This window comes from Anser cygnoides, chromosome 3 (assembly GCF_040182565.1).
Source record: "Anser cygnoides isolate HZ-2024a breed goose chromosome 3, Taihu_goose_T2T_genome, whole genome shotgun sequence".
Classification (NCBI taxonomy): domain Eukaryota; kingdom Metazoa; phylum Chordata; class Aves; order Anseriformes; family Anatidae; genus Anser; species Anser cygnoides.
Window position 1 is genome coordinate 22860000 of NC_089875.1, and position 280250 is coordinate 23140249.

The window sequence follows — 280250 nt, forward strand, 5'->3', positions numbered from 1 at the left end:
TCACTCTAGAAGTTAGATATAGCTGTAAAATGTGGTTCAACACATTCAAAGTAAGTTGCTGGCTTTCTGCTCCCTGTGTTCCAGGAAGAGAGCATTCTTTGGCAGGCACTTCTTTCAGAGGTTTCAATTTATGGGAAAGAGGCTTGCCTCAAAGAGGTTATTTTTCTTATTTGACCAAAGTTTGGTGTTTTCCATCATTAGACATTTTCACCTCAAAATAAATAAATAAGTAAATAGAAATAAAAAGGTTGAATTTCAAGAGGTTTGTTTCCATCCACATAACAGGGAGTTCCTGGGCTTTTGTGTCAAAAGGCGCTCTTAGAGAAAAGCGTAATCTACATAGTAAATATCTCAAAAATGTCAGAAAATAAACATGCACAACACTTAACCAGATGTTTGTGATCTTTCAGGATGTCCTTGCTGATCTTACTGTTGTAGCAGCAAAGCCAGGGGTGCCCAGGTAAGCCAGGGCCATATGCTGGCTACGTTTTGCACATGGAAGCAAAGGGAACTCTGAATTATCCATGGCTGTACCGTCCTCACAACAGAATTCACAGCTGAACCCACATTTCCTGAGTAGCAATCCAGTGCTTTTAACCACAAAAGACAATAAAATATAATGGGCCAGATCTTCTGATTTAAGAGGCTAAATCTCAGTTTTGCCAGTCTTACATTGTCTAAAGATCTGCTCCAATACACACTCACTGTGAGATTTCTATAACATATAACGGTTCTTGGCCTTTCTGGTTTCCTATCTCAGATGTCTGATTTTTTCAAGAAGAGAGTTTTCCACTAAAAGAGGTATTGTGGATTTTCCAGAGTTAGTGTCCAATCATGCCATTCACATAGCAATGGAACGTAATTTGCCATCAGGACTTACATGAGGTAATGCCATCTGCATCACATCTCTTTTGCTGTGGAGAAATCACTAAAATGCAATTTGAGGTCAAGATTGCAAGGATTAAGATTACTGCTTCTTTTAAGTATACTATAAAGACAGAAACTTTAAGTGGGCTTGTAAAATGGAAGGATCCTTTTGTCAGGCCATATTTTCAGCACATTTCCTGTTATTGCCTAGAAGAGTATTTAAAAATGAAGTAAATACCCACCATACTACCCCTTGATGTATGTACCACATGTTTTCTTTCTATTTGCTTGTGTTCATTTATGAATCTCTATACCTGATCTTCTTATAAACATTTCTGACACTGTACTGGGTCTGGCTGGCATGGAGTTTCCCTGCAGCAGCCCATACAGTGATGTGCTCGAACAGCTGTGCTAGAACTGCACCGGTATCACACCAATGTTTTGTCTACTGCTGAGCAGTGCTGGCACAGCATCAGGACTCCCTCTGACCCACCCCGATCCAGCAGGCTGGGGGTGGGCAAGAGGTGGAGAGGGAACATCACCAGGGCAGCTGACCTAAACCGACCAAAGGGATATCCCATACCATGTGGTGTCACACTCAGCAATAAAAGGTGGCAAAAGGGCAGGAGAGGGAAGGGGCGGGCTCTCGTTATGAAAATGTCTGTCCTCCCAAACAACAGCTATGTATATTGAAGCCCTGCTTAGGGACATGGTCAAGCATCACTTGTCAGTGGGAAGTAAAGAGTAATTTCTTTCCTCTCTGTGCTCTACATGGCTTTTGCTTGTTTGGGTATTTTTTGTGTATGTTTTGTTTTTTTTTTTCCTCTTCCTTTTCCCTATAATTAAATTATCTTTATCTCAACCCATGAGTTTGGGTTTTTTTTTCTTTACAGCATACTTTCTTCTCTCCCTCGTCTTCTAAGGAGAGAGAGTGAAAGACTGGTTGTGGTGGAGTTCAGCTGCCCAGAAAGGTAAAAACATCACAGACACCAACATCATATTTTGAATCCCAAGGCAAGGTGACCCCCCATTAAATTTAGACATTTACATTGTGCATATCTCAGTTTGGTTATTTGTCCTCCTGAATTACACACTGTTTTTGTCTCATCTTTTGAACAAATTTTGATATAGGATGTAGGAAAACTCCAGGCTGTATTTGTTTTTCTCAGAAAAGAGAGCAGACAAGCCTCTAACAATTCAGATGGATACCTGATAGCGGGAAGGATTAAGCGGCCTCATCTACAGGAACTGCTCAGCACTTCCCAGAAATGGGTGTGCTGATATCTAAATCCAGATTTCCTCTCTGTGCCTGATCTCTGTGTTTGTGACAGTGTCACCACTTATCTGCAGCTTTATTTGACTCAGGGCAATAGTAGTATCTCTTAATTCTGCAGGATCTGAATTTGACCATGATGACAATAGAATTATTGGCATATACAAGATCATGATTTGCTATGGATTTGATGTATTTCTCTTTATTTCATTCACAGATTGTGCTTAAAGCCCATCCTCTCTGAATAAGAATGAGCAAAGGCTGCTGGAGGATTGAAGGGAAGTGGCTTGGCTTTTCTGCCTCTCTGGCCTGTATTTTCCCAGGTATTCTTCTCTTGGTCATCTCACTAGCTGCTTGTACCACGTTGTCTGAGGGTATCATTAATGTGTTGTTTTTTTCCACCCAATTCCTCTGTCACGACCCCCATTTTTTCATGATTGAGAACTGAAGCACTGAAACTCCAGTAACTTAAACCATGTTACAAGTAAGTCTGGCTCAGGGGTAGCAAACAGAACTGATGTCCACAGAGAAGGTGAAAGGGTCCATTGGGCCACTTATCTAGACTGCCCAAGATGAGGAACCTGGGCTGAACAGCCCATCATCTTGAAACAATGCAGTAACAGAACTGCTTCTGTATTAGTGGGGATGCATATCAACATACACGAAAAGACATTGTAATGTCTGTATTTGTAGGACTGTCCATTTTTCAAATGGGCTCTAGAACACTTTTCTTACTAATAGGACAGAGAAAGAACATTGAAAATAACATTTCAAAAAAAATGCGCTTTGGTGAATTCTTTTTACACCATCAGAGAAAGTCCACGGGTGGTGGACTAAGTGGCAAGTCTCTAGACTTTCACATCGCTAGCCCATAAACTCTCCATTTGGCAAAGGAGCAGAGACATCTGCTGAAATTGAGAAATTCTTATTTGCTGAGTTCAGAATAGAGAAGCCTGCAGCTAATCAATGACACCATTACCACCATCATCACCCATAGCTGCCAATGAAGCCCATATGAGTTCAGGGTCAGGGTTTCAAAGACCTCATGATAACAGAGATAAACACTGAGAAAAAAAAAAATAATTGAAAGACTTTAGGAATCACGTAGGAATCATGGGTCAAAGATTAAGTAGAGATCCTTCTAGTCATAAATAAAGAAATCAGTAAATTCTCCCTGATGTAAGTCTGAGTAATGAGAAGCAGAAAAATCTCCGTATTGCCCAAATTAAAAGTACATGAAGCTTATTAATTCCTTTTACTATCATCTATGTCAGTGAGCTGGATCAAAACAAAATTACTGTTTCTGAGTATGTTGTCTTTGGATCTTGTAGTCACACACACTGAAAGGGACAGCAATGCATAGCTGTATCAGAAATCTACAACAGTTTGAACAGGTGATAACTTCTAGCACATCCAGTCATTTGTGCACCAGCATAAATGATTATCCAAGGTGTAATGCAACAGTGGAACTGTTCTTACATGCATACACAGTGTCAGCAAGAAGCAGGTAAGACGCACCAGACAGATTTAGTCTCTGCTGTCATTACCATCTTTTTCAGAACTTGCAAGTAAAGAGATGCTTTAAACATTTGAGATAAAATCCAGCACAGAATAGTTCAGAACGCATTTTTCTTTGTATTTCAGAACATATTTATTTTTTAAAATCTTCTCTGATTGTCTCTGCTAAGACCTCTTTCCAGGAAACTAAGTCATTCCCTCATGTACTTTGAAACAAGACTACACAGTACTCTGCTGGTGCCCAAGAGTTAAAAATGAAATCAAACTGGGAAAAAGCTGAGCAGTGAATCTGCAGAACAAAAGTGGTATTTAAACTCCTTGCCCTTCCACAAGTCACTCTGTGAGTAACAAGGGCAATGGCACCCCATAACACTATTAAAACACTGGTTAGTTATTTCAGGCTGTCATGACATGCTAGAGTAAACTGGGAGTGAGGCCGGAATCAGACCCAAATTCTTGATGCAATCTCTAAATTGATCCATCTGTAGTTTAGTCATTACTTACTTGCTTTGCCTTGTAAAAGTCCTCTTTGCCACTAAACATGGCTTATAACTTCTAAGGATACAAATATTTATTGCCTCAATAGGCCAAACACATTACACATATTCCTCGGGCTGCTCCTACAAGGAGAAGTGAACTGCTTTCTTTGTGCTTTTGAAATGAGATTGGAAATGTCCTTTTAACTATTATTTTTATGATTGCAGTCATTTCTGATAAAGGGCTGAGAGGATGCCAAGGGGGCTTAGACATCCTTTATCATTCCTTTACCATATGCTCATCTGCAGCCTCAGGGCAGGGAAGAGCAAGGCAGCAAACCCATCGGAGCCAGTCAACAGGCAGAATGCAGGCACTGCCTAAGCACTGTGTCTACCTTCCTCAGAGCTTTAGAGCTCCTATAGGACTGTCAGAAATTCCTGACTCAGCAGCAAGTGTCCCTACATCCTGGAAACACCTTTAAGCTCCACAGTGGCCACTATCAACTCAGATTTCTCAGGGTACATTTCTGCTGCAGAATGTATGTGGTGCTGAGGAGCTCAACCAGATTCTGGCTGGTTTTAGCCTTACAGCAGGGCTAACCAGTGCTGAGTGCTGCACCGGCTCAGGGTGACTATGTTGTTTCCAAATACTCATTTGTTTCTGACCAGGCTGGCCCATGTGGGGACCTACCTACCAGGCAGCGCAGAGCTCCATGCTTCTCAGTTGACTGCACTGCTCTTTGCCCCTTGCATAAGCCCTGCCTCACATTTTGAGCACTTCATTTAAAAATAAATAAGGACTGACTAAATCGGTTTTGCTCTCTTGTAATGACACATGCATGTTTACGTGCCTGGCCAATTTTCACTGGATACACACAGAGGGAGTGAAATGTGTAAGTGCTTTTTCCTACTGTGCGTATGATGAGGTATTACAGAACTAGGATGCTCAGTTGAAAGCAAGGCTCTGGTTCAAAGGAAATGCAGGTGGTTTTGATTGTTTCTGTAGAGCAGAATGCCTGCTTAATAAGAACAAGCAAGTACATGCAGAATTCAGAGGATCAACAAACTGTTCTCATTAAAGGCTTTCTACCATAATGTGCTTACAGACACATGCACACAAAATTAAAGAAATGTCACAACATAAAAATGTGGACTATCAGCTATTGTATTTCAGTTCACTCAGGGATAATTGATCAAGCAGTGCATTCTTTAGTGATGTAACATAAGAAAACTACCTCCTAATTGGCAAGGGTAAGTAAATAATATGACTAGAAGAACAATACACAGTGTAGATGCAATTCAGAGTATATGTGTTCTGTTTACCAGGCCACCACGAAGGTCAATTACTTTGGTCAGCCATTTTTCCATAGTTTTAATATAGCTGTCTAAGCAGTAAAAAATTCTTATTTTTCCACATCTGCCACCTGCCTTGAGTACAGTAGACACGTCTTAATTGGCATCTATTCTTACTGGAAATAATGTACTAGCTACAAGGTGGTCCTGATTATAGGAGACTAGAAGGAATATATTGTTTGGAAGTTGTTCTATTTAACATCTTTGCCAATGACCTGGACTGGGTGATGAAGCACAACCTCATCAAGCCTGCAGATGATGCTAAAGTTTGGGGGGAACAGCCAATAAGCTTGAAAGCATGGCTGACATTCAGAAGGACTGAAACAGACTGGAGGAACTATCCAAAAGGAATTTTATGAAATTCAAGGACAAATACAGAGTCCCACACCTGGGAAGAAAGACCCCTTGCAGTCAGTCCTGACTGGGGACCAACCGGCTGGGAAGCAACTGTGCTAAAACAGGTCTGTGAGTCTCAGCACAGCACAAGCAGGGTGCCCTGGCAGCAAAAACAGTCAACAGCATCCTGGGCTTTATCAACAGGATCAGTTACTGAGGAAAGGGATTATCCTCCTCTACTCAGCCCTTCTTAGACGCCATCTAGAACATTGGGTCCACTGTTGGTGCACCCAGAATAAAGACTTTAATTAACTGTCTGTGAAGACACTCAAGATGCAGAACAGGTTGCCAGAGAGGTTGTACAGTCTTGACTTGAAGGTTTTCAGCTAGATGAAGCTCTGCTCTGACCTCATAGCTGACACTGGCCTCTTTTGAGTGGGTGGTTGGACGAAAGACCTCCTGATGGCCTTTCCAGACTGATTTGTTCTATGACTCTGCAATTCTGTGAATTACTCTCATGCAGTTTTTTTGTTTTTGTTTTTGTTTTTTTTTAATCAACTGATCTAAAAAGAATGATGCCAAACAAACTGAATGCTTAACTGATCTCTGGATGCACTAGAACACCTGAAGAAAACATAAGAAGATAAAATATAACAAAAAGAGGTATCAGTTCTTACCATCAATGCAACATTTTCTGCCTTTGTGTCTACTCTACTTGGGATGCAATGCAAACAAGAAGTGTTAGCCTAACCTGTTCTTTAACACATCTAAGAAAAGAGAACACAGTGTCCTTGAGAAATATATCCATAGTCTCAAATGTCCTCACCATTAAAACCAGTTCCTTAATCACTAACCTAAATACTTTTCCTGTAATTTTAATCAATCTCTTTCTGTCCTATCCACTGTAGACATGAGGCCAGATTGTTCCCTTTCTGTCTGCCTTTTCCTTATTTGAAGATTATTGCAAAGTTTTCCAAACCCATCTCTTCCAAGTTTTCCTCTTAATTCATAGTTCTAGGCCTCTAATATCCTTGCCTTTCTTTTCACCTTATCAGGTTTGCCTGTCCTGAAGTGTGGTGTTGAGATTTTACCAGTGTTGAGTAGGGAAAAAAGATTTCATATGTCTGGTAGTCTATACATCTGCTCATAGTTTCCAGTATGACACTTGATTATTCTAACGTAGTGTGTCTCTCTGAGAGTGGCCAAATAACAAGACATCTGTGGAAGTCCCACCTGTCCCCTTTGCTGCCTTCCTTTAACTGCCCAGTAAGGCATTTCAACTAAGAAAATCAGCAGATGATATTTTCTTTGTTTACTACTTTAGTTTTCCTCTGTATTTACAAGTAGACATGGCTACCTGTGCAGCCTAAACCAGAGCAAAAGATGGGCAGAAGTGTGAAGGTGAGAAAGACAGAAAGGGAATAGGATATTTTTTGTCTGTCTTCCATAAAAAGTTTGTGTCCTCTCTCAACATTTCTGGGGCGAAGAGCTTCCAGTGAGTGCTCGGTAAGTTTCACAACATTCCTATAGAGCATCTCTTCATCTTTAGCAGAGGAGTAAAGCAAAGTCCAGAAAGAAACTTGCTCAAGGAAATTAAGCAAGGTAGGAGGAAAGCTGGAAATAGGACTATGTTTAAAGCTTCCCATTCCAGCTACTTATTTTCTGCTTTATCTCCACAGCTCGCTTCTCATACCTGTGCTGCTTTGCAAATTTACAACATCTAACTCATCGAAGGTTTTAAATACTACTACTGCAATTAATGTCCTTACATATAAAATATGCCAATAATGTGGATTTTGTCCAAACTGGGCTGAAGAGATCAAAGAGCATATACAATAAGAGAGGTAAATATTTAAAACCTAGGCAATGCAATATCTCTTTGATTTCTGGCCCCCATAAGAGAATTCCCAAATGATGGGCAACACGTTGGCTTTCAAAACAGAGCAAGATATAACATTATTGAAAAATTAAAGGAGCAAGCAAAATACAGGAAAAAATGGAAAATATTCAGGCCTGATCGTTTGAAGAAGACTTCCCATCCTGTTAGCACTAGTATGAAGCAATATTTGTCTGGAGCTTACAGAATTCATGCATTAGCTTCTATAACCAGGAGCTGCAAAGACACATAGGAGGTCTGCTTACAAACTGGTCTTAAAGCCTCAGCCTCAAATCTAGTCAAAAGTCACTTATCTCTGTCAACTGTTTGTACATCCTTAAATAAAGTGATTAGAAAATCTATTACATGGGTTTGATTTGCCTTTTCCCTCTGTTTCAAAAACAAAAGGTTTTTGAAACACAAAACACAAGTTACCCCCTTTTTCCTACCCAGACCCAGCTGAGTCTCCTTAAGCCATAGCAGTGAAAGGACCTTTGGCCTAGGCTAGGCCAGCGGGCGTTAGGAAAGGTCTTGGGACTTCTCCCACCTGTGCCACGTATTTGTCAGGTGTTATTTGTAAGCAGGACCTTTGGGGAGAGGGTTTTGTTGCTGAACCACTACCTTCGTGTAGAAGAACCCTCCAGGGCCAGACCCACCAGCTTTAGGTGGGGTTCAACCGCCAGAGCTGGGCCCAAAGTCTTGGCCTTGCCCTAGCTGCAAATTCAAACACACAGTTGCTGACGTACTAATCCCACATTAATAGAAGTAAATCTAAGTTTAAAAAAAAAAAAAATCCTCTCTTAAAATTCTGCTTCTAGTAACCAAGCTAAATATGACATAAATATCCTGGACAAATGTGTAGCTCTGGAAATACTGAAATCCTGGCCCCGTGACATGGCTGCTGGGATTCCTGCCATTCGCTAAAAAGTTAAGCTGGGAAACACTTTGTCCAATTACTAAAAAACAATGAAGATATAAAGGAATTATAACCTAAAAACAGAGGTGTTGAAAGAAAGAAAACAGACCAACGTAATAAACAATATTGTTTTAATTAAGGCAGTGGAGAAAAACGTCCACAAGCTTGGATGCCCTTAGTGTGCGTGTGAGCACGCATGCTTCTCTTGGGAGCGGTTTCTGCCCGGGTCCAAAAACAGGTGTCGGAGACACTAGGGACACAAACATCAGCTCTGCTGCTCCAACACTGCTGCAGAGAGCAGTCCTGGCACCACTCCTGACATGTATTCATGGCCTAGACCCCATCTGCAAAAACCACATCTGGTTGTGTGTGGAGGGTGGACACTGAGATGGGCTTTCGTGCTCTGAACTTCTGAACTCTGTAGGGCATGGGCTTGGATACCCACACTTCGGTTGTTTGTGCAGAGACATTTATTGAGCTCCATCCTGAAAGAAACCACAAGACATTCTGAAGGGCAAAACTCAGCAGCTAAAAATATTCCTCCAGAATTGGATATGATGAGAAAAGCTTCAAGATTTAGACAGATGCATGTTTCCAAGACCAGTATTTCATTCTTCAGCTCTCAGAAAGTAGTATTTTAGTGCTTTGGTAATTGGTACAAAGACACATTCAACTCCCATTGCATAATATCCAAATGATCAAAGGAGAATTTCTGTTTTTCCTTTTCAGGTGATAACTAACAGCAATAACATGTTTAGTAGCTCACATTTCTCTAACAGGAGTCTCCAGCATGCTTGTGAGTGATGTTTGCTGGAAAGGTGAATAAACAGATACGTCAGCAAAATGATGCAGAGAGAGAAAACGAGGAAAAAGAAAAAAAAAAAAGGAAAAAAAAGTGGGTATCTTTTTATGTGTTTAACTTTGAAATTATGTGACTACAAAGACACATGATTCTTTTCCTTTGCCTTGTGGTTTCTGACCATCTCAGGAATACCTGCAGTACATTTAGATTTTCTTTCACACACATGGAGTCCAGAAATTTACTTTAAAACAAACTATAGGAATTTTAAGATTATCATATGATCACTCTAATGCTGCAACAGAGGATCTATGGCCACTCACTCTTTGCACCCTTACCTTTGCTGCAACAATATCCACATACTGTTTCACTGCAGTTTTTTTTGCCTTTTCCCATGTTCAGCTACTTTTTCAACATTCTCACCTCCTAGTCTGAACTGGAGGACCCACCATCTTCACACAAGTTTTCTGCTTTATTATTTCCCTCCAGTCCCCAGATATCACTTTGTATGACTTGTGTATCACTGCAGGAATATATTCCTACTACCCTTAGCCATGCACCACTTTGAAAGACCATTCTTTATCTAGAAGAGAGTGCACTATGCATCTGATTTTACATGTGGTAGAACTGGGCAGCTTGGAGAAAATCTGCCTGGGAGGCATGCATGCCTTCTTTTAACAAAACAGACTGCCCATGTTCACCATGAGCACATGCCCAAAGCAAGCGCTGTTAAAAAGTAAGGAGAATTTTAATAAAAGGAGGGAAATGAAGGCAGCCAGGAAAAACACAGCTTCTTAATTTTGCTGCAAATTATTCTCCAAACCTCCCTTCTCCCAAACCACCTAGATCAAACAATCAGTATGCAGCTTTGACTATGCTGGGTCAATAGGAGCAAACATCCAGCTGTGCCTGGCATGCAGGTGTTTGGGTTATGTTTTGCCAGCTACAGGTGGACTGATTGATGTGGTTGTTTTTTTTCTTGGGAAGGGGGACATGCAGGAAAGAAGGTGAGGGAACAGGCCTGGGCTGGGCATGTTGTGCATTGCAAAGCTTACCATCCACTGGAATTGCAAACTTCCCTTACAGAAACAGTGCTGTATCAAGAGCCCCTTTCTCATTTCCCTGCCCTACCCTTATTACTGGGCAATCTGACACTTTTCCACTACTTGGAGCTTACCTCTGAAGTGCAGTTCACTTTGGGAGGGATTAGGTGGACACATAAACATGTGCTTGCTACCAAAAATTCTTTGAAATACATCTTCAGCTCTGCAGCCCTTCTCAGACACTTAGGCATTCAGGAAGAGCAGGTCAGGTTGCCATGGGCAGGGGTTCCACACAGCACATGGCAGAGGAAGCAGCTATTGTCCTAGATTGCTTATTGCTGCCTGGATTTTTCCTGTGGTTTTAGTTTAAGTAACAACAGTTAATTCCTCCTGAGCTCCCTCCTGCCTTATCATTTCTCAGCAATATGTTAGAAACTGACCGTATCTGAGAATTTCCAGCTGTTGGCATCAGTGAGAGGGCTAAATCGCTTCACTGACTTTAAACCTGAAATGTTTGTATGTTTGATGAAAATTAATGAAATTCTCCTGGTGAAGCTGTTATTCTGAGTTAATTGAACAACTCTGCACCTCTCTGTTAACATTTCCTCTGAACGTTGCTGCAGTAATGAGTCCCTGCCCCAAGGATTCCCTTTCGACTTGTTCAGAAATTAAGTTTAGTTGATGAATTAGCAACTAACAATTAACAATTAGCAAAAGGGCTTAATTCAGACTTCTCTGAGGTATCCACCACACAGTAACATGAAGTGGAGCAATGTGTCTTTGGCATTAGACACTGGGAATGCATGAACATCTCTCCAAAAGTGGTTCTATTTTCAAAAGCAAGCTCTGTAGTAACTTCTAGCTCTTCAGATGATCAAAGGGGGTAATAAAATGATACACGTTGACATCAATCACCATTATCAGTGCCCAATTCAATATGTTCATATTCCCTGGAATATAGAATAAATTTTGCAGACACTTTCTGTCCTTGGCAGGTGTGGAGCAGTGTTCTCCAAGGGAATGCCACTATCTCCCAGAGTGCTGGAGCAACTTCCACAGTTCTCTGTCTTCTCTCTTCCCTTCCAGCTCACCGTCTTCCACTTTCAATTGGTGCACTCTCTCCTCTGCTCCCACAGAAGGCAGGGAGGATGTTGGCAGCCCTGCTTACTTGCAGCTCTCCAGCAGAAGGGGCAACCTCATGCAAGCCAACTCTGCTTAGCTCTTTAATGTACAAAAGCCAAAGTAGTAAAGCCATGGTATGGGCACAGCTCTCAAGACCAAATCTGCTGTTTGCGTGCTGCGCTGCCAGTACTTTTATGCCAATTAATGCTTTTCTGCAGTCAGGTGTTTTTCATTAGCAAGAAAAGAGAGATTCCAGGTGAGGATTTTATAAATGTGTTGACAAATGCCAACATTTTTTATTCAAGTTATGATTGAAATGATTGTAACCTCCTAGGGAAAATGCTAGGAATGTTCTTGATGTGGTTAGCAGGGGGAAAGAATGACTGAGGTTGCCAGAATGAACTCTTTGATTCTGCAGAAAACTGGACACCAGGCCAGAAGGTAGTTTGTTCACATACACATTGTGGATATGCAGCTTAGCACAGTGTGGTGTGTATACAAGTTTATAACTGAACAACAGAGGTGACATTCTGATCCAGGTTATGTTTTAAGCTAAATGCTTACATTCAACCACTTTCCATACCCTGAAGTCCAAATCCTAACCTTCTGATATAGATACTATTACATATTATCTGCAGGTTCTTCTTCTCATCAGTAACAGAGCACCAAGAAACAGGACTGACACTTGTCAAATGCTTCTACCACCTTTCCTTTAAGATATATGCATACTTAACATGCATGTCTTTATGTTGCACAAGGAGACAAAGAATTGTACCTTTCATTTAGAGCAGATATTCGTATGTTTTTCAATAGCCCCAAGCTCTTGTTTTACTTACAGATCCAGTCAAGACCTCTGTTTTGTGTTGTACTATATGGAGCCCTTGCATACACTACTGAGAGTGGGTGTGTAGTTTTAGCTAATAATTGAACCTGTTCCTTGAACTGGCTCACAGGGGAAGCTCTAACTGTGTGAAATGATTTTCTGCCCAAACAGAGGCATAGAGATGGTAACACTAATCTCATCCTGACTCTCTCATATAGCGAAGCAGTGCCATTGCTGTCTCAGATAGTGTAGTACCTCATCTGGAAGTTGTATTAACAACTCTAGTAAGTTTAAGAAACAGCAGACCAAGAATTTATATGTAGGTTGCCACCAAAATGGAGGATTCCTTCTCTAACCCAAAAAAGCTCCCTTATTTTGTCTTCTTTTACACTGATTTTTATGCACTTATAAAAGTGTTCTATCATGACCCTTCAAGTTTAGAGCATCATTATTTAGCAGACTAACCATTCTTCACACCGGGATTCTCTCAACAGTAATGCTTATGTTTTACAAGTGTAGGATTTCCAGACCAAGGCACTTAACAAAGAGCAAGAGCTGCTGCTGAATCCAGGGTGCACAGGTGGAGGACTTGCACAGCAGGAACCCAGTAGCCAGCAGCAGGGCTCAGTGCTGAGACCCCACTTTCACTTTACTTTTGGTCTGCACTGGCACCTTTCACACTACATGTCATTAGAAACCCTTGCATAAGACTCCAGCACTGTGGCAAAATACATTACCATAGCAATAGAAAGAGGTCATCTGTTTTACAAGTACTACAATCCAGCAATCCTATCACCCCAGTAACCTGCTTATGTGTACTTTCCCAGTCCTTCTATTAATAACCTAAGCTATGAAACTGCAGTTTACTTTCTGTAGGTGAACACCTAACCTAGTAACAAGAAAGGGAGCATGCTCTAAAAATAGAGGCAATGTGACACTTAGCACTCCAAGGCCTGTGTGATGAAGCTCTGGTGCTTGTCAGTGGATGTGAAATGTGTCTCCTTTGTTTTCAGCTTACACACATATTAGAGAATGGCCCCAGAATTTGGTCTGTAACTGACAGAGCCAGGCTGAAGTCAATGTGAATGTTTCTGAGTCCCCCCTCCCCACCTCCAACCCCCGCTCAAAAAAAAAAAAAAAAAAAAAACACTCTTAACTGCAAGCTGTCTAGAAACAATAGGGAGAAATTAATAAATTATTTGTCAGTAGAAGTACAAAAGAATAAAATCACTATGGAAAGAATTTTTACTTTCAAAAGCAGACAGATGCTCTGTTGTGGTTTTAAAGGAGAAGGGAGGAAATGTTGGTTTGGCCCATTTTGATCTCTAAAGGCTTGTAAATCAGTGATAATAAGCTTTCCTAGTCTAGCCTGGGAGAGGCTGTCCTGGAGTGATTCACATTTCAAAGAGCTCAGGATAAACAGAGCACGGCTCTCCAGTGTGTTCCTGTGGAGTAAGCAGGGCAGCACAAATTGGGGAAGACTGCTATTCAGGGTGGACCAAATCTTCCACCAACCTCAAAGCCAGCAGAATAACTACAGCGGAGCTCAACTGCTTTCATATTCCAGCCAAAATCACTCCCTAGTTAAACTCTGGTAACTAAATAAAGGATAAATAAACTAAATAAAGGCAAAGGATGATTGTTCTCTTGGTTTTGTTACTGGGTTGTATCACAGGATCTGTTTCCTCCAAGACCCCATAGGACTTTGTCTTTTAGACAAAGTCTGTTTATTTGGTTGGACTCTGCAGAAAGACATTGGTCCTGAGAAACAGAAGAGATTTATGGTAAATATAATTCACCAACAAAAGGTAAGCACACCAATCCCTTTTATTAAAGCCAATTCCACAGTACAAGGAAGGCATAAGACAGGGCTCAGAAGGGCAGCAATGGAGAAGGGACCATAGGGCAGAAATATTGACTCTAAGTAGACCTGAAAAACTTAAGTCCTGTGTATGGAGGAAAGTTTTCCAGTATAATTTAATGACTACATTTTAACCAGTAAATAAGAATACAGTATCATTTTTTTTCTCATGAAACCTCACTTGTTATACAACAAGAGTCTCAAGTGGGTCTCCAGTTGAGAGAAGAAAACAAAAATTACATCTGTATCGGTGCATCAGATATTTAACAAAAAACAGAGGTCTTCAATTGGATTAGCTGAGAACAGACAACAAAATCTCAAAGAGTTTTGCAGACTAGGCAGACACAGCAGAACTTGAAAGGCAGCCAGCTGGCATAAAAATTACTATGGAGTATCAGGTCTGGGTAAAACAAAATAAATGGTATAAACTCTCCGTCACAAAAGTACAAGAATTTTAGAATCCCTGGAGTAGCCACAGTTTTCCAGGGACAGAAGAGGTGTGTGTAAAGACTGCAGACCTGCACAGACCACAAAGCTAGTGCTGAATTAGTAGAGCTCATTATTTCTCTCTCCCTATGTGGCTTTGGCATGGACTTTGCCATGTAGAACTCAACACAGAACTGCATGGCACAAGCTCAACATACCTTATACTGTATATCTACTCACATTTATTTTTGTCATAAATATGTGCCACCTTACTCAAATCTTTTCAGTAGCTTATAGAAACAGACTGACAAAATAGAAAAATCTATTCAGAGAAAAAAGATATCATGGTAGCAAATGGGTAAAGTAGCCCAAGGAAGAGGTGGGTCATTAGCAATCAAAGGATGAGATTTTGCATTTTGTGTTTGGTCTGCAGACAGCAAAAACAGAGTACTTTGGAAAGACTGAAACTCCCTCCCTCTTATTTATGTTAAGGTAGTGTCTCGAGACTACAGTGAGCATTGAAGTTCTGTTGTGCTAGACGTTCCACAAACATAGCGAGAGATAATCCCCCAGCTGAAAATAATTTGAAATCTAACCAAAAATACAAAACAGAGAGAGCAGAAACAAAGAGACAGAGATGGAACGACTTGGCAACAGTTACACAACAAGTCAGTGGAAGAGCCGGAGACAGAATCATGTCTCCTGCCTTTCAAGTGAGTGCCCTCACTGCTAACTCATGCTCCAGCTCTAATCCAGGCAGTTTATATGCTACAAACCCATTGCTTATAACACTGCATATACTGCTGCTCCCACTCTGTCCCTGAAAGGCTCTGGAAAATAACTCTCCTTTCATGAAGGTATAAAAGAAACATCGAAAGACAAAAATAGATTGTGTGGAAGGATGTTGATTCACTTTTTGGAACAAAATTCATATTCAGAACATTAAATGCTTTAAGGTAGCAAACCATGCTGAATTATAACCATCTTGTTATTCACGAGATTAGATCTACACACACACCAAAAAAAAAAAAAGTTCTCAGAATTTAAATAAGATCTATAGAAGAAAACATATACAGGTCCATCCCAGTCCATCTTCCTCATCTTTATTTTTTACACACTACACACTAGAAGAACGAGATTATTTCTGAATTACAAGGCAGTAAATTCTGAAACAACTACTTTACAGACACATTCTGGAAACATCTTGTGGAATTTGCTTGTCAGGAAGGTCATGCAGTCAAACAAAAGTTGGTCTTTATGAAGGGTTGAATAACTTCGTGAATCATTACCACTAACATTTGCTGTTCTGTGAGGGTAAGTATAAAAAATCTTATGTTCTAGAGGCCAAGATGATTCTTTACATTATTCATTTTTAATAGAATGAAAGACTGTGAGTAAGGGATTAAGAAAAATTGTTACTATTGGGTATTTATGCATCTCTCCTAGTTCAGTTTGCTCTTGCACGTTTATGGTGTCCTTTTTTAGTTGTGGATTTATCCTTTTGGGGAGAGGTTTTATGTTAATGATGACAGCCCAGCATACGTACAGAATTTGTTTCAGATGCACACATTCTATATTTGAATTAAAAAATAATAATAATAATAATGTCTTTTTGCTCTACAGTTGGTTCAAATCTGTAGTTGCATGGGGCATGAACATTTCATATTTTGTAAATCCCAAAACTTGGCAGCTTCATATTTTGTGCTGTATTATTACTGACTATAACAACACTTCATCCCTTAAAACCATGCCAAAATTAAATCTCAGGTGTGAGGCTTGCCACTCTTACAATGTTCACTTAAAATGTCAACAGAAAATCAAAACAGAGGTCCTTATCATTTATTACACACACAAAGAGAAATCTGTATACTGCCAAAAAAACACTAGAAAACATTAAAACACTATTATTTCGGTAATTTGAAATTCAATATTCAGTATAATGATGATTCTTGGTTTCAAGTAACCTCTGGAGATGACAAAGAATACCATATTTCCAGCCAGCTCTCCTATGTGCTCTGCAGTACCTCTGGAGGCACATGCTTCTTCCTGTTGACAATCTAAAGGAAAACTATCCCCCTAACCTTCAATGTTCCCGAATTCCATATTCTTTGGCTGCCTAAAATGATTTAAAATAAATTATGCAGATACCCTTGGGTGTGTCTACTGCTGCTTATTTTACTCACAGAAGGAATATGACTAATTCTATTTTAAGGCCAATCAGTCCTGTTAGGTCATTCAGCCTGCATCCTGTATAAAACAAGGCACGTAATTTTTGTCACTCCTATACTGAGCTCAATGAATGTTACCTGGTTAAAGCTTGCTTTTAAGTTTTTTGGTCTGAATTCCCCAAGAACTCCAACAACTGTTGTATCCATGTAGATTTTTACCTAGATATTGCCACTTCCTTACAAATCATTAATAAAAATTTTGGAGTTGACAGAGCTCCTACAATCCCTGTAGAACTATAGCAAAAAGAGATTCATTCAGTAAAGTTGTCCCAGGAAATTTGAAGAGAGAGACAAGAAATGTCTCCATTTACTACCAAACATAAGAGATTAATCACCATGATAATTTTAAAAGATGGAACTTTATTTCTAAAAGTTGAATTTGTCTGGGGTGTTTAACGTCAAGATATTGGTTTCTGAAAAGCTTTTGTTTCATTGGTTAAAGAAATCTTAAAATTCCCACCCCATCAAAGTAGTTAGGACCCCTAAATAATTACAACAGCAGGTTCTTGTTATACCAGAGAAACAGAGTATTTTTAATCTCTCACTGTAAAGCATTTTGCCAGGCGTTCGCATACAGCTTGCATTTCTTCTCCCCAGTTTTCCCAACCTTTATGAAAATGAATGTAACCTTCCTAACACTGGCCCAGCAAGCTTTCATAGAGAGACAAGATCAGCCCTGCCTCTCCATTGCCTCCATTCAGCCATGCTAATGCCCACATTAAGTTTCTTCATGCCTCTGTGACCCCTCACATTTGTTGGAATCCTGCTATCTGAGATGTGGTCCTCTCCTCTGCAAGCATAGCCAGCAATCCCAAGTGCACCCAGCTGTTCTCAGGAGGAATTGTCTTCAAACAGGCTCAGAGCAACCAGCAGCTCGCATGAACCAGGCTGCCTACTCTGCCTCACCACCATTTACAACCCCATCGAGTCATTTTTGATAACAGCATCCTACTACAAATGCCTGCTTGCTGTCCAAAGAGCTAATTCTTCAACCACTCATCATGTGCTGCAACACGTTGTGTAACACTTTTTTTTTTTTTTAAACTCAAGTGAGTTTGTATTGTGTAAGATGAGAATGACCCAAGTTTCATTGAGTCATTTTCCTGCGGAGTTGGGGGGAGAAGTAGGCTTCAGATCTTTGGGGTACCTGTCTTGTAGGCTGGGTCATGGCAGGGATAATCAAGATGACTACATCTTTCCCATAACAACCTCTTTCCCTCAAGTTTTCAGAAATGTAACTACACTGGAGTGAACTCCAGCTGGGGTTGTGTTGTAGTGCAGATACCACACCACAAAGCTTATTCCAGTTTCAAGGACACAAACCCAATGAGTAATTTCAGACAAGCTACAGCAGCCTAAACAAGAACAAAGGGCTGGTATATATAAATAATAACTGCATCCTCTCAGACTGAAGACTCTAAGAGACGTTAAAGAAAACATACAGTTTCTGAGGTTTTTCACCTTAAATAGAAAGACTAAAACACTCACAGGCTGGAAAAATAGAGTCATCCTGCCGCAGGACAGAAGCAAAACAGAGTCTTTCAGCAGATCAGTATTCAGGCATCTCTCCTCTCTTTGCAGCAATTTGGTTGTGAAGCCACAGTCAAGCCCTCACTCAGGGCTGGTGTTTGGGTTAACCATTGCCAGATGATACTGGGTTCTGACTGCTAATCTTTGTCTCCTCAGCCTTGAGGCTGGTGGCCTCACCAGTAGTCTTCATCATTCCAGCTCTCTCCATCCCTGGACAGAGCGGACACCATCACTGTTACCTGAAGCAGGAGTTAGAAGTATAGTTTTAGCTTATCTGGAATAAAGCAGAAATTGCACTAAACATTTCCAAATCAATACTTTTTTTTTCCAGTTACTCAGTTTTATCATGTTTTTAGGTTGCAATGTTCTCCACCTGGCTTTTCCTTATGCTAAACAATTGTTTAAGCTGTTTGACCACAAACAGTTAAGCCATTTCTGAGCACATTGGCACAAAAGCGTGTTTGTAAAAATTTGCTGTTTTTTTTTTTTAATATATATATTGGCAATCTTTTTTGTTTTGTTTCTTTTGAACAGTTCAGCATCTCAGCAGGAAGTGGAAGAGAGTTAAAATTTGACCTTAGGTCAAAAATGTTTTTTGATGATCCAGTGAAAATCTGCTTTTCTGCTATCAACCCTATAAGATACAGAGCTTGGTTAGTATGCAATTAAATAGTTTGTCAACCAGACAGTGGATCATTCTGGTTTTCATTGTGTTAGCTTTTGAGGTTTAACACCATACCACTGTTCCTAGCTAGCTCTGCTCTGACTTTTCGTATGGTGAAATTAGTTATTTAGGAACTAGTTGGTACTAGAGTGCATGTTTCTATCATTGTCTAGGATAAATAAAACCAGGAAATAAAAACTTATAAACTGAGTGAACTGTTATGAGTATGTTAAAGTTATGGACTGATGCTTTCATTTATGAATGAAGTTGCTTTAAGTCATGATTTAATGAAAGTATAGCAAAGTGGGATTATCTTTGCTTTGAGAGATGGCATTTATATCAATTTTATCAACACATCCTCTTTCAGCTTTTTTATTTAACCTCATCCAATACTCATCTTAGCTCATAACCTTTGGTATAATATAGAAGGCCAGAACTATCTATATTCACTGAATTGGTTTCTAAAAGGGAAGGAAAGAACAGTGTTTTAACATGCTGCTTTTTCTTTGTGAGAGCAATCTAACACTTTGTGGTTTTATCACTCACCAGGTGCTTACACAGGTGAGGTGAGGCACTCCAACCCGGAGCCTTGCCATCTTAAGATCTGCTGGCAGGATGCAGATATAAGTTGTAGCTTGTGCCCAGCAGGAAGCAACTTGTAAACACAAGATAAAGCAATACATACAAAGGCACTGGCAGAAGCGTGGGTGTTAAAAAAGTTAGCAGTTCTCCTGTCTGAAGTGGTCAGGCCAGCAGATAATTCTTTGGAGTAGTTTCTTCCGCTTCAAAAAGTACTCAAGTGACCTTAAGCTGCTGAGCTGGCAGCAGATATGGCTCGAGTTCAGTGGATGCACATGTCTGCACTGCGTGATTCCACCATAGGGACCCGAGACCTTAGGAAAGCACTTTAATTGAATAAAGCCATCCAGGGCATGGACAGCGCGCAAGTTGAGTGGCTGGAACAGAATGAACTGAAAGAAGCACTGTGGCCTACAAGCTGTAAAACTGTGCTGACCGCATCCTCCAATCATTTTTTTGGCGCTGAATTACACAAAGTTGTCTTTTCTTGTTTTGTTGCACAGATATATGACAGATTATTCATTCATTTTTTTTAAAAAAAAAAGATCATACATAAAAATTATCTTCAGAATGTCCTAGATACACTGCTGGAAACAGCAGCTTAAAATCCTTTGCAGAAAGCATTCCTTTTTTTCTTTCCCTCTGCAAAAGAATATAACAAAAATATATTTCTTCAATTTGGAATGTATGTATACCTGTTTATCAATATAAATACAGATCCACATGCATACAGAAAATGTACGTATATTAAACTACTGCAAGGCAGACTTCCTAGAAGTTTTATTTTGGGTTTTACTATCCTCAGTGAAACAGCCTCAAGTTCCTGGAGTGTCTATAGATTGAGTATACAATGCATGTGAAATATCACTGATAATAACTGACATTGACAGTACCAGTTGCAGAATAATCAGTTGAAATTACTTACTCACTTCCAAAGGCTATCAGTCTCATTTCTTTGCATTTTAAACGGTATCATAACCTTAGTTTTCATTAAACATATTTCTTATACTATATTTTAGCCAGGAGCAAGTATGTCCAACCCCAACTTAATTCTACATGGATGATTAAAAAAAAAAAAAAAAGTTATCCTTAGCAGAAATCAACTATAATTTTTGTACTCCACAGACTACACCAACTCTACTTGAAAGGATTTGAAGAAGCTCGACCATGGGTCAAGTCAGAGATTCTTATGTCTTCTTCTGACTGCTCAAGGAGTGCAAACTGCATAATATTACAAAGTCTAAATCAGCAGGTATTGTGCAGTGAGGAAGTTTTTTGTTCATTTTTAATCAGACAAAAATAAAAATAAAAAAGAAATTATAAATCCTAAGCATCTTCACTACAGTTTTGTTGTTTTGTATGAGCTTACAAATTCTTCCCCTGGTGAAATTAAAGCTAAAGAAATGAAGTAGGACAAGCTAGAACTGTAGTCTAACACAGTTCATATGGTTACTAAACAAAATCATATAAGAAACATGAAAATGTTATCTTAGCTTATTTAGACAGTATTGTAGGTCGTGCATTATTCACACGTTTAACTTGAGAGTGAAAATAGATGCTGGAAATTTTGCCTCACACTAATCCTTTTGGCTTAGAAGAGACTCTGTGATGCTGTTCCAGCAACATGCAGGCTAAAAGGCTGTCCTGTTTGAATGGGTAAAAGCAGCACCAGATGGAGCTATCTAGTGTGAGGTTCTCTTAAGGCTTGAACTTCTTAAAACACTGAACAGCTTGATATAACCTTAAGAAGACCTTAAGAACACCTTAAGGAGCAAATATAAACTCATAACAGGCTAGATGCTGATTATTAAGTCTTGAACGAGTTACAAATCTTTTGCAGCAATACACAAGAGGCATCAGTAGCATTAACTTCAGATTCTGTTGTCCATGCACTTAAGCAGACAGTGGACACTCCTGAGCATTTTTAAAAGGCTGCTGCTCCTGCCCTCTGATGCAGACGGAGGACATGCATCAAACAGTTTGTTGGTATCTTGCAAGGCCCTAAGTCTACCTGAGTGTCACTCCAGAGATGCAGGCTATGCCTGCCCTGCTGGGTTACACTCCTTTACATCTTCTTTAGAAAAGAGAGAGGTTAATTATATAGATGGCAGTCTTCCATGTGAATCTTTATTAAACAAGTGGCCCAGCACAGTATTAGGAAGCATTATTGTATGGTTAGCATGGGCTCTTTACAGATATAAAGAAAATAGAGGTTCCTATTATCATTAAAAGTACCACATACCTTCCTGTAAAATGACAGGAGTTAAATTTCAGGGTATCCTGTGAATTCTAGCCTTGATAATATGAAATCTGCCTTTTCATAAGGCTTTGGCTGGAAATGTTATTTTTCTGCACAAATTGTGTTTTGTGGGAAACCGTTCTTCCTCTTTAACATAAGTGCCTTCAACTGAGGAGTTAGGGAGGTTGCCATTGCATAATTCCCTGCTTCATCATACTGCTTTAAAGCTTTATTTATATTTGTTACTATGCTGTATATCAAAATCATGATCATGAAAGCTCACCTGTGACATTTCAGCAAAGTCAGCAAGTATTGCTGCAAGAACCTTGAGTCTAAACACCTTATAAAAACACTTCCATAAGTAAAAAATTACCCATACTTGAAAGCCTGCTCAGTCAGTTTTTTATACCAAGATTGTCACTGAGATTCCTTAGAAGCTGTGGGTTTTAGAAGCATATTTTCATTTCTTTGTCTTATTTTTCTTTCCTTTTCTCTAAAAAGGGTTTTCTGCTCAATGAAACATAAATAGCAGATCTTTCTCATCAAAAGACAGAAAGATATGTTGGATAACACTGAATATATTCCCAAACCATGATTATTTTTAAAGAAATATTAAGGCTTGAAAATTTATTCCTTTACTCCAGTATTCCATTTTGTTTATCAAAGAAATATAGAAAAAAAAAAAGATAAAAAGGCATAGAATTGTTTTTGGTTTGCGATTGGATATGCTATATGAGCTATTTGACCTAAGAGAAACTGTATGTGACACTGAAACATGAAAATTTGATACTCTGGTGGAGCACCTCGTTGTAGGGAGTAAACTAGCCCCTGCTGGTAAATGCAAAAGTTATAAAAACCTCATTCCTCCATATTTCATTCTATCACACTGTTTTTTTTCTCAAACAATTCAGTGCTTCCAAGTGCTTCTAGAACTTACATAATTCCAATATACATGTTTCAAAGCAAATATGGTATATACATTAATTGCACACATTTTTTCAAAGGAATCATGTAGGTCAGCTGATGTTAGCATCATTAGAAAACACTGTATACCAATTAGTTCTTTAAATGCTGATACTCAATAAGAAATCTGAGTGGAACAAGTACCTTTAATTTGCAATTAAGGACAGCTTTATCCCTCCATAAAAGCATCAATTCCTCAGTTTTAGCTTGGTTCAGCTTAATTCAGGTTTTAACTCCTCATCTATCTATTAGATAGATTACAGGAAACATGACAAATCCTTCTATTAGAGGAAAACATGACATTCCTGTCCTAATACAAGTTATCTAACCTATTTTTTCAGATGTAGGGATTTTAAACAGGCCATGTAAGATTTCAGAAAGCCATCCTCAATTTGGAATCCTTAGAAGGAGCAAAGCCTGATGCTGACACTCACAGGTAACAGCTGCAGGTAATGATGATTCAGGGGAAGTTCTTCCATAGTTTTTATACAATCTTCTTCAGGATAGCTCAAGCTATTTTCAAACACATTAAGTAGATAGATTGGTGACTGAGGAAAAGCTATCTTTAAATGGTAATTGCAACTATTTTTTACCTTTTCTTTTCATAAAGCATTTCCCATTCTCCTTTTTGCTTGCTGAGTAATGCTGGTTAGTTCAGCAGAGTTTCTGGAACATTTTTGGTGACATTCAGCATACAGAGAACACTTTCTATTGGCCTTTCATCTTCCAGGAGAAATCTTGTCTTCATGAAGTTAAACACGGAACACCAGCTGACTTCAATGGGGTGTTTGAGGTTCTTCTCTTGCATCTATTACCATGATATGTGAAAATCTTTGGGAATCACAACTAATAATTATGTTTACTATGCATGGGCAGTAATGTCATCCCTTTTACTGAGATGGAAACTGAGACAGAGAGAGGCTACACATTCAATTCTAAACACTAAGGGCTTAAATTCTTAAAGAAGTCTTCAAGTTTTTTTGTTTTCATTTTCAGTGAATAGATGTTCCCTGTCTTTCAGACAGGGGAATACCTCTTCTCCTGTTAAAAATTTCCCTATATTTGTTGGATGGCAAAAGTGAATTCTGGGAATGTCACTGCTAAACATTTTTGAACTCATATTTGAACTTTTTAGTTAAAAATTATGCTCAAAACTGAAGTCAGCAGAAAAGGTAGAGGTTCCAGCACGAAATTCCATATCAACTTTCCTGAACAGTCTTCTTATTCCTTTCTATCATAGAATCATAGAATATCCCGAGTTGGAAGGGACCCACAAGGATCATCGAGTCCAACTCCTGGCACCACACAGGTCAACCCAAAAATTCAGACCATGTGACTAAGTGCACAGTCCAAATGCTTCTTAAACTCCTATGTTACAATCCAATCTGTTTAGACTGTCCCTTTCTATTACTTAGTCTCCCATGCAGTGTGGTAACAAATAGTGTTACAAAACATTTCTGTGTCTGGTGGCCATTAAGAGAGTGAAGGGCGTGGACACAATGAGCTTAAGACCGGAGTGTGAAGGGATTTACACTGGGGAGAAATCTATGCAATCAGAAAAGACTGTCTTAACTCCTTCCAAATGCATTGGTGATAGATTGTGTGCTTTTTTTATTCATGTACACAGTGATCTCAGCCTTATGCAGCCCTGCCTCTTGAATGCCCGTATTTCAACTGAATAGGTTTCAAGTAGCCAAGAGGGTTATGAAGCTTAGTAGCCTGATAAATGCTCTAGTTTCTGACAAGCATTTTCCGACCCTAGTCTTTGAAAGCATTTTGTATGTACCACTATAAAGGCTAGAGAAAGTCAGGAGAGTAACTTATTCTATCACTTCTGTATACTTCAGGTGCTCAGTTCTCCTTTCAAATACATCTGGTGAGAGTCTCATTTGCAACCTTTGTCCGCAGGCAAGTGCCAAAGGCCTCTAGCAAGGAAGAATTACTCTCTGAAAAGGCCTATGTGCAAATGACACTGCTGGTTTTTGGTAGCCCTTACTCATCTTTCCAGGGCCTTGCATGATAGGGTGTACTATGGAAGACTCTTTCTACAGAAAACACCTGTAGCAAGTATGTACACAGGGATTGTTTAACACCAACAATGGGTATGTTTACCAGACCATGATGCATTCATGACATATATTTGCAGATATTCTACAGCATGAATTATATATGAATCACTTAACTTAAGAGTCATCTGTAGTAGACATTAAAAGGGGGACCGCCTGAGATAGCTGCTGATATGTCAGCTCATGAAGCTGAAGAAGGTTGTGTTTGCAGGATTCTCACAAGTCTTTTCTCTCAGGATATGCTTCTACTTTCTAATTTTAAATTTGAATCTGTCTGCTGGAGAATGACTCAGAGAAAGGTTGGGTGACTTAGTATGGAGGAAATTAGAAGTTCAGTCATAGTCAACCCAGACTTCTGATCCTGAGCCTGAGTCACATTAGTTGTACATACTGTAACCCCCACAAATATACAAAGAATCAAATAATTTAAAAAAAAAAAAAAAGTATCTGGGCTTTCATGAAGGTCTGACTCTGGCTTAGTCTGGAACTGAAAAGGGAGACGAGGAAAAAAAGATACTTCATGCAGTTTTTCCAGTCCTATTTAATGAAAAAGTGCATACAGAATCTCAGCCTCACCATAACCATCAGCAACATTGTGCTTGGCTTCACTGGGCTACTCAGAAGTCCAAAGCATGTTAAGTATGTTTGGGAATCTCAGTTGACACAGTATGAATAAGGCTTCTTATTTCCTTCAAAAAGCATCATCACAGCTGGTCTCGCTTGTCATTCTCAGAAAAGAGGGCAAAAATGGAAGGGACTGAGAGACAAAGTAGTTTCTCTCTTTATGATTTTTCTAAATTAAAAAAAAAAAAAAAGTTATGGGCAAAACTTTTACTCCATACTACCATACTAATTTTTAAAGTGATTTAAAAATCAGTTGGAAAGATATTTTCCCCATTTTAGAAAGGGAGAAATGGAGGAATCTATGGAAATGATCTGCTTGCAAAAGGTCACAAATAGAGGAAGACAGAAGTAAGAACTCACAGGCTACCCAGCAATGCACTAGGAAATCCACTAGGAAATGGTGTTCTCCTATCATGCAGGGGATATCCAAAGCAAATTATGTCCTTTTGTAAGATGATTCTTGCTGATTCAGTTAAAAAAAAAAAAAAAAAACAGCCATGAGAATTCATCATATTACTCTTCCCTTACTTAAAAACTCATATCTTGTGCTAATTTGGCCCCACATGCCCCCACTAAAGACCTCTTGTCATTTTAAAGGTAAAACTGGGATGATACTTTTTTTATTTACTTTTCTTTGCTCGAATCTGAACATAAAGTTAATTTTCTGCAGTAATTTAAACCATGAAATACATAGGAGATCAGAGCCTTTACATTTATAGTTGCTGGAATAACTCCAGTATTCATGATTTCCTTATTTTAAACCTTTTTTTTTTCCTCACACCTGGGGAACACTGACTTTGTGCAAATTTCACCTCAAAAACAAGACAAAGAAAAGGAGAAAGAAAGTTGCCTGAATATCCCAGAGAGATTCTGAGTTAGATCAGAAACTGTGTCCTTCAGGATGTGTGGGGATCTTCCCAGCTAACCAGTGATCTAGTGTGAGGAGGTACCAGACTAACAGAGAATTACTGAACTCTTTTCTTGGAAATATTCCTCCTCTCCCCTCCCCAAACACACACACACTTTCACCATCTCATCTTCATGTAATCTTTTTCAAAAGATTAGAGAGGAAGTCAGGGACCTTTGGAGGCTCTCAGGACACATCCTCGATGAGAGGCAGGCTTCACTATCCAGACCCTTCTCAGCAGCTCTGCACTTTGTAACTCTCAGTAAGGGACATGAAAGACAGGTCTGAGGAAGAAAGGTCAGACCGCAGGATGCAAGGGGAGATGCCCCTGCTTCTTGAGAAGATAAAGTATCTATTGCTTCTCAGACTTTCTTATTTTAATAACTTCCCGTAGGAGCACAGTTGTACCCAGGACCATGTCTGCAGTGACAACAGCGAGGAAAGATGTACTCTGTTACCGTTAAGAATGCAACAATGAGTGCTGCTGTCATTAATCAGTTACTTCATGGCTGATCCCACTGAAACCAGTGAGCGAGTGCTCTCAGCCGACGTTGAGCCTTGGATGGCCTAAGGCAACAGTCCTGTTACACAGTCCCAAAATTATTGCCTTTACTTTAGCTGCAGCACTTGCAATAGTACTTCACAGCCTGAATCAGACAGCAGTATGACCCTCAGTTCTTCTCTGTAACAGAGAAGATGGCAAGTCCTTAACTTTATAATAGAGTTTAAAAAATAAAAGCGGGGAGCCTTTGAAATTTTAAATGGTGCCAAAGAAGATTGCTTTTAGGAAAGAGAAAGCCCACAGCAATATCCCAAGGCAGGTCTCTGACACTCCTAAAATCTGAATTTTTCCACATTCTAAGAGTCATTTTTCTATTTTCATATCAAACCCAGAAAAGTTAACAGCCTATTATTGTCCACTACACTTTTGCTGAGCTTAAATGGAAAAAGACCAGAAAGAAAGAAAAATCACGAGGCTACCCTCTCCATATATTTTAAATCTAATGACTGGTTTGCCTTACTCATTGTGACAGTGAGTCTCCTCTTTAAAAATTGTTCCCAGCAGTGCAGCCCTGAATTTTCTATTCTGTTTCTGCCCCTCATGGGGGAATTGTTATGATAAATTGGAGACCTAGTCTGAGATAATCTGTTCAATAGATATAGTCACTTACTCAACTATATGAGCTCTACTTCTTTGGATGAGTTTCTGGGAATAGGAGAACATGGGTTTGGAGGAAGTTTTGTTTCTAAGAAACTCAAAAAGATCTCTAGAGATCAGATACTCATGAGACTGCAACCACTCTACATAAGAAAAAAAGGAGCATCTTCTGCCCCCAGTGAAATGGGATGATGTCTCCCTCTCACCAAATAAACTGTCTATTTGAATGTTTGTTCAAAGAGAAACCACTTCTACAGCCTTCAAAAGCCACTTTAACAACTTTCTACATAAGTGACATGTAGTGCATTAGACTATTTTCTGGAAGTGAAAGTCTGGTGAATATTTTTGTGTCTGTTTGCTCAGGAAAGGTTTCATATGCAAGAGTTAAAGCAGTCATCCCAAAAATGCTGAATTCTTTCCTCCCGTTTATTAGCATTCCAGTCAGCAAAATTGCAGACTAGTCATACCTCACTAGTCAGACTACCTGAACAAAGAGCAAATAGTTCATGACAAACTTCCAAATCCAAATGAAGTGATTCACAATAACTAAAACTGAATAGCTGGCTATTCATAAATAACTTACACAGAGAACAAAGGTTAACCTTTGGAAAGTCATTTAGTACTCAGAGTTGGCCGAGATCTTTCTCACCCCTTAAAATAACAAGAGTGATAAAAAAATAAATAAATAAAAAATAGCAAGCTTTGAAAGACAAGCAACCTAATCTCAGAGAGATGAGCCTTTAGATCATGCTTGAAAGGCTATTGCTGGCTGGGAGCAGCAATTACTCTGTGCCATTCTATGAGAGGTGGGACCCCTGTGCCAAAAGCAAGAAACAAGGCCAGAACAAGCACCAACTTGCCACTAGCAGTAAAGAATGCAAGAATGTAAAACTGCTGCTTTAACTAGGCATTTCCGAATTCACAGGGCTCTCTGCCTGCCAGTTACTTCAGCTTTCTTATTCTACCTGGCTCCACACAGATCTTTATGGCATACTCAACACAGTATTTGGTGTTTGTTTTTTTTTTATTATTGCAGTAAACAAAGTGCTTGGCATCTCTGACCTATGATATTTTATTTCATCTATCCTTTTCCCCAGACAAAGTGTATGTGTGAATCGAATATTTGAGACTTTCTTGAGCATGATTCATGATTCATCATTCCAGCTGAGTAATATATAACTGTCTCTTCATCTCACACATCTTGTCTGATGTTTTGTTCCCAATGTGACTTTTCATATCACATCTTAACCTAGTCTGTGATTCTTAAGAATTATTGCTGAATAAGTGTTACAATTTTCTTCTTTTTATAGGGAGCAATTTTTCAGATTAGATCTGTTTAATGAAGACAAAACACTTTTGATATATACAATATGTATGTTTCCTGTGATACATAAAACTGCCCTTGTGTGTGCATACCTGATCATGGTTGACCTGTATTCACCCATCTGTGTGGGGGAAGACAATGTTAAAGAGCTAAACTGTAGGGGATGGGATGTCATTTCACTGATGGTTTTGTAAGGGCCACCTGTATTATTACTACAGCTACATTTGTGATCAGTGTAGCAAAAGAGTCTGTCAGTTATTAGCGTTCCCAGAGGTAGCAAAATAGACACATCCAAAACACTGTCATCTTTTGATTTCCTTTAATCATATGTTTTAAAAGCCTGTGTCTTTGGAGCTGTTTTTAGACGAAGATATCAAATGGATTTTAGTAACATTTTTCTTTCTGCTTCTGCCATAGAATATACCATTGAAAAGAACTTAATGGGTGTGATATACATAGACTCAGTAAGGCTTAGCTTTGCTCTTCTTTACCTCCATAATATATAAAATGTTGGCAATCCAACTCCTGCCCCGTTCAGTTTGGTTCAGCCAGGGGTTGTCATTGCCTTTACCTATCCAACCCCTGCAACATTTTTAAGCTAAAGTGAGACAGTTTAATGATCTCTCTGACGTTGATCACTCATGGACTGAAACATCAAACTTATAAAAGATCTCTTACATGTGACCTGCTTATTTCTGAACTAGCACAATTGATCTTTGATAAACTGAGCAATTTCAGTATTTTAATGCAAGTAATACCTCAGTTTGTGAGACAGACACATTACATAAAATAGAAAAACCTTTCCAAGCTCTGTCTGCCAGACCATTGAGAACCAAGTAGTGAAGAGCAGCATGGGCACTGTTTAGATAAGAGAGTCATATCTTGGTACCTATACAGGACACAGCAGAAGTTCACCCTGATTACCTCATAAAACTTTACACTAATTAGTACCCACTTAGCAATGTACAGACTTACCCAGTGCCCTGTGAGATCCCCACAGGGTAGGAAGGATCCTAAAGTGGAGGAGGGGCATTAAAAACTTCCCTTAATTGTTCTGCTTGTCTCTAATGAACATTACAGCCTAGCAGATTTTTGGCAACACATTGCTGAGGTATTATTTTAAACTTTGCTTCCTAAATCAAATAGCCTACTGTTTCAAAGCAATTTTTTTCCCTAGCCTAAGGATTAGCTCAAACATTAACAAAGCAGGCCATGGAGGGCTGTGACAGAAATGGCGTGTGGGCAGTGCTTTTGCTAATTTGACCTCTTTTCACAGAAATGAGAGGAAACTGTGATCTGAAGCTGACATTTCCTTAGAACATCGCCCAGCTTTCCTAACACTGGGACCACAATTCACTGATAACAGAGCTTTGAAGTAGCTGGAGCAGAGCCAGGAAACATTGGAAGTATTCTTCAGAGAATATCTGTTTCAGATTACCCCAATTTATAGTAAGCCACACATGCTAACTTTAGCATTTCTTCTGCCTTTAAAGCTTTTCGTCTTCTGACTGATTGATCTTGAGCCTTTTCCTTTGGCTCAGTACAGCAGCATTTCTTCTCCAAACATTTCATTCCTACTTTGCATCCAACTTCTTCCCCACCATGTGTCACTAGGTCCACTTATCTTTCTCATCCTCTGACCCACATTAACTTTTGCAAATATATGATTTTGCTGGAGCTGAAGCAGAAACTGTGCAAACACATTGCACTGGATAAGGTTAAGCTAGTGCATTTTGTGAGTTTTTTTTTTCTTGTTTGTTCACACCCGAAGCACTGTCTTCCAGTTCTACTCCTCTCCTCACTGCTATCAGAGACTGCATAGGGATGTGTATGCAAAAGATAACACAGACAAGAGTTCAGTTTTCTAGTCCCATTTGAACTGGAGTTGTACATGCTGCTTTCTTATAAAGCAATGCAAACCAATAGATGCTCTCACAAGTGAACCAACTGTTGGTGAGAATCTGATTTCCAAGACACAAGCACCACAGCATGTGGTGTTTCTTCATGCTAAATCTGATCCGAGCCCAGGTACTGAACATTCATGTTCAGCTGTAGGGCTTTACATGCACATCTTCCAATTTGGTTTCATACAAAAGGAATCCAGTCCGTGAGTACCACAACCTTGCACTGGTGCAAATCAAAGTTCAGTAAGAGATGATGGCTAGGAATGATTTCTGATCCAGTCTGTAACGCTAGTGCAGTCCTTTAGAAATTCTGGCTGAAGAAGGGTGCCAGAATAATCATCCTGCACAGTAAAAACAGAGTGCTTATTGCAAGTTGTGGCTGTACAAGCATCACTCTTGTCTAGCCAGCATTGTGGCTGGACAAGCATCCCACTTGTCCAGCCAGCACTGCATGTCCGTGGCTCTGACCAAGCACCTCCAACGCAAGTAATGATACATTGTCTGCTCTTCCATCGCTCCACAGGACTGCCAGCAAACATGACTGCCCAATGCATGTAATCATGGCTGACTGCTAGGGCATGAATATTGATATCTAAACAGAGCACATTAAATCTTTGCCAAGTCCATGGAACAATCAGTGCCAGCATGGCTTTGCATCTAACCTATGGAAATATTTGATGTGAAAAAGTCTACAACCTAAAAAAAACAAAAACAACCAAAAAGCTCTGAGACACTGTGTTGCCTATTCCCCAACTGGAACTTAACATTATCCATTGCTATACAGAGCAAGAAAATGGGGTGGCAAGCTGTTCTGCTATCACACACACATCTTGGAAATACTTAGGTTTGATATATCATATCAAAACAAAACAAAACAAAACAAAACAAAAAAAAAAGCAAGCCATGTAAAAAGGTCCCTTCTTTGTTAAATACAACAAAAGCACCTGTCTTCTTAGAGGAAGCCAATATTTTCTTTTATCTCTACTGCTAATAATCCAAGTCGCTTTGCAATCTAATCAAAGTAGAAATAACAAGATGGACTTCTGAACATACTGGGTTGCTATTTTCTGGTCCGTCATCTACTGACTGTGACATTCTTCTCTGTCTGGGGCATGGGAAGATTTTCTGAAACAGTGGGAAGACCAGCTCATGCAAGGGCAAGGAAGGGACCCTACACATAGGAGGTTGTTGCTGTTCCTCAGAAGCCATGAAATAAACAGTGGTAACAAAAAGCATGCATCCATTTGTGTGTCCTGCTCACCAGAAAGGACTGTGTACTGCAGTTAGGAAGTGCAGTAGCTTGGCCACAGCCAGATACTGGCAGCAGCCTGGAAGCTAAGGATAAGCTTTTCAGAATTGGAAAGTACACATAACAGTTTGAAGAATTTTAAAAAGGTCCAGAGAACTCCAACTAAATCTAAGTGCTGCCGTTAAGCAAAAAGCAGTCTCGTATTTGCCCAGAATTAGGACTAGCTCCCCACGTTTCTTACCCCTCAGCAGTTCTCATTCTTATATAAAATAGTGTTCCCAGTGGTTTCGGCAGGACTTCCTGTAAAAAAGTTACTGCTGAACATGAGTACAGATATTCACCCAGCGCACGAAGCCAGTAAAGTTTGGGAGAGAGTAACTTCCCTGCTGTTATCATGTGTTTCCGCTCCTTCTCTCCTTGTGAAATTAGACTATGATTTCACAAAAGTCTGTCTCCTGAAATTTCTGAGCTTTCTTTGCTCTCACAAGAACAGCCAAAAAAGTAATAATTTTGGAAAAAGACAAAAATGGAATGAATCCATTTTCCAGATTGAAGCAAGATTTTGAGACCAAATTTACCTACATTTATTTTCAGTGAAACAATATTTCTCTTGATGCATTTTATTTTGAATGGAACAAATACTTAATTACAAAAATGTGATGGATGAGAACTGATCTCACCAAGAAAACCGTAAGTCTTTCATTCCAGGTTGACATACATGATGTTTTTTCCTTCCATTTTTTGGTTCAAATGTAATTGTTCAGACAGCCATTTGGCAGATGACATCAACATTTTTAAGGGGAAAAAAAAAAAAGTTGTTTATCAAAAACAGTTGTAGAAGCAAGCAATCCTGTTGGGGCAGACGGAGAAACTGAAAATACCTTAAAAATAATGAAATTTGATAGGAACTGCACTCTCCATGGTGACCTAAGAAGTTCAGTAAAGACATTGTCCTTATTTCTAGTTTTGGTTGCCATCAAGATTATTTTCCCAATTTTAAAATATGCAGTACCTGAAAAGTTGTAACTGGTTGACAGAGACCTTTATTAGATGGCAGTCAAAAGGACTATTTGTCATGAAGAGTCACTTTCAGCTCTTTGAATTGCCTAAATGAGGGCAAACTAGTGCTAGAAAAGAATTGGAAGGCTCCAGGCAAGAGAGAGGTGTCTGCTTGATCCTGGAGGTCTTTATTTACTGTGTTGCATGGAACCCTGTACATTTTAGTGCATTACACTGGTGAAATGTTACTCTACGTATAAACCAGAATTAAACTACCTTCCAAATTGTAAAAGCACATTGTTAACGGTGGCAAATTTCCCACACACCACTGCAACAACTTTTTCAGGAAGCTGCCATGCAGCACATGAGTTAAAAAATGCCTAAGTACCATGATGTCAAGTCAGGGAGAGGAGGGGTTTTGTCAAGGTCACACAAGGGTTTCACAGGGAAGGTGAAAACAGTTTAGTTCTCCTCTGTCCCAGTAAAGAGCCTTGACAGCAGACTATGGTCTTTCACTGATGTCAGCCTCTGTAATAAATGATGTCTCCTTGGTGGGGAACTGCCCAATTTGACATCATTAGCAGATTTGGAATTGCTAAAAGGTTTAGGACTTCAGCATGTTTTGTTTTTAATTGAGCATGAAGCTGTCTTGGCAATAATACCAGAAAAAACCTTACACCCAAATAAAATCTGTTTGGGTTGGCTGGTCTTCATGAAGTGATTCAGAACAACAAAGAAGCACCTTCTATCTTCATGTCGGCACAGTTGTCAGGGCTAAATATTGTGGGCTGCACGTCTTTGAATGAGTGATTGCACAACATTTGCGAAAGCGCAAAACATTTGAAATGCATCTTGTGTGGGAAGAAAACAAATGGATAAACCCTTCTCCCTTTTGAATCTATTTGGCTCATTGTAAAAACAGATAAACTGCTGAGTAGAAGACAAATAAGTACGGTCATTCTTGCAGGAAAGTGTGCTTGTGTCACGCTCACCCTGGGTAAAACTAATATATCCTCATTTGGCTTTGGAAAGATTTCTTCTTGGTTCCTAAAATGAACAGTTGACAGTCCATGAAAGCAATCTTTAAAAATAAAAACACATTTCTAAGTTTGGAAAAATAACACATTAAACCCTGAACTTAAAATCATCTTTAATGGCACTATTTTTCCAGAGATCATTGTTCCTACTAGAGCACACAATTTACAATAACACATGCTTTTGAAGAGCAGAATCCAACAAATACTGAAAGACATTTCCCCCTTCTGACTCCTGGTTCCCCAGCTCATGAAGGCTTTCCACATGCTCCATATGCCACACGCTTCAATTTCCAGGATGTATATTATCCATAATTGATTTAATCCCTCAGCATTGGGAACTGTATCTGTATAATAAATGGATTGTGTCTGTTTCTTGTTCTCCTCACTCCCATGATACATGCATTTTACACAGACGACTAAGATGTTTCTTCTGTAGCATCAGCAGATTTATTCAGTAAGAGTCCAGTCCCACCACATGGGAATTTTACTGCTCACTTCAGCAAGAGCAGACTTCCCAGTTTGCAACTGTATATCTAATGAAGCATTTTCACAGATGTCTTAAACCAGTCCATGAAGTGCCATTGAAAGGGTTGCCTTGCCTTTTCCCTGTGTACATTCTTGCTGCCATCCCTATAAAAATTCCACTAACTGTATGGCCCTGTAGTCAGCCCAAATCAATAAGCTGACCTGGCAGAAAGGGAACTCTACCAAAAAAACAAAACAAAACAAAAAGTCATCATTTTTAGTCGGATCAGCTTGCTTTATGACTGTTAGTGCCAAAGCAAGGGATGGATGTGAGCACCTAGATAGAGGCAGCAGTGAAAGTAGAACAGTTGCTTCTGTAACAGCTTGAAGTCAACTCAGCCTTGGAGGGCCATCAAGAAACATCCTTCAGATGTACTGGACCACATCATTTGCTGATAAATCACCACAGTTAGATCACTGTAGAGGTCTGGACTTAAACCAGCTAACAATTTGACCCATTATTGCCAGTCTCCCCATGAATACAAATATACTAGGTAGTTCTCCAGTGAGAATGAAATATATCCTCACCACCAATCATTTCTGTTTTCAGAAAGGTCTAATTAAGAAGATGAATTCTTAATCACATCTGACTGCAAAACACATTGTACTTATCTGTTCATCAGCCCATAATCATGATTCAACAGTAATTCTGACTCTACCCCTGAAATGGCAATTCCGTCTATCATTATTACTGCTTTTATTTTTTTAAATAGCAAATAGAATCTACCTATGTGGAATGTAGGAGGACTGTTTTCCTTTCGATATTAAAAATTTATCTTGTAAAATAAGTAAACATTGGCTGAGCCTCAGAGTTGGTATATTGTTTAGGAATGCAGCCTTGCACAGAGCCAAAGGCTTTTCAGAGTCTTAAGAGAAACCTCAGGCACTGGAGTCATCCCCAGTAAGTATATGAAAATGATGTGTACGTGTGTCAAAATGCTCACTTCAACTGTGTGAATATGTCAAAATGATTTGAGCTGGTAGGAAGGCAAAGGCTGTATGAAACAATAAAAAACACTTTTTAAAAGGCTGTTTTCTCAGATGTATTAACTCAAAGGAAGGAAGGAAGGACGGAAGGATGGAAGGATGGAAGGAAGGAAAATCAAAGGAAAAAAAAAAGGAAAGCTAAAGTAGAAATTAAGATTGAAGTCCTGCTGCTATATTAGACAAGGTTAGCAGTTTCAAGTACAAAAAAATATAAATAAATAAATAATCTGGAATGCCATACACTCTGTTCATTCACAGCTAAAAGCCATAGCTGTCCATCCTTCTCCAGGACAGAGTTTAAGATAAACTTTACCTTGCCATGATGTGCCATGGCATCCACCTAAATGAGTTAGGCAGTCATAGATACCTCTCATGAGCACTCTTATGATGAAATATCCCAGGTCAGAGGAGCCTGTCTCAGAGATAACCCAACCGCTACAGCAACACACCACAACCAAAATGAGGCTGATGTTAGGCTTTGAGAATCTGAAGAATGCTATGCTTTCCGTCTTGATTTCTTTTTTCCATTTCCTGACAAAAAACAGCATTTTTACACACATAGAAATAAAAACACATTTCTCCCTCATATTTCTAATACAACTGAGCAATCGCGATGACTCAAAAGCTGAAATTCATGACCTAGCTGGAGACTGAGCTCCTTGAATTAGAGTAACATGAACAAGATATATTTGATGAAGATTTCTGGCTGGTAAGGGAAGGATAGAAAATGTTTATTGGCCTCTCATTTGTACAGTGAAATAACTTAATAAAGGAAAAGAATTTTTTATCTGTATAAGTGAAAGGTAAGATACAAGATAATGATGTGTCTGACCTCAAAACAAAACAAAAAAAAAAAAAGCAGATCAAAATCCATCTGCACAGATTCAGTAATGAAATGGCTCAGTAGTCATTGCAAAAAGATGCAAGGATTTGTGGTTAGGGAATTAGATGGGAAAATAAGATAGATATGAGCAATTCTGCCCTGAGTAGTGAACTGCCATAGCAGGTAAAATGAATGATGCAAGACGTTTAACAGAAGTTGCAGATGTTTAGCCACCTAAAAAAAAATAAAATAAAATAACTACATATTGTTGAAACTCAGTAGGGTTGCACCGATGACATTCAGACTTGTAAACTTATTTTAGTAAAACATTCAGGGAGCTTACTAGCACAACAGGAAAAATATTTTCTCCTCCTTTTTCTCAAATTAATGAGAAGTCACTTGGAATAGGACAGAATGGAGACCACCACCTTTCCACAGGTGATGAGAGTAATTCATTAGGTTCTTCTGTTCAGGCTTGCACGCTCCTGACTATCATTGCAAATTCCTTGAAATATGAAATGCAATTCACAATATATGCTACAAAGATATTGAAAGGAGTTCATTATGAGCAGAACTACGTGTCAAGTCACATGAAAACTAGCATTTTCACCTGCATAATATACAGTCATCAAGAGTTTCACACTTCCTGTTTCTCACTGAAATTAAGTAACAATAGACGAAGAAAAATAGTGATATCAGAAAATATAGGGCGCTTAATACGTATCATGACAAGAGCTGAACAAAAGATTTTGTCAAATCAAATCTACCAAAGGATTTTTAGAGCAAAAATTTCTGCACTGGGCACTAGCAAAGGACTTCAAGATTTGCACTGTTCAGTTCTCTGCAAGAAAAAGCACTGAAGTCCCAGAAACACTCAGACAATTCCAAGAAGAGCACCTGACAGTCACTATAGGATGGAATTACACAAAGTTGAGGTAAGTTTTTTTTGTAGTTTTTCTGATAATTCTTCTGTCTTTGTGACTTTGACCTAATAGTCAGTATCTGTAAATGTTAAAGGAAGTAAACCAAGTTTTGAACTTGTGCCTCCTCTATAAAAAGTCATAAACATCCCCCCATTTTAGCTCATACTCTTAACGTAGATAAAAAGAAATCTGAAATACCTTATGAAACACATGTACGGATGACATAAGCACCATTACAGTCACAAATGTAGCCAAATTCTAGAGTCTTCATTCAGTAGGGTAAGGATAATTACAACTACATGTGTGTGTATATATATATATATATATAAACAAATTCAGGTCCACTGAAACATCCTGCTTTGGTAAAGGTAAAATATTGCATTTGATTTTGCCTTTTTAATATTTTTAATCTCCTTATATATATATATATATATATATAAACACACACACACCCCTTAAAAAAAAAAACTTTCAGAGGGAATTTCTCATTGTTTTTTATTTACAATAAGCCCAATATATAAATGAAATTTACCTCAATAACCTCAAAATAAAAATGCATTAAGATAATGGGACATACTCTTCAACCTTATCAAAGCACAGCATTTATTTTTATTTCTTTATGAAGATTCATTTAAATTAATTATTAAAATCCTTAATTTTTCAGCACCCCTTGCCCAGTCAAATATCCATCACCCCATCTCAGAAAAGTAACATTAGCTTTACTTCAGAGTATTTTTATACATCAAAGGAGCAGAAAGTCCGTGTAGTGCTAAGAGCAACCTCCTGCCTGTCAGGACATCGTTAGCACTGGCTGGCACGGAGGTAGCTCGTAGCCCTTTTTCATCTAACAGCTATTCGATGCAGCACATTTGTTATTCTTCGCTGCTGCCAAGGAGACAATCTGTTTTTCATTTCCTCTGAAGAAGAGCACAATACTATGAGTAAAACATCAGATATAAGTAGACAAAATGGTTGAGTGCCTCACTGAACAGAGAAATGGATCTGTCCCAGATATGAAGAATAGTCACACACCTGAGAAAGAGGAAAAGGAAGAGAAAAGCACTACCCAACCCACTGGAGTGTGCAGAGGCTGTCACGAGTTATCCTTTCGTCTTGCAGGTGGGATACTTCCTAGGGCTTTTCCAAACTAATTATGTCCTCTCATAACATCTGGAAAAGAAAACATATGTATACAGATCCTGCATAATGAAGTAAAATGTAGCTTGAGATGGAAAACCTGATTCCCGCACATTTATAGATCTGTACACAACCCGGACACAATTCCCCAGCACTTTATGTCAATTATGTGTGCACTCGTATTTGAAAAATGTCCCTTAACTCACACAGTGAGTTTGTCAAAAGCCTTTTGCTGCTAACAGCAAATATCAATTGATTTGTTACAGTTCATTAGAAGGGAACATCTGGGAGCAAGGAAAGCTGAATGCTCATATTCCTCTGAGCCACTACTGTGAGCAGCTCCGCCTCACCCATGAGGTTGTTTAGGGCTGCAGGACCCTGCTGGAAATGCAAGGATCCTCTAAAAGAAAGCAAAAGGGTCAGCTATTGACTATCTAAAGCTTCTGCTTCATCTCAGGTGGGTGCATTTCCTGTACCACAACTCACTTCTCAGTCTTCTCCATCAAAACTTGGTAGCTTACTAAATACAGTATTGCTATGTCCAGTAACAGACCACAGGCTTAATACTATCTCTGCGAGGCCTCAGACCTTGTCTGAACTCGTCTTACCCTACCTAGAGCTTGCTTTCAGATTTATCATTCTGCAAAAACAATTTATTTTTTTAATAACCAGATGGCTGTTGCCTAATCACCACCTTATTTTGCTTAACTTTATTTAACTGTGTTGTACAGCCATCACTTTTATTGAGACTGTCACAGCAAACAGCCCTTTCGTAGAATGAAATACTTATGAGTGCAGCACAACAATATAGTGTGGGTGAATACAGGCAAGATATGGAAGCAGGAAGATGGAAAATGAGGACACAGGCTGCAGTGCAGAGCAGTCCAGGCATTGGATGGCCAGAAAGGGTCATAAGACAGCACTGGAGGCCCTGTGGAAGGCAACATCCCACCAAATGAAGAAATGTAGACCTGAGCAATGGGCTGAATGGGCTCTGGGGGGTGACAAAGCGAACAAACAACAAACATCCACCGGATGTAAGATGCTCCAAACAAAAATAAATTTGGGTACAGTGTGGAGCTGCAGACTAATGAAAGAAGCAAATGTTAAAACATGTTAGGGAAAAAAAATGTAAAAATAATCCTAAATGTATGCTAGGGTAAGAGGAAAAAGTCTTCAACACTGCCATCAATGTTCTCCCAGTGGAGGACCTGGGACATTCATGTCACACCATAACTCCTCTTCCTACCTTTCACACACAGATGATCTTCATACATGTGCTGGAGCCCCACAAATGCAAATGTGGTACGTCCATCCATATTAGTGATTGATTGGGGGCAGTAAATTCAGCACTGCCAGCAAGAGGAAGATCCTCAGAATTTCTTACCAGCACAAGGGCATGCCTGCATTGCATTTTGTGGGCTGAAGCCAGGTGGCTCTGCTTGTACACCAAGTCTGCCAGACATGACCATCTCCAAACGTGAAATCATACAGTCATGGGTAGCCCAGCGGTAAGCCCGAGCCCAAGCCCTGCTGACAGCCAGGTTTAGACTACCTCAGGTTCAACACTTCCCTAAGGTAGCCACAGTGCTCTGATTACAGCTGGCTGGCTCAGAGCACAGGCTTCTGTCCACCCACAAATCACCTCAGACATTAACTCACAACACTCATGAAAACTATTTGCATTCCCACTCTTTCCTTTTTGTTTATTCTTCGCTCCCTCCACCCCCCTCTCCCCCACCCTTTTTTTTTTTTTTTTTGTCATCTCTTCAGGTGTGGCTCCCCTCCAGGAGGCCACCTGAATGGTTTATTAGCAATTAACACTCCCTATTCCTTCAGTAGCAGCTAAGGCAACTGCAACACTATTAAAAAAAAAATGTTATGAAGGGATCGCAGAGTTCTTTGTGAAGAGAGAAGAGGGTGACCATGGTTGGTCATTTGGTCATTCCAAACACTGCAGATTACTGCAAGAAGCACACCGCCCCTCACAACATAGTCCTGAGCACAACATAGTCCTCAAGCTGATTTCCGTCTCATCACCAATGTTCCCATGAGGAACAATGCTCATCAGCTACAAGAGGCAAATGAATCTGTTGTTCTCTTCAAGAGCACATTCAAGGTGTTGCCTGGATGAACTCTACTCCATGAATGCTTTCAGATAACTGAAGATGGAGGCATGGCTCAGCAATGCCAAGTGGCTCAGTCTAACAACTGTCACAGCTGACAGTGTCAGGGGGAGGTTTACAGTGGTTCAGCAGTTTGGCTTTAACCTTAACATTTTGGGTGGAGACTGTAAAGAACTGGCAGCTGATGATAGAAATGGAATGAAATCAGAATATCTATCCTTTGTTTATTCATCATCTTAAAATATTAACTGTGGTCCAAGTAGCCCTCCACACACCCCACATCAGAGCACTGGAGCTTTTAAACGTGTACAAATTCAAGACTGGCAGCGTCTTGAGTCCATCTCTGAATTAACTAAAACCCTTCTCCTTAGACCATTAATGGATACTGACAAAATGAGACCAGAATCTCAGCTAGCCTCAGCTTTGTATTTCTGCCCAAATCCAAATTAACATTGGGTGTTACATTACTAAAATGATCCCTAATGAACCCAGGAAATGGCACCCTGGATGAAGTCATTCAAGGCCTGATTCCAGCCAGCAGGCCTCCACCCTAAATATAAATAAATATATATAAATAAATTTAGGGCCAACTGTCCTTATTAGGGCAGTCTATGTTACAGTACCTAAACAGATTTCAAGTATCCCTCTGACTTCAGTTTAACATCTCTCATCTCTCTAATTATTTTCTTTCAAAAAGAGCTGTACACACAGCATCCATATTAAAATCATAAATGTCCACAACACTCCTAGAGATCACATCTGCAGTTTTCTTTGTTCTCTTCAAGGAGATGGCTGCCAGCAAGGAAGATTACACGTTGCCTTAAATTTTCCCAGATTATGTCTGGATCAAACATTATGTTTCAGCCTCTTGTACGCATGAAGAGGGCAGCTGGAACATTTCAGATACAGATGTGAACCTTCCCAGAGTTAATTATTCACGTCACAGTTTGCATCTTCGATTTGAGTTACCCAACTTGTATTAAAGCCCTACATACTGTGCACTAACTTTGTTGTGTCAATACCTTTTGAGGACTGCTGGCTGCAACCAGTGCTTCGGGCATACATTCCTAGACACGGTTTGGTTTGTGTGGTTAAAGACTGTGAGCCTTTTACCAGTATAGCAGTTATTTAAACAATTAGCAGCACAGAGGAGACTAAGAACAGCTCTTCTAAATACCTTTCTTTACTCTCCATCTTCCCTCATACAACCTCTCCCTTTTTGATGTGAAATTCCTAACCTGAGAGTAAGCGAGGAGACAACTGCACTGTGCAGACTGCCGTGTGCACTGTTTCTACTGGAACTGTAAGACAGTTTACCAAAACATTTTTGAAAGATGACCATTTCTCAAACCTGAAGGAAAAGCTAGTTCAGCTCTCTCCCATGTCATCCACACACATGTTACAGAAAAGCTGTGAGGTGTTTATGATGATCTATTTCAGACTTCAAATGTTCTGGTCTCATGGTCTGACAACTGATTGATATGTGCTTTTGTGGACTTTTTCCTCTTGGATTCCCAGTAAGATAGCCCAGTATCCACTTTCTTGACCAAATGCCATGGGAAAGAGGGTGTGCAAAGACAGTTCAAAGGCTGATGTATGAATTAAAAAGAAAGAAGAAGGAGGCAGCTTTGAAAATCATTCAGCACGACTGTGCACACTAAATATATGAGTCTTTTTATCATGTAAGGACACTTCCCTCTCTGTGCTGGCCTCGTACCTTGAGATGAATTTTGCTTTGAATAAGTTTCCCTGGACATGTCTGATTGCTAGGAACTCTTTCAAACTTATTATCCAGTGGGATCAATTTCCAAACAAAATCCATCACACTCAGGGCATAGATTTCCAACTTTACAAGCCATTAGTTAAGCTGGAAGAACAAATTGCAAAAACTACTGTAGGTTTCCCTAAGCTCTTAAGTTATATGATCTTGTCAGTGTATCAGAGGCCAGCAAGACCATTACTGCTGGAATAGCTAATGAGAGGCTGAAAGGAAGGATGAGCCAGCCACTTAGGATGTGGAGTAGTCACTCAAACTCCCCGTGAAACTTCTAGGATTCCCTCTGATTTGATGAGGTGCTTTTCATCCACCACTTACTGCAAAGACACATTTTCTCAGTATAATATCGCAAAACATTTGGTAGCTTATAGAACTGCATTACCTGATTCGTATCCATAACACACTTCACCCATAACTCATAACCCATAAATCAATCCCTTTCTGAGCTTCCAGAAAGGTCAGTTGGGTGTGCATGTGTTTGAAGCTAAAACGCTACAAGAAAGAAAAGAAAAGTTGCTTAAATATCCAAACTAAAGATCCTAGTTTAGAAGGGGGGAACAGGTTGTTAGTCCTGTGTGTCCCAGAACAGGAATAACATAGCAAAAACTGATCTTGCAAAGTATTCAGTCCAACATCTGTATGAAAGGTATCACTACAGTTATCCAAGCTATCCAGAACTAATCTTTTCAGACTGGATAAGGGCTTCTGATGCATTTGTTTTTATACCCAGTCATTAAACACTTCTCATGAACAGCAATTTTTGTTAGAATTCCTCATTTTTGAGGATCTCCAAAACACCATGCAAATGATAGAATACTAGAAATTTAAACAGGGAGACAGACACCTTTAAAATCTATGTTTACATGTTTCTGTCACTGAAATGTGTGCATAGATTTCAATTTGATTTACCTTGTATTTCTTACATTTGTAAGAGATGGAAATAGCTCATTAGTTCTACAGCTTAAAACCTGTCACAACAAGGGAGAGCAAGGTAAACTCTGGGAAAGCAATGCCCTGCACAATAACTCAGGAATCTGTCAGTGCATATTTTGTCAAAAGTTGATAGGAGAAGGGCAGAGATGGAGAGAGATCTCTTACATTACATCTTGCTCTCTTACATTAACCAAATATTTCCCTAAACCTAGCAAGATGCTCATCATACCGTTGCTGATGAAACCCCTGTACCTGTGGTGCTCACACTGCTTACAAGTTCAAGCATCTAAGGAAGTGCAGAACAGAGATCCGAATCCAAAAACATGTAATGGATGTTTCCTATGATAGTCTAAATCTGACACCAGAGATCAAGTAACTACTGACCTCTGGTGCATCTACCGTCTGCAGGCCATGGGAAACAGAAAACCAATTTTGGCCATAAAGACTTTTGTGATAGTAAGAAGGAATCACAAAAAGTGAAACACACTGTGTGTCGTTATCACAGCCTATATTGGGCTCAGTTGTAGGATGGACAGGCTTTTATTAAAGATGAGTGAATTCTGGGAGCTGCTAAAAGAACTCATTCACCCAAAGCTCTGAGCTTGTTACTGCTTTCAAGCAAAAGCTGGAAGGTTTTCAGATGACAAGGAAGAACTTTGTAAGCTGGGACAAGAGAATCTTAAATCCTTTTTTTTTTTTTTTTTTGATCCTGCGAGCAAGGAAAATTCAGCAGTTTTAGATTATTTGAAGTTTATATTTGGACAGATCATCTGGCACTGACTGTGACCACCTATAGAAATGCTTAACTCTTACCTCACATGATTTTTTTCTACTGAAAAGCTTTTTGAGATTAGAGGTGAAAATACTTATATGAGTTTAGTTTGAGATTTCCAGAAAAATAATTTCACTAAACAAACAATAACCACTATAATAAAACCAAAATGCCAGTGATGGAGTGCTTTAAGTCTGGCATTTATTTATTAATATTTTATGATTCCACAGAAAGACAGACATCCCAAGTTTATTTCAGTATTTATCAACATCACTTTAAACCATGATACTGCTTCATTGGACTGGACTATGTATCCAGTTAATTGTGTTTCCTGTAGGACCAGGAAAGGGGTTCACAGACAGACTCAAGGACTTGATAAGAAGGGATAAAAACTGGTAAAAGGGTATCTCCAGAGGAAGAAAAACAGCACACTATGGTAAAATACCCAAGTATACCTGAAGAGGAGGGGTACATTTCTCCAACATCAAAGGTGACAGAGCAATGTCCAATTCAAATGTCTAAAAAGTGTAACAGCTGAAAATTAAAATAAGCTGTCAGTTTGCTAAAAAAAAAAAAAAAAAAAAGGATTTTTTAATTCAAAATAAAATGGACTAACAATTTGCAGATGTTTGGAAAGAAAATGTTAGGGTTACTTGTTTTCAAACCTCAAGCCCTCCCTACCTTTGGTATTCCACTTGCATTTTAATGGCTGTGGTGGCTTTCTGCCATTGCCTGCCCTCTCCATAGCACAAACCTCATGAGTCGGCAGGTCCCGCACTCACTTTTGACTTTGAAATCACAACACTTCTGTCATCCTCAGAGTTAAGCAGTGGAGGTAGGGAGAGAAACCCAGGAGCTCGTTATTTCTGGACAAAAGGAATTTATAAAGCTAGAAAATCAAATGTGTATTTACATACATATATATCATACAAAAAAAGTTATACTGGAAAATACTGTGTTGGTGGAATGGTGGAAATCTTTAGTAGTAAATTAAATCCTTAGAGAAAGGAATATAAGACAGCTTTTGGGATTTATGTTAGCAGTTTCTAAAAGCACGTGTATGAAGCCAACCTGTATTGCTAAGCCAGAAATGGACTATAAACAATGATTGGAGTCTTTAAAGTTCCTATATCAAGGCCAATCCTTCCTGCTCCTAGGGAAACAGCAATGCTAGTGACCAGGCAGGTCAACTCCATGGAAGGTGTTTGCCCTCACCCAACACAGGATCAACCTCAGCCCTCCACAATTTCCAATAGAATTAAACAAGCAGATACAGGACATTAATCAGTGCAAGAAGAGAGCTGTCCCTGCAGATGCATCCATCCACCCCCCTTTATAAGCCTGTCAGCCCTGAGCTCCAGCTCAGAGTCCCACCTATAGCACTGTGCCTCTGCTCTCAGACAAACCTTAGGCAAGGAACGACATGGCTACTACCTGTTATGCCTACTGGTATTTCTTTTAATACTGTCCAGTTTATACAGGTCCTGTTATCCACCTAGGGACTTTCTTTACTTTTTTCCTCCATGACTGGAATATATGGGATTTTTCCATGTGGAACTTTTTTTTTTTAACCTTAAGTTTTACAAATTTGGCTCCCTGACACACCCAGCTTCCTCAATGAAAGTGGAAAAATCAAACTTCATTATCTTTTCAACAGATTGTTTTCCTTTCTGAAGTTTTCTCTTGGCAAAAGTACTTATAGGAAAGGGGAAAGAAATGCTTTTTCCTGACAAATCTTACTCCCGACCAATGTCTTCTACTTCTGAAAGAGAGGAATGGGGGAGACTTCCCAAAAATTGATTATTGGCATGGAATAGATATTTTAAGTGTGAATGAGAATATAAAAGCTGAGATAACTAAGCTTTTTCACAAAATATTTTCCCCTCTCCAGCTCCAAAAAAGTGTGCATTATCGTCTTTACTCTAGTGTTGTTCTGATGAAAGTTTTTCTTCCCCTGTTTCTGACAACCTGGGAGAAGATCAAGAATGGTGGTGATGAACACCAAGGACATGGCTACAGCTGGTTGTATCAAAGCACTGGTAGAAGATTTGCTCAGACAGCTAAGGCTTGCCCCCATTGAACCTATCTATACGGGTCTTTCTTCAGAAATGAACTTTGGAGCCCAGATCATTCTGAAACACATTCAAAATCACCCTGGACACATTTACAATATACACTGCAAAACTGCACAGACTTTTCCAACTCAATCTCTTAACCATTTGTGCCACCTAGTGAAAAAAAAAAAAAAAAAAAAAAGTTTGAGAGAAGGAAGATGGATCTTAGCCTCTCTTAAGAAAATCTTGCAAACCAGCTCTCAAGAATGCTTTGGTAGCCCAGAGCTTTTGTCAAATGCTGATGGACTGCCAGCTTCAAATCTTAGAATCACATGCAAATGAATGTGACCTGTTAATCCAGAGCCACCAAATCCTTTTCTGTGTCACAGGGCGAATGAAATAGCTGGGCCCTACCCTCATCCCCTCAGAGTCCCATAAGCAGAAAGTGTGTGAATTATTCATTACACCATTGCAAAGTCATCCTGATTTTAGGGATATAGGACTTAACACCTAAATTCAGACACCCCAGTATCTGCTATTCTGCATGAATATATTTCAAATGAACATCTACTTGATTGTGAAAAACACAATGGTATTATCCTGGGGCACAGCTTCCTAAATAGCCTGTTGTTATTTTGGGACCATAACACATTATGAAGACATAGCATTATTCATAGCAATAGCTGTGGTGAGGCCCCAGCCAAAAAAAGGGGGGGGGGGGGGGGGGGGGGGAAGTTTGAACATAGCTCAGATTTACAGTCTAATCAAATAAGAAGAAAAAGAAATCCTCATTTTACAGGTTAGAGCAGTAAAGTCAAAGTCAGGCAGGGTATATTTTAGGCCAAACCCAGCCAGCAGTGACAGTGAACATGTCTGAGGCTCAGGGTATACATGGATATCTAGATGGTTTAAGGACCTGCATTGGTTTAGTTCTTCCATGGCTGTGATCTGTAAGGAGCCCCATGTCATAGAAGAAGGATTTTGGAATGCGATAGATTTCTCATGAATCTCTACCCCCCTTAGCCACTCCTTTCCAAATCTTTACCTACTGAAGGACCCGTTTTAGTACTGGCAGCTGTGTAACCCTCAGATATGACTCAGGCTGCCGTTGGGATGAGCACACCCTGCTGGCTTTGCAGGGCCAGGCTGTGCATCCCCCAGCCACCAACACCAGTCCTCAGAGATACTGTTCTGCTCTGGAGGGGGAAAAGGGCACTCACACCATGGGCTGCAGGTGACAGGGGGCTCAAAGAGCCACTCAGATCATTTTAATCTTACATCTAGGTTGCTCATCAGGCAAAGCACCTATAAAAGAGAGTCCAAGGGATACCTTTTCCTTGGCCTCATGTCCCTGGACTGCTTCCAGCACTGCTCAGAGCAGGAGCTGAGGAGGACCACAAGGGTTTGAAGTCCTCAAACCTTTCAAAAACATTAGTTGATACGGGTTCAATTTGTATGATTTAAGCTTCAGCTCTGAAGTTTTTTTTCTAGACTCCAGACCAAAATCCCTAACCAAGTGTTTGAGTATTTTGTCATTTATTATATATGAATCGACCCATAGCGATAATCAGATGCTGTGTAAGGCACTAATTTAGCTTACCAGTATTTCAAACATAGCTACTTGAGCACTAACTTTCCCTGCAGAGTAGCAACCTCAGTTCCAGGACAAACGACAGGTACTTGCACTATTAAATAGTGCCATCTAGTGCATACTGGGTGTCAGATTAAGCAACTACTTTCCCAAGGAAAAACATCCTGAAGGTAACTGGTAGACTCAACCTTAAGACAAAATTTCAGATTTCAATTGGCTGTAAAATTTAGGTTTCAACTAATGCAAATTAATTTCATCTGTCCAATATTCATGTCCTTTCATTAAATTCTTACACACAACAAATTCCCAACCACACTGATGTTAGGCATACCTTTTATTGCAGCCATATCATTTTCACAGCCTGTGTCCTGAATTCTAAGTGTAAAACAAAGACAACTCACTAGGGAGTCTCAAGTAAAATATGAAGATTGCTGACCAACAGTATCCAATAAGACGTTTACAGGAGCTAAACTTCTAAATTTACAAACCCTTGCTTTACTCATAAAAGCAACATTTGCCATAGAGAAAGCCTAAAGATATCACTTACAGCACAGAAGACAAAATGAAAGCTTTCAGGGTAGCACCAGGTGATCCTGAGCAGACCTGTGAGAAGGCTCACACCTCAGGAAAATCCAGAGGCATGCTCATCCAGATTCACCACACTTAACACTGGATAATAGTAGAGTTCCAAATCATACTACGATGTATTACAGTGCATGTCAATCACAGAAAAGGGATGTCTAGTGCCCCCATGGCCTCAGCACAGTCATCTCTTCTTAGTATCAAGAAATTTTCTGCACCTCCCTGCTCCTGGATGCTCTACCAGAGCTTTTGTAATGTTAGCTGCAAGTATAATTTAAAAGGCAAAGGATGCCACATAAGGAAGTACAACCTGCCCACAGAGGAGAAAACAGAGTTTATCCTTGCATCTCTGTTAAGAGCTGTATGCTTTTTTGGTCCCAAATACACATCAGTATCTTGAGCCACATTCACATGAGCTGTGATTTCAGCAGTTTCTGTGTGGTATATCATTCCTGTAGGAGGTGTTAGCATGCAAAAAGGTCTGTAACACTGTTAGCTGTAGCACTGATAATTCAATAAACAACTGTCTTCTGAATCTGCAGTGATCCAGCTTATCCGCATCAGCAGGAAAGGCACTGGTACCACAGGAGGGCCCGACGCTACACAAGGTAGACAGTCCTGACTGTTTGCTTTGATCAAAGGGTTTAGGGGCTGTTTCAGCTAGAGGAGAGATGTCAGCTCAGGTGTCTTGGATTAAGTCCAGGTACATAATGCAATCTTCCTGCCCACATTTCCTTTTGCTTTCAGTTGGATAAACTCTCTCTCATGCTACAGCCTAAATTATTATGTTTTGCTGCACTGCATGCTAAAAAGCTGCCATATTCCACCCCAAACTTGGCTGTATTTAAAGGATGGATTAACTGTTCTTTATGTATGCAACTTGGAACTGGAGTGCACAGTCCATTGTGTGTTTTAAGATCATTGTTATTTAAAATAGCCATTTACCACTGGTGTCTTCATCTTACACTCAATGCTTGAAAGGTGTATACAAAAAAAAAAAAAAAAAACACAGACCACTGCAGAGCAGATTAATATCCACAATGAGACAAAATCAGTGTTTAGTTAGCCTGATTGCTGCAATGTTTTTTCTGGAGGGGGCTGGGAGAGAAAATGGCCTCTTCAGAATTAAGGAAAAAAATAATCCACTTACATCATAGAAAGCTGGAATCACATCAAAGGCTATGAAAGCTCAGAAATTGGCAGCTTGAAATCCACTAAGAATTGAAATGAATTTATACCTTTTTTTAATAGAGCTGGAACAATGATTGAAACAAGTTAATCCCTGAGCAATTTCACAACCTTTTGTTACTTTTCAGAAATCCCTCTCTTGTCCTTACCTCTCAAATAATCTATTTAAATCTTTTGCCTATTTAGGACTAAATTCTGCTCTAAGCATTTGATCTTGCTGAGTTCAACAACACTGTAGAAGTGTTTAGGAGAGCTGTAGAACCTGACCTCTGGTCTTTACGCAGAAAGGGAAACCAAAAAGGGTCAGCACAGTCTGAGGACAGCACATAAGCTGGTTCTGTGAATAGCTATGATTTGCCATGTCCCTTAGGAGAAAGCCAGTCAGCCCTCATTTTTAGAGTGGGAGTACTAGCAACCTGCTTCCTGGCAGAGCTGAAAAGCTACAGCACATCCACATGACTTTTGGGATGAACTTGTAACAACAGGCTCATCTACCCTTCTGAATGGAGTGATTATAAATGAGTGACCTCTTCAGCTCCAAATTGCCAATGAAGCGTCATGCAGTTGCAGGGTGACTGATGAAATTTAGCATCTCAGACCAAGTGTGAAGTCCTGTTGGTGTTTGAATAACCACAGCCGTGAAACAGCCAGGCAAGTTCCTGCTGGCACCAGCACTTTCTACAGCAAACCCTACTGTTCCCTTAAACAGGATGAATTCACACACACAAGCACACATATGCCTTTATTGTTTTCCTGCAACACTCATCCTGTTTGATCTCTGCACATTCTAGGTATAAAGTTACTTCTGTTTCCTCTGATGATAGACACCTTTAGTATCCAGCAGTCCCTCATTGCCCTTCTGAAAGGGCTTGAGACCTCTGTACTGCCAGCGTAACACTACTGCACAAGATCCGATGCTTCTGCAGAGCTGCCAAGGGTTCTGGGAAGGCTGACATGCACTCAAGGGACATCATTTCTGTAGGAGTATAGCTCTGGAAACTAGGAAAGAAAGAATGGGGAATGTCACAGGCAGATCTTCTAGAGACAAGTGAGACAGGATTGCCCAAGGCTTATGGGCTGGACTATTCCCAAAAGCCAACATCTTCACTACAACACACAGCTTCAAGATAACACACTGAGGGAGGTCAGCATCTGCAGGAGTCAGTGACCCCCTAAAAACTTCATTTATTGCTGAGCACCTTGAGAGGTGGTGAAATCAATTAACACTCAAGAAACTTGCCAAGTTACATTTCTCTGTTACATTTCTCTGTTACATTTCTTCCTATCTGGAATAGATGCTTTTAAATATTTAATGGCACATGAGCTAGAACCCAGTTCTCCCATATGCTCATGTTGGGGCAGCATTGAACCTCAAGCTATTTGGTTATTCTTACCCAGGAAGCATTTAAGTTGAAAGATTAATTGGTAAAATTCTGATTTTCCCACAAATTCTGTAGGGTAGTGTAACATGTTAGCAAACAATGGTTTAGCCTCTTCCGGTTTCAGATTCAAGGTCTTAGTCTGGCTGACAGTCACATTCAGATGATTGCAACTGCCCAGTAGCAACGTCAAGAGAAGTTTCCTTACTGGAACGATAATTACAGTAGTTAATTATTTGCACAGTGTCATAGGTGTGCATAGCAATACATCGTTTAGACAAGTCTCTACCCCAAGGACCTTGCAATCTAATCTAGATGGACACAGTATAGATAATTAAAGAATGACCCATGGAAGTAGGAGCAGAAGAGAACAGAATTTGATCCCATCCACTATGACTGTGGGACATGTTTACCCCTTTGACCACTTACTGTTACGGCCAGATTTGCAAATGCACGGCACACACAGCTGTCGTCGCAGTTCACCTCGGTGGATGCAGCCACACATCTTTATTTCTCAGGCTCTGGTGCCCTCCTGTGGCCATTCGGTTTTACACATTTGGAAGTGTTACAGTCTGCACTTCCATTTACGAGTTATTTGATATTTATGTTTGTTGTATCTTGAAATCCCAGTTATCACTTCTCTGACAGCTGAGTTACACCCTATCTTTTGTGCAACTCAAATAATAAAATTTTCCCTCCTGAAAATATAAGTTGCTCCTGTTTCCTTCAGAGAAACAAGGAGATCATGAAGAAAAGAGCTAAAGTAGCTCAGGACATGTTGATACTATGTGGTCAATAACATTGACAGAGGGACAAACCAACACTTACACCAGAACCATCAACCTTTGGAGGTGCTATCTACATGGCATTGCAGGCTTGCATTAGCCATTTAAAATAAGCAACATTCCCAGACCATAGGAAGAGGGATAACTACTATATAATAGCTAATAGAATATATAACTAATAGCTAAGTGTGTCAAATATTTGTTACTTATATCAAAGTGTGAGGAAATTAGAAGTTGTTCTGACAAGAGCTTGAAAATACATTTCATTTGCTCTGAACAAACCAGCATAGAAAGCTTCTCATTTCCTGAACAACTCTTCTCATTTCTGTTCATCATTTAGATTTTGCTTAACTTCCTCCTTTCAAGACAGGAGAATTATTCTATAGCTATGCACACACATGCTTACTGTAGTCCTGATTTCTCCAAATCGGGAGAGAAGAATCCTCTACAAGCAATTTCTCTGATTTCCAGATAATCTTTCCATAGTCATAACATTCCTTTTATCAATCTTTTTTTAACCCCTTTTATTCTTTACTCTCATAGAATGCCATGACTAGTGTTCAAATTCTATTCCTAATTGTTCAAGACAAAACTGGACATTTCGAATTATAATTACTGTGCAACATTAAACTAGCCCATGCATTGCATCTCAACTGATACTAGCACAGTATCAAGATTACTCTACATCATCTGACTAAAACACACCCAAAGCCTCTTCCTGTCAGGATTGTTACGGGCTGTGGTAGACGGGAAACATTAAACAACACAGAATAACTCTGCTCAGCTGCAGCATGGACGAGCCTACATAACTGAAGGGCCAGAAGACAGGTAGTCATGTACACCTTCCTGTGCAAATGTCACAAAGGTTGAATCTTTAACTTGCTGCAAGTCACAAATGTACACAATAGTCCCATAAAAAGAAAACACCACACAGGAAGAATTCAGTTTCTTAAACTATACTTCATCCAATCATACTTCTGTGAAGCACATTAGCACTTCAGTCGACAATTTACTGTCTTCCCGTCCCCCCATTAAGAAACTTTTTCTTATGTGTCTTGGAGTCTGAATGCCTCATGCAGTGCAGTATACAGAATAACGTCATGCTGGTAGTTCACGTCTTCAGCCTTTACCTACCCTTTAGCATTTACTACCCTATTCATGTCTTTTTCCATCAGTAGTGAACTGGACATCTGTGTTGCCTTGCCACATAACAAAAGACCGGGGGATTGTACCTAACGAACCAGTATGATCATTTAAGTAGCAAATCATCCTTCTTCTTTACATATTTTAACATTTAAAGAGTGCAGTTTAACAGAAAACAGCAGAAGCCCCAACTTACTCACACACAAAACATACAACCTAACATATCCCAGCCCTTCTATGCTTACAGCCAGTTGAAATTCCTTGTAAACTGCATTATTTTGAAAACAGGTTGATTCTACTTTGGAATAGCAATTCAGCCTTCTGAAACTTTTCTGAAGAATGTCCAGTATTTCTTGTTTAGAGAAAAAGTGAATTGATCTAATAAATAAAGCAATTGGTTTTTATTCTTCTCTCTCACGCCAGTTCCTCAGAGGACTCCAGAAATGAGATCTGCTTGAGATGGGCCCCCATAACCAAAGCACTGCCAGAAGTCAAAGTCTCCGTATGTTCTCAAAGGAAATTCTGTTCTCTTCACTGGCAAGCAAAACCAGAAATACTGAGAGCCTCTACTCAAAGAAGGGTTCCAAGATAAACTGGCAGAAGTCTGAGACACCCTAAACTCTTCTCTCAAAGGTTCCTGATAAACCCACACTGGCAAACACTGTGAAGCCCTTTAACACCACTGAAGATGTTAAAGCATCACCCCAGCAGTCATCTACTATGCTTCAGCCAGTATAATCCGTATCACTACTTGACTACATAAACTGAGCAGTTTGCAAAAGAAAAAAGCCAGGTGAGGTCTTCAAAACTTTTTTACCATACCTAAAACTCATGACTCCATTTACTGACAAAAATCACAGGCACAGAAAGAGATACTTAGAGGCATAGCTTTCAAAGCACTTTCCTCTATCAAAAAAGATTTTCATTTCTCTCAGATGCTTCTAGCTAAGAAACTAAGCTAATTAGTCAACACCAAAGCAGATAAATAGCAGATGGTTCATTAAAATCCATCAGGAGAGAAATTGATTTTTAAATTGCCATGTTGAATCTTTGAGGAAATTGCATTCACCGCTGTCCTTCAAACCTCCACCACCAAAATACAGACATACTAGGAAGTCAGGTAAGATACTGGTGTAATCTTCCCAAACTAACCAAGAACCTACCATCTTATGCAACTGATATAGCACAAGAGTTTCCAGAAGCTGAAAAGAAAGACATACTAAAGCTGTTTCCAAAAAGCTTACTTGGTGACTTCAAGTCATCTCAAGCAAAGGTTACACAAGAAGAAAAAGATTCTATAACAAAAACTTTTACTTTAGTACAAGTCTACTCATATCACTTGTATCCAACTAAACATGTAAAACTCACAAGTTCTATTCTGTAAATACTATTCACTATTCCTAACATTCATTGTTTCATTTAGACTATCCCCAAACAAGAGAAAAGAATCCAGCACAGCACGTATGCACTTTCACACCCTAAGCATCAAAACACCCAACACCTTAGAGTTATGTGTGCTGCTGAAACATTTCCTAAATGATCTGGGAGTGCTCTCCACTTATCTCTGTCAAACTGTAAGTGCAGAATAACAGCTTCCACAGGCAATAGGCAGAGAGTTACTATGTCATTGTTGTGGACAGATTTGCAAACTTGAAAGGATAGATGTTCTCATACAAAGACTAAAAATAAAACCTGGCACTAGGAAGAAATTACCATCTTTTCTCATTCTTCAATTACACAATCACCTTCTGATTGCCATCTGCTAGCTATACAGAAGTTCATGAATGCCTTCCTCAACAAAAAGGCTCTTAATCTAACACCTTTAATCAATAGTGTGCTAAAACACTCACAGTCAGTGAAAGTCATGTTATGCCTAATCTCAAAAAAAAAAAAAAAAAAAAAAAAGGCCACTGGAAGAAGACTGTTAGTCTTAAAAACGCCATATAGTACCTTGGGATGGAGAATAGCTGAAGCTCATGCCAATAACCGCCAAGTTCCAAAACACCCTCATGTCCCAGTTCTTCTGTAACCTGCCCCAGCCCTCTTCACAGCTGCATCCTCCAGTAACTACTTCCAGCCTTCATATCCAAATTACTCACAGCTTCCACAAGTGCAATTTGATCTATGCTAATTTGCCAATTAGTTCTGTATTCTGCTTTCCAACATTCTCACCCCAGCAGACACGAAAAGCAGCCATCCAGTTCTACACCGGGATGACTGAACAGCTGAATGCTTAATGAATTAAATAGTTCAACTCACTGCTGATTAAATCCAAGCAAGGTTTCCAAAGTGAACTACATGCACTGTTTCCCACCAAATAAGCCCAAGTGCAAGGCAGTGAGCTTTAGTTTAGAATTAGTGGAAAAGAGATAAAACATTTGCATGTTAGGGGAAATAGTTTTCAACAGGCTCTAAAACTGTTTTGTTAAAAATCCTATTAGTCATGCTTTACTCAGCTAAAGTTTTAGTAGCCCAGATCAAGTCTGTTCCTTGGAGCTCTTTCAGCTATCTACACAGTTATTCTTCAGATTTTTCCTGTCTTGAGCCTAATATTTTTGAATGTGTTTCTTCCAATAGCCCAGTAATTCAAGTGCTGTGAACCTTTCAAACACTGGATTGTCACCTATGCTTACAAACACGTTGCAGCTTTTCATCCTCAACCTTGTAAATGAACACTCCTGTTCAATAAGAATATTTGCCAAAACTTTTTAAAAGAAAATGTGAAACTGAACCGATTTTTATACTTCAAGCCAAAATTTTACCAGCCTTTCAAAACCCCCATATCAGGTTCACTTTACAATAACCTTGGGATCATTTGATGTTTACATTTTTGACATGCTTTTAGAAGGCAGGGCACAGCTCTGTGATTGCCAATTCCAAGGTTGCACTGCACTCCTAGTCCACTGCAAGGGTAGAACCTATAATTTTAAAAAATAAACAAACTTTCAATAGTAGTAAAATCCTGTGGGTGATGCATTTTGGGGCGATTTACAGATGCTTTGTGTTACTGGAGACGACTGCTTGCCTTAGAGTATATTTGAGCCATGTAACAGCACTCCCCGAAGAACCATGTTCTGTCAGGTCTGATTGCTTAGGAGCTCTACATAATTACATAAATTGCTTTCACTTCTTGTACGTTACTCAAGCATTGATAGAAGAGATTGGGCATTATTTGCCAGCATACCCTCTTCTTTACTGCAAATGTGTCATTAGACTAATTAATATTAATATTGATTACTTAGCATTGCATAGCTCAGTAAGGCAATTACCATTACTACAGAAGTTGGCAAAAATAATTTGTATAAGTAATATTTTGCAAGTCTGAAAATAAGGAGGTGATACATTGTAAAATTTTTCCTTTACCTGGAAGAGTCCAAGACCAGTTATTAAGCTTTAATTTCCCTGAACTTGAGTCCCAAATGCAGAGCATGTTTCTGCAATTCATGCTCACTTTAATGGAAATAGAGCTACCCACAGATGCTTCAATTTTGCATTATCTGATCCAGATCCTTCTGGTGAAGATAGAAATTTTACTAAATTTACATATTAATATAAACACAAATAGCTAAACACAGACTAAATGATAAACTCTCCACACATAGCATGGGAGCCTCTACAAAGCTAACAACCTGCTCCACCTTCCAGCCATGTCCAATTGCCTGTATGGAAGCATCCCTGAAAGATGTCCCTGAACAACATCAGAAAGAAGCCAGTTGCCATCCTGCCTAACTTGCATCGCTTTGCTCTCCATGTTGTGGAGCATCCTTTTACAGGATTTCCACAAGCAGCTGACTTCAGCAGTCTCTGGAAACATGGTTCTCTTGAAGTACAGTCACAAAGCACTCTTTGTCTGCAGAGCAAGAGAGAAGAAATCCCTTTATTTTTATTTTTTAAATACCATCCTCACTACAAAGACAGTGGGGAACTCCACCAGCACCACTCAGTGGAACAGCTCTTGTGCCTCTTACAGGTGGGTTAAGTCAAAGCATGATGGAACATTTTGAACAGTTTTTTGTTGTTGTTGTTTTTCTAATGTAGTTTTCCACAGACACATTGATCTCTGGCAAGACTTGTGAATTCAAATATTTATTCTGTGAGGAGTACCTGGAATGATCTAATTCCATACATTTCAGTAGTTTCAAACTTTAGTCAAGTAAACCATGAACAAAACAAATGCCTTCATGTCAGCTGTGATTTAAATCCAAACTAAAATGTTACAAGATAATAACATAGCATATGATATCAAGGCAAATTACAGTCGTCAAAGCTTCAGACAGCTCTATTCTTAAATATTTAATACACAATGCCTTGCAGTGGAATTCTCTATTGTCTGACAATGGCAGAACCAGTTTCACTTTGAATTAAAATCATGTTTTCCTCCCTCCTCTTTGGAATTGAGTTAAAATTCCAGGGAACATAAAAGTCTATAGCAATACCAAGTCATCACAGCCCCAGGCCAGTGCCAAACCACTGCCTTTGTTTCCCATCCCTTTTTTCACCCCCTCCTCATGCCCCCAACACATGCTTATCTCTGTCTATAACTTATGTTTTGGGAATATAAATGAGAACATCTCTATGCTATCCCCCGGATGAGACCAAATTGGCAAAATATAGACCCTCCAAAGACAGAATACAAGGACATATCTGGATCATAAAAGTATTTGTAGGTTATGCACAGAAGCTGCAACATAGGTCTAAGAACAGATCTCCTATACTGACGCTACAGGAAGCAACGTGGACAAGCACAATTCACGAGTGGCACAGCTTATCAAGATGGTCCTTCTGCGTAGGAAGGCAAACTGTGAAATTACTACTGTCTGTCTGACCAGTGCATGAATGTCTCCTCTTAGGGCCCTGTCTTTTCTTATCACATGTAAAGAAGAGTCTGAAAATAGATACATTTGAAAACAACAATGTTTGAAACTCTTACCTTGAGAGGAGTTGTTTGTGATGCGGTCACAAGACATGGAAAATCATAGAATAGAATAGAATCATAGAATCATAGAATATCCCGAGTTGGAAGGGACCCATAGGGATCATCAAGTCCAACTCCTGGCACCACACAGGTCTGCCCAAAAGTTCAGACCATGTGACTAAGTGCACAGTCCAATCTCTTCTTAAATTCAGACAGGCTTGGTGCAGTGACTACTTCACTGGGGAGCCTGTTCCAGTGTGCAACCACCCTTTCGGTGAAGAACATCTTCCTGATGTCCAGCCTAAACTTCCCCTGCCTCAGCTTAACACCGTTCCCGTGGGTCCTGTCACTGGTGATAACAGAGAATAGGTCACCTGCCTCTCCACTCCCCCTCACGAGGAAGTTGTAGACTACGATGAGGTCCCCCCTCAGCCTCCTCTTCTCCAGGCTGAACAGGCCCAGTGCCCTCAGCCGTTCCTCACATGTCTTCCCCTCTAGGCCCTTCACCATCTTCGTCGCCCTCCTCTGGACATTCTCCAACAGTTTAATGTCCTTTTTGTACTGTGGTGCCCAGAACTGCACACAGTACTCAAGGTGAGGCCGCACCAGCGCAGATTAGAGCGGGACAATCACTTCCCTCGACCGACTAGAGATGCCGTGCTTGATGCACCCCAGGATATGGTTGGCCCTCCTGGCTGCCAGTGCACACTGCTGGCTCATATTCAACTTGCTGTCAACCACAACCCCCAGATCCCTCTCTGCGGGGCTGCTCTCCAGTGTCTCGTCACCCAGTCTGTACATATAGCCAGGGTTGCCCCATCCCAGGTGCAGGACCCGCCACTTGCTTTTGTTAAACTTCATGTGGCTGGTGATTGCCCAGCTCTCCAATCTGTCCAGATCTCTCTGCAAGGCCTTTCCACCCTCATTCGAGTCCACAACTCCTCCAAGTTTGGTGTCGTCGGCAAATTTGCTCAAAACACCTTTTAGTCCTACATACAAATCATTTATAAAAACATTGAAGAGGACTGGCCCTAAAATCGAGCCTTGAGGGACCCCACTAGTGACCATCCGCCAGCCAGATGTGGCCCCATTAACCACAACCCTTTGAGCCCTGCCCGTCAGCCAATTGCTCACCCACCGTATGATGTTTTTGTTTAGCTGTATGCTGGGCATTTTGTCCAGTAGGATCCTATGGGAAACCGTGTCAAAAGTTTTGCTGAAGTCCAAAAAGATCACATCAGCTGGTTTCCCTTAATCGACTAGATGGGTGATCTTATCATAAAAGGAAATCAAATTTATTAGGCAGGACCTATCCCTCATGAACCCATGTGGGCTGGGACCAATGACTGCATTGTCCCCCAGGTGCGCTTCAATAACTTCAAGGATCATCCTCTCCATAATTTTACCAGGCACTGACGTGAGACTGACAGGCCTGTAATTGCTAGGGTCTTCTTTCTTACCCTTCTTGAAAATTGGTACAACATTTGCCAGCTTCCAGTCCAATGGGACCTCTCCAGATTCCCAAGATCGTTGAAAAATAATTGAGAGAGGTCCTGCGATGATGTCAGCCAGCTCTTTAAGCACCCTGGGATGAATTCCATCCGGACCCATGGACTTGTATGGATCCAGGTGGAGCATCAAATCCCACACACGTTCAGGGTCTTTCAGGATTTTGTCATTCCCACCGTCATGGTCCTCCAGCTCAGGGTGCCCTGGGTCCCTAAGCCCATCTTCAGTGTTGAAGACAGAGGTGAAGAAGGCGTTAAACATCTCCACTTTGCCTATGCCATTGTTGGTGAGGAGACCCTCCCCATCTAGTAACAGACCTATGTTTTCTTTGGTTCTCCTTTTTCTGTTCACATATCTAAAAAAACCTTTTTTATTGTCGCCCACAGACATGGCCCGCTTCAACTCTAGTTGGGCTTTGGCCACACGAATTTTCTCCCTACAAACACGAACAGCATCCCTGTATTCCTTCCTCATCACCTGACCCTCCTTCCAGCAGCCGTACACTTTTTTTTTCGCCTAAGCTCCAGTAGAAGTTCCCTGGTCAGCCAGGCCAGCCTTCTGCCCCGCTTGCCTGACTTCCGATATTTTGGAATCACCTGATCTTGTGCTTTTAGGAGGCAGTGCTTAAAGATTGACCAGCACTGATGGACGCCAATGCCTTCAAAAGCAGTTTCCCAGAGGACCTTGCTGACTAGTTCCCTGAGCAGCCTGAAGTCTTCTTTCCCCATATCCATGGCTGAAGTTTTGGTGACAGTTTTCCTTCTGTCACCATAAATTCTAAACTCAACCACTTCATGGTCACTACGACCGAGACGGCCGCCAATTGCCATGTCTCCCACAAGACCCTCTCTGTTCTCCAGCAACAGATCTAGGAGCGCACCTTTCCTAGTTGGCTCTCTTAGCACATGCACCAAGAAGTTATCATCTAGGTGCTTTATGAACCTCCTGGACTTGCTCGTGTCAGCCATGTGGTGATCCCAGTTGACGTCTGGCAAGTTGAAATCCCCCATTAGGACAAGGGGAGCTGATCTTGAGGCATCTCTTAGTTTTGCAAAGAAAAATTCATCGGTGTTGTCATCCTGGCCAGGTGGTCTGTAATAGACTCCCACAATGACATCTCCTTTATTTGTTCGTCCCTTAATCCTTACCCAGAGGCTCTCAACTTTGCCATCCCCAACTTGAAGTTCCACACAGTCCAGCCCATGCTTCACATACATTGCCACCCCGCCTACCCTGCCTGTCCCTCTTGAAGAGCCTGTAACCGTCTATTGCAACACACCATCCACAGGACTCATCCCACCAGGTTTTGCTTATGCCAATGATGTCGTAGCTGCGGGACTGGGTCAAGACTTCTAGCTCATCCATTTTACTCCTCACACTGCATGCGTTTGTGTAGAAGCACTTCAAATGCGCCTCCCTACACGCAGCACCTTGTGTGGCTGACCGAAGAACAGCTCCAAGAGATCCTTCCTTGGCCATGCAACCAGATGTGCTGAAGCACAGGTTTAGATTTTGTCATGAACAGGGTAGGTTTTTCTGGTACACTGGGTAGAGCAGGCTCTACTTTTTCCTGACTGCCCACCAAGTGGGAGAATGTGGTGAGTGCCAGGCCCCCCGCCTTCACAGGAGGCACAGAGCAGCTGCGGGATGGCAGACCTGAAAAAGGAAGCACTGGAGTTAGGTACAGGAGAGAGCGGAAAGAGGTACAACACAAACTGATAAGAAGGCAGATTTCAGGACTATAACTCCTTCCACCAGCAAGCCGTGCAAGGGGCTGGTAGCAGGAGCTATGTTATGGTGATGTTATGATATCACCTGGAGGTTCACCCAAAAGTTGTCAGGTTTATATTTACACAAGGAAGCACTACTTGTAATATAGGATTACATTACCGATCCTGTAGGAAACTACACAGTGATACACTGCCAGATCAAAAGGAGAGGAGCTCACTGCTGAGGCTGCTACGTGCCTTCCTACAAAGACTTATCACAGTAACCGCAACAAGAGAATTTTAATTCTAAACAACATCTCCAGGACAGCTAAAAATATCTAACATCTCAGATGCTGTCTAAGCATTTCATACATTCCTACGCATATGCAAAATACATAAAAGTCTTCAGTATACACTATTTTGTTACAGGGGGCCAGCCATCTTGGTCTTTTATGCTTTGCTCTTGTAACAAGATGTGCTGACAATGACTAATGATGGTAATGAAAAGCACATGACGTCTCTGGCCCAGAAGCAGGTGCTGCCTATAACGCTTGCTAAAGCACAAAGCCTGACTTTGTTTCTTGGTTGTAAATTGTTTGCATTTGTTTAATAGAAATGACTGAAAAATTAAAAAGTCATTTCTATAAAATATTTAAGTCCTCTTTGAGGAAGAAATCATAGCACTTTGGGTGGTGCTTTTTCACCTGAAAATTCATGAAGTACTTAAGTAATATTTTCCTTTTCAAGTAATACTTAACACAATCTCATGATTTCAATTAAAAAATAAAAAATAAATAAATAAATAGTGCTTTATAGGGTTTTGCAAATGTCATTGAATGAGCATTTTGGTGCTGTTTATCATTTATCATAACCATCGATTTAAAATCTTTTTTTTTTAATAGTAAATTTTAAGAACATTTAATCTTTATTTTATTTTATTTTGTTCTTTTCCCCCAGCCTTGGGCATTTCTTTCATTCATCCCTTTATCAGGCTTTCTGCTTTGTAAAGGGGCAGCACCGGTTCATTTGGAAAGTTTCCACTAGAGGGCTCGCTTCCATAGGACTTCAACAGCACAGCAGGCAAATCGCTCTGTAAGCATCCATCCCTGCCAATCACATCATGCCACTACGAACAACCATACACCCTTGTGCTGGTGAGGTGTATCCACGATTCAGCAACAGCAATAGCTCAGCTGCCCAGTGCATATTTATTGCCTGATTTAAGAGAGTGATTGTTAGACTCAGTTTTTCAAGCTACTTCACATCTGCAATTAAATTTAACCTTAGAATAGAAGGTTGATGCAACCCATCAATGAAGCATAGTTAAATGGGAGGAAGAAGGGAGAAGAGGTGACATGCAAGTATGGACATCTAAAGCCCACTGAAATAACTGGAAGGTTTTTCTGACAAAATGGGAATTGGTCAAGATTGAGGGAGGAGTGAAAATTCACTACACAGTTCTTCATACTGTAAGTAGTTCTTCATATTGTAAAATTCCCAGTTTCACTCAAGAAATGTAAAACACAAAAATGTGCCCCACTGCCCTAGTGTCCATCCCACAAGTGGACACAGCTTCTGCTTTCTAGCTGTCTAATCAACCTTAAAGATTTTGCCCACCTCACAGCCACACTAATTTGCAACAAAGCACACCTGAACCTCACACGCTCCCACATTAGCTGCTGGTCACATTGACAGTGGACACCTGAGAAAATATAAAGCAGGACCAGGTGGCAGCAATGGGGCAGGCAGCTCTATACCCTTTGAGCATATATCCTTCACCTGCTCTGCACAGCTCTGTGATGAGAGCTGGGTCCCATGGTGCACCAACTGTAGTGGTACAACCAGGAATAAAATTATGGCAAGTCTCAAAACATGGCATGGATTTTAATTAGCCACCTACTAGCTGAAATTGTGGGTGGCTTCAGCTTTCATCTGGGAGAAATTAGGTTTCTAGTGTTTCTGGTGGGGGAGGAAAATGACAGAAAAAGCTGAAGAAAGCACATCCTGGAGGCTAAGGTATCCTCTTTCTCCCCTCTCCTGTAACTATTCAAGCTGTCTTGTGGTTTCAGGGAGGGAGGGAGAGGAGTAGATTACGCTCATTCAGCCTTCATTCACCCCAAGTGCCTGCACCAGCACATGTCAGTGTGCTGCCCATTCAGACATCACTGCCCAGTGCAGAAGATCCAGCTTGCAGGACCACTGAGTGCATCAGCAGTATAAATGTGCTGTATGCATCCTTGGCAGTGCCAAGAGCCAATGGTCCTTCTGTACACGTGTTACACATTCCATGTGTCTCTTCTCTGCCCACCATGAGATGTCACAAGTGGAGGAGGGAACTGAGAGCCCCTTGCTGCCAGCAGAGCCATTTACGCAGCTGGTGGCTTCAGCAAAGCACAAGCTTGCTGAGCACCAGTTTCCTCATTTGTCCATGGGGTAGCAGCCCTGCCTTTCATCTGCTCTCTTTCTAATGTGAGTTGATGGCCTTTTCCTCTAGGAAACACACAATATAACCTGGCATGCAACAGTCCAAAATGCTAACTAACAAAGCAGCATGAATTATCTCCCCCCCACCCCCCAAAAAAAAGGGGGGGGGGGGGGAAGTAACTTTAAAATAAAAATGAGATCAAAGAAAAAGATACAAAAAAGAAATCAAAGGCAGATACCTATCCAAAGGACAGGTTTCCATACAGTGAGAGGCTGGTGTCATTCAGGGCATCGGGCAATGACACCAACAGGGGCAGTATTGGCTGCGTGGATGTTGCCTGCACCCCTGAGGAGAGCTCTGTTCTAGGAACACCACAGGAGCCTGTGGATGCAGACAGCCCAGACTGGTGCCCTTGCTCAAGGCAAGCACTGAATGGGCCTTGTTTGCAAAAGCAACACAAGCGTCAAGGACATGCAAACATTTATAACTTCCAGAGATTAAGAGAGTTCAGGGTATACAATTCATCTTTACATACAAAGAGCAAATTCTTATGAGGTTGTTAGCTACCTCTTATGGGCTGCAGATGTGAACTCAAGCCATGAGGTGAACCCAACAGCTACTAAGAAAGGCTGATAGCAGAGGAACAAACTCATTGTCACCAGGCTTCTCTGATAACTTGCACAAATGGGCCCCAGGATTTGCGTCACCTGCATCTGAAATCTGCTGCGTAGGCAGGGGTTTTGTCATGGTGTCTTGCATGTAGATGGTTTTTCTCATGCAGTGTGGTAAGTATCTCATTCTTCCCATTTTGGTGCTTTTTTTTTTGAGCAAATGGAAACATTTATTTTTGAGAAATCTGTGACTTCAACTTTTAGTTGCAGATCCCTACACCACATTCCCTGGCTGCTGCAATCTCCACCCTTCCTTAGTATCTACCTAGCCAGGTAAAGAGTCCTTTCTGCAAGGAAAATCCTTTTCACTCGTAACTGGCCCTGTCATAACACTAAGGAAATTTCATGTAGGGAAGGGTCCTGCAGTGTGTAGAAAGTGATGCTGAACAATTGACTTGTACAGCCTCCGTGAGAGACTCAGCAAGGCAGACTCGTTCTGTGAACTCAAGACACTCATCGTTCGTGTCAAGTAAACCTCATTCCTTGCGGGCAGTATCTTACATCCAGTCAGCAATACTTCAGCCATCTCCAAAGAAAAACAGATGTGTCCATTTTACTTGAGAAAGTGCAATGAAAATTTTTTGCGTGTTACAGTTATGAGAGTTATTGGGTTCAAACTATGTTAATTGCTCTGGGTGATCCGCTCTTCAGTTGACGTATCTATCACTTTTATTTAAAATGCTTGAAACATCAAGAATGTGCAGAGATGCCAGCGTCACAAGTATCGTTACCTTTGCACCAACTGTTGGTAGCATGCAACGATGATAACAACTGAACTACTTTTTTCTAGTTTATTGAACACAGAAGAAACAAGGACATTCACATAGAAAACAAGACAACAACAAAAAAAAAAAGACTGCCACAGACATTGGGGAAGAAAGAGTTAAAAGATGAATTTCAGAAAAACATAAGAAAATATTTTTAAAGTACCTTTAGTCAAAGGGACTGGGTTTGGGGTGAGGGATTGGCCTGGTTTATTTTTTAATTCATAATCATGTTGAGCCTTTTGGAACAACCAAGTTCTACCTTGGCTCAGAGGTAGACAGTCCAAAAGAGATGAATGACTGTGCAAAAAAATGATTTCCAGAAAGATTTTGGAGGAAAGATTTCAAATGAAAGGAAATGCAATAGCCTTTAATTAATATTTCTTATGTCTCTTTCCTTAGACGGTACCCAGACTTTGAAATAATTTTTTTCTACACTGTCTTGCTTTCTCTTGCTTTCAAATATTCCTATACATGGAACATTTTACCACTTCTACTGTAGAAGAACTCTAAATTCCTCTGGAAGTTCCTTCTTAAAATCCACTTCTTCCCTGCACATTGGTCTCACCTCCATCATCACAACTAATGTCCCACCAGATATGTTTAATACTTAGCCTTCCCTAAGTTAGTCATTTAGCAATTACAATACCAAGGCAGGGATAGAATGAAAATCTCCTCTTTTCTAAGAAATTAGAATAATGAAAACAATGACTGGGGTGGAAAAAAAAAATCTAAGTCTATGAACAAGGATCATCATAGTCTGGTGTAATTGGATGTAAAATACCCTTCCTAGGACTTCTCTCCCAAATTCTAATGACAACATCCAGAAATGTATATAGAAAGTCCTTTTAACTTCATGCCTCATCAGAGTTTAGTGATAAATGGACAGATTTATGAAAAAAAATAAATGTTTCCAAAGGTAAAGAGAAAATGTACTCCCTAATGCTATCTCTTTGTGACGAAGATCTAATTTAACAAAGATCACCTTGGCTGAGCAATTTCTTAAGACTTTTAGACCAGAAATTTGTTGTGTTCATCTTAGATAATTACAGCATTGCTTTTCTTTCTGTAAGATTTTTTTAGCACCACTATTCTTCAGCATTGCCAGCTAGCAAACATAGTGGCTTATTAAATATTTTATTAAGTAATCTTTTATGCCTCTGCTTGCTATATGAATATGTGGTATTGTTCCAATTACTGCACAGAAACGTCCTGGATAATATTATTTCTGTAAGAGAAAATTTTCTAACAAAGATTTTAAATTGTATTTTGGGGGAAAGGGGAGTTAAGAAATAAAAGTACTGTGCAAAGATCTTCCTTTACATACTTCTTCATTGATGCATACTTCAGATGAGGGCTGAGCATTGGGGTCAACAGTTTATTCATTACAATTTCCTGGAATACCATTATAATTTCCTTGAACACTATGAGACCATACACCAGTTAGCTTACAGCAGCCAATCAGCACATATCCCCTGTTCTATTTCAGCCACTTTTATCCAACAACACCTTGAATCATTTGGATATATTACTTTGGGATTGTTTGCACTCAGTACACGTAAGTGTTGCTGGGAGGGGAAGGGAGGGATGGACAGACTAGCACTCGTTAACCTGTCTGTGCTTTAAACAAAGGTATTCTTTCCCTCAAATACTGAGCTGAACTACAGAATGACTGAGGAGTCCAGCAAGAGGTCTCTCCCACATCCAAAAAGGCATACACACAGCACCTGCTCCCTAGGGCAGTGATGTGGGACACCCTGCATGGACTTCAGTGAATATGGATCTTCAACAGACCGAGAGTTCAACTGGTCATAGAATCATAGAAAGGGTCAGGATGGAAGGGACCTTAAAGATCACCTAACTCCAACCCCACTGCCATAGGCAGAGGTGCCACCCACTAGATCAGGTTGGCCAAGGCCCCATCCAGCATGGCCTTGAACACCTCCAGGGGTGGCGCATTCACTCTTGGCAACCTGTTCCAGTGCCTCGCTACCCTTACAGTGAAGAATTTCCTCCTAATGTCTAGTCTAAATCTATCCTCTTTTAGTTTAAGACCATTCCCCCATGTCCTATCATTATCTACCTGAGCAAAGAGTCCTTCTCCATCCTTTTTATAAGACCCCTTTAAGGGGTTAGCAAAGACATGATATTGCTCTTGCAGAAGGAACTCACCTGTAGCTAAAGTATCACAGATGGCAATGTGACACCGGTAACAATTTGACCTGCAAAACCTTTAATAAGGAGGTGAAAACAAAGAGCAAGAAGGAAAGATTATGAGACCATGTCCCTCCTGGTACAAGAACAGCAGCTAGCATGGTTGTGAGTGCCTCACAGACCTGCTCAACACTGCAGCTCCTCTTGTGCACTGCTGGAGGAGCAGCCCTGGGAGACAATAGAGTGGTGTTACAGGTCTCACTGTGTGCAAGGTTATTGTACAAGTATACAGAACCATAGGTGTAACAGGGACTGGCAGCAAGGACAGAAAATGCTGGCTTTAAACAAGAGTAAGACGTTTTTGTTTGCAAAATATTGGTGAGCAATAAATATAGAAGACCCTGGGAGCCATTCTCAGGTGCTTTCCAGGGGACCACTATTCTCCTAGAAAGAGGTAAGCCCCAACATTTAGGAAGGCATGAATTGGTAGCAAAATGGAGCTTCACTGACAGGATGATTCACCTCACCTTTGACCACCAGTTTCAGTCTTTCTATGAATCATTATTATTAATTATTAGTGAATCAAGAACTAGCCACACGTTGATAACTAAGGTACATGAGTCAATGTGAAACTTAACTTTGACCGTGATCCAAAGCCTAGTTAGATCATCAGGATTTTACATCTACTGTGCTTCAGATTAGATTTCTACTGAGACTTCAGGATATTGTGGTACTGATTCTCTTCTGATTTATTCCAGCATGAACCATAATTAATTCGATTTGCAACATCAACATGAAGCCAGTGCAAGTAAGAGAAGATTTAGCTCAATACAATATTTATCAGGCTTGCATCTCTGGCCTATGTCAAGGCAAAGAGAGCGACGGTGAAGGCCTTGCTGTTACATCACAGCTCAGGAGACTGTATTGATCTTCGAGTCTAAAGGTGGAGAAGGGCTGACTCAGCCCTCACTTTCCACACCTCAATGACTTCCCGCCTAATTCCAATGTTTTACTGGCACCTCACCTTTCCCTGGAGGATTTGGTACATGGTTTGGGATAGGGTGGAATGGTATCAGTCACCTTCCATTCTCCAGAAATAAACCCAAAGTCTAAGCAGGCTGTTTTAAATACCTTAAAGTGAGTGCCAAACTGGACCCTGACTGGAGGGCAGCAGGGTATGTGGTGATACAGATTCCTTCCTTATTCAGCAGAAGCCTATTTAGCACCATTCCATAAAAACAAGGTTGCTGAGTGTTGCAGTATGCATTCCAGCACAGGTGGACAGAGCCGTTGAATTCCCACCCACAATGTCAGCACGTTCCCTGACCTTATTTGTAAATCTGAAACTACGTCTATACTGCTCACAGTGATCAAGAAAATGTGGCTCTAATTGTCAGGACTGCAAACCCAGCACTTAAAAGAAGATTGTGGCCAAGTCAGCTTAGAATAGGAAGGCAAGAGAGAAGGTGAAAGGAGGAAACTGGTAATAGGATGGGGAAACTGCAGGGGATAAAAAACATGCTGGTCAAACAGACTTAAAAAGAAAGATTAAAAAAAAAAAAAAAAAAAAAAAAAAACAAGCATGGAAACATTGTTGAAAAGAGTTTGTGTCCAATAGGCACAAGTGTTAGAAAAAGAAAGGCATTCAACAGTTAGAAACAGTTAGAGCCTGAAAAGATGAGAAAGAAGGAAATCTCAACTATATGAGGATGAAAGAGAATGTAGTATATCAACTGGGATAAACACATCAGATCCCATGTGTCCTGCGATTTTCTTCTAATTTGCATCAGGCCCAGACAGATGCATGGGTAACCACTAAGATAACAATGGGCTGGTGCGGACTTACCTCAAGTACTGTGTGCAGTTCTGGGCACCACAGTACAAAAAGGACATGAAACTGTTGGAGAGTGTCCAGAGGAGGGCTAAAAAGATGGAGAAGGGCCTAGAGGGGAAGACGTATGAGAAGCAGCTGAGGTGACTTGGCCTGTTCAGCCTGGAAAACAGGAGGCTGAGGGGAGGCCTCGTCGCGGCCTACAGCTTCCAACAGCTTTCAATGAGGGGGAATGGAGGGGCAGGCGCCAATCTGTTCTCTTTAGTGGCAAGCGACAGGACCTGAGGGAATGGTGTCAAGCTGCAACGGGAGGTTCAGGCTGGATATCAGGAAGAGGTTCTTCACCAAGAGGTTGGTCATGCACTGGAACAGGCTCCCCAGGGACGTGGTCATGGCACCAGGCCTGTTGGAGTTTAAGAAGCATTTGGACTGTGCTTTTAGTCATATGGTCTGAATTTTGGGGTAGACCTGTGTGGTGCCAGGAGTTGGACTCAATTATCCTTATGGGTCCCTTCCAACTTGGGATATTCTATGATTCTATGATTCTATGAACAATGATACCATAACCCATTCTGATTTTGTTTTTTGAGTAAAAACTAAGGTATCATTCAGTTTATATTAAATTAGCTTATTTCACTCTGGGTCACAAGTGTCTGACTGAAAATGCAGAGCAAGTATGGAGCAGGTCATTGGGGAGCACCTTTAAAGTACCACCCAATATTGCCAGGGAATTCCCACATAAAGTCTAGGTTTCTCTTACTAAGTAGCTTCTGATCAGGAAAGCAAGTCTGACAGGAGCTGTCAAATGCCAATACTCTGCTGTTTCTTGCTGCCTCCCCAAATTTGTCTTGGTGTGAAGACCCAGCTCTTCAGAGGGAAGCCTGTTCTTGTGATAGTCAAGTGGACCCACACCATGTGAGTCTTCCTGACTCTTTGCTGCCTCCTCACAACGATACTATCTGTACCAGTCCTTCCTATACTAAAAACAGGAGAAATAAAGCTTTTTGTAGTTTAGAAGCCCTGCAGACTTCACAAAACACCTTCCTAGTATTACTCTGACATATAAGGACTAAGCTGTCACCTGTTTCAACAAGTTCAGCTTCAACAAATGAAATCAAAGAAGAGAAGGAAGTCATCAGAGAATTGCCACACTTAATTTTAAGGTGGCTCCCCCCCCCCCCCCCCTCCACCTTTGGAGAAGCTTTCCAACTTTAGTGTAGTTGTTTGCCTTGTTGGTACTCTTTGCTATCATACTGGAACCCACTATTTGACTACAAAGCTCAAGGCCCATTCAAAGCTCCCAGCAGCAGCAGCACTGTGTTTGGGATTTCCAGCCCCACGTGTGCAGTCCAAAACCTGGAATCAGTTACAGAAAGTAACTCTGCAGCATAAACGATGAGGTACGTTTTCCAAATGGCAGGCTAAATAGACCAAGTATCTTATTAAGAACCCCACGTTGTCTAAAATAAATGTTTAAGTTGTTCTGTGTATAACATTCAAGCTTAGCAGATTTCTGGCTACATGGTGTAGTAAGCAGATAATAAATAAGGGAACTTGTTCATGCAGATTATAAAATCCTTCATAAGACAGAACCTATACTTGTAGACAAATCCCATTCAGCATTCAGTAAAGGCTGTTTTCTGGCTGCTTGTGTTTGTCTTTCACTTAAAACTTCATGCAATATTTCCTGAAATACATTAATTGAATTATATGGACAAAACAAAGTCTACAGAAGGGTATCATCCCTTGACTGCCACAGGCCTGGGACCAGGGACCAAACAAATGGTTTCCTGAAGCAACCAGTGAAGCACATAGCTCGATACAGGTGGCAGCTACCAAGACTGAAAGCCACGCTGAGCACTCCTGTCTCAGAGGTGAAGAGTAGACTCATGAACTTAGTCTCTTCACTAAACCTAAGCTATTTACATAATAACTGATGTCAGTGAGTTCAGTGATTAAAATATATCTACATGCATAAATTCTGATGTGCTAACTTGTAACTGGACTCAACATCACAAGGTCTGAAGTCAAGATGTAGCAATCAAGAAACAAAAGTTACGCATGCTTCTGAGACCCTTTTCACCGTAATGAGATAACTACTCAAACCAAACCCTGCTAAAAGCAAAATTCACATCAAAAACAAACAAAAAAAAAACTCCCAAATTAACAGGAAGCTTGAGAACTTTGTCTATGTTTTAAACTCTTCAGGCTCAAAAGTGCTATTCGTGTTATGTTTACTGTATGTCTGGCAAAACAAGGCTCTGAGCTTCACCAGTTCTCAGGTGCTTTCCTAATAAAGGAACATTTCATAATATTGCATGCAATAAATTGTAGGACATTTCTGTACAGGTTAATGTTTTTAAATTTTCACTCCTTAGTATACATTCAAACAACTTCAGAGAGTTTCTTAACAATGCTCAGCTGCACAAACAAAATTTGGCCTTTCTAATATAGTCTTATCAGTGAAAGCCCAGTGGTGGGGGAAAAAAAAAGAAAAAAAAAATGAGAGGATGGAGGTATTGGTTTAGTCAGGCAAAATAAGCAGCAGTGATGAGTGTCAGAGTGGAGGTTCATACAGTTCAGTCCTGCAGCTCTTGCAATAACCCTTGGTCTCAGAGAAGGCAGAATCACTGGTCTTTCAGATCAGCAGAATTTCTTTTTTAAGTAATCAGAGTGAAAGGCTAAGTGTCTGGAATCTTTACTCAAAATCTGTTTGACTTTTTTCTTTAAAATGTATAACAGAAGACAAATTAGTCACAATTGTTTAATCATTCTTACAAGAAAAGTTGCCTATCTCAAGGGAAGTGCCCTTGTAATCACTTCGGTAAATACAGTTGTATTATTCTGGTATAGGATAACAGGTTCAAAGTTGTAAACCCTGGAAATCTTTTACTATATGAAATGTTATTATAAGCATTAACTCATTGTGTCTGCTTGTTATCATGACAACAGCAGTTCCCTAGAGGTCAGGAGGTTTATGCAAAGGTGCATATCCTTCAGAGTGCTAAGTAAAGAGCACATGTAAATCTCTATTGTAACTGAACCCCAAACACCTGCTTTCCTTTCCCCCCACAGATACAATTCACTGATATTGAGACACACACAGATGCATCCTTCTTGATTTGTATTCACCCCAAGCTCCCTAAAATGCTTTTGATGTCTTGAGACAATCACGCATTGGAAGGACTTCAGGTGCTTGATCGAGTGCTGCTGGTGGGACGCAGCTGGCTGAGGTGGCAAAGGGGCAGAGGAACTGTCTGTGTGCATGTCAGCTTCCTTGCAGCCCCAGCTGAGGGCCAAATTCTTCCTGTACTCCTGAATTTTCGTGACTCCCATTTCTGAGGTTTCACAGGTATTTTCTTAATGAGCACCTTCTCCAAATGGCTTGCAACAAGTCACCACTGACTTTTCATTTCATGTTGTTACTATTATTATTATTAAAACACACTTCTCCTTGGCCGTGGTAACTTGGTTCAAGCTTTTAATGTCCAACCTCCAGCTCTAGATATAAAATTGAAACCCAGATGTGTCAAGAGCAAGTTCGTGCTTGAGCTGATTGCTTGTTTAAGCCCTAGACTTAGCTGTGCATCTCCCTTTTCAATTTTTCCAACTCAAAGCAGACAGAGCAAATGCTGGGTGGTAAGCAGCACAGGCACAGCTGCTGCAGTGCCAGCACAGGAGAGATGGGCAGATGGGCAAGGGATAAAGGAGATTAAGGAGGTGCTGGGTTACAAGGGGAAAGAAATCTGAGAAGAGCAAGAGGAAGGAAAATAATCACAAGGATCAACTGGGCTGGAGCTGGGAGCTCTCAGATAGAGTCAGGGTGGAGCAGGGACCAGCAGGCTTGAGGAAAGATGATAACAACATGTTGGCTTATGGGAGTTGTCAACAGACAAAAGAAAAGTGCAGTGGGAATGACTACCTACTGAATCAAGTAGCAAGAGGACTTCCCTTGGAGGACTGACAATTGCCAGCATTTGGCCAGCCACAATCTTGTTCTTTTTCCCCAGTCATGTCCAGCTAACATCTCAAGACAATTTTAAGTTCCTCTCCACCCAGATCAACCAAAGCAGTGAAAATCAGTGTGAACCTCATAAGCCAATTGGTCCCGTTTCAAAGTGATAAGCAGGAGTGATGTAACAGATAGAAGGCATCAGGGATATATCCAGCAAGCTCTGTCTGTATCCCGCTGGGACTCAAGTAAAAACTCTCCTTTGCTGAATGGTAATGGATACACTCACATGTATGGTGGTATATGTGTGTGTGTGTGTCTGGGTGTGCAAGCAGAAATATATGCATATATCACAGAATCACAGAATCGTCTAGGTTGGAAGAGACCTCCAAGATCACCTAGTCCAACCTCTGACCTAACACTAACAAGTCCTACACTAAACCAGATCACTAAGCTCAACATCTAAATGTCTTTTAAAGACCTCCAGGGATGGTGACTCAACCACCTCCCTGGGCAGCCCGTTCCAATGCCTAACAACCCTTTCGGTAAAGAAGCTTTTCCTAATATCCAACCTAAACCTCCCCTGGCGCAACTTTAGCCCATTCCCCCTCGTCCTGTCACCAGGCACGTGGGAGAATAGACCAACCCCCACCTCGCTACAGCCTCCTTTAAGGTACCTATAGAGAGCGATAAGGTCGCCCCTGAGACTCCTCTTCTCCAAGCTGAACAACCCCAGCTCCCTCAGCCGCTCCTCGTAAGACTTGTTCTCCAGACCCCTCACCAGTTTCATTGCCCTTCTCTGGACTCGCTCGAGCACCTCCATGTCCTTCTTGTAGCGAGGGGCCCAAAACTGAACACAGTACTCAAGGTGTGGCCTCACCAGAGCCGAGTACAGGGGCACAATCACTTCCCTAGACCTGCTGGCCACACTGCTTCTTATACAAGCCAGGATGCTGTTGGCCTTCTTGGCTACCTGAGCACACTGCTGGCTCATATTCAGCCGACTATCAACCAGTACTCCCAGGTCCTTCTCTGCCAGGCAGCTTTCCAACCACTCATCTCCCAGCCTGTAGCGGTGCTTGGGGTTGTTGCGCCCCAGGTGCAGGACCCGGCACCTGGCCTTGTTGAACTTCATACAGTTGACCTCAGCCCATCGGTCCAGCCTATCCAGATCCTCCTGCAGAGCCTTCCTACTCTCGAGCAGATCGACACATGCACCTAACTTGGTGTTGTCTGCAAACTTACTGAGGGTGCACTCAATCCCCTCATCCAGATCATTGATAAAGATATTAAAGAGGACTGGCCCCAGTACTGAACCCTGGGGGACTCCACTAGTAACCGGCCTCCAACTGGATTCGACTCCATTCACCACAACTCTTTGGGCCCGGCCATCCAGCCAGTTTTTAACCCAACGAAGCGTACGCCAGTCCAAGCCATGAGCAGCCAGTTTCTTGAGGAGAACGCTGTGGGAAACGGTGTCACAAGCCTTACTGAAATCAAGGTATACCACATCCACAGCCTTTCCCTCATCCACTAAGCGTGTCACTTTGTCATAGAAGGAGATCAGGTTCGTCAAGCAGGACCTACCTTTCTTAAACCCATGCTGACTGGGCCTGATCGCCTGGTTGCCCTGCAAGTGCCGCGTGATGACACTCAAGGTAATCTGCTCCATGAGCTTCCCTGGCACTAAGGTCGAACTGACAGGCCTATAGTTCCCCGGGTCTACCCTCGGCCCTTCTTGTAGATGGGCGTCAGGTTTGCTAGCCGCAAATATATATACACATACATATACATACATACATACATATATATATATATATGCAGATATACATATATATGCAAATATATATACATGTATATATGTGTATATATATATGTATATAGTATATATACATATGAGTGTCATAAAATAATGAGGTTTCTCCATCAGACCCTCCCTGCTGACTCCCTTTCAGACTGCTGCTGGCACTTGCTGTGGAAACAACCTCCGTCCTGCAAGAGACACACTCTGCTCCTCTCACAGCTCAGAGTCCCCAGGCCACCTTTGCTGCAACTGCTTTCTGCTGTGTGTGTGTGTCCCATGCCAAGAAGGCTACCCTCAGCCCTGCTGGCTTCACAGACAGCACAGGCAAGCTGCCGAGCTCCCGGGCCAAGTGAATGAGCCCTCTGAAAGAGCTCTGTGAGCCAGGCTCTTCTTTGTTCCCCTCAGCCTCCCGTGGCTGCTGTCTCACGCGATTGCTCTTTGGCCAGGACACAGAGTGCTCAAGAGATCCAGTATTTGTCTTTCAGAAGGAAACATAACATAAATGCTAGTTGGGGGTTGCAAATATAACATAATTCGGGGAAGCCTTTGACTTCTGCCAGAAATAGTATGTATTTCAGAAAGCTGAAAGAACAATGAGGACAGCAGTGTTTGGTCTGCCGGAAGACACCAGCCTTGCCCCCCAAAATCACCCGTTTGTTGGAGAAGCTGTACCCTGCTTTGCAACCAGGAGGTGGAGTTTCTGGGACAGTGAATGTAAGGAGCTGGTTGGTTAAGACTGGATTTGATATTTTGGACACCAGGAATGGCAGATGCAAACTGCAAACAAACAAAAATGCTCACATCTGGAGACAATAGGAATTAAGAGAAAAATTAAGGGAAATCATTAAAAAAAAAAAAAGCCTCAGCACTTTGACAGTCCCTCCCCTTCGTGTCAAAACTATCAGCAGTAAGACAATGTATGCACCACTGCCCACTTCTGGACGGACTCAGAAACAGTGCCTGAAAAGAGCTGATACTCAGGGAATGGGGTCTGTGGGGCTCTGACATGGAGAAGGCAGAGGGCTGGGGAGCAGCTTCTCAAGGCACCCTGCACAGGCTCACTGTTATTTCGGGGACCCTGCATTTCTTCTTGCACCATGACTTATTGACCCAGACGATTTAGGGCTGCCCAGTTTCACTGTTAGAAATGACATGATGCCAGAGATGTTCACTAGCAGAAGGGTGATCCCCAGCTAGTAATGTGTCCGAAATCATTTTGGTGCAAATGCTGCACCTCTGTTTGAAACACAAGAGCTACAGGGATGGATGGTGAGTAATTTGTCACGGGGCAGATCCTGTACGTTGCTGTCCTCTTATGCCAGACTATGTCGTAAGAAAACATTTTCTGTGAATACGGGCAAGTGAAGGAAACTGGTCTATACAGAAAGGATAACATCCCTGTTTCACATGTCATTTTTAAAGATAAATTGCTATTTAGAACAATTTCTGCAAGATTTCACAACATCATTTGTTTTGCTGATTTGCAGTAGCCTGGTGTGCTTTGTGTTTCAAAACTCAAGGGTTCTTCTCATCTGCACCAGATACTTTTTACAGGATTGATTTTTAATATTTATACTGAAAAAGAAAAAAAAAAAAGAGTTTGTTTTAAAAAGAGTTTGTTTTCTTTAATTTTGCCATCCTTTAACCACAAAATTTGCTGTACACTAGGCTGTGGTCCTCCTCTGCCATTTCAATAACTTATATAAGGTCTTCACGCTTTCATTTGGCCATACATCCTCCAAAGTCTCATGCCATCATTCTGTTCCCATCTCTTCGCAACAAGGTGGGCAGCACTGTGTGGCCAGCCAGCCAGGTACAGAGCTTTCTAAAAATGGGTGGACAGTAAAAATAAATATAAAAAAATGTTCTGGGACTGGAAGCAGGTAAAGCAAAGTGCAATGCCATATCGAACGTGCCACTTGCCTTGCACTTCTTGTTTTCAGAGCCATGCAAGCAGCTGCAGTGATAGCGTTATCTGCTGAGTGCATTGCTGATCCCGGCAGCCTTTCCCCTCCCAGCCCGCCCTGCACTGATACAGCACAGCATAGGCGTGGAGAGAGGAAGCCCTTCAGCCCCACTGCCTACCAGAACTGTCCACGTCCTAAGAAACCACCACCTATTTCATCTCCTTTGGGTTCTGCAGCTACTGCTACCTTGCAATACACACCAGAGGCTCAGCATGCGAGGGCCACATCAATATTAGTAAATTAAACAGTGTCTGGGGGTGTTTCCAGGCACTGAACCATGACCATCTGCATTAGTAAGCTGTTCAAACATTTCATGGTCTGTGCCAACTAGCACTCTCCCAAACAGTTCCCGGGCACAGTCCAGAGTCAAGGACCTTTTTGCAATTGGCCATTATCAAGCAGCCACCCCCTTTGAAGTGGACAATATGCAAGCTATGCCAGTATATTTAATGTACTATTATAGAAGTAGTCAATAATGCTTCACTATTATAGAAGCAGTTGATAATATTTTACTGTTATAGAAGCAGTTGATAATGCTTCACAGTTATTTAAATATGCTACGTCTATAGACCAAGATATATGCTTCCTTCATCAGACATTTGCTTTCTCACTAAAGAAGAAAAAAATCCCATTAGAGCAAGGGACCACACTCCCATGGCACTGATGTTTCACCACACTTTAACAGAGACAAGTACAGCCACATACTTGCAGGCCTGTTCTAGCAACTTCCAGACTTCACTGGAGAGTTCATAGTGAGCATTACAACCATGCACCTCCACCTAGAATTTTATAGCAAAATAACTCTCTGGTGGTAAAATGCAGTTAGGACTCAACAATAAATTCCGTCTTTGCATCAAAGGGCAAAGCTTGTGTCCCTGAAGAGACAGAGGCTGATCCTTCTCCTTGGACACCTCATTCACTTCTCAACATTTCACTGCACACCTCCTATCCTCAGGTTGATTGAACCTTCACCTTGCCCTAACTAGAAGAAACAGCAACTTCATTCCTATGTTCTAAATTTGAAAGAGATCTTAAGTGACCCTTCATCTTCCCCTTGTGACCACTATTATTTCGCCACTTCCTACCACAGCCTTGGACCAGATCAGGACTCCATCAGATCATAAAGAATTTGCACCCAGCTGTGGGGAACCCATAGCAGTCTCCTAAAATATTCTTAGACAGGTATGTGTCTAAAACCACATGCGAAAGTCCAACAAACTGTAATTGTAAATATACATTACAACCCGAATACATAAGTAATCACTTTGTGTACAAGAAACCATACAGATTGTGGATATTTTTAGGAATATTTTCTTATAAATTTTTAAAAATGTAACCTGTTAGGTCCATCCTGAAATCTTCTTCATTCTTCTGTGGGTTTCTGGAGGATAGGAAAATATCAAAAAGCAGCAGCCCTCCAACACAGAAAATATCTTCTGCTCCAGGAGGACAAAGATAGAGAATAAGGGGCCCCTGTGTAGAGGAGAAGACCTTGAGTTCCAAGTGCCTTATGCAGACCGTGCAGCATGGAATCTGTCCATTAAATGCCAGGGTTAAACCTGCACCTTCCACAGCTATAGCCCTTGTTCTTCGTGCCTGAAAATGGTGGGTTTTTTTCAGCCTTTACTAATGTAAGTGTAATCTTATCTCTTTGAAGAGAAATCCTAGGATACTTGGGCAGCATTGATGCAATGGTTTTCATCAGCCACCAACAAGAGTTAGGTTAACAACAGAAAACAAATGTTGACGGTTTAATTGATTTTTCCTTGAATGTATAGATTTTAATTTTACAGATTTGTGTTAGTGTCCTCCAAACCACAAGTGCTCTACCAGCTACAGGCTGAGGGACATTAACTAAGCTTATACAAATTGCCAAGCACTACCACTCCCTTCAAACCTACCATTACTTAAAAAAACTGTGTAGCTACATGGACAACTGAAGAATCAGACACTGTCAGGTAGGCCCCAGGCAGCAGATGACAGCACTGATGCTAAGGAGAGAGGAACTCCCTATTGCTACCACACAAACAACGGGTTTATTTAAAAATGCAATTTATTTACAACACATTCAAACTTTATTTTGAAAAAAAAAAGTAAAACTGTACATAAAATTCAGTTTTCCGCTAACAGTTAATAAAACCACAGTGAGATTTACAATTCATTGATTCAGCAATCATGGAAATTCCATTTTGGCACATTACTTAAATCACATTGTGAACAGAAAAGCTGGAGGAAGTTTTAAGCAACATAACTCCATAAATGTAACAACTTCATAGAGTGACATCCTCACATCATGGTGTCACTGTTTAAATAAAGTATTTAACACAAAGTGCTTCCACTGTACAGCAGAGTAAATACTAAAACCTATAGAAATCTTCATAGCATTTGGATTACTTTTCCAGAAACATCCCTTTTACCTGCTTTCTAATAAGTGATCCAAGCTTTCCCTTAAGGTGTTAAGTAATGACTACTGACACCCCCCCCCCCCCCCCCCCCCGGTTTCATTATACCTTCTGAGGTTTAGAAACCAACTTTCTTTAAAAAGATGGTTCAGGGGGAGTGTAGTGGAATTTATATATTTATATATTTAATTTATATATTTAAAGTCCCAATCTACTTAGACAACACTTATGCTGAAGAAAGGACATTAAATAATCCCATCCACAGACCTTGGCCTCAGAATAAAAGGGAGCATTCAGGAAGGTAAGCATTATAATAGAGGGAAGGGGGGAAAGTGTGGGAAGAACTGAACAAGGTAAAACAATTGGTTTGCAATGGTAAAGTGCATCACACAGCAAGAACAGACAGCAGGGGGACTTGAATAAAAATGGAGTGAAAAAAAAAAAAAAGCCAGTACATAAAAGAGGTGTTTGTAAATTGTGTTATAGGTACACATCCACAACCAGAAGGATAGCAAAACTGATCTGCTTTTATTGAAAAAAACAAATAAGAAGAACATTAGGAGGAAGGAAAAAATGGCTGCACTACAAATCAAAATAAGTATCTCAAAGGACACAAGGAAATCAACTGAAAACTTGGCAAAACAAAGACAATACTGCTTTTAAAAGGCCTTATATATATAACTAAAAAAAAATATAACTTTTTTTACACAGAAAAGCAAAGGCAAGATCTGCGCTTTGTTACTGAAAAAAGAATTAACAATTGAATTTACACATTTGGTTAAAGAACATATGACAAGGTGACAAAAGTTTGAATTCACTTTAAACAAGGCCCACAACTGATGAAGGCCAGTAAATTCCTTTTGCATACAATGTCATGTATGCATACATGTTAATTTATTCCAGATTTAACTCTTGTTCCAGAACTATCTGCCAAGGCTAGCACGTTTTGTTGCCATACAGTTAAGTCACATATATGGCAGGTTGTGGATCTGGGGGACACAAACTGGCCAGCTGTTTGAAAAATTACCTGTGTTTTAAGCACATTTCCTTTGCTAAAGGACTTTGGGGGGGGGATCACTGCAAGAGAATCTGACTGCAGGAACGGTGAACTCAGAAGGGAGTACTTGAAGGGGACAGGGTAGCACAATCAACTTGCAACAGTCAGAAACTTTACATTATTGAACTGGAGGGGAAAAAAAGCAGTTAAAGAGGCCAGAAAGGAGAATTTATGACAATGCAATGTGCTCCAAGACTGAATTTAGAACAAGTGCCATAGATAAGTGCAAATACTGAAGTGTACTGTATTTCAAAATGAGGTAAACGTACTTCAAGAGAATTGGAAGAGGTACTAACAACTTAAGGGAAATTAGCCAACACAAGATAGACACTTATTGGAATGATGTCTTCTATGAAAGTAGAAAGGGACCACCCAGCAGAGCTAGTTGTCACACATTTAAAACAGAAGAAAAATATTCTGTTGCAGGGCTCAAAGACAGGCAAGGATACTCAGTCAAAAACCCTATCTGGGTACCCTGAAAGCCCCTACACAGAAAATGCGAGGTTCGTCTCATCAGTAACATAGCTCTGCTGGTTTTGCTTGCTAATAAAGCGTCTTTTAACTTTGCCTGTTTTCTAGGCCTGAAGATTTCTATATTCCCTGGTATTTTCCTATTTATTCACAGACAACAATTACAGCACATTCAACCAGACAAGAAAGTTCAAGAATGTTACTTCATTGTGTTTTCAGGTTACACCACTTTTAAAAACTTAAAAAAATAGATAACCACTGTTTTTACAAACACTGGAAGGATAGAGAAAAAGATGATAGTCCATTTTATCAAATACCCCAATATTACACATACTCTTTTTCTCTAATTCCAGGGTAAAACAATACTGACACTCCATCTTTCAACCATTTAGTAAAATGTGTATATAAAAAGATTACCTGATTTAAGACACAAATGCATAATTATGAAAGGGTGTTTGTTTTAGAGGATGTCTTGGAGGTAAGTTCCTGCACAGACTTTGTTGTTATTTTGGGAGAATTCTACTCCAGTTCTCAGAAAACAAGCGAACCTATAAATATATTTGTTATTTAGATTTACACTCCTCCATTTAAACATCACAAAAGATGAAAATAAGTACAAAAAGAACAGAAGCATGAGCTGTCTTACTTCATGCCACACACTTTAAAAGGACAGAGCAGTTCTTGAAATGTTTCCTGATTTACATTAATTTGTGCAACAAACGCAAAGCAAAATCCTGCTGCTGCTAACAGGACCAAACACACTGGAGGATTAAGCTTTTAATGTTATTAACAAATAGTTTAATTTATATAATACAAACCCACATTGAAAGGCTATAAAATACATTAATTCACCCAAGAATTGGTTCAAAAGGGGTAGGTACAAACCTAGAGGTGTGCAATTTAGACTGCAATCACTGGTCCAGTAAATATCATTTTCCAAGCAGCAAAATACCCTGCTGTGTGTTTTAATATTCATTGACTTTAACGTAACCATCCTTATTAAGGAGCTGGCTGCTTTAGAGCCAGTCACGGTCCTACCAGGTCTTGGTATTTTCCCAGCCCAGCAGGAAATCAATTTGCCCTTTCCACTAAGCTGTCCCTGAGCTAAAGACACCACTATTTTTTAAAGGTGTCTCTGTGAACTGCTAAGTAGCCTGTCCAGGCCACATGGAGCACTGAAAAGCTGCTTTTGAAAAAAAAAAATGTATTTGAAAGCTTCTGGATCAGATCCACAGTGAGGCTAAGCACTGCCCTCAGTGTGTACTAGGTAGTGGGTTCCCTCTTCCAAAAACCCAGAGAGCAGACCCGACCAAAATCCAACACTGCTGACAGGGCAAGTCATCTTGTTTTCCTTAAAGCACCCTTGCATGTCTTCAGAAAGAAGCAGCAGCAAACAGGAGAATGGAAATGCTTCACTAAATACTTCAAAATGCACCTTTGGGTTTGGGGAGGAGAAGCAGGGCAGAGGGGAGGGCATAGACTTTTACAATAAATCAACAAGAAATAATTGAGATTAAAATAGGAAAATCTCCCAGTATTTCTATATATATATATTATTATACAAAAGCTCCCTCTAAGTTATAACACTGTTTTAAAAAACTTCAAATGGAATTTCTCAATTAATATTAAATTGTCTCTTAATAATGGAATGGCAGAATTTTAACTATTCATAATAGACACATTAGCTTATTTATTCAGCATGAATAAGGACAGATGCTCAGTGTTAAAGATACTGCAATCATTCCACACAACAGTGAATAAGACTGTGGCTATTATAACTTCTGTTGCTTGGGAGGTTGGGGGATAGAGGCAAGGGGTAAGAACTGAGTTGTTTAATCACAACAATGAACAAGATAAAAGTTAATTGGCTGACTACTTGCATTTTTGCTTGCCGAAGTCAGTAGAGACAATGCTAGTAATTCCTTAGTTTCATGACACAGAGCATATTCTTTAGCATCCTTCATCTGTGATTAGGCTGGCTCCAGCAGTTCTAGCAGAGAAGCAAGACCAGGTTCTGCTCTGTCCCCAAATACAGGCGTCACAAAAACAATGCAAGCCAACCCTTCCCAAGTGCTTCCCCTCCACTCAGACACCATTATTTTCATTCACAAACTTCTGAAGCACGATGGTTACTGCTAAAAATGAACTGTCTATGCATAGTGGGTTTTGAGGATCAGTAAAACATCTCTACTTAAGTCCTTTATAAATATACAGTACTTCAGCCCAGTACAATCATTAACTCGCTACAGGGCTCTCAGGAAACAGCTCACTTTGACAGAAAGGCAAGAGTTTCATTCCCAGTGGCACTGGTCATACACTGCAAGCATCAGGGTGGACAGCAATACACCTCATCCACTCTAACAACAGGAATTCACACATGGTTTGGTAAGGAACTGTGTTAGGCTGTATCGGAAAACTCTTAGATGAATGCACACTTTTCATGGAAATATTAACCCTTATTTCAGATACAAGCTTTTTTAGGTGTATTTTGGTTTACAGCTAAAGCACAGAAATCTTTTTGCCACGTTAACTTCAGCTACAACCACTGATGACCCGCTTTCCTGCCTGGACACCTTTGTTCTATGAAAAAATTTTACAGAGTAGACCAAATTGTTTAAAATCGCGTACTGCTCAACTGCGACTTGTCAGACACTTCACAATTTTTCTCGTCTTTAACACTATTCTCTGTCAGTGCACACTCAATAGGGATTTCAATATCGCTTTTACATGAACCATTGTCTTTATGCAGTGCAGAAAGGCAGCTATCGTTTTTCTCGGTATAGCCATTACTTTTAGCCAGCGGTGCCTCCTGCTGACTGCAGCAGAGCTGAGAGTCACAAGCTTTTGAGATGCAGGGCGAGCTGCACAGGAGGTGGGAGGTCTTGTGGTCAATGTACTCAGGCTGGATGGTCACAGAATGGATCCCTGCTTCATGGAAAACCTTTCTTATTTTATAAGCAGCATCTTGGTAATCAGTAGGGGTTTGGCACTTGACATGAAGAGTAGCAATATTCTTGCCACCTGCAAGCTCCCATACATGCACCTCATGAAGGCTGCTAACCCCTGGTACACGAGCTAGTCTGTCAGCTGGAAAACATAAGAGAAAGATGTTAGATGGTTTGGTGTGCTGGCTAGGCCTCACTGAGAACCTAATCCAAAAAGAGCGGTCTCCAGTCTTTCAAGGAGCTGTACTTAATAAGACACATCTGCTACCTGCTGACTTTGGTTCTTCTGCAAGGTGACCATGCAAGCAGTCCCCTCCACTCCTTCTGAGCCCACACCATCTCTGCCCACTGGCCATTCACCCACAGCTTATAGAAGCAATGTTGGAGTACCACTTCCTTGGCCAAGGTCCACGTATTCTGGTTTGTTTAACCCTGAGTGCGGTAGAACTCCAGAAAGACATATGTGCTATGCCACAATTAACCAGTGCAAACAGTGCTAGGGAGCTACAAAATTAGCCAGTCTTAATAGAATTTTCTAAGCTGTTTTGGAAGCCCTTCAGAAGAAGCCACTGCAGGGTTGGGAAATATTATAATTCAATGCCATTTCTTTCACAAACACCCCACACAAAGCATTAACAGCTCAAGACCTGGGTATTTTTGATGTTTTTGGAGTACCACATTCTCAAAATGCATGCTTTAACTAATCCAGAGAGATTTGAGTCATGTTGCTAGGACACAGGCACGTGACCATTTCCTCACAGTTCTTGAGAATTTAGGGCTATTATGAGTAAATAATCCAAACATGTCATTCCAGAAATAACATATGCATTGAAATCTATCATTAAAATTAATAGCATTTCAACAACAAATTTGACTTACTCAGTAGTTGCATATTAACACCTTTGGGAACCATCTGCAACAAAATAATTGAGGTCTCTTTGATGAGTGGGAATGCAGAAGACAAGATGATGACCACCATAATTATTGTCAGGCTCGGATCGATGTAGCACTGCCAGTTACAAGGAGCATTAGGCCCCAGAGGAAGTACATGGAAGATTGTAGCAGCAACTACCACAACCACAGACCCAAGTGCATCTCCCATAACGTGCAAAAGAACACCTGAAACAAATGAAAAATTCCATTAGTTTTTTGGGGTTGTTTTTTTTGAGCAGCAATAACGCTGTATTTTTCAAGTCTGTTCTACCTGACATGAAAAATGCAATATTCCAAGCACTCAAATCATTACCAGATTTTTCAATAACAGCTTTCAGAACAAAACGTCAAGGGAAATACTGACTCCAAACCACAGCTGCTTAAGTGGGATGCATTATTAAACACATAGGGTACGCTAGCAACTGCAGTCCAACTCCAATGCCATGGCAACACAAAGTGTCTTTACCTAAATGCCTGCAGATTATTAAGAGATCCTGGCACATGAAATCTCAACTCACAATTAAAAATTGATGACTAAATCTATCAGTTCTACCCTGGAAGCTAAGTCAGCCACAGACCACCCCCGGTGACTAATAATTATTTCTCCTCAATCAGTTTCTACTACTCTGTTGAAATCCCAAAAAATTACCAGAGTGAAACCTAAGGATTGACTATTCTTACAGTTCCAACTGCTCCCAAACTCCATTTTTTTGGATCAAGCTTGATTACTAATATTAAACTTTGTCCCACCAACACTACTAGCGCTCAGACTCACAAAAGACCAGAATCCAGTTCAACGGTTAGGTGCATGGATGCCACAGGTGGTTTTGTTTGGTTCATTTTTTTAAAATGTGCATGTACTGCTCTAAATTCAGAGGAATGCTGTGTACCACTTCTTATGTCTATAGATAAATTTTTGCACTCAAGGTAAAGACAGAAAACAGGCTCTTTTAATAACTCTTCACTGCTCTTTCAAGTGCAATGAACAAAGCACTGTTCTTGCTACAGTTACAATAGTGTAAAAACTTCATTTTTTTCTTTGTTTTTCTCACTGCATAATCTTGCCTCTTCCTGTCACTGCTAGAAAATACTCCAGTTTTTTCTGTCTTTACTGTTCAGACTCAGGTTTCATTCCAACCTGTGCCTAATCTGTAGTACCTCTACGTATATGAGGTTAATTCCTTTGACAATACTTGTTATTCAGAGGATGTGACAGAATAAAACGGGCCAAATCCTTTTAATGTCCCTATTACAAGCAATTTCCAAAGCCCCACTCCAATGTAATCCCTTCCTCCAGGCTAGAGAAGCTGCGAATGGCTTCCTCTGAAACTCATTAACAACACAGCTAAGAGTTTTGACTCCTGTGACAATGGATTCTGGGTTTCTTCAGACCTAGAACCATGCCCGTGCTGCTGCTTCATGCCAGCTCTGTGCAGGAACGCAGATCCTTAGCACAAGGGATGGAGGCAATAACCATCGGGGTTCCTTGGAACCACTTGGATAAGATAAGAAAGCATAAACTCGCACTGAATCCAGCTCTTTCTGCTCGAGTCAGGAGTGTGCTGCCCCATTTGGCAAACTCCCACACAGTTTCACTTGCCGTAACAGTGTTGCAGTGTTTCCTCTTTCATTTATAAATAATCTGGATTCAGCATGTGCCATCAGCTATTGCACTAACAAGAGGGATAGGCAGGATGCAATTTCTAAGGTAACTAACTAAAGAATGGAGCTTAAGAAGAGTGTTCCAGGAAGACTTCTTTTGAATTAAAAAAAAAAAAAAAAACAGTATACATGTAAGAATTTTGAAAAACTGTGAATTGAGAATATCAAATTAGAAAAATGCTTATTTAACTGACAGGCAAAGTGGTTAATACATATGTCTCAGTTATGCATCACATGAGGGAAAAGAAACGATCCCATTTCCCTGTAGACCCCCAAACGCTACGGGTATAAAAACAGAACTGGAAGGCAATTTTTATTTAATAGTCATTAAGGTAAGACTATAGACAACACACAGCTTCCAACAGCTTGTGTGGGAAAGTCTGAACTACTCTGCATATGTTCAAGAAGTAAAAGGAATAATTTTAGACTACAATAATTAATCCAATTAGACAGAATATCTGGATTCCTGTTCTTACCATTTCTACAGCCAAGGAAGCAGTTCCTCTACCAACCCTGTTTGTCCAGCCAAGGGAGGCTCAGATTCTATAGTGTACCTAACTTTTTACCAAGTGACTGTGAAGTGCGTATAGCTATATAATAGCAAACTCAGATTTGCATAATAGCAAATACAGATTTTGCATTTTAGAGACATCTGTAACTCTGGCTAACCAAAATGGATTTTGCAAAGACAAAATTAAAGTAGCACCTAAAGGAAAATTATCTTTTTACAACTTAAGAAAGCCAGGCATCTTAAAATAACTGATAAAAAACTCCTCATCCTTCAGACATCTTTGACACTTGCCAGCATCAGTATGCCTAAACACCGTTGTTCAGGCAAATACAGCCTTCCCTAAAACACACTCACTGGTTTCTTATCCTTCTCTCCTCCATCCCTGAAGATGGCGGTTTGCTATGCCAATACTCCTAGCACTTTAATGCCATAAAATCCAGCAACACTGATGCCTAGATATTCAGGCAATTGTTGTCACTCTAGCACGTGGTTTAGTTTGCAAGGTGTCCTCCCCTACACACACATTTGCATAACTCTGCAAGCATTTTTTTAATCTGTTTTGGATAAACAGATAAACAAACCAAAAAAATAGGTGCCTGACTGCCATGACAACCTCATCAGATGAATTCATGTGATGCCAGCTTGTATGACTTTGGAGGAAGACCACACCTTCTCAGATGCTGCTATGTGACCACAAGAAGCCTGAGGCTATCACTTTATTTTTGTCTTTGTAACAGTCCTTTCCTAGAAGGGAAAATCATTGTCAAATACACCACCTTGTGTTCTGTTAGGAATAGGTACATAAATCCATATGCATATAAATACCTATATGCAGGGACTTGGTTAATTTATTCCTAGATGTAGTCATAATGTTTCTCTCTGCAGATAACAGAGATCTGCCAAAGCAGAACATAAAAGGGGCTTGACTCTGTACTAGACTCTCTCAGGAAGAGGTTCACAGTTCAAGGACTTGGAAAAACACATGCAGAGATACCGGTTTCAACACCTTTCTCCTCGTGCTGACTACAAAACTTGTGACTACCAGTGCTGGGATTTAAAGAAGCTCTGTTTTCTGCCTAAAAGCATTTCAAACTTGAGAACCACCCAACTAGTCATGCAATGACAAAGAAAAGTCTCATAGATACCTGCTTGACCTTCCTCTATGGCCTCTAGTGGCTTGAGCTAAGTGCAAGGAGCTTTGCTCCTTTCCACAAAGCCCAGCTGCAGTCTTCTACAGAACCAAAATGAGCCAAACCAGCACCACATAGATTTGCCATTACCCATGCTATCTCACATGACCAAAACCTTTTTGCTAACTGTGTCCAGACACGCAGAGGGGTCCTCAGCTCCATCTCACACTGACATTTGGGGGGGAAAAAAAATTTAAATGGAAGGTAGAACGTGTTTAAAGTTAATGCAACATTAGCCTCATGCTGCCATGGCATACATACCTCTGATGTTCAAGGCTTCGGACTTTTTCTCTACTTTCCTCTCAGACCCCTCTTCAGGGCTTTTTTGGTCGTTTGGGGATTCACCTGCATTCAAAGAAGAAACGCTGTGTTGTGTATAAGTTCTACAAACAGAAAAAACATCAACCTTCTCAAGACCAGCTCCTTTCCAAGAGACGACGAGAAGCCAAGCCCGAGGTCACCCCGCACCCCCACGGCCGGCCGCGCACAGACGGGGGGGGGGGGGGGGGGGGCCCGGCGGGGAGGGGCGGCACCGGGGGCGGGCAGGGGGGGCCGGGGCAGGGTTGGGAGCGAAGCGGGGGGCACGGGGAGCGGGGCCGGAGAGGCTGCAGCCGAAAGGCACCTGCTCGGTCGGCGGCGTCCCGCGGCTCGGGCGCCCCCCCCGTCGGGGCGGCGGCGGCGGCAGCGGGCGGCGGGGCCGGGGTGGGGCGGCGGCGGCAGCAGGCGGCCCAGTCCTGGAAGACCAGCAGCCCCACCAGGTTGACGGCCAGGCCCAGGGCGCCGACGATGAGCACCAGCTCGGCGTCGTCGATGCGCTCGGGCCGGGCCAGGCGCAGCAGGGCCTCCACGGAGATGGTGAAGCAGAGGGCGGTGAGGAAGACGGCGTTGCTGAGGGCGCCCACCGCCTCGGCGCGGCTGTAGCCGTAGGTGGCGCGGGGCCCGCGGCGGCTGCGGCGGGCGATGCGGCCGGTGGAGAGCCCGACGCAGAGCGAGATGAGGTCGGACAGCATGTTGAAGGAGTCGGACACCAGCGCGATGGAGTTGCCCAGGTAGCCCGACACCAGCTCGGCCACGAAGAAGCCGGCGGTGAGCACCAGCATGAAGATGAGGCGGCACGTCTTGCCCGAGTACCGCCCCATGGCCCGCACCGACACCGCCGCCGGCACCCGCAGCGACCCCGGCCCGGCCCGGCCCGGCCCGGCCCGGCCCTTAACGCCGCCGGCACCGCCCCGCCCCGCGCACCGCCCCCGACCGCCCCCCAACCGCCCCGCCCCGCCGGTACCGGGGGGCTGCGGGGAGCCCCGGCGGTGGCGGACACGGGGGGCGAGGGGACGCTGGGGGGGGTGGGAGACCGGGGGCGGCCCCGCACGGGCGGCGAGGAGAGGTCGGGGCTCGGGGGGAGCCCCCCCCGGTTCGCCCGGAGCCCCCCCGGGCCGCCCCGACGGCGGGAGGTGGGTGCGGAGGGGCCGGCCCCGCGCCGCGGTACCGACGGCCTGGGCGAGGAGGGCGAGAGGGGGGAGACGGACGGACAGACGGACGGACAGACGGACGGACAGACAGACGGACGGAGCCCCCTGCTGGGCCGGGCGGCGGCCGGGGGCGGCGTGCGCCATCCCGCGGAGAAAAGGTGGCTTCGTGCGGGTGCGCCCGGCACGGGGGTGGCTCCGCTGTTCGTGGGGGCTTTGTCGCGACAGTCCTCGGGACAGTGGCAGCCCTGCCTGCAAGGGGAAGAGGACAGCGCCCGGCCGCCGACACAGCGTTTTGAGGCGAGGGGAGCGGCTGGTGATTACAGGGGGTGCCAGGAAATTAAGCCATTCGCAACTGCTTGGTCCTCAGAAACGACAGCCGATGTCACTAGACCTCCAGCGATCCCAAACTGGACTTGGGGTCATCATACCATTTTTTTTTTCCTCTATCACTTCAGAAGCAGATAAAGAAAGAAAATCAGAACCAGGCCTAAGCAGAATAAACTTAAATAAAAGATGTGAGGCCTAAAGAAAATAAGGTCCTTGAAGTTACACCCTGTGAGATGCTGAGTGTTTCTGTTACCCAAGACACTCAGCAGTGCTGGAGTTGTGCTTCCGCAACTACAATCCGTGCTGAAGTGCCACGTCAGGCATTTCACCACGCTTGACAAACCATATATTGCAATCAGGTTATGGACCAGCACGGCTGGGCAACACTATCATGTCCCTCCTACCGAGCTGCTCTTCTCTACAACCAGAAATTAATTAAATGCCACGAGAATCTTAAGTCCAAAGCAATTGCATCGGTACTGCTGTTAACTAAGTTCAATGCTTTGCTTGAATACATCTTTTAAACGAGGCCTCTTAGTTCCAACTAAATTCTGTGTACACAACCAAACCTTTTTTTTTTTTTTTTTTTTAATTATAACCCAAAACACGTCTTAACTTGTGGAGTGGACATAAGCAGCCATCCAGGGGATAACCTCTCATGTATTTGCAAGGATTAACAAGCACACCTCCCAGTTACTGGATATTGTTTTCTACGTCCTTCCCACATTCAATGCCCAAGTGATGAAAGTACCCTGCAATACTCAAAATTAACAGATGCATAAAAATAAATGAATTGAAAAGAAGACTTTCAAGAAAAGTGTATCATAAAGACGAACACAGCAGTGGGAGCAGATAGCATAATTGCATCAACACACATTGCAGCTACAACATTAGACCTAGCAACATATGATGAGAGACTTTAAATGGTAGTGCCAAATAAAAAGCAGCGTGACAGAGCTAGGAAAAAAGAGAAGAAAACTATGCAAAAATTACAAGAAGTTTAAGCAAAAACTTAAAGACAGGCTATATCTTCTTTAGTATAATTAATGACAGCAAACGCTGCCTCTGGCACTTCACTTTACAGTCAGAAAAATCACTAAAGCCCAGTTTATTGCAACTGCATAGAACTGGAATGAATTATCAGTGGTTCTTATTTTAGGACTATGTATAATACAGTAGCTGAAACATCATTAATCCTCCTGTGCAAAATATACATTAATTCTCTTTGAAAAGTATAACATGTCATAGCCCGGAACTCACTTCAAAAACATACAAATATCGCAGTTGCTTTGAAGAAACCGTACTAAAAATATTATTTTCACCAAATAAGGTTGTGACTAAGTCCCCTCAGATGGAGCACAATTAAAGATGACTCACTGAACAAGTCAGGAGCAGTACATGCTAAGAGCCTCAGCTCCGAGCCTGTGTCTGCTGATCCACTGATTCTTCCTCCTCCTTCTGGATCAGGGTCTTTACTCCTTCCCCACTCCTGCCCAACATTTGATTTACTTTCTGTCCTCTGAGCACTTAGCAAACATTTCATTGGAGCATTTAGTGAACATTTCTTTTGACGTGATCATTTTCTCCTGCTTCTTGTTTCCTGGCTTCTGACCAGTTTATCCATGCAAAGAACTTTCCCTTCATCCTGTGGCCGCTAGAAAGCCTCTGGTCGGAAGCCTCTCAGAAACCCAAGCTTTCAGTCACCCCACAATGCACCCCACAAAGCCTCCCCAAGTCTGTTCGTCAATGCACTGCAATCACTTCCAACAAACTCCCAAAACTGTCATCTGAACAAAGTTACATCAACCATTCTTGTTTAGTAAGACAAGCCACTTTCAATAACAAGAATAATTAATTTGGCTCATTCTCCAGAATAAAGAGCGTGTGTCTTATCCCTGTTGCTCCTTTGCACTTCGATCCCCTTCCACATAGACCTAAAGAAAGTCTTGATCCTGCATGTAGGAGCCACCAATCCTTTTACTGGGGATTTCCCTTGTGGTTCTGCTTGCACTGATCCACTTGCAGTATTGGGGAGTTGGACCTTGAATCCTTTTAGAAAGGAGACATGGTCCCAATTGTTCTGCAGAGTGCTTAGCACCCCTGTGTGTTTTATGCTGGCTGTAGGCATCCAACAGTATAATGCTATAGTACCACTCACCCCTCCACAAATGAGATTGCCTGAGCAAGCTATGTGCTATTAAACAGAACAACCAGCCCAAATATCCCAATTCCCTCTATTTCTGAATACATTGAGTTGAACAAGTCCTTAATAGCAGGTTCAGAAAAGGTTGTCCAATGCTTCTTGAATTATTTGTCAACTTTATTTTCAGCTACAATATTGCTAGAAAACCTGTTGCTGCAGTTTCCCCACCCTAGTCAGAAGCAGGAATTGGTAAAATTCTTCTGAACAAGACAACTTTCCTTCTGAACAGCAAAGTCCCAAAGCACTTCTGCAAGCTTCAGGATTTCTGTGTGCCAAGTGTTTAAGGCTCTCTACGCACCAGTTGTTAGCACTTTTAGGTAAAACAGCCGCGAGGGGTCAGCCCCTGTATCTAACAGCCTACCCCGACTTTGGCCATGTGGGATGCTTAGGTAGCAGTAGGAGTAGGGTAAGTATATACAGAATCATAGAATATCCCGAGTTGGAAGGGACCCACAAGGATCATCGAGTCCAACTCCTATTGATATCATATCCTATATGATACTTCCCCAAAATACACTTCCATCCTTCAAGTGTTTTCAGCTCAAGTGAGTTTCTGAGCTAGATACCTCTGCATCTAGTAGCCTTCAATGAATTTCTCTTTCATGTACTTGCCCAGCCTTTCACTCATCAGTGTAAACTTAACATGTCTTCTACCCATGGTGAATTCACCTCTTTCTCCCTGGATCCTTAGTCCTTGAATTAGAGAACAGAATGAACAGGCAAGGACTACTGACCTTCCCCATGCCACTCATGCTTTTGCAGGCTGTGATCGCCTCCTCCTTAAACTACCTATTTTCAAGATGACAGGTTAAAATCTACTTAGCTGTTCCCTGCAGAGAAGCCATTACCAGCCTTTGAAAATAGGATATCTCTGTATTATTATGAAATATTAGACAACAGTAGCAGCAGTAACAATAGTAATATTCTTCCACGGCTGAATGAAGAATGAAAATAACATTACTCACAGCCTCGTGTTGCTATAGGATTCAGATAGTAAAATAATAATAATAATCACCAAAACAAAGACCTAATTATGGACACTATATTTAAGAGAGATCAGTTAACACTGCCTATCAAAGTCCTGACTGAGATTACTTTTTAACCTATCATAAAAGCAAAACGATTTATGAAAGCTATTTCGGGAATGATCTGGAAGAACCTAAAGGATGAAAGAAACAAACGCCCACACACCACCAGACATGAGGAAGAAGAGTCGTGCCTCTGTAAGGCTGCAGGAAGAAACTATTACACTTGCAGTGAGAAGCCAAGGCCGACACTAGGCACATTGCATTTAAAGACCATCCCTATCTGTAAGAGCCTGAAATCCAACAGGTGGGTGAGACGGGACCTTTGTGCTTGTGTTTCTCTTCTTGTACAGAGCCCAAACCATGGCCATTCCAGCAACACCTGGCGGCAGCCTTGGGAGGTTCTTGTCTGCACCTCGCACAGCAAATTGCTCTGAGGGGCTCTGTAAGACGATAATCTTTTGTGAAACCTATTTCTGTAGATTAGGAATACTGGGTCAAATCCATAAATGGAAGCAATGTGGCTGGCTTCCGTCACAGATAAATTTGACTGCAAGATGAGTCACAAAATAAACACCAGCGAACCTTACTGCACAATACAGTTGATAGAAGAGCACTCTGTCTGTAGGTCTCTTCTTCCTGGTTGTATGTTCACTGTATTTTTATCTCCCTCTGGTTCTAGTCAGATCAGAAAGGGGTTTATTGGCACACACCAAAGGGCTGAAGGACTGGGAAATCATTAGGTCTGCTTCACTCAGGCAGCAGAAACCTAAAAGTTGTCCCTCCAGTAAGACTCGGCAGTCTGGGTAAGAGCTTTGCCAGCCTCTGCTGCTGCGTGCAGAGGTGGTGGCTCCTGCTTGCTGCAAGGGCAGCTGTGACTCTTCACAGCAGCTCTGGGGTTGTCCCAGGCAGAGATCGCCTTCCACCTCCTTCAGGACATACCCAGTCGGTACATGCTCTACCACCTGGCCAGTGCTTCCTTGAATATTCTGACTATTTGACAATCCACTTCTAAAACTGTGTAGTTCTGCTAAATTTCCCATATCTATGTATTCCCACGTAACCTTTCCAACCCTGATTTAATTTTGGTAACCAGGCAGTTATGTAACATGTTGCAAAGACCATGAGGAGAAGACAGCCAGTCACTGATTTCATCATTGTAAGTTATATTGAGTCTGCAAGAACTTCATTTTCTGTCCCAGCAGCATTTCTAGTCTGAAACTGATTAAAAAAGAAAGAAAAAAGAAAAAGAAAACAACAACAGAACCGTGCCCATGCAGAATAGCTGTCCAAACAAAACAATAGCAATGAACATATATAGTGTGCCCTTAAAATTGCTGTTGTATTGAGGCTGTTTATGACTTTGAACTTAGATCTCTTTCAGTCCTTTCATTTCCTTACAACTCACCACAGATACTGTGATGCAACCCAGCCAATCTGTCTGTGTCATTACTATGAAGCTGGTTCAAGGTTGAAACTGAATGTAGATACCCAAAGTTCAGTAGTACCAGTACTGTTGGAATCTGGGTTCACAAGTTTTGAACTTACTCTTATATGATTGTTTAAACCATGCAGGGGTACTTTGCTTTCTTTCCTTACAGACTTAAAAATGCTCGTTCTGCGCTTTCCATTTTGGCCAAAAGTTAGCCCCAAAATATTTGGGTTTGCTTGTTTGGATGCAAAATTTTCTGCTTGAAAATAACTGGAGAAAGTAAAACATCTCCCCATTAGATCAGCTTTTGAGGCTTATTTGAAGAGAATAAAGCATTCAAAAAAAAATAATAGTAACTGAAGAAAATTCAGAGCAGCATGCTGCTGTGTAGACTTTCACAGTCTCTTCCCACTTGTCTTGTCTGTCTTGAAGACTCTGCATCAGAGCTTCAGCTAACGTTAACACAGATCTGGTCACCTTTGGGGGTAGCTGCTCAGAAAAGCTTTGGTAGATTTTGGTGAGGTTTATTTGGCACACTATTTAACTAAAGAAGACATCATGCAGCAAAGATATGTGTCCAGTCTTATGTATCTGATAAATGCTAAAAATTACTTTGAAAGTTTCCCTTGCTTTTTCGTTCCACTTGAGAGGACTAACTCCAGTGATGCTATAGAAATCAAAGCCAGAAAATCTAGATATTTGGTTAGAGTGGGCTTTGGTTACCTGCATGCCAATGCCCTAACACCTCTGGGACTTATGGAAATAAACACACATAAAGGGACATATGTCCCCTTATTTACATATATTACTCTGGCAAGCATCTAGGAGTTGAATACCATGGTGCACTACCTAGGTAGCATAAATCTGTGAGGATGCATTGTGTGACCGCAGCAACTGTTCGGAGGTAAACTCAGGTTCTGCATGTGTGACCAGCATCTGGCTGTGAATGTAGTCAGGGCACGAATTGGCATGAAGTGTTTACTAAAGACTGGTGCTCTCAGGGAAGAGTAGCATCAGCCTGATGAAGATATATTTGAAACAGAGGTAAAATAGACGTAGTAATGCTGACCTTCAGGAACAGCTTTCAGGCTTACGTCAGAAAAGCATGGTAAGCCCAAGGTTTCTCATTATAGGTGTTAAACCCAGGGCTCTTCGCCATTCCTCGAAAAAGTCCCCAAGCCATCGGGCTGGTGCAATCTGGCACCAGTTCCTCAACACTTCTCAGAGAGAAACTTGTTCAGATCAGAGAATGCATTCTTCTCTTCTTAAATAGAGGTGAATAAAGTGATTGGTTTTAAGCATTTACATGGTGACTTCTGCATTTCAGAGACAGAGCAATCCCACGTATTGAGCACTGGTTTCTTCTGTCCATTTTTCCTTGCAGGAAGACAGGTCAGTCAAGTCACATTTTCTTTACACCACTAAAAATGGGGATAAAGGAACAGTTCCTTTAGGGAGTTGTTTTGAGATCTGCAGCTCAAGCTGCTTTGTAAAGCAGATTTTGTGGGAAGACGATGGAAAAAGAAATTAAGTGCTAACAGAGCACCCATTTCTTCTATACTTGTGGTCACACAGCAGCATAGCTCCAAGTCTCCATTTAAAATAGAGTTTTGAGCATTTTAAAAATATTTCCAATCCCTAGAGCACTTTTATCTCCTGCAGTATATATATATTGCTGGGTCTGCTCAGTCAGAGAGTGCAGAGCTAAATACAATTGTGTTCCAATATCTGCATGGTTCTGCTCACCAGGTCTCCTCTGGAATGGCCCCTGGCATTAAGACACAGGTCAAGCAGCCGCTTATCCACTTCTTTTGGCCTATAAATGTTCTCACATACCCTGGGATCAGTATGTTTACAACAATATCCACGTAAAATCGAGTTCAGAACATTATAGCAACAAAGCCCTCTCAAATCACCCAGCCAGTTAAAGCTGCTCCCTTTCTTCATCTCAATTCATTCACACATATATCCCCAACCCAATCCTACCTACAAAAGCTTGGGAAAAGAGAGATGCCTCCAAGCAAGGCTCAGAATAAACACTCTTACTCTGCATAAGGTCCAGGAGGAGAAAGAAGGCATGTTTTCCATTTATGTGACTGCTAGCTTACATGCTACCTCTTATCTGAGAGGCAGGCTGCTGGTGCAGACTGAGATAGGAGAATGAAGACCCAGTGGTCTTATCACGTAAAAAGCTCGTGCAAATGCATGCTACATTGCAGCTACCAACATAAAAGCAAGCCATTTAGCTTTATTTAATGAGTTGTGAACTGTGCGAGGACCATGAGCCCTTGTATTAGAAGATTAGCTTGGTTTCTCACAGCACCAGATGCTGCATGCTTTGCTCAGTACCAAACAGGTTGGGCTGGGCAGTGTCTTCTTCAGTCCCTACTGCCCCCCTCCCTCCCCCCTCAGTACAGATCACATGACAACGGGACAAATGTTTCCTCCACATTCAATCTTTATTATTTTTCTCAAGACAAACAACAGAGGAGTACTGTAACCAGACTAACGTGGTGCTTTTCAAACTGTGGTCCCCCAACAGTTGAAAATCATATAGAAATGAGCAGAAGAGATGATTACACTGAGCTACACAAACAGAAGTAAACTGATTTCTGTGTGCAGTAAAACAGGCTTCTGCACTTTTATGACTGACTATAAGGTGTATGGTCAGTTGTCTGGTATTTATTGTAAGAGCCTGATTTTATTTTCAGCTGCTTATTACACTGTCATAATCTTCATTTCCGTGCAAGATACCAGACCTCAAAATTGTCAGAAAACTCTGGCTAAAGCTGCTCTGTCACTTCCAACAGAAACAGTAAAAAGAGGGTTTTGTGAATGATAATTCTGGTAGAAGTTTCTTAGGGGAGTTTTAATATTTCTATGTTTTAGCAATTATTTCCTGGATTTTCAGTCAAAGCAATAACCGGGCTGTGCTGCTTTCCATGCTGCCGTGGACAGCCCAGCCGGCCCAAGCACCTCTACCTGGCAGTTCCAGTAGAGTATAAAAACATTTTATACCTGTAATATGTAATGTAGCACGGGGAACTAGACTGCCCGAATCAAGTGCAAAGATAGACCTAGACGTCCATCTCACCATCCAGGATGGATTCAGAGATCATCATTTAAGCAGGCAGGGAGAGATGGGTGCTTACAGCTGGCAGACACAACTAGTGAGAATCTGAATGTGCTCCAGAGACAAAGGACAATGCATTGGATGAATACTTAGGACCTGGACAGAGAGCCAGAGGATAGCAAGAACCAGAGAAAAGGGAGGAGTGGAGGAGTGAGGGGTGAGAGGCACACCAAGCCCAGCCGGAGGGCCGAGGAGGTTGGCTGGGCCCGCCTGGTTGAGCAAGCAGGGAAGGCTGGCTATGGCAGCTCAGAAAGGTGTGCTTATGCTTGCTTGAGAAGAGTACGTTTTTAAGACGAGAACCTGAGGAGCAGATGTTGCAGTGAGCTGAACGAGGAGAGGCAGAGCAAGGGAAAAGGATGGATAGCCAGGTGGGCACCTGTGAGCAGCGCTGTTGGTGCCCACTGACGCTCAGACCCCAGCAGCCATGTTTGTTGTAGTCAAGGCTCTCCCAGCCCCTGATGACTGAACCGCTCTATTTTTTGCTTTGAGTTTTTCAAAGTGAAGCAAAATCACATAAAAGGGAGAAGAGTGCTGTTTAAGTCCATTCCCTGCATGGGGAACGGAGATCTGAAGCCAGCTCTCCCGCTTCCCAGAAAAGCCTAGCAAGCAGAGAGCTTCTCCGCAAACCTTTAGCCTTCACCGATCACTGGACGTCGAGAGATTGCACAGGTGTCATCGAGGGTATCGCCTGTGCACCGCTGGATTGCACCAGGGTGATTCAGAGACCATGACCATCCCCTTCCATTTTTCCTAGTGCTGTTGACGCACCAGAAAATTTGCCATGATTTCCGCCTCCTAAGCGAGAGGAAAGAGTATCTTTTCCTCATACGCAGAATGAGAAGAGAAAGAGAAGGAATCCCTCTTTTTTCACATTTTTAATACATATAAGAAGTATATGTATAATGTAAAAGTGTTATTTATATGCTTTCAGAATACAATTTTTTGAATAACATTTCTTTTCAAAGAAACATTAAAAAAAATCCTACTCAAGTTGAATTAGAAGAAATAAATGTGAAATTTTACTTAAAGTGAGGATTATAAAATCAAGTCCAGAAAAAGGAGCATTCTCTCTGCAGTATTAAATGGCATTGTTTTGCCATCACCACAGGCGGAGAAGACCTACCTTACCAGAAACGAGGACAAAACCCCAGACAAATCTACACATTGTGTTTATGGCACAGCACAACATTCATCCATGGCTTATACAACTGAAGGCAAAACGGAGCTGCCAGGCACTTCTCAGAGCAAAACATACGTCCATGGCTGTGCTGTCCCAGTGAGCCATTAGAAGCAGCATCCTCGAAGTTGAGGGAGAACAGCATTTACCCACACAACTGCATTAATTTTGGTTAATTTCCTAGTTGCCTGACACTCTCCATTTTTGGCTTTAAGTGCTGGTGTGTTTCTCCTCCCTGACTGCACCCAGAGGCACAATTTTCTGCTAGGATGAAACAGGTTTTCTTCCACAAAGCCACCACAAACAGAGATCATGACTTTGCGAGGAATTGGTGACAGTCCCAAAGGTAAAAGACCATTAACCCCCATCCTCCCCCCCCTGCTAATTACATCCTGCCACTGCTTTTGTCTAAGAGCAGCTCAAATTTTAAAGAATTGGGCATCTGAAATAATGGACAGACAAAAGCTGTGCATGTGGCTTTGGTGTAAAACACCAGTAAAATTAAACCTTTAGTATTGTTTGGAGGTAGCTGTAATAAACAGAAATATTGTCCACTAAGTCCTATAGGAAACATATTAAACACTTAAATGTAAACTAACAAACTTTATTTTCCAGCATGGGAGAACAAGAACCTCCAAAGCCCTGTCCAGCCTTAAAGCTGAACCTCACATAGAGCAGTGTATAAAAGCCGCTGCTTTGTTAGACAGGTCTCTCAGCTATTCCACCAGGATGTCCAGTTAATGTTTTGCAAATATCTGGTTCCTATCCCAACTCAAATATTTCTCTTTTTAAGAAATATGTTTGTATGTGTGTGTGTACATACATATACATATATATACACATACAGAGAGAGAGAGAGTGTACACACACATCTATCTTACGTGAAATAAAGTGAGGCATTTTCTGCAGGAATAAAATAAAGGGTCCTCATCTCTTTGGATTTGGAATTCCTATGCTGAGATTTGAAATTTGAAAAACCTGTGCTGAGGAAAACAAACTGAAAGGCTACACCTCCGTGAGCTCAACAGAACCTCCTGCAAATTCTTTACAGAAGACAATGGGCTGTTTGCAGTCTGACATTTTTGCAGGCATGTGGACGAAGTATTTATGTAGCAGAGTACCCCCGGTTCTCCTCTGCCTCCCTCTAAAGCTCATGCTAATGAACAGCAGCAAAGAATTCACAAGTTTTTCATCGTTCAAATATTCTCAGAACAGCCATCTTCAACTGCTCAGCCCCAATTCAAAGAAGGCTGAGACTCCCCTTTCGTCTTGACCTATTCTTTCTTCTTGTACAAACTGTGAATTCTTTGCAAAAGATAATCAGGTCCTGGAAGAAAGTTACAGCAGAATTACTCAATTTTTGAGAGTTATTGCCTGTGGACAATTGGTGTTTCAGGAACACGTTTTTCCTAGTAAGAATCTCCTTACGGTCATAGCACATCTGTACTACACCTTGTCCCACGTTTTGCCAGCCAGAGGATTAGGGAAAAAATTTCTTTTGCAAGTCACTGTTCACTTTAGAAAGCCACTCTATACACAACTCACACATTATTTACTGAGAAGCACATTTAGTAATAGCTGCCTTACAGAATAAGTGGGAAGCACATACCAGTTCAGGCATTGCATCCATTACCCTTACTAATAAAAGAATAGAAAAAAACTATGACATTTTACTTGCTCATCTCAGAAAAACAGTCAATAGTCTCTAGAAAAGTCATTAATTGGAAACAGCATGCTGAGATGCATAGTGACTGTATTAGATTATTTACCTGTTTCAGGGTCTCCTTGGGGTGCACGACAGTAACAGCAGTCCATGAAGATAACATAGTTGAACACATTGAAGAACAGACCTGCGATCCCGACAATGAGGACAAGCAGAGCTTTCTCTGTCTTCTGAGGATTGATGTACCTCTTGATCGCCTCGATGAAGATGCTGAACATCAGAGCGACAGCAAAAACAGAGTTGCCGAAGGCTCCCAGCACATCTGCCCGGGAGAAGCCGAAAGTGTTTGCCTTGTGCCATCTGACGCGGCTGAACCTCACCCCGAGCAAGCCGATGATCATGGAGATGAGGTGGGAGAGAACTGCAAAGGCATCTGAAGCTAAGGAAAGAGAATTGCCAACGTATGCTACCGAGATCTCGACAGCAAAAAGGACCAGGGTCACAAAGCACATGAAGATGAGCCTGCTGCTCCTGCCCGAGTAGCGACCCATTCCTGCTGCTCCCTGTCCCTGCAGGTCTGTGGGACCGAGCTGCGCGGGGGACAACTGCCCTCTGCGCTCCTGCCCTCCGCCTGTCAGTGCTCCTCACACGTGGGAGCCGCTTTAATAGGCAGCGGTAAAGCAATAAATCAGTCTAAAGGGCAGCTTAGCACGATTCATCATGTGAAGGCAGCTTGAAGGCTCCACTCCCGTGAGTGCTCCACCCTCAGGAGACATTTTGGCCCTGCAAAAACAAAAATAAAACAACATAATACCAGGAGCACTGACACCAGCTGCTGTAGAAATGGATCCCTGGGATCCCTGGCACTGGCTGCTGTAAAGATGGACCAGAACGGATCCCAATGTCTCAGAAAGAAAATAACGCACAGAGAGGAGATCATATGGCCCAGAATTTTAAGCAATTAGAGAGGGCTTTTTTTTTTTTTTTAATGTAAAACATGTCCTCTGATACCTGTTGCAGCCATTTCTGTTGTCAGTAACTTCAGGACTGAAAAGATCCTACGTACCTTTAGAAAAAGACATTTGAAAACCAAGCTGCGTTGACGTTTTTAAGAACACAGTGAACACACACTGCTAGAGAGTGCAGTTGAAAATGTCCAAAAAGCACATTTTGAAGACAAGGGAATTGTTCCTCCATTTTAGCAATCTACAGGTCTCAGCTGCTTGTAGTGTTGGTACATTTTGACATTACCCATGGAAATGGCGCCAGGTTAGAAGCCATTTTCTAAATATGTTGCCAATAGACATGAAGGTTGAACAATAAACCCAAAGTGCATTGCTTATTTCCTATTTAGAAATCCCTGCCCATCTCAAAATCCCATTGTAATCCTCTTACACTTGCAAAGAAAAGAGATAGATGTGGGGAAAACATGACCAGAAGTTAAAGGGAAAATAAGAGATACAGAAATCCTAGGTTATACTTGGTGCCATGTCTGGAACAGACTGAAAAGAACCTGAAGCCGAGACTCTTCTTTTCAATCACTGCAGTGACTGTTGAACTCGAGTGTATGCCCTGCTGTTTTTGCACACACTCAAATCCCAGTGTTTAAGGAAATCTGTCCACTAACTGCATACTAGGCAGTATAGATAAGAACAGGTGCCTTCCTTGAAAAGTTTATGATCCAGTTTTTGTTTGGAAAGTTCATCTGTGTGGATACATACACACAGTTAGATACAAGATAAAACGGAAGGAAATGGCATGCAGCACCACCATAGAGAGATAAGATAATAATACTGATAACCTGAACTGACCAACTGTCCTTGCTGGCCTTAGACTTACCAAGTTGAATTAACTTAAGGTCAAAAACTCAAACACTCATCCCCAATTTTCATTTATTTTTTGCTCACTGGGATTCAACAGCCAAAATATTTATGTTTAAAGTTCAGTATGCCAGAAGCATTGCCTGCCAACAGATGTAATTTTTAACATGTGGTCACTTGTCTACCTAAACAGTGCAGCTTCAACTCCTGAGGTTGGTTTTGTTCCCCCTGTTTTCAGAACACCAGTAACAACTTTACAGGGAACTGGTATAGGCAATAACAACATTGAAATTGGTACATGCTTTTCTTCCTCTCCCACCTGTACTACTATTTTATTCCAGCTATTTTTATGGTGCTTTCTTCTTTTTTGCATGAAAGTGATGTTCAACAAAATTATTTTATCTGAACTACATAGCGTGAAAAATGAGATTTTTTCAACAATTATTCTCCTTTCAATGAGAATAGGCCAAGTTCAAACTTCAGAGCTCTCAAAATCCTACCTTATACAAGGTTTCAATTACCAAAACATGAGCTCAAGCATTACCTTTTCAGCAGAGCTAAAGTGCTCAAGTGTGCTCTATTTTGTCAATAGAGTGGCACTATCACTGTATCCCACCATACTAAGTTTAACCCAAATTTATCAACGCCAAGAACAAAGAAAACTATCTGCAATTCTATTATAACAGTTAATCAACCACATTATGTTATTCTGATTCATTTACTTAGTTTCTAGTACATAATTTACCAAGAGATAAAGTTTTTTATACTGGTATAATTAAGAGTATGGATAGTTCTACTTGCAGACAGCTCAATTTGTGCTTTTAGTGGAAGGATATCTGAGACAGAGGCATCTCTGCCAGACAGGCATTAGCCTCTCCTCTGTGGAAGATCACCACAGGAGGTTCAATCACCTTCAGGTACTTCAAGTCCTACTATGACAGGAAGAAACATGCTGGGGGGCAGGAGGGGAAGCTCTATCTTCAAACCCGTTACGGATTGAGAGTACCTCAGTTCTAAGAACAGCATTGTCAACATGTTTACTCATGAATTTAATCAAGTCAACTGGTTGAAGGCTGGCTGTTTGTTCAAACTGATAAAGGTTGCAGTATTTGAGACTGTATTTAGTTTTGCCTTTTCTTTGTTCTGTGCTGTTAGCAGCTTAAACACCTAATTTTTAAAATACCAGTTGTGTTTTGATGGGAGCTGAAACTGCTTATCAGTTCTTAACAACATGTTTTGCCCTGTCAGACTCTTGGCGCTCTCTGGTCACTTATGCCTGAGGACACCGAAGCTGCAGGTTACTGCTTTTCCTCCTCCCTGAGCGCCCAGTGTGTATGACAGTGTAAGCAATAGGCAATAGCTCTTAAAACTAGATTGATTTACCCATTTTTAGAGTCTGGGATAACAACACTCCGATCCTACTATTAAAACTTGTCCTCAAAATGTATTTCCAGTCCATGTTAGAAGCAGGATACCAGGACAGAAAGACCTTAGGGCCACTCTTCTGTTACATCAGCTGTGAAAGAAAGACGAACGCATAGACTGATGTATTGTTCCCCAAATCCTTTGCTAAATACCACTCCTGAGACTTTGTCTATATAGTGAGAAGAAAAAAAAGATAGATGATGATTTTAAGATGCAACCAAAGCAAATCCTTTAGTACTAATCATTGTCAGAGAATTTCCAAGTGTTCAAGCATTCTGAGCAAGGCGGTCTGAAGTATTTAATCATTTTTGCAATTTTCTCTCAAAACCTGGGGTACGACCACAAGTGATAATAAGCTGGACAAGCCACTGGTTCAATTTCATATTCAGTATTTTGACAATATTTTGAAGGCTGGCCACATGAATCTATGCAAAAGCAAACATTTTACATGCTTTTGAAAAGCTGAGAAGTATGGAGACCTGCACTGTAAGTCTCATATGCTTAAGACTTTTGGACTATTGATACAAAAAATTGGATTTTGGAAACAGGAAGAACAGGGAGACGTAGTATTGATCTAGGAAGTGTCTGGGAAGGATCTTACTGGTCTAATTTTTTAATTGCCAAGTTTTCACTCAACTCTTCAGGACAAGGGGTTTAGGTAACCTTCCATCATGCAGCAAAAACAAGAATGAGGAACAAGCTAAGTATGCACCACTCAAAAGTTACTCTTTTGTGCTATGTATTGCCAGGACTTTCTTCTTCAAGCCAATCTTATGCTAGAAATGAAAGTTTTTTTTTTTTCTCTTCAAATCATTTCATACCTCTGCAACACCCAACCTTCTCTGCTGAAGCTACACATAGTAAGTGAAGGAAAAGAAAAGGGACTTTAAGGAACATGGCATAGATATAACGAGTCTAAAATCTTTAGCACTGAAAATACTTCCCTTCAGATTGCCTATGCATTACTGATTGCAGTATCACTATGAGACAGCTATAAATGCCAGTTTATAAGATAACAAAAACAGAGCTTTGCAAAATATCTGCAATGTCATTCACCTACATCTAGCTAACAATGTGGCATTTATTTTAAGATAGTCTTTTAAATGTGTTTCAGGATGGGGGTGGATATATTCTTTGAAACACCTGGCTCGAGGGAGTTTCCAAAAATGGTAGAATTTACCTTGCCTAAAAGTTAACAGCAAGTCTGTATTGAAAATTGAAAAATTTACAAGCTTTGAAGGCAAAATTAAAAACAGTCATTTTATGTGTAAATTTTATGTAGGAACACTAAACTGGAGTGTTTATGATGTTCTCTCCAATCTTTCAGACATTTTCTCAGAGAGTACAAGAAAATATGCACCAAAAAGGAAAAAAAAAAAAAGACAAAGACATGAGCAAGGTATATTCCATCCTTCCCATTCAGCAACACAGAAAAAACAACCAAAGCATATTACAGCTCACGATACATGTTTATTATTAGAGGTGTTTACAGAAAAGTCTGCGAATTACTGCTAGTCTAAGACTGACAATTGGGGGTGTTTATGGTTTATGGCTTTGTTTTTTGAATCATCTAAAAAGTCACAAAACTGATTAAGTTTGGGGGCTATTTCAGTCTTATTAAAAAAAGTTCAATTCACAGATAAAGGAGAAGGTGCTTTCATTAGCAGTTTAATAACTACGACCAAATAGGGTGTAAAACTTGGCAGGGTTTTTGCCGCAGACACATTTTGCCCCGCTCTGTAGTTCACGGAGAGGCTGAAAAGGTATGCAGAGACTTTTTGCTCCCATGGAGGGGGCACCAGGCTCAAGATCTTGATCCCTGAAATAAAAGCATATTCGTAAGTAAAAACCTTTATTTAAAAACGAAGATACAATAAAGTGTATTATGCATAAAATCTCAAAAACACACTAATTAGTCTGAAAGTTTCAAATCTAAGGGTGTAAGTATACTGTATTACACAGGACAGCAGGAGCCAAGGGCGAAGACTGTACATGTGTTACACCCACATGCATCTTCCATGCCTGCTTTACATTCAGAACATTTTTATTTTGATCTTGGCAGATCCTCTCCAATTTGGTTAAATTTTACCTGGCAGTGGTCTTCTTGATCCAATCCTCACACTCAATTTCCCCACAGAAAGGGATTTGTACAATCTGAAATGAAAGGGAGAAGGGGTAGAAAAAATGAGCTATGCATCTAAAAAAAACTTCTCCTCGTCTCTGGAAGACTCCTAAACTTTAAGATATCATATGTACTACTCGAAGTTGAAACACTTCTGACTGCTACAATTAAATTTTAATATCCATTTCTCATCAGAGTAATACATAAACATAGCCATCCCTCCACAGTATGGCATGGAAAAACCTACGCAAACCCAACACAGCACTTAAATCAAGTCAGGGTGCTGCTTTTATTTTTCCCCAATGTCTTCTTATCTGTGGAAAGCATAAATACTATTTTCTATCGGAAATACTCTGTTTTTCAGGAAAAGTTTATATTTTCCAAACTGCAGAAAAAAATCTTTGCTTACATGGTGCAAGATAATGCCTTCTTCATTTTAATTCCAGTACTATGAATTTTCATATTTTCTGAACTAGACAGACATACAAATTTAAAGATAAAACAACTGACAAGAGCACATATTTTCTTGTAGAAAAAAAAGTGATCTATATTTTCCTGCTGTTTTGAATGTTAGATAGCTGAAAAAAATGAGAAAGTAAAGCTGAGACGATCTCATACAGTCCACTCAGTACTACTGTCAGTGAGTGTAGCAAGTCTCTTTTCCCGAGTTTTGTACTCTATTGTTTTTTTCATTTTTAATGCATTTTCAGTGAAATTTGAGTCAAGTACTAAAAATTAAGACTACTGGTAAAAAAAAAAGAGCACCCCTGCACACCCATTTGAGCACTCATGTAGTGCTAATAGCTGAGGAAATATAGCTACTAAATTCTGCTTGCAGAATCATTTTAATTCTATCAATACTGTGAATAACGTTTACTGATCTGTGGTTTCCTTTCACCAAATTTACATCCTTAGTGCAGAATTCTCAATTTGCCTTGAACTGGAGCACACCTTTATTAAGCTTCACTTTATAGCTTCACTTTCTTGAAGTGAAGAAAGGAACCATTACGACTCTAATTTTGCTCACATTAATCTTTTGCTAGTTAAAGTTTAAATACACATGCAGTTATTCTTACAGCTCGAGCTACACTTTGCATGCAGCTTAAAAGAACACAGAAGCGGCCCATATTTTTAAAGAGTTAATAGCCTACATTTCAATTATAGTCAGCAGAAAACAGTAACAGGAATTAAGCAGGAGTACTTCTGCTTACAAATTTTCTTCTTAAACCACAGCCAGTGCTAACAGTATAATTTGAAAAAATTACAGAATACACGTGGCATAAAATATCCTCCATACAACATATAATGGTAGACAAAGTCATAAAATGACAAACTTCAGTTTTCTCAACTTAGAAATGTAAAAATATTTGTTCATATTTCCAAGTTTATATATTAAACTATATTCAAGTTCTAATATAATATAAATAGTAAAATTCTCTTGGAAATCTCTAGAACCTAGCTGTACATGAAACTGAGTATTGGATATTGAAGACCAGGCATTTTACACATTGGCAGACAGTATCATTTGAGAATTCTGCAGTAGTAGGAGAAAAAAGGGTATACCTACAGCATTCATGAAAATTAAAAGGTAACAATTTATGAACATGTACAAATATGCAATTAACTCCACATTGTATTCTTCCTCTTGGAATGAACTTGATTCTCCATTTCCGCTGATTTTTACATAAAAGCTTATTTTTTCCTCGACTGTTTCTTTGCCTTGAAGACTAGTATAGTTTAAAGGGGTGCTTATTTTGGAAGCATATCTTGAAGTCACATGTAGTATTATTCAGAGAACAGCAGTACTATTTGAACACCTATATGGAGTAGAATTATTTGTTAAGCAAAGACTAAAGATTTTTACGTTAAAATCTACCACCAGAATCATGAGATGCTTTAGAGAGAGCTGCTCTAAGGAAACAATACTTTGCAGTCAGCAGGAAGAACCCCAAACCATTTCAAAGAGAGAGTATTTTATGCTTTTATTTAGTTTTGTAAAGGAAGATAAGACAATACTGCTACTTCAGCACCTCTGTACAAGAACATCTAAAATATCCACATCCTCAACCTCATAAGCATGCTAAATCAGTCTCACCTCTGATGTTCACAATCATTCCTTCAAAACTAGCTATAAATCGGATTCAAGTGCAATAGAAGCGAGAAATGAGTGTGATCAAAAGCCAAGGCTAACTTGTAAAACTATTTTTGAAATCAACAAGAGTAACTGAGTTCTTGACACTCTAGCACTTTCCATCAGAAATTCTGAGGTTTTCAGAGTAGACCTAATTGGTATACAAAAAAAAACCCACTGATCTCTCTATAAAATGCACAGTCTTAATGATTGATACTGAGGATTCTACTACTTCAATACATTCGTCTAAATATATGAAGAATTTCACAGGCTGAGAGCCAGTGACAGAATTTCAGGGTTAATGGGAGTGGATCTCTGAAAAAGAATAAGAGGCTCAAATCTCTGGTGAAGATTTAATCACTCACCTAAGTTTTAAATGCTTTGCCAGAACTTAAGTTTTTCACAGGTCTCTAGTATGTCTATAAAGATAGATCAGATGAACTCAATCATCCACCATTATGGGTTATTCTTACTATCAACCCAAGGAGGGTTCTGATTCCCAGCAATTCTCAGTGAACTCAATGGCTTCTACTCAGGTCATAAAGGCAAATCTTCTCTGACGTAAGTAGCATGTACTTTAGACTCTAACTTGGACGCTATCACAAGATTTGACAAGTGTTTTTCACTGTTTTTATTAGCACAATGACAGTAGCTTATCTTAATCTGAATAAAATATTTACATTAATCTCTTTGAAAAGCACCTTCTAATAAAAATACAACACTTTAAATGTAAATTATCAAACTGCAGCAACATAATTCACTTCAAGGCACTGTCACCTCTTACATAGCACTAGAATTTTATATCATATTTAATACATACAGTATTTCAGCAAAAGAAGAAATAAATAAATTAGCTTGGAAAAGCTGACTTTTCTTTGTGCAGCTCTACAGGTGATGCTTCATCTGCTTGTTAGGGGAGAGTTCCGTAACAACTACAACAGTACGTATGTATGGATGGATGTATACACAGTCTTTGAAACTTTTAGCCTCTGATTATCTGTAAGGGACAGGAAGTGTGTGAAGGCACTTAGAAGGATTTTGGAATGAAGTAAATTCCCTTACCTTTCCTGAATCAAGCTCTTTTTGAAAATCTTCCATATTATTGGCTACCACCATATGACTTTTTAGGTCCTCAGAAGCTCTAAAAAAAAAAAAGAGGGAAAAAAATCAGTCAGGGTAGGCTTATACACATAACCTTACTGGCCAACTGAACCAAGTTTTCAGAGTTAGCCAAAACAAAAATTACAAGAGAAGCTATATATTAATTTGAATCTTCCTAATCAGATTATGTTTTTCCACCATTCTGTCCTCAAAGAGATAACATTTTGATTAATTGCTAATGGGCGGTGCAGATAGCTGCATATTTTACTGTGTTAATTCACAATTGTGCACATCATTTCACCATTGACCAACTGTAGACAGAAACAGATAAATACTACAGGCAACTGTGTTTTGTTTTGTTTTTTAAATTACGTTCTAAATCTGAACAACAGAATGCTTTTTAACTAGGTAAACATATTCTACCTGTAAACAAACTGATCACCATGGAAGGAAGTACATTCCAGCAGTCAAACTCATCTGCCATGGTGCTTGATCAGCCAGTTAGATCTTTCTAAGTGTGCTTGGGAACAAGAATTTGCAGTAACAGACATGCAGGGGATTTGGGATATGCAATAACTAAGGGTGACAGAACACTGGAACAGGCTGCCCAGAGGGGTTGTGCAGTCTCCTTCTCTGGAGACATTCAAAATCCGCTTGGATGCGTTCCTGTGTAAGCTAATTTAGGTGTTCCTGCTCTGGCAGAGAGATTGGACTAGATGATCTTTCAAGGTCCCTTCCAATCTCTAACATCCCGTGATTTTGTGTGAAACAACAGTTTGAAAAGCATTTGATTTCTTATGAGAAAACAATTGTATGAAAGTCAAGAGGACATAGGGTCTTACCATACACTTCTGAAAATCGATCTTCAACTACTGAAGCTTCTTTGACAACTTTGTATCTTTCAAATTTCCCTACCAAAGCATCTTTTGGAAATGAATCCCATACAATACCATCCAATTAACTATTTATGATATATACTTTTTTTTTTTTTTAATTAATACTTTACAAGAATTCACAAAAGTGTTTTTAAAGTCAGTTCACAACCTTTAACGTTGCGTTTCACAAGCACTTAAGGAAAGTTCTGTCAATATATGTGAACAAGTTCTGGAGGCAGAATATAAAATATCACAAACAGAAAGATAGGCCAAACCTGTCTTTCTGAACAGTCTAACCAATAAATTGAGAAGTTCTTCTGACAGGTAAAGTATACCTGTGATTAGCATAGTCATTTGTTATACCACTCATTTTACCTGTTATATAGGTTAGCGTGGATCTCCTCCAAAATCTGCTTCAGTTTATCTTCTGCCTCATGTTCTGAAAGAGTCAGCTTCTGTCCTGTGTCTCTTCTGACAGCTACAAACTGTTGGCTTTTCATGTCTCGTGGTCCCACTTCAACCCTGACTGGAACACCCTTAATGAAAAAAAAAGTGAGAAGTTATAATGAGTGATTCTCAGATGAGTTAATATTCTCCTTCCTTTTGTTTTCTGAAGCACAGTCCTAACATACATTATTTTAAAAACTTGAGTTTCTTTGAAAGAAATCAGCACATATTCCAGCGCTTTTATTAATTTCTATCTTTCCCATCCACACTCTCTTCACTTGTGCATCATACCTTGCTCCAGTCTTGTTTCACTTTCAAATGTATGAATAAGAAATAGCAGAAGTTTTGTTAAACATAGACTTAACATCAGTGTTAATGGTGTGAAATATTTCACTACAAACAGATAGCTTTACATAAAGCTTTTATGCTTCATAAACTTCAGTGGTAAGAACCATGTAATTTCTCATCTCCCTTAAACAGGCAGACAAAAAGTTCCCATTTTACTAGTTAGTTAAGAGTCTACTGAGTTCAATTTATTTTCCTCTACATCCAGATGTCATGTGTGTCATAAGCTGCACATATTTTTTCAGTGGAAAGGGAAAGAGGGCATGGGAGAGTGAGTACATGAGCATGTGTTGTGTTTTATTTGGTGCGGACTTTTTGGTGCTGCCCAGAGATAGGACAAGGAGCAGTAGGCAAAAACTGAAATACAGGAGGTTCCACCTGAATATGAGGAAAAACTTCTTTACTGTGAGGGTAGCAGAGCACTAGAACAGGTTGCCCAGAGAGGTTGTGGAGTATCTTGCTCTGGAAATATTGAAAACCCACCTGGACACGAACCTGTGCAACATGCACTAGGTGACCCTGCTTGAGCAGGGGGGGTGGACTAGATGATCGATCGCCAGAGGGCCCTTCCAACCTCAATCAGTCTGTGATTCCCCACACCCCATATTCTTCATGCCATGAATTAATACATTAAAATCCATCTCAGGGATGCAATATCTACTCCTCCTGCAAAGCTACATAAAAAGCTGTTCAAAGTTATTCCTAACAACTTAAAAATTTTAATTTATGGTATATTACAAAAAAAAAGGTTACCATTATTAAAACTCAGCAAAATATATTTCGCATTTCCATCCCATTTTCTAACTGTAACAATTTTCCAGTGAAAGAAAGATTCCTAACGGCCACACAGGAAAACTACCTAAGAAAGAGCAATTGAACTACAGCCAGACACTATAAAACAACTAGCAATAACTTGTCTGTCTTTGGAGGTAGCGTGAGAAATCTGCTAAGCTGAGAAACAGATAAGGTAAAATACTTTCCAGTTCATTCTTGTACTTATTACTCTAGTATCCTTGTATGTTTTACCCTATTAACTTCCTTATCAGTACTCAGTAAAATGAGTTCACTTTGTCTGCAATTACTTTGAAGATGCAGTTTATGTATTCTACTTGTTCTTAACGTGTCAGAATTTAAGACAAGAAGATAAAATACGTTTTTTGAGGGGGAAACATACAGGTTGAAATTCAGAAGGAGTGAGGGGCACCAGATAACTTGGAATTAGTGAAATAGCACATAAGCCATTTGTGAAGTCATAGCTGCAGGAGCCCTGAACAATGCTGGACTACTACCAGGGCAATAAAGTTTTTCTCTTTGTAAGCTGAATACCCAAAGTGCTTGTCTACCACCAAAGCTCTATGAAAACTGGCATTCATGCTGAGAATACTAATTTATTTTTTTTAATTAGGTCTCTTATTTCTCAACATGATTCTAAATGAAGGTTTTACGTATGTATTTTGATGACATCTAGCTACAATTCAAATATAAGGAGACGTATAAATAGCTTATGCTGAATACTTTAGTAGATTTTATAAAAAGCATCAAGTTTGCCCCCTGCTGCACCTCCTTGGTAAACCTTTTTTTTTTTTTTAAAAAAAAAAAAAAAAGCCTCATAACATGGGTTCTTGGTATTAGAGCTTCATTTTTTAAAATGTTAAGAGGTTAGACAAAGAAAGAGAACTTGGAAACAACGGGAAATTTTGACTACTCAGGGAGCTTCTGTCATCATCTTACAATGAAGATAAACATATTAATTTCAAATTCCAAACAAAAATATGATCCTGTAACATCACTCACTACATTGTTCAATTTCTACTTATAGTTTCGCTCCGTTCTGCTATTTTTGTTTTACAAAAGCCTCTTATAGTTGATGAAACAGAGCTGTTTCTTTCAACTACTATACAAAGAGCAACATAATAGTGTTTTTTTAAATCAACAAAATTGCTCCCTTCTTTGTCAGCGCTATACAGGTTTATCTCCTCTGTTCCACTGTGTGCAAAGAACACACTGTTGTGACCCTGGAGACACTTTGTATTTATACAAATTTTTAAACATGCAGTTGATTTGTAGTAATAACGCCATTTTCTAAGTACATAAGGTGAAGACTTGAAAGTTCAAAAATTGCTAATGACATGTTTATCCTAGCAAATAGCAAGTCTCAGAAAACACTTTTCCTTCATATATTAATAAAGAGAAATCCCAATAGAGGTGATCACTGATTATAAGGCAGTAATTGTCCATTTAGAGAAAACATCCACCTTCAGAATAAAAGACACACATACATGCCCCACATTTCAGCTTTGAAACACCTTCTAGAAAAAAAAAAAGTACCTTAAGTTCCCAATGATTAAACTTCCAACCAGGTGAATAGTTGTCTCTTAGATCAGCACGTACACGGATATTAACACTAAGCAGCCTTTTACGATATTCATTACATTTCTTCAATAAAGCCTCTTTGTCGTCTTCAGAAAGGGAATTTGTGATACCACAGGGAATAATTACAACCTGCAATATAATATGACAGTTATTTCACATTATAGTAAACTTAGCTCATAGTTATTATATAAGCTTAAAAAATTATTGTGGCCCACTAATTTATTTCACTATCTTAGAAGTAAAAAATATTTCCCTTTTCCTCGAAATTATATAGATAAAATTATTTTATATGGATGGACTATTAAAGGGAGCTTGTCCACCACAAACACCCTAATGATTTGTATCAAATTTATACAGCGCATTCTGTAATTAGACAGCTCCTATCCTGTGTTAAACTCTTTGGTGCCTGATAGGAAAAGCTCAGGAATTCAAAGACTGGTAAGGAAAAGAAAGGGTATTTTAAGTCATATTATGGACAATTTTTACACACCTGAACGCAAGCTACTCGAGGTGGGAGCACCAATCCCATGTTATCTCCATGAATCATTGTCATTACACCAATAGTTCGAGTTGTAATGCCCCAGGAATTCTGATATGCAAACTGTTTTTCTCCTGGTTTCTTGGGATCCTCAAATACAATTTCAAACATCTTTGAGAAGTTTTGTCCTAGGTGATGTGACGTTGCTCCCTGAAATAGTGACACACAGAAAATTCTGCTCAATTGAAAGTTAAGTCTCACTAGTATTAGTTTAAGGCTTCCATCTTACTGTATTTACTGGAAAAAAAAATCTTCTAATAGATAAATACCTGGATAGCTCTTCCACTTGCAGATATAAATGCTTCTACAGTTGTCGTATAATCACCCCCAGCAAACTTCTCCTTTTCTGTCTTCTTTCCTTTCACAACAGGTATTGCTAGAAGATCTTCATACACTTGAGCATACAGATCAAGTATCTGCATCACCTATGATGAACATGCTATTTTAAGAATTATTCAGTATTATGTATTTCATAAAACATGAAATTATTTATAACCAAAGTATTAGCATCTAAAACCTTAAAAACAAACAACATTTTCCCCAAAACTGTGATAAAAAAAGATTTCTTCAACTGCTTTGCATTTTGCTTCATTTTCTATGAATGAAATAGCAACAAATACAAACCATGACAGATAAGAAGAGTCATGGCAAAAATGTCAGTCCAATGGTTATATTGACTTCTATTTTCCAACTAAAGTTTGAATGTCTGCTATATAAATAAGGATATACCATGATATTTAATGAAGCATCTGTTTCTGGGCAAAGTACTGAAGTTGTATTTCTTACAACTAGCAAGTTAACTTGTTATTTAGACTTTCAAGGAAAATTAGAATCCTCTATGAAGGTCACACTCTTCCAACTTGTCATATTGTTTGAAATGACTGAAGCCTTACACACAGGTTACTTCTTAGAGAAAGCAGCTGCTAGCACACTTGACATTTTTCATGAGTGCTCCCAAAAAGAGCTATACCAATTTCCACCAGGTCCTAACTAAAAAGATTTGTTTGTGTTGCCATGGAGTAAGAGAAGATAACTTTCTGAAAGCAAAAGCGCCAGTGCATGTGCTTTTTTACCTCCTCTGCTGCTTCTTCGTATGTTGCAAATGCCGTGTGGCCCTCTTGCCAAAGGAACTCACGAGTGCGAAGGAAAGGTTGGGGATGCTTGAATTCCCAACGCTACAAACAAGACATAAGAGGAAACAAAATTGTATGCCATGATTAGCACTAAAGTGTCAAATTATTTATTTAAAATAGTGTTTATAAATACGTTGCCACTTAAAAGTTCAAAAAATCTGAATAAAGCTAAAAAAAGTCAACTATTTACAGATTTGTACTTAATATCAATATACCTTAGTAACGTAGATTTTATCAAGTGAGAAAAACAGATCACAAACCATGTTTATACTTCTGCCATGAAATATGTGCCGTGATTAGTATCATCATGCCACGTCCACCTAAAATAATTGCCATACACTGCACTTATGATAGAACAGTTCAGTCAGAAATTATGTACTGACATACCACAACATTGCACCACTGATTAAGCTTGATTGGAAGATCCCTGTGTGACTGCACCCACTTTGCATATGCAGGATACATGACTGTGAAAAGAAAGCAGTTTTGGTTCTCTGCACAATACAGCCACTTCATGCCAAAAATTTTTCTTTGATACATGTAAGCTTAACATTCTCTGCTGTGAGAATTACACTTTTATTTATAGTTCTCTTTAAAACATATTTTTTGTCTTAACACATTTTCACTGAAAAAAACTTTAATTTTATCCTGTCTCTCTAGAAAACAGCTTGCTTGATGTTGTTTTTATGCAGGATGTGGATCAAAGTACAATAAATCCAAACCTTAGTATATAAAATATTTAATTAAAAAAAATTCAAAGTCAATTAATTTTCAGGATATTAATGAAAAAGTTCCTGGAATGTAAATTTCCGAGAGAAGTCCGCTGAAGGGAACTAATAGTGCTAGTGACATTTGCTGCAGACAGCAGTAAATTTTAGGAAATATTGTAAGGAGTTATAGTAAAACATTCTAAAAGATGGGTTTCCACTTTTCAAAAGGGACTTTATTTATCAGCTTCACTACATCAGTAACTGTTTTCTTACAGCCAAACTGAATGACAAGAAGTCTACCTGTTTCACTTGTGGGACGTACAGCAATTGGTTCAGCCAGATCTGTTTTCCCAGATCTTGTGACCCACGCAACCTAAAGGAAAAAAAATAATTAAAAATCAAATAAAACAACTTTGAAGAAAATTTCCTTTCATAGTCAGCTGCAGATTAAGTGGTTGGGTTTTCTTTGTACTAAGATTAAAATAATGTTTTGAAGTGTACCTCAGGGGCAAAATCAGCAATATGAGTCTTCTCTTTCTCTAGTGCAGCCTGGGATACAAACATGGGAAAGTAACAGTTCTCCACGCCAAGTTTCTTGATCTCTGCATCAAAGAAGTTCTTGATAGATTCCCAAATGGCATAAGCCCAAGGACGAAGAACGTAGCAGCCACTCACATCATAGTATTCTATCATCTCTGATTTTGTGATCACCTTTCAAAAAGAGTTAGATACTGATGTTTCAATTTCATACAGAAAAAAACACTCGATAATTCAAGCCTATAGCATGCAACTCAAGTCTCCTATTTAAAAATATTTCAGCTCAAAATTTAGCAAAGATATGTGTTGAGACTGCTTTTGTTACCTGTAAGAGAAAGTTAAGCAGGAACATTAAGTTCTATAATAGATCCAAATAACGTAAACACTTAGCTAAAATTGAATTTCATGAATCCACAGTAAGAGACAGTAGCTAATTTCCATGAACCAACAAACTGCTTTCGCAAGAACTTTCTCTAGCTCACATCAGAAGACTTTTATTCCTTTGAGCTTATGCAAAAATCGTAGTAGTAGCAAGAGATAATTTATAACACTGATATCTTTTTACAATCTTTCTTACGTAACCTAGTCATCTCTTTTCTGCCCTTGTGTGACAACAAACTCCTTCAGTATCAACAGATCATAACTTCTGTTATACATCATCTTGAGATGAAATAAATCTTCCAAGCCTGTGAAATTCCTATCACTTCACTGACGTTTTGTACACTTAATGAAGGAGGAATTCACGCACACGAATTATGAAAACACAAACACACTCATACTTTTTACAGCCTACTTTAATTTATTCAGCTCTTCAGTCTAGGCACTTTTATTTGAGACTATGATAACAACATAAGAGCAAGTACTTCAATACGTATTTGAAAAAATAGAAATACAAGATAATATATTAAATCAATATCCACTTTGGCTTTATAAGAGAATGAAATAATTCTTTAATTAAAACTGGTGTGCGCTTACCTGAGAGAACCAGTCCGCAAGATTTTCTTCTTTCTTAGCTTCTAGACCCAGCCTATGGTATTAGAAAGAACCAGATTTGTGCCATTGAGCATTTAGCAGTGAAATTTAACTTAATCTTTCTTCCCCCCCCCCCCTCCCCCCCCCCCCCCAACTTTGGTTGGGGTGGGAGGACAGGGCGTGAGGGTAGACTTTAAGGGGGGAGGGAAGGAGGGAACAGAATATTTTAGTTTTATTACATAATGCCAACTTTTCTTCTTTTTTTTTTTTTTTCTTCTTTTTCCTCCTGACAGTTCTATATGAATTTGCTGGTATGAATTGCTAGTAGTTCTCACTGAGATAACGAGTATTTTTAAGAACAGCTCAGCTTCTTTTCCAGTGTTTGAACCCTTCTAATTCTCACTCAAGGTTGTATCAAGGAACCTCATAATGATTCACCAAAAAAACCAAGCACCACCAATAGGAACATAAGACTAACCAGACATATACACAATCTGTGTGTATTTTTAAAAATTTCTTACCCAGCCTATGCTACAGTTTCAATAAACAGATGCAACTTGAGTTATCAAATTAAACATATCAGTCACTCTAAGACAGAAAACTGAAATCTTTAAAAAAAATCTTTAAAAATAAATCTTTAAAAAATAAAATAAAAAATAAAGATAACTAGTAAATCTCCAAGATCCTAAAGAAGGCTAAAGTCCCTCAATTTTAACCAGATTCAAATGACAACAGACAAAAGTAAAGCTTCCATATATCTGTAAGCAGAGATGTTTTTTTAAGGGTGAAAAATACATTTCTCCAGAATAATTTTTATACAAAATAACCACATCTCCAACATGTAATCTATATATCTGAAATGGGAAACAAATAGAGTTGCATGATATTTGCTGTGAAAAGATCTCTACACTTTCAGCATGGGGGCAGGAGAAGGGATGCACCGCAATCATCACTGGAGAGTTCCATATGCAATAGGAGTGCCAAGCTCTGGGTTGGGCTTACATACTTCTCATGGTACTCACAGCATATATTTTGGAAACCTTGGTAAAATAAAACAAGCACAAGACTTTTTTCCCCCCTATGGTTTATATTGAGCAGCGCATGGCAGCGCATTTGCAGAAGCAAATAATGAAACACAACAAATTCCCAATGACAGCTGAGCCACAATAAAAGACTATGTGCATTGCCTTATGCTTTCTACAGGCTAAGCAGGAATTCTCCTCACTAGGATGATGAGGTACAACAGGCACTAAAAACTTCAGTCACTTGCTTTTGCTTGATCCCAAGTATAAAAATTAATAATTATTTCGTAATTGTTCATGCTTTCAAGAAACCTGTAAATATCTAAAATCTGAATAGAGGTAAACAGTTATGGTTCTTAGCAAATAGATTAAAGATCATATCTTTACCTGGTTTGTTTCTTAGGGCCTTGACCTTCTCCTGATCCACTTGAGGAGAGATCACTACCACTCTGTCCTTGCAAAGGCTCTTTTTTCGGTCCATCATTTTGCTTCTGTTGCTTACTCTGTTTTTCTGACTTGTTCTCTTTCTCTTTCTTCTTCTTGTCTTTGTCATCAGCAGCACCAGCAGAAACTGGTTTATAGTCAACTCCTGCAACAGACTTGTACTGGGCCTTCAGCTGAAGAAGTTCCTTAACAGCTGCATCTATCTTTTCCTTGAAGGACGAAAAAAGAAATTCATACAGAAACCACAGAAGTAAATGCTTTATCAAAAAAGCAAAACAGATCTATGCATTACAGACATCCACAGTGTTGGGGGAAAACCTCTGCAAAAGTTGATACTTAAATGTTTTAACATTTTAAGGACCATATCTGACAGGAACAATTTAAAAAGCACATTTCAGATCTCTGAATTCAAATGTTGCCTATTCTGAATGCACATTTCTAATTCCTATAATCACACTGATTTAGAATAGATTTTCACATTTAAATAAGCATATAAAAATGTAGTATTACAGCATTTTATTTTATACCTTTTCTGCTTTTTCTGCTTTCAATTTCCTAACTTCATCTCCTTGAAGAGCTACTTTGTTAAACAGTGCTTTAGCTTCAGGTGTGTCAGGACCACTCTGTGCTGTATTTGATGCTTGGGGCAAAGCACCTTGAGCTGCTGGCGGATGTCCGGGCTTGTAGTCCTGTCCAGTCTTCTCCTTATAGTCAGCTTTTAGAGAAAGAAGGAGTTTTACTGCTTCATCTATTTCATCCTATAGGGAGGATAAATAGCAAGATGTACTAGTGAGAATTAAAGACTGAACTGACAAGAAGCATTGATTTTTAAGCTAAGAAAATAAAATTTCCATCTAGCAATCAACAGAGGGCTTCATAGTTAAGGAAAGACTCAAGTACTAGCACCGTGTTGCCCCTAAGCATCAGAAGTGTGTTTAAGCATTATCACATTGTATGAGAATGTTCCCCCTACCCCACCAGGCCAGCTACAACCAATAATTGCAGCAGAATTTACACTGAAAAACACAATAAACTGTTTTAGAAAAGGACTTGAAAACAATCCACAAGACAAAACAATTCTACAGCATAGAAATATAGAGGGGGAAACAGCAGCAGCCCCTGAAAACGCATAGGTTTGTCTCCTGCTCCTTTCCACAGCTCTCACTGAATGTGCTAAGTTTTGGTAAGTCTTGCTATTGTTGTAGCATGCTAGATACTTTTATCTTCATCTGTTACAAACACAGCAAGAAGTAAAATATATTAAAAATTCTGCAGGATTGACATTTGCCATGCTTGTCTATTCATCTAGATGTCAGAGGTAAGTTTGACTTTTTACATCAATAGAATTTAGAATTTATGTCTTGATGTTGAGAAAGTATTCAGTATCAGAGTGAACTTGTGTGATATTACCAGACCATGCAAGTTTGATAGCTAAGCTCTGACCAGGATATAAGGGAGTTTATTACACCGTTTGATCATTACTTGGTGAAATATTTCCCCCCAGCGGCAAAACGTGGTAAGAATTGCAACTGATTACTCTCTATTTACTGTTATACCTTGGAAGCTTTCTCTGCTTTCAGTCTGCGTACCACTTCACCTTGTTCAGCTACATTATCATAAAGTGCTTGGCCATCCACTAAGCTACAGGGTCCCAAGTTACTGCAGCATACAGAAGATGGAAGTGTAGCAGAAGACACACAAGGAGGAGCTGTAGGTGGATTTCCAGGCTTGTACTCTTGACCTGTCTTTTGTTTATATTCTGCTTTTAAATTTAGAAGAACTTTCACAGCCTCATCTACTTGTTCCTGAAGCAAGAAAGGAAAAAAAGCAGTTGCAGATAAAGAGAGAAACAACATAGATACAACACAATAGCTAAAATAACATAACCTTTACTAGAGTGGGCACTAACGTAGCTGTTGTAATACAACTTCCAGAGGTAACATGTTAGTAGCAGTTGTCATTACCGAGTTCTGCAGTAAAACTTTTTAGCCAGAATACCTATGAGCTGTTACTTACGGGATTTAAACAGGCAGTATATATGTAAGGGCTGATTTCAGTGCCATGAAAGCTCCCCATTTAAGCAGCTTAGTTCCATGCAGCTATAGCAGTACATAGCTCTGTGCACAGGAGAATGGGAGCAAATTCTCAGACTCTGAACAAAGAATGGGTTCCCTTGACACATCAAATTACCACCAAATTCATAATTGCTGTTCTAGCCTTCAACTTACAGACCTTTTTTCAAGTTGCTGCCTATATTCTCCTTCACTTAGCTTGTACTATGAAAAAAACAAAAACCAAAAAAGTGTTTATTTTTTTCAGGCTCTCCATGCACTACCACAGAACTTGTGAAGTCAGCTATATCAGCTGAAGAGAATTCAGGAAAGCATTTTATGGAATTTTAAAGTATTTGCTTAGATTTTGTTCCCCAAGTTCCACAAAACCTGTCATTACGTTTTAATCTAAACTGAAAATATTGTTCCACTCAGAAGTATTCACTGCTATTACACCTTTGAAGCTTTCTCTGATTTAAGTTTGCGGACCACTTCGCCTTGTTCAGCTACTTTGCTGTACAGAGATTTGCTGTCTACTGGACATGGAAGAGTAGGAACAGGAGAAGACTGAGCAGGGACAAAGACCACAGGTGGGCTTCCGGGTTTGTACTCCTGGCCTGTCTGTTGTTTATATTCTGCCTTAAGGGATAAAAGGACTTCCACGGCAGCACCTATCTGATCCTGAAAGAAAGAAAAGGGCAGAAAGAGGGAGAAAAAGACGTAGAGACATGAGACTGAAGTGTACATGAAACTCTTTTATGAAAAGACCTGCAGATTATGTACACCTATTCCATTTTCTTAAGTATTTAGTAGAGTTGTTTCACCTATTATTCTCCTAATATAACAAAGTATCTGCAGTTAAGGAATATACAATTCTATCTATCTTGTATAAAATTATAACAATAAAGTTTAGATCTTCCCATTGATTTAGATTTTATGGTGCCACCAAGACACTATTATGAACAGTATTTAACCACCAGGCACAAAGTGTATTACTTCCCGTCTTTTTTTTGGCTCTGCATTAGAAAGAATGAACACACCTACTAGTAGCTACGTTTCTTATGCTCAGATCCAGCCAGAAAGATGTCTTGAAGATATCGCTTCTATTTGGATCTTTACTTTTCTCTTCTTTTTTAAAAGAATCTCTAAACAGCAACAAATCAATCCTATGAAGTCACATAATTTGACTATATTTAATAAAATAAATAAATAAAAACTGCAGGACATTTTTACCCCAAGGACCAGATTCAGATAATTAATCAACTCATGCATTGGGATAAATGCTTCAGAACTAAGAAATGTTTGTTAATATCAATAAAAATGCAAGTAAATTCCTAGCATTTTGTCATATTTCTAACTAAAAGATGAATATTGGAAAACGCAAGTCTTGATAGAACACAGCTCAGTCTGAATGATCAGTCTGAAAACATTGAATCAACCTATTCACCTCCACAGGCAGAGGACAATGGGCTATGCAAACACCAAAAAAACAAATAAAATAATCATCCACCTTAGGTGCTTTCTCAGCTTTCAGTTTTCGGACAGCTTCTCCTTGCTCTGCTACTTTATCATACAGAGCTTTGCTGTCCAGGGTACCAGAGGTCTCAAGCTTTGAAGACACACACTGTTCATTTACAGACACTGGAGGACTTCCAGGCTTGTACTCCTGGCCTGTCTTCTCTTTGTATTCCGCTTTCAAGGCCAGCAACTGTTTCACAGCTTTATCAATATCTTCCTTTGCTGCCTTCTTAGCTTTCAAGTCACGAACTATATCACCCTGTGCAGACACCCTGTTGTAAATAACCAGATGGTCTTCAGATGCAGTACAAGTTGGAGTAGAGGTACCACCACCAAGTGGAGCAGACTTTCCTTTTGCAACTGAACTAGCCTTTAAAAAAGAAAAAAAAAAAAAAGCCAAATATTCAGCACGATGACCTTGTACAGTAATACATTTTACAGCACTTTTTAAAAACACAAATTTACCTCTTTCTTCGCACTTTCAGCCTTGGTCTTCTCTTTTGACCCAGATGTTGGCATTTCCTTAGTATGTCCATCAGGAATGTAAATCAAAATGCATGGGGCTTCTTTACAGCTATAAGGACTATAAGAAGATTTATTAAAAAAAAAAAAAAACAAGAAATACAAGATAACACATAAAACATTTATTGCAACAAATGTTCTGCTCTTCAAGTTGCTCTTTCACAACTCCATATTTACCTTTGTATACAGTTGTAGTTATTCAAATTTACATAACTGGAGATCTGTATTGATCCCTGTTATGAACAGCAAGCTCTCTTTATATAATAATGCTATGCTGAACTACAGTGTAATTTTAGATGTTTGATAATTTTGTAAAGAACTGTTACAATGAATATTTGTGCACACTAATGAGGCAAATGACTGTTTTAATCTGTAACATTGTTCCCTAATTTGTATACTTAGAATCAGAACAAGGAAACCTGATCTCTACTAAATCCAAGCTAGCTGAGATGCACCAAAAAGTGCCACACACTTGCTTTAGACAGTTGAAGACACAGGAACATAGATAAAAGCCATGATAGTCCACAAAAATAACCCACAGAAAAGTGGTGGTAAAGAGGAAGATATTTGCAGCATTGGCAAAGTATTGGCAACATTACTCTTGACATGACGTGTGAACGTCTTAGAACACAGCAAATTAAAGCAAATTCTGTGAAGTCTGCTTGGGCTGTTCTTAAGTAGCTTACCTCACTGGCTCATAGGGTTGATCACAAATAAAGAATCCTCTTCTCTGAAGTTGTATTATGTCCCCTTTTTTTAAATCCCTAAGGCAAGGATCACCTAACATCAGTTCTTCTTGCTGTAAGAGTAAATAAAAATCAGATAAATCAGTCCAAACCTAACAGGGCACAAGAAACAGTAAGAAAAATGGTAGAGCTGTTGAAGGATAGTGGTAATTTTTCTAAGTGTTGATGTGTCAGTTAATTCCAAAGGCAGCAGAACAAGTACTCACAAGAAGATACCATATGATAAGAATGCAACATGACCAAAAAAAAATTAAACTATTGGTCCCAGATGTGTAAGAGCCAGGTAATGCATGAGTATACAAAATTACAATTCAACTCACATTATTACATTTCAGTTCATGTTATTATGAGAAGTTGAATGGAAAACATATGAACAAGATACACACCCTTTCCTTGTTTGACAAATTAAGTTTGTCAAAGTTTTAAAAACAGTCAAAAAACAGTAACAAGAAATAGCAATGGCAAAAAAAATAAAGCTTTGTAAAATATAAAGGGGAAAAATACTTTACCTTGCTATTTTGGTTGATATATTGCTTGAAATCCTCATCTTTACCTAGAACTGGCTTAGTGATTAGATGTTCATAATTAACACAGACAGTTGGGATGAGTGGTGCACGTGGAGTATCTGCTAACCAAGTGATCTTAGTGGTTTTTTTGAAGTCCTTATTCTCTAAGTTTAATTTGGTATCGATGGACAGAATTTTTCCACTTGAATTTCTACAGGAAAACAGAAAGGATGAGAGCAAAACCTAAATGATTTGTTCTCATTTGATACTACAGTACATCAACAGATCCACAGAAAAAAAAATTGTTCAGAGTTCAATTCTGAAGCATGGAAGATGTAGGAAATGGAAAAGTGTAGTCACTGCTGTTGAAGTTCTCCTTTACTTTTGATTTTTTAAATATCACGAGATACTTCAGAACATGGCAAAAATCTCTACCTATTTGTTTTACATTCTCTGTCTCAACTCACTCCATTCTGCCAGTGTCTCAACACAACTATTTCCAAAATATTATGATGACATTAACAGTCTCCTTCCCTCACCCCAAAAGTTCTGCAACTTACATTTTGATTGGTTTAATTGTTTAGAATGCAAAAGCGTGTATTTCTTACAGAATAAAAATTGTCAAAATTCCAAGTTGTGTGGTTTTTTTTTTGTTTGTTTGTTTGTGTTTTGTCTGACAACGCTGTTTCACAGTGGAACACCACCAACACATAGACAACACTCCATAAGGGAGACATGCAGCAGGATGTCACCAACTGGTGATTTCAGACCTGGATCTATAGTAAAATGTGCTCTGTGCCAAACATCCAGCTTTGTGATATATTTCAAAGTAGATATCTCGATATATATGTGGACAAGCACTGAAACTGTTAAAAGATACCTATACTGCAAACATCAACAAAAAGTTGAAAAACAGAAGTTAATTTCATCTCCCAGTATTCTTACCTGTTTAATTTAGTGATGATAATATTGCCCCAATTTATGAATGTAACCACCTCTCCCTCTGTCAGGGTCTCTGCATCTGCACCCTCGATCAGCACTCTGGAGCCATACCACACAGGTTTCAACCCAACATCGGCGTTCTGTGAAAAATGATGTTTATTTCAAAGGAGAGGCTATTACACAAACTGGCTAAATTTAATGCAGTGCTAAAACACTGCTTTCTTTATGACAGAATACAGACGAAGATAAAAGACTTAAAATAACAGTAACAGAAAGCAACAGTATTCCTCTACAACTATCTCTCAGGTTTCTAGTTCAAAAGCGCTGCATATGTTCCTCTGACAGTACATTCAAAAATTATATCCCCAACAATAAGTCCAACACAACTGACAGCGGTTAGTTGTGTTAGATGACCCTATTTCCTTCAAGTCCACACTTCTTCAAGATCTTACATGTAAAGACTAACTTTTAATCAAATGTTCATCTTGTTATGCAAATTCACTTCAAAACAAGTTTCTTAACTCTCAGCTTCACTTTTTTACAATTAATATGGAATTAAATATGCAGCTTCTCTCAGCTGGATAGATTTTTAAATATAGTAATATTATGGTATTGCTTACAACAATAAAAATATTCAGCTTTATAGCATCCAAATGATGGAGTTTTGCTTTTTTGTTTTTGATTTTATTTTATTTGTCTTTAAATGCAGACAGATGGGAGCTCAGAATTGTTCAACTTATCAGGAGTTTGAAGTTTGTTTCCTCTGGTCAGTAGAAATTTGTTTCTTCTGGTTATTTCATTACATACTGGACGCATCATTTTTAATAGCAATATTTTAGCATGCAGGCTTGTATCTGACCAAACTTCTTTTTGACTCTAAGAGTCACAATTCTCACTTGCATCTACTGAAAACCTGTTTCCCTGTGAATCCACCACAGGGAAAAGGGCAAACTAGAGGCTGACCTTTAAGTTACAAGAAATTGCTACAGGTGTATTCAGAGCAACAAAGTGAAGAAGCAAAAAAAAAAAAAAAAAAAAAGATAAAAACTTGAAAAATATTTACTTCCTTCTCAGTTAAGTTTGATATCTAAGGGATGCTTTCAGAAAAGCTGAAGTATAACTTGAGATGTCATGCTCAAAGTAAAGCATCTTTCCTAACTGTAGTGGAAAGAAAAAAAAATGCACCAGCAACACAGGCCCCTTCTCAACAGATATTACTTTGTGAATTGATTTAGTTACTAAGAGTTTCCAATCAGTAAGAACTGAACTCTTGCTGGTAACTATTTGCTATCTGAATTTAAAAGCCACATCCAAAAAATCCAGATAATGGTAGAATTACAGTTTAATATTTCACTTTTCTACGTAAGTCTAATTTTATATAATATTTAAAAGAAATCTTCCCCTTCATCCTCCCCATATTGCATTCCTCACTCTTATGGATAAGCAGTACCTACTGTATGGTAACCATAAGGCTTGAATTAAACTTTATATTTAAACTTCTCTGTCAAAGTTTGTATTAAACAATAATAAAAATAGTCTTAGCCTCACTCCATGTTTGTAATATCTCACCTCTTCTGAAAACTCCCTTTTGTCATGACTTTATCTATATGCTTTTGTAAATATATACACTGCAGTTTCCTACATCATTCTCTTAAATGAACAAACATGTTCAGTAATTGCCGACTTTCTGACAATTTTATGAAAAAAAGCACACCTTGGTTTTATCTCCCGCCGTCCAAACAAGTTAAAATAAGGGACTCTCCTTGCTGACTGCTCTAAGCCAATGTACTTCCAACCTTACTGATCTGCAATACAAGAATATTAAGAGCAAAGCGAGAACCTTTGGATGTTTAGCCACTTCTTTCACCTCCTCTTGAGCTTCAGGAACATTTACTGGGACCACTGCGTCTTTCAGTAAAGCAGTGTACCGAGGAGCTACTGGGTCTATAACCTACAGAAAACAAATGAGGGGGATCATGAATATATGACATTGACAGAGAAATAAGATATTGTATGAAACAACAATAAAAAGGAATATTAATTGGTATTCTTTATGTTACTGCATTTTTTTAATGTTTGCCTTAATGTTACTTGGATCCAAATGTATAAAAGATAAAAAGCGAGAAAACAGTGGTAATAAAGAGAGTTTCCCTTCTTTACTGAAGTACTTTGAGTAAAAACTGTGCATTGGATACTGCCGTCAGAAGTAACCAAGTTTATGAACTGATACCACATCGGGAAGATAGTAAGAAGTACTTTGATAGTTTTACTATTCAAAAATGGTATTAAATCTGGAACACTTTCTAGGTAGCTGAATTTAAAGCAATCATTTATTGGTGCAGTTCTCTCTTTTGTCCAGCAGCACAAGACCCGATCCCATACTAATTTTCCAGGCAAGTACTCCAGGAATCAGGGACAGACCTGGCTATAGAGGAAGCACCAATTAAGTCTAAAATTTTAACACAGCAGCATTAGATACTATAATAAGGCAACATCATAATATTGGCTTCATCAGGATATCTACAACTTGAGTCTGGCAAGGAAAAGATACCACCAAAACTTCTCCCTGCATTTTTATTGTTTATTCTCAAACTCAGCCAAAGCAGTTTTCCACGGTGTTTTTCATACCTGAAATACTGGTTTGGCTAACTGTTCTGAGGAACTTAAAAATATAATTCAAGTGAAATAGTTCTCTAGGACCAAAAAAGAGATCTACCAGTTTAACTGGAAGCTAACACAAAGGAAAACATCTGCTTTTATTAACATAAAGTGACTACCCCCCAGTTTATTCCTGCTCAAGTAAAAAAACTATGCAGAAAACGTATGAAAGAATAATTAGGTGCTAAATACTTGACATAAGCAAGTAAGGTGATAGATATATTTTAAGTCACACGTTCATAAGTTGATAATTACTGAAGCCAGACTCCTAGATGTTAGAGACATTTTAAAAAAGGACGTTCGTATGCATTTCAAAACATGTGTTACGTGATTTAATATAAAAATTTTGATAACTAAACAACTGAATTTTACCATGTTTTTACTAGGCTCTTTATTTTACTCATAACCCACAATCCTGCCTCAGACTGCAAATGTTAAAAATTTTGTAAATATACTACTGATTAACGTGTAAGAGTTCTCACACTAATCAAGTCTTTGAGCTTAGAACTACCTGTGTGCAAACAATTGCTTTTGTTCATAATGCAGTTTGCAAGTTATCTGCACAGACAGATGTGAACAAAATTGACTAATAAATGCGGTGCTGTCTAAGGAGTTGGAGATCTAAGGAAGTCAGTTTAAAAGGCAATTCAAAAAATGAGCCCTGACAGTCCATCCCCCCCCCAAATTCAATTCTTAGTCATGGGTATGCAGCAACAGAAAGAACCAATTCATAAACCTTTGTGTACGTAGCAGACCAAATGCAAAATACATGAATGAATACAAGACACATGCCAGACAAGCAAAAGCTACTTAAATGAACAGATCTGGGTACTATCTAAGCAAAAACGAGCAGGAATCCCAATGCAAAATAACAGGTGTTTCCACAATCACACAAAATATGCAATCAGCATTCTAATAATTCGCCTTATTATAGTGTCCAAGCATCCGCTGCCAAAAAGCAACTAACCATGTCAAGATGCAGTATTCCTTATTTGACATTCAGTTAGGAACATTAGCAGTGCTGGCTTTATCTACACAGACAGTATACCCAGCATCTTAGACTTTTGCCACTGAAAGGAAAAGTGGCTGACATGAATCAAATTGAGTAATACATACATTTATGTTAACGGACAGGCCAAACCAGAAACAGGCAGCATTTTAAAGCTAGGAATAATGCATTTTCAGTGGGTTTGTAGAGCTCCTGTTATATACGCAAATGTGACTGTGCTATGAAGCTGCAAAAATGATAGCTTATGCTATGTATGCTTACAGCACTGTAAGCTATATGCTAAGGTAAAAAGCATTGAGTAATACCTTCTTACAGATAGCTCGCAGCTTGAAAGCAGAAAAATGAAATGCAGTTTTCATATCAGCTTTACATATATCATTATCTTTTCCCATACTACTAATTAAGGCAAGTAAGTATTGGTTTAGGAGAATCGACAGGATTAGTGCTAATTCAGGTTAGAAAGGGGAGGTGGGGGGGACATTCCATTTTCCTGAAAGTGTGCCAAATGATGCAACATATTGCAACTGCTACTTGTGTTGATAAGCACTCCAATGAATGCTAGATTTTCTACATATTCCAGACAGAGGATATCACAAGTAGTTTCAAATTCAAGTAAACACCTACCTTTTTGTTAAAGGACCAAATTTTATCCCACTCCATATTCACAACAGATCGAGAGGAGCCCTGGAAAACAAAAAACACCCATGAATATACAGTCTAGCTATTAGATCCATTTAAAACAAAGTCCTTTAAAGACTAAGAACCCTCTACTATTTGCATTCATCAAAACAGTTTAGATAGGCACCTCGAGCTTGCAAAACAAGTAATTTTTTAAACACGAAACCTGTTACAGCATTTTGCAAGGACCTGCTCGTATGTTCTAAAGCAGCACACCTGAAAGCAGCAAGCCTTCAGAAGAAGAAATCTAACAGTCACACAAGTATTTTAACTGAAACTTCATGAAAACTTATTCTTACCAAGTGAAACTCAAATGATCAGAAAAGAAGGAAATACCCACCTGAGCAGCAATAAACTGTTTTAGACCTTCAACTGTCATGCCTCTTCTCAGGACACCACGCACAGTGGGAAATCTTGGGTCATCCCTAGTAGAAAAAATTTTATTAATATCACATGTTAAATTCTACCTATTAGTTAGATTACTCAAAAACTTTAGTAATACTGCTGCATGTGAAAGGCACAGCTTCAATGCACTGTGCTTGTGTGAATGAAGAGTTAGATGAGAAGACCTAACTGAAAAGACTAAGCTCTTATCCATAGAAAACATCTGGTGTAGATTCTCTTCTACTTCACCCCAGGGAGGTAAACCACCTCTTAACGAAGTAGCTCTTTTCATATGTCTGTTCAATCTTAAGTCTCTCTAAAACTGACAAGGTACATGTTATGTCCCTATCACATTACATCCTTTTCAACGGCACCTTAACAATGGAACCTGAAACAACAGGGCTTGATATCTACTTGCTGAGGAGAAACCAGAAAGAAGAGTGACAATGGCAACGTTATCTCTCAGTGACAGAAGTGATAGAATTCTATGATTTTCTTGTTATGCATGAAATGAAAAGGCCTAATCTGAAACTATCTGAAATGCAAAATATGTGTCGTGGGAATACGGATTAAACTTTGCCAAGGCCCTAACACAGAGGCTTACTGAGGGAGAGGTGATCATACAATAGCTACATCAGCAGGAAAAAAAGAAAAAAAATGGCTCTAGTAGAGTAGTTGCATGCGTAAGCTTGGAATCTAGGCTTCCAGCAGTCAGAAAAGAAAAACAATCCAAAAAAAGGCTTATATGATACCTCTAGCCAAACCACTCAGAGGCAGATTAGGCACTTGCATAAAATGATACCCCAAAGGCTCAGCAGAGAAGTGCCTAAAACCAGGCCATGAAAGACACTACAACAGGTTGTCTGACTTGGAATTATCCATGAATTTCTTCAGAATCCTTTACTATACGGAAAGGACTTCAGATGGTGTGTTCCCACAGCTAGGTCACTGTGGGAAAGAACCAAGGAGGAGTCTCTCTACACTTTGACCTAACTGCAGAAGTGTAAACCCACTGCTCATCCTTTCTAGGAAAATACATAAGCTACCAGGCCACCAAGAATCCTCTATCTTCTGCAGAAATCCAGTTAACAATCAAAAAAGAATGTAAGATAAAGAAGTGGGGAACAGAAGGGAGGAAAATTTCTGGCATAGCTCAGGAATGTATCTGATGACTCGGTGTGGAAAATGTGTAAGTAGCAAGAGCTAGAGCCCCAGAATAAGCTCTATTTTAACTATTTCAGTTAAAATAAATTATATTTATTTTAGGATATGAACGTGCATATACGCAGTTACCATAGCATAGTAAACAGTCACATTGTGCATTCAGAAGCCATTGTAATTAATCTGTTCTCAAATTCTGTTTAAATATTTACTCATGCTGCTTTGATACTTAAGCACTGTCCAAAACAGAAAATGCACGCATCAGTCACAAGAATCTTCAACAACAATGCTGAACTACAAATGAGTAACATACCATCCATCCACGAGCCCTTCGTTGACAAACCATGTAAGCTTTCTCTTGGATAACACAGTGTTGTTGAGGTTTAGCCTGCTGTACTCCCATATATATGGCTTCCTTATGCCCAGTGCCTCGATGATCCAGTAGAATTGTTCATCTCTGTCATGGTATTCAGTTGTTCTAAGTGCATGTGTGACACCTTCAATAGAGTCAACAATGGGGCAGGCAAAGTCATACGTGGGATAAACCCTTGAAAATAAAGACCTTCAATTGGCAAGGCAGAAGAACAAAACACTTTCCTCATATTTAAATGTTTAAAATAAGCATCGTTTATATTTAGATATTAGAAATATTTAGTGTTTGATCCTAAATATCTTCAGATCAAGCCTTCTTTAAAAGAGAATGTACAAAATAAATAACCCACAAAGAAAAACAGAGCAATAACATTTTTAAAACAAAGAAAGCCATCAGGAAATTAATTGATCATAGCATTTATATTCAAGACTGAAAAAATGCTACACTACTACTGTTTTCAAACAAAGAAGTTTCAGAAAGTCAAGAGAGTCATTACATATTCTGACTGAAAAATGCCAGCAGGTTCAAATTGTTAAAAGAAGTTTACTAAGGAGTGGTAAATACCCTGAAAAAAGCAAAAATCACACGCCACACAAGAAGAAATTGAGCATACTTGTAGGTACTACCAGTACGTGGGTGAGGCTGGTTTTTACAACGATAAAGAGTTGGATCCCTCATACATCCATTGTTACTATTCATATCTATTTTTGCTCGTAGACAACAAGTTTGTCCATATTCTGTTCCCTTTTTCATTTCTTCCCACATTTGTAGATTCTTATTAACACCTAAAACCAATAAATCATTTTCTAAGTTATTATGAAGTTGATACAGAAACACACGTTATTACTGCAGAAACAAAAGGCAAAGCCACCACCTCCCTTAGACACATTTTACATTTTGAATTTTTTTAAAGTGGTAATGAATGGTGATGAATTCACACATACTCAGATTTACTACACCTGTCTAAAGGTATAGCTACTCCAGCCCTGCAGCACTAAACATCTGGGGGTACTGTTGGATGAAAAGCTCAACATGGGTCAGCAATGTGCACTTGCAGCCCAGAAAGCCAACCATATCCTGGCCTGCATCAAAAGAAGTGTGACCAGTAGGTCGCAGGAAGTGATCTTCCCCCTCTACTCTGCTCTTGTGAGACCTGACCCGGAGTACTGTGTTCAGCTTCAGGGCACCCAGCAGAAGAAGGACATGGACCTGCTAGAGCAGGTCCAGAGGAGGGCCACAAAAATGATCGGGGGCTGGAGCACCAGTCCTATGAAGGCAGACTGAGAGAGCTGGCATTGTTCAGCTTAGAGAAGAAAAGGGAGACCTTGTAAGTGGCTTTTCAACAACTAAAGGGGGCCTACAAGAAAGATGGGGAGAGACTCTTTATCAGGGAGTATAGTGACAGGACAAGGGGCAATGGTTTTAAACTATAAAAAAGGTAGGTTTTGATTGGATAGAAGGAGGAAATTCTTTACTTTGAGAGTGGTGAGACACTGCAATGGGTCAGATGAGGATTTGGGCAACCTGATCTAGTGGGTGGCATCCCTGCCCATAGCACAGGGTTGGAACTAGATGATCTTCAAGGTCCCTTCCAACCCAACCCTTTCTATGATTTCCAAGTTTCTACAAGAACCTCACAGTTAGGCAATTAGTTACCTCATTCAACTTTTAATAAAAAATCAAGTTTTGATGCCAAATTAAAAAAGATACAAAAGCAAAAAGGAAGCTTAAAACTGCTTACAGTTATTTCTGTGTTTAGATTCCATTCTTTGCTCACGCTCTGCTTTCATTTGTTCTGCAGGAGTATCATCTACGTATGCCTTCCCTTCTTGAATAAGCTGCTCAGCATATTTCATTATTGTTTCAAAGTGATCTGAGGTATATGTAAATTGATCTGGTTTGATATGCAGCATTGCAACATCTTCAAGAATTACCTGCAAAGCGTGAAATTGTATACTGTAATATTCTAGAAAGTTAATTTTCTTAAACCTTTATCCTCTTCATGCCAGATGAGGTGTTTTAACACTCCATAGTGCAGGAAGGCTAATGCATAAAATTAATATGACATAGATGAAAGGACCAAGAGGCAGGCACTTACTGATTCAGAGCCTATGACTATATGAGATCAGACAGATAACTTCAAGAAAGAGGTAGGACAAGAAAAGGAGATGAAAATTCAATCTGTAAGAAGTAATTTGTTTAAGTGATATATCTAACAAAGACACGAGTATTACAAGAGTTGCATATCTACATACTGTGAAATACAAATTGGAGAAAGGGAAGAAATAAGCTACCAATAAAAGGTATAATAATAAATAAAAGGTTTTAAAGGTAAAGATGATGTAAATTTCTTGCAAGCATGAGACTTAAATGTAATACCTTTGCCCTAAAAATATAGTGCAAAAAAAATTGTGCAACAACAGATCTGTACATCATTTACCTTTGAATTTGCTTAATACAGTGAATGGATTTCCCTGTTCTCTTATCATACCTTTTCAAAGTCTTCCTTCTCTTTTTCTGGATTTGTGTCATCAAACCTCATAATAAGTTTTCCTTTGAAGTTAACTTGGTAGTGCTGATTTAACAGGGCAGCTTTGGCATGACCAATATGCAGATATCTAAAAATAAAGAAAAATAAATAAACACACCAGCACTATTTTGGTTAGACTTTTTGTTTTTGTAAGGGAAGACGAATGAATGGAAAACAATACATAAGTTAAACAAAAAGAATATTTTTTAAAACATGGTACATTTATGAAAATAGATTATGCTTTTTCTACCATAAATTTACTAGTTAACTGTTTAAAATATCTAAATCAGTAAATTTCAGGGTCACCATGGATATAAAAATAGGACTTGAATTATCTTGTTTTACAGACTAACTTAAACTGACTGTACTGATGATATTTAGTAGCCACAAGATAATCTGAACCTATTGCATTCAGAAGACTGGAATTTTCTAAAATATAATGAAACCACCATTCTTATGTGTAAGCTACTGTTAATTTAAATCAAATATAAACACAACTAAAAATAAAAGTCACTCCCAAAAATTTAAAATATACAAGCCCCTAAAGAACAACTTTAACTAAAACACCAGAATTAAAACACTAAATGCTACTAAAGTAATGTGAGAACGTAGAGTTAAACACATATATAACTCATGATAGAGTGACAGTTTATACTGGACTAAAAGAGTAAGATCCACAAGCACAGAAGTCACGTGATACTGAACAGACAGTTTACTGAAGAAGTGTAATAGGAATTTCACAGCTTATCAGTCACTTCTAAAAAGAAGCAGAAAATTAAAAGCTTGACAAAAATTTTGTTTATGAAATTGGTTGTGCATTTTTTAATTCTCTTTCCCATGTATCTATTGATAAGAGCAAAGTTCTATGTACGGGACACATTTGGGAAATAGTATCTCTGCTGAATAAAACATTTCTATACTCCTACGTCATTTCTGACTACCCCTGCATTAACCAGATTGGCAATTAAGATGATATAATAGATGAGATCAACAGATCAAAGAGGCTGGCTGTGAGGCTCATCACATCTCCATTGTTTGGTCTTTATGGGCTTGTTCATATCTTGGACTACATATAATTTGGATGCCCAGGCCAAAGTCCTCTGTTATACATTTAGTCTAAAAGCTTCCTAAAGGGATGCTATCCTATACACCTTTCCCCTCTCCAAGTATTTATGCCTCTTACCCGCTTGCTTCAGGAGGAAACCTTACAATGACCTTTCCCATCTCTGCACCAGGAAGTTCAACAAACTTCCCAACATCAGCTTTCTTTTCTGTTGCCTTAAAAAATAATGGAAACATAATTACAGATCACATGAGATGAACAAACAGATATAAAACCGTAGATATGTGCCTGTGCTCCAACATCTCCTTTCAAAACAGACAACAAAAAACTGTCATACTGGACACCAAATTAATCTCTTCAAAACTTTCACATTACTCTTAGTACATCAAAACCAGATTAATTCTGGAGTTCCAAGTTATTCTGTCTTCAGATTTGATCCAGGACTGAAGAGTTCTCCAAGCTGTTTAATTTACTAGATAGAAGAAAACAGTTGCTAGCTAAGTTTATCTCAGTGTTTTTAACCTGATTGTGATTACCAAGTTCTATCAATTAAAGACTTTGCAGCTCTATCAGGATCGTTGAAATCATTGTTAGATAAAGAAAACAATATAGCTAGAGAGCAGTGCTGACTCAGCAGTGACATTTTTACGTTATTCCATTTAAGCTTTGAACTACACCACTCAAGCCCTTCTAAATACAAAATTGTCAATTTTTTGGTTGTTTGTTTGTTTTAAACAGGAGTTTACAAAATAATTTACATTGTAACTAATTTCTTTTAATTCTCTAAGTTAAAAAAAAAAAAAAGTTCCTTACAGTATATTCATGCAAATAAAGCTACTCGCCTGGAAAGATCTGAGTAAAGCTTACCATTTTGATCTTTGGTGTACCAGAAACCCACTTGGCTCCTACAGACTGAAAAGTTTGTTGTACCTCAAGAAAGCCATACCATCGCTTTACATGGATGGGAGCTTCATTTTTCTGTAATTGTTCTTGCCAGATGTTATTGTCTGTGAGGAAACAAAATTTTCAAGCTATTGAATTATAAAAATGGAATGATTACCAACAGTGGTTTTAAGACCAGTAAAAGATTATGATTTTTTTTAAATCCACTTATTCCTTCTTCTGAAAAGACATTTAGCCATGAGGACATAAGTCATTTTAAACCATATTAAATAGGCAACTCCCTCCAAACCTAAAACATACTGCATTCATTTTGGATTCAGCAGAACAGAAGGTGAGGCAGACTGCGCAACATGCACTTTTCTTTGTATCACTCACTCCAAAATTATTAACTTTTATTTTTCAAAAACGGAAATACAGGATACCCTTCTAATGTGTCTACATTTGATGTTTTCTAAGGTTTTTGAAAAGTGAAGCATGTATCAATATTACCATTTATTACTGAAGGCTCAATTTCCACACTAATATTCAGGGAGCAACTTCACTAAAAGGACTCACTAGAAGAAATGCATCCATTTCAGTTTTCTTTCAAGAACTGTAACTTTGAAAAACTACTGAAAGATGCTAGCCTTTACCCTTGAACATGCATTTCACTTTCAAGAGGAATTTTGTCATACTGAATGACGGATTGACACCTATCAATTTTAGGCATACATCTGAGGGAATATAAAAAAACTAATCCATAAAAACAGTTCATCAAAGCTTATTTTATCTTCTGAAGAGTATTTCAAAGTGTAACATATACACCTTTTCGTAACTCAGATTAAACACCAAAGAAATGCAGTCTGCTAAGGTAACATAACTGCAAAGTCTGTCTATACAATTTTACTTCGTAGTCCAAAATTCAAATATTAAACCCAAAATTTTGGGCCATGGAAAAGTGGTAAGCTTTGGAAGCTGGTAATAATGGCATTATTATAGTTAACACAAAATAAGTTTTTGTGTTAAAAATAGTATTGCCATTCATAAATACATCATATAAATTTCCACATATACAAATTCAAAAAACTTACAAGGCTTCCTTACCCATACTATTCCCATCTCTAGTGATGCATAGACCAAAGCAGTATGCACAATAGTTTAGAGTCTAGCATAAGGCTAAGAGTTGCTAATAGTAACCACAAAATAAACAAACAAACAAACAAACGAACATACATACATACATTTGGGAACTCCTGCTATACTATGACAGGAAACCAATGGAAATGAGAACATATACCAATACCTTTTAGGACAGCCCAGACACACAAGTCTGCAAGACTCAGTGAGTTTCCAACCAAGTAGGTTCTCAGAGATAGACAGTGGTTGAGCTCTTGGACTGCTGAAAGAAACTGGCTAGCAGTAGATAACTTTGTAGCACTGAACTCCAGCCAGTGGTCAACCTAGTTTTAAGGGACGTAAGATACTCAAAATTAGTAAAGGAATGAGAAAGAAGTTTGTCAAAAATCTGAAAGTACATTTAATAACCGAACAGAAAATATTAACTGGAATATTAGTCTTACATATATTGGACATTAAATCACAGTAGATACATAAAGAACATTTAAAATAAAATATACTGAAACATTCACCCAGAGCTGTACTAAATGATTAAATTCAATTTCTTCTTTCAGGATGTATTCAAACTGCTGAAACTATACTGACTTAATTGAAGCTATTCCCATTGGAAAAAGAAATAGTAGTTCTTAGGCATTTATTTTATCACATACAGTATACAATAATGGCAATCCTCCAACTATTTAGGTACCACATTTGTGCACTAGTTGATCATTCCGGTATCACTGCTGGGTAAGAATGCCATTTTCCCCTCAGTCCCTATCTTCTCTGCGTCAGTTCCTTTCAGGCTTGAAGAAACCAAATCCCTACCCCATCTCATTTCCCTTCCCCCTCTCCCACAAAAGTCTTTTTTTTTTTTCCCTATAAAAGGAAATACATCTTCCTGCATAAATTCAAAAAAATTAAGAATCAGGTCCTTGGTTGATTCGTTGCTCTGTCCGCAAATTGAATCCTTTGGTTCTGTGAGAGACATCTCTCTTACAATCCTCTGTCCCTGTTTCATATTCAAGTGTTCTATAAACAGTGTAAGGAATCTTTCCAATATCTGAGCCTACGTGGCAGGCACAGATGTAATTACATTGCCACAGAATTCAGTTCAGTTGTTTGCAGTTTTGTTCCAAAATATTTTGACCGCAAATGCAGCTGTCGATGTACTTCTCCAAGTACAGCATTATTTTTGAAAGATGCAGAAGTGAAAAGTATTTTATCAGAATTACCAATCTTAAAAGTGTGTTTGCAGAGGTTGTGGGGTTTAATTTAAAAATAGGTTTGGGGCAGAAAATTTAAGTAGCTACAAGACACCCTATAACTTTTTTAATGCCTTACAAGCAATATACTAAGGACAACACTTGCCTTGAGACCAGCTATACAGGATGAAGATTGATTTGTACTAGCTTCAAGTAGTTGTAGAAAAGAGAGTTGAATCAAATCCTTCTGTTCCCTCCCCAGCTTTCAGAGGAAATAAATTTCAATTCATCTACTAGTTTCAGTCATCAACTTAAAATTCAGCTAGACTCAGGAAGAATTCCATCTCATTTCATTTCATATCCACAATTTATAACAACTTTTTGCAATTCCTGTAAGCAAGGATGACCAGAAAGTCCCTCTTTGGGAGAAAAACAGTTCAACGCCTTCATGGCACCATTGGGGAAGCATTATGGAATACAGGACTTTATACAAGGGAACATCCCATCACTGCGGTAAGATTCCTAAGCCAGAAGGCATCCAACTTGGATCTCAAGCACTGAATGAAATCAGGGTCAGAGTTTTATCTGCCATATATGGCAAAAACCAACTTAGTACAAAATCACAAGTACTTTACACAGTGGAATACTTTGTTAAGTTATAACATTACTTTGTTAAACACTTAATTATTTTCTAATTCGTAGCTGCTGTAGGTAGCATACACATATACAATGTTCCTTGGTGTTACACTTAAGTATTACATGGTATTAAGCAATGGCAACAGAGCTGAAAAAAACTGCAGACATCATCTTAAAACTTCAAGTATCCTGTGTTAGGGAAGTGTCAGGTTAAGAGTAGCTGTTGCAGGGGTAGCAAAGGGCAACCCGTTGAAAGCTCAGGTTTATAACTCTTCTTTATAAGCAGCCACAAGATTTAAAAAAAAAAAAAAAAAAAACACATAACCCCCCAAAAACCCTCAGCATCCCACATAATTAGAAACTCAGCCTAATAATAAAATGTAGAACAATAGATGCAAGATCCTCAAAAAAAAAAAAAAAAAAAGACTGATCACAGGCAAAAATGGGGGGAAAGGCATGATTCTTTCTCACCTCAGTGTGTTCCAAAAGGTTCGAACCATACAGGCCAGCAGAACTAGCAACTCTAGCCAGGTAACGAGCTATTGAATTCACATCAGTAAATGATACATTTCTAAAAAAAGAGAGGCAAAATAAAGGTATAATATTAAATTCAATCTCAACTGTACACACGTAATCGAAACAAGTGTAAGGCAAAGAACAACAAAATTTCTGGTGACCTGGAAACTGTTGTTTCACCCAGAAAAAATATCTAGCGAAAGAACTTATCAATCCTCACTTTTCCATTACCAAATGGAACAACAATCTCTTAATAACAAAGCAATTTTGTTTGAATAGAGAGAAATGAAGAAAATAAAGCTCTTCACATCTGACAGAACGTGTAACTTAAGCTATATATTTTCCAGAATATAAGGAGCTAAATTGACTTTTTTTTTCTCCCCATTCTCTTTTCTTTCCTTTTCAGACATGATGGATGACTTTGAAGAAGATTCCTAGAGAATCTGCAGTGGAATAGAGCGGTCTCCACCCCGGTTCTGAGGGCTAGAGTCAGAGGAGGGAAAAAAATAAAATTGTTCATTTACTTTGCTCAATTCACACTATGTAGAGACCATCCCCTGTTGAACAGACTTGGCTGTACATAATTCTGTTTTTTACCCAGCCATCTCATCTAATTTGCACTTGCTTTCCCCATTCTGCTATTGAAAATTCTCGAGATCTGGAGGCCAAAGGCTCTCTGAAGAGCATACTTCTTCCTATTTTTAATCTCCTTTCTCCACCCTACATATAGCATTATAAAAATCTGCATACTGTCAGAAACCTAACTTCAAAATAATCTAACATAAAAGTGAATATTTTCATTAACATTTACTGAAGAGCTTTGGAAGAAAGAAGCACCACAACCATCAGTTCTCCAGGTAACACTGACCTCCAGAGTCTCACATGGTTTATTAAATCATTATTTCAGTTAATTTCTAAAATGCATTACAGAATGGTTCTGTGCAGAGGTCAGAAATACCAGCCTAATAGTAACATTACTCTGAAGCATGCACATGCTCATGACACAAAACAGAAAAGCTGGGCTGCAGTTTGTTACCTGATAGATGCGGGTATACCAAAATACTCCATAAAGCCATCAATGCTTAGCAAAACGGTTTGTTTGACAGCTATTGCCACATGCAGTTTTGAAACTAAGGCTTCAAAAACCACCTTTGAAATACTACTAAGCACCTCAAGTTAGTGATAAACTTTACAGCCAGCTAGCTGACAGCTAAGTTTCAGCTAGTTAGCTGAGAAGTTAATCACCAGATTTTAAATGTACTTTAAATTATTACCTAGGCAAAAAAAAAAAAAAAAAAAGCAATTAAAATATTGTCTTGTCCAGGTCAAGCCTTTTCAACTAATGGTTCCCCCCCCCCAAAAAAAAAATCAAAGTCTGAAATATCCCAAGTGAATTTAAAGTCATGCCAAAATAAGATAGCTTCAGCAGAATTGATGCCATGAAATCCATTTACCAGAAGCATTAGTTGAGGTATGCATTCAGCTGATGCTTCTGAAGTTACAGATACACTTTTAACTGACTTTAAATAGAGAATCAATTTTTTTCAAAATGATGGTACAACCGAGCAAGAGAAAATTAATGCAATTCTGAGGTTTGGAAGAACTTCTTAAACATAATTCAATGCCAGGGACCAGATGATACTATTGCACAAAAAATTCCATCTGATGGAACGGTGAATTTAGACCTTTTTTGCCTGGGACCAAAGAGCTGAAGGAGTGCTTTTGCTTTACATTTCTCACCATTTCCATAGGAGCTAAAATGAGTGGTTTTGCAATGCAGTGGGAGGAAGGCAAATTAGTATAAAATTATTTAATAGAATAGAAGAACAGATTATTTCATAGCTCATTATATAAATTTATAATATTCCAAGATCACCCCGATGTATTAAAGAAGTGTATATGAGGATGTATATCTTCTCATATATACATACGTATATATACTGTCTAAACTGAGAAAGGAGTTTGAATCCAAAATCTAAGACTACTCAAGAGGAAAACACTCATGCAACTAAAAAGTATCCAATTATATTCTTATTATATTCTATAACCCACATAACGTGCACTAAATATTAGTGATGCTGTACCAGTTAACTCCCTGCCACATTGCTCTAGCTGTCATTCAACAGTGCAAATTCAATACCATTGCTAGACTGATCAAGAGACAATGTGTAAGAACAGAAATTATAATAAGGAAAGAACTCTCATTTGAGCTCAAGTCTAACATTTTAACAGTATCTTCTGCTGAAACAGCTCACAAAACATGAGTTTGTGAGCAGGTCTGTGAATAACAGATTATCTTCCCCTATTCTTCTAAACAACTACCAGGTACTCAAAAACTACAGTTAAAATAAATAATACTGAAGTCACCACAGTATTGTTATGTTTTAAGAATTTAATGTCCATGGGACAAAATTTATCCCTTACTGTAGATACCAAATATCAGAGATTTCCATGGATATGTCAATGGTTTTTAGGATACTGGGATACCTTCTCTTGTTATATCCAGACACCTTACATGATATAGAATCCGAGATTACAATGCAGCTTCCCAAAACGAACAAAGTTAGCCTGCATTTCTGATGTGCATATGATTCTGTACAGATCACCCCCTCACATCCCAAACTTGAAAATATTTATTGCAATGAGAGCTAACTTTTAAAAGGACAGACAATAGCTTTCTACAAAAAATTATAAAAGTATTTCGACAGGATGCAGATGGATACAATGGATAGCATGGCACAGCTAGTTAGCACTTTTCTGAGATAACACCATTTGCTTACATGCAGGAGTGAGACCAAAACAATGCCATATAAACTTTTAAAATTCATTCTATCACCTGTGTACACATCAAAGGAATTATTTATACCAGTCTTTTGAAGTATAAAATGGCCTTTCTTTTCATAACTCATGGTACATCAAAAAGGCAAATATTTAAACAACAAAGTGATAGGTACTACATAAATGACTGAAAGAGACAAGAGCGTGTGCAAATAAGAATACATACATTCTTTCCATAGAGGAAATTTAGGATATATTATAAATGTTTTGTCTATGCTACAAAAAGGAAATAGTAATGCAGTCATCAATAAAACTATTCTTCTCTTTCTCCTACCTGAAAAGGTTACCACCAGTGTTAAAACCACGTGATTTTAAAAATTGCTGACCCAAAGCTAGAAGGAGAGATGCAAAGTCACTTACTCAGATACACGAAGGATGGTTTCTTTGCCTTCTTCCACTGAAATTTTGATATCATTCTTCACATGTTCCACCGTCAGCAGAGCTCCTTTAAAAAGGAAGAGAAAAACACGCTCACCTTTCTTTCAGGAAAAATATCTTTTACAGCAGCAACAAAACAGTAACATTCCTTATCAAATAGGACAAAGCACCAGAACTGGCTCCTTCAAGTAAGATTGCTCAGGGGAAAAAAAAAAAAAAAAATCAGTGTTCAATCTCACATGCAGGAGACTTCTTATTCTTGGCAATCCCTATGGCTTCAAATTGATAATACCCAGCATACAACGATCTGCAGTGAGCTCAGCAATTATCAGCAGCGATACATTTTGCTTCCTAAGGGTACTGTAAAAATGAGTCCTGTCCTCCAGAATATGAAGAGAGCATAATCAAATTATTTTACTTTAACAGTACAGAAACTTACACCACCACAGCCCTGACAAATGCATCAAAAGAGATCAATTATCGAATATACCAGTACTTTCTGAACATGAATGAGACTATTTTTAACCTGATTTAATGTTTATGAAATGATTAGCCATCCAAAACCAAAAAAATTCTGTTCATGACAAATACAGGAAGCTTATATAGGGTTTTCAGAGTACTTCTTCGGTGACAGTAAAGGATGGCCTCTAGAAATAAAAGAATTACTGACGTTTTTAGGCCATATCATCAACTTGAAGACAGCTCTGTCCATATTCGAAGTGGTTTGATGCAAACCTGCTCTGATCTTGATGCTCTATAGCACAACACAATAGCTCAAACAAAGCACCAAGATAACTTGGCCGTCTTATTTCTGGACTGGCTCTGGTCCAGACCCAGCCTGCTAAGCATAAGTAGAGGAGCTTGTGTTCTTTTGCTCTGCTCAGAAGCACGTCCTGACAGTAAGCTTTCCATAGGCACGTATTACTAAAAGGAAACTAGCCAAAGGGCTACGCTCTAGGTCTGGAAAGGCACCTAACCTGTTACAGTCTGCATAGCGCACCACCCGCTTCGTCTTCCCTGACAAGAACAGACAGACCACCCAAGGCAGATGATGTGGCAAGCTATTAATACACCACCCCAAACACAAGTCCCCAGAGCTAGGAATCCCCTAGCTCTCACCTCAGCTGCAAACCCTTCTGGCATTAAGCTGACGTTAACAGTAATCCATACGTGAAAGTCAGGATGACGACACTTATGCAACGTGCTTGCAAGACACGTTAAGTATTTTAATAACATGCAGGGCAGTGCTTTGAAAACGACAAGCGCCATGCACGCCCGGCTGTGTAATTAATACTAGCGACACTAATAGCTACTACACTTTTCCCAGCGCGCAGCCATGACGAATAATACCAAGTAGGATGAGTGTGCTCGTCTTCCTAACACAAACGCTTGCCAAAGTGTTTCATCGGTAAAATGCAATATTTCTGACATAATTATATAATCTTCACAAGTAGATCTCTAGTGACACTTACCAGCCATCAAGAAGAAATCCCCCAATTCCCCTAAATTAACGTTAACGTAGCTCGTGTTGTGTCACATCTCTATCAAGCCTGCAGAAGCAGGAATCTGGAGCAATGTTACCCAAAGTGTACGTGCTACCATACCTTAAGTCTGCAGTCGTGCAACTTGCATTCAAATCTGAAATGAATTGGGGAATAGCAGCAAAGAAGCAACCGATAAACTAAGGCGACGAACGGGCAGAAAACGTACTCTGAATGTAGCAAGATGGAGAAACGGCACGGAACAAGCATAAAAGGTATCAGTTTCCCGACAGCAGGGAAGGCAGCGAGGACGGTTCTTACGTTTTAAAGGCAAAAAAAAGAAAAGGACAGACCTGAGGAAGCGACATTTGCAGCGCCACTCTGCCAAGGGAGCCCGGTCTGGGGGCAGAGCGGGGCAGCAGCCTAGCACGAGTTACGCTGCGGGGCCGAGGCAGGCCCTGCGGAGAGCAGCGGGGCTGAGGCCGCCCCGACCCTCCCCCGGCTCTCCAGGGGGCTGCCCGCGGCCCTGGAGCCGCCCGGGGCCGCGGAGGGGAGGACGGCCGCTGCCCCCCCGGCCCGCCCCGCTGCCGAGGGCCGCATGATGCAAGGCGGCGGCCACGCGGCAGGAGGGGAGCGGGCGGGGAACGGGGTCCCGAGCGCCCCCGGGGGATGGAGAAGGGGCAAGGGGGGTCCGGGGGGACGGAGGAAGGGGATCGGAGGAAGGACGGGGGGTTCCCGGGTGCCGGGGCCCCGGCCGCGCTTACCGAGCGGGGCGCTGCCCGCCGCCACGGTGAGGCTGAGCGCCGCCATCCTCCGCGGCACCGGGGCGGGGCGGCGGCGGCGCCAGCTCGGCGGCGCGGGGACACGCGTCACGTCCTGGGGGCTGCCCCGGGATCGGCCGCCGGCGGCTGAGCAGGTGCCCGGTGGGCAGTGAGGGAGCCCTCACAGAGTCGTTAGGGTTGGAAAGACCTCCCAGATCGTGTGGTCCAACCGTCCCCCTGCCACCAGCATCACCCACTAAACCACGTCCCTAAGCACCACGTCCAACCTTCCTTGAACACCCCCAGGGACGGTGACTCCACCACCTCCCTGGGCAACCCGTCCCAATGCCTGACTGCTCTTTCTGAGAAGAAATGTCTCCTCATTTCCAACCCGAACCTCCACATAACAAAGGCACCACCTGATGGTTCGCCTCTTTTCTCATCCTGTTGTGCATTCCCTTCCTCACAAGCACCCCGACCTCGCAGTGGGTCTGACCGGCCTTGCAATGGATTACAGAAACACCGCGCTAGCAGCTTCTGGCAGGGACAGACCCAAGTTCACATTGGTGCAAGGACAATGCACAGTCATGGTGCTTTTCTTTTTTTTTTCCTGCTCTATTTTACAGCCGATACGCCAGCACCTACTTTGCTCTCAGAGAAATGGTGAAATGCTTAATCAGTGGGCCAGAGCTGTCCTGGGCGGCGGGGCAGCGGTATAGCCAGCGCATGACGGCACCCACTCCGCCAGCCGGTGTTCCTGGCCCCTGCTGTGGAGTTTCATCTCCTGTTTTCTTTGTGTCTGCCCCCATTAGTAGGCATTTTAGTTTTCATAAGCATGGGAAATGGCTCCATGCAGAAGTATGTTTATGTCTTGGGTAGGAGCTGGTGTATGCCATGTATGCTTTCCTTCCAGTCAAGCGACAGCAAACGAGCAGGGAGATCAGTTACAGCCGAATTAGAAAGGGGCTTATGCAGAGGAAATCCCCAAACATACATCAGATGTCAGATGAAAATAAGGATATAGAGACACAGATGAGTATTACTAAGCTCTGTACTTGTATTTTGGTGACAATTTCAAGGAAAGACACACGAAAGCAGGCTTTAAGTCATTCTACATTTTAAAGTGTTTTGCAAATTCAGATGCCAATTTTGATGTGAATCCTAAAGCATGCATATCCAGGGATCCTGGAGAGAATTATGTATAACTGAGTGAAAATTAGTCTCTACTTGCTAGGTAGCAAACCTTAATCGCGTTCAATACATGGCATGACTCAAGTTATGAGAAGCCAAAATATGATGAAGGCCCTAATTAAAGCAGGCTGAATCTACCTTGTGTGCTCTTGGTAGTCATACATTTGTGGAAGGAGAAGAAAGGTAAGCTCTAGATGAAAGGAGTAGAAGCATGTGTTATTCTTCCATACGCAGCTTTAATCCAGTGTAATGATAGCATTATGGACTGGCCGATGATGATAGGGTGAGGTAAGTGATATTCTTGCTAATTTATCTGTAAATGTTATAGGGATAAGCTGTCCTCACTAAGGACAGAGCTTCCCCCGTTCCTTTTCCATGTTTGCACATAGGGAGACTGTGAACCCTTCAGCAAGAGCTGCCTTGTTCATATCTTCTGGTGTTAAGATGATCCTGCTTGCTGGAAATACAGTTAGCTTTAAGCCAGCTAGTTTTAAGAACAATCAGGACAAGCCTGGAGTTACTTCACTGAAGTCATATTGGCATTGCCAATGAGAGGAAAAGATCAAATCCAAGGACTCTATTTGTAGTTAGAAAAGTCAGACTTGTTAGCTATGTTGTTTGATGAAAGTAGAAATAAAGTTGTATAACATGAACACTATCAAAAACTGCATTTGGAAATTTTCATCTGTATGGAAAACATAGCATTTGTATCTTCAAGTTCTGTGATAGCTTAAAGACTGAGCGGACCCAGAGTGTGGTTATTAGGACTTAATCTTGTGGGCAAGGAGGACATAGAAGGGGTGCAGTGCAATGTGCAGGCTACTTTGCTATTCGTAGTGTCAGCAGAGGTTAAAGAAAACAAATCATGCTGGAAGAACTTTGCTATTCAGGGTTTAAGTAAGCAGTCAAATTCAGACACCCACCCTAGCACCACAAGCCTGAGAACTCAGCAGATGCCGCTTTTCTGTGCACAGAGAACAGAGAAAAGAACAACTGTGTGTAGTCTGTTGAAACTGGCAGCCACTCAAGGCATGCCTCAGTATGCATCACATTTTTAGGGAAAGGGGGGCCCTAAGACTCCTTAATTTGAAGGTGAAGGACTTGCATCATAAAGTCTGGAGAAAACAGAATACAGAACTGCCCCACTTAGTCAAGATACTCCAGAGTCCTCATTCTTCTTAAAGAGACTTCATCTGTATTGGCTAAGGTCACCGATTTTAGCTGATGATACCTAACTTCCTTCTTCCTGTTCTCTTCTGCATTCAAGTAGGCTGGACACTTCAATCCTGCTTCTCTAGCCCTCACACCTATGGGGGAAGGCTGACTGGAACAGTCTTTCAGTTTTTAAAGGTCATTTTAGGTAGTCTTGGCCCCTGCTCTCCTCTCTTTTAACCTGTGCTCCATTGGAGGGGAACATCGTAGTGTCAAGTTCACTTGCTCTTAGAAAGGCACCTGGAACTTTTGCTCTCAATTTGGACATGAAAAAATTCAACTTCAGGCATTTCTTTTGTCCCCATATATGAGAAAGTAACCTAGGACCCCCAATTAAGATGCCCCTAACTCTCCAAGATTGAGGTGGCATAGACCCTTGCCAGCGGAATTTCATATCATCAGAGGGAAGCTGGGAATTCCTTCCCCGCACAACATTAACTCCAGCACACACTTTCTAGTTGCAAGTGTGCTAACAAGAAATGTAATAGAAGCAACAGTTACAAATTACCTAATGCTCTCAAACATACCAGTGTATTTATACCTCATACTTGTAATCGTGTGTCTATTCTGTATACAACTTAACTTGGTTGGTACATACCTTGAACTGATTGAAAGATACAGTCTTTCATAAAGTGAGAGTGGGCATGAAACGCACAAGAGAATCTTAAAATATTCAGTAAGCAAAATAACACGTACAATCATAAAACAGCCAGATGAAAAGGTTACTATTGAGTGGTTGAGTTCAATGAATGCAAAAATACCTTTTAAACAGCTTAACTGTTTTGAAACAATGAAGCATATAGAACCCCTCTAGAACTAACTTAAAACTACCCTAGTTTGGCTAGATAGAAAGGACCACAGCATCATTGTAAAGGATTACATGAATTACTGCTACATAACTATGACACAAGTCCTGCAGGAAATAAATTACCTCAGGAGTTGTCTGTATTGAAAACAGATCCTGGTCAACAACTTTAAGGGAAGCCAAACAAAAAAGAAACCAGCTTCATTCCATCCTGAAATACACACGCCCCTGCCTATAAAGAACACATTTCACTTCTAAGAATCAAAACAATCAACTTTATAATAAATGGGTTAATCCATCCAGACAAATTCTTACTCCATTTGCATTTAACACAGTAAACTCTTGTTGAGTACATACAACAAAAAACGTTCAACAAAATTTGGTAAATGACTTCACATGATTTTGTGCCCTGAATTTGAAGGTGATTTTTGGATTGCACTGTCACAATTAGCAGTAGTTAACCAGAGTCATATCACATGAAGAATGAACACTCTACTTCCAAAGAGCAGGGAAAACAACTATTGAAGAAATGTCATTATTGTGTTATCTGCTAAACACAGCAAAACAATCTGATCCAACATTTTACGTAGACAGTCTGCAGGTAATTTTGAAATTATTGAACTGTTTAATGTAAGAATTAGGTTCGGATTTTGTAAAACAATTTCAAGCTCAGTTATCTTCTTCTTTCTTTTCCTCCAATCTTACTGTCTTGGCTTTCCAGGCTCATTGAAGATGCTTTACTGCTTTAAGGCACAAGAGATTGTTTAACGGTGTTAGGAATACGACTGGCATAATAGTCATAATTTCTCAAGGTGGCAAGGACCCCAGCTGAATTCATATGTTTCACTTCCTTGTTATACTGAAATGAGTTTCCATGGATATCAGTTATCTTGCCTGAAAACAAAACAAAACAAAAACATTTCATTCCAGCAAACAGCAGTTGGAGAGGGATAATCTAATTTGTTTTTTTAGTTATATCACTATACTAAAACAAATCAAGAAGAAAACAAAAGCCAGTCATTCTTTGAGGTACAAATCCCTGTCTTTAGATGTGAAATATGATCTTTTTGCCCAGTTTGAGCACAACAGTTTTTTATTCACTGAAACCAAATAACTAATGGGTTGTGTTTTCTTTCAGCAATACTTCAATTCCTCACGTTTCAGGAAAAAGAAAACAGCAGCTCTCTCCTATGGATAAAGTAAAATGCTTCATGAGTATTTAATACACTGGCAGTTGCCAAGAAGGAAAGTAAAATTCTCAGTTCAGGTAAAAGCCAGGGTATGTCTATACCACAAATTACAACATAAAATAGAAATACCCCAGCTGGTTTTAAATGAGTTTGGAGAAATCACTTAGCAAGAGCAACACAGATTTTAACGCAAGCTAATTTAACCACAAGATACCTGCATAACAAGGAGGCTAAATACAGCACTGTGCTGCCCCAGATTGGTTGTTTTTTTTGTGCCTGAGCTAACCTGTTTAAAGCTATCCCAGTTATCAACACTACACTGTAGACTACAGAGGAGATAAATAAATCATGTTGTTGTGAAGCCCATAATTTTGCTAGACAGAATTCAGGAGATTAAAAAAAAATATTAGCATATACTGGTTATCAATGCAAACAACAGAAAAAGTATAATCTTATATTCAAATTCTTGTTAGTCAGACTTTTCATAACTTCTCCCTTCCTCCCTATAAAGGTGAAATGACTTTTGTTGACTGGAGACCACTAACTTTACTGAATTACATGAATGACTCAATTTTGGAGTTTGTATATCCAAGGAACAACTGCACGATTTAGTCTATTTTTGCTGTTATAAAGAATGCAATATCCACATGTTATACAACAACATGTTACTAATAATGAACTTTTGTGTCTAGTTAGTAGGACAACGTGATTTTACTTTATAGTAGTAGCCAAAAGAAAAAAAATGTTTTGAAAATACAAAAAACAGTATGCTCAAAATTTTGGATTTTTTTTTTTTCATTATTTGACTATATTAGTCCAGGGCAAAACAGATCATATAATGCTTTCCTGAGTGTAATTTGCTGCCCCTTTGCAGTTACTGTTGATTTCAAAGGGCTCAGCCCCTAGAGAACCATGACCACACACACATACATACATACATAATGTAATTTTTCTTTCCAAAGACATGTTTTGAAATTCCTTTCTTTCTATGAAAAGTATAAATGACTTTAAACTGATGTAGTTTCACTTATCTCAGAGAGGATTTTGAATACTATTAACTTACCTCCGACAGCATGTAAAATAGCCTCAGGTGCACATGTATCCCACTTCTTGCATCCAGGACTGGCATATACATAAGCAGATGCCTTGCCTTCTATAAGCTGAATGATCTAATACGAAAACAGAGTGCTAATCATTGCAAAGAATCTAGGCATTTAGAAACAGTGAAAAAATAACACCAGGAAACTGGGATTAGATCAGTTTATTCCATAAGTTTACTCTTAGAAAATAAGTACCAGTTATTTCCTTTCACGTATTATGGAATATATATATATATATATTAAGATTTAGAAAGATATACTGTATTACCATCCCAAATGATCTATTTTGATTGTTATATAAACAGTCTAAAGGGTGAAAAATCTGCTTTTAGTTCCAGAAACAAGATTCCTCATCTTGTGCAAGTATTACAAAAGTAAAGTGGAAACTCTCTCTGAGTTATCTTAGAGACATTTGGGCCTATGCACGTGTTTGAAAAAAGACATTCAAGGGTCTTTTTGACAGCCATGACAAAAGTAAGCTTTCAAAACTATGGTACAAGAGTATTCCCTGTTTGTGAAGAAGGTTTGCAAAGGACACCATGTACTGTTCCTACATTTATCCTTAGACATGTGTTTCTCACAGGGCTTTTTCTCCAACTATCTAATGTGAACAGCTGGAAAAGTCTAGTTAGGATTAGTTATGATTACATTGAATTCCCATTAGTCATTCTGGTCTTTTCTTATCTTTTTATTTTCTCTTCTAGAAACAGAATACTAGGGAAAGACAGACTTCAGCTACGCCCAGCATAGCCACTGTTACAAATATATCTGTATGAAATTTTGACTCCTTACCCCCATGGCAGACTGAGTGCTAGGAAGACAAGCCATGCTAGGGAAGGAGGAGGAAGTCTCCTGTACATTCATGCAGGTAAACAACAGTTTTCTTTCAAAATACTTCTTCTTCTTCCAAAGGTACCACCTCCCAATCAAACCAAAAGATTTGGAGTTTTCATACCTTATTTCCTGCTCCTCCAACTCTGATGACGCTGTCTGGGTTCATAGCACTGATGCAGTCATTTACCAGGGCACTGCTGTGAGAACGGGTGGTAACAATGATGTGTTTGCCGGCAGGTGCTTCTGTGAGCTGAAATCCAAAGGCACCTAGGCCCAGAACTCCCCAAATCGTCCTGCCCAATGCAGCATTAGCTCCTGCCTATGGAAAAGGTACACAGGTCCAGATGATGGTTAACCACAACAGTCAGTATTTAAAGGACAAATAGAAAAGCGTAGCTAGAGACATCTTTCCATCTTAGGGAGTATAATATTAATACTGTGATATTCATTTAAATGGTGGCACTTAAAAGGAAACACTCTAGAGCCCAGAGCGAAAAATCAGGACACCTCAGTCTCTTTCCCTCTATGGCAATGATGTCATACAACCTTCAGAAGTTCATTTACCGTTCCTCATCTGTAAAATTACGGTGAGACATTATATTCTGCCTCCCTCGACTGAGAAACTAATACGTGCATATTTCTCGACTTAATTCTAGTTTCAAGTGTGCTAACTAGAAACGTAATAGAAGTGACAGTTACAAATCACCTAATGCTCTCAAATATATCAATGCATTTAATACCTCATAGTTGTAATATGGCTGGTTAATAACTCCTGCTATTGCTTTGCCTCCGTAAGCAATTCCAATGAGAACTGTTACATGGTCAAGGAGACCTGTAGATAAATAATATGAATATAGTTATAATTGAAAAAGAGAAAGTATTAAAAAAAAAAAAGTAAACCTTCAATAAAAGTCCATGAATTGATATGCAAAGTGGTATCTTAAAAATACAAACACTAATCAGGATTTTCCGGTGTAAAATGTTGTTTGATTTAGTCAGTTTGCCTCAAGGTCTGCAAAAAAACTCTCCAGAAAGAATTTCTCTATTGTGAGCTATGTTATAATTAATACATAATGAGAAAAGTTTCAAGGTACAACTACACAGCAGCATATAGAATCATAGAATCACAGAATGGCCTGGGTTGGAAGGGACCTTAAAGATCATCTAGTTCCAACCCACCCTGCCATGACCTCCCACCAGACCAGGTTGCCCAAAGCCCCATCCAGCCTGGCCTTGAACACTACCAGGGATGGGGCATCCACAGCTTCTCCGGTCTACCTCTTCCTGTGCCTCACCACCCTCTGAATAAAGTATTTCTTCCTTATACCTAATCTAAATCTGCCCTCTTTTAGTTTAAAGCCATTCCCCTTTGTCTTATCACTCCACTCCCTGACAAAGAGTCCCTCTTTTAGGTACTGGAAATTTGCTATAAGGATATGATGACACTCTTCTAAAACTGGGAGTCTAAATTCTTTAATGGTTTTCAAAACCAGCAACTGGATGACAGTTTTACATCTTTCTTCCTGAAAATGGGGAAAAAAAACTCACTAAAAGATTTTACGTTAACCAACTAAAAGATGCAGCAGGAATCTAGGTCATTTGAATAGTTTGAAGAGGAGGATGTAAATATAATTGAGCATATTCCTGTGTGTCCAGGAGATTCAATCCTCCAGTTCAAAGTATGTAAGAAATTGTAAGCTTATTTAACTAAAGAATTTTTAAGACAACCTGCCAGCACGTAAAGGCAGCCTTTTGCTCCTTGAAATAATAAAAACTGGTGGGAACTTGGTAGCCCATCAGGAATATTCAATACTGGTTGGAACTGAATGTAACGATTAAAAAAATCCATAGTACTTACAGAGTACAGAAACAAAATCAGCCTTATGAAACAATATTGTATGCAGCTTCTATCATAAATGTACATGCTACTTTATTGCATTGCTGTGAGTTTTTGAATCTGCAGAACTGAGAAACCAACCTTCAGTGTACTCTTTGGTTCCATCCAAAGGATCAACCCATATTACAAGCTGTTAAAAAAATAAAAATTAAGGAACAGCATAAACAAATACAAATCATGTAATAAACACACAAAGTATGTATTTTACTTTTAGTGCGTTTTATTTCCTTACAAAGGACAGTAAATAAATACATTCAAATTTTTAGCATTATGATATAGGACCGAAGCCTACATTATTAGTATTTTACAAAAAAAAAAAAAAGTCTTGAAAACTGATTGGAACTTGTCAGCAAATATCTTAACAGAGGTATCAATGTTTAAATTGAACATGGAAATGAGATTACTTTCTCATGTCCAAAGTCAATTTGGTTCAAATAAATCTGAATCACAAGTTGTAAGAAGCAGATTTCCATTTCCCTTTGTTGTACAAAGGGATATCCAGCATTTCCAGCTCCAGAGGTGTGATTCTCAAGACTATATTTCAGGTTTCAGACCAAATAGAAAAATTGGCAACATTAAAATAATCTTTCTTCTTAATACATTCTTACTTAAAATCAGTAACCAGTAAATAGAATAGTGTAAAATATGAAAGCCAACGTATAACATTACCTCTTCCTCTTTAATTCCTGTGTACTGAGCAGGACAAGTTTTCTTCAGTATTTCTTCACAGTGTCCATCTTCAATTAATTCCTCATCCACCTCATCAGGGGGTAGTTCCTAAAAAAAGGTTTCTCAAAATCATTAGAAAAAGGTGCTGGACTCGCCTCAATTTGCCTTAGAACTATGGATTGGCTTGCAACTTACTTGACAAAGCTAATGCAATGGAAAGATAAAATGGGATGGATATCTTTTTTTTTTTTTTTTCCAAAGAGATATTTCCTTAAACTTGCCAAAGTAAATTCCACTGCAAGTTACCACATTCTGAATTGTTAGTATGAAATAAATCAGGTACTTACTTCTTCTCCTATGATCGTCACCTTGGGAAACTTCCGTGCCAGTGAAGCACAAATGCTCTTTTGTACCAGTCGGTCAGCCTTGGTCTGCAAGTCATTGGCTCCACTCTGTCAAAGGATGGATAGAAACTCAGGTACTTCAAAACAGAAGTAGTCTAACGACTCATATTGCACCCTGAATATCTACCTTGTAAAGAAAAAGAAGTTAAATTTGACAAATCATTAACCTAATAAACAGTCCTGAGAGAGGCAGGCTAAAGACTGGAAGAAGCAGAGTTTTTCTCCCTGTATACCTCAGAGCTAAGACACACTGGTACGATATTGGAACCATACATGCCATAAATGCTGCATTCTTATTCATGGATGCAATCATACTGAACGTGTATTTGTGCAAATATTACACTACATAAGGAATAAATTAATACAAGTATAAACCCAGACACAAGAAGAACGAAAGGCAGAAATTAAGGTGTTAATAGGTAAAAATAAGTATTTTAAGGCACACTGGAATGATGGAGCAAATTAGGAAGGAGAAGAGAGACAGAGGTGTTAGTAAAAGGTGATTTAAAGGTCCAATTAATCTAACTTGTAGTTCTTCAAAACAGTCATCAATAGTAAAAGAATAGCTGGGCAAAATATCTTCCTAGTCAAAAAAAATGTAGAAGGGCTACAAAGAGACGCAATACAAATGGAGATCTTTGAGTCGACTGGGAGAAAGAAAACTCTGAACATCAAGAGAGGGATTGGAGGAGCTAGCTAAAAATTCAGCTGTCCTTGGACCACTTTTTCCTCATTGTGATAAATGGATGGGAGGTCACTGTTGTGAGGGAAAAGGCGGAACATTGTCTTCCTAGCTTTTCTAAGGCTTTCAGTAAAGCCAGATGGAATTGGTCTTGAGGCCTGCTACCTGCAGAAAGAGAATGAATGATGAGAATTTTATGTTCTTTTGCATCTCTCTTCTCTCCCGACCGTAACACATAGGCACATACAGGTTCTCTCTCTCACTTAACTCTCTTCCTTCCCCAGACACCTTTGATAAAAAGCTAGCAGGAATTCTTTGAGATTGCTAGCTCCTCAGACAAGAACCTTTCCTGTTGGTCATTGTTTTCAACCTAATTTTGTGTGTTTGTAGTATTCATAAAAATAAGGTAGGTACAATCAGTGGTCTTATTTAGAAGCTCTATCACCTGTTACTTCTGCCAGTTTTTGTTACACTGTTCTTACAATTATTTACTTGATCAGAGTTCAAAATTGCTTGTTTGTTGGTTTTATTGTATTAGAAAATGATTAAGCAATGCATCTCTGATTTACTGGGAAATAATACTAAACGCCCCGCATTAAAAACAAACAAACAAAAAACCTAAGCTGATGAAACCAATCAGTTATTTTTAGGTAAAATTACCTTAACATATGTGGACTCTCAATAAATTAAAAAAAAGGAAAAAAAAAAAAAAGTAAGCTTAATGAAATCTGTATATGCATTTAAAGTTAACCAGTTAATCTAACTATAGAGAATGGTTCCTTTGAATCTCTGAACAGAAGTATTTTAAGGCTTACTAATGCAACTGCACTACAAGAATTTCCAAGAACCTAAAAGCAGGTTATGTGAGAAAGCATACTCTATTTGTGTTTCTGAGAACACTGCTATGCATCTAAGTTGTTTTGAAAATAGATCATTACCCTCCAGGTTTTCTAAATTCTCTCTCCCCATACACCTGATTTTAAATGCTCAGAAAAAAATGGAAAAAAAGAAAAAAAAATGCAAATGTTTTCTCACTGGTGAATATAACTGATCAAATGGTAAAAAAAAAAATAAAAAGAAACCTTTCTTTTTGCATCTACTGTCTGAACTGACAATAGAAGTCATAAAGGGTCGGGCTTCTCTCTACAACTGGCTGGAAGTGCTTACTTCCAGAAAAACATAAATATCAGCAACAGCTTCAACGTAAAGACCAAAAATAACCATGAAAAGACCAGGGCAGGTTCCTGGAATGCGCTGATGATAACTTCCTTCTCCAAGCGGAGCCAAAAAGGAGAGGTGCTATGCTGGACCTTGTCCTCACTAATAAGGAGGGGCTGGTGGGGAATGTGAAGCTCAAGGGCAGACTTGTCTGCAGCAACCATGAAATGGTGGAGTTCAAGATCTTTAGGGCAGTGAGGAGGGTGCACAGCAAGCTCGTAACCTGGACTCCAGGAGAGCAGTCCTTGGCCTCTTCAAGGATCTGCTTGGTAGAGTACTGTGGGACAAAGCCCTGGAGGGAAGAGGGGACCAAAAATGCTGGTTAACATTCACGGATCACCTCTTTCAAGCTCAGGAGCAATGCATCCCAACAAAGAGGAAGTCAGGCAAAAATGCCAGGAGGCCTGCACGGAAGAACAAGGAGATCTAGGCCAAACTGAAATACAAAAAGGAAGCCTACAGAGCGTGGAAGCAAGGACAAGTAGCCTGGGAGGAGTACAGAGAAATTGTCCAAGCAACCAGGAATTGGGTTAGGAAAGCTAAAGCACTGACAGAACTAAATCTGGTCAGGGACATCAAAGGCAACAAGAGCTCCTGTCGGAATGTCAGTGGTGAAAGAAAAACTGGGAAAAATGTGTGCCCTCTCCAGAAGGAAATGGGAGACCTGGTTACCCAGCATATGAAGAAGGCTGAGGTACTGAATGACGTTTTTGCCTCAGTCTTCACAGGAAAGTGCTCAAGCCACACCACCCAAGTCACAGAAGGAAAAGGTAAGGACTGGGAGAATGAGGAACTGCCCAGTATAGACAAGGATCAGGTTTGAGATCAACTAACAAACCTGAAGGCGCGCAAGTCCTTGGGACCTGATGAGATGCAGGTCCTGAGGGAACTGGTGGATGTAGTTACTAAGCCGCTGTCCATCCCATCTGAGTAGTCGTGGCAGTCTGATGAAGTTCCCACTGACATAACCCCCATTTTTACAAAGGGAAAATAGGAAGACCCTGGGTCATCTTTGTTGGGTACATGGACAGTGGGATCGAGCGCACCCTCAGCAAGCTTGCTGATGACACCAAGCTGAGTGGTACAGTCGGCATGCTTGAGGGAAGCATCCAGAGAGACCCTGACAGGCTGAAGAGATGCGCCTGTGTGAACCTCATGAAGATCGACAAGGCCAAGTGAAAGGTCCTGCATCTGGGCTGGGGCAATCCCAAACATAAATACAAGCTAAAACTAAAGGAGGATAGGTTTAGATTAGGTATAAGGAAGAAAATCTTTACTCAGAGGGTGGTGAGGCACTGAACAGGTTGCCCAGAGGAGCTATCGATGCCCCGTTCCTGGTAGTGTTCAAGGTCAGGTTGGGTGGGGCTTTGGGCAACCAACCTGATCTGCTGGCAGGCATCCCTGCCCATGGCAGAGGGGTTGGAACTAGATGATCTTTAAGGTCCCTTCCAACCCAAACCATTCTATGAGTCCATAAAATAATATAAATACTTAATGCAGACCACAACATTGTAACAAACTCATAAAGCTAGAATTAACCTTAAAAATTAATTCCACAACTTCCAGTACTGCAGTCAGAACCCAGATCCTGGTTCATCAGTGCAGCATACTAACTTACAGCAAATTAAGAACTTCATGCAGATTATTGTAATTTCATGTCTATTTTCTATTTACAATTAATTTTGAAGCTCCAAACTAACTTTGAAAAGCATGATTTACAATGCAAATCTAAGTTTTTTTTTTTTTTTTAAGAAAAAAATTGGTTTGTCCTAACCCAGAATTCACAAGGACCAGTAATGTATGCTGTACTACAGATGTTAAAACACACGTATGGAAATTAATGGGAAAGATGCTTTAGTATGAACTCTGATTTGAAATTTGGATTTGCTATCCAAAGCTTGCGTTTTGTGGGGGAAGTCAGGAAAAAATAATGTGTTCCTTTTAAGCATCATAACATCCTTTGGAAATACCAGTCAAAATACACTTCTACTCCAATGCTCTTTTAATCCTTTAACAGGGATTTTTGTACCAAAGAGGTGAGGTCGAGCAACTTGAATTGATTGTATTGCCCTTGCCCAGTTCTGATCTTCAGAAATACTAGTTTGACCTGTATCTTGATAAAAGAAGTGGAACTGGAACAAAGTAAAAGAAATACCTTCTCCACTATCCCCAGGTCTCCTGCAGCCATTACATTTCTAACAATTGTTGCAGCTTTTTCCGCAGCGGAATATGCAGAGGCAACCACACGCATAAGCAGAGTTGGAGCCGCCATACTGAACGCTGAAAAGAAACAAAAACAAATTTGCATATTTCTTTTAAGATAAGGGAAGACAAGAAGGAAAATATTTTATATAACATTCCAAACAGATACAGTTTATTTTAGCTGAGTAGGAAGGGGGAAGTGAATTACAGTGAGCAGTAATAGTGAGCTGTGACTTTTAAGTACAATTAACATGAAGGTGAGGATATGAAGCTATTTTAGACACAATTTTCTAATATCCACGTCCTGACACTGAACTTAAGTTTTCCTCACTAAATTAAAAAATTGGCATTAAACAGACAAACAAACAACAACACTACAGCATCAGAAACTCGTTATCATAAAAGCCGAGGAAAAGTGCAGTCTACACACAGTACTCATGTACTAAGTTCATTTTTTCAGTTCTGAGCCTGCAGAGTTGGTCTGTGCCCAGAATCAAATATAAGACTTCCAGGCAGGATGACAAGAGCAACTTGACTTTTCATTTGGTTTTAAACAAATGGGATTTTGTAGATGGCCTGATTGTGGACACAAAATAGGTTAATAATGTGCTGATACTGCAGATGCTGCACTTGCATGTCAAAGGCTGTTCATCTAAATTTTAGATGTATTCCCTTCTGCATTTCTTTAACTTCTCTTGATTTCTCGAGGAAATCTATTACACCTCCATTCCTGCCCTCAAAAACTGTATGTTCTTCTGTATATCATTCTTCCCTATTGCACCGTCTTTGTTCTCCAGAACATTTCAATGCAATTCACTATGCCTTCAATTCCGAATTAAAGAATAACTATCCCTGTAGCTAAAGGCCAGTAATCACCCTTTCCTCCCAGGTTTTTGGTACCTGGAATTATTACCAGGAATAAAAAGTATTGACAATCATTCTGTAACCTTTAAAATGTAGAGATAATTGCTTCGTATGTTTTCCTTACAATTTTTCTACTTGTGTAGACTGCACGTTTTTTTGGAAGAGCTCGCATATATGATTTACTTCCAAGGAAAACACATGAGCACAGAGCTAGAAAAAATACAGGGGAAGTGATTAACCACTGAACAGAATACGATAAGTATTAGGCTCCTCTTACAGTCACAGACTATTTGCAGCACTTTCAGCAAGCATTGCTTAAGTGGCAATAAGTCGTTATACAACACCGCTCCTTTCTTGCTTGAGATATCTACTAAGTATAATATAATGAGCTGATAAGTCCAGCTACTGTATATGATATTGATGTGACCCCAAGTTCACCTCTATTGAAAGCAAAGGCAAATGGCAAACGTTAAAGGTATCAAAATCCCAAATGTAGCTAGTTTAAGAGCCTTTTCAGCATTTTAGAAACACTGAAAAGGTATCTCTGAAAGTCAGATGATCTCTGAAGCTAAAAGAGTAGGCCAACTGTATAGGTATATTCACAAAGCAGAGTTGCTAATGTTAATTATTATTATTTACTGCTCATGGATGGGAGCAAAGTGCTCTGGAGTCATGCAGAATAGCCAAGGTCCATACCCAAAGCATACACTGTCTATCTTGGACAGGCAGTAATGGTTACAGAGGAAATTTTGGAAATGCTATCTGTGGCAAAAAGCTGCTCTCAAACAACTGAAAAATTGTAGAGCAAGTATGTGTCACAACGTGTGGAAAGAAATACACTATTTTAACATACCCCCACATGAAATAAGGCAGAAAGAAGTAAAATCAAATGTCATTCTGAAAACATCCGGATCATGAGCACTTTTCAGAGCAGAAAAATTAGGACAATTAGATGGGGAAGCTTGGGCTAAAGAACTGAGCTTAGGAGAAGATAATTCAGGTTTTAACCTCAGCTCCCCATCCTTTGTGTGGCCTTTCATCGCACATTCACTTCTGCTTCATAAAGCAAGGTTAACACTTAGTATTTTACTGCTTTGCGCATCAAATGTTTGCATAAAGATTCAAAAGCCTCAGAAAACAAGAAAAGCTGCCTTATGTGCTAGAAGCTTGACCCAGTGTGTTTCTTGGACACATTTTTCTCGGATTTTCTTACGGGAGACAAATCTTTTTTTTTTCTGTGGAGAAGCTCTACGATATCTTTAGGCAAACTTTAAAATATGCCTATGGAAACCAAGATTTACTGAAGAGAAACCGAAACGGCAGGCTCCGCACCCCTCTCCCCGGCTGGAGTAAGTAACGAGGCGCAGGGAACGCCGTTAGAGCAGAAGGCGCCCCGTATTTCTACAGGGCTGCCCTCCCGTGCGGCACAGCGCCCCGTGTGCCGGGCCTTGCCGCGTTCCTTGCGATGAGCGCAGTTTCTGGTGCATATTACGACAAATTCAATGATCCCACCGCCCCCCCGCGACCCCCGGCCCTCACTCACCCGCTCCGGCCCCGTCCCGCTGCCTCCCGGCCGCGCTCCCCTCTCCTCACCGGTCCCGGGCCCGCCCCTTCCCACCGCCGGCCCGGCCCCGCTCCGCGGCGCGCCCTTGCCGGCCCGGCCCCTGCCTGTCGCGACACACGACAGCGGCCTCGCGCCAGGGTGACGCGACCCGAGGGGCCGTCCCCTCGCATCCCCCACCCCCTCGCTCCCCCGCGGCGCGGCGGGGAAAAACGCGTTGCGGCACGGCGTGTCCCTCGGCGCGGCCCGTCGGCGCCCGCCGCTCGCCGTAGCGCAAGGCGGAAGCGCGGCGGAGCGCGGAGCCGCGGGGATGCTGCGGGCCTGGCGGGCCCCGCTGGCGGCGAGGGCCGGGGCCCGGCTCCGGGCCGGGGCCGCCTCGGAGGCCGGCGGCCGGCAGCCCCCGGCCGAGGGCGGGTACCGGGACAGCGTGCTGCTGCCCCGCAGCCGCTTCGCCGCCCAGCTGCCCGGCCGGCTGCAGCCCGACACCGAGCTGGAGACGCAGCAGGTGGGGCGGGGGGCGCGGCGCCCTGCCGGGGCGGCTTTGCGGTGCGGAGAGCCGTGACGCGCGGCGCCGGCGTTTGTTTCTCTTCTTCTCTCCGCAGAAGAGCGGCTTCTCCGGGCTGTACTCGTGGCAGAGGCAACGGAAAGCGAAGCAGGAGTTCTGCCTCCATGACGGACCCCCGTATGCCAACGGAGACCCCCACGTTGGCCACGCCTTAAATAAAGTAAATGCTCAGCCCTGCCTCCTGTAGCGGGCCGTGCGCTCTCCTTTGCCGTTTGTGTTAATAACACTTCCAGGCATTGGGGCCGGTTTTGGCATACAGGGCTTGTAACTTTCATTTCACAGATAAAAGAGAGTAATGTGGTGACACACAAACTATACGATACCAGGTTGATATAGATACCATACCCTGACGTAACTGATGTATGCCAAGGTATCACACCTATATGCTAAGCGTTCATTTATCATGCTGAATAGTAAATGAGTAAGCATTTTTAGAGAAAGTGTAGCCTTGAACTCGTTCCCAAACCATTTTAGATGCACAGTTTGGGTTTAATGAACTTATCACACATACACATGTGGGTGAGTGTATACTTGTATACATGTATGTGTAAAAATGTTACTGTAATGCATGGTTGACCTGTGCTTTATTCTTTTTTTTTTTTTTTTGGGTAGTTTACAGTTTCTTTATATTGCATTTAGTATTTTAGTCTTTAGGCTAGACATCAGGAAGAGGTTCTTCACCGAGAGGGTGGTTGCACACTGGAACAGGCTCCCCAGGGAAGTAGTCACTGCACCAAGCCTGTCTGAATTTAAGAAGAGATTGGACTGTGCACTTAGCCACATGGTCTAAACTTTTGGGCAGACCTGTGCGGTGCCAAGAGTTGGACTCGATGATCCTTGTTGGTCCCTTCCAACTCGGGATATTCTATGATTCTATGATTTTGTTTTATCTGGGTATCTTCAGTAGAACCACAATGATTGAATGTTGGTGGCTTTTAAAATATGCATTTCAGGTTCAAAATAGTACTGCTAAATATGCACGGGTATGTTTAGATTCGATCTTGAGAATGGTAGTGTTGCATATACTACAGAGTGGAAAAGAATAAAATGTGACCCACAGCTTCTTAAGGTGTTAGTGCAAAAGGCTGGACTTCTGAAAACCCTAGGTCTTGCGAGGTGATCATTTATATCAAGAAGAAATAATGTGTACTAGGCAAACTAAGTCTAGCTAAATGCTGCTCAAAAATGAGGGCAAGTAGGATTTGCTCACTTAAAGTCCTGCAAGTTTATAAACTTCATCTTTCAATTATGCTGAATGTGAATTCCTTTGCTGGGAGGTCCTTTGAGGTTCTTCCAAAATGTAAAATGATGGGCAAAAAAAATCAGAAATATGTTAACTGTAAATTAATTACGTTGCCTTTTGTATTTAATTCCAGCATCTTAAGTAATAATGTCGCTCTTCCACATGGGGGAGCTAAAGTGCTAACTGACCCTTCTCTCTCTTCAGATTTTGAAGGACATCACTAATCGTTTCTACATGATGAGAGGTTATAAAGTACATTATGTTCCAGGATGGGATTGTCATGGATTGCCAATTGAGTTGAAGGCATTGTCAGAAGTCAAAGGAGCTGAAAATCTTTCACCAATGGAAATTAGGCAAAAAGGTAAACTACTGTTTGCAATATCCTTATTGGAAAAAGTTGGCTTAGATATTTCTACATCCTACTCACCATATTTTGAATTTTATTCTTTATATATAGCTTTTATACTTTATTGTGTGCTTTTTTCTATGAGGTATTGGTGGCATTTTTGAGGATCGCTGTATGTATTTGCCAAGCAGACTCAGTACTGGCTTCGTCAGGACAGTTTAGCTCAATATCATACTTCAGAATGTATCTATTGACTCTGCTTTTAATAATACTACAGAACTATAAGGGTGATCATTTCAGAGAAAGTTGGTCTGCATTATATGGAAACTTTCAAAAAAATTCAAGTGCATTATGTATTGGAAGACATCAACAATCTGCTGCAAAACTATTTGCAATGAGCAATTGAAACTGCTTTAGCATGAAATTGCAGCAATGTAATGGGCTAACAATTTCATGTGCATATTGCATTGAAAAGTTTAGATCAGCATCAACAGAGGTGGTTTTTTTCATTCTTATTTTCTGTTATTTCATAGTGCATCTTGAGAAATTGTCTTCATGGTTAAATACATTTAGTTTTTTCCTCTCCCTTATAAAGGCAGCTTATCTTCTAGAGACGTATGTGCTGTACGTCCTCATATTAGTCAAAAAATGCCTCCTCTAGGTCTTTTTACCCTTTATGGTACTTTATGTAACTAATTCTCTGAAATACATTATTTTTTGAGCCTTAATAATTATTTAATACATATCAGTAATTAGTGCATAGTTTCAATATGCTCAGCTCAGGCTCTTCTCAAAAATGCCAATAGCATATTTTAAATGATATCGTATTGACCTTACTAGACTAAACCGTATACTTAATGGAACTAATTCTTTCAGCCAGAAAATTTGCAGAAAGAGCAATTGAGAAACAGAAATCTGCCTTCATTCGTTGGGGTATAATGGCAGACTGGGAGAACTGCTACCGTACATTTGATCCAAAGTATGAAGCGAACCAGCTGAGAGTCTTCCACAAGATGTATGATAAGGTATGCTGAATTTCTGCTGAAGTATGTTTTGAATTGTGTTACGAGTTTTGATTCTCTTAACTTTCTTTTTTCCCTCCCTTTCCTCTTTAGGGTTTCATTTATCAGGACTATAAACCTGTGTTTTGGTCTCCTTCAGCAAAGTAAGAATCAACTTACTATTTTGTCTTTTAACTTTTAACAAGGATATCAACAGCTTTTCATGTTCAAGTGTGTTAATGTATGTTTGATACCTACCCAGAACAGCCTTGGCTGAAGCAGAGCTGGAATACAATGAGCAGCATGTCAGTCGTTCTGCTTATATAAAATTTCCCCTGTTGAAGACGCCGCCTAAGCTGACCTCTGTGATAGGTATGATTCTTGGATAGATTTTAAGTCTTAGTGCTTTTATTTTTACGATAATTGTAAGTAAAGCACTTTTTATTTACATCTGTAGATGGATCATCCCCTGCTAGTGTGCTAGTCTGGACCACACAACCGTGGACTGTGCCGGCGAATCAAGCAGTTTGTTACATGCCAGATTCAGCGTACGTCTTTAACTTACTTCACTGATCTGCGTCGTTCCTTATCGATACTTGACAGTAAAATAAAATTAAAACATTTTGGACAAACATTAAGTTTTATTTAATGCATCTTACTTCTTTTTTTAAGTGATGCAATTATAAGCTTTGTTCTGTATCTCTATTAATATACTAATTTCTTCTTTCATTATTAGTTATTTCTTCTTTCTCATGTTGTTCTGTCTTGAAGTTATTTTGACATTGAGTGAATTGAATATGTAGATCTTAAAACCCATTATGCTGTGTTTTTAGAGATAAAGTGTTTAAACAATTTTAAGCTTTTTTGGTGTTCGTAATTATTTAGCATCATCATAAATATATATTTGCGTTGTAGATATTCAGTTGTGAAATGTGCAACTACTGGTGAATACTTCATTCTAGCTGCAGATAGAGTTGAATCTACAGCTGCTATTTTGGATACACAGTTTGAGGTTATTTCAACGTGCAAAGGTAGGTTTTAATATTGTTAATCTTAAGTTGCTTAGAAATCTTGTAGGTAACTGAAAACTGATTCCGTTTTGATGTTTTATTATGTTTGTTTATATTCTGAGAACATGCTTCTGTGAAACAATATGAAGTGTAGTCTGTCAGATTCAGTACTGGTGTGTTGAAATCTACGATGGAGAATTTCAGATACGAAGTACTTTTTAAAATCTGGATTCACACTTGGAAAATTTAAACATGGAATGGAAGTGTGTTTAGGCTCAAAATCTTCATTGCACTGACTGCAGTATGTCTGCCTTTCAGCCCTTGTCCATGAGAATAAGCAGCTAGTTACAAGTATGCTTACTGACTGCCTGATGGCTAAATTCTATGAAAACTATTGAAAAAAATACCTAGCGCAACATAACTGGTAGTGCTGTTAGCCATTGTTGCCGTTTAAGATTCTTAAGTTTCTTTTTGTTAAGAGGTGTCTTAAGCATTCTTCATAACTATGAAGACTACGCATCTGTCATCTGTACTAAGGAACTAAAGCCATTAAGTTTGTATCCTAACATACTGCACAGTAATACTTCTTAACAGGCAGACTTCTGATTCAGTGTTTTGAGTTGGGATTTAATATGTCATTTGTGAATTTTATTCATTTGCGTATGTCTGTGATGCAAAGCTGGAAATATGTGTATCTAGAGGAGGTGAGAAATCTGTTTCTATGACTTTTCATGTTATTCTGGTGTTTTGCCATGTCATTTTTGAGAACATTGTCTCAGGTAGAAGAAAAGCTTTTACTTCAAAGAGAAGAAAAGTTTGCAGAATTAAAAATGCAGATTACTTGAAAGCATTTGGATGGGGACCCACAAATAAGATAAAATAGTATTAAATGTGAAAGTATCAGCAAGCATATGCTGCTGATCAGTTGTTCCATTTCTGCTCTCTGATGAGACAAGCTGAATGCATGAATCATTTCTCTCTTCTCTCCTTTTTTCTATTTTTTTTATCCACACCAGGTGCAGATTTGGCAGATGGTTCCTGTGCTCATCCTACAATTCCTGGCAGAGTATCTCCCCTGTTACCTGCAAATCATGTGACAATGGCAAAAGGAACAGGATTAGTTCATACAGCCCCAGCTCATGGTATGGAAGACTACAGTGTAGCTTCTCACCATCAGCTACCCACGGTACTTTTTTCAGCTTTTGCTCTTGATTTCCTGTAACTGTTGATCACGTGCCCATAAAGCTATTGTCAAACTTCGTTTATAAAGCTTGAAGATGTTTAAAAGCATTCAGATAAGTGTATCACTAACAGCCTAAAGGAATGCAGGACTAAGCTTAAAGTGTATATCACAATAAAAGGATAAAGTTTTTCAGCCATCTGCTAATTAAAGATTCCAGGAAAATGGTAGAAGTTGATTTTTTTTGGTTTCTATGTGTTTGGTTTCTTTTGTGTGTGTTTGTTTTTATTTTAATGATATCACAGGCAACAATTCTGTCAGTACAAGCTGTACCTTGCAGACTAGTAAATTACCAGTTATGTAGGTATTACTATAATAATTACTAATAATTACTGTTATTTTTCAGTAAAGCTTGGGGTATTCTTGAATAAGAAAAAAATTACAATTAAGGGACTTAATTTCTTTTAATACATAGTATCCTTGTGTGCAAGTGATTTTTAAACATGCATGCTGTTTGGTTATGCATGATCAGTTTATGTTTGGTGGAAATGAAAATACAGGATGTTCTTCTCTTTTGCGTTTTCGAAGAGGTGGTTCTTGAGATGTTCTAAAACCTGTTTATTCTCTTATTTCTTGTTTTGTTTTTGTTGTTTAACTGTTAATTTGAAAAATCATTGAAATACTAACCAGGGATTTGCTGGAAAACAGTTGCGGATTTTTTGCAAACATCATGGTGCTTGTTTCTTCTCAGGTCAAAATCACTTGTCTGTCTGGTAAACTACTAAATTGCAGTTTGTTAGATTTGAAGTATACTTAAATATAACATAGTTTGCTTTTCATCAGAAAAGTAGCTACTTAGGATAGCACTTAACTTGCTTTTGAATACCAAAAATAGTAATTAATTGTCATGTAGTATTTTATTGATACGATTAGCATTTTTATTTTTAGGAGTGCCTTGTGGATGAAAGCGGATATTTTACTGAAGCTGCAGGTCCTGAACTTCAAAAGAAGAATGTACTCGAAGAAGGAAATGAAGCTGGTGAGTATTTGATGTTTATCCATTTGTTACTTTATTATCAGTTACATTCCTGCAGGTTCTTGAGGGTTCATATGAACATACATTCATATGTTTTGAATATGGATGAGACACAGGCACTTCATATTATGTGTCAATTGTGGAAAGAAATGAATCAACGGTAACAGGACCACTATGGTCAAATCTGACTTGTACCTTGACTCATTTTTTCTCTCAGTCATTAAGATGCTTCAAGCAGCTGGGAGTTTGTTGAAAGAGGAGAAATACGTGCACAGCTACCCGTATGACTGGAGAACTAAAAAACCAATGATTATTCGTGCCAGCAAGCAGTGGTTTGTAAACACAGCAAGTGTAAAAGCTACAGCACAGGTATGTTTTACATTTTTTTTGTGGAACATTTAAAGGCAGCTGATGTCACTTGGAATCAGGAAAAGTCTTGCTGTAGGTCACTCCAAAATGTGTTCTTCTAGAGTGTTTACAGACACTACCTAGTTTACAAGTGGCAGTTATTTGTAGAAATGATTAATGCTGTCATTTTATTTTTTGTCAGTATTGATACATTTCAGGATAAATAAAATGACTGAGATGTTTGTTCGTTGCATTTACAGGGGATGCATAAGATTCTTAAAGAACTACTGAATTTCTTTTCCCCCCAAAGAGTGTTTTTTTTAAACTCTCTTCTGATCTAATACCTTTTAAGCATAGTTTTTTTTTTTACTAGTAAAGTTACCTTTGTTATTATAGTAGCCTTGCATGGCCATACGTCTTCATTTGCTCCTCTGTTCGTTTGGTCATGGTCTTATTTCTAATTACTTAAAAGCACTTTCTTTTTTTTAAGTGAAATTATGTATATCAGCACAGAAAATTCTGACCAGCGCATTGGGCTGTCTTCAGGAACAGTGACTTTATTCTAATTAGGGCATTAGTCATTCATTCCATGTCTGTCATTGTCTAGAAAGAAAAAAAAAATGACAGTTACTCAATGTGATTGGGTGTGAGTGTCAAGATCTAATTTCAAAGACACAATGAGCTATTAAGCATCAGATAGAGATACTGAAGCCACTTCTAACTCACGTTAGGGTGTGTCTGTTAGAGAAACAGAGCTGGCAAAAAAATACTGGTTGCTCTCTGGGAACATGTACATAGAGTGTTCTAAGTATGTTACTGAAGAGCAATGTGTGGTGGAGTAAATTAAATATGACAGTTGCCTGAGAACGTATTATTCAATACTGGGAGTAGGACTGTAGGCATGTACCTTTTTTATTGATAGCACAAGCACCGTGTGTCTGAATGCTGAATCTTGTTCAACAACTCACCGTCTTACTTTATAGGAAGTGCTGAAAAAAGTGAAAATTGTTCCTACGTCTGCAGTGAACAGGATGCTAGAAATGCTGGATAGAAGGACGTTTTGGTGTATATCCCGGCAAAGATGTTGGGGTGTTCCAATTCCTGTTTTTTATCAGAAGAACACGGGAGAAAGCCTGATAAACAGGTATTTATCTAACTTTATGTATTGAAAAATGAAAGAAAGAGCACTGTGGTACTGCAGTTATAAAATATTACGAAACTTCTAAATATATAAGTATAAATATATGTTATTACTTGCAATTGTTTATACACACACCTAATTCAGCTAAAATAATCAAAAAATCATTACTGAATATGACTTTGTAAGTGATAGGAATCAACTTACTTAGGTACTTAAGTTATCTGAAGAGTCCTCTTGATAGTAATTGCCACTTTCATCTCCCATCTTCGAGCTAAGTGACATGGTATTAGTCACTGGCTTTTACATTTAAGCAAGGAATAAAATGCAAGTTATAGCTAGATTATAGATATAGATTATAGATGTAGATTATAACTGTAATCTTAGCACTATGAATTGAATAACATAGATATTTTGTCAAAATAACTTTTCAGCTCGTCAGCTATTGAAATTCAGTAACTCACACTGAGAAATCTGAAGAGGAATAACCAAGTCAGTTGCAAAATAAATAACTATACTTTGTTTCAAAGTAAAATGAGAGTGTTTTTGAAGAGACAGCCTCAATAAATGTGAGTGACCTTTGGCTGTGTGAGTTGGTAGGTAGGTCTAATGCTTCAGATGCTAGCATTATTCTGCCATCTTCTGGTTAAGTTAATAGTAGCCAGTTACTGAAAACACTGCATTTTGGGAATGCCAGGCAGTGTAATGTAGAAAAAATCCAGCTATGGAAACAAGAAACCTCAACCAAATACAATCCTTTTTGTCTCTTAAGGCATAATAGGGTGCTGCTTGTACCCATTTTGGGAGCAGAGGAGTATTCAACTGTGAATATTCATTAAGAGGTCATTGGAGTTCTACATTCTTTTTTTTTATTCCATAATTGTCTTGTGCCTTAATATATGCTAGTGTAACTCCACTGTATACATCTTAACCCCAGATTTTTTTTGTGGAAATTCATTACAGATAGTAAGATAACAGAACTTAAATTGTGTTCCAGAACATTTTTATTATTATTGTGTTGAATAAATATACTGCAAAGAGCCAAACTTGTTTTTCAGAGGCTGGATAGAGAATGTAAGTATAGTGAATAGTAAGGCTTGGGGTGTAGGAAGCAGAGAATGGACTTTAAGCAGTTAGTCCTAAGCTTCACCTGGCGTGATAGGGTGTGTTAGGTGCACAGATATGTACTTTGCCTCTCTCACAGCAGGCAATAACTGTGAGAAATGACTACTATAACTGTAGTCGTTTATGGTACTTGAGTAACGCTGAGGCACATCAGGAAATAAACGAATGGAGGCTCTGTGGGGTGTAAAATCATTTTACCTGCAAAAGTTGTTACTATATTTTAAAAGAAAGTATATGTTCACATCAAACGTTACGACTTCTGAGGAATATTTATTGTAGTCTATCTGCAGAGTAGGCTTGATGTGTTCCTTGTAATTGCTTAAAATTGCTAAATATGCGCTTTTGCAACATACTAAGAGTATAGTGAAATACACTTTAGCAGTTCTCAGTCAAACATGAAGGGCACCATGAAGCAATAACTCCCGCAGATGTTAGAGGTGTCCCCCAGTGGCTTTTAAAAAAGATATTTTCTGTAAGTGTTCGAGCTATGTGTGAGTATTGTTGGAGTTGTATATGTGCCTGTCAGAGCGTTTTGATGTGACAGACTTTGTGTGTAGGTACTGGGCTAGAGGTTGCATTTGTTGGTGACTGAACAGAGGGATGGTATGGCATGTTTGATGGGCATTGATCAAGGGGAAAAACAAAGAGACTTATCCAATATACTTGAAAAGTTTAGATTTATTTCATTCAACTGACAGCTTCTGGTGCTCATGTATAATCAGTACTCTGTAATTCTAAAATATTTTACAGTCAAGGTGAAATTTTCAAAGAAAAAGCGTAGAATACTTGTTAAATATGTAAAGTTAGCCACAGCAGATTTCTGCGGCCAGAGTAGGAAAAGCGCGCAGAATATTGGCCTACAGAAATGACAGGCAAATTTTGAAAGCAGTCTGTCAATTCATAGGTCATTTTCCTGGGCACCAGTTCTTACTGAAATACACAAATAAGCCTAAATATTTTGTTGCATTTCCATTATCATTTCTGAGAATAAGCTGCTAACATATTTCCAACACTTTAGAAGTTTCATATGTAAATTGTACAAACAAATATAATTAAAACAACAATAAATAACTTACAATTCAAAACACAAGCTGTTTTCTTATCTTGAATGCTGGATAAATATGCTTCCAGTAGCATCTGCTCCGCAGTCTTTGAGTGGCTATCAAAAGTAACAGCATCTCCACTGGAAGTCAGTGTAGTCCACATGGAGTTGCTGTTACATGTGAGAGCACCAGTGGTCTGCCTTGAGTCATCCTATCTATGTATCACCTGTAAAAAAAAAAAAAAAAAAAAAAAGACTTAAAAAAAATCCCTAAAATAAATTGCTGGATTTCCTTCTGTAAGTCAGACCATATTCATTTCTGCAGGAAACTTCTCTTTTAAAATGCAACTGCTGGTCTCTAACAGACAGGATTTTTGGTAACTGAAAAATATTCTTTCTAATGTGAAAGCTAAGAGCTAGATTTTAATATTACAAATAAGATTATATGCAACAGGTTTGATCTCCATACGAGTCTTCCCATTTGCTGCTGTGGCCCCATATAGCCCTTAAAGAGATTTGAGTGTATGATACTGTTGTCTGAAGTTATAAATTTAATTTTCTGCTGAAGGTTAGATTCATTACATATAGAGTGTACCTCATCACATTGCAAACAGGAATTAAAAAACAGTATAAAATAAAATAAAAAAAGCTATAAAAGCGGGAAAAGAATATTTTTTCATGATTGCAATTTGTGGTAAGAATTATGAAATATAAAGGCACAAGTCTGCAATTTTTCTGCACAAGGGGAGAAAAGGACTTTAAATAGAATAAATGTACAAATGAACGTGATGTTTGATAGCTTTCTTGAGGAAAATGTTCTGATTCTAGAAAATTGTGTAACTTATGAAAAAGGAGAGAAAGAGATCCGGAAGTAAAACTAGAGATCTGTATTTCCAGTAGTAGCTCAGACCAGGCAATAAATGAGAGATACATACTTTATTTTTATCTCGTGCATTAACTTATTTTAAAATTCGCTGTTCAGATATTTATAACAATAATACCAATTTTGCAGATAAGTATTACAAAGGTTATTCAAATGCCTGAGAACTCGTCCCCTTCTCTGTGACTCTAATTAGCAAGTAACTTAAATTTCTGATATATGAAAAAAAAATGGTTTTGATATATATCTACCTTGCAGTCTAATTTGCTTTTTAAAATATTAAAACATTTCAGTCACTCATAAGCAATAGCGACTTACCGTAACATAAATACTTACAGCTGAAGTATCAAGATTCGTATAAAAAAAGGAAGGTAACTTGTCTTCTTTACTGTCGTTGGAAAAGAGGTCGAGAGAACATCAGGAACTGTATTCTTCTCCTCCTGGCTATATCTTAATGCTGTCTAATTTCTGTTAACACATTAAATAAGTGTTCAGCATAATCAATATCAGACTTCAGAGTGATTGGCTGGTGTCGTGGTAGCGTGAATTGCCGTAGGGGTTTCGGTGTTAAAAACATAGCAAGTGACACGTAATGCAAGTTCTTCCAGATACGGTGTATGAATACAGGGCAAAGTTTTACAATGGTGTTTATTGCTAACTCTGTGAATTATCATGCTCACGTTGAAGCCCACAGATTATAAAGTGATGAGTAGTTATTTGAGGAAGGTGGTTTTCACTTGCACCTTGAATAAAAGTACTCTGCAAAAATCTTTCTCTTACAATATAGATATCTTCTATATAGTTATTTCCTTCTCTTGTGGTCATGGCTAATTGTATGGATCCTGGGAAAAATGAAAGTAATAGGGTGGGGCTTTTGTTTGTCTTGGATTTTTGAAAATGTAGGAGGAAAAGGTTTCATGAAATTATATCCTCGAAGTCTTAACTATCTTCTCTTTAAAATGTTTGATTGGATGATGGTTCATGTTTACTCATTTTCTGTAGGAAAACTGAACATAATGGAGAGAATGCACTGCCAAAGTATTTATTACTTGATTTGATAAAGTGATATAATTTTGGGAATATTGATCAATAATAAGTTGACCTAACAGTCATGGGCTCCTTATTTCTTGTAAGTGATTCATAACACAAATTGGACCTCTTAGTTGTCTGGGAACTTTAATCTATAGCAGAATCATACCTGCTAGTCACATCTGTGTCATGAAAATGTCTTGGAATAATTTCATAAATTAATACTATAAACTTTTGCATGACATAATGATACACTTGGTGAAAGGTAGTTCATATTATGTTTTGTAGAAATGGTGTATGTACAATGGTGGATAGTTGTAGTGTGGTGTTGGCTGCTACGCTTACGGTAAATGAAGACAGTTTTTTATAATGGTTTCCCAAGGGAGACTGACAGCGAGGTTTTACTTCCTTCTTGTTGTTCCCCCTGCGTCTGATGAGAAGAGCAGTTCATGCTTACTACGGGCAATATGGTTTGCACTACCATAGTGCTTCTGTCCCTGTGTTGCCCCCCCCACAATTAATTTCCTCAAATATTTGTGATAGACCATAATCTCCTCCACTGAAGAGAGATGTCTAGGGAAGCGGAATTAGAAAAAAAATGGTTATTTTCACTCTATATGAGAGTTAGGTAGTCAGTACTTAATTTAAATATAATCTTTTCCTCTCATTGCTGCAGGACAGTGAGCATTTCCTATGAGATCTGAAAGGATCTGATGCATGTTAAAAGTCCATGTATGTCTCTGTACCTATACATTTTATATATATTATATATTCTTTCAAATAAAGAACAGTCTTGATTAGAGATATTTTTTTAACAAATGCTGTCATACAGCTTATCTTGATCAAAGTGAAATGTTCACAGTGAAATGATCAAAGTGAAATGTTCACCCAGTAGAATATTGGATAGAATATACTAGCAATAATAGAATATACTAGCAATTGCAACTCCAAAACAGCCTTGCCAGCAGCAAACATTATTGCGTATTTCACAGTTCCCCTCCAAAAGACTTACAAAATTTTAATTCAGACACTACCAATGTAGATCACCAGCCTATATATGTTCTGAAGAACAGGCACTGTATAGAAATGTACTGAATTTTGTGACAGATCTTCTCATGCTAATGAATAACCGTCAGTCTTCCTTAAGACTCTGTTGTTAGTTAGTTTGCTTGCTTTGAAGCTGAAGGAGTCAGAGAGCTACCAAACTGAATGTAGATTTAGAGCAGCTTTGGCACATCTAGGCTTTTGCTCTCCAAAATGAACCAAAGGGGGGTTTCAGGGGTTATTTTCTTTGGAATCCCTCATTTGTCAGTACCCCCTGTTTTAAAAAAAAAAAAAAAAAAAAAAAAAAACACCTTCTGTGGAACTCTGGGTTAAATTAATAGTTGCAAGTCAGAAAACTGAATTGTAGAATATCCAGAGTCAGAAGGAATCCACAAGGCTCACTGAGTCCAACTCCTGGCTCTACACAGGACCACCCAAAAATCAGTTCGTATGTCTGAGTGGTGGTGCTTTGGACTGTAACTCCTTAAAGCTCAGAATATCTAACAAACTGATTTCTGCTGTCATAAAGCTGCCTTTTTTTTTTTTTTTTTTTCCTGAGAGCTCTCTGAATTTGGAGATTTAGCCAGAAGAAAGCAAGGGATAGTTATTGGCTAGCCTCGGGGAAATTTACTAGGGCTGGATTTGTTGTTTGCATTTATCTTTGAGAAGTAACACTTCACAACTGGAAGTATAGGCAAATAGGCCTCTGTGCAAATATTTCTGAAAGGAAAAGATACCAGTCAGAAATGGAGCTCCTAAATGTTGTTTTACCAAGATAAATGTTAGCAGATACATTACGAAGCCATAAATGGTGTCCCATAATCATTGAACTGGAAAGTGAATGAGATCCATTCAAGTCTGAAAGGGCAAGAATGGCACTGGTATGCCAGCTGGCTGTCATTTTGTGAGTGTTGCTGGTTAGTGTGCCTTCTCTCTATAAAATGTTCTGGGATGTTCTACTTGGATTTACTTTGAAAAGACTATGATAGATTAATACAAAACTGTTGCTCTGACATAGCCATTTTATGTTCACAATCAACAGTAAAATCATGTTTTCTTCTCACTGTCGTGCCTCATCTGGTGTTATTACATAATAACTTGTTTTACATCTTCTTGCAGAACATAGGTTTTCACGTTTAAACTGTGTGTAAGAGTCCACTAAATGCTGTAGTGATGTAGCTCAGCTTCTTATTAAAAAAAAATATGTATATTCAAGTCATATTCAAGCTGCTGGCATCTTTTCCAAGTGCCCAGTTACTGAGTATTTACAGAAAAAGCTGTTCAGATGCATCTGGGTTTCTCTATGTCCAGGCTTTTACATAACCCTGCAGCTGGTTTCTTGGAAGACCGAAGTTGGAAATCTTTTCTAATACAGGCAGAAAGTCTCTGGAGACTTGCCTGGATCAGAAGCTGGAAAACTCAGAGGTTTAAATAGCTTAATCTCTTTCTCAGTATATCTCACTGCGTTGGATCTGGGATACTTGTAGAAAGATATGGTTAAATCATCAATTCATAAATCCTTTTTTCTCTGCTAAACAGTGAAACAATCACAGATGTCATCAAAATAGTGGAGCAGCAAGGAACAGATGCATGGTGGACCCTTCCTATTGAACAACTATTATCAAAAGAGGCTGTAGCAAAGGTAATTTTTTTTACTTAAATACGGAAAGTGCTTGAGAGATGGTTCAGTGATGAGAATATAAAACCTTTGTATATTCTCATGATCCTTTTCAGTCCTCTGCCTTTATGAGAATGTATCCTGTGAAAGGAATATTCAGAAAATGATACCTAAATGTGACAAGAATCCGATTTGTGCCATTAATTCTGGGCTGAGATCTCCAACCTCCTCCTGTTAGGTCAGGAGGAAAATAACATCCTACTTAACTAAATTATGAGTGCAAGTATATATTGAGTCTTTGTAATTAAAATAAATCTAAATTTGTATTTAGTTCTTCCTATCTTTATATTGTTCCTTTTACATTTGTGTTCGTAAGCTAACAAACTGCAGTGTTACTCTGCCATCTCTTTTCTTTTTTTGTAATTTTTTCTTGTTCTGTTTGGGTTTTTCATCAGTAATTATCTGCGAACAATTGTGAAAAATTATCTGAATTATTTTTTCCTCACAAAGTTGGTAGCAGAACCTATACAAAACTGGTCTAGAAATGAAATATATTTTATTTCTAGCTTTGAAAAACACTGATGATATGGAGTATTCTATTTGCATTTTTTAATAATTGTTTTTCCAATAGGCTGGTGGTGGTCACGATGTTTTGGATTATGTCAAGGGACAGGATGTCCTAGACATCTGGTTCGATAGTGGAACTTCCTGGGCTCATGTTTTGGAAGGTACAGTATTAGTATGTTGATCTTTCTTTTATAATACTTGGAGAACAAAATATAATTATTTTACATGATGCTGTTGGTATCAGCAAAACTGAGTCAGATTATGCCAGCAACAAACTGGTTGTGACTTCTTGTAAAGCTGCTTTTGCTCGTAAAGATTATGGTTTAATATTAGCAAGCTCATATACAGTATAGTTGAAGTTGAGATTTTTATAATACGCTATTCTGACCTTGCCATGTGGCATACAATGAAACTCCTCATGAGAACATATTTGTTCTATAGAAATTTCATGGCACAAATAGCCAAGTTATTTCACTGCTAGTTGGTAACTTTTAAATTATTTTTTCAGTAATAAATTTCAGTTTGTGCTAGAGGATTCTGTTTGAAGCAGAACAAAATTGAGATCAACAGCTGAATCTAAGAAGGTTTAATCATTTTAACATGGATATACAAGAGTACTTCTTCATTTCCGATTACTTTCAGTAACTAAATCAATATCTTGTTGCTTAAAATATTTTATTTGCTGTATGTTATTTATAGTTCCAACAACCAGTAGTTGCTACTCAGCAGGTCTGCTACAAGTGAAAAACATTATTATAGAAAAATTGGTAGCGATTTTGCATTCAGCTCAGGTAATATATACGATATAGCACGTATCGATCTATCTGTCTATCTAGAACACTCTGTTTGCCTGGAGAATAGTCCAAAGTCAGGAGTCCTTTCTAAAGGAGGAGTCTGGTCCCATGCATAAAGTCTGTTGGACTTTAAACCCTCAGTACACAATTGTGTGATAACAATCTTGTTGAATTATAAAACACGTTAGTACCAGGGGTTTTATTTCTTAGCAACATGATCAGGCAACAGTACCATCAGCAAACATTTATTTTCTGGAAGACCTTTACATACATTAAGGTTCATGATCTTTTTTTTTTTTTTTTTAAAAAAAAGTTTCTGGTTTGGTTTTTGAAAGAAGTTAGGAAGTAGTGGTATTTTATGTGCACAGTTGCATCCTTGCATTCCTTGATGGCTTAACACCTCAGGATGCAAAAAGTATCTGTAATCCTATATAAAAGAAGGACATTGTGTTTAATAAGCAATAGCAGAATCAAGACCCTTGATTAATTTGTATAATGCTCCCATATGGATTCTATAATGTCTAATAAATGTCTTTCACGATACCAGATATCTTCCTTCACTATACCATTAAAAGTGCCTCTTCTCTATCTACTCATGTATTTTCATGAAACTGGCTGGGACTTGATGTGTATGAGGCTTCTTATTTTGCTGTCTGACATGACTGCAGTAGCCCAGCTATGGGAAGGACTAACGAGCAGTATGATTTCGTAAGCCTCTTTATCTTCAGAAATGCCACAAAAAGTTGAGTTACCTTTTGTTCTGTGTAGTTGAGGCTCCCAGACACTGCCAGAAGTGGAAGTACAGAGCCAGAGATTCATATAAAATAATAGATTAAATTTAACCTTTATGATGAATGCAATTTGCGAGAGAATTTGTTGAATTAATAGTTTTTTATTCTCAATATACTCCAGATTTTAAAAGTTTTTTCAGAACTTCTTCCTATGTAAGTAAAAATAATTGGCAAGGCTTGCAAACTGACCAACTGGCGGGATTCCTTTCCGAAATACTTCCTGGGGGGAGGAGATGAAATCGATGGAGAAATCCAAAATTCTGTAGTGATTGTCACAACAGGAAGAAGAACTTCCTCTGGTTTAAACTCATGAAAGCACGCTGGCATTTGGGAGCTGGCATGCTACCTGTGAAGTGCTGCCTATTAATTTTGTAGTAAGAGATCAGCGATAACAGCAGTTACTGCGTGCCTGGTGAGGACAGCGTCATGCATGGCAGTGGTTCTTTTAAAGGGTTGCAGCACATGAGTTGATTTCAGGACAACCTGAAGATATAATAGATGACTAAAACTGTGTGACTAATGTGTTGTTGTGCTGTACTGTGAACTCAAGTTATTGAAAATTAGAAATCCACAATTTTTCTGCCAGTAACCAATAAACAACGTTACGATTTTCCTGCCAGTTCCAGTCTCACAAGAACAAGTAGTTTGCTGTCAGCTCCGTGACTTGGGGAACTTGGGTCTGAGCTTGCACAGGACTCGAACTACCTGTCTGAGCAAAACACTAATGAAATGAGATGTAGCAGTTTTAAAATTCATCCCTTTAGCTGTTGGTCACACAGATTGCTTTCAAAAAATAGGGCAGGCTGGAAAGGGAGAGGGGAAGAGAGAGCGGAGAGACTCTGCAATATAAAGTTTTTGAATGGATTAAAGGAATTGCTCGGTGACAGCAGCCTCAACGGCCTAAATCATAGGCCGCATGGGTACGGTAGTATTTCTCAGACTTGCCATGCAGCATTTCCTATCACAGATAGTGCATAATTCCAATGGAAATGACCTCAAGTTGCTCTTTTTGCACTAAATTATAGTTATCTTTCTTCTTGCAGAGTAGTGTTATCGAGGGCACCACTTCCAGCTAACTGACAAATTGACCAAAGTTGAGATTACTGTGCCATTCTGCACTGGCACCGTGACAGTGAGGTGTGACCTGCACTCTGAGATCAAAGATTTAGTTACTGTAGTCACGAGCCTAAAAATGGACAACTATAACTAGAGCGTGTGTAAATTACGTAATAAACAGCTTACACCACTGAGAACACAACTGTAAAATTCTTTAAGAAAAGATCTCTGCTGCTTAAAGTTTTCTGGGGATACTTTTTTCTTCATTAATGCTCTGTTTGCATAACACTATTTTCACTGAACAGTTTATTGTTGTGCGATCTACTCCCATTTATTTTTGCTACACATGCTTCAGATATTGTTTGAAAGAAACCATTTCCACATTCTGTCATGCAACGTTAAAATTTTAGTGTGAATGCTTCGTTTATGAATAAATTCCTTTTCACGGTACCGCTGCTGTGAGATAAGTGTTACTGGTGCTAATACACTGCGTACAAAAAGGTTTGGTAAAGGCAAAATTTGGTTCTAAAGCACTTACTAATTTGAAATGCCCTGTTCTGTGGTATCAGAGACTTTTTGTTTGTTTGTCCAGCTTTTTGATAGTGCTTATTTCAGTAGCTGTCTTTGGAGTATCTCTCAGAGAATTCTTTCCTGTCTTTAAATTATCTTACAGATCTTATAATTTTCCTCATGGGCAGAGTACCAAGTGTATTACAAACTTGAGATTACTATTTTTTCAATGGTAATTTTCGTATAAAAAAATGCCCACTGAACTGTATTGGTGTGTAATCTTCTGTCGGCAAAAGTTGTGCAGCTTTTTACCCCTAGTTTTGAGTTGCAGTGATGGTGGTTCTCAGCATAACTTTTTCCCTATCTTATTGACTAATATTTAACCAAATGAATGTGACTATTTTACAACTTACCTATCTATGTGTTTAAACTTTTGTGCTGACTGAGAGACTTGAATTTATCTTAGCTGATTCATTCCTGGCATTAAAATACAATACGTTTAATCTAAAAGTCAAAGTCTGTAAGATCAAAGATACAGAATCTTGAAATCCAAACCAGAAGGATCATAAATTGTAATTCTCTTTAATGACCTATGTACTACAATTCAGTGTAAGATAAACAACGGAAGTCTCTTCTGGCTTGTTGAACATATTTCTCCATTTAGAAAGAAATGTGCGCTGCTCTAAGTAATTTATATATAACCATTGTAACTTTAACAAAACTGAGGAAGAGGAGCTACCAGTATGCTTGAAAGGCAGTCTTTGTATATGCAAATGCTATGTTTGTGTTTTACAGAGATCAAATGTTCAGGCCCCCATTAAACATGCAAGTTACATTAGCCAGCTTGACAGACATTCTCGTTCCTGTCAAAAAAGACCAATACAATTTGCTGTTTGTAATCAGTTGTTTGTTTAAATTCTTCTCTTCTGTACATCTTAACTTGTCATTGCTCTGAAAATGTCACTTCTCTAAGAACAGTGTGTAGGAAACTAGCTATTTCTTATTTACAGCAACTTTTTGATTACAACAAATGTGTTGCTGCTGTTTTGTTACAGATTTTACACTATAATTTTCTTCCTAGCCACAAGTATTCTTTTTTTAAAATCTTGTTCTCACAGGTAATTTTGCAGTCTGTTAATACAAAGACCGATCCTTACTTCTTCTGCTTCTAAAACCCAAATTCTTTGTAGATTTTCTTGAAGAAATAAACAAACGCGTTAAAAACCATTACATCCACCCACGCATTTTTCCTGTACTAGCTGTAACTGCATGGCCTTGACCTTTGTAATGTTGAACTTCCTTTTATTGCAGGATGGATCTAAATATCGAAACTTCCATTAAGTTAAACAAATAAATCAAGTGTGTCAGCAGCAGAAAGAAGCATTGTCTTAGGGGTCCTAGGCAGAGGACAAAAGGAACTATAAGATAAAAACTGATAAAAGATTAAAAAGAAATAATTTTTATCTGAATATCTGGAAAATTACACCAACATCTTTTAGAATCCTGCATTATTCCACTACAGTGTTACACACTTGTAGGCTCTGTGACTTGGACGTTCTGCTGTGCTCTGCGTTATTCTGTTCTCACTCTGCTGGTGACCTGGCCAGGACTGGGATTGTTTAAGACTAGGAGGGACTAGTTGAGTCAACAAATCTTGCACCCTTTCATACAGTGACTGAATTCCACCAGGAAAGCCGTAAAAGCTTTGCTGCCCTCTTTCAGCCCTGTGGGAAAGCTGGTTTTGCTCTTCTGCTTTAAATGTGCAATGCTTTAAATGTGCAACTAATACTTAACTAATACTTGCTCCTTTTCCTTTTTTTTTCCAATGACAACAGTATTCATTAGCTAGAGTTGTCCCTCTTTGTGTGCAGTTATAGAGAGTAATATTTCCACTCGGCCTTCACATGGATAAGTTAAACAAGCCAGGCTCCTCCAGACTGCCCTCTCACACAACACAACAGGCTTTCTGTTTCCTATGTTGTCTGAACACTTTCCTGAAATTTTTTAACCTTCCTGGAACACCAGTGACCAGAAATGTAAATTCTGCCACAGGTGAGCTGCGGTCACAGAGAAAGCTTCCTGGTCTCCTCTGAAAATACCTGACACAGGCTAGTGAGTCACGTTACATCTGTGACTTGTATCCTGAGTAATTCCCAACTGATGAAGTTTCAGTTTGTAGCATAGATTTTTATTAATTCTGAAGTATGTGATCTTTTCTTAGATCCTTCAGTTTGATTAGGAGTATTTGGAAAGTAATTTGAGTGAAGCATTCTGAGTGTGATAGCTTCTGCTTTCATAACTTTTTATTCTGTTCACAGGAAAGCAAGCTTACTTGTTAAATTCTGGAGTTCAGCCAGTGTTGAATTTTAACAAACTTTGTAATACTAATGAATCACTGGTATCATGTTCGAGTAACCATACACCATTTATAACAGTAAATCTAATTTAAATCTACTGGATTTAAAGAGCAGAATAAGTTTTAGTAATCACTTGCAAATAATTTCTTTTAAGTATTTAATTGTTCAGAGTTACAGGCGATTGATATCTGAAACAAACACTCTCACAAATCTCTTATTTTTAAAGGTACAGAACAAAGAGCAGATACATACCTTGAAGGAAAAGACCAACTGGGAGGTTGGTTTCAGTCCTCGCTATTAACTAGTGTGGCAACAAGGAAAAAAGCACCGTTTAAGTAAGTGTATGGATTGCAAACATGTCACTAGTTCATTTATTAAATATTTGGCTTGTGATAGTGTGGACAGTAGTGTAGAAAGAAGAAAAATGAAACCGTTACCATGTATCTGACTTTTTTAATGTTCATTATGAAGTTTCTTGTGGGTTAGATTGTAATGGATTTATTGTTTAAAAAATTTGTGTCTTAATAGATGTTTTCTTAGTCATTCAGATTATATCCTATTACTTAATCAAATACAGGTCTTACAGGTCTGTTCTTTAGCTGTCTCTCGCTTAATAATCGAAGGGATTATTATGGGAGATACAGTATGAAAATCACTTATGACCATTGGCAGGTGTGATAGGACTAGAGGGAATGGCCTCAAGTTGCGCCAGGGGAGGTTCAGGTTGGAAATGAGGAGACATTTCTTCTCAGAAAGAGCAGTCAGGCATTGGGACGGGTTGCCCGGGGAGGTGGTGGAGTCACCGTCCCTGGGGGTGTTCAAGGAAAGGTTGGATGTGGTGCTTAGGGACATGGTTTAGTGGGTGATGCTGGTGATAGGGGGATGGTTGGACCAGATGATCTTGGAGGTCTTTTCCAACCTGAATGACTCTATGAATGTTAGGCTATAAGGCATTCAGAATTACCATGTGCATGTCTTATAACTGTGACATACTGCCTGTCCCCTTGAAGACAAAAAACATAGAGGAGGATAGTATGAGTCAATTTGCAGGGAGGCAGTGCAATTTTAAGAAATACATTGGCTTAAATAGTAAACAATACTTTAGTTTTTAATACATGTGAAACACGTGCCCTGGATATCTGTTAACAATGTATTGGTCACATGGTAAAATGAAATGGGGAAAAGGAAGATATAAGTGCTACTTAGATGGTATATTCCTGGTTGGTTGAACTCTACAGATGAAGCCTCAGGTTTACCAAAGTAGAAGATTTCTTTGTGTTTTCACTTACACATATCCTCATTGGAAATGTATTTTTAACATAGATTTTTTGGTGAGATTTTTTTCTTCTCTAAAATCTTTCCTTCAGGACTCTGGTAGTTCATGGATTTACTCTTGGTGAGAAAGGTGAAAAGATGTCCAAATCCATTGGCAATGTGGTTGACCCTGATGTGGTAGTCAACGGAGGTGAAGTAAGTCAAACTCTTGTGTTTCTTAGAATTACTTGTTAGAATTTTTTCACCGCCAGATTCTGCAGCTGTCTCGTGGCATGTATTTCTCTATACAGCTGTCTTGCAGCAGAACTCTAGAAAGCTTTCCCAAAGAGTTTGGCTACATTGCAATTCTGTTTGGCTGGAGTGAAAACTTTGGGTTGTTTTATGTCGGCTGTAAGTGCTTAAAAATTGTTCTATGCTAAGGAAAAATAATTATTTAAAAGATGTAGATAGTTCCTTTTTTATTTGAGAACTTTGTTGCTGAAGTGATGGGGAGGTGGGATTTAAAAAAATGTAAGCATTGCTTTCAAATCAATTGGCACTTGCAAGCTGGGCTTAGCAATGCAGCAGTCAGAACAGGGGCTGCATCCCAGCAGCCTGCCTGCTCTCAGCCTGGGCTGGTTATGGATTCAGGGAACTTGATTTCATTCAGGGGTCAGGGAATTTATTCATGTGAATTTATTCCTTCCCCAAACCTGCTGTTGCTCCTTCTGAGGCTTCAAAAGTTTATTTATCTGATTCAGTAAAACAGCTAATAGTTTCTATTCTTTCAAGAAGAGAAGCCATTTCCAGAGTTGAAAACAGTATGAAGCAAAAAATATATAATCTTCAGATATTAACGTTGATGTTTTAATGTCAAGTATTCAGAGGATTCAAGGCAATATATAAGATGAATTTATCTTAACTTACCTGAGTTCCAGCATTGCTCATACACAAACTGCTGTGAGCACATGCAATAGTCCTGGGTTAAGAGTAAGCCTTGCTAAAAGAGGAGTGAAGGCCTCCAAACACATTGGCCTTCTGGGCACTGTTGCAGATACATTCACAGCACTGACAACGTGGAATTGCAGTGTTCGCCATGCTGCATGACCCTCTCACAAACACACCAGTTTTTCTAGTGTGCCTTTCTATCTCTGCTTAGGATCACACCAAGGATCCCCCCTATGGTGCTGATGTTCTCCGCTGGTGGGTAGCGGAATCCAATGTTTTTACCGAGGTGCTTATTGGGCCGGTGGTGCTTAATGCTGCAAGAGATGATATTAACAAGGTAAGAACCTGTGGTGGTTTTACTCGGGTGGGCGGCCGAGCTCCACCACAACCGCTCTCTCACTCCCCTTCCTCAAAGAGGAACGGGAAGAAAATACAATGAAAAGGGCTCAAGGGTTGAGATAAGGATGAGGAGATTGCACAGTAATTATCGTGATGGGCAAAACAGATCAGCATAGGGAGATAGTAAGATTTATTACCTATTACTAACAAGCTAGAGAAGTGAGAAAGGAAAGAAACCAAAAGCACCTTCCCGCCCATCCACCCTCTTCCACCTCCTCCCCCCGAGTGGTGCAGGGGAATGGGGGAATGGGGGTTATGGTCAGTCTATAGCGCTGCTTCTCCGCCGCTCCTTCTCGGTCACCCTTGTCCCCTGTGCTGTGGGGTCCCTCCCACGGGATGCAGTCCTTGGTGAACTGATCTGATGTGGGCTGCCCACAGGCAGCAGCTCTTCAAGAACTGCTCCAGACAGGGGCCCGTACCATGGGGTCCATCCCTCAGGAGCAAACTGCTCCAACCTGGATCCCCCACGGGCAGCAGCTCCTGCCAGGTCACCTGCTCCTGCGTGGTCTCCTCTCCACGGGCTACAGGTCTGGCCCGGAATCTGCTCCGGCAGGGGTCTTCCACAGGCCGCAGCCTCCGTCGGTGCAGGTCCACCTGCTCCACCGTGGTCTCCTCCACGGGCTGCAGCGTGGAACCCTGCTCCACCGTGGTACTCCATGGGCTGCGGGGGGACAGCCTGCTTCACCATGGTCCTCACCACAGGCCGCAGGGGACTTCTGCTCCGGCACCTGGAGCACCTCTCCCCCTCCTTCTTCACTGACCTTGGTGCCTGCAAGGCTGTTCCTCACTCCTCTCACTCTCCCAGCTGCTGTGTGGCGCAGCGTTTTTTCCCCTGTCTTAAATATGCTCTCACAGAGGTGCAAACAACATCGCTTATTGGCTCAGCTCTGGTCAGCAGAGGGGCCCTTACCTAACTTGGGGCAGCTTCTAGATCCTTCTCACAGAAGCCACCCCTACGGCCCCCTGCTACCAAAACCTTGCCATGTAAACCCACTACGGAACCAAACATGCTAATATTCTTCATCCTGAGAACGAGTCCTCTTCATATTTCGTGTCAGATGAGTAGAATGCATTGCAAAGGTTTACAATGTTTAGACTAAAAATGACTTTTCCAAACTCATTTAAGTAGGTGCTACTGCTCTTTACATCTGTGGATCAAACAGTGAAGTGTGCTAATGAAAAGACTGCTTTTTGCAGCATGCCTAGGTAACATCTAGTCTTCACAATTTCTGTAGGTCCTTTTGGCATATGTTCTTCATGGTATTTTGTAATTATTCAACCAATCAATTTGAAAAACAACCAAATTTAGTTAATTCATGATAGGATATCATCATTTTGTGTTTTATTTAATGTGCAAACCATCAATATTTAGTTTGTCTTGTCTGCTCCTAGCTTCGGAATACACTACGTTTCATGCTGGGAAATATGGCTGACTTCAATCCAGAAACTGATGCCATCCCGCCTTCAGAGATGTACATAGTAGATCAATACATGCTACATTTATTGCAAGACTACGGCAGCAAGGTATGGGTAAATTTTATTTAGATGAATACGTGTATGTGCAGTGCTTTTGACTGGGTATAGACTCTAAGGAACATGCTTTAAGTGTATGAGTAAAGAGTATGCATCCAGTAAGCAAACTGTGATCACTAAGGTTTCTTTAATGCAATGTGTACTTCTTTTAGCACACATCAATTTCGGAGAGGAAGGCTTTGTTTTTAACATTCTCAACTTGTTTTTGACATCAACTTGTTTTTCCCATGTACCCCCACCCAAGACCTGAAATTAGAAATCTTTAGAAATAGTTAGGAGCTAAACAAACAAAACCAAAAACTTAATCTTAAAACTTAATCTTTAAAACTTAAAACTTACCTGCTGTATTCCAGAATATAGTAATTTATGTCATTTGGAACCATTCTGCTGAATGGGAAAGTATGGACATAATGTTTGGGGTTGCCCTGCCTCAAATTTGAATAGAAATGATTTATTTTTTCTAACTAATTAATTGAATTAACACTTTTCCCCTCCTACAACCTTAAAAAAAAAAATAAATCTCCCAGACTTCCCTTCACTCATCACAGCTTCACCAAGTTCATCAGGGCTAGTCATTGTATGCTTTGTGATAAAAATCAGCACCCTGTTCTCTCTTTTTTCTCCCTCTCCCAGGTTACAGAAGCATACAAAGAATATGACTATAGCAAAGTTGTTCGATTATTGCAAGCATTCTGTTCCAGAAACTTGTCTAACTTTTATTTCAGCATAATCAAAGACAGGTAAGTTCATTACTGCTGCCTGAAAGTCATGGAAAAGGGGGGAAAAACACCAAATTAATCATTTTGAGATGGAGGTAGTAACACTTCAAGCAAATGTTGAGTGAATCCAGCTACCTCTGGGAACATTTAACAGTTCTGTGTTGTCCTGTAGCACACTAACGTCCACAAGTGAAAGCTTAGCTGCTGTTGGCTTGTCATCTCTGTGTTTCTACATTCTGTCCACTAGGGGTACTGAGTCATTTTGAAAGGTAATCAAGCATTGTACACGTTTAAAACTACCTTTTAAGGATAGATTCTTGAAATTGTATTTCTACCTAGAAATGTGTATATCTATGTTATTCGTGAGTTTACAGGAAAGGGTTTTTTTTAGCATTTACCTAGGCAATTTGATGTCTTTTTACTGATCTTAAAAACTGTTGAAAAATCCTAAGGATGTGACCTTAAGCACAGATTTAGTGTGATAGCCTTATAAGTTTTGAAAGGGCTTTATCATAGGGCAAGGATGTTGGGGGTTATACTGATCAGATCACACTGATCTGTGATTACCAGAATGCACCTAAAGGAGCAGGAAAGCCTTAGTACTAAATTTTATAGATAAACTAGAACAAAGGGCTAACAGACCTACAAGCTCACCTCCCATTGAAACAGAAAAGATTATTTTCTATACAAGTGAAGTAAATTAACATGCCATGTACAAAGTCTTCTTTCCTATGACAAGAGTATTTGCATGTGCAGTCACGTTTTGTACCTGTATCACTGTTTGTCTAGAAAATTGGAAATTAGGAAAAGCTTCCCTTAGGCAAGCTAGGGCAGACTACTATACTTTAAGGGTGCAAAATACTACATTCCATTTAAAGAACGGTTCTTGAGTAACAACAATAACATGGAAATACTAAGATACTTAGCAGGTTTTATCTCTGTCTTGCAGGCTCTACTGTGAAGAAGAAAAAGATCCTAAACGTCGTTCGTGTCAAACTGTGCTAGCGGAGGCTTTAGACATAGTAGTTCGATCCTTTGCACCAATTCTTCCTCACTTGGCTGAGGAGGTTTTCCAACACATCCCTTACAAGAAAGGTAAAGAATTATAGTTTCTAAGGACTTCTTCTAACATACTATTTAATTGCATAGGTGAAAAGAATGCAAATACAGAGATAAGCCATTCTTTTTCATTCTTTTCATAAACACTGGAATAGAAAAACACTAAATTAAAAATTCCTTTGTTTGCTTTGCTCTCAAGACTCAGAGGGTGTGTTTCGCACTGGCTGGATTAATGCAAGCTCAGGGTGGAAGAAACCTGGGATTGAGGAAGCAATAGAAGGTGCATGTGCAATGAGAGACTCTTTCCTTGGGTCCATCTCTGGCAAGAATGCTTTGGAATATGAAGTCGTCATTGTAATTGAGCCGGGATTGCTATTTGAATTAATGGAGGTAAATTTGCAACTTAGAATTAGTTGTCTGTGCAAAAAATGTTAATTTCTGTAAACTTTCTTCTTCAGTCTGTGGCTTTGTACTCACCATAAAAAATTGCAGAATCACAGCATAGTCGAGGTTGGGACTGCTGGAGATTGTATAGCCCAGCCCCTCTGCTCGAGCAGGGTCACCTAGAGCAGGTTGCCCAAGGACCCTGTCCATCTGGGTTTTGAATGCTTCCAAGGACAGAGACTCACATCTTCTTTACACCCTCCTGTCAGATAGTTACATACATCAAGATCTCCTTGAGGCATCTCTTCCAGGCTGAGTCCCAGCTCTCTCAGCCTCTCTTCACATGTGAGATACTCCCTCCAGTCCCTTCATCATCTTTGTGGCACTTTGTTGGACTCGCTCCGTAAGGTCACGTCTCTCTTTTATGGGGTAGGTCAGAACTGGACCCAGCACTGCAGATGTCTTGCCGGGGCTGAGCAGAGAGGAAGTCTCAGACCACTTCCCTTGACCTGCTGGCAGTACTGGCTGTTGTTGGTCTGTGTTGCGAGAGCACGTTGCTGGCTCAGGGTCAGCTTGTCCATGGGGATGCTTTCTCTGCCAAGCTGACTGTTGCTGTGTGCTGGTGCTTGGGGTTATTCCTCCCCCAGGGCCACACGTGGCATTTCCCTTCACTGAACTTCAGGACGTTTCTGCTAGCTCATTTCTCTATCCTGATGTATTCCCTCTGTTAGTGCAGCCATCTGGTGTGTCTGACACTCCTCTGAGCTTTCTGTCATCTGCGTGCTGAGGGCGTGCTCTGCCCCAGCACCTAGTTATTATTGAACATGTTGCACTGTGCTGTACACCACACTGACCTGGGCAACGCGGCTCGAAAAATACCTGTTCTAGTGCTGCTGGCAGTGATCTTCCAAAGTAATCTGCTTTCTTGTTGTGAGGGTCGAAGTAACCTGAACACATTTGAACAGGGAACATTGAATGCTGCCATTCACGTGTGTAAGGGGCTGGGGGGGAGGTCTGCTTCCTGGCCAGAGCAAGTAAATTAGACTATTGGTTCAAATCTTCCATGCTGATGAGGAGCCGCCTTCGTTATTCTTAGCATTTATTTTAAAGAATGGAGCATCTTAGAGCTTGCAGCGGCAGACCTCAATTTTGATGCTGGTTTTAAACAATACGTTCTATATGCATATATTTATACAGATGCACATGGGTGTATAAAACTTGTGCTCTCTTCCTGACAAGGCTGTGACAACTATTGCAATCACATACATCATAATAATTGTGGTTTATTTTGCTTTAACCTTTGGTAGCAGGAGGATGCTGGGGAGCAAACACAGGTTGCAAGTCTGAAAATTAACTCTCTTCCACAGGCATTGCAGGCTGAAGAATCTTCTAGTGTTTCACAGCTCAATGAAATAATGATGGCTTCCCAAACAACCCTGCTGAGTGAGCTACCTAAAGAAATACCTACAGATGCAAACATTATCAAAGGGACCTTTCTGATTAACTTGGAAGGTAAGAGAACTATTCCGGGTACGCTTCTCTGCACTATCTGGCTCTTTTCTGTACTACAACCTATTTGATTGTTTATTTCATGTGTAGAACCGAATACTCTTAACTACACCTGCACTTAATGACCTCAGTAATCGTGCTTTCTTTTACAGGTGGTGATATTCATGAAGAATCTTCATATAAAGTTATAGCCCTACCTACTGCCAAAGCAAAGTGCCCTCGCTGCAGGAGGTACACTTCTGATTCCTCAAGCACTCCTTGCCCACGCTGCCTGAACGTCCTTGCTGGAAAAGGAAGCACATGAGGATGAAATGCCTTTGCGCGAGCTGCTCCAACATAATAAGTATTGAAGTGTGTAAAAGCGGTGGTTATCTGAAAGGTCTACGTACTGAAGACTACAGAACCCCATATGCTTAAGCCCCAGCCGGAGCAGAATTATCATGTGCTTTGGGTGGAACTGTATGTGTATATAACTAATTGTGTATATCAATTTTCAGCTTAATAAAAAAGATGGTTTAAAGTAACTGATTTATTTGTTCTGATTTACTAATCTGTATTCTCTAAGTTCACTTTCATTTAAGTGAAACTCCACCGTAAGACCTACTGTGTCCGTCTATACTGGCAGCAAGGAATGCTGTGGAACCTCAAAGAAACAGTCCTCCATCCTGGAGCATTTAATTTAGAAAACTAGAAAGAAGAAAAGGTGTTCACCGCTACCTACTAGAAAGAAGGAACAAACACAATGAAACCTCAAATTTTATTTAATCAATTTACACAAATCCACAGCAAATTAGACACAAAATAGCACTATATACAGAATATTACTTACAATACATTACAGATTTGACTGGTGTTGGGTGTCAGCTCTGACCAATTTAGTTACAGTAAAATCCTTTACACAGCTGTACCAGGATACAGGAATGTAATGCAACTAAGACACATTTTTGTTTTTCCTCGGGTTTCATGATGACCGAGTCTCTCACAGGTTTGTTTCTGCAGAAGTTTGAAGTGCTGTCAGGAAAGGTGGTACAGTCACTGCCCAATCTTGCATTCTTCCCTTTTTCCCCTACAGCCGTTTTAATTTTACTTCCATGACTGAGCTAATCTGAAAGGCAGACTGGTACCAGCCCCTTAGTCTTACTGGAACTCGTAACTATTCTTTAGTCACTGACTTCCTGTATGAGTGTGGTGTCATAACACTCGGCATCAAAACGCCTCAGGAAGCCTCATCATCTACATTAAAGTGCAGTGATAAAAGGTGATGCTGAACAGATGGAGGAGTCTATATAGAACAAAGCCACCTACAGGACCATTTTTTGGGGGGAATCTAACCCTAAGGTGACAGCAGCACACACTCCAGGAAGATAAGACCACCTTCCGTCTCTAACAAGGCAGAATATGTTCTTACATATAATGCAAGAAGAGCAGGTTACAAGATGGAGACAGTAATTTCAACTGACTTCAAGACAAAAAACAGCTTACACCACTATTACACCAATCTTTCCTGGCTTTCCTTTAGGTAGAAAATAAACTACTAAATGATGCAAGATAAATTTTTAATACCACTCCAACAGTGAAGATACTCACTATGCGATTCCCTGCAGGTATTATACATAAGGTTTGCTTCTTTTTTGTTTGGTTGTTTTTATTTTTTTAAGGCTAAGGTATTCAGTACTGTAGAGCTTCAGTGAAGTTGGGTCAACTATTTAAGCAATTTTTGACTACAAGTCAACATGTGCAGAGATCTATAGCATACTACATCTTCTATAAGGATAAGATGGGAACAATCTTACAGTAAGACATTCCTTGACCTACTTAGATTCAACAGAGCTTAATAATAAAGGAGAGGGTTGTAAATCCAGTTTTAGCTGAAGCCCGACATCCTGGAGACAATGCTGGGAAACTGAAACTGGACTAAAAGATGGGTCCATCTTTGTGTCTGGAGAAGTGAGTTCTCTCTTCCGAGCTGATTCTGACATGGGATCTTCTCCCTTTGCGTAAGGCCCCAGCACGTTTCATTCTACGTCTAGTGCAGTTGTTATTGTCATGTATAACACAGTTACTAGGAATGAGCCCCACACCCGTTCTATCTTCTGAAAAAGCAGTATTGGCTTTACATGATAACTTATGAGACTGAAGTTTTTCCTCAGGTTTAATTCTACAGCTTGTTTCGATAAATCATACATGGAAAATTGTAACTGTAGCAGTTACTGCTAGCATGAAATACAGAATTTCACAAGATGTGATTTTGTAAATAGACTAAAACTGCTGTCGAATATACCCAATTTAGACTACAGCAAAAAGCGTTCAAGTCAAATAAATAAAGCATTTCAGATACTGACAAGTATACTGGAAACTAAACATCTTTCTACTAGTGCAGAATTTAAAATACGCTCCAATTTTATTAAATTATCTTTCAAAATTCTGGGGTGGGTAACATTGTTCTTTTTGTTGTTTAACAAAAGCCACACAAAAGTTGATTTCTGTAAATTTCAGCCTCATTCTGTAAAATCATGCATTGTAGCACTACACAGTAGAACCGTTCCAACAAAGATGTCATGATGAGATTGCTTCTACGGCCTCTATCAGGTTCAAAGCAAGGCTATACTGCCCGTGATTCTCTGGTAAGTGCTCTATTACTCTGTTAATTAGTTTAGCTGTTGTAGCAATTGGCACTTCTACATTTTGAAGTTCCTGGGGGTCCTATATAAAAAAAATAAACACAGCATTAGAGTGTTTTTACAGATGATGATCTGCATATATGCCCTGCTGGTCTTGTATAAACCAGATTACTACCCGAGAATTAAGCCGATGCTTTGACCTAGAAGTATAATTTTACTACTGATCATTTTGCCCCTCAGAGCCTTCTTAACTGACTCCTCACACTGCTAAACAATATTCTCAACCAAATTTATTCACGCAATCTGGAAAACATCACACCTATGATTTGGATAAGCAGAGCCACTGATTTCTGAATATTGCCACTAAAACAGATTGTCAATAGCCTTTTCAAAACAAGCACACATTTTACTACAACTTCAGAAAAAAAGTATTTCAAAGTCCCAGGGGCAATTCTACATCCAACACACTCAGTTCTCTCCAGTGAGTCTTCAAATCGTATTGTCATGCTGTGTAAACCAGCAAGGCTCACTGCGTTTATGGAACAGAGTGCCTGTCCTTTGGAGGGAGAAACAGAGAAGTTCAACTGTTGTTGTTACAAAAGTCATTTTCCTATTTCCTTGCCCCATCATGCTCACCCCTCAGAATTCAGTCAAGTTAATGAGTTATTTAGGTACGCCCTAGAAACATTTTCCACAAAAAGTTGAAGTCTGGTATAGTGGATATTTTGATTTTTTAATATCTAGTTTTCGCATGGGCCATTTAACATCCTGACAACACAATAGAAAGGATCACTCCCAAAAACAAATTAAATACAACTGAGAAGTAGAATTTTGCTGGTTTTATTCTCAAGAACTAACCACAGAATTATAGAATATCCCAAGATGGAAGGGACCCACCCACAAGGATCACTGAGTACAACTCCTGGTTGGGGCCACCCAAAAAAAACAGACCTGAACATTTCCCAGAGAGCAGAGCTCAGCGCCTGCCCCTCCGCTCCCCTCGTGAGGGAGCTGCAGGCCGCCATGAGGCCTCCCCTCAGCCTGCTCTGCTCTGGGCTGAGCAAACCAAGGGGCCTCAGCCGCTCCTCATACGTCTTCCCCTCCTGACCCTTCACTATCTTTGTAGCCCTCCTTTGAGGCTCTCTAATAGTTTTATGTTCTTTTTGTATTGTGGTGCCCAAGCCTGCACACAGTACTTGAGGCGAGGCTTAACCAGTGCAAAGTGAGGAACCACCAATTACCAGAGCTCCCCTATTTTTGCTAATAGAACTTGAGTTAAAATTGAGCAACTTTCTCCAAAAATTACTTAAAGAAATCAGCTTTACACTCTGAATCAACTAGCACACAACACTTCACTCCTTTGAGTTTCTTTATTACTTATTTGCTGGCTTCTCTGTTACAAAAAAACAATGCAAGGACATGCTGCTTTATTTTTCATGGAACAGAACTAGCACCAGATAAAATGAGAACTAGCTCGTTTCCATTAGTAAGAAAGGTCAATTCAGATGTAATCTGTGTCTGAATAAACAGAACCTTTTGTAAACCAAACGGTTTTCCTAAATCGAGCTTAACTTACCATAGCTTTAAGCCAAGTACATAGTGTTGGAGGAAGTCTAGCAAGAAGTTCCGCGCTCTCTTTTGTCTGTACATGAAGTAGAGAAAAGGCCAGTCTCTGTCCAGCCAGTATGAGCAGCTGTGATGCAAGCACTTCTTTGTCAGTCACCTGAAGAAAGGCCTGAAAATAGAGAAATACACAGAATTAGGTATTATTTGAGCATGACACAGATCACCTATCTGCAGGCTTGAAAAGGTAAACCTAAAGAAGTTTCTAGATACTAGAAGGAAAAATGGCTTTGAGGCCGTTTCTTGTGTTACCTGTCACTGTAAAGAAAGCATGTTATTAAAAAGCTTCTCAGCAGTAGAAGAGAGAGAGAATTACTCTGTACTTTACACAGTGATTAGCATGATTTGGAGGTCTGTTTTACAGTTTAGCAACATATTCCTAGCTTCCTTATAATTCTGTTTGCTTTTCTGCTGAAAAAAGTGACGGATTTTCTACCCAAGGACCAGTAAACCTCCTAAAATTCTAATCAGAGGATGCAGATGATTGTGTTTTTTTCTGTCTAAACTATATATTGATCTCATTCTCTTTATAGGCAGTTTTACCTCTCTTGTATGAAGATGAGAGAAAAGATGCCTACTTAAGCAGATTTTCTCAATCCATGTCAAATTGAAGTAGAACATCCCCAAAGGGGGGAAAAAAAAAAAATTCTCATTAATTTCAGAGCTTAATTCCTACACGAGTAGGATCTGCAAAGGTTTCAGTTCTACTCTGCTCTTTTACTAAGAGCTCATACTAGGAATTTGCACGTTTGTTATCACGATTATCTCTATTAATCACATGCATGAGAATAGCTCATCAGCTCTTCATGGACTTCCACCAGAGGTTCCACCTCAAGATTTTGTCAGTTGTAGAGATTACAAGTGAAGGACAGATTCCTGAAATATCAAAAGTAGTATTTTGAATACAAAGAGGTTGTACTAGTTCAGACCAACAGTCTAACTCCCCGACATGTTTCCAGATTACTGTTGGAAGGAAGGCAAACTAAGGAAGATTACTGGTTTAGAGAAAGTACTTCTCCAGCCTCTGACTTTTTCAGTCTGGGGATTTTTTGAGCCTGCAAGACTTGCCTAACACTTCCAGGCATCTTCAGTAAGTGAAAATGTAATTAGCAGAGTATCTGACATAATGCTGTATTAATGTAAAATTATTAAAAAAGGTATTATTACCTCTTCACCAAGATGATCCATCCCATAACTATATAGTTCACAGACATAATGTCTTCTGACCACATCCTCACAGATTTGAAGATACTGAGCTAGATCCACAGCCAAAGTTGGCCAATTCCTTGCCTTTTCGAAGGGAAACAATTCCTCTTCTGAGACTTCTTTAGTCTTTTGTGATGAACATAGTTTTTGAACTGCTGCACTCACAACTTTGATCAAGAACTTGAAAGCAAGAGGTAAAAATTACTTCAGTATTATTTGAAATTTTAGAAGTTTAGGAACTTTCAGTACAAAACTTATACCTACCTGTTGCCGTATGGATAACACACTTTGATCCATATCCCCACTAGGTAGCAGCTGAATTGAAGTAAGATCTTTGAAAAATGCATTCTTGCCCTACAATTGAGAACCAAACACAATCGTCAGAGATAAAAGTGAAGAAAAGTAATTCACTTGGATCCAATACAAGGAAGCTGAAGCATTTTTTACATTTAAACTGCACTGCATCTTCCATTTCTCTTTGGGAATGAAAATTAGTATTTTAAGTTAAAACTACAGAACAAAACAATATTTTGCCTATGCAATCCTTATTCAAGGATTTCCTTTCAAACTTACATAATTTAGTGGGCAGATGTTTGTACCTGATATGCTACTAGCTGGAGATGAAGTCGATATTTACTTCCTATTCCCTGGCTTATTGTTCTAGACTAACACGCTAAGCATGATATGCAGGAAGAAATGCAAACTAGTTAATACAAAAATGCATTTCAATTATTATCAATTGACTCCACTTAAAATTAAATTCTCCTTGACTACAGATTAATCAAATTTCAGGTAAACCGCTGAATGATGGCATATGGCAGATCTCGTTTCAGCCCACCACCACCTCCAGTGATGACATACTCAATGCCAAGCATCTCTGGCAGTCCTGCTCTGTACTGACACACGGAGTAAGAAAACAAAAAAATGGCTGTTTTGAAAGAAAAATCTTTGTAGAGTTGTTCTTACGTAGTGGGGCCCTTCTCCAAATTGAAAGAACAGCCAGGAGAAATACCCAATGGGATGCAGGAAATTATGTAGAAGTGGATTACTGATACTGGAATGGTGCAAGTGACAAGCGTGCAAGTCTAGACAGTGACTTGCGTTATCAGAAATAAGGTAATAAAAGTTTTTTGAAACTTTTAAATACTGCTTTTCAGACTTCACTCAATGTTCCCTAAAGATTTGTTAGGGATTCTCTCTCAAAGCTCACAGGGAAATGGGAACCTTGAGTGTGTGAACCTTTTTTTCTTAGTGGTTTATATGCATCTAAATGACAAGCTGTATTCTCTCCTCAGGAAGCTCAGAATTCTGGAATGATAATCAGCAAAAGTGGATACAACAGCAACACCAACAAAACAATTTTGAACTTAAGTATTTATGTTTTCTCTGATTTGGCTCTTCTCAAAGCAACTAGAAAAACCTGTCATACAGTGTTCTTACCATGCAGAATTTTCAGGCCAACTAATTGTTAAGGAGATGATTTTCATGCATCTGAGGTCACTACAAATCTTACATTCATAAGACAAAGCACCAAGCTTGTCTGTCAGCTTGAATTCTGGTGACAACTTCATTAACAGCACAGTGGGCTAAATGTCTGTCATAAAAGCATGCATGAACAGTATAAGAAGCGAAAGCTAGCATATATTACAGATACCAAGAGGAAGGATAGTAATAAGTAGGTGTATGCATATCAGCTTTCAGAAGACGTACCTTGCTATCAAACAGTGAGAGAGGCTTTACACTCTTCAGAGAAAACCTCATAATAGCGTACAAGATTGTACATAACACAAACTGGTGTTCAACGAGCGGATAGTGAATGCGTTTCTGCTCAAGCGCTAGTTCTACTATTGATACTGGTCCTTCTACTGACATCCAAGCATCTTCAGTATCTAGGACAGGAGCCTGCATTTCGTCACTACTAACATCAGCCTACCGGAGGAACACACACATAGTCAGTTGCAAAATATCACCTATATTAGTCTTCTATGCAAAAACCACAGCTTTAATCACAAGTTCTTTGCTATGAAATTAAGATAATTTTACATTCTCTAGAAGAGAATATTAACATTTGTCTGAACAACACAGAGACTAGTATAAATATATTATTTAAAAATTAAATTTAATGCGTTCCTTACTTTTCACAGATTAAAAACAAAAAAACTTACCTCTAGCAATGTTTGCAGAAGATCTGAACAGCAGCCAAGAAAAGCCGTCATTGCTGTGTCACCCATACCTACATCCTGTTAACAGTATGTTTTGAATTGTTTCAAATGGAATTGAAACAGGCTGTAATAGTTCTATATGTTTGAGAAGACGGTTGTTGACATAACACATTAAGCTCAGTTTATTAGCCTATTATATTTAGAGCTAAATAAACATTCACCTAAGCACAAAGATTTAGAAACAACAGAAAAAGAGAAAGCTTTCCATTATCTTGAAAAGTTTAAATTAGCTCAATTTAGCTGTTTACAATACCATATTTCTAAAGATGACTTAGTAGCTCACGTACTCACACCTAATACACGCCATTTTCTGAGCAAATCAGTTGCCTTCCAAGAGTTTTTAACTAATAATTATGCATGAAAAATAGTATTTTGTCATGTTATATCTCAAGTTTCAAACTTTCACAGCTTCAAAAACAAATCACAAGCTAGTATTCAAATTAAGGTGTGTGTTTTTGTGTGTTTTTTTTTCCCCCCAGTTAGACAAAAGTAGTATTACTTGCCCTTCTGCATAATCTGTCCTTTGGAGCTTTTCCCACCTGTTTTTAAAAATATATATATTTTAGCACAATGAAATAATTTTTATCATAAGGTATCTGTTATTACCATTTTCCTAATATAAAAAGATAAACTAGTTCCTTACAGCTACGAAATGCAACACACTGGATTGCAAAAGTAGCTAAAATATTCCCAATGAATTCTGTGATGTAGAACTAGAGCTAGAGCACTGTGATATTATAAAGAAACATTGGGAAACAAGGGAAGAGGAAAGGAACAGTGAATGCTGCAGAATATTCATTGAGATGGAAAAGGTTTAGTAAGAATCTTCTCTAAACTTTTCATGCTTTGCTTATGTAAATTCTTCGGAAGAGACACCTCAGACATTCTTGTTTAGGAAAATTACTGCAATGTCACTTGGGTCTAATTTCTACACACTGAATCACATTCTGCACACAATGAATCACGTACATCAGTGAAAGGTCTCTTCCACAGCAGAAAGAAATAAATGTAATTATTATATTGTGGTAGAGTCTAAACAACACCTGAAGTGAGATAGCAGGGTCCTGAATCACAGGAACATTTAAACTCTAATTCTACCAAACTGATTCAACATTTGAAGTGAAGACAACTTCTTGGGACTGATTAAGCACCACCTGTTTGGAAACTGTATTTCTCTGGGAGCTGGGGAGAGGTCAAGCATGCTTTTACTTACATAACACAGACCCTGAGGGCTAATTCACAGCTTTCAAATGTATATAAATAAAACTAGCAGTATTTGTTACGACATGTTGTTTGTTTGAGGTAATTGACATTGTGAGCAAAAACAGTTAATAAAAACCTTCATGTCTTCTGTGGATGTTAATGTAGGCAGAAATAATTATGATGGATGTACATAAATGCTGGAAAAGAGCTCTTGCAGAAGGAATATCTGCTACAACTGTACACAACTTTGTTTGTTGAAAGGAATGAGGAAGATAATACATTCCAATTCTTACACAGCTAAGCAAAAATGCAAAAGCAGAAAATGAGAGGAGCAAAGGAGAAGAAAAAAGATAAGTAAATTACTCTCAGTTTTGGTTTGTTTGTTTGTTGTTTTGTTGTTGTTTTTTTTTTGGTCGGCTAACTTTTTGTTTTGTTTTTAAATTACTGTCAACACCTCTCTGTTTTATATCTGGACTTTTATGCTAAAAATCACTTAGCTGCTGCTGAACATCAGGCCAACCAATAGGTAGATTCCCCTTATACAACCTAAATACAACTATCATTTACTGACAGTTCCTAAACTGCCTTTCAGTCCTTAAGAGAACTGTCTTCCAGTAAACAATCTATTGCATATTATAAGCTTGAAGCTTAGCAGGGACAAAAGACTGGTAAAACTAACAGCAAGCAAGCCACATACAAGAATGGGATTTACCAGTGCAGCAAGAGTTAAAAATGCTCACCACCACCCACAAAATGCTCTGCATTTTGCAGAATAAAAGCTCACACACCCAAAACTTAGACATCCAACATTTGGGAATGTTGCTGCATGTAGAAACCTGAAAGTTTCACATCAATAACTTACCAGGAAACAGGCACAAAGAAACACTTATTTTCTGAGCTTAAATTTGATGTGCACACAAACAGTTTCAAACTGTTTCACACTTTTTACTTAGCAATTACGAGCTAATGCCGCATATAAAGCCTCAGTATATCAGCCAGTGTCTGCTACTACTTAAAGCTACGAGTTGATCAGTCCAAATGACAGATTTAATACTTTGAAGTGTGCATTCCTTCCTCAACTCCCAAAATTAGCTTACATAATAAATCAAACAAACATGAGATTTTTGATATTTAAGTCAAAGATCTTCCAAACACTTTTTGTTTAAAGCCATAGCTTAAAAATACTAGATTTGCTTTCAGTTAATATTAAGAATTCATCCTCAAACCTATAGTCAGAGCGTGGCTCTTACCTTGTCCATTAGATATGTAGCAGAAGAAAGCCTTTTCACTATGAATGTATTCCACATCATCAGAGCAATACCTAGAACAAACACAAACTTGTGAACTCTGTGTGACTAGAAGAGAGATTTCAGGTAATGCAAGTATGGAGCAAAAAGCCATAGGCCAAACTTCCTTTAATAGTGGGAATTTAAAAAAACAACAGATGATGAATGAAAAAAGAAGGAATTGTTATCCTCATTGCTTAATGCCTGAACTTCAGATTTCTCAAGGAGAGACTATCTCAGCAATCAAATCCAGTCAGAAGTGCAATGAATCATTCATTAAAACTGTTGTATTTATGCAGACTGGGTTAAACATTGCAGTTATGCAGAAACTGAGAGCATGGAGGTACAAGACTAGTGCTTTAGGCATAGAATGCGCCTTATTTGCATATATAATCTACAAAAAAAGGGAACTCATCACACTCACTTAAACAGAGTATTAAGAAATGCACGAACTCTGATTGCAAGGACCATGTGCCACTATGTTAAATGAAAATAAGAAAATATGTTTTAAAGCAATTTTTAGTTTTTAGTTGCATGTCGACTTTATCTAATCAACGTATTTCCATGTTTCTGATGGAAACGGTTAGTCTCAGCAAGAAAAATGTCAGCAGAAAGTTTACCGGGGGTGGTGGGGGTGCTGACAAAAAGGCCGTCAATACTATGAACTACACCTGTTTACACTTGTCTATAGGCAATCGTTTAACCTGTATGGTTTTTATGATTTCAAAGGTCATTTTTTGATTGCTTCATACTTACCATGCTGAACGTGAGCATTAATGATGCATCTAAGATGGTCTATAGACCTAATGAGAAAACATGCTTCCTTATGTAAAACAAAAAAATAAAAGAACAAGTTACTACATTATTCAAAACCTGTTTTAAATGTAAACTATCGATTCTTAAGGGGCCCAAATAGATTATTTTAAAGCTACTCGTTTTTGACTTACAGAACTTGTAAATTATTCTGATCTTGCAGTCTTTTCTGCTGACAAACATGCATGCATATGGCAAAGTACGTTCCAGCGATCACAAACACATCATGATTTCTTCACTATTTTCAGGGTTTTGTTACAGTATATGTACCACTAACATTCATTGCTGAAAGATACCTCCAGTGACTAGTAACAGTCCATTTTTCAGATACAAGAATCTATTTGTGCTAGAAAATTTTTGTCCACTCCGTGTCATTATGGTGGAGTAAGTTTTTTTAAACCTCAAATTAATATTTTCTATAGCAAGGTGTTATGTTGCACAGATCAGAGCAGCGCTGATGTCAATTTTCATATCATCTTAAAAATTTTGATATCACAGAACTTAATTTTCTAATATTAGAAAAGCTATAGGAGAACAATGGAAAACAGGAATTTTGCCTTTTTTTCCCCTGACAATTCCCAGCAGTAGCTAGAGGGAAGAAGAAAAAATCCAAGAAGAATGTTCAAGAAACCTCTCTCCTCTTTAAATGGAGTGGATCTCGTCTGACAAATTGACTATTCTGTGATCTTTTTTAGCACATACAGAGCAGAGGAAGGGTTCATCACTATTTTGTAGGAATTAATAAAATTTTGTATTCTCACAAAACAGAGACAGAACACTTCTTCATGTTGCTTACTTGAAGCAGTTTTGAGAATCTGCTAGCTCAGAGGTATACTGTCCTGTCACTCTGAGGTGCCATTCAACTTCGGACTCTATTCAATTTGTACTTGACACTTACCACAGAAAAAGTGTAACCAGTACGCTTTCAAACTCAGTGTTTTCTTAATGAAAGTTTTTATGAACTAAAACTTGTGAAACTAGAGAGTTGTTCTTAACCACTACTCCCTGAAAATGAAATTCTTTTACCTCTGGGTCCTTATTCCACTGCACTACATATTCCCAACAGCAATGTGCATGGAGTACATCCAGTTCAAGACTACATGGAAACTGCTGATATGCTAGTTGCAGCAGCTCTATGGAAAAAAAAGGAAAAGTTACAAGACAGACCTCTTCCCACTATAATTTCTGCTATTCACAACAGCAGCATCTAAAACAGCTCTGAAAGCATTTAAGATTTGAAAGATTCACGTTATTTTCTTACCTAGGATTGTTTCCAAGCCTTCATCTACTTCTGGTTCCTCAAGAAAGATATTTGTATGCATTTCTACAGATTCTTCAGTACTCTCTGTATTGTTTCTGTGTTGTGCCAAATTCAGTACAAGAGGATTGAAGCCTTGCTTAAAAACCCACTTTGCTACAGTGTCAGCAATACCTCCTGGGAGGGTAAAAACAACAAAAAAAAGTCTGGGATACACTGAAAGTATTTCGTAAGATTTGTAGCTCAGAATTGAAAGACAATAGAAGAGAGATGACTATTAACTAATACCATTAATTATATTAGGATGGCTTTGCCAATCAAAAAATTCTTAATCAACTTAGAGGTTTACAATCAATGTAGTCCTTTCAGTAATACCCTTTCACCATTTTGAAACAGCATTCTACATGGTTTACTTTGTTTTTTAAACTAAGAAATGTTACCAGCAGAACAATTTCCAGTGCAGTGTATTTCACAAAGTAGGTAAGGATATCTCAGAAGTCTATTAGAAGGACAACCAACATCTTTCCAGGAGAAAAACGTACCTTTTCCACCTTCCAGCAATTTCTTTACAGAAATCCTACCCAAAGGCTCGGTCTGTAGAGATGAAACTTTTTTCGTCCTCTTGCTCACTTGGCTATGCAGTAGTGTCTGAAGTATCAGACAATCCTCTAACTGTTTCAGCAAAAGTTGCCAATATTCAGCATCAAGAGAAAGTGCTTCCCAGGATTCCGTGTCTGAACCTACAATTATTTGGGAAAACTAACAGAACATAAAAACTGTTTTAGATCTGTTCACTTAAAGTAACACGGTTTTGTTTAAGAAATTGCACAGTATTAAAATTGAAGGCTATATCTCAAGAGCTACTCTATTCTAAAAACAATTTAGCTTGAGATGTGTTATGAACTGTTACGGAAAGATAAATTAATACCCCACACTGCTCACAAGCCACACAGATTCTTAAATAAGAGTATAAGGAAACAAAAAGGACATGAAAGGCCAGCTTATAATCCTATATTAAGTTCATGTTTGAAGGGATTCTAACCTACTTTTTGACCAAAGAGATTTAATTCTAAGTCCTTGAATACAATTTTTCATTCCTTACATATGATTACTCAACCCACATTTCAATATCCTACCATATAAAAAAATAGTTATCATGCCTCATGCATCTGGAAGAATTGGATGATACCTTATCTATGCCTTATTTTGATATTCTCATGTTAATCAGCAAATAGTCTGACAGGAACCCCAGGAATTTTTCCAGGAGGTTGTAGATCTGATTTTTAGTTTTATCATAGAATCATCATAGAAAGGCTCAGGTTGGAAGGGACCTTAAAGATCATCTATCTAAAGATCAGGTTGGCCAAGGCCCCATCCAAGCTGGCCTTGAACACCTCCAGGGATGGGGCATCCACAAGTTCTTTAGGCGACATGTTCCAGTGTCTCACGACCCTTACAGTGAAGAATTTCCTCCTAACGTCTAGTCTAAATCTATCCTCTTTTAATTTAAGACCATTCCCCCTTGCCCTATCATTATCTATCTGAGCAAAGAGTCCCTCTCCATCCTTTTTATAAGTCCCCTTTTTTTTATAAGTCCCCTTTAAGTACTGAAAGGCTGCAATGAGGTCTCCTAAAAGCCTTCTCTTCTCCAGGCTGAACACCCCCAGCTCTCTCAGCCTGTCTTCATAGGAGAGGTGCTCCAGCCCTCTGACCATCTTTGTAGCCCTCCTCTGGGCTCGCTCTAACAGCTCCACATCTTTCTTGTGCTGGGGGCCCCAAACCTGGATGCAGCACTCCAGGTGCACCAATACAGAAAACTCTAGAGTTCTCAAAATCCTGGCCGTTAGCAGTTTTAGGCTTTATGCCAAAAGAGGGCAAAAGAAAAAAGAAAAAGAAAGGTAAAAAGATAAATGGTTGTATGGAAGGCAAATTTTATGACTGCTGCTTTTTTTCTTTTAAGAACAGAAGAGAAGGTTACAAAGGAGAGAGAAGATGGGTAAAGCATAGCATGTTGCAACATATCAACATTCCTATTTGGACAACATGGGGAATTTTAATATACAGAGTTGGATTAGTTAAGATGAATGTAGAAAAATGCTACAACACTTCCCAGCAATCTAGTTATAACATATAAAACAATCTATTTACAAGCCGTAACATCACCTAAATCACATCTAATTCGAGTTTGTTAATACAAGTAGTAAAACACACATAAGTCTAGGGCTGTTTAAGAATGAAATAACCTGTTTGTAGTTTTGCAGTGTTAATCACAACTTTGTAAAAAGATCCTTATTGACCCCAAAAAAGCCTACCCATTACCTTAAGAAGAAATAACATAAGAGATAAGAAAATTCACCAGTATATTAAGAACACAATTGTGCTGAAACAGGTTTACCATCCACCTCTGTGAATTTCTCAAAATTGTATAGGCTTTAAGTTTGTCAACATTATTTGCTATCAAGAGAAAAACTCACTGTCCAGTTCCCCTGTTCCTATCACATATTTAAACATGTGTAGCAAGCAATTCCGACATATCTTTCAATTACCTCAGCATAATATTCTTCACATTCAAATACAAATTTTCAGGCTTGCAGCATGGCATGCTTGTGCCCGAGTCAGAACAACAACAAGTGAATATTGAGGATGTTACTCTATTACAAAGACAGCAATTTGCATGGAGCTGACACAGTATATAACACTGAGATGAGAAGTACACAGTGACTGACCTTCTTCTCTGTCACACTGTCAATTATCTGTGCAGTAACAGAGTTTCCAACGTGAGCAGATAATAAGGCAGCTGCATTATTTTCAGACTGAATACAAGCTGTTCGCATTTGCTGCCACCAGGGGGAAACAGACTGAGTGTCCCAGGACTCATCGATAGCAACTGCAGAGAGAGAGACAGTAGGAAACTCAACTTGGGTCATGAGATGTTAGAACTAGCGAAACAATAACCAACCCTAAAAGCAGCACTTATTAATACAGCATGTATTATGAGCAATTTCCAATTACTCTACATTACATTGTTCTAGATGTGTAGCATACAAGTCCTAGATTATATATCAAATGTAGAATAAAGAGCAGAACATGAATTACTCATTCTCCGAATACCACTCGGAGGAAACAGGCAACAAATCTAAACCACTAGTCAGTAAATCCTGCTGAACACTTAACTAGATTTAAGGAATATAACGAAATAACACTTAACAATGCAGCCGGCTTCCTTTGTGATTTCAAAACACCATACCCATTAAATGCACCCACTCAAGCTGGCTCTCTTCAGGCTATCTCATGTTCAGCAGAATTAATTTGTTCAGACAACAGCAACAGCTTATTCATGCTTCCAGTTTCAAGCTAATAATGGTGTCCTGTGGTGAACTACATATAAGGGAACCTGGCAGAGACATAACTACAGCAGTTTTATGTGAGGTAGGAGAATCCATATTTATTCATTCCATTATTTGGGGTAACCTGTGTGAAGTTGACTTATGGAGCACCCCTCAAATTACAGAGTTGATCACTAAACAAATGCTGCTAAAATAATGATGTTAGTGTCTCAACGTGAATTAAAGCAACTTGAAGGAGTTCTGAACACCAGGCAGCAAAAGAGAGAGGCAGAACTATACACAGCAAAAAAAAAAAGGAGGAAAGCAATATGGACAGCCACCTTCTGGTGCCAAATAGTAGCTGTGTCTACTTGGTGGTGAGTGAAAAAGCAAGGCATGAAGCAGGCCTTTAATTGCAACAGTCCTCAGACTTTGACTGCATTTTCAAGTTAGTTGCTTGTTACAGAATATATCAAAATGCAATATTTAGTTCTGTTACATTTTTTTGAGTGAGGGAACTAAATGATAACATGGATTCATCAAAAAAAACTAATAATAATTAAACACCAAAAAATTCTAATAACTAACATCCACACACAAAAAAAAATCTAATAACTAACATCCGCGGTGTTTAAATGTTCCAAGTGTACATTTCACCTTTCATTTTGCTCAGGAGTGACAGCATAGTATAAAGGCAACTGGTAGAGTCTGGTTTCTCTAGAATGTCTTTTTCCCTGGAAAGCCATAAATTGAGAAGGAGTGACTGGAAAAAAGAGAATACAAAATTTAATTAAAACAGAAGAAACTCTGTGATATTGCAATACCTAATGCAGTCACTTCCTTGAACAAACTGGGTGTCATGGAGCTGAACTGTGATATCAATGAGTCCTTATTATATTAATATAGAAGGTTAAAAATATATTGCATAAGGAACTCTGACAGACTGAAAGGAAACTATACAATCAGTATTTTCTAAGATATCTGAAAGATACTCGTTTGAATGCACAGACAGCTCATATAAGTTTGTTAGCAATCTTAACTTGGTAAAAAATAGTAGTTAATATTACAGTTGAAAATCTTAACACAGCAAAGTAATACATAAATTTTAATTACATATTAATTAAAAGTAATAGGTATTTCATTCGTCAGGTAGTTGGTGGAAGACAAGTAGCAAAAAAAATAAAATTACATGCAGATTAAAGAAAGATGATTGTCTCAACACTACTAGCGATTCTGACAAGTTTGACTTTTTAAAAAAACTTCTTTGCTTGATGTAACAAGGAATTATAACAAATGTCTCTGTACCTGAAATTAACTACTCACATTATTTTTGCTTCTCTTTGTAAAATAAATTTTCAGCAAAATTTTACATGACAACACTTATAGTCTATTCAGTGCATATTCTAGACATTCCCACTAGCATAGCCACATTTTTCTACCACAAGATTTTTTTGACATCTGTTAAGTGGTAAGTGTAAATATGAGCAACTAAAGAACCGCATGTGGGGGCATATGAACATGAAAGACAGCCTGAGAATAGCATTAATCCAAAGGTCAACATTCATATTTTTCCTTTCAGTGTTTTGTTTCCAAAACCAGAATGTTTTAACATACATAATAAATAGCTTACCAACAAGATTTGAGGGCTAAAACCTGCTGATTCCAATGCATGACACATTTCCTCTGTGGAACTCTCTCCACACAAACACTTCCAGAAGAAAAAGTTGCCTGAAGTAAAAAAAAAAAAAAAAAAAATTACTGAACATGATGAATGAAATCTATTGCCACAGCCTCTCCCTTACCTTTATACAAAATACCATCTATTGATCAGGTCCCACTGAGTACAATACAAAGAACTAAGTTATGTCTAGGATACTCTGACACTTTACCCTTAGTGGAGAAAGTGGTTTGTTTCAAAGGACGAATGTTTCTACCACTACAGGAGACAGAGGAAAGTGGATTTATAAGAGAAGTTATTGTACTATTAATAGTTCAATTCAAGGAGTAGCTAGAAGTGTTGAACAAGCTTATCCACTAAGTGACCCATAACTGTGTGGAAGCATGCTGTATCTAGTACAGCAAACTGGATGTACTTCAAGCAATTAAAAAACAGAAAACCAAAACAAACTAATCACACAATCCAAATTTGATCAGTGCTACAAAAGCTGAGTGTCTCTTTGAGGAAGAGGAAAATTGGAAAAACGTCTTCAAGAAACCATCCGAATTCCTCAGCACAACATTCATATTTAGAACAACAAGAAAGACTTCTATAGGTACATCGGGGATAAAAGGTCAGGGATAAAAGGAAGACGAGGGAAACTGTGGGCCTTCTCCAGAAGGAAATGGGAGACCTGGTCACCAGGGAGATAGTGAAGGCTGAGGTACTCAATGACTTTTTTGCTTCAGTCTTCACAGGCAAGAGCTCCAGTCACATAGCCCAAGTCACAGAAGCCAAAGGCAGGAACTGAAAGAATGATGAACCGCGAGCGCAGGAGAAGATCAGGTTCAATATAGCTAAAGAACCTAAAGGTGAACAAGTCCATGGGACCCGATACGATGCATCAGCAGGTCCTGAGGGAACTGGAGGATGTAGTTGCTAAGCCACTAACCATATCTGAGAAGTTGTGGCAGTCTGGTGAAGTTCCAACTGACTGGAAGAGAAGAAACATAACCCCCATTTTCAAAAAGGGAAAAAAGGAAGACCCTGGAAACTACAGGCCAGTCAGTCTCACCTCTCTGCCCAGCAAGAGCATGGAGCAATTCCTCCTGGAAACTATGCTCAGGCCCATGGAAAATAAGGAGGTGATTGGTGACAGCCAACATGGCTTCACTAAGGGAAGATCATGCCTGACAAATCTGGTGGCCTTCTACAATGGGGTTACAGCATTGGTGGACACAGGAAGGGCAACTGACATCATCTACCTGGACTCATGAAACGCATTTCACACACTGTGCCCCATGGCATTGTTGTCTCTAAATTGGAGAGCCATGGATTTGATGGATGGACCACTCAGTGGGTAATGAATTGGCTAGATGGTTGCACGCAGAATTGCGGTCAACACTTCCATGTCCAAGTACGAGCAGTGTTCCTCAGGGGTCAGTATCGGGACTGGTGCTGTTTCACTTCTTTGTCAGTGACATGGACAGTCAGACTGAATACGCCCTCAAAAAATTTGCTGATGACACCAAGCTGAGTGGTTTGGTCAACACACTGGAGGGAAGGGATGCCATCTGGTGAAACCTTGGCAGGCTGGAGAGGTAGGTCCATGCAAACCTCATGAAGTTCAGCAAGGCCAAATGCAAGGTCCTGCACCTGGGCTGGGGCAATCCCAAGCACAAATACATGCTGGGTGGGGCACGAATTGAGAGCAGCTCTGAGGAGGAGGACCTAGGGGTATGAGTTGATAAGAAGCTCAAAATGAGCCAGCAATGTTAACTTACAGCCCAGAGAGCCAACCATATTCTGAGTTACATCAAAAGAAGCGTGGTCAGCAAGGCGAGGATGGTGATTCTCCCCCTCTACTCTGCTCTTGCAAGACCCCACCTGGAGTCCTGCATTCAGCTCTGGGGCCCCCAGCACCAGAAGAACACGGACCTATTAGAATGAGTCCAGAGGTGGGCCATAAAGATGATCAGGAGGCTGTAGCACCTCTCCTATGAAGACAGGCTGAGAGAGCTGAGATAATTTAGCCTACAGAAGAGAAGACGCTGGGGAGACGCTATAGCAGCCTTCCAGTATTTAAAGGGGGCCAGCCAGGACAAAGCCAGGACAGGCCTCTTTGTCAGGAAGCATAGTGATAAAAAAAAAAGGAGTAACGGCTTTAAACTATAAAAGGGTAGGTTTAGATTAGATATTAGGAAGAAATTCTTTACTATGTAGGTGGCAAGGCACTGGACCAGGCTGCCCAGAGAAGCTGTGGATGTCCCATCCCTGGAAGTGTTCAAGGCCAGGTTGGACAGGGCTTTGAGTAACCTGGTCTAGAGAGGGGCGTCCCTGCCCATGGCAGGAGGGTTAGAACTTTAAGGTCCCCTCCAACCAAAGCCATTCTATGATTCCATTTATTTTTATTTTAATTCCAGCTAAATACCCTAACAAGTTATTGATGATCCTTGTTCAAGGGGTGGGAGGAAGTACTTCTATCTTAGTTCTTAAACCCAAGTACAGTGTTATGGTAGAGAAAATGCAAATTCACTTGAGCAGATTTAAGATTACTTAAGAAACAGACTTATCTTCATATAGATGAAAGCCAAGCTCTTCTGCCTAACTTTTCAGTTTTGATTCCTCTCAAAATCTGTCAATTAAGGCCAAAAGAAGCAGAAGGCTACTAAGTGAACACCACACAACAATGCCTGTGTACAGAATTCCATGCCTGCACCAAAAATTCCCCAGAAAAGAAGTCATGTGGAAAGACAGTGCCTTTGAAACAGATTTAACCCAACTTACTTCCACTAGATATTTCTCAAGAGCCTCTCAAGGTCACTTTGGAACAGATCTGAAAACTAAAGCTGAGTTCAGACAGCAACTCTAATCCACACCCCAAAAGACACCTCAGCAAGGTTCCTGACATCTCCCACCATCAAAATTTCCTATTAGTGTTAGAAATCTCCCCAGCTACACAAATAAAGGGTCTCTATTGCCTCATGTAATGGTCCTGGCCAGCTTGCCTCATCTCTGAGACTAAAGTCACTCCTGTCATTAACTGAACTCTTGAGGTGCTGTAAACATAAAGGAAACGAGAATATAGCTGCTCTTTAAAGTACCTAGTTACCACTGCCCAACTTAGTGGTGTTACTAAATGAATGAAGAGTGGTAACATTGCTTTAGGGTAAACATATCCACATATGTAGTTAACTTGTATTAATATCTACCTAGGTAGAAAGACTTGTCGCATGGCTAAAGGTCAGAGTCTAGAACTATTACTGTCACAAACATCTTTGAGGTGGGCCACCTTGTTAAAGGGCTCCAAGTTAAGACTAAAATATTAATTTATTACATCTTAGAATATAAACAATTTTTAAGGTAAACTGACGAGCAGTTCAGTAGTTCTTACCTAAAGCCACATATTTGCTGTCTTCCATATTTTTCACATTAATCACATCCTTTTCATACTCTAAATACTCCAAGAACATTTTCACAGACAATACATCATCATTCTCATCAGCAAACTGAACAGGAGTTTGGGTGTTTTCTTTCTTGTAGTACTCCAGCAACGTTTGGAGCCTCTGAAAATCTTTTTCTTCTAGCCGAAGCAATTTAGCCAAGTCCTTTAAAGCAAAACCCCAAAAAAATCCCATGTCCCAAGAGTAATGAAATGTTTTTTTGTTTTAGAGAAAAACACAGTAAAGACTTAAACAAGAGTCCGAAGAGTGAAAATATTTCGTTTTGAGCATTAGAAATATATTTGTAAAAGGATAAAATGATCAATAATCAGTTACAACTGTAAGTTATAATTACAATCATATAACATATAGAATATATAATGATCATGCATATAATATTCATAATATATAATGTATATAATTCTATTATGATTATAATAATTCAGTTATTCATAATGGATTAAAAAGACCTTGTTTAACTTTATTTTTAAGGACTTTAGTAGGCATGTTTCCCACATTTAGATCTTGCTCATGGTATAACTATTGCCCATATGGGCCTATTTGCTTGATAATGCCACTGCATATCTTCTATTAGTTTATAAGCACTTGTCATCTACTATTTAAAAAGCAAGCCAAATTACAATGCTGACCACAGAATTCTGCTTAAGAGCCCATCTTCTGATGTTTGTGCAAGCATCAGAATTTATGATTTCCACTGGTCCCAGAATACCTCTCCCAAATTAAGTTGTTAAGAATATGCTACTCTGGATAAAGGACTGAAATCAGGGGATCCTGGTTCTATTTTCACTTCTGTCTTGACTTCCTGTGACTACCAAATAATTTTAGGTATATGATTTACTATGCATTTATAAGGTAAATAAAAAAAATAGAAGGTATTATAAAACAAGTACTTCATTAAAAGTTTTAGCCCACAAAAATGGATCTAGTTTACCTACTTATTTTTATCCAAGGCCCTGAAAACATACTTTTATGCTTAAATCATCTCTCAATTCTACAAGATAGCTGAATTTTGAATTTACTCACATTATCTGAGGGTGTAGTGTCTTCCTGTATGCTTTGGGAATTTAGCTTGCTCACTAGTTCATAAAGATGTAACAGCTTTAGCTTGTTTGCACAGAACTGCAGTAGTCCTTCATCCACACACTCGAGCTCTGAGGAGGAAAAAGACCCTGCATTTTAACTTGTATATATAGCCTGAAGTAGTGGAACATATTTTGCAGCCACATTAAACTTCTCCTTTTGGGAGTCACACCAGAGGACTTATATCTCAATCTAATTTCTGATGCACTGCTGTTTGCGAAGATTACTTCTAATTCCTGGCATTATAAAACAAGAACTATTTTTATGAGATGTATTAAAGAGAAAGATATCAGGCTCATTTGTAAAACGAATGTGGTTGATAATGTGGAACTGAACAAAATAAGTATTTGTCTTTTCCTGAGTTAAGGCCAAACCACAAAATGCCCCAAATTAAAAGACACTAAGTCTCAGATTCTTTTATCAAGAAGTAATTACCAAACTATAACCTTTTATTTGTTCTGCCAGTATTTTAACATAGCACGTCCATTGTACCAGAACAGAGCTTGACATCTATTTATATGAATTAAATTTCATCTCTGCATGACACTGTCATTTTTATTTCTACAATCTTAGCCTTGGAAATCTAATGTAATCGTTTCTGAACTTCGAATAAAGCAATCTGAACACATGCAGCTAACACCAATGCAATGTTGAATAAAAACATATTCCAACTTATCTGCTAGAAAAGAAAACATTTCACAGAGATTCTAAAAAAGACCTTTCTATACAGAAGGTATCTCTAAATACATAACTTCATCTAGAACAGCTTCTAAATATGATCTTCTTCTCCCTATGAAATTTAAACACTATTGTCCCAGTGCTATTAAAAATCCTACAAAGCAGAAAAATGCAGTGTTTGCCACACACGGTCACTTGACCTCTTCTTCACAACCACAACATTCATAGAGCCTGGCATCTGTTTCTCATTATCTTTTGCCTACTAAGCACACTGCAAGATATGCCACTGCTCTTGTGAAATTAGAAGACTGGAACATTAGTCAAGTTTGTTCTTCATTGTGACTGTGAGGAAATAATGTTATGTATGACAATAAAAGATTAATGGGAATAATACACAAAAATACACACTCAGACCTAAGTATACAACTCTGTCAATTCCTCTTCAGTGGAAAAGGGCACTTAAAAAAAGAGTTCTTACAGAACTGCATGTGTGAAACTCACTCTTTCCTTTACACACCACTTCAAGAAAATGGTCAAAGCCACAAAAAAATGTCCCCAACAAGATTTCCCCTCAAAGCTTTTAAACTATGAAAATGTGTTGCCGCATTCTCACTGAGGCTGTCTCAAGGGAAACAGCCATTCTAATTGGCAAACAGTTTATTCAGGACTTTGACACAACAGTGGTAGGGATTTCTTGACTCCTATTGTTAAAGGGTCTTCTCCTCCTAACAAGCTGAAATGAATCCAGGGAAGACAAACAAACAAAAAAATGGACAGATTTCTACTGCTGAGAAGTCCTAACATACACAAAGTGGCAGGCACATGCTTCTCCACTTTATGCCACAATATCCAGCTGGATCTCCTAAATGAGGTCACCTCAAACACAAGGAGGATTCTCCCGATCTGGTAAAATCCAAGTGCATCATTTCAAAGAAAGAACCTCACAAACTTTAGCAACAAGGTTGGTTTTCTTTTTTTTTTTTGAATGGATAATGACAATCCCTGAGACTGTCCCCAGCAGAACATGAAATACAATGTCAGTGAAGCTTACCAAGAGAAGACACTAGGCATCTGACCAGAACTCAGATACTCAGTGCCTCCAGTACATTAAGATTTACAGATCCAAAGTACCATATCTTTACTGTCTTCCTAGGAAAGAGAAAAAGCGCTAAAATGTCTTCACAGCCTGTGAAGCCTTTTTTCTAAAGGAAGCTTTTTTCTAGATGCAAGTACTCAGCCCATTTATTTTATTTTTCTTTTTAAATACAACCACAAATTGTTAGGTACGTGGCAAGTATAGCAAAGCATATTTGTTAGCAAGCTATTTGCTGTCTGCGTGGAAAAAAGATCAATTTGTAGAAGCAACATACTGTGAAAGCTAGCATGAAAACTAAGCAGATCAAGTCTGATACCCCTGTGGAACAGAGTAGTTCTACAATTGCCTTACAGCACTGCAGACAGTGCAAATGCCTCTCCATATTTGCAAAATAAATATCCACCTACCCTGTTTTTCTAAATTATCCATTAATGTCTGAGTGATGTTTGTGAGAGATGAAAGTGGCACGCGTTCACTTGTCAATATACTTTCCAGAGCCTGTCAAGCAGACATTCAACAGAATTAAACATTTATTTCATTTTACTGTTAAAACATAAAAGGTAAACCAACAACAGCAAAACTTTGACAACTATTTTCAGCTTTTTTTTTTTTTTGGTCTTCACATATACTTGTGGCATATTTTGATCCTATAGTAAGGTCTGCTGGTCTGCTCTATTTTTATTATTTCAATTATTATCATGGAAGATGCCTTGAGGAAGTCACAAGTCAATATAATAGCTCAATCATTTGCTTCAACTCTAGGAACAATTAAAATATTTTTAAATATTTAAAAAGCATTTAGCACTAATCTAATAACACATTTTTCTAATATTGAAGTGTACTGACTTTAAATATTTACCTGTTTCTTTGTAGCAGGGTATTTAATATCAAGTATTAATTCCTTCGCTTCAGCTTCAATCAAGTCTGCAAACAAAGACAATGATGATATTAATTCATATTTTTCAAAATGGATTCTGACAAACAAGTCAACCTGCACCACAGCTGAGATGTACATGATCAGTTCATGCTATAGAGCTGGATACAACATTACAGAAGGTGCCAAAATAGGCTTGGTGAAAATGAAACAACATAACAGCTCATTGGCATCTCCAAATCTATCTTTTTTAAGAATTATATATTATTTAAAGGAAGAAGGATATGTAGATTCAAACGCTGAGCATTACATAGCATAACATGTTGCAAACAGATCACGTTTCTAGCAAGCACTCAAAGGAGATTTTAATATTTTGATCAAAGATTTAACTAGCAGACAAAACTTATACTGGATCTTTGCACGAGATAAATTTAATCTAGTAGTCTACAAAAAAATACAAGCCACTTAAAGATCATAATTCATAGCACATGCAGCTGTTAGAAAGCACTGTTATCACGCCTGTGTTTCTATACTTACAGGACAAATAATAGACAAACCATTTAATAAATAATTTCTTCAAACTGTATGTTAAGAGAACCTACCTGGATCTGAGGCTTTAGCTTTGAGTAAAACATTTAACTTCTTTACTAGATGCATATCCTTTGCTCGCTCACTTTTTTTATCACTGTAGAGAAATAATTTAACTGTATGAAGAAAACTGGAGTTTTCTACTTTGCATTTATGATACTTTAAGGTAACATTATATTAATAAAAATAAATTTAATATTTGAAAAAAATAAGGATATTACCAGAGTAGTACTTGGCCTGAAAATGAACACAAGAATCACTCTCAATAAATAAAACAGTTTCTAAAAACAATAATGAAATCCAGTTGCTTAAATAGAGTCCATAAAGTCCTTACCTCAATGCAAAATGAAAAGGTACATGGACAGTTTTTACACTTCCGGCGACTGGATCAACAAGACATATCTGGTAAGTCTGGGGCTGCCATCCCTGACTGGTCACATTGTTTAAACCCATTATTTTATAACCAGGATACAATAACCTGAAACCAATGAAAAAAACACGGCATTTACAGTTAAGAATGAAATCAGCAACCTTCAATTTTCATATACTGAATAAAATGATTTTTTTTTTTTTTTAAATAAAGCTAAAGTTTAACAACTGCTAGGTGTGTTTATCAGTAAAGTGTGTAGAGTGATGGAGCATGACAGAATCCCATTCTATAAAACAAGATGCTGCTTTCACTGGAAACACTGCAGGGAATGCAGCAAGAGCCTGCCAGCGCTTTCCGCTTTTGTCACTGGAATATGCATGTACTGGTGTACTGCACCAACACAGCTAGTGTGCCCACATCCTAACTATGTCTTACCGACAATGCTTCCCCACGTTGAAGGCCCCAACACGAGGCCCTTGCTGTGTGCTCCACACTTCCAAAATTCCTCTCCTTGGAGCATAGATCACAAGGAACTGAGCCACTCTGCTTGGACACTGTGCATTTCCAAAAGGAGAATAATCCACTTTCTCAGTTTCCCTCTCATGAAGGTCCTCTACAGTCTGTATCCAACCAACTTCTGCATCACGGTATCCTTTGTAAGAGAAGATAGAAATTCATTAGTGTACAGAAACTAATACAAGATGAGGATACATTACCACCGTTTACCAGTGGCAAGCTGTCAAACTTTGTTTCAAACTGTGCAATTCTGGCCAGTAGCCAGACTCCTGTTAAGCTTTGGTCCCTGCACTCAGAGCAGGGCCCATCAGAGGACTCCTCAGAGCCAAATGCTGCCTCCTGCAATGCTTTTGCAAGAAACAAGTTCTTCTGGGAGAAGCCACAAAAAAAAAAAACACACCACAGCTCACCAGGTCTGTATTTTGACATTACATCAATGCAAAAACTTCTCAGAGAAGAAAGATCTGTGTCCAAATTTCTTACATTTCAAAACTAAAGAGAAGATTTAATGAAGGAAACTTGCATAGTCAAGTAGGATATGTAAGTTTTTGTTCATATGTTTTTGTGATTAAAATGTAATTCTCAGTAAACAAATAGATGCTCATCTTCACTCTCTCTCTGGGTAATGCAAGTACTACCCACTTACAAACTTCATAAACAAAAGAGGAAGAAATGTTCTGCTGACATCACTAAATGCAATGGTTTAGCAAGTATGAATGAATACTTCAATCCACAAGTGAAACATTAATGCATAAAACAAGCTTACGACAAGATGTATTACACTAAGAAGGTTGCAAAGTATTCACAACTCTATTAATGATAAAGATATGGTTCAAAATATTTAATTCATTAGAAAGATTTGCTTAAGACAAACAAACAAAACTATTTCACATCTCAACACTCTCACTCAAAGCTGCAGTAGGGAAAGGCTGGCGAATGTGTCTGACAAACAAAAAAACCTTGGGACTCTGACAGTACAAGCTAGATTATACAAAGCTCTCAGTAATGAAGAAAAATTTTATAATTTTTTAATAAAAATTTTATTTAAAAATCTAAAAAAATTACTATAGCTATTACACTGCCAGCATGTCCCTGAAGTTGCTACTATATTCACGACCACTAATCTGAACTATCAGGAGAGAGGGAGATTTACTAACTATTCATAAAACGTATCTCTCATCTCATTAAAAAAAAGTGCAAAATTTTAATTCTGTAGACGGGAACAAGGTGTTGTAAGATTAGGTATGATTACAATTTGAAAGCTTAACATCTACATTTTCTAAAAAAAAACTCAGTTCAGAAGACACTGGACACCCACTTACTGTGCAGTCACCGTGATGAAATGACGGTCTAATGAATTGTGTATCCTCTAAACAGAAGTTTGAAAAATCATTTCCTTTCTCAGCAGAATTAAAGACGACACTACAGCTTATCAAGAGAAGGTATCTTGGATAATAGAGCTAAAGATCTTTTAAAAAAAAATAGGCCAAAAGCTTTCTGCTGTGATACAGACTGCAGGCAAACTATACAAACCAAACTGTTACTGTATTCCATTTCAGTATTCCAGGGATTGGTACAATACCCATATGGAGTTTACAACAAATCCATCTTTAATATTCGGTTTGTAATAAGACAGCGTACTGAAGTCTCTCATAATAATAGAATAACATTTGGAATTCTAAGTCTGAACATGAGAAGCCACAGTATTTTGAAAAGTATCATTTGCTATATTGACATACGCTACCATACCTTTCCACATGCGAACTGCAAGTCCTCTTGTAACATCCAGTAAAATAACTCTTCCAAAATCATCTGTTACTGCTGCTAATGTGTTACATGGAGAAAGACATATTCTTTCACCATGGCGACGGGAATCTGGTAGTCCAAACCTAAAAATCAAAGAAAAACACTAGATAGATATTTTTTGAGAAATACTAAACAGTATCTCATAAAGACTAATTCTTCTCTTCCTATTTTACTTTTAGGGTGCCATAAAGATTTGGGTAAAATGAAAAGCAAATGATGACAACTCTTTGTGCTGTCTACTGAGAGATCTTGAAGGTCTGTTAATGTCCTACTGAAAACCAAATTTCAGAAACTAGGATAAGCAGCTGCCTTGGCAATGTGTTGTCACACAAGGATCTCAGAGCAGTGTGTTACTTTGTAAGCCCCCCCTGACTGCCAACTAGTCTTGAAAATACTTTAAATTCAATCTTGATTGTTCTTCCTGATTTCTTAGTCTTTTATCAGCCTTTTTGAAAGCATTAAGTTACAACCTTTTTCCCCATTCTCCCTCCTCACCCAACAGGAAATTGGGATGACTTTTTTTTTTTTTGAGAGGTTTTAAGTTACAAGCAACAAGCAACTCATGCAGCTTCTTTGAAGTACTTCAGTGATAAACTTCAGGGGATGTTCATGTACCTACACTATCACTAAACTGTGCAAACTGTTCTTTTACAGCAACAACAAACAAGTTTGTTCAACAGAAGTTGAAGAAACGTGTAATTTGCACAGAATAAAACTGAAATGAAACAAGCTTAAAACAAGTGATCAGCAAACTATCATCACTGTTTAAAGTCAGAAAAAATAAACAGGTTCAGTTATGCACTTTTCAAAATAATTCAAATAATTAAGAAAACAAGATTTTTAAAGCAATTAAGACAGTATTTCAAACTTGCCTCACTGCCAATGGGGTTGCTGGTTCAACTTTTGGTTTCTGTTTTTGGGCAGGTTCTTCTTCATGTTTGCTCTTCCAACCAAGCCAGCCACTTGCAATAGAAAAAGGTATTAGTAGAACTATACTAATGTTTCTGAAAAAATCCTCAAACTATTAGGTAGTTACTAAAATAAAAATAATTTAACATCATTTTTTATTTCATTTACCTGGCAGCGTGAAATAATGCTGAAGTCAGTTTACTTGCAACTGCTAAGGCAACATGAGACAACAGAGGCTGTGAGCTACCCTGAAAGAAAGAAACAAAAAGTTTAGGTAGTTTTTTAGGCCTCCTATGGACCTTCAGTTTAGAAAGCATAGCTTTAAGACTCTAAAAAATTTTAATTCATTGCCCCCAGAAGAGCCATTCTGACATCTTTACCATTTCAAAATCCTCCCGTAAGTCACTGGTAGCTCAGTAAGTTTGTCTGCAACGGAAGTTAAATAAACTCTGTGTATGAGTTATCATGGAGAGTTAGCTGGCATATGGCTTTGAAGTCCTTGCAAATACCAATGTTAATAGTTCTGTCATAAACATGTTGCAAAAGCAAGTACAAAATCAAAATTCCAATTCTAGCATTTTCAATCAACTTTTAACCCTGATAAGGCCAGCACACACGTAGGGTCTGAATGTACAAGACACACACGGCTACATTGACAACCTTTTCCTCCAATACAAGAAAAAAAAGGAAGTTTAAGTGTATTATAGGTAACATTAAGCAAAAGCTGTAGTTCTCTTCTACAAGTAGCAGTGCCACTGTATGAAGTCACCACAGTATACTCAGGCCATGTACATGACCAAAGCCCCAAAGCCTCCAAAAATCCCTAACAGACATGTTTACACAACTACAACCTAATTATAAATAAAATCTCAGGTTACCTAACTGGCAATAAATTAACAAATTTCTATCAAATTTGTTTTAGGATAAGTAATTCATTGACAGAAACCTGTGGTAGACGTGACTACCATTACCAAATGACTCCAGTTTCTGATCAAGAGGGGGAATCATCAGCATACAATGGCTATAAGAATAACTTTGAAATACTTATATAGAAATAAGAATTACTACTTATTCAAACAGTTTCAGAAAGTCAGCTTTGTAGTACATACCTCCAGGGCAAAAAAGAAACCAGTGAAAGGATTGGATCCAACAGTAACATACTGAGACATAGCAGGTGGGCTGTTTTTTATAGCTGCATTATATCCACCTATATTGGAGGCAGTCTTCATTTGGTCAAAAGGACATAATGTCATGATGCCTAACAAAAACATTAAAGCGAGTGTCTTTTACTTTCAGAACAAAAACATGCAATGCAAGTCTAAATACATTCCTGCCTTGCTTTCTTGACTGACCAGCCAAGATTTGGGAAGGAGTACCTCTAACCATATAAATTCCAAACAATACAGCAGAAATAACCTAATGTATTTTAGTTAATTATAAAGCATAGTTTGCTTGTTTAGAAGAGCAAAAGTAAGACAAAGTGCCCTAGTTTTCATTAAAAAAGCTGAGCAAGATTTGTTGTGATGATAAAAAATAGGAACAATCTTACATGATGAGAAAAGTGAAGATTCCCACATATTTCCTGAACATTAACAACTACAGAACCAGCAGAGATACATGCTGAAGAACAGTATCAGTATTGTAGAGTTCAGCTGCAAAACACATCTATTGATGGTTAACCAAATCCACTTCACTTGCCTGTTTAGCCCTCTTTTGACCTCCCACATGCTTTTGTGAAAAAATGGAAGAGTAATGAAGTTTACTGTCACTCAGATCTGCCTGTCTGACAAGAATCTGGACTTCTGCAAATTCCTAAGAAGTAAAAGTTAGAGTCTAGAAGTACGTTTGCCTTTTTTTGGAAAGGCACAATCTCAAATTTTAGTTTCTTGATATGCTAGATTCAGGTAAAACCCCCATCAGTCTGAACTTGCCTGCCAGACAGTTCTTTAACCTGGCAGAAAAGGGAAGAACTGCATCAGATCTAGTCTCTCTGGTCTGTTTCTTGCCAAATTAGAAGACAAGACAGCTAGCACTGTAATATCCTTTCTCTCCCCTCAAATGGACAGAGGATGCTCAAAGAGACTAGTAAACAAAGTACAATGTACTTTTGATGGTGATTAATGCTATCATTCATTACACCAACCTTCTCCCACTATTTTTATCCAAACAGTACCACTAATAAGTGCTCTCACCTCAAGCTTAACAACACTAAACCATTCAATTTCATTCAAGCCAAATATTTGAAAATAAACAGAAGTGCTTACCAATACTAGCATGGTCAACAATTGTATCCACATCCTGCAAACCCCACTTCTTATAAGCTAACGGTGGCGGCTGAACATTCTCATTGCCAGATGCTGCAGCTGACAAAATTTGATAAAACACAGAAAAACCTCTGAGTCAAAGGCAAAGCAATAGCACAATAAAGGAAAAAAAAAAAAAAAAGAAGAAATTTGAAGTTTATGTTTAGAATGTGCAAGACAGTCAATACCACTCAGGCAACTTGCACTCTGAGGACATTTTCTGTTGTGGAAGCAATCTGCACAAATGCAATATATGCATCCACATTAAAGGACAAGCAAGGAAGATACAAATTTCACCTTGATTTGATATCTGACAAACATAAGTAAATTTCATGTAATGTAATGTTCTATTAACAAACTCAGAAATAAGTATTTCCTCTTAAACCTACCTCTTGCTACCTGATTGCGACATGCACGAAGGGACTGAAAGAGGCTGAAACCATCAATTGTCACAATTGCTGCCGGATACAAGATACTTAGTTCTTCATTCTGTGAAAGCAAATGGGAGAAGACAGTTACTGCTGTAACAGTACAAACTAGAAAAGAAGCTGTTAACTACATGAAAAAAAGCATTACATCCAAAGAGTTAATTTCTAACAAGCCCCAGGCAACAAAACTACTAAAATTAAGTATTAACACTGTCCCATATATGAACAGTTATTTAAAGCCCATCATTTTATACTTTTATCTTCTTTCAGTGACTTATGTTTGCTTAATGTATTTTATGTCTTAGGGAGAAAACAAAAGTTACAGTAGCTTGTGAAGGCCACAGAAAGACACGTTTATCTAGAATACAACTGTCAAGGTTTTACACACCAAATTCTCAAAGTAGATTAGCACCTGAATTACCACTTTTGCACAAAAATGTTAATTTGGTCATATAAATTCAAGATTCAAATTCCTTAATCCTTCCGTATTTCAAAACTGATCCTAAAATGTCATACTAAAAATCACATGAACATTTGCATAAAGCAAGCTTGGAAGTTTCTGCAACTTCATTAGTTTTTTGCATAAAGCATGTCAACTCAGCCAAGAGCAAAGAAAAATGACTTTTCTACTAAATAGCCTGCGCTCTACAAGTACCTTCTCTATAGGAAATAGAATTACATGCAGATTCTTAGCACCACCTCCAATAAACACTGTTTTTTAATTTTCAACTATCTTCTCTGTGAAGCAAGTGCTTACAAATGAGTACGTATAGCTCTTGGCATCTATCAAGATGTGTTTTCTCCTTTCCTCGATATATTATCATATTTGTGCACACAAATGAAAAGACAGGATATGAATGAATCCTTCCTTTGCAACACTGTCACAGACAAAACAGAAACAAATCTACAGAGCAAACTCAAAAAACAAAAGAAATGCTGAATCCTCTAACTATACAAGCAAAAGTAGTTCTAGAACAAGACATTCACCGTCTCTTGTTCTACAGAATTTTCTACCCATCAAACACTGGTAAAGAATGTAGAGGATTCACAGAGAAGACTCCCTTCCATACCCCTTAACACTGCCACTTCGCTTTTGAAATAATCTGACAAAACCTGTTCTGTGACACCAGGATGCCTGGGAATTTCATAGGTTCTGCACTTAAGCTGCAGGACAGGATCTTCATTTAAAAGCTGTGCAAGAAGCAGTACTCCACTCTAAAAGAGAAAGAATAATCACTGTGAACAATACTGTCCTTTTTCTTAGGGAAGGCAAAGAGCAATAACTACAGAAATGGATATTTTATAGAAATATTTATTACAGTAGCTGCCTTGTGGGCCTGCCATGCTGAGAAACATACCTCAGTATAAAATCGAACATAGCCAGAGGTGAAGCCAACCACAATGCAGGTCCAGTCAGGACGACCTGTGGAACTCCTGTTTCACAAAGACAAACCAGAAGTTAAGAACAAATCCTGTTCTAAGCTGCAGACGTAAGTGTAATTAATATAAGGAGACTGACAATGCACATTCACAGGAATATCAATTCTTACCTCTTCTGACTTGCCAGTGGGATACACAATACACTACTCACACATTCACTAGAAACAGAAAGATAAAACTAATAAGCATATTTTATCCTCCAGTTGTGAAAGTTTGCTCTACGTGACAGATCTTGCCCAGTCAGCATTTTTAATATTTTAACAAAATATTAAATCATCACACAATTTATCAAATTCATACCAAAAAAGGCAAAAAAAACCTTTCTTTTAAAAAAATACTTTAAATTACGAGTTCACACGAACAGTGCCCAAATGGATTGCGTAAGTACTTATTACACCTTTTTAATGCTCTCTTTCATCATTCATGGACTGATTACTCTGACACCTCTCTTCAGTAAATATTCAAATCAAATGACACATACGTAAAGGTAAATATGTTTGTTCTGATCTATACTGATATATATACTGAGGACAAGTCTTAAAAAAAAAATTAAACCATATTTATCAAAATACACTTCTGAAGTACATTATGTAATTAAGTATGATTTTACATCCACTGCATTTCACCACTTCATAATTTGAGAGAATTTCAAGAACACGGTCTTCTCAGCTACAGAAGAATCTGAGCACATTCAATGTACAGCAGGCAGAGTGTGCAAAAGGCAAGCAGAAGGGCAGGCCACAATATTTCAAATCGAAAGTTATTTAACTGTTACCACAATAGACAGTTTTTCTGGGGAAACACAAGCAGTACAGAGGTTTTGTGAAAGAGCATATAAATTCAAGATGACATTCCAAACATCACTCTAAGTGTAAATGCCTGCAGTATTGTTGGTTATTTGCATTTGAGGTCACCTTCACTCCCTATGGAGCAATTAAATTACCAGACTAGACAATTACAGAAAGAAGCTTTCTAAATGCAAGTTTAACATGAGTTGCAGTAAAATCACAGCTTAAAATCTATGTTTAATATCTCAGTGAAATCTCATCTTTAATAGGAAAGCATAGCCACCACAGGGTATTTTCAGTTGAAGACAACTCTGGGCAGAAAAATTCAAGTCTTTAGACAATCTGACAGTATCTGTTACATTTATGCTTACCCAGAAATAAAACCCCCACCTACAGGAAACCCTTAAATCAAGCCATAGCAAGCATAACCATTTATCTAAACAAAGCTACCCATTCCGTATGACAGCATCTCTTGGGGCTCTGACAATACTAAGACTCCAGAGTTGTTTGGTCTTTTTCCTTTGTTTGTTTTTAATAAAAATTTACAGGGTAATTTCAGTGGTAGGATAGGGAAAGGTCCTAAATACACACCATACACACCATAAAACAGCTCAAATATATGGCAGCAGCAAGTTTATTTTTACAGATTGGAGATAGACTGATTAAGTCAATGCCTCCTACAGAATAACAGAAGGGTGAAGCCAACAGGCATGTTCAAAGGCAGACAGCAACTCAAGACTGCAAACTCCATAAGGAAATCCAAATCCTATTCCATATGGGAGATTCCAGAAAGCATCAGTCTGGTTATCTGAAGACAGATCTAGCAGAAATTTCGTATAAACACCAAATATATGACCAAGACAAATTTTCCAAGTCCTCTTAATGACTTGGAGCCTAAAACCATTTCAAAAAGTGACAGAAGCATGTAAAAGACTTTTTACTATGGAGGTCAGAGATGCAAAGCATAGATGAAATTCAACGCATCTAAGAAGATTAATACATTAAAAAGCATGTTAATGTTGATCACTGTTTGTAACTTCAACTGACTTCTTAAAGAGATGGCTTCCTATTTGCTTGAGGTTGTGAAAATGAAAATAAGAATTTCTAAAACAACTTCATACATTTCCAGTTGCAACATGTCCTGACAAAATACCATCTCTAGTATAGAGATGGTATTACCTACAGTAAAAGAATACATATACTTTTTTCTTCTAGTGACAGGAACCTGTAAAAAGCCCAATAATCCAGATTTGTTCAGAATGTCTAAGTTATATGGAAATACACTGATTTGCAGACAGCACTTCTCAATTTTATGAACTTGTCCTAAGATATCACACTGCCCATGAAGCAGACAAAGGTCACACAACTTACTAGTGTTGTTTTCAACATTAAAATGTATAAAACCATGAATGTACTTAGATAATAGCCAAAAACTATATGCTACCAATTATTAAATACAAAAACATTTTAATCACAGCTACATTTCAAGACCTACCCTTCTTCAACATTCAGAGAGCCACTCCAGCCAACAGCATACTGCATTTCTTCTTTGCCCTGGTCACTGTGCTTCCATTTAGCTGCCATTAAAAATAGACAGCATCTATTAAACTGTAATGCCTTGCATCTCACAGATATAATTCTATTCTTAATCTTTGCTTCTGTACAATACATCCTACCACACTTAGATTAAGCACCAATTACATACCTTGAAGATTGTAAATAAAACACTGTTTTTAGTAACTTTTCTAAAGAAATCTTGTTTCTAAAAAACTCAAATAGAACAATATGCTATTAAAATCCTTCTGAACACTTGGTTTTGTTCAAAAACCTCCATACAACAACACCCACTTCCTGAAATTTTAAAAGGTTCAATTAATATAACAGGCATCTTTGGGATAAAAGTATTAAGCAAGGGCAAGCTGCTTCTGGGATGATTACTGAAGCTGAGCTTAAACAGATAGCAAAACTTTAATTTTAACTCCCCAAAACAGGCATGGGAATCCTACACTAAATCTGACAACTTTTAATGATCACATCATAACCAAGGTTAGAAAACACTACACTTTCTTATTCACAGGGTTGAATTGCAACTGACATTTTACTGTTGAATCATCTTCCAGTTGCAAATGTACAACTAACGCTGTGTGGGATTTGTCTGATGCCTAAAACTTGAGACACAAGGACAACCTACCACTGTGTGGTACAGTTACTACAGAGAAGTTCAGCCACAGCAGTTCTCTAGCAGGTGAGCTAAATCATCTACTTATTCTTGATCCATTAGGAACTTTCTGAGGAATACCGCTGTCATTTTATTTTCTGTGAAAAATTAGCAACTAACCTATGTGTTTTTTAGAATATATAATTGCACATAACTTGCATTAATTTGTCATGCTGCAAATGCATTTGCCTATTTATGCAACTCCAAGCTTCAACAATCTGTTGTGTTTTTTTTTTGTGGTTTTGTTCTTAAAGGATATTAAAGAATCACAGAATGGTTTGGGTTAGAAGGGACCTTAAAGGTCATCTAGTTCCAACCGCCCTGCCATGGGCAGAGAGGGACACCTTCCACAAAATCAGGTTGCTCAAAGCCCCATCCAACCTGGCCTTAAACACTTCCAGGGATGGGGCATCCACAGCTTTTCTGGGCAACGTGTTCTAGTGCCTCACCACCGTCATAGTAAAGAGCTTTTTCCTTATACCTGATCTAAATCTACCCTCTTTTAGTCAACGTCATCCCCCCTTGTTCTATCACTACACTCCCTGACCAAGAGTCCCTCCCTATCTTTCCTTGTAGGCCCCCTTTAAGTACTAGAAGGCTGCTGTAAGTTCTCCTCTTCTCTAGCCTGAACAGCCCCAGCTCTCTCAGCCTGTCTTCATAGGAGAGATGCTCAAGACCTCTTATTGTCCTCATGGTTCTTCTCCAGACCAGCTCTAACAGGTCTGTGTCTTTCTTATGCTGAGGGCTCCAGAGCTGAATGCAGTTCTCCAGGTGGGATCTCACAAGAGCAACGGGGACGAATCATCCCATAGCACTAGGTTTCCCAGCATCAAGTTCATTTCCCAGCATCAACCACCAATTGCATGTGTTAAGAGCAATACCCCAGGCATCAGCACGTGTAAATGGAAGACGGTTGATCAGTGTTTATATATTATTCAGTGTACCTCTAAAAACAGTTTGAGAACTCTGCTTTAGAGTAAAATAAAAAGCCAAGTATTCTTCAGGATGGAGAAGAATTTTTTATCAATGCTGGAAATCTTGAAGACAATCCACCTCAATTTTCTCTCCTTCAAGCAATCGTGACTCAGTTCATTTTTTTCAAGGGAGAAGAAAAATAAGTTAAAATATTTTAGTAAAGGATAAAACTAACAGAAAAGTTTTGTTCCGCTTATTGGGCATGATTAACGTCAACATCTCTGATTAACAGAGTATTTATACAGCATATTTTGGATTTAGTTATTAATGATAAAATATTTTTCTCAGATAACACTATAGCTGAGAAATAAGGACAAAATAAGTAACTTACCAAGCAATACCTAGAAAATACACAACAGGTACTACAGAACGTTCCAAAATTCTTCAAAATATGACTTGGGAGGGTAAGTAGACAGGAGAAAAAAACTAGATCTCACTACTACTAAATGTACTAACACATATACTTAGTAGAATGTATACTTACACACTAAGAAAACTGCTTTCTGCTCATTTGCTATTACCATCAGGTCATTTGTTGGTGACAAGGACAACACACAGTCTTGAAGCCAGTAATTTTTCTGGTTCTTGGAAGCAGATTCCTCTTCTTCCTACAGGTAAAGCTTTAGTTAATGCATGCAATTATTTTTACATACAGAAAAACCTGCAAGGTTCATGACACTCTGACTTGCTCTCATTACCAGTCCTGAACGCACAATCACCTTTCAAGTTGCTGGCCCTCCAACTTGCATAAAAAGCCATGATACACAAAAAGGCAACCTTGCACTAATTATATTTGCATGTTTGCAAATCAGAAAACAGAAAAATCCCCACTGGGAGTTAAGATTGTAAATAATATTTATTTGGGGTTTTCCCTTCTACAGTTCAAACACAGCAAAAGCTTTAGACTATATTTAATAGCAAACTAAATGGTTCACAGCAGTAAAGTACAAATCTCAGTTTAAGCTAGCTTCAACCCAGACTTTGTAAGAAACACCAGAGGATTAAATGGAGAGCTGGTTGTTTTCACCTACAACTCCTTAAAATGAAGTAACAGGAAAATCCTCTGTTAAAAAAAAGCTACTTCACACACTGACCAATGACCCCGCACTCTCTATGCATTATTACACTTATTACACTCCATTGCTATGTGTGAATTGTACAACATTTCCCTCTCAGCTGTATTCCTGGTGACGGCGAAAAGGACCAGAGCGATCAGCATGGAGCTGGGACAGGAGAGGTTCAGGCTGAGTGTTAGGAAAAGATTCTTCACTGATAGCGGTCTGGCACTGGAACAGGCTCCCCAGGGCAGTGGCCATGGCACTGAGCCTGCTGGAGTTCAAGAAGCGTTTGGACAACGCTCTCAGACACACAGTCTGGTTTTTGGGTGGTCCTGAGCAGACCCAGGAGTTGTACTAAATGATCCTTGTGGGTCCCTTACAGCTTGGGATATTCTATGATTCCATGAAATGCTCTAGGAAAAGATCTGTGCATGACAAGTAAAAGAGACTGGCTTCTTCCCACTCCTATCCACCATCAATATGAATGGCCTAGTTCTTGCCTATGCAATGTGAACAAGATCAAGTTCCTTGCAGAAAGGCAATCCTGTTATGAAGTCACAAAAAACTTTTTCCGTCCATAGAAAATGTACAGTCATGCGACCTCAGCAGGGATACCTGCGGTTACAAGGCTGCAGTCCCAATTGCTAATAATTTTTATCCAGCTATTTCTAACACACACACTGACAGAGAGCACACTGGCATTTTTCAAGACTTTACAAAGAGATAATGATAATGATTTCCTGGGATACTCATGACTTTTAACTCCTTGTGTCAAAGGTAAACATATTAAGTGCAAAAATATATAAGCAGAAACCAAAGAAAATCCTTGCAGTTATTTTTTAATGTAATGTGTTTCAAATTGAGGAAATAGAAACCAAAAATCAAAGACTTGTTTAAAGATTAAAATAAATTAATATACCTCAGAACTCAAAAATATCTATATGCATAAACAAGTAACTTGAAACCTAAAAGACTTAAAATATGGTCAACACATTACTGACGAAAGTGTTAAAACAGAAAAAGCACGTAACTTGTAAAAAGCCTACTTTAAAAAGTGAAAAACAGCATGATTAAAATCAGCTCTTAAGATCAGACGTCAGCATCACCATCCCTACTAAATAGGAAATCAGTTGCATAAGAAGACACCTTGCAGAAGAATTTTTTAAAAATCAATGTCTTTATAAAAGTTCCATGAAACAGATACTTGTTCAGGTGACTTGAATAATTCCCAGAAGAGATGCATTTTACACTACCTATAATGCAAATCAGAGAGTTTTAAAAACTATTATATTGTTACAATATTCTAACAGTAATATTGTAATATATTGTTAGCAACATAACATTGTTATATTACAATAATAGTTCTCAACTCTGTGCTAGACTGATGAACTCAGTTTTGGTGTGTGGTCTCTACTTCGATGAATATGCTTCTACACAGACCCACCATTTTCATGTGGATGACAGTTCCGTCCTTCTTAAGAGTTTAACCTAGAACCACCAGCAACTTTGGATGAAAACAAGCAAGCAGAGAGGACTTCACCTGCTTGGCCAGAAGCACTCATAGGTCTTTACCAAGAAGGGTGTGAACTACATTGCAGAAGTTTGCCATTTTAAAAAGAAATGAATAAAAACGATGACAGTTACAACTCAGCTACACCTGCTAGACCTATTTACATCATACGTAGAAAACATTGAGGGAATTACGAGCATTATGGTACATGTAATAAAGATGCAGCCTGAGAAACACATTAATTTCATGAAAATCATAGTGGAGTTGAACACCCATGCTATTCAAGAGATTTTATGCTCCTTTCATTCCTTGACATCAGCTTGAGAGTGATTCATCCCTGGGAGAAACCACGCTCGTTTTAACTTCTCACCTCAGCTGTAGCATCTGTTTCCCTGCTCAAGTAAATAGCTGAAAAGATGCTGTCCCACTCCTTGGGCGTACTTCCCGCATATTGAGACAATTACAACAGTTAAGAGTTTTATTAACAAGGTGAGGTCCAGATTCCTCAATGTACCTCATTAGCTCTAACATGGCCTTAATCAAGCAATTTTGTTCAGATGATTCATTCAGATGCAGAGGATTTCTGCACAGACAGCTTTCCTAACAAAACATCGTATTCAAGTCAGCTGGCAGCTAGAAGTCTCTCAGCCTTACCAACAATCTGAGACCAGCTGTGTTATTCCCAGCAGCACTAGCTGGGCAGAGGGGTGGTTTCTTTCTTTCCTTTAAGGAGCAACTGTGCTGTCCTCATCCCATCTGTATAATTTGGTCTCTCCTGTAATACCATCCAGACATCACAACATAAGTGGAGTACTGCAAAATCATTACAAGATGTTTATGTCAGTGGTTCGGGATTTAGGAGTTCAGTTTAGATCCATTATAAAAGATTATATTAGTTCTCTTAAGAAAATCATCAACTGAGCAGCATCAAACACTGCTGAGAGGTAGACATCAAGGCAATACTTGTCACCATTCCAGTTTTCTTCACACTATAGCATGAAATTCTGAGAGTCTTACCTACAGACCATGAACTCACAAAGTTACTTAAGATCAGGGATAATGCACTTCAAGACTGGAATTACTCCTTATGATGCATTTCTCTACTAAAATAGAGTAATACGTTGTTCTGATTATGGTTGAAGGTACCGAGAATCATAGAATCATTTAGGTTGGAAAAGACCTCTAAGATCACCTACTCCAACCTTGTTGCTATCTCAAAACAAGCAGTACTCCTGAGGCTGTTGCAGTTCCCTTTTCTTAAGCATCAGGTACCAGCCTGCTCGTTTATAAGGAAGCTGTCTTCCAAATCCCAGAAGAACATTTAGTTCAGTGTTTGTTCTCAGCATGGTATTTTTACATGCAACTGTGAACCAAGATTTTTCTAAGAGTAACCTAGATCCTGAGACTAGATGGATGAATTTGTCACTCCACAGTTACTGCTCAGAAGCTGCACGGAAAATGGGACAGAATTGGATAGGCCTACTAAAAATATATATAAGTAGGTTACTTTATGATTTTTATTTCTAAATATAAACTGAAGCTGGTTCTGTTGCCTAGTCCTTAATGTCTATGTTTCACCAAAGTTGAGGTGGATTTTAAATACTATAAAGATGCATTGTTTTTACTTCCTCAGAAAGGACTGCAAGACTGTTCGCACCAAAGGGACACCAAGTGAGACAAAAACAAGGCTTCCTGTCTCTGGATAACTATAGGCAAAGACTAGGCAACAGCATCACAAAGAGAGAAAAAAAACTACAGAATACAAGAGTGAGTAATTACCACAATAACTAAATCATTCAAACTATATTTGGAAATAATTATGGGAGCAATGGACAAGAGCAGAAGTGTTTAAAATGCTGTTCAAGATCCATTTTAGCAAGTTGATAACTACCAAAGGAGAAAAAAAAAAAAGCAAACACAAGCAAGTGAAACAGTCCTTTAGAAAAGGTAATTTAGCAATCAATCCTTATAAATATGAACTTACAGGTTCTGGTAATTCTGCTTCATCCCAGGCTCCCCAGCCACCATCTTCCCAGTTCGTTGGTTTACCTGCTTTAAACAAAGAATATTTGTCACATGAAAACAGCATAGGCAAGGAAAAACAGTCAAAATGCTTCAATAATAGCAGATACTAAACAAGTACTACAGAAAAAAAACACATTAAAGTGGTAGAAATGGATGTCTTATTTCTTTTTATTTCCACATTTGAAACTATGACAAAGTAAAAACTAAAAAATCTAATCTAAGTACAAATTGGAAACAGGCATAACAACACTCGTGTTAAATTAATTCTGACAGACTGCATCTAGAACTCCGGACCACAACAGCTTACAGTGCCTGGTGCACCACATCGCTGATCCTTCAGCAGGGCCTCTGCGCGCTTTACTGAACAAATTAATCAATTTTGTTTTTTCTCAGTTTCTCCACAGCCATTTCAAGAGAGCCAAGATGAATTTCTAGTTATATACAGCAAACTGAAATGCAGAGTTGGGAGATAAGGACAAAAACCCTGTGTGTCCACTTGACAAAAAACTTTCTACAGTAAGTATGGAGACCTACCTTGCTGTAAAATTTAAGCCTTAGCTTGATTTCTAATGGTTACTACTCCAAAGACAGAAAAAGTACTATCTTGTACATATTAGCAGACAGTCACAGAGAGAAAATAAGGGGACAGTATGCACTTTCCAACCCTTCGAGACTTCACGTACACATCTCCGAGCATCATACCAACTGATGTAAGAAGCCCTGCAACATCATAAGAACCATGCGTACACAATTTTATGAGAAATATTTCTGTATGCAAGTAAAATATCTTCCTTTCCTTAATGATGTGGGTTTTTTTAGTCAATTGCAGGATCAGCCAGTAGCAACATAAGTTCATTTTAACAATGAATGACTGCACACATGGAAATTCACCTATGATAAACAAAACACCTGAGACCAGGATGATGCAGATTCCACAACCACCCCAAAGCAGCCACAACAAAAGCTGAGGCTGTGGCCTCCAAAGGCAAAAAGATCACAAGGATACTGTCTATTTACCTCTCTGCAAGACAAAAGAAAATCAGCTAGACACCAATCGGTTTCAATTATGTAATTCAGAAACCTCAGGGAATCCAAAAGCTTACAAAATAACTCAAATACCTGAGAAAACTGCAATTTGTTGAGACAGGCCTACTTCTCAGTTGCCTTATACGGGTTAACATATTAGTCGTATGTAAAAAACGTTTGAGATTCTTTAATCAAAACACAGAACCTAATGAGAATTAGAAAGCATTAAGTACTGCACAGGCATTAAGGATTAAAAAAATGTAGACTTCCTACAGTCAGTGAGTTCAGCACAATTCTCAACCATCACCGGCACCTGCAAGTAGATTGGCATCACTGCAGCAGCTTAAAGAAACAAGTATTGAATGTTACTGCTGATGTTAGGGCTGATGTTACTGCTTCAGATTTCATAAGACATCAAGACCTGCCTGAGGATTTCACTCAAGTTCTTCATTAACTTGTCATGGCTACATTGACCTTAAGAAGAAGTTTACGCATCATGTCTCAAATTAGTTCAAATTTAGTTTTAAGCAAGCCAAGCTTTCCCATTTTGGATGGCCAAAGGTTTGTATCAAGAACACTCCAATTATAATTCCTCTAAAAACTCTGATTCCTTTAGCACCAGAAGAAAAAAAGCTAATAAGAATCCAGTACGACAGAATAGAAATCTGTACTCTGTTTACAAAAGTTTTTAAAGCTTTTGTATGGCTAATGAAGACAAAAGACTTTAAAAAATATTTTGCCTTATTTCTTAAGCTTTCCACCAGTGCTGTTAAGAAGGTGTTTCACAAGACTGGATGACAAAAGATCCACTGTATGAATAATCTGTGTTAAAATTGAAACATCTGCACCATCTACAGAAGGGGTGAGTCAGCCAGTTTTACCGCATCATCATCAATACAAAGCTGACGGCACCGCTATCTCAGGCCTAACTATAAAAGCTTCCAAGGGTCAAAGCCTCATCTTGTGCTTGAGCTTAAGAATTTTCCGGTGTACAAATATATAAAGGACAATTACAGCAAATACTGTTGAATATGAACCGCAAGAAGAAAGCAGTAACCAACTTCAATATTTAGTTTAAGGTAGTGTGGTGGTTTTACTCATCTGGGCAGCTGAGCTCTACCACAGCCTCTTACCATCCTCAAAGAGAAAGGGGGAGAAAATATGATGCAAAGGGCTCAGGAGCTGAGATAAGGACAGGGAGATCACTCAACTATTACCATCACAGGCAAAACACACTCAGCATAGAGAGATTAATGAAATCTATTACCTATAACTAACAAGCTAGAGAAGTGAGAAACAACAACAAAACTAAAAACACCTTCCCCCCCCCCCCCCCCCCCATCCACCATCCTCTACCTCCTCCCACCAAGCAGCATGGGGGAATGGGCAATGGGAGCTGTGGTCAGCGTACAGCACTTCATCTCCGCTGCTCCTTCTCGGTCCCTCTCTGTCCCTGCTCCCCATGGGGTCCCTCCCACGGGGTGCCGTCCTTCTCGAACTGAGCCTGTGGGCTCAGCTCAACAGCTCACAGGCAGCAGCTCTTCAAGCACTGCTCCCACACGGCTCCGTACCACGGGGTCCATCCCCCAGGAGCAAACTGCTCCAGCACGGGTCCCCCACGGGCGGCAGCTCCCCCCAGACCCCCTGCTCCTGCGTGGGCTCCTCTCCACGGGCTGCAGCTCCGGCCCGGGGCCTGCTCCTGCGGGGGCTCTCCATGGGCCGCAGCCTCCTCCAGGCCACATCCACCTGCTCCACCGGGGGCTCCTCCACGGGCTGCAGCGTGGAGATCTGCTCCGTGTGGGACCCGTGGGCTGCAGGGGGACAGCCTGCTCCACCAGGGGCCTCTCCACAGCCCGCAGGGGAACTTGTGCTGTCTGCCTGGAGCACCTCCTGCCCTCCTGCTGCACCCACCTTGGGGGCTGCGGGGCTGCTTCTCACTCCTCTCTCCCAGCTGCTGTTGTGCAGCAGTTTTTTCTCCTTAAAATCTGCTCTCACAGAGGCCCAACCAACATCGCTTATTGGCTTGACCCTGGGCAGCAGCGGGTCCCTTTGGAGCCAGCTGAAATTGGCCCTTATCTAACATGGGTCAGCTTCTGGATTCTTCTCAGAGAGGCCTGCAGCCCCCTGCTACCAAAACCTTGCCACATAAATCCAATACATTCCCTACAGCACAGAGCTGACCAGCCTTTCCAAGAAACCTCAATTACAACACTGAGATGAACACCCAACATAGAACTTCCACTGTGACAGTTCTTGCTGCCTCTTTGTGAATAGTTATTTTCAATGTTGTCACCATCTTCCTCATGTGAATCTAGATCAATCAAAAGAGGATGGAAAAATGAGGTAGAGGTGAGGTATCATCTCACTGATGAAGCTACAGAGATCTTTCCCAGCTGTGTTCTCCCCTGCAAAGCTAGCATCTCCCCCAGCTTACAGCCATTAAAAGCTTGCTCCATCATATCCGTCCTCGGCATTATACAGACAGGCCCTACATGCTTCAATCAAATGCCTTTCCCAAGCACCTGAATACATTCCTTCCATACATTAATTCTTCTGAGAAAAACTGTGTCCCTACCCATATCAGACACCTCACCTATGCACTGAAACAGTGAGTGAAGCAGGGTATTAAACAACAGACAACTAAACTCTGGAACAGTGAGTGAAGCAGGGTATTAAACAACAGACAACTAAACTCTGAACCAATGGCCAGAGAAGCAGAGGGACACACCTGTACCTTATGCCACCAAAGCACTGTGTAGTTCACTGGCACCAATGAATCACACAACATCCCACAGAAGCTGTCAGCTTGCCAAAACTTTCCTGTGCACCAGCGCTTGATAACATTGGTCAAGTGAGAGATGACTTGGTATCCAAGTTGCCTACAACAAAGATTTTGAATCAATCCCCCACAATTTCCTTTAGTAGTCCTGTAGATCAGGACTAGCAACTGTGGAATGAGACACCAATAACGATCAACACCTAAGCAACTCTTCACTTGTAACATGTTCATTTTTCCAGCCCACTGTTGGGAGATGAAGCTTTGTTGTGCAAGCCTACACTTCCATTACCTCTATCTCAGGCTAGTAACAGATGTCTGGTACATAGCTCTCCTGTGTTAATAAAGCAGCAGCAGCAACATGACAGATTTTGCTTTATTGCGGAGACTGCAAAAACAGAAGTTCATCTACTGGGTCTACAAAAACTACTTCATTCTTCAGTTTGAAGCATACAGCACTGAAACTTTATCATCAGTACATTTGAAACTTTAAAGGTGCTCCCTATGCTGCACATTTGCAAAATTGACGTTAAAGCATAAGAGACTTTGTTTCAAGCATATTATCATAAACTTAAGACCCAAAAGAATAATTTCTATACTGAGGAGCATGTTTTGTTTAGAAGACAAGAAAAGAGGAAAGAAACCTTAGCAAGAGATCTATACTACTGAGGTTTAACTAGCATTTAACACGTCAAATTCAATATGAAAAGTGTTTTTACTCTGCTTAAGACTTTCTCCCCAAAGTGCAGAATGTATCCGAGTACAGAGAAGTGCAGAGAAGGTACCAGAGCAGTCTGTTTGTCCAAGCTGGAGAGCTCCTCGTGGAAACCAGACCCCCAAAGCTAGACATCAGACTACCCCTAACTGCATCGATAGAAGGCTTTAGAACAAGTTAATAGATGTTTTTTTTTTTAAATACGAGAGAAAATTTAATACACGCACAAGACAATCTGTCTTCAACAGGTTTTTATATGTTGTCTGTAAAGTATCAAGCTGCATCAGGTAAAAATCTAACGTATACACACTTTTTGCATATAAAAATGATAAATAAAACCAAGTCGTACCAATTCATTTCATACAGTAATTTCACGTGTACAGTTTGATGAGTTTATGATCTTCCAGTTTCCTTCTCATCAGTACCTTAAAACTTTATAAAATTAATATGTAACAATTTCTTGTAGTATTATCAGGTGAAGAGTTTCAGATTTTTTTCTACATACGTTTATAGCTATTCTGATACCGCCAGATTGCACAATAAGCGAAGAAATACCAGTTTCTTTTCCGTACGGGCCAAGGAATTTTAGAAATAGTTTTAAATCTACTTGCTATTCAGTAATCTGAGATTTTTCCTCAAAGTTCCCCTCAAGTGGGAACTGCCAGATATACTAGACAGCCTTGCCAGCATTACTAGCAAACCCTTTCTGAGATCAGTATTATGTTTACTCTTTCTTATCACTTCAAATGTCCATAACAAGTGAAAAAAGAAAAGATGACATTTAAGCTAAATTAGCTCACTAATCTGAAAAAGAAATTGAGAATTATTTGGAACAATTTATCCTCTAGATGGTCACAATTGCTTTAACTTATTCTTTTTTTTTCACTGTTTAAAATTGATCCATGTAATACATAATGTTTTTTTCCTTTTCTTTTCTTTTTTTTTTTTAAATAATGCTGCCAATTTCTATGGTTTACTGTTACAACTTAACCCTAAAACCAAAGTTTAAGGTCCCATTGAAGGGGAGGAATCTCATGATACTACACAGCACAGGATACAAATTAGACACACGATATACAAAACACGGTATTTCATCTTTCTTTCAAATGAAAGTCACAGATCAGGTTATTGTAAGAAAGAAAGAAGAATATCCAGCTAAGGGGATGTTAAAGCTGCAAAAAACCCTCAGGTGTGAAGACGGTTAGGACAAAGTACTCTGATGCCACTCTGTCATGTGTTGAGAACATCACTTAGTCTTTCCAGTACCTCAGAGCGTATTAACAATTATGCATGAAACATAATACTGGTATAATATTTTTGATATTTTACAGGAATACAGACATGGCAAGAAAGGAAACTTAAATGTGTATGATGAAATCTGGGGAGGGAGAATCTGACTAAAAAGGCAATACGGAAAAGATTGTCAGAAGGCACTTCGAGAGGAATATACCAAATTCAATAAGAGGCACACAGATACACTTAAGAACCCTGCTGTTAAAAGCAATTTAGAAATTAATTTTGTAATGCATTTTTTTCTTTTTTACCTAGTTTCCAACTCTGAAATAAAAAGCCTGGCTTTCTGTATTTCTGAATTAAATTAGTTGATCCCGATAAAGCAAAGTGCATAAGCACAACCCCAAAGATGAAGTTTCGAGGAACTGAGCAGAAGAGCGTCTTTCAGGACACTGTCAATTTAACACTGCTGGATTTTGAAGAAGAGTTCTTCTACCAACATTAAGCTATCATTCCTACTGTAAAAGAAGAACAATAAACAACCCACATAAGGGTCAAAACATTCCCCACACTTCCAACAGCCCGAGCCCCACTCCAAAATAAGTAGCAGCATCTCGGAATTGTACACTGGGCTGTGAACCGCCCTGAAGTGACATGCTTATTATCAGACACGTAGGCATCATTGCTTGGGAACTCCCAAGGAGCAGTGGTGTTTTGTGTTTTTTGGTTTTTTTTGATGAATTTCATTGAGGTAGTGGGAGATAAATGCATTTGGGAACTATAAATATCTGCAAACCAGGAAAGTATTAATTTTTTTTTGTTCTCTTTCACACTGACACCTCCAAACTCCAGCAAGCACCAGTCCTACCTGGCTATGGCACTAAACTGCTGTCGTCAAGCCTATCAAGAGATTTAAAATGCACAGTTCAAGCTCAGTGTCTATTAGAACAGGCACGCTGCATCATTTTAAATGAACTGCAGATAAATTCCTCAAACAAATTATAAATATTATAAAAAAGTGCTATACCTTTATTGCTTAGTTTTCTGCTCTTTGCAGTTACACATCCATCAATTTCTTAATGCTACAGTTTCGTTATGCCTGTGAAGCTTGATCATATTTTGCAAATTGCATGGATTTAACGATTTTTTTTTATTCACATGCAGTGTTTTATTATAGACAGCTGTATAACGGAGCTAACCGTTACAGCTGTTCTTTGATCTGGCCAATACATCATCCAAGAACATCTTCTCCACAGCAAGCTGTCAAATTAAATGCAATACAAACACTTCCTATCCCTAGTATTTGCACACTGGACGCAGTAGTCTTCAAAGCCACTTAGATATCACTAGGCTCAGGCTCCACAGAGGATTCATGCCTCATTATCAGCAATAACTTTTCCCAAGAATCATCATCATGCTTAAGAGTCCCATTCTTCATTAAAATGTGAAACAGCAATTTCCCCCCCCCCCCCCCCCCCCCGAAGAATAAAGGGATGAGAACCTGTTATTAAGCACCATTAACCAGTTTGCTCCATAACACTGGCAAGATCCGCCCTAACACTTTTTATTCTAACATATCCAATAAAAAGTAGCTAAATGTTTTTATCACAGCAGAGCAGTCACTACCTCAGTCTATGGACGTTTAAGCTGTTTAAGCATTGTAGCATTAGGTGTTTCAATATATGATTGCATATTGCAACTGGGGAGAAGGACACAAACCCTTCCTTCCAGTGCTTCCTGACCTGCTCCACTGGCACCTGCAGAACTGACTTTACATGAAGCTCAGAGGAGGACATCATTATTTTTTTCTTCCACTTTATCAGACAAGTATATAATTTGCAAAAATTAGACAAACTGTTGGGCTACTGATAAAGGTTAAGTGAAGTTGTAGTTGATAGGATGCTTTCTATCATCTTTTTCTACAGCTGAACGTGTTTAAATTTTACCTGCACAAAGGAAGAAAATAACTTACCTTAAAAATCTGCATTTTTATTCTACGTCATTTTACCTACATCCATATTTTTAATGTACGGAGCGTTTCGATAACCCTTTTAAAATTAAGCCTAAATGTAGATTAGCCTAGCATGTTATAAGTAAATGAAATATGCTGCTATGTTAAACTACAGCTCAAAATGAAAAAAATGGCCAATGCTAGAAGAGCAGAAAAACTTCTCATCTTCAGATGAAAAGTTCTTCTTTAGACAACTAAGAAACAAAAAGAAGAAAAGATACACAGCTTCTAAAAAAAAAAAATCCCAAACCTACACGTTAAAGAAAGCACCTCTGCAAAATTTTTTTTTTAATCCAAAATCTGACAGGAGCTTTAAATAATTAAAAAGTTATGACTCCAAGAAAAAAAAATATTAAGTTACTGTTTAACAAAAAGGTTTAGTATGTACTTTACTTTTCCTAACGTTGTCAGCATTTTTCATTTAGCTATAAAGTTTAAAAACTAGTCAAGGAGTTTCCATACAAATGCAGACTAACTTTGAAAATAAAAAACTAGAAACCTTCAGCTTGTGATTTCTTTCCAGCAAAAAGTTCTTCCATGCAAACCAAGAGCCAAAGCATACCACAAAGAGGAAGCAAAGTAATTTTGAACTGCCATGCAACAAGCCAGTTGCTTACAAGGTAAAGTGACTGGATTAACACAGAGGTGAAAAACAGTAAAGGATCAGACAATCAAAAAACAATTAAATATTTCCAGCCATCGCTGCAACTCGGAGCACAAGACCTTGAGAGTAGCAGTGAGTGTAGCAGATATGCCATCGCAGCCTAACAGGAGTTCCCAAACCTTGCAGCTCCAACGATTCAGGTCCTTAGGCTGCAGAGTAGCAGCAATGCAGACTTCAAGAAACAAGTGCAAAAGGGAAAAGGATCTCCTATTCCACGCAGACAGATCTATTTTTTCTAACTTAAGATACCTCCACCACTTACTCATTTCTAACTTAGACACCTCTGGAAGTTGTACCAGCGTTTCTCCCGGACAAAGATGAATGCACTAACAATTTCTGCTTCAACATAGCTAGTTCATATTCCTATGTAAAAGTCACTTTGAGAACTATTACTCACTTACATTCATGCTCTTGAGCCAAGGAGGTGGTTGCAGTATTAAAAAAAAATACTGCTACAAATCCAAAAGACTCAAGTAAGTCTAAATTTTGAAAAATTCTAAATTCTGGTACTCTGCCGTCATGTCTGACCGACCACACATAAATATTCCTGAATACTATCTACTCATTAAAATGGATGAACAGTGCATTTTAGGATGTATGCTGTCCCTGATACTACCATGTTTTGTGGCTTTCCAGTATACTAAATGCTTCCTCTCTTCCATTTGACAAATCCACACCACCACAAGTGTCCAGGAGTTACTTTACACCAATTGGCCTTGCATGTGCGACCAAATAAGAGAGAAATTCTTTAAAGCCTTTCAGCACACACTTTTAGAAACACAAACACGTTACCATCTGTTGCTTTTACCTTCTGTTTTTATCAAGAGGCACGGACAGGACGCTAAAGGTACCAGAACCCTTCCTTTAGATAGGGATGACACCAGAAGAGGAGCCATACGGAACCTGTGCGCGTTTTTTGGAGCACTGCAGCAGCAAAACAAGCACAGGTAGCGGAACATAAGTGTTTTCTATCAGAAGTTTTGAACAACCTAAGGTATGACAAATAGGACTGATTATATAAAACTCTTACAGAATTACTTTCTGTCAAGTGCACTTGAACAATGAAGCATACCAAGTCCAACCCTGAGCACAAAAAGCGACCATCAATAAAACAGGCTACGATACGCAAGTTTTGGTGGTAAATTTACCTGGCTGGACATACGTTGTTTTCTTAAAACACTTTAACAGCTGTTGCGTGACATCTCCTTCTCCTAACCCCCTCCCAAACCTCGTGTGTCTTTAAGTCAGCACGCCGCTGCTCCCTCTCAGAGCCCTGCGCGCAGACCCTCCACCAGCACCCCGGCTATCCGCTGCCAACGCCGTCGCCCCGTACGGCAACACACCAGCCCCGCGCAGCCCCCCCTGCCCCGGCCGGCGGCCCGCTCCGGCGGGCAGCCCCGAGCGCCCCGTCCCGCACTCACCGCCCCCCGCGGCGCCGCCCTGCCGCCGCTGCGGGCAGAGGAAGTCCCGCGCCGCGCCCAGGTCCCGCAGGCGGCCGAAGGGGACGAGGGCACACGCCATGGCGCCGCCGCCCGACCCGGAACCGCTCCGCGCCGCCCGCCCTCCCGCACGGCACCGGCGGGGCGCGTGCGCGGGGCCGGGACCGCTCCCTCCGTCCCTCCCTCAGCCCCGCTGCTCCTCCTCCTCATCCTCCCTCTCCTCCTCCTCCTCCTCCTCCTCCTTTTCCTTCTCCTGCTGCTCCGCCGGGTGCCGACGTGGCCGCTCAAGGCGGGGCCGCCGTTTGCCGAGGGCATTCGGGGCTCGGCTCCCCTCAGGGCCACGGCCCGTTAGAGGCAGCAGTGGTTAGGGTGAGTGGGATTTACTGGGGGCGCCGACAGTTAACACACAGCATCGAAAACCCCCCTCTAGGGCAAGGAGAAGAAAAGCGTGTGAGAAGAAGGCCAGGGGATGTTCTCTGGGCCTCGAAGAAAAGGTGCTGTCGGGAGCCCTTTATGATTTTAAATAAATCCTACTTTACTGTGGCTTCTTATTACTGCTTACTTTTAGCATACATCAGTGTAGTTCGGGGTTTGAGGTAGGCTTCTTGGGTGCTGGTTAAAGACCATCTAAGACCGAGCACTAACTCTTCTATTTACTAAGAGAAGTTTAATTCAAAATCACTTCAGATTTTCCTGAAGGCACAGACCATATACACAGTCTGGGTATACAGTCACAGGCTATAACCTCTAGAAAATCTCCATCAAATTTTCAAATAAACTGTCTTTAACATCTCCTGACAGCTTCTAATGTTCTCACCTGTTCTATTTTGCTGCAGTAATCAGAACCCAGTAACAGTTTTGCCCTCAGCGACAGCTTGGACATTTATTTTTACGTTTAAAATCTGCGGCTCCTCAGGCAACACACAGGTTAGACGTGGATTTAAGCAGATGAATAATCCCGCACCTATTCAGAATGGCTGAATCCTGCGTTTTTCTGAGCAGGCATAAAATGGCATGTTGTGTACCAAAGGAAGGAGGCTCTTGGAAATTAAGGTCACAGTGGGAAATGTTGAAAGCAACAGGTTTGGAGGAATGACTAATGACTTTGAAAACACTAATTAAACATGTAAAGCCTATGGGAAAAAAAAATAATGGTAAATGTGTAACATATGCAAAGGTGCTAGTAATGTCAAGTGAATAAATAAAGAGCATACAAGAAATTAAATGAAGAACATAGTTTGTCATTCTTCTAGGGATACTTTCATCACCTCATGAAAATATCCTCCTCTGAGACTAGTGAACAGTGTAAGACGCTGTCATATCCCTGCCTGGTTTGCTGTACGCAAAGAAGTCGTGTTACAAAACTGCCAAGATACTAATTAATGCATAAAATAAGGCAATGAATAACTCAGCAAATGAATTAATATTTAAGACAGGATTGAGCTCTGATGAACCCATGTTTTCGCTTTGGCTATGGAATTACCTTTTGTGTGTTTGTTGTACCATTTTCAATACATATTAATTTAAAAAAAAAAAGTCATAAATAGTAATCAATGTTCTTAAAGACATTCAGATAAACGTTCAATCAATATCCAAAACTAACAATACAATCGTAGTGACAACAATACTTTGCATTTATGTAGGTTCCATCATTTGGAGCCCTAAGTGCATTTTACAAAAAATGCAAAATTAGGGCTGTTAGGGGTTTTCACTTGGAGAAATGAAGGTAATGAAAGATTAAGTGATTTGCTCAGGGTCAGCCCACAGATCCATGGAGTACTGTGAGTGAAACTCCGTTTTTCATCGTCAGTGATGATCTCCACTTGTTCATTCATGCTAGTTAGCATAAATAAATATGTAGAGTCCTGAATTTGGTCTTTGATTATAAGTGAAAATGAAAACGACCATTTACTTAATAGTTATAGCAGACTCACGTATATTGTCATCTCAGCTTGATACCAGCAATTACCTTCTCAAATCTATCATATATGGCTTCCGAGTAACGCAGTTAGCCCTGTCTTGGGATATCTGTAGCCAGCCTCTCTGTCTATCCAGGGGATAAGGCGCTGAGCTCTTTGTTCAGAGCTCCCAGCAGGCACGAGTCAGAACCGGGGCAGGGCCAGAAGCATGAAGATTAAATAGTGCTGTCACAGGCAGATCATGAAATTTAGTAAATGCTGCATTTTGAAGAGCAGAAGACAGAAAGATGCCTTCGAGGACTATGTATGCCACTGGTATTTCTCTCTTCCTATAAAGTTCTTGCATACAGTGAAGTGCATTCTAGGCCCCAATTTGTGGAAGGAAAACAACATACCAAAGAAATGACTTCCATTTAGTCACTAGGCCAGATGTTCTGACTCACAGCACATGCAGAAGAGGAGTGAAGACAGGGAGGGCTGGACAGTACGTCTCTGGCTGTTCTGAGCTGGGTTAAGTCCGCACGTGAGCAATCTTTTTTCCACTCTGCATACTTAGGCAGGCAAGCGTAGCAGCTCCAGTTGAGATTTATCTACAAGAGCCTATAAGGCTTAACAAAATTCTGTATATGCCTTGCCACAAATTCATCCTTTGAAATTTGTAGTAGTGTGGGAGTCATGAAGATTAGCGTGCTCTTCACTGAAGATTTTATTCACAAATTTGTATAGAGAAATGTGTTTACTATCCCAAACTTAGACTAAACAATCAAAACAACAAAATCCTTCCCCACAAAATGACAGATAATCTGAATCTTAAATTCATTTTCCAGATTTTTATTTTTGAAGTAACAAGATTTTCAAGATCACATAGATCTTTTGTCATCATTGAATGTTTTTGATGGGTGCTGCGCTCTCAGACTCTTCCTTTGCATTTCTTGATTTTTGCCTAAAGACGTGGTTTAAGCAGCGTTTTAACAGCCAAAGTACGTTGCCCCACAAATATACATATAGAGGATGATGAAACCCCCCAAAAGTTGTCATCCCACAGTTTGCTCTGCATTTTTGAAGAGCAGTCCTGAGACAGAAAGGATCTGACCTGTGCTGAGCCAGTATTTTTTGTTCTAAAAGCCAGTTCTGGAAATGAAAGCAAACCCTGCCTTGCTGATGTACTTGCCAGTTTGTAGCAGTGTGGTGTGCAGCTGCAAAGCCATGAGGGATGACGATCTGTCTTGCCCCTTTTTTTCCTCACCTTTCTGGGCCAGGCTCACACTGGCATCCTTGCCTGCCTGTTATCTGTGCCTGCAAAGGGCAGGTGTTGCTACGCAACTGTGCACCAGCCACCACAGGCTAGCTTTAGTACAGAGAATTAACTAAATTAGTTCTGATGAAGACAAGATACATCTGGAGAGCAGCAGGAATAAGGAAAAAAGAAATAAGAAAAAAAAAAAAAGCTATGATTTGCACTAGTGAAAAGGTGGCCAATCAGAAAGGGTAGTTTTGAAGGGAAAGAGGGAATGACATACATGGCCCAAGTGGAAGTAGTAAATACAGAATTAAGTGTTCTTCAGGGCAAGCACTGTCTCCGTCTCTGTGCATCACATAGCACAGCAAAGCTCCAAATCTAGGGGGCTGGCTTCAGGATACTGCCATAGCATAAAAAAAGAGAAAAAAAGTGATGCCACAGAACTTTCCACCTCACCCTCTTGCTAGTCCCAGTTAAGTATGGACTTTAGGAGGTAAGGAATATGGGAAGAAAAGCTAGACAATTTAATAGCTCACTTTTCTGTCCTGGGAAATTGTTACCTCCACTGCCTCCTTGAGCCACCCTGGCTTGCATGACATCAAGCATGCAGAAGCCTTGGGTGACTACTCAGTGGCTGGGGACTTGCTAAAAATTTTTTTTCCTAATCCTAAGAATATAATTATTGGATTAATGCATATACCATAATTATTTTTTCTTGCAATAGGGGCATTCTGTGCTCACTGAGCCAACTTTTGTCCTTTTGTATTGCCCAAGTTCCCCAACCTCAGAATCCAGACCGTAGCATTCCATGGAAAAGCACATCAGCTATTAGGTTAAATATTTGCATAATTCCTCTAGAGATAAGGGCCAAGCAAAAATATACAACTTTTCCTGAGCATATTCATGTTTTGTCATTAATTCACTGCAAGCTTACTTATTCCTATCTGTGCTCACTGTTCATGAATATTTCAGCAAATAATCTCATGGGCTGGAACAATCCCAGAAAGAAAAAAGTATACAAATACTGAAGAACATTGCCAGAAAAAAAAAATCTATGCTATGACTGTGATTCTGCTATTTATAATTCTCTTCCCCTCCCCCCAGTTATGGAGCATGTGTGTACCCCATTCAATTTCTGGTCCATTCATGGCAAATCAGTGTGAATGAGAATTCAAATACTGAATATTCAGACTGGAAAATTTGCAGGCCAGTGATTCTTTGTTACAATGAACCTGAGAGCGATCCTAAATCAGCTTAACACAGTTTTCTGGTGTTCAGAAAACTGAAAACAACAGCAGAGAGAAGTAAGGAAGGTAATTGCTTTTCAGCATTTCAGCTTTGCTTATAGTGGTGATCAGTCCATGATTTAGTCCTTTTCTCTCCTGCTCTTAGAAGTCAGCAATAAATTTTAAGAGTTCTGTGTTCACAAATGTATCTTCACACAACTTTACAAATACTGCTTTGAGTTTTACTCAGCCCCTTTAAAATAAGATAGTGACATCTTAGGCTTAGTCAGAGATGGAGTCCAATGAGAGGGATTTCTTGTATTATTCATATCTCTGAAGTACATTTTTAAAATAATTGGTTATCTGAGCAGAATATTACATATCTGTCTTTTCAGTACATAAATTAGAACTCTCTGGAGTGGTGATTAAAAGTTATGGACCTCTCTTTCAGTTTTGGTGTTGTTAAGAAAGCAGCTGACATAGCCATAGATGCTGTATCAGTACAACTTTGCTAACATGCTATCAAACAAGCAAAAATATTCATTTCCTGTGTTTGAAGTTCATCTTTTCAACGTCTTCATTCATTACTGTGAGACTTTGATGTCACAGATCTGAGAGAAATATCAGGGAAAGGATCAGTAGAAATATAAACACAGAAGAAAGGAAGCCTACTCTTCATGATCCTTAATGAAAGAAAACCTGAACGTCAGCAAAGCAAATTTAGCTTCTCCGAGGATGAGTTCAGACTGCCATCTGGGGGATTTAGGTCTGATAAGTCTGGCTGAAGGGCTGAGAAATTTAGCCTGCATGGTGAATCTAACTGGATGCCTTCCATGCAACAGTAGCCAAAGCATTTACTGCAAATATCTTGCCCTAGTGAATTTTGTACTGAGTTGTTCAGTTTGCAAACTCTTTGTGAACCTGGCCTAATTTCTGACTACTTGCAAGATTGTTTGGATGGATGATTTTCAACCTACAACCTGTCTTCAAACTTCCTTTCAGTAATACTTATTATTTTAAATAGCGTGGGTATGGTAGGTTTGATTGGACTTGCAAACTGGATTAAGGCTGTAGACATAATATTTCTGTTGAAGGGCTTTCTTCATCATCTTCCCACTTAACCAAGGTAACAAATCACATCAAAATCAGAATGCCACTTATTAAGTGGTATTTAAACATCTGTAAAAGTGTTTTCTTGAATGGAAACGGTATTTTGTCTTTAAAATTCCCCATTGGGAGCATCAGTAAATAACCAAGCTGTTTATATAACCAGGGAAATTTAATGCCTTTTAAGACATGACCAATTTACGTCCTGTTGTCATCTGTTCCATTCAATGGGATTTCAGTAAATTTTCTGATACCTAAAGGTAACTCTAGAGAAAAGACAAGGTTTTGCAGACCAGGCAATCTCTCACTCCTGTTAGAAGACACGTGGAAAAAGGAGCACCCATAAATGCCTGAAATGACATACTGCATGCACAAAGCAAGTAGCTGCCTATGGCTGAGCTGGATTACATGATTAGACATCCAGGTCTTGGATAGAATGATATGAAAATTGCATGTCTCCTACCTCCAGAGAGAAATGAACCATCTCTACACAGAGAAGGGAGCCAGGTCTTTAAGCTCTACGTAATTTCTTTAACTTCATAGTGCCATGGGCTTGTTAGATTGGCCAGTGCCACGAGCACCGAGTATGCCAGTGGGCTAGCAGCTAATCCAATTAACGTTAGCTGCTTTGTATCTAAAACGGGAACTGAAACACTGGATGACAATCCTACTCTGCTTCGCTATTTGAGCTAGAGTTCTCCTTCAGATCTGAAGACCTACACAGCACGAAAAATAAATTCGCAACAGAAATGAGGTTGCCAGAGAAAGAGTTTCTCTTCCCACTTTTAAACTACCTGCACAGAACAGGGTGTGTTTATCATGCATAGATTACATAGAGGGAGATTACAATGCTTACATAAACAGCTTGCTAAATTGGCATTTAAAACAAACATTTACAGAAGATCCAGTCTGGAAGTACCTATTAAACTGATTAAAAATCATAAAGAAATATTAACTCCCTTTTTTATGCAACTGTAGTTGTATAGGTTTCAGGAAGAAAATTTGATTTCCTACACTTTTTATTTATGATGTTATCCTTTCAAGAGTCTGTCAAAAAGTATTACATTTGCATGGAGTGGAAACAAACTGAGTAGCTAGCACAGAAACCTACTCACAATCTCATCTCAGAAGTTGCAATAATTCTTGTTATAAATTATCCACGTGGTTCTAGGGAGAAGACATCCTGAAGATAACATGCCATTGAAATTTAGGGTGTTGGGTTTGGGTTGGTTGTTTTTTTTTTGTGTTCTATTTGCCCCCCCCCCCCCCCTTTTTTTTTTTGGTAAATGCAACTGTGGATAATTAACTCCACAGCACTCGCCTCCTGTGTGCATTTGAAGTCTAGAGATACTAAGGGAGAGAATTAAAAAAAAAAAAAAAAAGTCCCCAGAAACACTTTCTTGCCTAGAAGGGTTGTTTTGCTTTGTTTTTAAAGCATGATAGTGCTGGATGGAAGGCTCCAAGCCACACATACTGATAGTCCCTCTAGATTTCTGATTGCTGCTTGGCAGTTCCAGCTTGCATGTTCTCTTCCTAAGCGGTAGGGAAACAATAGCAGGACGCATTTCTGGAGTTACAGGAGCCAGGAAGGTGTGTAGTTCAGAGTAAGATGAGGTCCTGTGTTTTCCAGTTGACGAGTTAAAAACAATATGTGGTTCCTAAGTATTGCTGTTAGAGGGCAGCAGATATCCTAAAAAACAAAGGTCTCCAGACACTGTATGACCTAGTTCTGCCACGGCTTTGTAGCATCCGCAGCGGGAAATCTTGAGCAGCAGAGAAAGATTGCATAGCACTCTTTTCAACCTCTGTTATTAGTCAGCTATGATTCTAAGTTTTAATTGTTCAGGTTAATATTTTCCATGCTTCACCTTTTTCTTATCTTGGGCTTTCTTGAGAATGCGAACAACTTTACAACCCTTGGCAGGATGGAAATTAATCTAGAATCTAACATTCTGCCAATGTTGAAAATATTCCCTACTATGCATTTCTTCAAATTGCCTTCAAATTTTTCTAAGGCTTGAGAGAGGAATTTGTACATGAGTAATGCTGGAGTCTAGAGCTTCTTTAATTTCTATAAACGTACCAAATTCTATTACAAAATCCTGATACAATCATTTGACTTTTTGAGTATTTGCTTTTTAAGCTTCCAGATATCTCATCAGTACTGTGCTTTTACTGAAGCCTCTTTGTCAGGATACCTGCACATCTTTCTCTTCCTCCAGCTCTCACCAGAATGAATATCAGTGGTGTCAGGGAAAATAAAACAAAACAGTCTAGGATTCTGGAAACCACTAATTTAAGTTTTACCTCTTTCAATGGCTGTTACTTAGCAGTGTCCACTCCTAAGCAAACCCATGTATCCTGACCTTGGAGACTGTCCTGGGGCAGGTGAGTTAAGTACTACAGAGTCGATTCCCCAGAATAGGAACGATGTGTTTAATTTAAGTGTTTGTCAGTTTAACTACAGCACTTTCCAAAGGAAATTACCTGCAGGCCTAGCTCTGATACCTATAATTACTACTCTAAAAAGGACATTTAATTTGCTCCTCTGGAATTTCTGATTGAACAGTTCTGACCCGAGCCTTCAAAATATTTTCTTTACAAAAAGGTGTATGATCTCCATCTAAAGATAGTGTGCAAAACAAACAAAAAATAACAGCATTTTACTTTACTGACTGCTTGAATCCAAGAAATCTAATAAATGAATCCAGGCGTCACTGTTGTCATTACACACAGAATTGGTGAAAGTTTGGTTTTCTTTCATAAATTGGCTAGGCCTCAAAATGTGCCTGGTTTTGCTTGTAATTACTTGAAATAATCAAACACCAGATACCTGGAAATGCCACAGTCAAGTTCATAGCCAACAGCTGCCAGCACAGTCAGAGGATAATCCTCAGATTACAGTTATTTTTAGGGTTAGGATTCAGGTTCGGGTGGAGTGAAAGCCTAGAGGTGGAATGGTGCTACGGAAGGAAACTGTGGGCTGCAAAGAGAAGAGCTTTCAGAAGTTCTTGTAGTGAATGTGCTTGTCAGAGGCTCAGCCTAATTTAGGGTTGGGAACACCGAGAGAGTTTGGGTCCAGCTGAGAGAGAGGCAGCCCTGAGCTGCGCTTGGAGGGAGGCCGGGAGGGGGCTGCCGAAGGCGAGCATCAGCTGGGAGGAGAACTGTCCTCGGGGGAATTTTTCCTGGGGGCACACAGAGTAACCGTGATCATAACACATAATTATGCGTAGCAATCCTAGCAGAAACACTGGCCAGAATGTGAATAACCATTCTGAAAAAATGATAAAGATGACACAGGGTGGACGTCATATCGTTAAACGTGCTAGCTTCCACAAGAGGCAGCCTCCTTGACCACTTTTACTCTAACTGGTTAAAGAAATTATTCATTACCGCATTAAGCATCTTACTTTTCATCTTTTCTGTGGCAATTTAAGAACTCATTCCACTTTCCCCATACTCCTATATTTTGAGTCCTCTTCTAACCCATTTTTTTTTTTCTTTTAATACACAGGTATTATTACACCAAGGTCAGTGACAGCAACATCTGGCCTGTATTTCTGATGTGCATTTAGTTTCATTAAAGAAATTAGTTAATTTGTAAGTGTGCAAACAGGTGTTAGTACCAGGAATAATTTGTTTCAGCTAAAAGCAGAAATGAAGATGTCAGTGTACTTTATACTTATTTTTACCCAAGGAACAGGGTAGCTTGTGGGAAAAACAAACAAACAAAACATTAAACACCGGAAAAAAGAAAGAGGTGCCCATTACCTGGTGAAGGACTGTGGCACTTTCTCCAGAGGACTGCTTTCTGCACGTTGTCTCAGATGCCACACACTTACCTCTGCAAAGCTTTGGGAGGCTGCAGCATACGTAGATGAGATTTTCCCCCCATTGATGCTTCCCTTGAGGTGTTTTTGGCCTGGCTGTGCATCAGGGGGAGCAGCAAACGAACACCTGGCGCATCCCACTGCTTGTGGGGGAAGTGGAGAGTGTTGGTTTAGGGCCAGGATTGCATCCTAGCCAGAGGATGCAATGAGGGAAGGGCTGCTCTCTTCTGACCTGTCCTGCTACACCTCCAGCTACAGGATTTGCTCAGGTCATTTCTGGAGAAAAAAAATAGAAAACAAAAAAGGCTGCAGTGAGGCTAGAAGAGCAATCTCCCATGTTGCTCTTCTGCCAAGCCAGTACTTTTAGACATGTATTACTGCTGTCTGGATACTCCAACCTACCTGAACGTAAAAAAAAGAGTAATTTGAGCAGACAGCCAAAATGCCCACTAATTAACTTCTTCCAATGTTACCGTCAGAGCAGGCTGTAGCTGGAAATAATTAGTTAGAACAGAGCTTTAAAGCTTTATTAACTGTTTCATTTTTTAGCTGCTTTGTGCTAGCTGGACACGTTTTGCAGCTAGGAGAACAACCCTGTCGGCACTCTGCTGCTGCCCTGGCCTTTGATGCAGGGCTGCTCTGTGGCTGCATCTCCGCAGACTGGGGGGGATCTGACACAAACACCAAGCCAGCACATCAGACTGAAATAAGGGACGCTGCGTTTTGCAGACCACTAGCAGGATAAAAGCCCACAGCATGCCCACTGGTAAATCAAGCACATTCCTTCAAGCCAGGGAGCAGGGCCTGAACTTCTGCAAGCAAAGGTTGAAAAGCACTTTTCATCTGGAGTTAGAGAAGGAACACAACTGGCAGTGCTCTGCATGGCTGCTCCAGGTTTTACCCATCATTCCCCAGAAAACAGAAAAAAAAAAAAAGAAAAAAAAAGGACAATTTTTAGGTGGCAGGCTGAGCTTTTCTTTTCACTTGGGGAAGATTAAAAGATTCGAGACAAGCATACTAAGATCACACAGCTGCAGCCACTCCCCTTCCTAGGAAGGGAAGGGCAACATTCCCCCCCCCCCAACTTCTACAGAGGAGATCTTCCTGTGTGCCTTATGATAGCACCTGCTGAACAAGGGATTTAGGGAAACCAGAGCTGTCCTGGCCAAGCAGAGAAGCACAGCAGCACCAGGGTGTTTGGGGTGATGTTCCAACCTAGCTCAGCGCCGTTTGTTGGGGTCCTGTATATCATCTATCTTTTCAACTGTCTGCGACAGTCTGATGATGTTTAATTCCTCTTTATTGCCCTAAATTGTGTGGCAATATCCTGTACGCTCTCCATACCCTGTGAATTTCCTTTGTACCCAATATCCCAGCTATCAGCAAAGACTGAGAAGCTACCAGCTTTCTAGAGGCCCGAGCGCCTTGAGTGCCTTTTAGCAGCTGTCCTGTTGCCCACAGGCACTCCACCCCCAGAGAAACCTGGAGTACAATCGCACACCCCCCCTTAGCTCGGGAGGTCTGTTTCTCTTTCTGCCATATAGAAGAAAATCCTTGCTTAAGCAGCTCCCAAATGCATGATTATTTTTTTTTCATCAGAGCTGCATTTCTCACCTTGAGCCCCCTGCCCCCATGCACAGTTACGCTAACTTTTACACTGTCCTGATTCCAGATACGGACGTTGTGTAAGGGGAGCCTTAGCAGCAGGGTCAGCTTGGACATGAAACTATGCCTAAAATTACTTTTCAGTCTTTCTGTGCTTTCCTTAACCACAAAGCCCACATCTCCCAGAGGATGCACCCCTTGTGCTTCTTTCCTCTTCACCCTCCACAACCGCATGGCTCTTCTCTCCCAAACAGGAGGCAACCTTTGAATTTTACTCCTTTATTACCAAAACCACCTCCCTGATCACTCCCACAGAAGCTCTTGTGCTCCTTTTTCTCCCTCCCCTTGCCCTACTCCCAGTTTCAAGACCTACCTTTCTCCCAGGTGAGGGTAGTTTTGGTTTAATACCAAAACCCACTGACCTTACTTGATTTCTTCTTGTTTTGGTTAAGAGTGTTTTTTCAACTTTGAGTCTCTATTATACAAAGTAAATTAATAGGCACGACATTACAGTAAAATACTCTCCCACATCATAAAAGGCAGGGTTTATTTCATTTTCACTACAAAGCTGACAGGTGTGTTGCCTTTCCTCTTCTTCAATTAAATCCAGATTCTTTCTGAACTCTATGCAATTATATTATAATAACATTGTAAGAAATTATCTTGTTTGGTAATTTACAATGCCTTCTTGTGAAATAAGTTTCATTATATTTTGAAATTCTCTCCTGAAATAAAGCTAGTGTTACTGCTACCCAAGCCTACTCTGTGTATGGGGAAGTTCCTAGCTTGTTTAATAAACAGTATAGCTTAAGAACAGTTTTTTTTCTACAAACATTAGGCTTTCTCTTGTATGTGTTGAGGTTCAGACTTACGGCCGATGTTGCCCTCCGTGCTGCACCCCCAGCCTCGGCCCTGCTGATGCTGCAGTAGGCGAAGGCAGGAGCTGCTCCCTCGCTTGGGGGCACTCCTGCAGAAACAGGGGCATCCCACACACAGCCGGTACCAATTACAGAAATGATTTAAAGCACAGAGGACTGATAGAAAAATGTCTCAAGTGTGCTGTTGGTGCTGATATTGATGTCGTAATTGTCCAATGGATTTATAAAGGGGGTTGGATTTGATCTCAGCTGTTAACGCTTTCCGTGCCACAGGAATCAAACATACCAGTTTTCTATTAAGGTTGTTTGCAAGGTTACGTGGGCCTGCTCCTTGTCATATTATATGTAATTCCCTCTTCCCGAAGTATTCTGGACAAGCGTAGCTCCCAGGAGCAGCAGAGGGACAGTGCTGCCCAGCAGAGACAATGCATTGCTCATTCAGAAGGAAAGCACCCTCTGCCTCCCTCCACAAATGCAGGCTGGGGCAGATCATAGATACAAAGCTGCATTACAGAAATCTGTTTGCAAAGCCAGTGCTGTGTCTTATCTTAATTTAAAAGGCAAACATAGCTGCTGAATAACAGTTTACACACACACACACACACACACACAAAAAAAGGGTTTCAAGTAATCCTCCATGGAAAACTATAAAAAAAAGTCTTCATTTGTCATGTTTCCACATTGGCAATGGTGAGACGGTCTCTTTTTAAACATATCCAAAGCATTCAGAGGCATTTCTTTCAACTGTTGACTACTGAGTATAGTATCTTTTTTTTTTTTTTTGACATTTTGGGTCACATATAAAATATTTTTATCTTCTTTTAGATTATCTATTATTATTATATATTAAATTATAGCTTTTACATTATTTTCTGAATATGAATTCATTTAGTTATCCTACATGATTTAGCAAGGCCCCACTCTGCTCTCCTCAGCCAAAGAAGATAATTTCTTTTGTCTCTTTTAAAATTTTGATAATTCTTCCCTATTTGTTCATGCATCATGAAGGCACTCAATTGCTGTAGTTTGTGTTACTTTATTTCTGACAGGTTGAAATTACATTTGTCAAAAATAAAAAAATACTAAGGCAACTCCCCCAACAATATAACATTAACTCAATTTATTGATGTGCATCAGGTTGGACATATTACCCCTGGTTCACAGCAGTTAGAAGGACAAAACTGCTATATATTTTGTAATCCACAATCTGTAATATTCTGGTACAGGTCAGATATCTGTGAAACAATTTTTATAAAAGCATAAGGAAGTCTTCCTGGCACCTTTCTGGTTAATATATTCCCAAATGTATTGAAATGTTTCTGGTTAAGTGATCTTCTCTATTTGCTTTGTGGCTTAAAATATCTCGTGGTGGCCACTGACTTCAAATCATGCGTCTGTGTGTCTTGTTTCAGAGGTCTCTCTTTGTCTCTCCTGATTTATTGTAAAACACAGTGAAAGAGTTGCAGTAACTCCATACTGAAGTTTAACAGCAAGCTGCAGCCTTGTCTTACTTAAATATCTAGGAAGCTGATAGCCAAACTAAAAATCAAGTGTACCTGAGATTCAATAGCTTTTTTTTTTTTTTTCCAGACAATATCTGTATCTGTTTACCTTTCTTCAGCATTTGTTTTTATCCCAAAGTATTTATTTTAAAATAATGTTCCTCATCCTGAATAGCACTTTAGTAATATGAGTCAAAAAAGGTGGAGTTGAAATGTGAGCAGCAAGCCCGGACTATACAGGATTGAGAGACTTACTTTCAAGAATGAACATAAAAAAGGTCATTCCATGCAGGCCTTGCTGGAGCAAGGATAAAAGATGGCATAAAGCTGTCTTTGCAGCTCCTGGTTTTAGGAGTAGGAGGCGTCACCCCTGGAAATGCTAAGAGCATAGTGAACAACGTAGGCTCAATCTGCTCTGCTACAGCTGGCCTTTAGAGATGCAGCGCGCATCATCTGTCCAGTATCTACCAGTGCCGTGGCTGGAACACAAGCAAATCGCCGTGAGCTTGTAAAGAGGCTCCCTAACTTTTATTAGTAGTATTACTATTTGCCATTTAAAGGATAATAAAAATTATTTGGGTGAACTTCAAATTTTAAGGCGTGTGCTTTTAAAAACCAAGCAAGTACCTAAAGAGATGTGTGTTACATATTAGCAACATCTGTACCAACACTATGAACACTGCAGAGAAATGCAGCCAGATCCTCAGGAGATACTATGTCTGTGGAGCAATACCAGTTTACATTAGCTGTGGGTGGAGGCCAAAGAATTCAATGACCTCTGAAATGAATCTGGTAATGATAATACAACTTCTGCTGTAATAAACTATATTAAAAATAAACAAACAAAACCCCTGCCAGGTGCTGTTTAAAGCTGGAATGCTTTATCAGTCTCAGAAGAGGCAAAAGACCAAGTGAACTAAAATCTTATTCACAAATGCAGGCTTTTAAAGTTAAGGCTGGGAAGCACTGGGGTAGAAGACACAGAATTGCTTTGATTGTCAAGCCCTGAGAAGCAAAGATGGGGTGAGCTTCTAGAGTTTTACTCTGAATCATTTATATGAGTAAAAATGTATTTTAGTCCTCACATCTGTGAATCAGGCACCTCACAGTGGAATTTAATTCACACACTGATGTGGAGAAGACAAGGGAGTTCAGCTGGGTAGTTTTGTTGTTTGGGAAAAAAAAAAAAAGTAATGCTAAGAAGAATTAGTCCAGAATATTGAAAACTTCCCATAAATGACTCTTTCCGTTCTTTGACCCAGTTTAACTCTGGGCTGAATCTGTGAAGCTGTATGGGAGCATTTTATAAACTTAGATGGGAGCATGATGTGGTTTTATATCCACATTTATACACAGAATCTTGCATAGCGCTCTGCAAACAATGACTTAGATGCTGGTAATGCATCAACTATGTAAGCAAATGTGGCAGCAGCTCTATTTCAGTAATAGCTGGCACAGAGTAGACCCTGTCTGACTGAAAAAGGAATTGTTGGCCAGGCCATCAGAAGAAGAATTGCTCTCCAGCCTATTTCTAAAGGAGTGATGAATGCTTAGTGTCCTCCTGGATGTATGGTTTCATGCCAGGCATAGGCTTGCTTGCCTTTTGTCCCGTTGTGCTTTGAGTATACGCAATGTCACCTAATCTATTTCTTGCCTAATAGTGTTTTTATAAACACACATTCATTTTAGATTTTAAGTACTTTTCAAGTTATAACAGCAGCTGTTGAAATGTTTGTTTCTGGTTGAAATTGAGGAGCACATCCTATATCTAATAATATTGCTAGTCATAAGCTTTTTCTTTTTGGCAGCAGATTTGTAACAGTGCTCTTGCTTTACAACGAGAAATTGCGGATCAGCTCTCTTCAGGGGGGAACAACATAAGAGTTATAGAGTTACCAAAGTAGAAAGTGAGATAGGGACTGACTGGTTCTATTAATGATAGTGCCACAGGATGGTGCCAGACATTTAGTTGCCTCAAAACCTTTTGGTTTGCTGCTTAAAAAGTGTTAGCTTTGAATTTTCTCAGGCTAAACTTTTTCTCAGTTGAAGGAACAGTGGAAGTCTATACTGAGCCTGTGCTGGCTCACTACACAGGGGCATTCAAACTGGCTGTCATTGCACCCAGATTGGATAGGAGGTTTTCTGTTTTTATTGTTCTGAAAATATCATTGTTGCTGATTTGGAGTTGTGCATCCCAACATGAGGTCATGGTAGGTCAGCTCAGCTTTGATCCTACCGTGTTGATTCTCACCTGAACATGAGCCGGCAGTGTGCCCAGGTGGCCCAGAAGGCCAACGGCATCCTGGCTTGTGTCAGGGACAGTGCAGCCAGCAGGAGCAGGGAGGTGATCGTCCCCCTGTACTCGGCTCTGGTGAGGCCGCACCTCGAGTGCTGTGCTCAGCTTTGGGCCCCTCACTACAAGAAGGACATCGAGGCCCTGGAGCGTGTCCAGAGAAGGGCTACGAAGCTGGTGAGGGGCCTGGAGCACAAGTCCTGTGAGGAGCGGCTGAGGGAACCGGGGTTGTTTGGTCTGGAGAAGAGGAGGCTCAGGGGAGAGCTCATTGCTCTCTGCAACTGCCTGAAAGGAAGGTGTGGGGAGCTGGGGGTCGGCCTCTTCTCCCAGGTAACCAGTGATAGGACTGGAGGGAATGGCCTCAAGTTGCACCAGGGGAGGTTCAGGTTGGAAATGAGGAGACATTTCTCCTCAGAAAGAGCAGTCAGGCATTGGGACGGGTTGCCCAGGGCGGTGGTGGAGTCACCGTCCCTGGGGGTGTTCAAGGAAAGGTTGGACGTGGTGCTTAGGGACATGGTTTAGTGGGTGACATTGGTGGTAGGGGGATGGTTGGACCAGATGACCTTGGAGGTCTTTTCCAACCTTAATGGTTCTATGTCAAAGCCCCCCAGATTATTACTGTCTGTCAACCCGCCTGTTGCTCATAGCCACCTGCAATGGTGACTGAGCAATTCAATCTTCGTGGCAATAATGATGCTTTTGGGGTTTTAACATGAGAAAAATTCTTACAAGTAGAAACTATATAGTTTCATTCAATTCAGTAAAAACTCTAGAAACAAAGACGTCTTAGAAAAGAAATTATGTGCCTGTTATGGCTTGTAACTCACTCTTGAACACAGAGATCTGATCATTACTTTTTTTTTTTTTTCCATTAATGTTTCTCTAAAATTAATTTTCCAGTATTGCAAGGGTTAGTGAAGCATTTCTGATATTTTCAGTCCATGACTGGCAATGCTGTTATCGTTTCCTGAGTAAATGTTTAGGAAAAAAAATAGAGCGGTAAAACTTTCAGGTCAGATTCTCAGTGAGATCAATGGATCTACAAAGATTGTAGCCACTGCAAACTAGGACTTTAAGTTGGAAAAGGCCTGGGTTCATGCTTTTGTAACATTGATGGAGTTCAGATTTCGATCCTGACATAACTGGCCAGTGTTTTGTAATGGGAAGCATCCAAGTCTGGAATTTAAATATCCTGAAGTCTAGAAGTGTTTATGTTCCCATCTGAAGTTAGGGAGCACTCCTATCTCTAATTTGTGGTGTCTCTGCTCCACAGGATTTGTGGTCTCTTTTCCCACAGACAACACCTCCTACAGACTCTTTTTCCAGCTGCTCTTCTGATTTTATAACCAGTCAACCCAGAACAACACAGCAGATACGTTCTAATATACAGCATCTCTCCGCTTGTTTATTTTCCTTACCGACAGAGATGAGTGGTTTCAGTGGCAACAAGAGCAACGTGTCCAGCTCCCCTTTTATCTCTGGTTTGGAATACATTAGTCTTCTCTTGTCCTACTTTGGTTTTACATGCCTTCACTGTAACAATGTCTTTTCCAAAACTGCAGGCCATCCGCAAAGGCATATGATGAAAGGAGAAGGAGTGTGATTTTTTTCATAGTCAGCATCACTCCAAGCCTTGTGCTAGTGATGTTGTTAAAGAGGAAAGGTTAAAAATCACTTGTCAGTATTCATTGAGAACGTTGGAAGTATTTTGTGTTTGAAAAATTTGGATGGCTTGCCTTTATGAATAAAATTGTATACAGCAATCTCACAGTGTTTTATTAAGGTAAGAATTCATTATTTTCTCAGATTGAAAGACACAGAAATTAGAATGCAGAAAGCTCAAAAAAACTACAGAAAAATGAACTGGGTCCAATATCACAGGTAAGTTCCTGGACTTCTGAATGCCTGTTCATTCCTTTTGCAATTTGCACACACTATATGAAACGAGAAGTACTTGGTGTTTATCAGGCCATTTTAAACAACGCAATCAGCTGAAAAATCAGCAGCTCAAAAAGTAATCACTCTGGGTCTGTTTTTAAATACAACCAAACAAATATTTTGCCATAGCTTCTCATTGTAGGACAGTGACTATAGATTTAGTACTACTTTGTCATTTTGGAGTAATAAATGTGACATTTTAGTTTAAAGAATACTATGTAAATGCAGTATCAGTCAGACTTATTGCAACAACAGATACTTCCATGAACACAGTTGTTCTTGAAATGGCATTATGGAATTCAGGTTTTCCCAGACACTCTTCTTTGCATCTGTTGCAGGGTGTGAGGTTGCCTTTCTTCCCTTTATCCTTCAACGTGGCTAGCAGAATGCAGTATCTGATCTCCTATTGTTATTCTAAATGGAAATAGAGACATAGGGGTGTGGTATATTACTGCATAAGTAAAGCTAAAATTTTTATCTGAAGAATTCTGCATTTTCCTAAGCATACTCAAATTTGGAACATCACTGGGATTGCAACAGATTCTTAATGGGAACAAGAAACTTGGTGTTTACATAAAGTCTCTGTGGTGACTGTCTGGTTTCTGGAACATGTGGTAGCATATTCATACTCCACACCCTGCATGAGTGATATAGTTATTGTAGCCTTCTTACAAGTGTAAATTACAGAATAAAATCTGCATTCAAAGTAACTCGTAGCCCTTTCACACTGCCTGTATACCTGCCTGCTTTAGGATTCCCTTGCTCTACGGAGGTGTAAGAAGGCCTTAATGAAAATGAAACTCATGGCCTGGTACTTTGATTGTCTCACTTGTCTCTCCTTTACGTCACCCTTTCAACTACATAGGCAAAGAGAAGGTGGGTGGGAGGAGGGGGGGTGTTGCGAGCTAGTGTTTTGCATTGCAAAATGCTACCTAATTTGTGATGACACTTTTTGCAACGTTATTATGGTGATAGTTCCTAAATAGGCCTGTCTATAAGTAATGAAATAATAACCAGCTAACACTTTGAAACTTCCTACCTCATCCTTGGGATGCTTAGAAATACTGAGAAGCTGTGTTGGCTTGTGATTTCCACGGGAATTTCATGCTGCCTGCCTGGCGTCAGGCAAGGGAGAGCAAAAGACGCAGAGACTCCACGTTTAGTGATTGGTTTTCTGCTGCCCTCAAGCATGTAGGTTGCTTATAGCTAACCAAAACAGGTAAAAACCCTGCACATTTTTTGCTTCCCTGACACTTCTAGCCGGGACGTAGTCACTTTCTGCCATTTAACCTGGTGCCTTGCTTGATCCTGCCTTGGCTGCTTGTCCTAGTGCAATTGTTTATGTACCTCTCCTGGGCAAAGCAACCTACGAGTTTGCTCATCATGTACCATTACGTACCATAATGAGTGAACACACTCTGGGAAAATGCATGCTGAGTACAGGGTTTGGGTCTATGAAGCAACTTTCACAGAACTTTGGGGAGTTTTGGTTAGAAATCATTCCTAATTACCTGGAACAACCTTTGACAGTGTGCAAATTCTGACGTGCATGCATTAAAGGAATAAAGGTAATACTTCATACTGCTGGGGGTATTATCGTTATTCCAGATAATGTGCACCATCACAATACTGACTTAAAATTGGCTTAGCACTGAGTAATACATGACTTGGAGCAGTCATTGAAAAGTCTTTGCGAATTCTGTGGCAAAGGCTAATGTAAATAAAGGAAGATCAAAGTAAACTTTGAAGTAGGAAGGGAGCCTGACATAGCCTATCAAGACATACTGTACTCAGGCATAACCCAACAAACTGGAAATATTTCATTTTCAATTTCCTGTCCAAGATACCAGCCTGAAGACTTACTTTTTTATTATTATTCTTATACTTTTTGTTTTTCACTGCCATTAAGTAGAAGCTGTGCTGGCAACTTATTTTACAAGCTTTTCCTAAAGATATGAGGTATATTTTCTTTTTGTAAGCACTATTGATAGCATTTTACCATGCAGCAGAACAGTGCAGCTTACCAGCTGCAAGATGAATGCAGTCAGTGTCACCCCAAAAACACTATGCAGCAAACAAGGAGCAAAATAAAGGCACAAAAGAAGGTGCCAGCATATAAGTATATTCATGCATTGGGCAGCATCCTTTCATTCACCTTCATTTTCATCTTCACATAAACCTCTCATAAATGCTGCAGCTCTGGAACCAGCTGTGCAGAGTCCTATTTTCCAGACCTGTCACATACACTTAATAAATTCTTAGATTTTGTTTCCAGCCTCATATGTCTATGCAGGCTTGTAAGGGAAGCAAGACCCTTCTTCGTAACCATGCAGGTCTTCACAGTTCTCCATCTCCAATGCCGGAGGCTCTGCAGGACAATCTTTCTGCCTCTTAGGCTCCCCAGGGCATACGGATGGGGCTTTCGCTCCACCATTTCATTCCACTGAAGAAGATGAATGACCATTGTTTTCCTGTGTGACTTGATTTAGGTGTTCCTGCTCCGGCAGGGGGATTGGACTAGATGATCTTTCAAGGTCCCTTCCAATCCCTAATATTTTGTGATTCTGTGATTCTGTGATCAACTGCAGAAAAAATCAGCTGCAAAAATCTCCATCTACTGTAAGTGCACGCTTCCACACACAATCACACCTAAAGGCAAACTGCTGGACTGTCTTCTCGATGACGTGTAATGCAGCTAATCGACCACTGGGCTATAGCAATGAGCTAGTGAGAAGCAGAATCTTTCTTGGTGAATTATGTCTTTTGGAGAAAAGCCCGAGCAAGAAAATCCAACTCCTAACCTGGATTTCTCCGGAGCCCTTGGGCATTAACATCCCATAGGTTAATGGCTATCTTTTATTGCTGTATGATAGACAAAATTTAAGTGAATTGGTTTTATTACTTGGCAAACCATTAGTAATGAATTCTGATAATTTGGTGATGTCAAAGTGGCAGAGATGTCCTGCCCTGTTTGCTGCTGGAGACCCGGCAGGGCGCAGTGCTGGGGGAGCGGTGTGGCTGCCTTCATCCGAGCAAGACCACGAACAGCAATCTGGCAGCTGCTTGCCTTCCCAGCTGAGAGCAGAAGGCACAAGGTAGCAGAAAACTCCTTTGTACTCCCACTGCATAGCTCTGCTGCAGCCAGCTGCACACCTGGAAATCAGGACCCCCTCTTGAAGTGTTCTTGAGCATACGGTGAGAGCAATCACCATGAGAAAAGCTCTAGATCAAAGTGATGGCCAGTAGATCAGTTCTAGCATAAACACTGCCATTTCCAAACAGTCCTAGCTTCTTGCAGAGATTAAAGTAAATCCCATAGTATTTCATCCTAGCTATAATCCTAAATAACAGCAAATCTGGATGTGCTGTATAAAATTATGTAACTCCTCCATTATTTTTTGTCTTTCCTGTCTCAAAGAACATCAGGAGCTTCGACATTCAGGTACTCAGCATCAGGGTGCACTCGAATGCCAGATGTGTTGTTCATATGGAGGACTGGACACCCCATAACAAGCGCTGAACCACTCGCTGAATTTATTTCATTACACGCTCTCTTCCAGAGAAAGAAACTACCCCCAGCTGAGCAGTTGTAGGGCCTGCACTCCCAACTACGATTGCTAGGTCAGTGCTTTCATTATTATGGGTTCTTGGTGGAGGCATAAACCACCAGAGCAGAGAGCTCTCGTGGTTTGTACAGCTGAGCAGAACGCACAGGCTACCTAGTTTAGATGTGTTTTATTAACACTTGAGCATTCACTTCATGCATAGATAGCCTTTGACACTGTGGGCACATATATAACAGAGCCCCTGTTATGCAGTATATTTAGGGGAAAAAAAAAAAAGATTGTATTTTTTAAAGGCATGTGCCTTTGCAATGTGAGGTGTTGCTGTGTCATCTCTCTGCCTTAAGGGTTGTGGTATGACTGGTATATCACTGCTTGTAGGAAACTAGACTCTGGGGATGCAGCTGTGTTGCCAGAAAGTCTGCACACTACAGACATATCTTTTGAGCACTGCCAGTAAGCTGTGGCAGTGACTGCATCCCTAAGGGTTCCTGAAGTGTTTTGGACTGTAGGTGTAGCTCTGTGCTGCCAGAAAGCCTTTGGTTGTGGATGTCTTTGTCTACAGGGCTGAGAAGTTGTGGGCTGTTAATGTATCAGCATGGGCTATAATAAAGCCTGGGTGCAGAAGGTCTCTCTCTCTCTTCTACTAAAGGCCCTTGGGCCATCCCAGAGCTATTTGCCTCCACAGCATCTGGGACATATGCTGTTATGTTTGCCCTAGTATATCTCCATGGTAATAACGTTCTGGGTGTGATAACTCGTTTGTGCCATCTTACCCTTGTATTAGCGTAAGCGCCATCCCTCTGAGGATCTCAAGACAAAAAATTTCTAATTAATCAAAAATAATCAAAAATCCATTAATTATTTAATTTCTAGTTAATTTAATAAATTAACCTAAATAATTATTTTCGATTAATTTAATTAATTAGAATTTCTAATAAATCAAAAAAATTATAAATTTTCTAATTAAGCTTCTTACACTAGAGACAAGTAAGGATTATTATGCCCATTTTACAGATGCATGTTGCCATGTTTACCAGAACTCTAGTGTGCCGCCTGCTGGTAACGTGTTTAAAACCTTCGTGCCTGTTCAGGGTGCCTAGCTAGCTCTTAACCACATATAAGACTGATCTGAATAGCAGCTGAAACTAGCACTCTGCAGCAAATAATGAAACTTCAGCTGGAGCTGTTGGCAAAAGGAGCTTAGCTGGCATGTATACAGCATACACAGAAAATACCACATGCATTCTTTTTCCTTTTTTTCAGGAACAGCATTTTCTGGTCCAAGGGCAAGCCCTAAATGCACACTCTTGCTCCAGATCTTGGGCAGCCTCAGCAGAACCTAAGCACCAACTTGAGCATGACTTTGTAGCACAAGATAGCGGTCTGTGTAATGCGCAGGCCCAAAGGAATGAGTTATCCTGCAGGACACGGTGTGCAAAAGCCTAACAGGGATCCCATCCAAATCTTTGTAGTTCTGCCTGCTGCGTATTTCCCCCTGAACAATTAACTGGCTCTAAGGCTGCGGTCTAGACAACACTTCCATTCTGAAGCTAAAAATAAGGAAGTGTGAAAAGGTGCTGAACCTTTGCTGAGGTGGAACAGGCTAAAGTTTTAAGAAGGCTATGGGGATTCTGCTTTTTACGTTTGCTGATTACAGTCGTACCTTACGTTTTTTCCTCTGCACTGGAAGAAATAGAGATTGCCTCATTCAGTAGTAACATAACGCTGAGTACTTTTTTCCCTGAGTACTCAAAAATACAGATCCTGATATGTGTTCAGCCAGGAGATGTTTCTGATCATGTGCCCAAACGAAAAATCAGGCTCCAAATACCCATCTGGATTCAGAAATAAACTCGGCACCTCAGGCTCATCACTCATGGAAAGAATGACACACACAAGCATGACTTCATGGTCATAAGGCCTTGAAAATGTACATCCAAAATGTTTGTAACAATGTACATTTTATCAGTTTTGGAAGATGCTAAAAATAAGAGCCAAACGATGAAGCAGTCTGGAGTATCTGCAGAGAAAAAGTGCTTTGTGCCAGTAAGTCAGGGATATTCGCTTTTGGCTCACAAGTGTGAATTATTTTCTGGCCATACACCCAAAGGTGGATCATGCAGATCCTGCAGAAATGCAAGAGAGTAGATGCCACTTGCTTCCTTATGCTCAAACCCCATTCTAAAAACTCTACCAAGCATTTCATATCGCATATGTTTCTACCTGTTTCTCTTCCCTTGAAATAAATATAGAAAAGCAGCCAGTCTTATTAGATGGACTCAAAGTGAATTTCCAGATGCTTTGATTTTTATTTCTTTCCTTGTCTTCCTTCCCCCAGGTAAATCTGCTCTATTTTTCTAATGAAACCTGTAGTATGAACTCATTACTAATAAAATTTGTTGTGATAACCATAGGAAATAGAGCCATTTTTCCCCCTAGAATTGGGTGACTGTTGCAAGAAGTTTTTACATAAATATTTTTCAGTTTGAGCATTTAGATTAACATGCTTCAGGCACAGCTGCTAAGTAGGCAACTGCACTAGAATTGACAAGCTGGAGAAGCCCAGGAGGTGGTTTGTGAAGAAAAAGAGCGAGCAGTGGGGTTTGTACTGCTCATGGCTGAGTGCAGGCTCTGTTTCACTTCCAACACCAAAGGACCAGATGAGCTGTGCTAGCCCCCTGCTTTGCTTTGAGTGGAGCTCCTCACATTTTCTAAGCACTCCAGTAAATTAATTTAATGGCAGTCTTGCATGGTAACAATGGCATTATAAGGAAATACCACAAAAAGATTTGTTTTTTGAACCTGCAGCCCTGCAGATTTACCTTGCAAAGGTATTTCCAAGAGCTACCTTCCTTCCATCAGAGAGCAGAGCGATACCTTGTGAGCTTTGCGTCAAGGCAGCTCGAAACGAGAGATGCAAACATGCCGGTGAGCCATGGATTGTCTCTTCATCTTGCATAGACACTTACTCAGCCAAATGGGGCACCCTCAGCTCCCCCTTCAGTATACAGGTGAGCCTACTTCTCCCTCCCTGGCCCTGCTGAGGAAGGCTGGCACTGGTCCCAAGCCTCCTTCAGCTCTCTCCCGAGCCTGCTGCAGGTGACCTGCCAGTTGGGCTGAAGGCCAGATTGCAGTGCTCTGTCCTCAGGCAATAACCGGCGAACCCTAAGGAAAATGGGTGAGAACCATGGGGCTGGTTTGCAGTTTCTTGACCCACAGAAGAGCAAGATTCTCCAAATAGGGCTAAGGATCTTGTAGGAGACAGGAGAGACTTCAGCCTGTCCAGTACACTAGGAGAACCATATTCCAGGTCACCTGCAGGATGTGTAAGGGAATAATGGGGGGAGAGGAAGGGGAGCAAATAGCTTGGAGGATCCTGAGCATCTTTCAGGCAGCGAACGAAACGAGGTGACAGCCAGGGACACTTGGACTCACTCTTCTCTGTCTGTCCCAGACCTCCTGCTCCATCTGCTCCAGCAGCTTCCAAGTGCTGTATCAGCTCTCGCAGCTGTGACACTGGTACGTGAATCCCTCTCTTTAGCTTATTTGTAATCAGCTACATTTTTGATGTGCTGCCAATATTCTTCTTTCAGCAATTCTACCAGGAGTGAGGCAATAGTAAGTATTCAATCATTTATACTGTGGCGATACCTGAAGAGAAAGTCACAGAACAAAAAAAGGAGGTATTTGTCTGTACCGACTCTTTTCCTCCTGCCAGATTTCAAAGCACGAGATGCATAATAAAGGTGTTAGGATTCCTCAGAAAGGGCGTCAGGAATCTTTTACCTCATGAAGCGCTAGCCCGGTGGTGGGGATCCCTGTGAATTGCCTATGTCTATAAAGCTGACAGCTGAATTTCGCCCATGTGCATTAAACAGAAGGTGTTAAGGGGAATTTAACCCTATGTGAACGTAAGAACAACGCGGAGCTCTCCGCATCAGAAACCCTTTTGTGAGAAACGTCACGTCTGACAGCAGCGATCCCACCCTCCTGTCCCAGTGCCACCCTTCTGCGTGCAGGTGAAGGTCGCAGGAGCAGACAGGCCACCAGAAGGCTTTTAGCAGCTTTACATTGCATCACGCCGGGCAACCACCAACAGGAATAGTAGTGCTAGTTGAGCTGGTATGACATCGGTTTTGTTCTAACCCCAAAGCCTGTCTAAACCTATTCCATCAACACTTTTTGTCACGTATGATAGGTGTAGTGATTAATGTGGAGAGACCGCGTTGAGAAGGGCCGGCCCACACCCTCATCCACGTGTTATCAGTTCCCATTTACAGAAAACATGTCCGGGCAAGACTTGGCTACATGAGTGTGGTGAGGTGTTTTCTCAGGAAAATAATGAGATTATTCACCCAGAGATGAGGGTGCTCGGTTTAACCTCCCCACAGAAGGGCAGGCTCCTCAGTGACCCAGGCCTTTCCTGATGATGCCATGCAGCTGTGTCTTCTGTGCTGGGCCTCAGCCTGAACCTCCTGGCTCAGGTGTGTGGCTTCTGCCAGCTGCTTTTCACTCAGAAAGCAGAGCTGGAGGCTGCACAGTGCTTTCTAAGGATGGTTGCAGTGCCCAGCTTTCTTAGAATAAGTTTAACTGATTATTAAGGTTTTTTTCTTAAAACAAATAATCACTGCTGCAGATGCATGAAAATACTTCCTACCAGGGAAGAAATAATACGTTGAAGAAATGCCTCCACAGTACAGTTGTTCATTATTAGTTTGTGCTACTCTTTCAGATTTAGTGCTGTAGTTAAAGTGTTTTCATCTGGATAAAAGGTTTTAGTTTTTGATGGCTTATTCACTGAATTAAGCTGGCATATTTTTGAATTCCAGTTTAGACATTTATAAACATTTGTTTCCTTGATGCCATCAGTTCCCTCAGCCCCAGCTCCAGCACGGAGGTATTTTTTACAGTGGGAATGTAGCTATTTTCACTTAATGTTATGTTTATTTTGACATTTCTGCCTGTGCTCTTCCCCAAACACTCACTCTGGGGCACCTTCACAAATGTTTGTTGCACAGAACATGCTGAGGTCCCAAAAGAAAAGCAGAGCAGAAAGACTTCATTTCAAACCAAGTCTCAAGGCAGTGGGAATTTTAAAGAGGCAAGCACATATTTTTTCAACTTTTTTTTCCCTCTTAATTGTCTATAATTTGTCATTTTATTTTTTAGTTTCTTGAGGATTGTTATGAGAGAATGGCAAACGAGTAAAATGCAGTGCAGTTCAAAGCAGACTGACTGCCAACTAGATTTAAAAAAAAAAAAAGGCTGTAATAAATCAGTAAATCAGTGAGTCATCTGGCATTCAGAGGAAAAATGTAGGATGTACAGTAGGAAGGGAAAGTACACCACGGAAGGGGTTGCTGCAGCATGCCCCATTTTCCTGCCATGCCCATGTTACTGATGGCTGGAAGCAGGCTGCTGGGCTTGGGCCTTAACCAGCACGTAAGATAGAAGCTGCTTCTCCAGCATTTCACAGTAGCAAAGGGAAGAGGAAAGTTTGGCACTTGCATCGAGGGTATTGTCAGAAAAATGGTGGAGAAAGAAAAAAATGGTATGAATTACATCTAGGTATTTGTATGCATGGCATAGATTGACGTAGATCGGAAAACATTTCAGAAAGACAAGCAAAAGTCATTAGTGACTGTGACAATGGGGAGACAGTAGGGCATGAAGAAAAATGTCTTCTCTTTTAATTATACTGTAGACTTTTTCCCTTGGGTTCTCTCTTGGTTAGAGTATTAATGCTTTGTAGTTAATTAGCAATTCTTTCCTTGAGAGCAATTGTATTATATTAATTAATATAGCATTGTTAACCTATTAATCCTGCCAATTGGCTTGAGGTATTGCACAAATGGTTAAAAACAAATGACAATTAAAATGGATCCGTTATTTATCAGTGTTTTAACAATGAAGTAGACGACTCAGCCCAGTAAATGGAGACTCCAGGAGCCCTGCCTGTAGGGGATTCTCTGCAGGCACACTAAAGGCCATTTAGAAATGCAGGTCCCAACCCTGAGATACTGTCTCAGGTGAAGTTAAGTCCTGATTCAACAAGCCTTTTCAAGTCATACATAGCTCTCAAGATGTGAACTGTCTCACAGGAATTGAAGGAATTAAAACATTTCCAGAGACCCAAGTGGTGTATTGCAACCCTGGTGATGCTGACCCAGCTATCAAGGTTTACTTCAGGAGGATTTTCATGTGCATGTCGATCTACAGCATCAAGGCCACTTTGGCCATCAGATGGCAAGAAGTGCTCAAATTTTCAAAACAAACCTTCAGACATCATTATAAAATGGCTTCTGGGAAGATGTGGGAGACAGTAAAGCAGGAAGACTTGGTTTTGAGACAACCAGTAATTTAATGTTCTGCAGAGGGCCATCAGTAAAATATAGGGAGTACTGTGGTTGAGTCTAGACAGCACTTGCACTGAGCTATGCTCGTGGTACGACATATTGGCACCTCCTATAAGCTGCTATTTTATTCTCCAGAAACTCAAGCTTCATTAAAAGAAATATAGAAAGATAGAGAAAATATTTGTATAAATAAAAAGGCACAGTCTGGGCAGAGAGCAGGGCTGAACTTGCACAGGGCTTGGGACACTGCCACGGGGAGGTCAGAGGAGTCAACACCGCAATGATAGGTGAACTATCAACATTTTAAGTGCCGTATATACTTGTGTAATGGCTGGGTGCATGGAACAGGCACACCCTGCAATCACACCCCCGGCTGCCAGGGAACAAAAGATCTCTGGTAGTTTTAGAAGGTGTGCATGCAGCAGCAAAGCTGTCTTCTTAAACCAAAATCACAATGTCTACCCTGCTCACTGTGACTTGCCATCTTGTAGAGATATTTTATTTTTTCCTCCTGTAAAGAAGGGACCAATCCTTCAACATCTACTGGAGTTCTCAGGTACATTTGACACATTAGGCAAAAGCAGAGTTCTGCCCTTGTAAGCTTTCCATCCTCCCAGGTGAGGGTAATTATCCAGAAAGCTGTCGGAGTCATTTGGATGGGTCAGTTCCACGTGGAATTTTATTTTGAAGAAAGGTATGATTCTGACAGAATACCATCAGCATTATTTTTTGTATTATATTGGACAATAAACTGTAATGCATTGCAGCCCGGTTTTAACAGAGAAGCTTCACAGTCATATTATAAACAGGAACATTAGCAGTTTTATCATCTTGTTCCAGGTAATCATCTTGTTCCATGTAATTATTAGCTTTCGCTTCTTGGATGAAGTAATCTTTTAAAATCTGTTCCTATTTAATTAGCCACATTCCCTACTGACTGCCACAGGCATCTCCTGTGCAGGTGTAGTCTTGAAGCTTTAAATTCACTTTCAGAAGTGATTCCAAAAAGGAGCTACTCAGGCCGGAATCAGCAGCAGAAAACCTCTTCTCCGTCAGTCTTGCCATTCAAGACAAGAAGGCGATCAGGATGTGTAACAAGGACTACAGCTTACTTTTGGGCAGGAGACCAACCAAGCAGTGAGACCTGGTCAGGGGTAGGTGAAGGGATAATCATTTAAAAGATGGAGCAGAAAAGAAGGCATGCTGCACTGCATTGGACTGTACCGCAGACTGACTTTTCTTGTAATGCTTCTGTGCTCAGTGCTTAGAAAGCTTGATTTTAGCTCCCATGTTACTCGGGGTTTAAGTGTTCTTATCATCTTATCACTTACTTAGCATCATCCAAAAGTAGATCCTAATTAGCTGATCAAAAGGCAGGTCTCACAGTGAATAATAGCCTGGGGATGGGCTTTATATCCCCACTGAGGGATAAATCCAGTGATCACACGTGCACGTTCATATCCTGCCCTTAGTCCATGATGATCTGCTCCATGTCATCTCAGGCTTTAATGCCAATGTAAAAGGCATTAAATCTGACAGCAGCATACAGCCACTCCCAGGATTTCAGCCTGTTTCCTGACTGGCTGTTTTTTTGTTTGGTTGGTTTTGTTTTTGTTATTAAGGCAAAGAGGGATGGTGCAGCGCTGATTGTCACGGAAAGAAGAGAGTGGAAAGAGAATTAAGGATATAGGAAAAAAATGGGGCTTTACTATATTGCACAGTAAAACACAAATTAGTCTTTGAGCACCTCTGCTATACCACAAAGTAGGGTGCAATTAAATATATTCAGTTCTACCAGTCATGGTGATCCAGCAGTCTCCAGCATTCAATGAAACCAGTGTCTGAGGGGAACAAAAAGGAACAGTAACTCTCTGTCCTGGTTGGACCCCTTAAGGAGATGCTGCTGGCAAGTGTGGTATCCCTGCATTGAACACCTTGTCCATGAGTTTCCCATTTGCTACCTCAGTACATTTGTGCCTACTCTGAAGCACCCAAACTTTGCCCAAACAAAGCTTTAGATGACGTCTGACTTAGTGAAAGTAATGACCGTCTGCTAAGAAATATAAGCCACTTTAAAAAATGAAAGCTGGATCTTCCTAGTGGTAATCTTTTCATCTCCACAAGCAGCTGATTTTCTTTAGGTGCTATAAAAAGAGACTTCTGGGTCCTCTGTAAGGGAGAGACTGGTAGGTCACATTCTGGTCTGTTTTCACAGCTAGAATAAATAGCCTAAGGTAAAGGGAATCCTCCTCCACTCAAAAAGGTTTATTCTCCTGACCCCAGGCTATAGCAACAAAGAAGTCCTTTGAAATTACTCCACAGTCCATGATAACCCTTGTGAATCCCACATCAGGAAGGGATCTGGCAGAGTTACAGCCACTGGTGGTGCCATTATACTTTCTTTGACCCCCATCCAAAGCACCTCTGTGTTGCAGAAGACCGAGTCCTCGCTGAATGTCTCTGTACCGCATGGGCAGGGAGAAAGCCATGAAGGATCTCCTCTCTTCTCTTCTTGCTCCTCTCTCCTCCTTGCTGCTGCACTTGGCTGCAGTAGGTGTAAAAGACAACCTTCATGCGATAGTATCGTAATTATTATTGGTCTTGGATGATATCCCAAAATGATATCAAGCTCACTATAACATATAAGAAGTCATTAAAAGGATTAAATCAAACTTAAGCTCTGTCTAGTTCTCAATATCTACTGCCTACCTACTTGCATCTGAAATGGGAGGAGACTGTTCTTTGACAGAGAGCCTGTTTTTATTTCCACAGAAGGAATTTCACAGAGGTAAATCCATCAGTTTCAGGAGAGATGTTCTTGGTTGGAACTAATATAAAAAGAATGACAATCAAGCTCATAATATTAATATATTAACTTTCTCCTTGGCTAACCACCATCACTCCTTGTCCCTGTCATAAAGACATTGATGCTGGTGTGATTTCTGGATATAGTTAAATGGGGACCAACTCAATGAATTTTTCTGTGGGTGAATTGGTCACATACCATTCTGTGCATGTGGCTGGCATGACTGAAGGACCGTCAGACCCCTTTTCTGCTTTTTCTACATATTTTCTTTGATAGCCTGACAGTGTCTGAGCACTTCAAAAGCATACAGGGGTTCAACCTCACAGTGACCTTGTGCACTGGGATAGTATCCCAGTTCACAGGGGGTTACACATTCACACTGCCAACCTTTAAGCTTCTCACTCGGTCCATAGGAGCCTTAGGCTCCTTACAGAGTCAGTTAAGGCTCAAGCTACCTAAATCAGGTATTTTGAATTATTGCAAAGAGATTAAAACCCTGACTTTCAAGCATGGCTTCTGATATGGGGAAATGCCATTTCTTATTGCTCTTGAAGCATCTTGTCCTTGATGTGCTCATAGGAAAAACTGCAGATGCCAAGGACTTCAGCTGGAGTTGGAGGCATTAAAGGCCAGGCCACAGGTAGATCAGACTGGCACACACAAACGCACACAATGGAAGCAGAAGCCACTTTTGAAAACAAGCCCTAAAGCTTTCTACTGAAGGAGGTCTGGGATAAATAGAGATTACTCCCCAAAATTTTGAGCCAGATGGCATGCCTTCACCACAATATTGTCCCTTGCTCTTCATCAGAGAAGCTGCAGAAAAGTATGAAATCTACAGGTCAAGCCAAAGTATTTCATATGTTTTTAACCCATAATGCAAACCTCTGAAAAAGAGTGTATGGCAGGTACGATCAAGTACTTCCGTCTGGGAAGTTACTGTCCATGTAAAGAGGGGCAAAATAATTTTTGGGAGTGGAATATATTTGGCATCTTCCTACAAATAAACCACTTGTTCATAATGACAAAGATATGAATAAGCATGTTAGCTTCTTGATCTGCAATTATTGATTTTTTTCCGTAAACGATCTTGTGGTTGCACTGCCTCTGAGAAGTGCAGGGTAATATTGATCATTATGGAGTTGTTAACTACTCGGTAAGGTCTCTATCATTGATTTTGTCTTTTACCTTTTCTCTCCTCTATTTCAGATTTTCTTTCTCTTTCCCAGAAATTCTGCCTGTCTGTTTAATATTGTGCTCTGCTTTATATTTCACTGCCTACAGTGAAACATACTTCCCAGATACCATAAGCTATAACGTGCTGGGCCATGCAATAACGTAGCTCACATGTATTCGCTGCATATCTTTCGTGCACCAAGCATCAGTCACTGCTGGAAACTTGCATAGTCTAAAAGGATTTTCTTGTGATGAAAGAATAGGCAGGAAGTTAAATGTTAAGGTTGTGATCTGCCTTGTGTCCTCAGAATTCAAGGAGAATGGAATTCAGAATAAAATACCACGTAACTGCAGCAGTCAGTACTTCTGGATCCCCGTGTAGAACTGACAATGCAGGTGAAATAGTGTGAAACATGAGAAAGCAAAAGCTGTGCAATGTGCTGGTATACATTAAAGCTGAGAAAACATATTTTTTATTTTTTTTCCATTCTCTTCCAGTTATTTTATCATCAGACATTGCTACAGGGAATGGAGGGATGAAATAGACTAAATCCTGGCATTTTCTTAAGTCATTGAATTATTAATGGAAAAACAAAACAATAACATCCCTATTAACCTGTATGAAGCACCTCTTGACACAAACAAAACAAAAACAAAGCCAGTAGGGAATCCTGAAATTGCTGGCATAAACTACTTGATAGTGTAGAAAGAAAAACACTTTGAAAAGACTTCTACAAACCCTCAATAAGTCCCTATATCTTATGTAATCCTGAAGTGCCTAACTGAATGATATAGATGTAAACTTTCATATCAGGGATCAAAGTTAAAAAATGTCCCCAAATTCCTCAACAAAAAACCTCCAAAGTCCTCTGCTTCTCTTGTGAATCTGGTCCGCGTTCCTTAGCAAGCAGAAAACTAGATGAGTTTTAAGTCTAGGGACAGGAGAAGATTTCACAAGTTCCAAAGCAGTAGGTTTCTCCTCTCTGTTTTTAAGGCTATCTGCCTTGAAAAAAAAAAAATTAAACTCTGTTTTCCTTTCTCTTTCTCCCTTCCTCTCCCTCTTTATGATGTTGAAAGGAGGCCTGAGAAAACTGAACCTCTAAATCATGTCGCCTTGCTTTCCTTTCACCTCATACTATTTGGATTGTTGATTCTCTGTCTTTACTAGCTTTGCATGAAAATCTGTTGGCATCCTGTAAGGGTGTGTGTCGATACATCTCACGTGTTAGGTAAAATCGACAGGAGGATGTGATGCAAAGGGAAAGATATGGTCGGTGCTGGATAGCTTCATAACAGGGACTTCCTTCCACCAACATGTTAATGAATTCAAAATCCAGACAGCAAAATACTTAGGAGAATATATAAAAAGAAAGATAGAAGCACCTGCAGCTACATCTGGGCCTGGATTTGGGCAGAAGGTTAGAGAGCACCTTTCAGGTAATCATAATCACAGAGAATTAAAAAGAAAATATCTCTTTCAATGTTTTTTAATTCTGTATTGCAGGTCACTTTCAGATGATATTCTGGGGGCGGCACAGGGACTCGTCCCGTGTTCTCACCTTCAGACGTATTTGCACTTTTTGAAGAAGGCTGTGTTGCTCGTGTCTGTCATCGCTTGTTGCCGTAACTTTTTAATTAAAAACTGACAACGTGAAGAAGATTGAATTTGCAGTTGTCAGTGATTGATTTATATGAAGTTTCTTGAAAGATCTCTCTATGAATGGAGGCTCTTTGTTACTCAACCAAAAGGAGAACGTGCAAGCCATGGACATGTTCTCAGAATCTGAAGAGGCATTATTAGTCATGACAGAGCATGAGCTTTCATTTGAAGTGCTCATGAAATTTGGCACGATAGGTTCCATTTTAAAATCAATCTGGTGGATTTATAGTTTCCCCAGGCAACTAGTCAAAAGTAATGCTGTATAACTATTTTTGGGGTAAAAGTACCATGCAGTGCCCATGGTTTTATCTGCTCTTCACTGGTGCAGCTAATCCTTTTTCTCAGCCTCGGGGGCACAAAGTGAGACATGGAGCAGAAATTTGACATCATCCAGCTGTCTGACAAATCAGATGACTTGATGACTTGTAGAATTGTTGTTAGAACAAAAAGCTGGGATAGGCAAATGATTCATAGCGCAATCCAGCTAATGATCTATGTGGAGTCTCTGGAATATGAAATCAGTCAGTGGCATTTTTAAGAGACCAGCACCATGCTCATCTCTAGCAGTAGTTGCTTGTATTTGTCTTCATTTCTTCTGTTAAAATTATCTGTGCAATGCTGTTGGATGACATCAACAGCAGTTGACAAAGATGTTCCTACAATATATATTGCTGTGATGATTTGTTCAACTTCCTAATTAACTCTCTTCCACTTTATTAGTTATTTAGACAAAGAGAATTGCTACAGTATTTTTGTTCTCCTAACTGTATGTTCATCAAATTACTTTGTCAAACGATAATCAATGTTTTTTTTGTTTTGTTTTTTTAATGTCCCCTTTAAGAATGCTAAAATGAAATTCAGTATTACTAGGTACTGGTACAATATCACTTTAGCTTGAGTTTGTGAAATACACCACTGTCTTTACTGGTGTTGCAGGCAGGGTTAGCTGGCATGGTGGTAGAAGCCTCATTACCAACCCGCAACAATTTTCCTTTAACTTGTGCAGTGGAGTGGCCTGAGAGATTTTAAGGGAAAGCTTAGTGAAGATGGATCATTTATGATTTTAACAAAACAGCCAAGTTTTACCTTTTGGATCGGAACAGAAGATGTGTGCATTGGTCATGTAGCTTTAAATCTCCAGAAAACACCCAGCATGTGAGTAGCTGCGTGGAAGGTTACAGAACCTGTATTTTCTCACAGAGAGGCAGGTAGCAATCTGCTATAAACATGCAAATATTTAGTCTGAAGAAATCAGAGCTAGCTGCTTTGGTAACAGAAGTGCTGACTATGAAGTTACAGTGTGCGGCTAGAGACCATTGCAGGCTGTGATATGAGAGGATATATTCAGTCCTGCAGTGGTGCTAAGGAACAAATCTGAATTGATGTCTTAGAGTTGTAAAGCAGTTTTCAGAGGTAAAATGAAAACTAGCAGAGCATTAAGCAGATGTGTCATACAATGTCTGTAAGATATTTACTGTGAGGAAGTAGTTACCAAAAGCAACCAAATCCTAATGGTCCTGCAGAATTTCTGTAGTCAGAACCACATCCCCCCTACATCTGTTTCCTACATTGGCTGTTGCAGCTCGTGGGCTCAAATACAGGACAGAGACGCTGCCACCACACACTGTCATCGTTGGCAAGCTGTGGGTTTGGGACTTGCCAGGTTCCCCAGGCTAGGCTTAGATCAGGAGATAGAGGACTTGGCGTCAGACTTCATATAGGGCTAGTTTGGGGGTCCCCAGGTTAGAATATAATGTGTGAAGTTACCACTTTTTGATATTTTAACAGTGTCACTACCAGCATTGTAGCAACTGTGCCCTAGCATGTCTTTTCTATGAGCTAAGGTTTCACTGGCATTCCTCCAGACCTTCAACATCTCTCTCAGAAGAACCACCAGAATATGGAGTCCTTTAAAGAACTCTTCCAAGACAAATAGGGAATAATGAAGACCCTGTGCTGGTTGCTCTACCAAGGCAAAGCTAGAGAACACCAGATGACTTACCTACCGACAAGCTAGACCACCTTTTTCCAAGCATTGCAGGAAGTGACTCTGAACACTATGTGGTGGTTATCTATTCATAAAGCACCAAAGACTGCAGGTCAGGTACTGAAGGCAGCAAAACAAACAGTGTAAATCCCACTGAAAGCTCTTTTGATCTTGTGTATGCTTTGGGATTCGATCAGGAGACTTACGAGCAGACAACACTGCACAAACCTTCAGGGCTGAAAATTGCACAAGAGCACAGCACAAAGAGGAATACTGAAGCCACTAGGCCACCACCGTGACAAAGTCCTTTCTCTTGCACAAGGCCTTTGTAAGACTATGATTCCTGAGACTTGCCCTCACTGTAATGTCCTCCTATACAAAAAGAAGCTGGGGTCACAAGGGAATGACTGATCTGCAGACCAATGTCCTGTATTTACATGAAATACCACGATCCCCCCCCAGACTAAATTACCCCTTGCCTTGCCATGTTCCAAGGCATCTCCTCTTTGCTACACGAAGCCCTAGAACAAGCACAAATGATTTGTATTACACCTCACTGCCACGTCTGGACTCCAGAGTGTGACATGAAGACGGAGTGTTGTTAGGAAACAGAAACATTTTATTGCAGTTGGCCTGTGACGGCACCCCAGGCTGCTGCACTCTGGAGAAGATAATACACCATTCAGGGGTAAACACAGGGCCCTCCCACAACAAGAGACATACAGTCCCACCCCCTGGAGGATGGAGGAGAACAAATGCATTACCTATATTGGTGATTCTTAACCTTTTTGATTTGCAGACCTCTAACACTTTTCCAGCAGAGGTCCTGATTTATACAAAATTAATTTGAACCCTCTGCTTGCTTTATTACTTACCTACATAATTACCACAAGGTGAATTCAATAGAGAATTATTATTCAAGAAACAGTGGGCTGCTTATACTTTTACATTTATGTTGTTATTATTCATCTTGAAATAAGCTTATCCTGATGCCACTCAGTTGCAAAATTTCATCGCAATACAACCTATAAATAGCATAATATCCTTCTATGCTGTTAACTCCAAATATGAGTAAATGCAAACACATATTCTTGGTTACACAACATTCCTTCCCTCCAACTATTTTCTGGTCTCTAAAAGCAGGCATAGGATCTTTTTTCCCTGACCACATGAGACAGCTTGCCAATGTACCCTCTTTGGCTTACATATGTCCAGAGGATCTCTTGACCTACTGTTCCACACAATCCTTCAAAATCTTTCTTTTCCACTCACAAATGTACAAAAACCATCAGGCAGCTAGCATCACAGGCTCATAAATCTAAGAAACATCAGCTTTTACTCAGGGTTTCCTACTTATTTCTGCTATTTCAGAGCGTATTTATAGCACTCTGTAAATACATAGTTGAGAATTAGACCCCTGTTTTCCCCTGCCCAACCAACAGGCAAACAGTTTCAGAAAGTAGAGATGCATAGGGCAAGCTGTTTTTTCTGTAATGGTATGGAGCACTGAACTGACATGTCAAAAGCCACTGAGAAATAACCATTCTCACTGATGATGCCATTGCATGAAGGGTGTGAAAAGAGCCTAGGTTCACATAAATAACCTCTACAAGAAGGAAACCAGGGAGGTGATCATCCCCCTGTACTCTGCTCTGGTGAGGCCGCACCTCGAGTGCTGTGTTCAGCTTTGGGCCCCTCACTACAAGAAGGACATCGAGGCCCTGGAGCACGTCCAGAGAAGGGCTACGAAGCTGGTGAGGGGCCTGGAGCACAAGTCCTGTGAGGAGCGGCTGAGGGAGCTGGGGTTGTTTGGCCTGGAGAAGAGGAGGCTCAGGGGAGACCTCATTGCTCTCTGCAACTGCCTGAAAGGAAGGTGTGGGGAGCTGGGGGTCGGCCTCTTCTCACAGGTAACCAGTGATAGGACCAGAGGGAATGGCCTCAAGTTGTGCCAGGGGAGGTTCAGGTTGGAAATGAGGAGACATTTCTTCTCAGAAAGAGCAGTCAGGCATTGGGACGGGTTGCCCAGGGAGGTGGTGGAGTCACCGTCCCTGGAGGTGTTCAAGGCAAGGTTGGATGTGGTGCTTAGGGACATGGTTTAGGGGGTGATGCTGGTGGTAGGGGGATGGTTGGACCAGATGGTCTTAGAGGTCTTTTCCAACCCTAAAGATTATTTGATTCTGTGATTAGTAATCAGAGTATTAATGTGTGCTGAAGGTATCTGATAAAACCCATTTGTCTGTCAGTAAAGAAAAAAAGGCCTTTTCCTAAACTGTTTGAAATGCGGTACCAGTAACAACCTCCTGTGCGTTGCTCTGCCTTGGGAAGTGATGCAGCAACAACCTTCTCACAAAACCACAGTCGCTCATATAACAGCCACCTCCACAGTTGACCAGTCATTATAAAACTGGCTTGCTACAGCCACCAGCAATTCAGAGTGGCAAAGGGAGAGGAGCTTTTGTGTCTGTGCCTGTTGCTGATGCAGGCCTGAGTGGAGCATTTAGATCTCCTGGGGACGAGTTGCTCTTGTTGGTCATCCCAGGAGGGTGTCCACATCGTGCTCCACTCACCACTGCACCAAAATCGGTGCTGCCCCGAGGTGAGCTGTTGCAGATGAATGCTCTGCTGAAGTACTTGCTCAGTTTCATCGTGACCAACGCATAGAGAAGAAGCAGGGCCGTTTGTTTCCACTTCCCCAGCCCCTACACTTTGTGGTGGCCACTCCGTGGTGTGCTGTGCGAGACATCCCCGGGTACAGGACAAAGCAGTATGTCACCACAGCAGGGGCTGTATTCCCAGAACACCATGCTGTTCATTCAAGCAAGATCATAGCTACGTAAACACAGTGGTCAACAAGGAGGATACTATAAACCAGCATTGTGGCTTGGCTATATTTAAACTCCACAAAGTTTAACGAGGCTTGAGCAAACAAAACAACGCAGCGCAATATCTGTGTGTAAACGTGTCTCTGTCACAGAAAATAACGCAGTGCTGGTTCTGCAGGGGAGGCCTCTCCCTCACCCGGATCCAGAGTGACACCTATGAGCCACTCCAGCAGCCTTCACACAAACCTGTCTTCCACTAGAAAGAATCGCATGAATGCAGCAGGCGATATAAATTCAGATGTAGCTCATGGAAAATGTTTCAGAAGCCGTTTGGCCTCGATCCAGCCTCGGGACAGCTGAGTGCCTGTGCGAGCTCCGGGCTCCTCACTGCGAGCGTTGTCCCAGTGCTGGCAGTGCCGTGGCTGTGCAAGCGCACACCGAGGAGGCTTGGCAGGACATTTCACTTTACTCAGTTTGTGCAAAATATTGGTGTAGCATACGATGTTTTGGAGTAACCGTCTGAGTTATCAGTAAAGCTCTTTGAATGTGGTGATATTCCTCCACTGCCTGAGGCGTGCAGAGCCATCTGTTTATCGGATGTGAGTATGAGGGACTGGATCACGCTCCAGACATTTTTCATGTCATCCCAGCACACGCTGCCTTAAGAAAAAGAGAAATTGAAAAGGAAATTCCTGAATAAAAGCAAAAAGTTCATGCCATATATGGTCATGAGCATTTGAGGATGACATGCCGATAAAAAATGAAGATTAGAGTTGCACAGTAGATTATTGCCAACGTTCTGATGAACACTTTTGGCATATCTCATTTTATGGTGTCCAGTGCCTCTAAAGTATTAAAAAGAACTGCTCTAGAGACAATTAAAATAAGTGGGATCCACCTTGTGACTCCATTGGGATTTGGAACTTAAGTGCTAAACGCTGTCACTGTTTTATCACAAGCTTGGGTACTTCCTAGTGAATGTTACATGTCTTAGATTTGAAGATCAGAACCCTTGAACAGATCACAAGAATTCCAGAATGAGACAGGCATAGAAACCTTGATAAACATATCGGATGGGAAACAGATAGATCCAGTATACTATAAGCATGACAGCAATGGGCATAAGTAAAGATGCCATCATGGTCAATATCAGTTTTTTGTGGTTTTTTTTTTTTTTTTTTTTTTTTTTGTAATTGACTAATTGACTTCTAAACTGCCAGGGGTGAAACTCTTGTCCCACTGAAACCAATGGGATTTGTGTCACTGACTTCAAGACAGCCAGGATTTTACCCCATGCAATTAGCTATGAAACGAAGCCAAATCCCATGTCTGCCTTGAACTTTGACTGACTTGAAATCCAGTTTTGAACTTCATAGCCCATGTTCAGCTTTGTATGTAACAGACGCAAAGCAGAGGCTGTCATCTTGAGAAATACATCCGTAAGGGAGCTAGTCCCAGAGACAGCTTTAGGAAAAAAGAAAACCACAATCAAAAAATCTGTTTTTCATGTTGGTCTTGCTACTGCAGCTAACTGTACTGGAGTATTTGTCTCCACTTCCCTCCAATCCAAATTAATTTTCCCCCTTTTCTTGAAGGAAAGCATTTGAAGCCCCCAAAATATTGCCAAAATTCTGCCTGTTAGTATCACAGACCAGTAGGAGTGATTTTTACTAACAAAAGATGATTTATGACCATATTTAGAAGACAACCAGGTTCATGATATTTTCATGGTAGAAGGGAGTTTCTCTTGGAGAATCTTCCCACATCCAAGCCCCCATTTAATAGAAGAAAAAGATTCCTCTGTTGATGATTCTGTAACACAAGAAGAGCTTGGGTTTTAAAGTGCATATTTAATATACATGCATGATTTTATTTGCAAGTGTAATAGCTAGTTGTACATAAAGGAAGGTCTGTATCACCTCATTGGTGGTAAGCAATAAATTATTGACAGTAAGAATATGTGCCCAGTGGCTGCAATTCCTTTCTAGAGGGAATATGGAGGGACCTTAGTTTCTGGAGGATGTCCCCAGGTGCACTAATTAGTAAGCTGTTTTTCACTGTCCTCTCTCTCTCCTTTCCATCATTAATCTGCCTTCTCATGTCCATGTTCATTGTACATCGAACTTGGTGGAATTTAATCTCAAATGAAGGGCAGAGTGACACACAATGACACCCTGCTGTGGGGAACTGAGAAAAATATGCTGCAATCAAAAATTAATAATGGATTTACAGGCTTGTCATGGCACACTTATCCATCTTTCTAAGCTGCTAACTGCAGAAGTGACAGTACAAGGAGCCAGCTGAAAGTTGGGGTGCATCCTGGACTTGTTCCTGACTGAGAATATTAAGAAATAAAAGCTGCCTGGGATGAGAGTACTTGCAGAAGGCTGTTTATATGATTTACTGATGGGAGAGAGGAAATTTTGTTATAGTCGGGCCGTGACAGCAGCACCATGAAAATATTTAGCAATGATATGTTTCCTTTATACTCAAAATATGCTTTAAGACAGCTATCCACACACTGTTGCTCATCAGTTGCATGCGATTATCAATATCCTTTCCCACGCATACAAGAGTAAAGACAGAAACTTTCACCTAAATGTCATCTTTGAAGCTTTTTAGCAGTTGTATATTTCTGTTTAGTCTTTTTCTGGATTTTATTAAAATCTCAGTGGTAAAAGCAC

The 280250-nt window shown here is 39.7% G+C and overlaps 5 protein-coding genes and 1 long non-coding RNA gene across 13 annotated transcripts; 1 reads left to right on the forward strand and 5 right to left on the reverse strand.

The window, feature by feature from the left end:
• Positions 1-79423: 79423 nt before the first annotated feature.
• On the reverse strand, positions 79424-88971 carry SLC30A10 (solute carrier family 30 member 10). The gene is made up of 4 exons (XM_048057581.2): positions 88381-88971; positions 88020-88103; positions 84342-84581; positions 79424-83604 (listed from the first exon to the last, which is right to left on the reverse strand). Exons 1-4 carry the CDS (start codon positions 88895-88897, stop codon positions 83132-83134), a joined length of 1314 nt encoding a protein of 437 aa, XP_047913538.2. The 5' UTR covers positions 88898-88971; the 3' UTR covers positions 79424-83131.
• A 15911-nt stretch (positions 88972-104882) lies between these two features.
• EPRS1 (glutamyl-prolyl-tRNA synthetase 1) lies at positions 104883-144290 on the reverse strand. Of its 7 annotated transcripts, none has more exons than XM_048057574.2 (35): positions 144140-144290; positions 141877-141961; positions 138634-138733; positions 136509-136665; positions 135191-135330; positions 134444-134538; positions 133222-133348; positions 132472-132664; positions 131344-131515; positions 130671-130904; positions 129153-129237; positions 128759-128818; positions 128440-128460; positions 126308-126418; positions 124471-124607; positions 123529-123736; positions 122960-123072; positions 122217-122334; positions 121744-122121; positions 120690-120914; positions 119739-119987; positions 118710-118940; positions 118126-118391; positions 116720-116771; positions 115709-115918; positions 115508-115580; positions 114885-114964; positions 114438-114539; positions 113634-113789; positions 113317-113514; positions 112782-112955; positions 110037-110197; positions 108748-108826; positions 105522-105586; positions 104883-105251 (listed from the first exon to the last, which is right to left on the reverse strand). In XM_048057574.2, the coding sequence occupies exons 1-35, from the start codon at positions 144183-144185 to the stop codon at positions 105101-105103; spliced, it is 5052 nt and encodes a 1683-aa protein (XP_047913531.1). In that variant the 5' UTR covers positions 144186-144290; the 3' UTR covers positions 104883-105100. The 7 variants fall into 7 exon arrangements, with proteins under 7 accessions (XP_047913531.1, XP_047913537.1, XP_047913532.1 ...); XM_048057580.2 differs by lacking the exon at positions 144140-144290 and adding an exon at positions 143729-143763; XM_048057575.2 differs by lacking the exon at positions 128440-128460.
• A 2758-nt stretch (positions 144291-147048) lies between these two features.
• On the reverse strand, positions 147049-160143 carry BPNT1 (3'(2'), 5'-bisphosphate nucleotidase 1). Its single transcript, XM_013173997.3, has 9 exons — positions 159948-160143; positions 157494-157618; positions 153382-153486; positions 153035-153142; positions 152447-152495; positions 151209-151300; positions 150590-150787; positions 149598-149703; positions 147049-148238 (listed from the first exon to the last, which is right to left on the reverse strand). Exons 2-9 carry the CDS (start codon positions 157608-157610, stop codon positions 148090-148092), a joined length of 924 nt encoding a protein of 307 aa, XP_013029451.1. The 5' UTR covers positions 157611-157618; positions 159948-160143; the 3' UTR covers positions 147049-148089.
• Positions 160144-160209: 66 nt separating this feature from the next.
• Positions 160210-188974, forward strand: IARS2 (isoleucyl-tRNA synthetase 2, mitochondrial). Its single transcript, XM_048057694.2, has 23 exons — positions 160210-160470; positions 160568-160690; positions 161978-162134; positions 162996-163144; positions 163235-163284; positions 163383-163492; positions 163578-163668; positions 164036-164151; positions 165147-165316; positions 166259-166349; positions 166564-166715; positions 167678-167838; positions 174492-174594; positions 175202-175298; positions 180872-180980; positions 182013-182115; positions 183059-183184; positions 184639-184770; positions 185413-185519; positions 186448-186593; positions 186757-186947; positions 188309-188453; positions 188603-188974. The coding sequence occupies exons 1-23, from the start codon at positions 160276-160278 to the stop codon at positions 188752-188754; spliced, it is 2976 nt and encodes a 991-aa protein (XP_047913651.2). The 5' UTR covers positions 160210-160275; the 3' UTR covers positions 188755-188974.
• On the reverse strand, positions 167026-171472 carry LOC136790350 (uncharacterized). Its single transcript, XR_010830116.1, has 4 exons — positions 171216-171472; positions 170034-170226; positions 168040-168132; positions 167026-167297 (listed from the first exon to the last, which is right to left on the reverse strand). It is a non-coding gene; the product is annotated as an uncharacterized lncRNA (long non-coding RNA).
• Positions 188975-189193: 219 nt separating the features above from the next.
• Positions 189194-239795, reverse strand: RAB3GAP2 (RAB3 GTPase activating non-catalytic protein subunit 2). Of its 2 annotated transcripts, none has more exons than XM_048057564.2 (35): positions 239638-239795; positions 229751-229815; positions 225683-225806; positions 223501-223582; positions 221328-221375; positions 221136-221211; positions 220891-220992; positions 219739-219838; positions 219311-219409; positions 218156-218304; positions 217215-217294; positions 217010-217099; positions 216081-216220; positions 214251-214467; positions 213780-213923; positions 213460-213542; positions 212843-212907; positions 212391-212481; positions 210153-210280; positions 209060-209273; positions 205639-205736; positions 204666-204771; positions 203409-203569; positions 201225-201441; positions 200686-200859; positions 200451-200557; positions 199368-199434; positions 198576-198646; positions 196626-196661; positions 196066-196140; positions 195611-195829; positions 194165-194254; positions 193862-194080; positions 192648-192806; positions 189194-191153 (listed from the first exon to the last, which is right to left on the reverse strand). In XM_048057564.2, the coding sequence occupies exons 1-35, from the start codon at positions 239735-239737 to the stop codon at positions 191007-191009; spliced, it is 4143 nt and encodes a 1380-aa protein (XP_047913521.1). In that variant the 5' UTR covers positions 239738-239795; the 3' UTR covers positions 189194-191006. The 2 variants fall into 2 exon arrangements, with proteins under 2 accessions (XP_047913521.1, XP_047913520.1); XM_048057563.2 differs by having other exon boundaries at positions 229751-229818; positions 239638-239793.
• Positions 239796-280250: the final 40455 nt, after the last annotated feature.

Excerpts from the sequence above, each read along its gene's own strand:
- SLC30A10 (XM_048057581.2), bottom strand. The coding sequence starts at position 88,897 with ATGGGGCGGTACTCGGGCAAGACGTGCCGCCTCATCTTCATGCTGGTG. Across the intron at positions 88,104-88,380 it reads GGACGCCGCCGACCGAGCAG|GTGAATCCCCAAACGACCAA; the intron begins GTGCCTTTCGGC and ends CTTTGAATGCAG. Across the intron at positions 83,605-84,341 it reads TGTTAATATGCAACTACTGA|CTGACAGACTAGCTCGTGTA; the intron begins GTAAGTCAAATT and ends TATGTTTTCCAG.
- EPRS1 (XM_048057574.2), bottom strand. The coding sequence starts at position 144,185 with ATGGCGGCGCTCAGCCTCACCGTGGCGGCGGGCAGCGCCCCGCTCG. Across the intron at positions 128,461-128,758 it reads TTTGGTCCTTTAACAAAAAG|CTGCGAGCTATCTGTAAGAA; the intron begins GTAGGTGTTTAC and ends TCTGCTTTCAAG. Across the intron at positions 122,122-122,216 it reads CTGAAAGTGCGAAGAAAGAG|GCTAGTTCAGTTGCAAAAGG; the intron begins GTAAATTTGTGT and ends TCTTTTTTAAAG.
- BPNT1 (XM_013173997.3), bottom strand. The coding sequence starts at position 157,610 with ATGGCGGCTCCAACTCTGCTTATGCGTGTGGTTGCCTCTGCATATTCC. Across the intron at positions 149,704-150,589 it reads TTGGAGGAGCAGGAAATAAG|ATCATTCAGCTTATAGAAGG; the intron begins GTATGAAAACTC and ends TTTTCGTATTAG. Across the intron at positions 148,239-149,597 it reads TATTTTACATGCTGTCGGAG|GCAAGATAACTGATATCCAT; the intron begins GTAAGTTAATAG and ends TTTTGTTTTCAG.
- IARS2 (XM_048057694.2), top strand. The coding sequence starts at position 160,276 with ATGCTGCGGGCCTGGCGGGCCCCGCTGGCGGCGAGGGCCGGGGCCCGG. Across the intron at positions 164,152-165,146 it reads GGTTATTTCAACGTGCAAAG|GTGCAGATTTGGCAGATGGT; the intron begins GTAGGTTTTAAT and ends TATCCACACCAG. Across the intron at positions 182,116-183,058 it reads TGGTAGTCAACGGAGGTGAA|GATCACACCAAGGATCCCCC; the intron begins GTAAGTCAAACT and ends ATCTCTGCTTAG.
- RAB3GAP2 (XM_048057563.2), bottom strand. The coding sequence starts at position 239,737 with ATGGCGTGTGCCCTCGTCCCCTTCGGCCGCCTGCGGGACCTGGGCGCG. Across the intron at positions 205,737-209,059 it reads CAGCAAATATGTGGCTTTAG|GCAACTTTTTCTTCTGGAAG; the intron begins GTAAGAACTACT and ends TTTTTACTTCAG. Across the intron at positions 194,255-195,610 it reads TCTCACTGTTTGATAGCAAG|GGCAAGAATGCATTTTTCAA; the intron begins GTACGTCTTCTG and ends TCTCAATTGTAG.